The following is a 288,358-nucleotide window of genomic DNA, read 5'->3' as shown; positions in this document are numbered from 1 at the left end:
ATGTGCCTGGATATGGTGAAAGGTCCTCTTTAAAGCGCATGGACCCCATAGTCTATGGGGTCCGTGTGCTTTAACTGCACAGCGCTTGCAGTTGTGCTGATAAAAAGTCAGCTCCCTCGTAACAGCAAGCTGCCAGCTCTCCCAACTAGCAAAGACGAGCCTGCTGCAGAACCAGTGTTGATTTGCCGCAGGCTCGTCCTTGCTAGTCGGGAGAACTGGCAGTTTGCTGTTACGAGGGAGCTGACTTTTTCTCATAGGAATGAATTGACCAGCATTGATTGGCCAGTGTACAGCATTTGGCCTATCAACGCTTTTCCTGCTGGAGGCTTGTCTGTGAGGAGGTGGAGTCTAAGATTGGACCAGAATGGAGACTGCTGTGGTCCGATCTTAGACTCCGCCTCCTCACAGATGAGCCTGCTGCAGAACCAGCGTTGATTGGCCGAATGCTGTACACTGGCCAATCAACGCTGGTCAATTCATTCCTATGAGAAAAAGTCAGCTCCCGCATAAACGCAAGCTGCCAGCTCTCCTGACTAGCAAAGACGAGTCTGCTGCAGAACCAGCGTTGATTTGCCGAATGCTATACACTGTATAGCATTCGGTCAATCAACGCTGGCTCTGAATCAAATATCTACTGCGAATAGCTAGTAGTATTCGATCGAGTACGAATATTTTGAATACCATAGTTTTCGATCGAATACTACTCGCTCATCTCTAGCCATGACGTTAACTATTTAGGGTGGGTTCAAACTACCATTATAATGTCCGTTGCTCTTATCCATCACAGGAATTTAAAAGACAGATGCAGAAGAAGCCCCATCCATTAGGGTCCATCTGCATTCATAGATTGTAAACTCTTGCGAGCAGGACCCTCACCCTCACTTCATGTTTTTGTCACATTGTAACGTCTCACGTTGTCTGGTCAGGTGTTCTCTGATTTGTAAAGTGCTGCGGAATATGTTGGCACTAAAACTCATGTAAAACATAGGATGGACACTCACTGTCTTCTGTCATGTTTTTTTTCCTTTTGGTATGGAAGAAAAAAAACTTTTCTTCTGATACTAAAGTAAACAAACATGAAGTAAGAAAGTGTGCATCAAGTGTTTTTTTTTTTTTTTACATTATAAACAGTGGGAACAGACATAGATGTAGAGGGCTCCTCTGTATCCGTTACCCTTACCTTAAAAAGGCGTCTATCTTTGCAACCAAATTTTTAATATTGTTGCAATGTCTACAAAATAGTAAAAAAAAAAAGAAAAAGAAAAGCAACTTTGAATTAATATTAATCAATTAATATTAATTAATTGATATTGAAAATATCCAATCTGATTCTATGGTAACAAATAGCAATATATAGTATAGTCATGTCACCTTCATTGGTCCACTCCTTCATATTAAAGGGATCCTATCATTAAAAGTCAATTTGTTGTCCCTAACACGTAGGAATAGCCTTAAGAAAGGCTATTCTTCTCCTACCTTTAGATGTCTTCTCCAGGCTGCTGGTTTTCGGTATGCAAATAAGATCTCTCGCAGCAATGGGGCGTCCCCAATGCTGCGAGAGAACTCTTCAGCGCCGCTTCCATCTTCTTCAGGAATGGGGGTCTTAGCGCGTCTGCTTCCGGCGGTGGCTTCAAACTTCTAGGCCTCGGGCCTTTCTTCTCCTACCGTTAGATGTCTTCTAGAATTTTTGCTTACCTAAGCCAGTCCTGGACTGGCTTAGCATCACCGTCTTGGCAGCCCGGCACGGGAAGTGAGCGGTGGATTGGGGAGGCCCTGTGGACGCAGCGCTGCTCCACCGGCCTCCCCTCACGCTCAGGCAGAGAGCAGGTCCTCTCCCTGCCTGCTCTCTGCCTGCTAACGCCGCTCCGCCACGCCCCCCTTTCACCCTGCCCCCATCACTCCGCCCCCTCCGCTTTCTGTCGTCCACCTCGGGCGGCAAAAAAGGTAGGTTCACCCCTGCTCGGGAAGTAACTTTTTCAGTTGGAATAACAGAGGAATGTGCAATCCAACATGTTAGGAGTAGACGCTCTAGAAGTGTCAAATTATGGGGAATAATATGATGTACTAATATAGACATATCAGAAGTGGGGAAGAGACAAACATGGAGGCCGCTGAACATGTAATTTCTCCTCTCTAAATGCAGACAAGCAATAGGAAGATGAGTGGTTGTGAGCGATACGTTCAGGGATACGTTCAGTCCTATTAACATGAAGCCTGAGCTAGATATTGGAGAGATATCTTGTGATAAAAGCCAGTGCCTGTCTGGCCAACAATTCATCTGCCAGCGCAGTGATTTGTGATATGAGAACATGCTAAATCTTCTGTGCACCCTACAATCTCTGTCCATATTTCTCAATAACATCTGGCAAGACAGTTAAGAAATGTATTTCAACCAGAATAAGTTGTGTCGGGTCCATAAGTCCTGCTTAAAGGGTAAAACATGCAAGGAGTGACTTATGAGGGTACAAAAGGACACTCGGTGCAGGTGCATTGCCTTATGTAATGGGACTGAACCAGTTTTACTAAGCTCATGACATATCGCCGGTGTTCTCGGATGAGAAGGAGATAAGGGTTGGGGGAAGGGGGAGCATCATGGCACAAATAAAAAAAAGCCAAAAATATAGTAAGGAGTAGTTAGTGTTTTAGATCCTTGGCAGGGTGGTCTCATGAAGACAAACCCATTTCATAGTTAATATTACGGTATTTCTGGAGGGGAGTCGGAGCAGTCGAAGAGAGACTTTTGATCTGGTGGACCGAGCCAGTCCATGTGTAGGGTCGTGTCACTCACGTGATGCCCTGTCTGCTTCTGTGAGAACCAGGTCTTACTTTGTGGAACAGCTAAATTTCTCCTCTACAGAAGTCCACTCTGATACATGGAGTTATCTGCACAGTCTTCTTAGGCCCCTTGTATTGTCTCCCGATCTCTTGCCCAAAACCGGTCTTCAGGGAGTAAGCTGATCCCAACTATAGTCCATCACCCATTCCGATGCTCCTCTCCTTCCATTCCTCTCAAATGGAAGAGGCTCCAGGCCTAACTAATGATCAGCCCAATAACACCATGGACTGGCCATCCGTGTTCTCTTCTATATTGGTGCACACCCCTTTTTAAATGCTACGCCCCTATTTACAGATCATAAAATCTGGACTTACAGAAGGCTGCTTCACACAGCATTATTCTCCCATAGTGCCCATACATACTATAATGCCTCATTGTTGCCCTCAGACAGTGGACTCCACATAGTATAATGCCCCATTGTGGGCTCCACATAGTATAATGCCCCATTGTGGGCTCTACATAGTATAATGCCCATTGTGGGCTCCACATAGTATAATGCCCCATTGTGGGCTCCACATAGTATAATGCCCATTGTGGGCTCTACATAGTATAATGCCCCATTGTGGGCTCCACATAGTATAATGCCCCATTGTGGGCTCCACAGAGTATAATGCCCCATTGTGGGCTCCACAAAGTATAATGCCCATTGTGGGCTCCACATAGTATAATGCCCATTGTGGGCTCCACATAGTATAATGCCCATTGTTGCCTTTAGACAGTATAATTCCAAATTGTAGTCTCCACAAAGATAAATGCCCCATTGTGGGCTTCACATAGTATCTTCCCACCTTGTGATCCTAACTCAGTATGATACACTATAGTGCAATTGGCCCCATTGTGTCCCCTCATAGTATAATGACCTCATAGTGCCCCCAAGGTATAATGCCGCACTGTGTACCACGTAGTAATTCAGATGTGCTTGAGGTTTTGGGCACTGCCAGCAACACAGTATTATTATACCTCTCTGACAGAAGAATCACCCCTGAGAATTCAGGGAGGGTTCTGGGCACACAGGAGATATGCCGGCTCTCCTGGCAGTGCGGAAAGTCTCCCCTCTTTTTTGGGTAGAGTTGGGACGTATGATTTGCCCCTTACTCCTCTTCCTATCAGCTACCTGTGACACCATGATGACTCTGCGCATCATCATTTGTGAGAATAATGAAGATATTCCTTATCCTACCTGCAGTTCCAGTGGTCGGGCTCCAGTCCTCTCCACTGGTCTCTGGCATCCCAGCGATGACATCCATGACCCAATTGTTAACTTACGGGTTGCAACTGCGACCGGGTCTGGAAGGGTAGGTGGCCTGTGTCCAGCTGGAGATGACCTGGTGGTGCACCATGATAGTAGATGGGGAAATTCTGGTTTACTAAACGCGATCTCCACTATACATGATCGTCACTCCTCTCTGATGCCTGTGGATAGATTGTAAAGGGGCCCTGCATTATGTGATGTATGTATATGCCACCGAACCCCTTTCCAGTAGAAGCCTGCCCAAGAGAGGTCAGTTAACATAACAAACACTTCTCTCGGGCTTCCGATGGTCCCCAGGATCCCCTGGAATCAGATGCAGAGAGGATACCAGGTCTCGCAGGACTCGCCACTTTTTTTTACTTGTTCAAACCCTCCATAGTGACTTTTGCATAGGTCACATATATCAAGCTTTAGGCTCTTGGGCCGAAACCAATCGTCCTTATCATTTTATCCTGTGTCCTGTGAGGTCCAGATTCAGAATAATTGGCTCTTCATTTTCCCTGGAGGATACAGTCAGTGCTTGGCAGAGGGGACAGATTCACCATAGGGAGTGGGAGGGTGCCATCTTGGATTCTGAGGACTCACATGCACTGGCACAGCTCTGACAACCCTACCCAGGCATCCTAGCCATCTCCCAAGGTCAACGCTCAACGCTAAAGAAGTGGAAAAGGCTGACTATTATCTAATCTGGTCCGAAAGGAGATCATGACCTTGCACTGACCAAGTGGTGCACCATAACATCTCTGGTGGAGCAATCTGAACTAAAATGAACCATATGCCATAGACAGCCCTCTGGGCACTTCCACTTGGTGCATTATACATTTTGGGCAGGAGCCCATCTATACCCCAGGCCTCAAGTTTCATATACAATCCTAGTTCCCTAGCCTGGTGCAATACATCTGTGCCTGTATCTCATATCCCACCACTAGATCAGCAGTCTAGATGTATAGATCATAAATTTTATACGGTCTTGCAATTACAAATGGCCCCTTGAAGGCAACCCTAACCCTAATAAGTTTGACACCCCTGGCCTAGAGCTTTTGTGTATTACAGGTAATCCCAAGACCACATTCAGTAGTACGTAATGCTTTTCTGAGCTGTATTTTGCCCAATCCTTGGCATTTTATGCCACGTATATAGCATGGCTTCATTTTTACATGCATTTTAATAGGAACCAGTCCTGGGGATCCTTATGTGACCCTATTCCTGGTTTTATTACTAATTTTTGCACGCGCCTCAATCCAAAAACTCGTAAGACACAGTTCCGTAGGAGAAGTGAGGTCATAGACGTGAGGATCATTGCCTGCAGAACCTCTTTGATTAGCGCACTTTGTAATTAGCCTGATTCTGTTTATTTCTCCTCATTCCTGGCCGCTGTTCACATTGCATTGTCCTATCATGAACTGTGTAACTGCAGTGTGATTAAATGTTGGTCTTGTAAGACTGGAAAAGTCATCACTTGTCTCCAGCTACAAACCATTAACACCTGCGTCTTCTGCCAAGATATTTTCCAGCACTATCTGTGCAGGGACGCTTCTGCCGAGCGCAGGCCAATGCTGTGTGTTAGGTGGCTCCCTGCTGCCTGTGAGGATCATCATGGTGTGAACGCACTTCAGGAATTGCATCCACGTGGTAGAACTACTAGGAGTTACTGCTGGAGGATTTCTACTTGTCCTACTTTCAGTTCTCCTTCTGCAGTTTGCATTTCTTCAGGGCTTTCCTTACGGATCTGAAAACTGCAGGTATCCCTGCTAACGGGGATGCCACAGATGGTCAGTCACCTATAGCTGGCCCTAAACCTGCCGGTCCTAAAGCTGTTCTTTTTTTATGTAGATTGTGAGCCCCATATAGGGATCACAATGTACATTTTTTCCTATCAGTATTTCTTTGTAGAATGGGAGGAAATCCACACAAACACGGGGAGAACCTACAAACTCCTTGCAGATGTTGTTCCTTTTTGACTCTCTGATGCACATGCATACTTGGCTTGGCTGAGAATATGTGTGTTTGCAATAGGGAGCAGGGAATTGGCTGCTACTAAACACTGCTCATGTCCTTTGAGAACAGAAGCATGTCGAATTTCACCCTTGCTTCTCCAATATGCTGTATTAGATGGGTCCTGCTGTAATTCGGCAAACTCAGCCATGAACTGTAAGATTTGTTCACCGTTTGTTGGTATTATTTCAGCATTGTATGGTAGTATGTATTTGTGCAGCAGTGTACTGTACTATATTGTTTTTGCCCAAAGAGGGTTGTACAAGCTTGTAGTTAACCCTAGGTATAGTATAGAGAAGATTGGTGGGGGTCCAACTACTGGGATATGTCATAGATCCCAAGAATAGGGGGTGGTTCCCCCGACATGATGGAACAACAGGCCGAGGATGTGCTTTGCTGCTCCATTCAGTCTCTATGGGAGCTCTGCAGATAGTTGGGTATCGTGCTCGGTTATCCTCGCTCCCTTAGAGACTGAATGGAGCAGCAGGGGGCATGCTTGGACTGGGAAAATGGATGCCCGTTCTCAGAATCAGTGGGGGTCTGCCTCCTCAGTGATGTCATGTGTCCGGGGTCAGGACAAACCTGGTTCGGTACAAGCTTATTTTAACTTATTTTAGGGATTATGTCCCATGATCTTATGAGGGTAACACTCTAAGGTCCGTTTGGGGACATCTGCGTTTGGGGAGTCCTTTTGGGGAACCCCCGAATGGAAACCTATATGCATTAAAAAGTGGTTACCTAAGGAAACCTGCGCACCCCATAGACTATAATGAGGTCTGTGTGGCTTCTGCTCGGTTTCCCCAAGAGTCCAGCACTTTTCTCTCCACATGTTTTATGTAGAAACCGAGTGGAAACCACACAGACCCCATTATAGTCTATGGGGTCCGTGGGTTTCCCAGGTAACCCCTTTTCATTGTGTATAGGTTTCCATTCAGGGGGTCCCCAAGCGGACTCCAGAACGGAAACCCAAACGCAGATGTGAATAGGGCCTTAGAGTATACCTATTATAAAGCAACGACTTCCGTATCCTAGATCTGCCAACGTCGCCCAGTTCCTAGACCACGACCCATCATCATAAACACATAACACCCTACAATGTATCACACCAAAGTCAACCTTAACAAATGACCCTAAATGCGCGGCCCATGGGAATATAGTCCATAGTATATTTCTTCCATGCATCTTACTTGTTTGAGCTAGGAGTGGAACAGTTGCTGACACTTTTATAAGCGCCCGGAGAATTCCCAATTTCTATGCAAAACGGAAAAGCGCCTCCTAATACAATGCTCCTCCTGCAATCCAACCTGACCTGTATATTTCAGCTTTAAGCCCTCGCAAATAATTAAAAACAGAGAGCCCTATTTTATATCATAGGGAAATAAATTATTGTATGGAAAGGGGAGCTCTCCAGAGCATCACAAACTAGATTCCTCCAAAGGATTTGAGTCAACGGCGTTTGATTTCTTTCACAAATGTTTGGAAGGAGAACTTTCCAACAGTATTTTATAGCAAAGGCAACAAAAAGGGTATTAAAATGTGGAGTATTAAGTTATTTAATGCAGGGGAAGCTTCACACGTTAACCCCAGTGGAAACGATGGGATTAACTAGTTTATATTTCTGGAAACTTTCGACGGCTTCGAATTTCTGAACAAATGACGCCATTTGTAATAGATCTCTATCTGTGATATGGGTCAAGTATCTTTATGTCATTCTTTTCTCTAATTAGTAGTAATCAAATTGCCCTTCGCCAATAGGACCACGATGGGATTTCTCTGTTTTTGCCAATTCTTGTTTAGCCGTCATTTACGAGATCCATATTTTATGATGTTTACATCACTCTGTAAATATGTTCTCGCCAAAGGGAGAAGAAATAAGAGATATTTTCAGATGTGTTTTATTGAGTTAATAGCGCAGTTCACTCAAAGTCAGGTTTCTCCATCTGGTGCTGTCAAATGATTTGGCCAATATTGGAGAAACTTCTAGACGATGAGCTCAGAGGCCACCCAAAACTTGGTGGCGACCTAGGGTCCTACTACAAGAGTGCAGTGGTCGACCCATAACACATAAGTGACAAAACCAGAAGGGGAAAGGAAAATTGGGCAATTGTACCAAAAATAGTCAACAAGCCTCGAAACGCATTCAATTGTCATCAGATTCTGCTAATGGATTGGATTGGATTGGATTGGTTCTGTAACCTAAACTACTATAAAAAAATCACACAATAGAAAATGCTAAGACATACAAAGTCAATATAGACGTTATTGATACATAGTAACAATCTGGCCATCAGGACTTAAAGACACCTAAAATGTAAAAAAAAAGATGTGTAGATGTCGGTCAAAATTTACATCAAATTACACAATAGAACAAGGCATTTGGCAATATTATAAATCTTTTATCTATTACAATATATTAAAGAAGGTGCAAAAATTATGATATCCCTGTCATGGGAAACAGGTTGTAGACGCACTGTGTCCCTGAAATAATTTGTCTTTGGTCTACTCCCAAGGGTGTTGCCTTAGTAAACTTCCCTGGGATTCACCATTTAATCCCCTCACAGAGGTCGAGACATTTATCATATTATAATACATAGTAAAGTCATAGTAAGTATCACAATCCCTGCATCCCAATCATTATATTATAATACATAGTAAGGTCATATAGATGTATCACAATCCCTGCATCCCAATCATTATAATACAAGTACATAGTAAGGTCATATAGATGTATCACAATCCCTGCATCTCAATCATTATATTATAATACATAGTAAGGTCATATAAATGTCTCACAATCCCTACATCCCAATCATTATATTATAATATATAGTAAGGTCATATAGATGTATCACAATCCCTGCATCCCAATCATTATATTATAATACATAGTAAGGTCATATAGATGTATCACAATCCCTGCATCCCAATCATCATATTATAATACATAGTAAGGCCATACAGATACTATGTATCACAATCCCTGCATCCCAATCATTATAGTATAATACATAGTAGGGCCATGCAGATACTATGTATCACAATCCCTGCATCTAAATCATTATATTATAATACATAGTAAGGTCATATAGATGTATCACAATCCCTGCATCCCAATCATCATATTATAATACATAGTAAAGTCATATAGATGTCTCACAATCCCTGCATCCCAATCATTATATTATAATACATAGTAAGGTCAAATAGATGTATCACAATCCCTGCATCCCAATCATCATATTATAATACATAGTAAGGCCATACAGATACTATGTATCACAATCCCTGTATCCTAATCATTATAGTATAATACATAGTAGGGCCATGCAGATACTATGTATCACAAATCCTGCATCTCAATCATTATATTATAATACATAGTAAGGTCATATAGATGTATCACAATCCCTGCATCCCAATCATCATATTATAATACATAGTAAGGTCAAATAGATGTATCACAATCCCTGCATTCCAATCATCATATTATAATACATAGTAAGGCCATACAGATACTATGTATCACAATCCCTGCATCCTAATCATTATATTATAATACATAGTAGGGCCATGCAGATACTATGTATCACAATCCCTGCATCTCAATCATTATATTATGATACATAGTAAGGCCATATAGAGGTATCACAACCTCTGCATTATATTATAATACATAGTAAGTAGAGATGAGCGAACACTGTTCGGAACAGCCGTTCCAAACAGCACGCTCACAGCACGCTCCCATAGGTGCTTCCATTCATTTCTATGGGAGCGTGCTGTTCGGATCGGGTGATCCGAACAGTGTTCGCTCATCTCTAATAAGGCCATACAGATACTATGTATCACAATCCCTAGAGGGCGCTCACTGGAATGTGCAAGCCTGTCTTAAGACAGGATTCCAGTGAAATAACCCAATAATGGCTGCTCCCTTTAGCCTCATGCCCGACCTTCCAAGAGGCCTTTGTTTAGCAATGACGCTGGGATTATTACCAGGTTATAGTCTCTCAATCGAGGACAACTGTTTCGATCTGGTTGGCTCTCATCAGCCCGATGTAGAGAGGACTATAACCTGGTAGAGGTGAGAGGCTTAGACAGGGTTCGGGGGATATTGTCACTCCTTAGGGAGAGACCACCATATAGGTGTGTGGAGACTTGTTAAGCCTTTAGCACTCCACTTTGCAAGGAACTATGGGAAGAATATGCAAATCCGCCTTCCATGATGTAATTAGGGCTGATGAGATCCAACCAGATCGAAACAGCTGTCCTCGATTGAGAGACTATAACCTGGTAATAATCCCAGCGTCATTGCTAAACAAAGGCCTCTTGGAAGGTCGGGCATGAGGCTAAAGGGAGCAGCCATTATTGGGTTATTTCACTGGAATCCTGTCTTAAGACAGGCTTGCACATTCCAGTGAGCGCCCTCTATTGGTTTGCAACAATGAGGCAGCAACTGTCTTCCTAATTACATCATGGAAGGCGGATTTGCATATTCTTCCCATAGTCACAATCCCTACACACAGTAAAGTTGATCATTATTAATATAATAAAACCTCATTGTCACATGGGTCACACCCGGAATGACCATTACCTCCAACCCCCGTATTCACAAAATTAGAATGTAAATGGAAACCAGTAGAATGAAACGATCTGGCATGTTAAGTCTTCAGACAGACAGTAGGCTGCCATACACACTGGATTGTCATCAGATTCTGCTGATATTGGTAGGATCTGCCTACATGAATCTGTATTGACAATCTAAGGGTTGTAGAAAAATGTTGATAGAAACCATTTATAGCGTAGGGTGATGCCTTATCATTCCCTTGATCAAAGTAACAGGGATTGGGTTGTTGGTTTTCAACATGCCCAATCCTTTTGTTCTCAGGAGAGATAATCTGATGCCAGGTCTTGGCTTACTTCACTTTCCTTATACAGCACATATGGACACTTGGCCAAAGGGTGTAATGTAAGGCTCGTGGGCCCTGGTGTGAAAGCTCATCCCTCTTGATTGTTATGACTCCTGTAATATGGCTGTGGGACAAGATGGCGTTCTATTGATACCATATTGGAGAAGCTCTGATGGTTTGATCTCTTTTTATTCCATTTTTATAGGAGGCAAGGTATTGAAAAAACAGTCATTTGCCCGTTTAGATTTTCACCCCCCCCCCCGCTACGCTTTTCATTGTACGGGAAGGGGGGGGGGGGTATTGAACTTTTATATTTTTTTGTATTTTTTTATACTTTTAATTTTTTTTTTAATAATGTTTTTACTTTTATTTTCAGCCCCCCTAAGGGACCTTGAACCTTAGGGGGTCTGATTTCTCCTACTATAGACTGCAATACTAATGTATTGCAATAAATAGGAAAATTCAATGACTTCATTGATGGTGCGGCCATTTTTAACCAATCACCAATTGCTTGCCATGACAGCTGGGATGGCTAAAGATGGCCGCGCCAAGGAATTCAATTTTGCAGTAAACAAATTCAATACTAGCGAAAAACTTTGAGACCGCAATTCACATCACAACCAGTAGGAGGCCACACCTTGGTAGGTATAACATAAACATCACCTGACAGAGTATCCCAAAATCATGATATTTGTCAAAACTGGTCATCTTGTGCACTCATTGAGCAAGGATTAACGAAAAGGAAGAACTCATCTGTAATGCTAAGGCACAATGTGAACGGAGCCAAACATACGTTACACAGCACATATGGTATCTGCCCCAGTTCACACCTAAATGTACTGAGTCACTGACTCCCCTCAATGTCCTTTGCGGTTTAATAAAGACAAAGTTGCATTTCTTCATTCCTATCGCCCCGCTGTGATCTATCATCAGTATAAGACCGCTAGACAGAAGTGTATTCCCTCCAAGTAATGTTTGGTTTATGTGCAGCGATGAAGGAGATCAGAACATTCGTGGGAGAACAGAATCTCAGACGCTCTCAATATAATATTGCGTTTGCCTCCAAACTCTCGTGTCTGCTGGAATGATGCATTAAACCATAATAGGATGTTCTGCTGTCAGTTTTACATCTTCTGGCACACTTCGTGTCTATGCTGCAGGAAGTTAATGAATTTATGACTTGTACGGTATATATTGGTCTCGGGGCGGTATAATTGGCATTATTCGGTTTGTGTAAGCGGCATAGTTGTGCATTGTTTGTGTTTTACAGTCCATGAGGAGCTTATCAGCTCAGCTTTATCGGCTCCCCCACCCCCTGCATCTTGATGTTCCAGAAGGTATTAGATGCATGTGTTACTAATCTACTCCCCCATAATGCATGAAACACTTTGTCTCTGGATAGGACGGTAGTGTGTATTATTTAGTGTTGTGCTACATGAGAGCTATAAGAGGTGTAACCTTTACCATTCTGATACACAATGTCGGATATTCTGAAGAGATCAGCACAATTTACTCAATATTCTGCCAGAAATTAGGAATCTTCACCAAGCATGGGTGGGACAAGTTATGTCATGTGACTTCCTTTTTGATACCACTCCCATGGGGAACAATTTGGTATGGTATATGCAATTTACAGATTATTTGTAATATACTAGCCTCTGCCTGCGACTTTGTCTACGTATTGTTGACGTCGATGATCCTGCTATATTCAGGCAGATTGTTTGCCTGCTTCGGCGTTTTGACAGCTCTCAAGCTGTCCTGCTGCTGAACTTGTTCCTCGCACTGTGCCTTTGATTGTTCCAGCATTTCAGCAGCTTGCTGGGATGCCATGTAATGAGCGTATTGGCGTTCATGATCTGCCTGCTCTGGCGTTTCGGCAGCTGTCAAGCTGGCCTGCCACTGAACTAATTCCTCGCGCTGTGTCTGTGATTATTCTGGCATTTCAGCAGCTCGCTGCGACGCCATATAATGAGCATGTTGTTGGCATTGATGATCCCCTGAGCTCCACTTGAGGACAACTCTGTTCACTTCTGGCTACCTTGATAGCTCTCGTGGTTTTAGAATTTTGTGAAAAATTAGATTTTCTTTTTCCCGACATGTTTAAAATTGTCAAACTGCCAATTTGGATTAAAGGGGTTTTCTCATCTTAGAGTGTCAACACTGCCTGGAGCAGATCAGATAATATGGAGATGCTTGTACACAATGGACTCAGTGTTATCTGTGTGTTTACATATACAGATAACAGACCAGTTGTAACATCTCTGCCTGTTCGGGTCACTGTACCACCATGCTGCGGCGCAGGAGGCGGGTACAGTTTGGTTCTTGGTTTAAAGTTTTTGGTCGCACTGTGTGAACTCTGCTCTAGTTCTGTGATTGCACCACACCTGTCTTCTGCCCTTGTTGCCTCTGTCCATTAAGTGGTTAATTTTGTCTTGCCGGTGATTGACAGCCTGCCTTCCTGTCAACTCCATGGGCGGGTTCTTCCTCCCTATTTAGCCTTGGCTCCCATTCACACTAGTGCTTGCTATTGCCGTGTGCATACTTGCTCTTACTGTCCCTGTTTTGCTTACACTATTATCCTTGACCTTTGGCTTTCCCTACTGACTATTCTTTGGACTCCGATTTGGCACTGCATCGCTCGACTGTTACTGACCCTTGGCTAGCTGACTTTCCGTTGTTGTTGTTCGTCTTGTCTGTGTTTTGTGTTTCACATATTCAGGGAGGGAATGTCTTTGTGGTTGTCGCCTATTACCTAGGATAGGGTCTGGCAATAGGAAGGGAAAGTTGGGGGCTTCAGCTTAGGGCTCACTGTCTCTTGTGCCGCGTCCCAGGGTTTAAACAATTACTGGGAATTGCTGTCCTAGCAATTCCCTTACACCAGGCTTTATCAGCAACCTGCAGTTAACTGAGATAACCTGCTGGCAAAAGCAGTTTAATATAGTATGTGAAAATAAATTCATAACAGTCGTGAAGCCATGTCAGTTACTGGGATAAAAAGTAGCAAAGTGTTAATCCATGGTTACTAGCTATCTATTTGCCAAATTTCATCCAAATCCATTCAGCCATTTTTGCATGATCGAGTAACAAACACACAAACATCCAAACTTTCACATTTATAATATTAGTAGGATTATAGGATTATAGTAGGATCTTGAAATTCTCATGCAAACAGACTGAGATAGTGGATTTTAATTTTGGCATTGTATGCTATATTGTATAAGTATATAATTATCGTCCTATTCTCTTGGCAGGCGACTAGTGTCTGTCAGCAAAGTCTTAATATAAACAGGATCATTTCTACTGAACATATAGAAGATGCATTGGAATATTGGTAAAGTCAAAATTGGCTCAGTTGAAGGCTATGCAAAATGAAATGTTGGGAAAGAAATATGCAAATAAGTCCTCCTTGGTGAAAAGGGAGAACTTGCTCTAGTGCCACCTTTTGGAAGGTAGCTCCCTATAGATCAATGCCTGGTTTTCTTAAAACCTATTAGCATAATTTGGGGATAAAGCCATGCAGGAAGAGACCCGTCTACAGACAGCTGTTTAGAGGTTTAGTGAGAAGTCAGATGCTGGCTGGGTGTGAGGTACTAGAAGAGGGTCAGAAGGAGAACTGTGTCTCACCTCTATGAGGCTACTAAGACGTGTAAAGAGACTCTGAGAAAGAAATGTGCAGTTAACTGCAAATTCCTTTTTGGTGGAAATCGAGAACTTGCTCTAGTGCAAGCTTCTAGGGGATAGTTCTTGATAGATGAATGCTTGGTTTCTTGAAAACTAGTAGCATAATCTGGGATTAAAGCCATTCCAGAAACCCCCCATTGTTTTGAAGAAAGACAATATCTTTGAAACAGCTGTCTGTGGATTGGTCCTTCTACCTTTTGAATAGAAACTTTCTGCCAAGGCTTTAATCCCAGATTATGCTATAAGGTTTGAAGAAAACCAGGCACTTATTTATAGAAAGTTTCTTTCCAATAGGTGGTGCTAGAGCAAGGTTTCCTTTTCCACCAATTGCATATTTCTTTGCAATTTTTAGCAGGACATACATGGTCCAATAAGTCCCTGTACCACCTCTCCTTAAAGGGATTCTACCATTAAAAAAAACTATTTTTTCTAGGTAACACGTCGGAATAGCCTTTAGAAAGGCTATTCGTCTCCTACCTTTGGAAGTGCTCTCCGCCGTGCCGTTCATTCGAAATACTGGTTTGTACCGGTATGCTAATTAGTTCTCTCACAGCGATTGGGGCGTCCCCCAGCACAGGAGATGCGATGGGGGCGTCCCCATTGCTTCTCGAAAACCGACTGCAGCGCCACCTCTATGTTCTTCTGTATCCTCCCCTTCCTTCTTCAGCTTGATGTCGGACGCCTGCGCAGTACGCTCTGTTCGGCGAACTTTGCCGAACGTACTGCACATACCCGCGGCCATAGTGCCGACACTGCAATTTCACGCATGCGCAGTACTTTCCTCGAAGTCTTCACCAAACAGAGCGTACTGTGCAGGCGTTATGATGTTATTCTTCCAGAAGTCAATTCTTTCCAATAAAGATTGTCCAAAGAAGAAAAGGGTGAGGGCTACCCCGAGTCCTGTGTCATAAGAATGGTATCTAAACATCCTCCAAGAGCAACTTCTTCCAACCATCCAGGAACAATTTGGTGATGAACAATGGTTCTACTGCATGATGGACCTCCATGTCACAAGTCAAAAGTGAAGTCTACGTGGTTTGGTGGACATGACTTTGAAATTTTGGAAACGCTCTAGATCTCAATCCTATTGACACCCTGTGGTCAATCCTCAAAAATCAGGTGGACAGCAAAAAAAGAAACTCCAAGTGCTGGTTAGGCAACATTGGGTTGTCATCTGTCAAGATCTGGCCCAGAAACAGATATCCAGATTCGAGGGGAGAATTGCAAGTTTGTATGATCTTCCCGTGTTTGCATGGGTTTCTTCCGGGTTGTCCGGTTTCCTCCCACACTTCAAAGACATATGGATAGGGACTGTAGATTGTGCGCCCTATATGGGACAGCGTAGACAATATCTGTCCCATAGTTGTATGCTTATAGTTGTACTAAAACACTGAAGCAGTAAATTTCATGGAAATTAAAATTTGTGTCAGTCCCAAAAATTTTGGTCATGCCGTCCAATGAACATAGGCAAATTGCCCAAGAACCTCTGGGTACGAAGCAATACATTTGGATGGGGTATCTTTACCTTGTCATGGGTCGCTCTTAGCTCCCTTTGTTACCGGGTTAAACTCCGTCAGACATCCATTGTCCTCACAATACTACGAGCCTGAGTTCCAGGCACATCTGGAAGTCTACACAACAATTTTTATAACTTTAATAGAGAAGTTATTTAGTTTTGCGAACCACTTAACATTTTTTCAGATCCACCCTATACTAACATGTGCTTTGAATGAACAGAATAAACCTGTAACATATGACAGGGCTGTGCAGTTTCCTATTAGGAGGATGCATGTTCTTTGTGCTATCTGCTCGCGCTAATTTGTTTAGATGCCGGCTGAGCGTATTTGGTTGCAGAGACTCGCTGGTGTTATTACACTCTATTATATAATGTTGGGAATGTATTATTAATGAGTAGTGTCCCTGGGAAAGTGGAATTGTTTAGAGTGGATGTTAACTTTTAGATGTAATAGAATTTAATTTATTGGCTTGCATCGCAACTCACAGAGTACACTGCGTAATTTCAAGTTCCCTCTGTTCCTAGATATGCCAATGCCTGGATTTGTGGGAAGCCTATTAGGCCTCAGCCTAGGGGGGGATGTGAATCTGCAGACTGCATCATATTTCACTGTATGTACATTTTTTCCACTTATAAATTTCTGTCACCGTAAATCCAGATAAGATATACTAGAATTTTGGAACTTTGAGGTGAAGAGGAGCATCAAGGGCCATTCCTGGTGAAGCCGTCAACTTCCTATGGTGATGCAGTAAGGAAATGGACAACCATGATCCGAGACGACCTTCCGTTTTTCAGGCCCATTTTGCAACTATGTGGCACCCGTTTTCATGAATCCTTCTTAGACTTGAGTCTTGTGAAAATGAATTATAATAATAATATCCTATTTTTAGCTTCAAAAATTTGGTCATGGGAATATCCCAATTAAAATGAGCCGTGTCATGGCATTTTACAGTAAGGGCAAAGTGGATGGGATTTTAGGAAATCCCATTCCCACTTTGTGGTAAAAACCGTGATGCGGACACGCCGTGATTTCCAAAATCGGCGTGGTTTTGGAAATCGCAACATGTCAATTATATCTTAGGAAATGCCTGCAGTTTCCCCATAGGTGTAATTGTAACAGAAAGTCTAAAGCGCTGTGGGAAGAACCACAATGTGTTGCCGCTGCAGTTTTTCCTGAAGCGCATTTTTACTACTGGAAGACCCATGGGGCCTTAGCCTTAAGGCTGAGGTCCCATGGTGAGGAAACACAGCTTCTTTTGTTGCAGATTTTGTTGCGTTTTTTTGAGCCAAAGCCAAAAATGACTACAGAGGGAATAGAGAATATATAGGAAATTCTTATACTTCTCCCTTCTGCTCAATCCACTCCTGGGTTTGACTCCAAAAACTGCAACAATATCTGTAACAAAAGAAGCTGCGTTTCCGCAACGTGGGGCCTTAGCCTAAGGGCCCCTTCACACGACGTAAGTGCTTGGCTCATTCCGAGCCGTACACATGAGCGCTTCTAAACACTTCCCATTCACTTCAATGGGAGTGCTCGTAAAGCAGGATGCTGCCCTCTATAGGGTGGTGGTACAGAGTGCACTCTGTTCTCCTAATACCATCCAGGAGAATAGATTTGCATATATTTTTTACCCATAATCCCTAGCGGAGCAGGAATGACTTGTAAGTCTCCATACTGCCTATGTAGGCACATACTCTCCCTGATGTGTACGATTATCCCCTGACCCTGGTCTATAGTCTCTCACTCTTCCAAATAAGTATCCCTACGCTATTCTGAGGATGGCCCAATAGGCCGAAACAGCGCTGTCCATAGCTGGGAATCTGTTCCTTTTGGGACAGAAATACTGATTTGCCAATTAAATCCACATCATGATTAAAAGACTTTATAACGACTTTATAGTCGTTCATGATGTTAAGGATGCTGCCCTCTATAGGGTGGCGTACAGAGTGCACTCTTCTCCTAATTCCATCCAGGAGAATAGATTTGCATATTTTTATCATATTGTAAGAATTCATAATCTTTTATGACATTGACTTATAGGACCATGGGCGATTCTGAGAATGGAGGGATATATAACATGCCAGTTCTGTTGTTTTTGCTTTTACCAACTCTCAAAGAACACATTAAAATTGGTTAAAACGTAATTTATACCAGTAAAAACTACAGTTTGTCCCTTTAAAAAACAAGCCCTGAAACAGCTCCATGTTATAGCAAAACATGTACATATGTTACAGTATTCACTTGTATTATTTAATGGGCACAGTGTCATAAAGCAGAATTAAAAGTGATCAGAAAGTAGTTTTGTGGCATCACACGTGGAGCACTGGGAAAAGGAACTACTTAAAGGGACACTGTCAGGTGGAATAACTGGCCTCACCATATACAGGATCAAGTATTCACCCTTCATTCATGGACCTCTGTAATCTTTCCATTGTGGACTGTCAAAATGGCAGTGAGGGGAATTGTAGGATGGACCTGATAGCTAAAGTTGGAATAACTATATGAGCCCAGGTCACTTTGGACACCTTGTAAGCCCTTTTCATGTGAACTTTAGAGACTTAAGCACAGTTTGGGAGACAAAGACTGACCATTGGGAGTGCCATCACTCAGCCTCGGTCAAGTGGAGTCCTAAGAGTTTTTGGAAGAAGTTCCACTTTTGTTGCCTGTTTTCTAGAAGTAAACAATGAGTTATTATACTTCATTCAACACTCTTTCCACTTCTATCCTGCACTTACCAGCAAGGGCACTCCAACCACCATAAGGCTCAAGGACACTCACTACAGTATTCAGCAAAACAAGAGCATGATCAGTACAAACCTTACGTATTCATAGGCTGTACTGCTTGCAACAGAAAATAGTCCAATGTAATACACCACTGATGCAAAAACTTAACATTTAATTTAAACTACAGGGAAATACCCCGGGGGATACCTCTACCATCATGTTCAATACTGCAGGCCCGCCTTCACTGTACCACTCCTCGTGGAGTATTGGAGGGTCGGATAGAGGTTACCAACACTGTGTACCCAGTTACTACTAAACCCAACCTCCTGGTCTTCCTCTACTAGGTTGCTGCAGTATGTACCCCAAATGGTACTAATGAAAATGTCAACTCTTCCTGCAAAAAAGAAGTTCTCACACCACTCTGTAGACAAGAATAAAAAGATCAGCCAAAATATCCTTGGTAATGAAATGGAGGAGAGGAGGAGCCTATCATGATACCACTGTCCACGGAGGAGATTGTGGTTTAGCGACTGTATTGAAATGGAGGGCAGGGTGGAATCGGTTGCATAGATTTATAGGTGACTGGAAGTGTATCATGTTTTGAGAACGTAAACCCTTCCTAGAATAGAAACACCAAGAAGATACAGAGGGACACTTGATACAACCGAAGGGTTAGAATACACAGAAAGCAAAAAGAAAATAAGACAACCATATCCTAAAAAATCACCGGCAACATAGTTTTATAATAAAAGGAGTACCCCTTTAATACAAAGGAACCTTTCATTTAGAGCCTCCATTAGCTAAAATAAAGAAGTAGCTACCAAAAAAATATCTTTTCCCCTGGAGGAGCCGACATGTTCATACATTACAGGATCAGCTTGTTCTATTCAGGTTGGCACAATGTAATACTTTTTTTCTCCTGCGGAGGCAGTGTACAGAAATCTAACACTCACTGCCAGGTTCCTCCCTAGATAACAACAGCTAATTCCTGTGGAATACTCCATGATAATTTTTTAGTTTAAGAACCCATCCAACAAAAAAAAACATATGAGGAGGCAGAAGAAGTGAATTTAAAGAATGAATCTGGTCATTGGAATATATTTATTTGGCAAATGTATTGACAAGTACAAAAAAAATCTTGACTGCTCTACCCTAATTCATGTTCTTTGACTAGTCGTTTGACATACTATATGACCATTGATGTGAATGAAATGGAATTTTTCTGTAACCGTCCATTTCAGTTCCAAAACCTTGGGTTATAAGCGCAACCAGAAAGTGTGATCTGTATACATGAAATTAACCGATGCTTGATAAAGTTTGGCTTCGGAATTGCATTTATCCATGCTGGGATATGATTATACATGACAGATTATCTGTAAACAAGGTGCAGGATGCAGAAATCGTGAAAAACATTGTCTTAATGGAGTCAGACATCATAAACTTCTGATTATTTTAAGTGATCTAAGATGTTGCTGGAAGAATATCAAGGGCTGAGCTCGGAGAACTTGAATCTTCCCTTCTAATTAATACAAAGAGAAGTGTATTAGCGAGGTCTGTGCTGGATAGCGAGTTGGGCGCCGTGCCTCCTTTTTGATTTGGTTTCTTGACATAAAACACGACTCCTTCAATCAGCATTAAGTTGTCAAATTGCCATCTCAGTAATGGAAAAATGATGGAAGCGGAATGGTTTGTGTAAAGAAACTGTTACAAAAGGTGACAAAGAAACTCCACTTGGAGGATTTGGCTTCGGAGCTCACGCATATGCTAAAAAAAGAGATCACGGAGGGGTAAAATGAAGAAATAATGAAGATGTTATCATAGGATGTTCTGGGTGCCAGAAAAACCTTGAGTAGTTCAATGTATTTCTTGTAAGACTTACTGTACTTTTTGAAACAGTTTTTGACCCACCAATTACGAGAATAAATGGACCCTTTTCTTGGCTGCTTTGGTTAACTGAAGACCGGGTCACAGACTTCTACAAGTTGGGCACATTGCTCCTCCGACTACATGGTGATGGGTTTACAAACTTCTAAGTTGAACATTGTGCATCTTCAACTGTCCGCAGAACTCTTTGACACCTAAAGATGGCTTCACAAACGTCTATACCTCAAGGACTGAGCTTCTTGGACTTTGATAGACTTTCCTTGGATCTCTTTGTTAGCTGAAGATGGATTCGATGACTTGGATAAGCCGAATAATGTAGCCTTTCAACTTGGCTCTGTATCAAAAGCGTCTATGACCGAGCCCCTTTGACTGTGATCGTCTGTACTAGTCTCTGCTCATTAGCTAAAGACAGGCTTATAGACTTCTAGAAAGCCAATGGTTGTACCCCGTTGACTGTGGTTAATTGGTTTTCCCATTAGTTGAAGACGGACTTGTAGACATCTGTTAGCCAAGTGTTGTGAGCACAGCCAAAGTGGCCTATTACTTAGCTGAGCACTTTTGTTTCGGTGGTCATGGTGGAATGGGGCGTAGACACACCTAGACCCTCAGTGACCAAAACTTTTGATAAGTATTTGAGACAAAACTACATTTCCAATACATCTCTTGAAGAGAATCTGTACCAAAAACCAACAGATATATAGGTTAGGATCACCCTGTGAAGCAAACAGTGTTTTCACCCTGTGAATCAATGCTTCTCTTGCTGAAATGTTGCTTGTTTTGTATATATCAAATTAATGCTCTGGAGCAGTGACAACTTTGGAGCAATGGAGATGCCCTTGTTACTCCAAAGAATTTGTTTGCATATTGACAAACACTGAGTCACCTTGGCAATGAAGTTTCCAATTGACAAGTGGAAAACACAGTTTGATTCAGATGACGCTAACCTATATATCTGCTGGGCTGGGGTGATATGCTGGTTCTGGTGACGCTAACCTATATATCTGCTGGGCTGGGGTGATATGCTGGTTCTGGTGACGCTAACCTATATATCTGCTGGGCTGGGGTGATATGTTGGCTCTGGTGACTATAACCTATCTATCTGCTGGGCTGGGGTGATATGTTGGCTCTGGTGACACTAACCTATTTATCTGCAGGGCCGGGTTGATATTATGGGTTCTGTTGAAACTAACCTATCTATCTGCAGGGCTGGGTTGATATTCTGGGTTCTGCTGACCCTAATGTATCTATCTGCATGGCTGGGGAGATATGCTGGTTCTGGTGACACTAACCTATCTATCTGCAGGGCTGGGGTGATATTCTGGGTTCTGCTGACCCTAATGTATCTATCTGCATGGCTGGGGAGATATGCTGGTTCTGGTGACACTAACCTATCTATCTGTAGGGCTGGGGTGATATTCTGGGTTCTGATGACCCTAATGTATCTATCTGCAGGACTGGGGTGATATGCTGGTTCTGGTGACACTAACCTATCTATCTGCAGGGCTGGGTTGATATTCTGGGTTCTGATGACCCTAATGTATCTATCTGCAGGACTGGGGTGATATGCTGGTTCTGGTGACACTAACCTATCTATCTGCAGGGCCGGGTTGATATTATGGGTTCTGTTGAAACTAACCTATCTATCTGTAGTGCTGGGTTGATATTCTGAGGTCTGGTGACACTAACCTATCTATCTGCAGGGCTGCGGTGATATGCTGGTTCTAGTGACACTAACCTATCTATCTATCTATCTATCTATCTATCTATCATAAAAGTTTGTCCTCTCCTGGAGTCAATGATGGAACCAGATAACTGTCCAAGTACAATTTGTTCCTTGTAACTTCACAAACTAGAAAATATAGGACCTGAATCATATAAAATCCAGAAAGCAGATGAAGTTTATTACACAAGCCTAAATCTTTTTGATTTACATAGTTCTTGTATGACTCAAAGTTTACCAACGCAAAGGCAATGTACTAAAAAGTGAAGCTCAAACATGTTCAGAGATCAATCTTCAATATGGCACCCTGTGCTGGATTAGCAGATCTCAATCCCTCAATCATCACTCAATGTGCTCGACCTGTCTTCACTTTGTCTACAAATTTGGACTTTCCTTGGGTACGGCTAACCACTTAAAGGAATGATTCACTGTTCAATGAAGTTCCCCAAAAGCAACAAATCATTGCAAGGCATGCTTCATTTAGGGCAGTAGCGCCTGTTGTGTTTGGCCTGTTCCTCCGTACCAAAATAAAAATGGCCTATTTTAGCTCAAAGACGTCTACATTGCCAACGAAAAAACACCCCAAGGAGGACTTTACACTACTGAAATCAATATGGAAAGATATTACCACATTAGTAAAAAGTACAAAATGTGTAAAATATTCGCTTTGATTCATAGTTCACGACAAGATAAATAAAGATAAAAGCAAAACTAGAAAAAATGGAATTTACAAACAAAAGAAATATTTTGAGGTTGAACCAGAAGGATCACATCTAGTTCATGGGTCCCAACGCAAATTTGTAGACGTACTTACCATGATGATACTGGAACTGGTGCCATAATTAGAGATGAGCGAGTAGTACTCGATCGAGTAGGTATTCGATTGAATACTACGGTATTCGAAATACTCGTACTCGATCGAGTACCACTCGCTGTTCGAATGTAAAAGTTCGATGCAGAAACGGCATTGATTAGCCGAATGCTATACAGTCAGCCAATCAACGCTGGTTCTTCTCCTACCTTTAGAAGTCTTCTCCGTGCAGCTTCCCCGCAGAGTCTTCTGCTCTGAATTCACTCTGCCAGGTATCGGGCCTGGGCAGAGCCAACTGCGCATGTCTGCTTGTAGTGCGGGCATGCGCAGTCGGCTCTGCCCAGGACCGATGCCTGCCAGAGTGAATTCAGAGCAGAAGACTCCGCGGGGACGCTGCAAGGAGAAGACTTCTCAGAGGATCCAGCCCAACCCTCACTCGTGGACTTGGTAAGTATAATTTGATCGAATGTTGCCTACCCCTGAAACGAGCATTTTCCCCCCCATAGACTGTAATAGAGTTCGCTATTCGATTCGAGTAGTCGAATATTGAGGGGCTACTCGAAACGAATATCGAACCTCGAACATTTTACTGTTCGCTCATCTCTAGTCATAATACATGGCAAAAAAGGGTCTTTGGGCACAAAGGACTAACCCTGTACCTGATATAGCTGCGATGAAATTTTTTTTTGTGAATCAATCAAAATCAATTAAAAAAATTTCAAAAATATTTGGTCATGTTTAAAAAATGTAGCAAAATCTTAATGTAATTTGACTTGTTTCATAGGGATTGGCTATTTTGGGCATGTGCAGCCCATATGTGTACATTAACAAATCTTCTGCCAAGAAGGCAGCTGTAGACTGCAGGGAAAGCAAGTTCCTTACGGGAATTCTAGTTTTTGAAAGCTGGCGTACTATGATGGTACGATGATGCCAACATATCACTACTGGGTGCTGGCTGTGTCTGAGTCGGAGATAGCTCAGATTCTGGCAGGTTAACCCTTTAGATCCTGTAATCAATGTTGCGGTGTTCAATATTGACCTGGCTCAGCGTCCCCAGAGGGCTTTGAGCCTTTTAGCCTTATAGGGCTCACAATATATTTTTTTTCCCCTATGGGAGGAAATCCATGAAAACACAGGGAGAACATACAAGATCCATGCAGATGTTGTTCTTGGCAGGATTCAAGCCCAGGACTCCAGCGGTGCCACTGAGCCACTGTTCTACCCCTTATAGTTACATTTTTTGGCCACTAGAAGTAGTAGTTGTAGCACTCTACGGGTCACCATCTGACCCCATTCCCTTACATTGGTGAAGGAGTCACAGGGTGACACAGTGATCTTTGCCAGAGCCACCGGAGTTGTGGCCAAAGTCATGGTATATCCCTAACCTTACAAAGATGGCACTTACCCTGCTGTGTTGAGCTACAAGATTTACAAGCTACCACTCTTGGGTCATGTGAATATCGGTTACTTGTATAGTAAGGTCGAGCGATCTTTTTAGGTGGGATTGAGATCGGTGATTATTTCCCACAATGCTTTGCTACTGGCCAAGCATTGTGGGAAAAGCTAACAATGTTAGCCTTCACACTGTGTATATGCTCCACTCATTCTGAGCGGAGTGTTTACTCAGTGTGAAGGCTCCGCTGCGGTTCCATAGGAATAAACGGAAGCAGCCGGCACACAGCCTTAACCCCCTGTGCGCCGGCTGCGTCCATTCATTCTAATGGGAGACTAGCAAGAATCTAACATCTCTAGTAGTTACTTACCCTGCAGAGATGGCTGGTCCGGTGCCCGGTGTTCTCGTTCTTTTTCGCCTCGCTGCCCCCGCCTCCTAGGTTAGTGTTTAAAGGGCTAGGAAGAAGGTTGGCTTGTGGCTTAGGAGAGTGTGGGCGGGTACAGGGCGGGGAGACGTGACGTATCCCCTCCCAGTACCTGCCCACACTCTCGTAACCCACCCACACTCTCCTAACCTGGGAGGCGGGGGGGCAGGAAGGCGAAGAAGAGCGAGAACACCGGGCACCAGACCAGCCATCTCTGCAGGTAAGTGGACACCAGGGGGGACTAAGTAGCCAGAGGATTAAAAAAATATCCTCTGGCTACTTAGTGATTAAAAAAAATCACTACACAGCATGGATTCTAACAATTAAAGCGTTCAATTGTTAGATTCCATGCTGTATAGTAAATAGGATTGCTTTTAAAATCTGATCTCCGATTAGTAAAAAAATCCCATTGACAAGCATTGGGATCGGAATTGGGATCGAGATCGGGTTTGAATGAAAAATTATCGGAAATTGGATTTTAAAATCGATCCTGAAAAGTCAAGATCGGCTCAACTCTATTGTATAGTCTCTACTAGGGAAGCTTCTAATTTTTAGCCTCATCTAGAGTTCGTGCTACTGGATAACATATGACTGCATTTTCTATCTATCACTGGCATGTGGTGGATTCTTCCTCGGAGATGTCTTAGGTGTTCCTTCCCAGCCTTAATGGCTTTACACCTGCATCCATTTATGTTCCATCGCTGATCCCACACATAATCTGTTCCAGACCTGGACTCATCCTGACCTCACTATTGTTCTTGTGTCTGTTCTCTATCCCTACGGTAAGCACTGGCCATATATTATTGTCAAGAAAGCCTGAATGAAACAGAAGATCTGGTCTTTGCCCTCACACCTTTAGCCCGCAAGTTGGAAAAACTTTGATAATCTGCTCCATGTGCACCTATTTGAGATGACACGTACTCCATCAGGAAGGACCACACATATATTTTATTATATATGCCATACAATGAAACTAAACCTACTAAAAGGACATTTAAAGCAATTGTTTAGTCAAGAGCTTCGGTGTTATGTAAGTCACTACTAGAGATGAGCGAACACTGTTCGGATCAGCCATTCCGAACAGCACGCTCCCATAGAAATGAATGGAAGCACCTGGCACGTACACTTTGCCGGCGGCCAGTCGCCGTGCCAGGTGCTTCCATTCATTTCTATGGGAGCGTGCTGTTCGGAATGGCTGATCCGAACAGTGTTCGCTCATCTCTAGTCACTACCTATGGCGAGGAATTGCTGGATATTTATTTCAGTTCTTAAAGATCTTGGATCTCGAATAAGTGATCTTATGGAGGTCCGACGTCTGGATCCCGCACCGGTCAGCTGTGGGAAGTGGAAGCATCCTCGGTGAATGGGAAGCGCGTGCCGTCTCCTTTTATTCCTAGCCAAAACATCATATACAACTTTGGTATCGCCATAATCATAACAACGCTCAGAACACAGGGACGTCATTTTGGCTGCATTAAAAGCAAAAGTTGTGCAAATGCAGTTTTTCTCCAATTCCACCCCGTTCATAATTTTTTTTCCAGCTTCCCAGTGCATCATAAAGAACATTAACTGGTACTGTTAAAAAGTACAACTTGTCCCACAAAAAAAAGTAAACCCTCACGTGGCCCTGTGAACGTAAAAATAGAAAGTTCATGGTATTTGAAAGGCTGGGAGTAAAATTTGACAATCAAAAAAAGGTTGCAGTGAGAAGGGGTTAAAGTAATTAGATCCATGTTGATTGAGAAGATTCTTAGGGTATGTTCACATGGAGGAAAAGGTAGCAGAAACCTTTTCCGATTTGTGAACATTTCACACGGCTAGCCGCAACGGGATGCTGATGCAGCATGGGCATTCCGTTATGGCATCCTCTGATTAGGCCTGAATGAATGGACCTAAACAGGAGCGTGTCTCGATTCGCTGGCGCCGCGGATGACTCAGCCATGGAAACCGCAGCAAGATAGGTCATGTTGCTTCTTTTTTCCACTACTAGCTAGCGGAAAAAAAAGCAAAGTCAATGGGAGGCATTTCTGTGTGAACATACCCTAACTTTGGCATCGCTGTAATCATAACAACCCTCATATACAGGGATGCCATTTTGGTTGCCTTAAAAACAAAAAAAACAAACATTCCACATTCAGCGCCGCACCACATTCAGGCGGCGCTATTCCGGGGCCCCAGGGGGGAGGGGGGGGCGCATTTTTACTGACCTAAGCCAGTCCAGGACAAGCTGTCCTGGACTGGCTTAGCGTCACTGTCTTGGCAGCCTGGCACGGGAAGCGAGCGGTGGATTGGGGAGGCCCTGTGGATGCATTGCTGCTTTAACTTACCTATTAGCAGCCGCCCCTCACTCTTAGCAGAGAGCAGGTCCTCTCCCTACCTGCTCTCTGCCTGCTAACGCCGCCCCCTCCACTCTGCCCCCTCCTCCCCCTCCTCCCCACACGCCGGGTGACGTGGCCACGTAATCAGGCCCGCACTTGACGTGTGCCTGCGTCCTACGCGGGACACACACACACACACGCTCTGAAGAACAGGGAGCTGCAGGTAAGCGGACACCGGTGGGGGGAAGGGGTTAATCACTACACAGCGTGGGGTCCAAAAATGTAAACAATTTTTGGACTACATGCTGTGTAGTCAAGGGTGAACCTAGCCTTTTTGCCGTGGGGAGGGGGGGGCGGTGGGTGGTGTGGGGGGGGTTGGGATTGGGGGGGGGCGGCTTTCTGTCGTCTGCTTCAGGCGGCAAAAAGGCTAGGTTCACCCCTGTCCACACTGTTCATAATTTCTTTTCCAGCTTCCCATTGAACCATATGGAACATTAACTGGTACCACTACAAAGTACAACTTGTCCCACAAAAAATACAACCCTCCTGTGGCTCTGTGAATGTAAAAATATACAGGGTCATGGTATTTGGAAGGCCGGGAGTAAAACACCAGGTTGCAGTGGGAAGGGGTTAAAGTATCCAGATCCGTGTTGATCACGAAGATTCTTAGGTGGCTATAGATAAGAGATGGGAAATATATACATATAAGGAATTTAGACAATGCTAGCCGGGATATGAATTCAGGACACTAGATAGAACTTACTTAAACTCCGAGACACAAAACACAATGAAAGAGAAGATTGGTTTAAATTAAACATCAAGGTTTGGCTCTCTTTCGCCTTCGACCATTCCAACAGAGAGTTAGAGAGGCGAATGCAGTCATTGTTTTGTGCCGGACTGTGCTAATTATTCACTTTTCTGTCTCGCGTAGAGATGAAAGCTCGGAATGTTCTATGTAGCATAAACTAGCAAGTCTGTTTGAAAAACTTCCAAAAAGTGAGTATCCCGAATCACCTACCTAAGCCTCCAAACTGCTGGTTTGCGTTATTTTCTCGTCTTATCAGCCCTAATTTTGACGCGTCACATGGGCTGCGGAGAGCCGTGATTAATGACCCGCAGCTACCATTAATTTTCATTTTTAATGGCCGTTGTCTACTCGAACTGTCATTTTTATTTTTTCGCGAGGCAAAAAAACCCCCAACAACCATTACCTCATCCAAATCTACAGCCGCACTGAAGCAAAGAATAATAGTAAATAGTACGTCTTGAGGAATGCCCAAGAAAAATTCGAAACTTATCAGATTTGGCCGCTTTCGGAACCTTTCCACTTTTATTTTATTTTTTTTTTAAATTTTATGGTCAGAAATGTTTTTCGTTGTTTTTGGATGAGTTTTTGATTCCATGTTGCTTCCCATCGCTTCGGCCGCCATATTCTTTTCCAAACGTTTATGAATTTAATATAATTTTTTTTTTGGGTAAATGAGAATATAAAACTGATGTCATGGATTACTGGCATCGAGAGGGGAAGGAGAAGCCAAAAGATATCAGTATGGACATGATTAGTGCCTAAATTAAATATGGGACGGCTAAATGGGTTGAAAACGTGTGCGTGTGTGTGAAAAGAGAGGGGGTCAATGATCGGGGTCTTCCACGCCCTGAAATCTGACTTGGTAGAGCTGGGTGTAACTGACTTAAAATATGCTAAATACTGATATGTCTGACAATTTGGGAGATTTTACCTTCTTAGAAAGTAAAGAAAAAACATTTGTTTTGCCAAGAAGCTGCTAAGTAGAAAATCCAATGTACAGCTGGTGAAAGCCGAGTGCTTAGACTGCTTGTATAACATCTAACATCTCACCTTCCATTCTTCATGTCATATAATGTAGCTATCTCCTATCTATCTATCTATCTATCTATCTATCTATCTATCTATCTAATATCTATCTATCTATCTATCTATCTATCTATCTATCTATCTATCTATCTATCTATCTATCTGTCCGTCTATCTATCTATCTATCTATCTATCTATCTATCTCTTCTATCTATCTACAGGGTATGTACACACGACCGTATTATAGTCTGTTGCTCCTGTCCATCATAGGGTGAAATCAATGGACATTAAGGGCTAGTTCACACAGGCAAAGAGGGGGCAGATGATGGCGCTGAATCCACGTCATAGTCCGCCCTCTCACAATGGAGGTCTATGTAGACCATCAGGCTACTATTTTCCGTGAGCGGCATGTTGCCGCTCATGGAAAAAAGAATCGACATGCCCTTTCTTCAGGCGGACTCCGCGCCTGGTTCAGCCACAGTATCTGCTTCGCGACACCTCCCTCCGGAGTAGGCCCATTCATTTGAGCCTACTCCGGAATGGAGAGCCGCGACGGGATGCCGTGCACTGCACCGGCATCCCATCGCGACAGTCGCCCTGATATATGCACACACGGAATTGTGTGTGAACTTAGCCTAATGGTCGTAGAGCACCAGTCATAGATGGCGTCCCCTTCGTCTGCATCAGTTCCCTTTGGCTATAATATAAACCACTTTCTGCCATCCTTTTTGTTTACTTTTGTAATAGACAATGAAGTCCTGCATGTATATGTCTTCATCTAAATCTGTTGTTTAATATCCTGTGGCGGATAAGAGCAACAGACATTAAATAACAGCAGTGTGAACCCACCCTTGATGCCAGGTTTTGCCACAGATTACAACTGATTGCAGATAGTCCCATTTTACTGTCATTTGACCCTACCTCTGCTACCGGCCCACCAGCTTGTCCCACACTGGCTCTATTCATGCCTGTTGCTCTCCATCATACTCTATAGTCTCCTCTGGCAGCCCGAGCAGTTACTTTTGGACTCTCCCACACCATCACCTTTCTCTTCCTGAAAAGATTAGCCATAGACGATCACTGGGAAACACAGTACATGTGTCGGCCACATTTCCCACACCAACCAAGGATTGACTGAACTTAACTCAAAGCAATGTAGTTCTCTATGTTCAGCAAGGAATTGTGGCCAACGCCTGGCCAGTGTTCACTACCATCTCTAACAACTCCAAGCCCTACAAAAATGCAATGGCAAACTGCTCTGCACCATTTTATTGCCCCATTAGCCATCTACTCCACTACTGGATCAACTCCTCTTTCCATGACCTTCAGTATTTGGTCCGTTTTATCCACCAGTGTGCTTTTGTTTTTGGTTTTCTCCAAGTATTGATAAGAGATGGGCGAACCTCGCAAGATTTACTTGAAGAATATTTGCGAGATTGGCCTGACAATTTAGTTGCAAACCATACTGAACCGAAAGTGTTCAGTAAAATAAAAAATAAAATGCTGATTTTCACCTTCCCTTCCACATAATTATGTGGCATAATATAGTGCCTCCTACAGTATAATGCTCCTAAATTCCCTACCCACCATATAATGCTCCTTAGTATAGTATAATTTCTCCTTAGTGTCCCCACCCACCATATAATGCCGCTATGCACCCCCACTTACTGTATATGCTCCTTAATGCCCCCCACACAGTATAACGTTCCTTAGTGACCCCACCAATGGTATAATGCTCCTTAGTGCCTCTACTACAGTAGAATGCTCCCTGTTGCCCCATGCAAAGTATTATGCTCCTTAGTGCCTCACCCACAGTATAATGCTCCTTAATCCCCTCACCCACAGTATAATGCTCCTTAATCCCCCCACCCACAGTATAATGGTCCTTAAAGCCCCCACACATTGTATAATTCTACTTAAGTGGCCCCACCTACCATATAATTTTCCTTAGTGCTCCCACCCACCGTATAATGCTGCTAAGCACCCCCACTTACTGTATATGCTCCTTAATGCCCCCACACACAGTATAACGTTTCTTAGTGACCTCACCAATGGTATAATGCTCCTTAGTGCCTCTACTATAGTAGAATGCTCCCTGTTGTCCTATGCAAAGTATAATGCTCCTTAGTGACTCACCCACAGTATAATGCTCCTTACTGCCCCCACACACAGTATAATACTCCTTAATGCCCCCCCCACACAGTATAATGCTCCTTAATGCCCCCCACACACAGTATAATGCTCCTTACTGCCTCACCCACAGTATAATGCTCCTTACTGCCTCACCCACAGTATAATGCTCCTTACTGCCTCACCCACAGTATAATACTCCTTAGTGCCTCACCCACAGTATAATGCTCCTTACTGCCTCCCCTACAGTATAATGCTCCTTAGTGCCTCACCCGCAGTATAATGCTCCTTACTGCCTCACCCACAGTATAATGCTCCTTAGTGCCTCACCCACAGTATAATGCTCCTTAGTGCCTCACCCACAGTATAATGCTCCTTACTGCCTCACCCACAGTATAATGCTCCTTACTGCCTCACCCACAGTATAATGCTCCTTACTGCCCCCACACACAGTATAATACTCCTTAATGCCCCCACACACAGTATAATGCTCCTTAATGCCCCCCACACAGTATAATGCTCCTTACTGCCTCACCCACAGTATAATACTCCTTACTGCCTCACTCACAGTATAATGCTCCTTACTGCCTCACCCACAGTATAATGCTCCTTAGTGCCTCACCCACAGTATAATGCTCCTTACTGCCTCACCCACAGTATAATGCTACTTACTGCCTCACCCACAGTATAATGCTACTTACTGCCTCCCCTACAGTATAATGCTCCTTAGTGCCTCACTCGCAGTATAATGCTCCTTAGTGCCTCACCCACAGTATAATGCTCCTTAGTGCCTCACCCACAGTATAATGCTCCTTACTGCCTCACCCACAGTATAATGCTCCTTACTGCCTCACCCACAGTATAATGCTCCTTACTGCCTCGCCCACAGTATAATGCTCCTTACTGCCTCACCCACAGTATAATGCTCCTTACTGCCCCCACACACAGTATAATACTCCTTAATGCCCCCACACACAGTATAATGCTCCTTAATGCCCCCCCACACAGTATAATGCTCCTTACTGCCTCACCCACAGTATAATGCTCCTTACTGCCTCGCCCACAGTATAATGCTCCTTACTGCCTCACCCACAGTATAATGCTCCTTACTGCCTCACCCACAGTATAATGCTCCTTAGCCCTCTCACCCACAGTATAATGCTCCTTACTGCCTCGCCCACAGTATAATGCTCCTTACTGCCTCGCCCACAGTATAATGCTCCTTAGCCCTCTCACCCACAGTATAATGCTCCTTACTGCCTCACCCACAGTATAATGCTCCTTACTGCCTCACCCACAGTATAATGCTCCTTACTGCCTCACCCACAGTATAATGCTACTTACTGCCTCCCCTACAGTATAATGCTCCTTAGTGCCTCACCCACAGTATAATGCTCCTTACTGCCTCACCCACAGTATAATGCTCCTTACTGCCTCGCCCACAGTATAATGCTCCTTAGCCCTCTCACCCACAGTATAATGCTCCTTACTGCCTCACCCACAGTATAATGCTCCTTACTGCCTCGCCCACAGTATAATGCTCCTTAGCCCTCTCACCCACAGTATAATGCTCCTTACTGCCTCACCCACAGTATAATGCTCCTTACTGCCTCACCCACAGTATAATGCTCCTTACTGCCCCCACACACAGTATAATACTCCTTAATGCCCCCACACACAGTATAATGCTCCTTAATGCCCCCCCACACAGTATAATGCTCCTTACTGCCTCACCCACAGTATAATGCTCCTTACTGCCTCGCCCACAGTATAATGCTCCTTACTGCCTCACCCACAGTATAATGCTCCTTACTGCCTCACCCACAGTATAATGCTCCTTAGCCCTCTCACCCACAGTATAATGCTCCTTACTGCCTCGCCCACAGTATAATGCTCCTTACTGCCTCGCCCACAGTATAATGCTCCTTAGCCCTCTCACCCACAGTATAATGCTCCTTACTGCCTCACCCACAGTATAATGCTCCTTACTGCCTCACCCACAGTATAATGCTCCTTACTGCCTCACCCACAGTATAATGCTACTTACTGCCTCCCCTACAGTATAATGCTCCTTAGTGCCTCACCCACAGTATAATGCTCCTTACTGCCTCGCCCACAGTATAATGCTCCTTAGCCCTCTCACCCACAGTATAATGCTCCTTACTGCCTCACCCACAGTATAATGCTCCTTACTGCCTCACCCACAGTATAATGCTCCTTAGTGCCTCACCCACAGTATAATGCTCCTTACTGCCTCACCCACAGTATAATGCTACTTACTGCCTCCCCTACAGTATAATGCTCCTTAGTGCCTCACCCACAGTATAATGCTCCTTACTGCCTCACCCACAGTATAATGCTCCTTACTGCCTCACCCACAGTATAATGCTCCTTACTGCCCCCACACACAGTATAATACTCCTTAATGCCCCCACACACAGTATAATGCTCCTTAATGCCCCCCCACACAGTATAATGCTCCTTACTGCCTCACCCACAGTATAATACTCCTTACTGCCTCACCCACAGTATAATGCTCCTTACTGCCTCACCCACAGTATAATGCTCCTTACTGCCTCACCCACAGTATAATGCTCCTTACTGCCTCACCCACAGTATAATGCTACTTACTGCCTCCCCTACAGTATAATGCTCCTTAGTGCCTCACCCGCAGTATAATGCTCCTTACTGCCTCACCCACAGTATAATGCTCCTTAGTGCCTCACCCACAGTATAATGCTCCTTACTGCCTCACCCACAGTATAATGCTCCTTACTGCCTCACCCACAGTATAATGCTCCTTAGCCCTCTCACCCACAGTATAATGCTCCTTACTGCCTCGCCCACAGTATAATGCTCCTTACTGCCTCGCCCACAGTATAATGCTCCTTAGCCCTCTCACCCACAGTATAATGCTCCTTACTGCCTCACCCACAGTATAATGCTCCTTACTGCCTCACCCACAGTATAATGCTCCTTACTGCCTCACCCACAGTATAATGCTCCTTACTGCCTCACCCACAGTATAATGCTCCTTACTGCCTCACCCACAGTATAATGCTCCTTACTGCCTCACCCACAGTATAATGCTTCTTAGCTCTCCCACCCACAGTATAATGCTCCTTATTTCCCCCATCCACAGTGCACAGTATAATACTCCTTAGCTCCCCCACCCATAGTATAATGCTCGTAAGTGCCCCCCAAACAGAGTGCATAGTATACTGCTCCTTAGTACCCCCACACACTGTATACAGGTTCTTTGTTTCCCACCCACAGTCTAATGTTCCTTTTGGGCCGCCCACACAGTATAATGCCACATTAATATCTATTTTTTTGTAATTTTTCTAGTGTGTTTTATAGTCAGGCGTGTCTTTTTGTCTGACAAATACCGTAAATACTGGATGCTATTCAGCTTGGACCTTTACTTAATGATGGATCATGGTCAATGTACCTTCACAAAAAGTAGTTGAGTGCTCCTTCTCAAGGGTCTTGGGTTGGCGACTGAGGCCCAATTACACGTCTCAGAGCTAACCCTGGGTCAGGTGATATTTAAGAAGATGTCAAAAAGCCTGTGGGTGAAGACCAGGAAAGGTAAGGAAAGTGGAGGACCAGTGTTTTTCATTTTGCTCTGCACCTCCCCTGGGCCATTTTGTAACAAAACTGGTTCTCTTCTCTCTACTGCCCGTGTACTTCTTGGAGGACTAGATTTGGCCAGAGAGGAGCCCCTACAGGAATATGGACAGAGGTAATAATGATGGTCCACCATTTCAACACCCTCCCCTTATTATGGGTACATTATATTTAAATGGATCATAATTAGATATGAGCGAGTAGTACTCGATCGAGTAGGTATTCGATCGAATACTACGGTATTCTAAATACTTGTACTCGATCGAGTACCACTCGCTGTTCGAATGTAAAAGTTCGATGCAGAACCAGCATTGATTGGCTGAATGCTATACAGTCGGCCAATCAACGCTGGTTCTTCTCCTACCTTTAGAAGTCTTCTCCGTGCAGCTTCCCCGCGGCGTCTTCTGGCTCTTCATTCACTCTGCCAGGCATCGGGCGTGGGCAGAGCCGACTGCGCATGTCTTCTTGTAGTGCAGATGCCGGAAGACGCCGCGGGGACGCTGCAAGGAGAAGACTTCTCGGAGGATCCAGCCCGACCCTCACTTGTGGACTTGGTAAGTATAATTTGATCGAACTTTGCCTACCCCTGAAACGAGCATTTTCCCCCCATAGACTATAATAGGGTTCGATATTCGATTCGAGTAGTCGAATATTGAGGGGCTACTCGAAACGAATATCGAATCTCGAACAATTTACTATTCGCTCATCTCTAATCATAATGTCACCCCCTCCTTCTGGTCCCCGAATCCCCCGAGGAGCTTGGTTCTGGTGTAACTACATCATTGTATTTCATATTCCTTTGGCTTCTAAAGTCAATATTTTCCACATCCATAAAGTCAATGACTCATTCTGTACGATGGGACATATTAGAAGCTTTCCACTTCAATGTAATATAAAATATGGGATTTTTATCATTGTAACCCCCATTGGATATTTGGAATTTAACCTTTAGATATGGTTTCTTGTAAATCCTGTTCCAGATAATGCATAATAACACTCTTTGGGTTGGGAACGCGGCGCTCGCTACTTTCAGAGGCTGCTCTCTGCTCAAACTATCTCCATTGTTGTAGGTTTCTTGGCAGGATGGAACATTTCATTTCAATTATATTGCAATCAAGATGTCGAGATGATGAAACAATGAATGTATTTCATACAGTGGCCCTTGAAGATGCTCGGAACGATATTTTAATGGGAACATATGTGTGTGAGTGCATGGGAAAAGGAGGAAGAAAAAGATTTCATACCTAATATTTAACTGGGAGAGTGTGAGATCGGGAATGGAAAGCAAATAAACCGTAAATCACAGAAATGGCTCCATTCCTGCGTGTCTACCTGCTCAGCAACATTTCACTGTATAGCTATTGTAGCAGAGCTGGATTTGTCATTTAACTATTTATTTGGTGCACGGTGCTGGAATAATGCGGTAGATTTGCCGGTGCCCTATGGGATAAAGCAGATATTGCATTGTGACAAATGGCACACTCAGCTCTGCTCTATCGGTAACTATTCATGGATATTGGGACTTTTACTTAAAGTGATCGTCTATTCAGGGGCTAAAAAGTGATACGTAAATCAGTATTAGGGGAGGGCAAATTGGAACGTACCGAAAATTCCAATGGAGATTTGTCTTGGATAAACTAAATTGGCCACCGCACCCACCCAGAGTATAATAGGAGTAGGCCCAGGGGATGTGACAAAAAACATTCATACTCACCTTACGTTGCCTCTTTGGGCCTCCTTACGATGTCCGTCTCTCTGTTGGTGAAGTTCGGCGCTCTTCTGCAACGTCATCAGCTCAGCAGTTTGATTGGACCTCAATGGTGACCTGGGTGCATATGGGACTAAACATGGTATACGTAAAGGCCCCCCCCCCCCTCCAATACATCTGCTGAAATAACTGAAAGCATGCTCACTACATGCAAACCCGTCAAGAAGTAATCCAGGCAAAACTAACCCCACTAACCCACTCTTGTGATGATATTGGGCGACTTTCTTCATGCACCTGGACCCCATGCCTCTTTCCTCAATTCTTGGTACAATCCAAAGTCAATCTTGCCATGCTCTGCCCTTTCTTACTCTATATGATATACAATATAGAACAAGAGGAAGAAGAACATGGCACAATTACTCTATAAAGTATGGTGCCACCTGTTGGTTAAATTGTATAGTACAGTACATGTCCACCTAATTAGCAGAATGCTGGTGGACACACATGCTCAATAGCTCTCCTCAGAGCCCGGTCTATTCATTATAGGCTGACAATAGAAATAGCTTTCTGCCCTGCTTCTCAAGAAAGGAGCAGACTCTAGAGTTCATGGAAATATACCTAAGGACCCATTCACACGGGCACAGAGGGGGCGGATTATGGCACGTAATGCACGTCATAGTCTGCCCTCTCACAATGGTGGTCTATGTAAAAAGAAGCAGCCTGCCCTTTCTTCAGGCGGATTCCGCGGCTCAGCAACTTCCAGAGTTGGCCCATTAATTTGAGCCAGCTCTGGAGGGGGAAGCCACGACTATTGGAAGCCGCAAGTCGTGGTAGGCGAGTTTTGACCCGAGAGTGACGCGACTCCCTGCGTCACTCTCGGTGACAAAATCCGCCCATGCGCCCACCGTGTGAACTTAGCCTAAGAAGGCTACAGGGGGACTAAGAAGGGACTGTATTGTCAGCTGCCAGAATGGGACAGAGACTGGCTCAGCCAGAGTCCACCCCCAGCAGCATGAAGGGTGAAGGGCACATAGCAGCGCAAAATTATGAAAACTTATGTCTTTGTATATGAGTATGATGGGGTGATTGTATTTTAGGCCCCACTGGGGCAGATCTGAGGCAGTTCCAGCTTCCCTGTATTTGAACTTCATGTAACGCTTTGGTGTGTCCTGAGGAATAATATTGGCAGAGTGAACACATCAGTACATAAAGATGAATTTCATATGTCTGTTATCTATTCTTTATGCACATCCAAAAGAATAGGTCAATCTTTACCAAATTTGGCACGTAGATGAATCAGGGGCATCTAGAGATTTTAGACTATGTTTAAGCTCTCTAGGACCTACAGTTCCCAACATAATCCCAATAGTAAATACAGCACCATTGGCTTTCACATTAAAGACCTGCCTCTATATCACATTACATAATAACATTAGCCAGTAGAAGCTTGCAGGTCCTTCAATCTTAATAGCCTCACCAACATACTCCTTTATCAGAGGATTGCACCACTAACTCGCTATTGTACTCTATTACACATTATCTGAAAACAACACTTACATGACCTGTATTAGCCAATAGAAGCTTGCAGGTCCTTCATTCTTAATAGCCTCACCAACATACTCCTTTATCAGAGGATTGCACCACTAACTCACTATTGTATTCTGTTATTACACATTATCTGAAAACAACACTCACATGAACTGTATTAGCCAATAGAAGCTTGCCGGTCCTTCGTTCTTAATAGGTTCTTAATAGCCTCACCAACATACTCCTCTATCAGAGGATTGCACCACTAACTCACTATTGTATTCTGTTATTACACATTATCTGAAAACAACACTCACATGACCTGTATTAGCCAATAGAAGCTTGCAGGTCCTTCGTTCTTAATAGGTTCTTAATAGCCTCACCAACATACTCCTTTATCAGAGGATTGCACCACTCACTCACTCATTAACTATTGTCCTCTGTTATCACACATTATCAGAGAGCAGCACTCAAGTAACCCTATGTACATGCTCACTGTTGGTCTCTGTTATCAGTCCTTATCAGAGGAATGCATCCATAGATAGATACCAATGCAAAAAAAGCAGCAGCACCAGGAAAAATATAAAAATAGAGATCATAATTGCATTACTACTATTATTGGTGGATATAAGTGGTGCATATAATTTGTAATAAACCCAATTCATTACAAACTGGTTTGCTCATCTCAATTTTTGCAAGCTACTGTTTGGTTCCCTACAAGTTGTGTTAAGCTTGATGGCTTCTGTTCACAAGACTTTTCCATAGATGACAACAAGCCTGGACCAACGGGACAGTCCCAGCTATCAGGCACTGTCCCTCAGTTCTAGCAGGTCTGGCCCATGTCCCTAGGAAGACGCCAGTCTGGTCTTAAAATGCTAGAGAGATCAGGTAAGAGATTTGTTTGACTACAGTACAGATATCTCCGTAATGTTTAATTGTTCTGTTTGTTCTGTACTATGGCCAAAATCTCTACATACTACTTTGCAGCGCTGTTAAGTGATATGTCATTTTTCACGACTACTTATTGATGTATATGGATTGTGAGGAAGCCGCGGACCACAGCTATTCCCATCATCAGCCGTCCCCTATGGAATCCCATACGATGCATTAATTGTCATTAAGCAGCCCCCTATATACTAATATTTGTGCACTTTTACGCTCATTAATATTTAATATTATTCTATGCATAATTTCAGTGGCCCTGCTGACCTCATCCATGCAGAAAATGTGCGTCCAGCCGGTAATTGTGGCCCATTGTTTTTGCACACGTAGGAATGTGTCATAGTATTTGTGAAGGTAATTTGTGCAATTGACAAAGCCGCTATGAAACATAAACACCATTTAACTCCGTAAAGTAATTAACGCTGGAGTTACTGAGAACTGATGGGGTGTGTTTTAGGCCCCGCTGGGGCAGATCTGAGGCCATTCCAGCTGCCCCGTACTTGAACTTCATGTAACGCTTTGGTGTGTCCTGTGAAATAATATTGACAGAGTGAACACATCAGTGGCAATGGTCTTCTGAGACTTGGCTAATTACACCCGAAATTGTTCCCATATTTATAATTGCATAGATATCATGCCTTACAGGGAATGCATTCTCAGAAGCAGGATGAGGTCAGCCAAACAATGGGCCATGCATAGTCTTTGATTCTGCATACATTAGTAATTTTTTTACAGTAATTCCATAAAACTAGACATTTAAAGGCATAGCCTGAAGCTGAAACAGCGCCCCAACCTACCATGGACCATTTATAATTGCTTTAGACCACCCGAGGCACAGGCCACCTGCTATACTGTAGCTACCACCTAGTTACATACCTTCAAGCATGGTCAACACCTGCACCCTCTGAACACAGGCAAGCACAAGGTGCACTCAACTTCCACCAAGAGTGCTACCATCAATGGAGATGAAAGTATCCCTGGCACCAGTAATGGGAGCAAACAGTGAGTACAGATTTTTACACAACACTCCCCAGACTCCCTGTCCTTTCACTGCACTGGCACTCACAGAGTTAAATGTGCTGGCACCGGAGCAGTAAAAAGGGGTAGGGAGACAGGGAAGCTAAGAGTGGTAAGTGCATATGGAAGCCATTATATTGTATGGAGGCATTACACTATGTGGGGGCATAAGGGGGTATAATATGGCATTATTCTACTATGCAGTGGCTTGAGGGGGCCATTATACTTTGCAAGCATAATACAGTGGCCATTATACTGTGTGGGGGGCATAAGGAGTAGGCTATTATAGCTTGTGGAGACTTGTCAATTATTGCTGGGGTTTCACCCATTGCAATGCAGGTGTGCTGAAGGGACACCTATATGGTGGTCTCTCCCTATGGAGTGACAATATCCCTTCAACCCTGTCTAAACCTCTCACCTCTGCCAGATCAGTCCTCTCTGCACCAAGCTGACGAGATGCAAGTACATCGAAACAGCTGTCCTTGGCTGAGAAGACTGTATCTGGTTAAATACAGCCTCTTAGCTGTAGATACAACTTCCTGTGTCAATCCCTTCAGTGAGAGATTGGCACAGAAGACAAGTAAGACAGAAAAGATCTCAGATGTTCTGGACCACAGTCAAGTAGCCAGATCCTACTGAATCCTGAGCAATGGCTTTGGGGCTCTGCAGTTAGGAATCATTTTGTGTTCGGGTTAGGCATCTCTGGTCCCTGATTTTTTTTAGGTTGAACAAATTTAGTATGAACCACAACTTAAATTGGCTTAAACATGGTGTAAAAAATTCTTAACTTCCTAGGAACCTATCTTTAAAGCATAATGTAGACTACTCATAGGGCTCCTAGGAACCTATCTATAAAACAGTGTAGAATACTGTCAGGGCTCCTAGGAACCTATCTATAAAACATAGTGTAGAATACTGTCAGGACTCCTAGGAACCTATCTATAAAACATAGTGTAGAACACTGTCAGGACTCCTAGGAACCTATCTATAAAACATAGTGTATAATACTGTCAGGACTCCTAGGAACCTATCTATAAAACATAGTGTAGAACACTCTGGGATCCAAAAACCCAATCTATAAAACATAGTGTAGAATACTGTCAGGGCTCCTAGGAACCTATCTATAAAACATAGTGTAGAACACTGCCAGGGCTCCTAGGAACCTATCTATAAAACATAGTGTAGAATATTGTCAGGGCTCCTAGGACCCTATCTATAAAACACAGTGTAGAACACTGTCAGGGCTCCTAGGAACCTATCTATAAAACATAGTGTAGAACACTCTTAGGGCTCCTAGGAACCTATCTATAAAACATAGTGTATAACACTCTTAGGGCTCCTAGGAACCTATCTATAAAACATAGTGTATAACACTCTTAGGGCTCCTAGGAACCTATCTATAAAACATAGTGTAGAATACTCTTAGGACTCCTAGGAGCCTATCTATAAAACATAGTGTAGAATACTGTCAGGGCTCCTAGGAACCTATCTATAAAACATAGTGTAGAACACTGTCAGGGCTCCTAGGAATCTATCTATAAAACATAGTGTAGAATACTGTCAGGGCTCCTAGGAACCTATCTATAAAACATAGTTTTGAACATTGTTAGTGTTCCTAGGAACCTATCTATAAATTATAGTGTAGAACACTGTCAGGACTCCTAGAAACTTATCTATATAGCATAGTGTAGAACATTCTTAGGGCTCCTAGGAACCTATCTATAAAACATAGTGTAGAATACCGTCGGGGCTCCTAGGAACCTACCTATCAAAATATAGTGTACAGCACTCTCAGGACCTGTCAGGCTTATTTTGGACAATAAACCAACCACTTAGACCTGGGGTTTAGTGTCCCAATTGCCCTGTTGTAAAGTTGTCTGTTTTGGCAAATAAAAAAATAAACCTTTATACTTTCCTAGAGAGGAATCTCATTGGGCTTATATCTGGTGCTCCCGATACCTGTGCAGTTCTTTAGTGAAGCCAAGGATGAACATCCAAGCTTCATTGCGCACGTGATGGAGGTATGGGTCTTGCACACAGGAGCCGGAAGATTCCCCTGTCTTCAGTGAAGCTATAATAATAGTAATTTCCATTGGGACCAGAAACAAAACTGCCAGGAGAACTTGCGAGTAATCGCAAGAAGAATCTTACGTGAGCCACCCAATGCTTGCCATACAGCATTAACGCCAGTCTTGATATATACCCTACATTGGTGGATGGTGTGCTTATGGCCATGCCCATGCCCACAGGACATCCTTGCCTGTCCTACTTTTCAAATTTTTTTTAAAAGTCACCAACCAAAGTTTGTGACTATTTTTTCCACCATAACACCATAAAATATCCATTTTACTGTGAATGTAAATTTCATTACAATTGTGCCCCCTTTCCATGATGGCCTTGTTAGCTGTTGACTTAGTCTAGACCCCATTTAGCCCCTGAGCAGAGATAAGTAGAAGAGATAGCCTTACTCTTCCAGGGGTCACCCCTCTTTTTAGGAGTCCCTGATAGTATAAACAGGGCTGCTCCTGAGTCATTATGACATTGGGGTATATTGATATTGGAGAGTATGTTATTTCTGATGTATTCCATTACACTGACCTTTACACAATATGTATACAATCATATACTGTGAATAAAACATTTGGTATTTGCAGCTTAGTTGTGGATCCACAGTCAGAGGATGAAATGTATTACTGGCTGCAATGCTTTTATCTTGGGTCACATGATACGTGGACATGAGGAAAGAATGTAGAGATCGCTTAGAAAAACACATTTTCAGATTAGTTACGACAGAATTCTAAGTAATGTTTTTACTTCAAATGAAGCGGTGAAATAGCTCTCAGCTACTGCAGATTCGCACAGGCTGGGAGGCCGCACATCAACTCAGAACGTTCCTGCAGCATACTTTCTGGCATCGGTGGCTGCACACTGGAATTACATAGGACAGCTGTGCTGGGCTCACTCCAGTGTCAATGTATTTATATGTAAAATTCATGAGAAAGAAAGACTAAATACATATATATCTTATATGTGACCAGGAGGTAACGTACCCCCCACTTAACAAAACACAGACAACATGGTCAAACTGACTTTTAAATAGAGCTCAAGATGAACAAACCTCCCAAGATTTGTTATATTTCAAGTTTGGGTGGTTCAGGACCAAAATTTGTTTTGGTACGAAAAAAGTTCAATAAGAGCCACACTTTAAATTGGCTTAAAACAAAATGTAGAACACTATCTATAAAATATAGTGTAGAATACTCTTAGGGCTCCTAGGACCCTATCTATAAAACATAGTGTAGAACACTGTCAGGACTCCTAGGAACCTATCTATAAAACATAGTGTAGAATACTGTCAGGGCTCCTAGGACCCTATCTATAAAACATAGTGTAGAACACTGTCAGGACTCCTAGGAACCTATCTATAAAACATAGTGTAGAACACTGTCAGGGCTCCTATGAATCTATCTATAAAACATAGTGTAGAATACTCTTAGGGTTCCTAGGAACCTATCTATAAACCATAGTGTATAACACTGTCAGGACTCCTAGGAACCTATCTATAAAACATAGTGTAGAATACTATGTGGGCTCCTAGGAACCTATCTATAACACATAGTGTAGAATACTCTTAGGACTCCTAGGAATCTATCTATAAAACATAGTGTAGAATACTCTCAGGGCTCCTAGGAACCTATCTATAAAACATAGTGACATAGTGTAGAACACAAAAGCTACAAAAAAAATCCTATAATGGGAGTAGATGTGAAATTATTATTTTTTTCAATAATAACATTGTGGTAGTGGCACCACCAGTCTGCTATAGTGGAACGTGATGGTGGACAAGACCGCAGAACGTGTCTTCTCAACTAGTGGTAGCTGTGGCAACTTGCATGGCAGAGCAGCAGGGACTAATATGATGGAACAGATCACAGGATATGAGGATATGTCTACCTGAGTGATGGCAGTGGTGGTCAGTACTAGACAGCTGTGGCAACATGTGTAGCAGGATATGATTTACCTGACCACAAGACATGTCTGACTGAGTGGCGGCATTGATGATAACTAGTAACATATTTGGCAGTGTGGCATGGCTAGGACTAGGCTACAGGACATGTCTGCCTGAGTGGTGGTAATTGTGGAATTGTGTGGTGGTGTGTCTGTAGTTTGCAACTATTATGGGTGCCCATGCAGCACCAAATAGTGTAGTGTGACTGAGTGACGATTGACATAATTTCAAGAAAAAATTGGTGCATACTATTAGTGTACCTACTGCCTAGCTTGCCTGCTGAAAAAGTGATCCAAATTCATCCAAAAGTGATCATTGTGTCTATTTTTTGTTGCATGCAGTAACCATATACTGATGCTCAAACATCAGCCACTTAATGAGAGATTCACCTTACAACCATGAAACGAAGGAGGGGGCTTGAAAACAAGGGCTTACCCTTGTGAAGTTGTGGGTAGGAACTGCAGGTCTTGCCTGATGTAGAAAATGTGCCTGCCCTGCTCCTGTGAGGTGAAGTCAGTACTAGACTATGGCCTCCAACGCTCAAGATTTTGACCCAGTGGACCATGACAACTAATGTATCATCCCCTGCTTATAGTTGATGCTTCATGTATTGAAGATAGCATGCACCTTTCCCCACATGGACATTTACAAGGTCCTATATAACCATCAAGGCAGGGATAACTTTCCTCAAGAAGTATTAGTGGCTAGGAATTCTGGGCTGCCATCAATTGGCAAAATGCAGTGGATTCTACTAAGTGTTTTGGCAGAAACTGCACCACCAATAACATGGCCACTTGGAAATTAAACTTGCAGACCAGTCAGATACTTGGGTGCAGATTGCATGGAGGAGAAGAAGCAGATAGAAATCCCCCAACATTCCCCAACACTTATGTCTTCCACCTCTTCCTCAGCTACACAAAAAAATCCCAGTGGCAATTCTCATCTGAACTATCAAAAAGAAGAGAAAGAAGAAGAAGTCTTGGGCTATAAGGAATATCTCTCTCAGCAGATGTCACATAGAGAATAGTATCTGTATCAGTGAAGATAAAGGAGGGGACAGTACAGAAAGATAGCATGGTAAATTACATGTTAAGGAGGAACACGCAGAGAACACTTAATATTTATGATTCACTCTATTTTCAGGAAGTACGACAACACTACACCAACTGATAGGCTGTGACGATCAGAATTAGTGTTGCTGCTGCCATACATATTCTTATTGTTAGTAGTAGTACTTGCACAAGTCTTTTCTCCTCCTTGTCCTTTTGCCTGTCTCCTGCCCTTTTTTTTTTTCTAGTCATTTTACTGCACACTGGCTGATTTGACAACAATTCTTAACAAAAATTGCAAAGCACTAAAAGGGTTACCTGGTCAGTAAGTATTGGACTAGATAACTAGGAATATGTCATTCAGTTTATATTAGATATGATTTTTTTTCACATAAGTGCAACCTTTTTTTTTTTTTTTTTTTTTTAGATTAACACGTTAGACTGTATATTGGTTGAATACATTAAAAGATGATTAAATAACAGAACAGTTTTTTTTTAGATTAGCGGAGGCTGCACTATTGTGTATATATGCACCCATGACCATAGAGAGAAAAGCTTAAAGGGATTCTACCACTATAACACTTTTTTTTCTAGTTACCACGTCGGAATAGCCTTTAAAAAGGCTATTCGTCTCTTACCTGTGGAAGTGCTCTCCGCCGTGCCGTTCGTTCAAAATACCGGTTTGTACCGGTATGCTAATGAGTTCTCTCGCAGAGATGGGGGCGTCCCCATTGCAGCTCGAAAACTCACCGCAGCGCCGCCTCTCTGGTCTTCGGTGTCCTCCCCTTGCCTCTTCAGCGTCTGTCGGACGCCTGCGCAGTATGCTCTCTGTTCGGCGAAGATTGCCGAACGTACTGCGCATGCGCGAAAGTTCGGTGCCCGCACTATGGCTGGGATCGCAATTTCGCGCATGCGCAGTACGTTTGGCAATCTTCGTCGAACAGAGCGTACTGCGCAGGCGTCCGACAGTACGCTGAAGAAGCAAGGGGAGGACACCGAAGACCGGAGAGGCGGCGCTGCGGTGAGTTTTCGAGCTGCAATGGGGACGCCCCCATCGCTGCGAGAGAACTCATTAGCATACCGGTACAAACCGGTATTTTGAACGAACGGCGCGGCGGAGAGCACTTCCACAGGTAAGAGACGAATAGCCTTTTTAAAGGCTATTCCGACGTGGTAACTAGAAAAAAAAGTGTTTTAGTGGTAGAATCCCTTTAAAGGGATTCTACCACTAAATCATTTTTTTTTTGCTTTAGACGTCGGAATAGCCTTTAGAAAGGCTATTCGTCTCTTACCTTTAGACGTGGTCTCCGCGGCGCCGTTCCTTAGAAATACAGGTTTTAACCAGTATGCAAATGAGTTCTCCGCAGCAATGGGGGCGGGCCCCAGCGCTCTCTCCATTGATGCCTCCATCTTCAGCTGCAACCCCGCCTCTTCTGTCTTCTGTCTCGGTCCAAATTCCGACGCCTGCGCAGTATGTTCCTGTATTGAACTACAAGAGCAAGAACGGCCTCCCAAAAATGGACACCGGCGGCCATTTTTGGGAGGCCATTCTTGCTCTTGTAGTTCAATAAAGGAGCGTACTGCAGCACACGTGGTAGTGGCCATTTTCTTGTAGTGCAGCCATTTTTGTTCACCTGAAGCTAAATCATTTCATTAAAAACCTAACAATTTGGAATATTTGGGTTGAATCCGGTTTGTTACGAACCAATTTGCCCATCTCTAAAAAGTCCAGTGGCATACATCATCTGATAGACGTTCTCACCATGAGCATTTTGCTTTTTGTTTATCCAGAACTATTCTGCTATTCCAAAGATATAAGCCCTTTTGGTGTTGATGCAGAGTAGGGTATACTAGCCAAGTGGGTAGTAACACTCCAAGACATACAGCACACACAAATCCCGACTCCAGAGAAACCATAAACCACTCTTTGGGCTTTTTTTGTGTTCACATATCTAGTGCAGCGGTGGTTTCAGAGAAGCACCAACAAAATAGTAAAAATAGCAAAGCCCGAAATCAAGCTACTATCTCCTCATGCCATATATTCACAAATGGGAAGCACACCAATGCAAAAAATGCAAAAAGGACCTTTTTTTTCCTATGTGATGCAACATACACTCACCGGCCACTTTATTAGGTACACCATGCTAGTAACGGGTTGGACCCCCTTTTGCCTTCAGAACTGCCTCAATTCTTCGTGGCATAGATTCAACAAGGTGCTGGAAGCATTCCTCAGAGATTTTGGTCCATATTGACATGATGGCATCACACAGTTGCCGCAGATTTGTCGGCTGCACATCCATGATGCGAATCTCCCGTTCCACCACATCCCAAAGATGCTCTATTGGATTGAGATCTGGTGACTGTGGAGGCCATTGGAGTACAGTGAACTCATTGTCATGTTCAAGAAACCAGTCTGAGATGATTCCAGCTTTATGACATGGCGCATTATCCTGCTGAAAGTAGCCATCAGATGTTGGGTACATTGTGGTCATAAAGGGATGGACATGGTCAGCAACAATACTCAGGTAGGCTTTGGCGTTGCAACGATGCTCAATTGGTACCAAGGGGCCCAAAAGAGTGCCAAGAAAATATTCCCCACACCATGACACCACCACCACCAGCCTGAACCGTTGATACAAGGCAGGATGGATCCATGCTTTCATGTTGTTGACGCCAAATTCTGACCCTACCATCCGAATGTCGCAGCAGAAATCGAGACTCATCAGACCAGGCAACGTTTTTCCAATCTTCAATTGTCCAATTTCGATGAGCTTGTGCAAATTGTAGCCTCAGTTTCCTGTTCTTAGCTGAAAGGAGTGGCACCCGGTGTGGTCTTCTGCTGCTGTAGCCCATCTGCCTCAAAGTTCGACGTACTGTGCGGCGTTCAGAGATGCTCTTCTGGCTACCTTGGTTGTAACGGGTGGCTATTTGAGTCACTGTTGCCTTTCTATCAGCTCGAACCAGTCTGGCCATTCTCCTCTGACCTCTGGCATCAACAACGCATTTCCTCCCACAGAACTGCCACTCATTGGATGTTTTTTCTTTTTCGGACCATTCTCTGTAAACCCTAGAGATGGTTGTGCGTGAAAATCCCAGTAGATCAGCAGTTTCTGAAATACTCAGACCAGCCCTTCTGGCACCAACAACCATGCCACGTTCAAAGGCACTCAAATCACCTTTCTTCCCCATACTGATGCTCGGTTTGAACTGCAGGAGATTGTCTTGACCATGTCTACATGCCTAAATGCACTGAGTTGCCGCCATGTGATTGGCTGATTAGAAATTAAGTGTTAACGAGCAGTTGGACAGGTGTACCTAATAAAGTGGCCGGTGAGTGTATTCGTTCCAACTGAGAAAAGTCCAGTTGGAAGCAAAACTCTGCGTCACATGGAATTTCCAAGATTGAGTTTCCATGATTTGTGGATCTATCTATCCAGTGGCATAACTAGGAATGGCGGATCCCCAAGGAAAACATTTGATATGGCCCCCTCCCTGACTCCGACCAACCTAACTTGATACCCCCTTCGACTACACACGCACAAACCACATTCATGCACACATTATATGCCCCATAGGGGCCCCTGCACACAGTATTATGCCTCATAGTGGCCCCTGAACACAATATTATGCTCCATAGTGGACCCTGTACACAGTATTATGCCTCATTTTGGACCACCAATGAACATTTATTATACTCTGCGGTCTTTTCAAACCCCAAAGTATAATGATTGGTGACCCAGGGGAGGATATAAACATAAAAATCAACATTACTTACCTCTCCTGGGCTCCAATGCATTCCCCGCTGATGTCGGCCATCTACAATGATGGAAGAGACGCCACTTGAGCCAGGCCTGCATCGTGATGCATTATGACACTGGCCCGACCCACGTGATATCTGGGACGCCACCAAATAGGCCCGAAGCCTTCCAGAGCGCAAGAGAGATAAGTGTTTTTTTATGTTCCCTCACCTATCCTAGCCCTCAGATCATTATACTCAGGGGTTTGTAGCCCTTGAAGCGTATAGAGAGAAGGGCTGGGACTGGAGGGCGGGTGGTTTTTTCCACAGTTTATGTTTAAAATGATTGGAGACTCCTGTATTATTAATTTTGGATTGGTTACTGGTTGCTATAGTAAAAATTGGTATTTGATAAATATGGGGGCACGTGGTAGTGGAAGCACCTTCTCTCAGTGTTGGTGCTGCTGAGCGGATCTAGCTGAGGAGAACCGAGCGCTTACCTGCTATGGAGATGGAGCGGCTCATCACTGACAGGCTCAGGGCAGAGGGCTCTGGTTGGCTTGATGCCCTCATTCGGAGTGTGCAGGAGACTCAGCAGGAGGAGGTGTGCCAGGTGGTGAATGCAGGTCAGCCCGTGGTCCCGGCCGGGGAAGGAGCCTTCACCTGTAGGATCCAGGAGGCTGCAGCGTGAAGCCAGGCCGCCGCGTCGCCTCAGCCCCAGCCCTCCAGGATCTGGTAAGGCTCGTCGGGGTCGGGTAGGAGCAGGGGCCGGGGGGAAGGGTAGGTCTGCGTCTGCTGTAGTCTGTGCAGGGGAGCGGTCACATGCACGTCACAGGCCGGCCCTGTCTTTAAGTTCTAGCAGCTTCAGCCAGGTGCAGGCTCCTTCACGTGTACTGGAGGGGGGAAGTCAAGCTGTGAGCTCCTTGCCGGCAGCGTCGGGGGAGGGTAGCAGCATCTTTCAGCAGGCAGGCTGTGTAGAGCTGGGTGCCGGGGCCTTGTACACACTGGGGGAGGGGGAGCATGGCTTGTCTGTCCCACGTGGTGATTGTTCCTTGTTTCCCTGTTCGGGTGTTGCGAGTGGGGGGGCAGGGTTAGCGAGCGGGGGGCGGGGCTATCGGACGGGAGGGGTGGATCTAGCGAGTGGTGATGCCGAGCGGGGGGCGGGGCTTGTGGGGTACGAAGTTTTGGGGGTGGAGACAAGCGTTGACCCTGCCCTGGGGGGGGATTCTTTGATTATACCGTCCCATACTGACGCCCCAGGTTTGCAATCGTCGGCTTTCGGGGTCTCGGGTCGATCTGGCGTGGGGTCATCATCCTCCCTGGTTTTGCCCAAGTCCTCTCAGGTGCAGCGCATGTTCGTGCAAGGGTATTCCGCATACGTATCAGGGGGAGCCCCCCTTCCTGGTTTGTCCGGCCTACAGGCCTCATCGTCTGGGGGTTTACAGGCGCATGTAGTACCGCTGGGGTTACAGGGTTCTGGCTTGGACGGGAGGAGCGCACATGCATCATGCCCTCGTACTGTTATGTCACCTCACCTGTCTCGATGCCCTTCTGCTTCTGGTTCTTCTTCGTCCTCAGGTTATAGGAGGGGATCTCGGCATCGTTCCAGGGAGAGGTCCAGCGGCCATTCCAGGAGGGATTATCGCCACCGTTCGCGATCTCGGGAGAGTCATCGTCATTCCAGGTCCAGAAGCCGGTTTTACCGTACACGGTCGGTCGACCGTAGGTCGTCCTGTGCTCACCGCGCATCCGGCGGTTCACATCGATGTTCTTCTTCTCATTCCAGATCCAGGCGTTCCCCGTCGAGAGCAAGTCATGTTTCCGTCCGGTCGTCATCCAGAAGGGGCACTCCGGGGGCAAGACGCAGCCCTTCGGTTCGTCCGCAACTACCAGGACCAGCACCTGCTCAGCCGGCAGCCCCCGTTCCTTCACCTGCCCCTCCGTTGGCGGACACAGGGACCAGGAGAGAAGGTGAGTGCTCTTCTTCTCTTGCTTGGTCGGCCCTCCCAGCGCAGGGCACTCAGGAAGATTTAGCATCCGTTTTGCGTAGGGTTGCTAATCAACTGGAAAGTTCGGGCAGTCCCTCCGGGTCGCTTGTAGCCCCCGGTGGGACTTGCCCTTCGTCCGTGGGTGGTCACCCCGGACTCACTTTTCGTGACTCTATTTTTTGCGGAGTGTCTCCGCTGGGCACTAACGTCCCAGCTGACATTCGGGAAAAATTTTTGAAAGGGGAATACATTGATATATGGTCTCTCCTTTCCCCCGATCACGTGACGGTGGATAAGGAGAGGTCATTTGAGAGGGGATCTGACAGGAAACCGAAGGTTGCAAAAACCTTCGGTAATTGGTTACAAGCTTTTTCGGTTTTGTCTTATATTTTGTGTCACCAGTATCCTGATAAGGGCCCTGAGCTTTTTGTGTATTTAGACACTATTTATAGCGCCCACAAGTTGCACGGTGGTGCCGCTTGGTGGCGCTATGATGAGGAGTACAGGCGTCGTTTGGCCTTGTCTCCTGCCATCGGTTGGGCCTCTAAGGCAGCGGATGTGTGGATACAGTTGATCCTGTCACAGAAAGCTCAGCTTTCAGGCTTCCCCCGGGGGTCCCCCCTCGGGAACAGCTTCTCAGAAGCCAACCGGCTCCTGTTGGCTCTATAATGAGGGCCACTGCAGATTTTTCGCGGCGTGCAAATTTCGGCACGATTGCTCCATCTGCGGTGGTTCTCACCCGGCGCTCCGCTGTTCCAAAAAAGGTAAGCAGCTTGCCCGGGTGGGCTCTTCCGGTGGATCGGAGAACGCCGGTGAGAAGTCGGGTCATCAGTCAGTGGCTAAGCTTCTATCCCAGGAGGCAGGAGGCAAAGCTACTGCTTGATGGCTTTACTGTTGGTTTTGCGATACCCTTTGTCCCGTCTGCGGCTTCGGTGTTGTGTGATAATTTGAAGTCTGTTGTTGAGAATGTTGATGTAGCATGGGAGAAGGTGATGAAGGAGGTGGAGCTTGGTCGGATGGCGGGTCCGTTTAGTGACCCCCCCTTTTCTAATTTGAGGGTGTCCCCTTTAGGCCTTGTTCCAAAAAAGGAACCGGTCAAGTTCCGCCTCATTCATCACCTGTCATTCCCTAAGGGTGATTCGGTAAATGACGGGATTTCTAAGGAGGAGGCAGCGGTTCATTATGCCTCTTTTGATAGAGCCGTTGATTTGGTCAGGAAGGCGGGTTCTCATGCCTTGTTGGCCAAATCTGATATTGAATCGGCTTTCCGTCTTTTGCCCATTCACCCTGATTGTTTCCATTTGTTGGGTTGTTCATTGCTTGGTTTTTTCTTCATAGATATGTGTTTGCCGATGGGTTGTTCTATTTCTTGTTACTTTTTTGAGTTATTCAGCTCTTTCTTGGAGTGGGCTCTGCGTTTTGAAACTGGGCTGTCATCGGTGATCCATTATCTTGATAATTTTCTTTTTGTTGGCCCCGCTGTGGATTCTACTTGTGAGTTACTGCTTTGTTCTTTTAAGTCCCTTATGGAGCGTTTTGGCAGATCTGGAAGGTGCGACGTGTCCGAGTTACTTATGGGATCTGGTAGAGATTGTCTGATTCCTCTCTTGCAAGGCTCGGTTGCTACATCTACTTGGCGCTCTCATAATGCTGCTTGGGACGAGTGGTTGTCCTTCTCTGGCGGTTTTGTACCCGCAGAGGACAGTTGTCGTTTGAGTGTGACCCTGGATTTTTTGAGTTGTCTTAGGAAAAAGGGTGCTTCTGCTTCCTTGGTTAAGAAACATTTGGCCGGTGTGGCGTTTATGTTCAAATTGTATGGTTTAGTAGACGTCACGAAGCACTTTATGATTAGACAGATTCTAAGAGGTTGGAAGAAAGAGGTGTCATCTGTGGATAGGAGGCGCCCGGTGTCACTGTCGTTACTGGATCGTTTGATGGGTGTTTTGTCCATTGTTTGTTCGAATGACACCGAGGTTTTATTGTTTAGAGTGGCTTTTTCCTTGGCCTTTTATGCGGCCTTGCGTATTGGTGAATTGCTGCCAGCAAGTGCCAGGGATTCCGGGGGTTTGGGTAAAGATGACGTGGTAGTTTTGGATTCTGGTGTTAAGGTGTGTATTCGCAGATCAAAAACGGATGTGTACGGCCGTGGCACTTGGGTTACATTGCAAGCGGTGGGTTCCTCATCCTGTCCCCGCCGCTTGGTGAGTGAGTACATGAAGGTTCGGGTCCCAGGTGATCGTTTTTTGTTGCATTCCACTGGTACTCCCCTCACCAAATTCCAGTTTTCCTCGGTTTTTCGCCTCTCTTTGATTAATCTGGGGCTTAACCCTTCTGAGTTTGCATCGCATTCTTTTAGGATTGGGGCCGCTACGGTTGCAGATGCATTAGGTCTTGGTGTGGAGGGGGTGAAGAGAATTGGGAGGTGGTCCTCAGAGGCTTATCGTTCTTATGTTCGACCTGATTTGTTGACTGTGTAAATTTTTCAGCCTTTTTGTTGGTAATATATGTTTGTTCCTTTTTAATTTTCTTCCATAGGCCCTCCAGTGACAGTTTGGATAGTAGGTCACTCCTACATTTATTGGGCGGCGCGGAGAGCGTCCGAGCGTCCTGGTGGTGTTTCCCTGGCCACGGAGGGTACAGATGTGCATTGGTTGGGGATTCGTGGTCTGCGCTGGATGGGTATCTTCCCGCAAGTTGCCAAGCTGAGCAGGTCGGTCTCTGGGCGTGCGATTTTGGTGGTGCATGCAGGGGGAAACGATTTGGGTACCACAAAGATGGGTGACTTGATTTCTCTGATTAGGCAGAATTTCTCCCGTTTTCCGGAATTCTTTCGGGAAGTAGTTTTAGTATGGTCCGAGATTGTCCCGAGAAAGGTTTGGAAAGGGGCCAGGGATCTTTTCGCTTTGGAGAGAGCTAGGCGGGTTGTGAACCATAGGGTGTCTTTGGGCGGGGTTTCGGTGCGGCACACGGAGTTAGAAGGAGACAATGGTGATCTATTGCGAGCTGATGGTGTGCACCTCAACCCCATTGGTTTGGACATATTCTTGGCGGGCCTGCAGGACGGGATTGAGAAGGCGTTGGTGGTTTTGGGTGGGGTTGGTCGGAGTCGTGTGTAGGAGTACAACGTCTCCTCCTTGGCGGAAGATTCCATGCCCCAGAGGTTTGATGGTCCGCATGCCCGCCGGCGGAAGGCGGTCCGGCATTTCGGACGAAAGGCCAGAGCGAAGTTACAGGGCATGGATTTGGTTTATTTTGTTTGTTTGTTTATTTTATGCTAATTTTTTGGTATGTTATTAATAAACAAGCTGTGGCCAACCCCCAGTTTATGCACAAAAGATGGTCTAGCGTATTCATTATAGATAGATACAGGAGTTGTGTAGCTTGACAAAATGGTGCTACATGTCCCTCCAGTCTTGTAGCCCTTGAAGCGTATAGAGAGAAGGGCTGGGACTGGAGGGCGGGTGGTTTTTTCCACAGTTTATGTTTAAAATGATTGGAGACTCCTGTATTATTAATTTTGGATTGGTTACTGGTTGCTATGGTAAAAATTGGTATTTGATAAATATGGGGGCACGTGGTAGTGGAAGCACCTTCTCTCAGTGTTGGTGCTGCTGAGCGGATCTCCCTCTCACCCTGCCCTCATGGTTTTTTGCTGCTTTTTCTTGGCCAACGGCATTCTCTTTCAGGTTTTGTTAGTCGTCACAGCTGGCGGAAGATTCCATGCCCCAGAGGTTTGATGGTCCGCATGCCCGCCGGCGGAAGGCGGTCCGGCATTTCGGACGAAAGGCCGGAGCGAAGTTACAGGGCATGGATTTGGTTTATTTTGTTTGTTTGTTTATTTTATGCTAATTTTTTGGTAATTTATTAATAAACAAGCTGTGGCCAACCCCCAGTTTATGCACAAAAGATGGTCTAGCGTATTCATTATAGATAGATACAGGAGTTGTGTAGCTTGACAAAATGGTGTTACATGTCCCTCCAGTCCTGAAAAATGTGAAAAAATATCTATCTTATCTGGCCCTATCTGCTCCTTTAAGCTTGGTCTTACTTCCTGTAGCTCCTGTATGCTTATTTTCGGTGTCAGAGATAAAATCCAGAGAATTCTGTTTCCACACGTTGACCCCCTGTTTCCCGCTACTGTATAAACTTTATAATCTATGACTAAACTGGTGAGAGACCAGATACATGTCAAGGAGTGTGAGAATCATAACTTCCCAGATGTTAGGAATCTTGTACGGTTTAGGGAAGAAGAACCTCTGCATAAAAACATCTTGTGATAAAGGATCATCAACTACACAATCGGCTTTTGGATTCTAGAAAGTTGTACATTGTCCAGGTGGAAAAAGTTGAAACTGGCCAAGAATGGGTAAAAAATACAAATAAAATAGAAGCCATTCCTATCTTGTCTCGACAAGCAGGAAATGTATTGTCAGCCAACCTCTGGCCACAGTGGTGACCCCTCTGAGACAATGATTGGTTGGCAATTCCTGAACCTGGAGACCATAATAATGAGACCAATAGTGACCCAGTAGGCATCGGATTAAGAGTGCGTGGTATCAACAAGATGAGTATTGCTTTTTTTCTTATTTTTAACCCATTCTGATCCTTAAATAAAAAATTCCTACGTAGGGTTGAGATTTCAGGATCAATTTTAAAATCCGATTTCCAATAAATTTCCAGCCGATCTCGATCATGAAATTTGCTCAATCTAGATCGCTCAATCCTAGTCAATGCTTCTCTATGGGAAAAGTCACTTTTAGGGTTGAGCCGATTTTGAGATTTCAAAATCCAATTTCCGATCATTTTCCAGCCGATCCCGATCGCGATCTTGAAATTTGCTCGATCGCCATACGATCTTTTCCGAACCCGATCGCTCAACCCTATTCCTCAGATTTCCTTTAAATTCGTTATTATCTGGCAACAATAGAAACTGATACGATGCTGGATTATCAAGTGTTCTGGGTATTCTGGACTATCAGATTATCACATGGACAATGGTATAAAAATCACTTTTAAAGGAGTCTATTTCTGTCCCTGGCTGGTACGCTACTCCCCCAGCAGGCCACTCCGAAGAAGATGGCTGATGCTACTACAGAGTTGTAAAAGGCCCTAAGAAGTGTCCCCTGGACTCTAAAGGCCCTCAGCCTCCTGAGCAGGTAGAGTCTGCTGTGACTCTTTCTGTGCAGCGCCTCCAGGTGATCAGCCCAGTCTAGTATATTATTGAGGATCACGCCCAGATACTTATAAGTCCTGACTATCTCAATACATGTCCCTTGGATCTCCACTGGGGTCGGAGCACTTCTCCGTTTACTAAAGTCCACCACCATCTCCTTGGTGTTCCCAGCATTAATCCTGAGGTGGTTCTGCTGGCACCATTCTACAAAGTCCCGGGTTTAAGTCTCTGTATTCCCTATCGTCACCATCAGTAAATATGTCTTTGAAGTGTGGGAGGAAACCTACACAAACACAGGGACAACATAAGGCATTTCACAATTTTTAAATGCATGTGATTCTGGACTAACATGTTGCTGCTTTTTGCCTCAAAAATCTCTCTAAGGTTCCTGCTACTAGATGTCTCCCTTCTAGCTAATTTACAGTTAACTCTTCTGTTACCAGGGAATTCTGTCCCTAGATACATTAGAGCAAGATGATGAGACAGTGAGGGAGTGGGGTGGTGTAGAGTTTCTCTTTTCACATAGTGAATGAAGAAGGGAGGGGATGATTCTCCTCACAGCCTGAATATAATGATCTGTCACTCGGTTGTATAACAATCTTCAGGTGCTCAGAAAAGGCATCTCGCCGCCATAATCATATAGAGAAAATTTCTGGCACTCAATAGGATGAAGAGAAATTACCGTATTTTTCGGACTATAAGACGCACCCAGGTTTTAGAGGAGAAAAATAGGGAAAAAAAATTTTCAGGCAAAAAATGGTAAAATATTTAATATATGGGAGTTGTAGTTTTGGAACAGCTGCAAGGCCACATTGACAGGTGACCCTGCAGCTGTACGGGGATGTATAGGGCGTTTTTTTTGTGGGGCCAGGTGTAGACCGGGCATTTTCAGACACAGGGATACCTAATGTATATGTTTCACAGTAATGTTATACTTTTATATGTATTCTAGGGAAAGGAGGTGAACTTTTATTTATTTTATTTTTTATTATATTTTTTTAAGTGTTTTTTTTTTTTTTTTTTACTATTTTATTATCCCCCGCCTAGGGGGCTTGAACCTGCAATCATTTGATTGCAAGTCCCATAGACGGCAATACAAGTGTATTGCCGTCTATGGGAGATTCTATACATTACTATTGCGGAGGGTCATAGACCAGCCGCGATAGTAATATATATCTATGACAGGCCTGGGAGCCTTCAGTAGGCTCCCGGCTGTCATCGGAACAGGTCGGCTCCTGCGGCCTCGCCGTGCAGGAGCCGGCCTGCATCACTAAAGGTATGAGGCCGGGGGGGGGGGCTAACTAACTGTCGGGACCTGCGGAGGAGCAGTGGGTTTGCAGCATGGCCGTGCTACTGCCACCGCTAGTTTTCTTCAGCGGAAGTAGCGTGGCAATCCGCAGGCCCCGGCAGCTAAGACAGTCCCCGGCATCTGCTGTAATAGACCGGCGGATGCCGGGGAGTGTCTTAGCTGCCGGGGCCTGCAGTATTGTCACGCTCCTGCCGCTGAAGAAAACCAGCGGTGGCAGTAGCGGGGCAATCTGTAGGCCCCGGCAGCTAAGACACTCCCCGGCATCCGCCGGTCTATTACAGCAGATGCCGGGGACTGTCTTAGCTGCCGGGGCCTGCGGATTGCCGCGCTACTGCCGGTGAAGAAAACCAGCGGTGGCAGTAGCGCGGCCATGCTGCAAACCCACATTCAGACTATAAGACGCACCCTCATTTTCCTCCGAAATTTGGGGGAAAAAAAGTGCGTCTTATAGTCCGAAAAATACGGTATGTATTTATTATTGGCATCCAAACATAAACGTTTCGGTCAAGCATGACCTTCATCAGTATCACTATAATACAAAAGAAAAAATATACTTTGTAAAACAATAAACCATATAGAAAAAAGTCCAAGGTTCATAAGAATAAATAATGAACAAAAAATATATCATTCAGATGGATAGATGAAGAAATGTAACAATAATGGTAATATAAGGACATAGGAGCATAAATGTATGACATAAAGTCAAGTATAATGAGAGTCAAGGAGAATATACACAACATAGTATGGGACATATACAATGATAAATATAAGTGTCAGAGGTACCAAGAAGAACTTCCTTAATCTGACACAAGTGACAAAGCAATAATAGGTGACGATACATGGGTGGACAAAAATTACGTCAATTCCACTTCAGGCTAGAGGGTGGTGCCCAGCTTGCTAATACAGTAGACATCTGAGAATAAAACATATCAATATCCTGCACAATCTTACCGGATGCAGAGAAAGGTGCACATCTGGGTCAGGGGTGAACCTGCCTTATTCGCCGCCCGAGGCGGACAACAGAAAGCCCCCCCTCGGAAGAGGAGGCGGAGGGGGCGGGATGGAGCGAAGGGGGCAGGGCGGAGCGATGGGGTCGGTGCGGAGCGGCGTTAGCAGGCAGAGAGCAGGCACGGAGAGGACCTGCTCTCTGCTCTCTGCCTGAGCGTGAGGGGAGGCCGCTGGAGCAGCGCTGCTCCAGTGGCCTCCCCAATCCACCGCTCAGTGATGCTAAGCCAGTCCAGGACAGCTTGTCCTGGACTGGCTTAGGTAAGCAAAAATACCGCCCTCCCCGGGGCCCTGGCATAGCGCCGCCTGAAGCGGTCGCTTCAGGTCGCCTCATGGGAGGTGCGGTGCTGATCTGGGTGTATGGAGGAAGGAGAGTAACAGGAAGAGCCAGGATGGGTTTAAATGGAGTAGATGGCGCCAAGTGATCGTCAGACCAGAAGTGACGCCACCGGAAGTGGCGCCATCACCGGTCCAAGGACACCCAGCTGTGGAATTCATATAGAGGAAGATATACTATGACAAAGTTTAAGAGGGGCATAGAAAGAGAAACATAGGTGATTCAGTGGTGGACCATGTAAGACGGAGCATGTAAGAATGCTCACAGACCTACTTCCGGTATCGGAGTGCCGAAGACCGGAAGTGACGTTATGCGCTCCACAGTGGGACGCACAACGCCAAAAGGAACCAAAACCAAGGATAATGGCAACATGCAGAGAAGGAACATAAGTGGTTCAATGGTGGAGAGGTGGAGAAAGGCCGGGGAAGAAGAAGAGCATATATCTGGGCTTATCCGGAGTCGGAGAACCGATGTCCGGAAGTGACATCAACGTTCCACAGTGGAACGCATGGCGCCGTGGCTGGAGTGAAATACACAATGGGAACGAGGAAAAAGGAAAGAAAGGGGAAAAATGGAAAACAAAACAAATGTAGAACTGAATATAAAAAGGAAATGGAATAAAATGAAACAGTTTTAAGGCACGTAACTCGGAAGGGTCAGCGCTCCACCGTGGGGTTCCAGGGTCTGAAAATGGTGTATCCAGTGTGCCTCACAGAGTTTAAGGGATTTAACTCTATCACCACCCCTCATGGCCATTGGTATGTGCTCTACGACTTGAAAACGGAGTTGTGAGATTGAATGTTTGGCCTGATGAAAGTGGTATGGAATAGGTAACAGAAGGTTTTTGGTATGGATAGTACTTTTATGTTGCGAGATCCTATCCCTAATGGGTTGTGTGGTTTCACCCACGTACACTAATCCACAGGGACATTTGATCATGTAGACTACAAAACTGGTGTCACAGCCTCACACAGGTTTGCAAATTGCAAGGATTGAAGATTCTGCTCATGTTCGAAATAGTCACTTGGACTGCTCTGCTATCTGTTCGCTCTTTACAGTTACTCCTGGCACAATTGCATACAAACAAACCAAATTAATTTTAATGGATAGGGGCGGGGGTAGACTGCTCCTTTTTCCAGCACTGTTCATCCGGCTTTACTTATCCAGCTATGGATTCTGCGCCTGAATCGGTGAGAAGATCCATTATGCTAATTTTTTCAGCGCCCTTCATTGGTGTCTGCCTCCTATTGAATACAATACAGGCTGCAATTTGGATCTACTACAGGGAATTGTAGCTTAGGTGATTCTCCGATATATTACTATGGGCTCGACCAAAGTGAACATACACTTTCAATAGGTTAATGCCGCCATAATAATACCCAGAGGTCAACGTGTAAATGTGTACCACACATGTCAGAGATCTACGGTTCACCAATCCCAACATCAAAGACGCGTACAGTGGCCTGTTGAGTTGATCTGCCGTGTACTTGTCATTCCCTGCTGGAGGGAATTTTGCTTTTTCCTCACTGGGGTAAATTATGTTTTCTGCTGATCTTTGAGCATTTCATGGGCAATTTTGATTTAAGGAATTGAATGTCTAGTTCAGCGTCAAGTTACCTTCTCCTCGGGAGATTAAAGGCACAGGTCCATGTTTGCCAAGTAGGTCGATGGCTTTAGACATGTCTCTATTGATTAGTTAAGTGATTTAGGGTGTAATACAAGATTTACTTTCCAGAAGGTCACATATGCCCTCCACATGGGACTTCAGGCTACATGTTCTACTACTGTGCAAGCAAATAGCTAGCGTAATGTTTCCATGATATTCCCCGAGCTGACGCGAGCTTTAATCCACCCATGTTCTTCAATCAAATTTAAGTGGTTTATTTTTTTATTACTTTTTTTTACTTATTTAGCAAAAATTGGTTTAAAGAAACGTTAAAAATAAGGTACAGAGAAATAAAAGCTTGAAATTAAATGAGATATGACTTGAATATCCAGAAGATGGAAGCCAAGCCATTGTGGAGAAGATTCCATGCGTGATTCCAGATTGTCCACAATGTGTGGCCATGTCTACATACAGTCTTCACTGGTAAAAAGGATAGTGCAAAATTATAGCCAAACTGGCTTATTGTCTATAACGACCATTCACAGCATAATGTTTTCAGAGCCTAGTGTGACATACGTAAGATGGTCCCATCGGAGCAAGAAAACTATTTTTGTTGGAATTTCCAAGAACGGAGTTCGTTGTGATCATACAGCAGAATTAATTTGGTAAATGCTATGTTCTATTTCTATGGTTTTCAATGTGCGGTACATGTACCCCTAAGAGTACGTCCAGCTTTTCTCAGGGGTATGCACCGCGGTAAGAGCCCCACCCAATGCTCCTAATGGTATTCCTTGGGAGATGATGTCAACGGGCACATAAGTCATGTGGCATAAAGGCACATAGCGTCATGTGACCACATTAAAGGCCTTAGCAGTCCCCAAAATCTGAAGGCTGGAAGAGCACAGGGAGTAGTGTCGGAGCCCAGGGGAGATGAGTAACACTGTCATTCTTACACCAGGGTATAATAGTAGTTTATGGTTGACAAACCTCTAAAATTTGAGGTGTTGACAAGCCCCAATTTTTTTTTAGAAATGTCAGATTTTTTTTAGTTTTATTAATGTAGGTGCCGCTCAAGGACATTATACTGTATGAGGGCCTCTATGAGACATTATACTGTATGAGGACCACTATGGGACATTATACTGTGGGTAGGGGCCACTATGGGACATTATACTGTATGAGGGCCACTATGGGACATTATACTGTATGAGGGCCACTATGGGACATTATACTGTATGAGGGCCACTATGGGACATTATACTGTATGAGGGCCTCTATGAGACATTATACTGTATGAGGGCCACTATGGGACATTATACTGTATGAGGGCCTTTATGAGACATTATACTGTATGAGGGCCACTATGGGACATTATGCTGTATAGAGGGCCGCTATGGGACATTATAATGTTTGGGCGGTACAATGGGACATTATACCATATGGAGGGGCCGCTGTGGGACATTATAATGTATGACGGCCACTAGGGGACATCATGGGACCACCAACTATGGGACATTATACTGTATTGAGGCCACTATGGGAGATTATACTATGACCTCATACAGCTGATCAGTATGAACGATGGCTGTCAGCCTCCCCCCTCCGATCAAATATTTTTGGGCTATCCAGGGATAGGCCATAAAATCCTAAAACCCGGACATCCCCCTTAAATTTCACGACGGTAAAAGTAAAGTAATACAACTAGATTGCTTTAATAGTACGGCATGACTGTTTATACAGTAAATGGAATACAAATGAACATAACACATGTATTTTGGTCCCAATAAAGCTAACGCTAGGTTCAAACTAGCATTTGTGTTTCTGTTTTTTGGGTCCACTTGAGGACCCAAAAAACATGAACCCTATCCACTTAAAAAGCGGTTACCCATGGAAACCCGTAGACTATAATGCAAGAAGGACTTTTCTCACCACCTATTTTAACCGGAAGGGAGACGGAGACCCTGAATGCTAGTGTGCGAGCGTAAATTGTGGTACTCAATGTCAAGCAGCAGCTGCAAAAGCAAATATAATTTTAAGGTGTTGTGAGAGAGTGAAGAGTATGGTGTGGGAGGACAGGTATATTCCAGCCACGCAGCTAAAGGGTGTTTGGTAAAGACCCACACCAGGGAGGCCAGCTGTGTATTTAATGCCTGATATAGTCTGTGGAGTGTGGCACCACACTGACAGCTGACCTGTCCAGACTGAACTTACAAAGCAGGTACTGTGCCACCTGTTGTTGTTGCCAAGGTGGGAGTCTGGTAGCCAGGCTCCTGTATAGTCAGGGGAAAGTTTTTCTATGTTTAGTTAGTTCTCAGCCGAGAAGGTTTTTGTTTTGTTTCTTTGTGCCTTTGCAAAAGCAGTTAGTTCACTGCAAATGAATAAAGCCTGAACTTGTGTGCAACCCAGTGTCTGTGTCCCTGTTTCCTGCACTGCCACCGAGCATCTACCTGAGCGATTCCCCACAGTGTCCACAGGTCCATATACAATATTGCCTTTATACAAATTCCTCCTCAGGTTCCATCTCCCATAGGAAAATCATTGAGTCCAAACAACAATCATCAACATCTTTAGTAACCCTGTAACTATAAGGTATAGAGGAGTATAGTGAAGGAATACATATCCTTAGGCAACCTGCTTTGTCTTCATTACACTATCTCCAGTGTTAGTACTAAATCCATCGGCCTCTCACGTATAAAAAGTATTTACAACCCTTCTTTTTAATAAATGGATATAAAAGTATCTCTTCTTATACCTACAGTGGATTAAAGGAAGATCCGTATGGGAGATTACAGCCCATTATACGTTACAGAGCAACACAATCAAGAGATTCTCTGGATCCAGTCCAGACTAAACGATTGTAAAGACTTGGACTTGCAGACATATTTCTTGTCCTCTCCTCGAAGGCTCTGACATGCTCATTTTTTGAGGTCCCTGTTGGCACCTATTCAACTTTACATATTGTTTTTTGAAAGTTCAGCTGGTTTCTGGTATTCATTTTATAAATCATCGACCATGTTTTTGAGGTATGACATGTAATGAGGAACACATGGGCTGCGCAATAAAAGCGGTTTATGCAAATAAAAAAAATCCAGAGATTTTTAGCCGTGATGTGATGCAGATAACACAACGCTCTCATGTTAAGACATTAAAGGTGCCATGCTGACATATAGTCCCATTGTATGGATAATCCTGGCATTCAGACTAAGAACTTATTAAAAGCGCATGAAAACTTGGCTGTAGGTGGGATAGGTTTTGTTATTTTTTTTCATTTTTTTTATTTTTTCACTCTAGGTTTTTCTTTCGTTCAACTTTATGTCAAAATTCTAAGATTATGTTGTTATGCTCTCGCACCGATGTGTCTATAGGTAACTGTAAGGCGTAGTATATATCATGTAAAAAGCAAATCTAGTTTTCATAGTGTTCACACGTTTGGCAACGCCATACGATGACCTGAAGACTTTCCCGTCAAAAGTGGTGATAACTCTACTATAAGGAACGTATCACATACAAGGCACCTGCTTATTGTAGGTATAAGAACAGCCAAGCCTTTAATCTATTTGGGGCCATAAAGGGATCACCAAAAATGGCTTCTTTTTTTATACCAAGTTTTTATGTGAAACATTTTTTGATGGAATTTTTGATGATTTTCTTTTTCATTTTCTTCGTCTTTGTCTGAAATTTTCACGGTGGCCACTAAACCTAATAATAAACTGATACTATACAATTCTCTATAGGTTTTCTTTGCAGAAGGCTCTCCATTTACATCACAGATAAGACACACAGTGTTACAATAGATAACACCTTTTTACATAACACCACCGACCCATCATTTCATCCATTACATATGATAGATGATGTCTATAGCTTATCTACTCCCCCTCCCTGTACAGAGCATATCTAGAAAACTCTCCCATAGACCTCAATGAGTCAGCTCCAGACTATTGCTGCCTATGGCCATGACTATGCTGTAAAGCATCTCAAGATGTTGCTAATAGAGCAAAAGAAGGCAAGTTGACCGCCCCCATAATCATGTATAATGGCAAACCTAGTAGACAACTGTCTTGTAACCAGGCCAGGTTCACTCCAACCTAACAGGGTAGAGGGATTGTGACCAGATTTAACTGCAAAGACCAGCATGGATCCCATTTTCCAAGTTGGAGATGGAATAATTCATGCCCCAACTTTTTCAGATTAGGATGAATTAGCTCATCCCCCACTTCAGGGAATAGGAGGAGGGTAGCCTGGTAGGGGGCATAGCTAAGCACAAGCCAGGAACTTCAGCTGACAAAAGACTGTGAACACTTTGGGAACAGGTACAAGATAGGTGTCAACTAGGGTTGAGCCGATCTTGAGATTTCAGGATCGATTTTAAAATCAGATTTCCGATCATTTTCCAGCCGATCCCGATCCCAAACGCGATTGTGAAATTTGCTCGATCGACGACCAGGATCCGATCTTTCCCGATCGCTCAACCCTAATTGTATATTATATATACAGTAGGGTTGAGCCAATCTTGAGATTTCAAAATCCGATTTTCGATAATTTTCCAACCGATCCCGATCGTGATTGTGAAATTTGCTTGATCACTGATATGATCCGATCTTTCCCAATCCCGATCGCTCAACTCTACTGTCAACCATACTTCTCCTCCAAGTTTCTTGGAAACAAAACTTACTTATACTCTGTGTATAAGGTTCTTCTCTCTTTTATAATTTTACTTTTAAAACTGTTATTCTTTTTTGTCATCTTGTTTGTCTCTTTTTGTAATATATCAGCACCGAACCCTTTGGGTATTGAATTGTTACATTTAATGATACTTTAAGAGTGTTTGTATTTGACTGGTAGAGAGTCACGTGCATTTGTGACTGAAGGTTTCTGCTGAGCCTTAAATAAATGGTGTGATTAAAACTAGGCCGTTGTTTTTGCTGAGCCTAGCAAATCAGTAGTGGTGGTGTGTATTTAATTTTTTTCCCATAGCATAAAACAGTAAAAAAAAATGTTTTAAAATTCAAATGTGTCTTTTTATATAGTGTATGTAAACGTTTGGTTGCAACTGTATCTATCTGCAAGGCTGGGGTGATATGCTGGTCCTGGTGACCCTAACCTATCTATCTGCCGGGCTGGGGTGATATGCTGGGATCTGGTGACACTAACCTATCTATCTGCAGGGTTGGGTTGATATGCTGGGTCTGGTGACACTAACCTATCTATCTGCAGGGCTGGGGTGATATGCTGGTTCTGGTGACACTAACCTATCTATCTGCAGGGCTGGGGTGATATGCTGGTTCTGGTGACACTAACCTATCTATCTGCAGGGTTGGGTTGATATGCTGGGTCTGGTGACACTAACCTATCTATCTGCAGGGCTGTGGTGATATGCTGGTTCTGGTGACACTAACCTATCTATCTGCAGGGCTGGGGTGATATGCTGGTTCTGGTGACACTAACCTATCTATCTGCAGGGCTGGGGTGATATTCTGGGATCTGGTGACACTAACCTATCTGCAGGGTTGGGTTGATATGCTGGTCCTGGTGACCAAGTCAGGTGATCTGTCTGTGGGCCCAGTTGATATGCTAGTTTCTGGAGACAGACTCCCTTTAAAGGGATTCTATCATTAAAATTGTGTTTTTTCTTACTAACACGTAGAAATAGCCTTAACAAAGGTTATTCTTCTCCTACCTTTAGATGTCTTCTCCATACCGCCGTTCGGTAGAAATCCCGGTTTTCGTCAGTAGGCAAATGAGTTCTCTCGCAGCACTGGGGGGTGTCCCCAATGCTGCGAGAGAACTCCCCAGCGACGCCTCCATCTTCGTCTGGAACAGCCTCTCTTTGCATCTTCTTCCGGCGCTAGGTTCAAACTGCGCATGCCCGCCAACCATTTTCTTGTGGCTGGCGGGCATGTGCTCTCGGCTTTACCCAAGGCCTAGAAATTTAAACAAGTGTCTCTCGCAGCATTGAGGACATCCACAGTGCTGTTTGAGCGCTGAGAACCGTCCCCAGTGCTGCGAGAGAACTCATTTGCCTACCGATGAAAACCAAGATTTCTACCGAACGGCGGCGCGGAGAAGACATCTAAAGGTAGGAGACGAATAGCCTTTCTTAAGGCTATCCCAACGTGGTAGACAGAAAAAAATACAATTTTAATGATAGAATCCCTTTAAATTGAAAGTTCCTATAATATACATAAATATATATTTTATCATTTTCATATTGAACTAAAACCACTAGTAACATGTACCAGGACCTTTCTACTCCCTGCCAGAACACAATACTTTCTTCATCTCATTTATGCAGGTATAAGCGGTAACAGATACAGAAGTCAGGACACAAGAGACGATGGTCGGACATAGAATACTACTGTAATATGCTTTGCAATATTTGCCAAACAGACTATAATTGAGCAAACAATACATAAAGTGAAGCAGGCATGTGATCATTGGGAGGACATTGTTATAAGCTTCATATGTTTTGGTAGAGCCCTTGAGATGTGTGGTTGTGCTATCCGCCAGCGAGATGGGCTAAGTGGAATGTTCTATGACCATAATTGACTATTGTGGAAGAGAACTGTGCTAGTTTAATAGGAAAAATTGCAAAATGAAGCCTTTGAGTTCTGTGAGAGTCAATGAATATCAGAGTTCGGTGCTTATTGACTTCAAAGTGCTCCATTCTTTATAAAGGCCAATAAAGTATACAATAACGTTCTAGACCGGCCCTCTACACCACGCCGGTGAAGTGCAGCATATATGTAGTTGCCGGCTGTATGCTTTTCTGTAGGGCTAGGAAAAACTCTACCAATGTGAAATAAAACACAACCAACCTAGAGAGTAAATATCTACAATCTAACAATACCAAAGAAGACACTAAAGAAAACATTATCCCAATAAGGAAAGGAGAACGGAGAGGAGAGTAGTCTACTACTGCTGGAGAAGATAGAAGCCCCTTGTTCCTCAACCCCTCTTTTTATTTAGAATCCAAGCCCTCCCTTGTATCTAGGCATACATCAATTATAGGGCTGGCCCTTTTCCTACTCCACTAGCCCCACCCAATGGGGGCCTTGTGTAAAAGTTCAGCTTGGGCCCACCTGTACATCCTTTCCTTACAACCATCACCCACACCCTATACGTACATTTTAGTAGCATTTACATTTTCCTTCTCTATCTGGGCCCAGACCGCCATGAGGAGTTGTTCACAACTATAGATGAGCAAGTATATTCGATTGAATACCTCCCCTCCATAGACATAGGTGTTATAAAAAAGGTGCCAGGGGAGGTTGGAGGGGAAACGAATATTTCCCACCTTTCCGTGTGGTATTCGACTGAGTACACCAATAACTATGCAAATTGAGGTTTTTGATCGAATAGTAGTATTTGATCAAATACTATTCACTCATCTCTATTCACAACATAACTGTGCACATAAGACCCCTATTCCCTGTTGGTGCACCCTTTTGTGCTACAGTCTCTGCTTCCATATATATTGCTGCCCAAATTACACAGTCCAGTCACATTAATGTGACCACCTGTCAAAATCCAGAATAACCACCTTTGTCAGAGCGGACCGCAGCGAGATGTGCAGGAAGAGAGGGGATGTGGTGATGATGTCACTGGGATGTTGAGCCATGCCGACTCCAGTGTCGTGGCCAGCTGAGCTAGGTTACGTGGTTGAGCATCCATGGCGGGAGCAACCCGATCGAGGTGGTCCCAAAGATTCTCGATTGGGTTCTTGATGGAATTTGCTGGCCAAGGGAGTACGGTAAACTCATCCTGGTGCTCCCTGAACCACGCACGTACACTGTGAGCTTTATGACACGTCGCATTGTCCTGCTGGTAGATGCCATCATCTTGAGGAAAAACATTTCACATGTAGGGGTGAACATGGTCCGCAAGGATAGATGCATACTTGTCCTGATCCATCGTGCCTTCCACAATGATGAATGCACCCAGATGGCTGATGACACGCGTCTTCTGCAATTGGTTATTTAATGTTGACGTCAAAAGTAGGCGGTGCTCACATTAATATGACTGGACTGTGTATATTTTTGCCATGGAAGGGTTAATCTTTTTCTTTCTAACAGTGGAAGGTTGTGTATCATAAATCTTCCCTGTCTCACTCTAGTGTAGCAGAGGACAGGGGCAATAACTTTACACAAACTGCCAGTCATTAACGGAAGTGAAGAAGGAGCTCAAAGTAGTTCAATAACCCTTAGTGTGTTGAAGATGACCTACGGGCCACTTGGCTCCTGGGCCCTGTGACCACTACAATCCCTACAGTTACCGCCCCACAAAATCGGTGTTTCTTTCCACTGAAGGATCATGAGAGAAGACACTGGAGAACCAGGGACAGATGAGTATGTTTTTTTTTTTTTTTTTTTCACCTTCCCCATCCCCCCTTGCAAACGAAAGTTTATTATGGACAACACCTTTAAGTGATTCATAAGGAACAACCCTTTAGACCACGTCAATGAAATTACTTGGATTTACTTCCGTTCTCCCATCAACATTATGTGTATGCAAATATTTTTATCCTATTAATATTATAAATGTGAAAGTTTGTGAGTTTGTGGGTTTGTGTGTTTGGATGTTTGCATGTTCGGATGTTTGTTCCTCAATCACGGAAAAACCGCTCTACCGATTTGGCTGAAATTTTCCACAAACATAGTTAATACACCCGATTAAACAATAGGCTACTTTTCGTCACAATAGCGCACATACGTTTGTGCCAGGACCCCCACAAAACCCAAACTCACACCACCATCTCTGCAATCTCACACACTTTGGACCATAGCAAGCCACAAAATTCATATTGCCCTCTTCAGCCTCGCCCCTAACCCCACACAATCACATATACATATACTTTACCACTTTGCCCCTCACCTTAATGATACTCCTGGAGGCTCTCTTTAATGCTCCGGAGCAGCCATGTTTGCCGACCCCCACCGCTCTGACAATCCGCGACACCGCCCACCCATGTCAATACCCCTAGGAGGTCTAATAAATGCAAAAAAAAAGTTTAAAAAAAGTAAAAAAAAAAATATAAAAAAATAAATAAAAAGGATTACAAATTCAAATCACCCCCCTTTCCCTAGAACACATATAAAAGTAGTTAAAAACTGTGAAACATATACATGTTAGGTATCCCCGCGTCCGAAATCGCCCGCTCTACAAAGCTATACAAATATTTTTCCTGTTCGGTAAACACCGTAGTGGAAAAAATGGTCAAAAGTGCCAAACTGCCATTTTTTCACTGTTTTGATTCTGATAAAAATTTGAATAAAAAGTGATCAAAGCAATAACATTTCTCGAAAATGATAGAACTACAAAATAAACCCGGTCCCGCAAAAAAAGACGCCCTATACATCCCCGTACATGCACCTATAAAAAAGTTACGGCTGTTGGCGACTTTTATATGGCGACTTTTCAAAAAATAATTTTTTAACATAGTTTTGGATTTTTTTTAAGGGGTCAAAATGTAAATAAAACCATATAAATTTGGTATCCCCGGAATCGTAACGAAACACAGAATACAGGGGACATGTCATTTTGGTTGCACAGTGAACGCCGTAAAACTAAAGCCCGTAAGAAAGTCGCAGAAATGCATTTTTTCTTCAAATCCACCCCATTCAGAATTTTTTCCCTGCTTCCCAGTACATTATATAGAATAAACAATGGTGGCATCAGGAAGAAAAATTTGTCCCAGGAAAAATTAAGACCTCATATGGCTCTGGGAGCGGAGAAATAAAAAAGTTATGGGGTTTAGAAGGAGGGGAGTCAAAAACGAAAATCAAAAAATGCCATCGGCGGGAAAGGGTTAACTTCAAATACTTCTGTCCCAAAGTCACTATGTAAAGTTTCTCACAACACCGTATAGCGGCTGTAATACAAATTACATCCAACACAAAAGTCTCACATATTCTCTGAATTACAGCAAAAACAAGATATAAAGTTACATTTCATATCCCATACCTTATACACAGTATGAAAACCTTACCCGCGCCTGTATATACCCACTGCTACAATCACCGCAGACGAAGTCGCGGGTACCAGCTAGTGTATAATAAACCTTAAAACCTGCAACTGTGGAATTTGTATAGTCTTCCATATTTACGTGTGATTTGGGTGCTCCCAAATTTCCACCTGATTCCAAAAACATTAATAGTTCAGTTGGCTTCAGGCCACATCTGAGTTTGGGTTTCCGTTCAGGGAGTCTGCTTGGGGACCCCCGAATTGAAACCTATATGCATTAAAAAGTGGTTACCTGGGAAACCCACAGACCCCATAGACTATAATGGGTTCTATGTGGTCAGAGAGAAAAGTCCTGCAAGCAGCACTTTTCTCTCCACATGTTTCATGCGGAAACTGAGTGAAAACTACACGGACCCCATTATAGTCTATGGCAAGGGTCGGGAACCTACGGCTCGTGAGCCAGATGTGGCTCTTTTGATGGCTGCATCTGGCTCGCAGACAGGGGCGTAACTATTGGGCCGCAGGCCTGTAAGTCCGGGCCAGCAGGTAACAAGGATCCGCGACTAGGAGACAGACGCACACTGGCAGGTATATAACACAATTTACTTATGGAAAATGGGAAGGAATCAACAAAATAAAACTAAGTTACATATAACAGTATGAGGATAACGCACGCTATAAACTGGCCCTAGCTGTCCCTGAGATACTTGTACGGTACCGGGTTTATACAGTCTCTCAGCTCTCTGTGGTGCTCCCTCGATGCAGGCCTGTCCAGGAACTCAGCAGACTCTGTCTTGCTTCTGTCTTGGGTGAAGGTCTGAACAAAGTCCAAGGCACAGTCCGGCTTTAGTCTCCAGAACAATCTCCACAACACTGCCGCTTTCTCCAGTCAGTCTCTGCAGTGTTTCAGGCCTTCTACTATGGCCTACAGCAGCAATGGCCTCTCACAGGTCCTCACAGCACACACTCTGGGCCCACACCACGCTGCTCACGTCACTTCCTCTGGACCGCACCATTTACCAAACAGAACAGGGTGATTATTGTCTCACAGTAGTACAGTCCCAGGCTATATTTCTTCACACCAGTAGATGGCAGCAAAACACCACTGTTAAGACAATAGGGGCTACTACTGACTGCTACAGGCCCCACAAGCACTATTATACTCAGGGTCTTTTCGGACCCGCTAGTATTATGATCGGAGCCCCAGGAGAGGTAAGGGAACATAAAAAACAGTATTATTTACTTCTCCAGGCTCCGGGCAGGCTTCGGGCCTACTTGCGTGATGTTTCAGATGTCACATGACGTCCCGGACGTCATTGAAGATGGCCGACAGTGGCATAGTGAGCAGCGGAGCTACGGAGAGGTAAGTAACAGTGTCTGAAAAGATCCCAGAGTATAATAATTGTTCATGGGTGTCCACAATGAAGGATAATACTGTGTGCAGGGGCCACTATGGGGACATAATACTGTGTGCAGGAGCCACTATGGGGATAATACTGTGTGCAGGGGCCACTATGGGGCATAATACTGTGTGCAGGGGCCACTATGGGGCATAATACTGTGTGCAGGGGCCACTATGGGACATAATACTGTGTGCAGGGGCCACTATGGGGAGATAATACTGTGTGCAGGGGCCACTATGGGACATAATACTGTGTGCAGGGGCCACTATGGGGAGATAATACTGTGTGCAGGAGCCACTATGGGGATAATACTGTGTGCAGGGGCCACTATGGGGCATAATACTGTGTGCAGGAGCCACTATGGGGGATAATACTGTGTGCAGGGGCCACTATGGGGCATAATACTGTGTGCAGGAGCCACTATGGGGGATAATACTGTGTGCAGGGGCCACTATGGGGCATAATACTGTGTGCAGGAGCCACTATGGGGGATAATACTGTGTGCAGGGGACACTATGGGGGATAATACTGTGTGCAGGGGACACTATGGGGGATAATACTGTGTGCAGGGGCCACTATGGGGGATAATACTGTGTGCAGGAGCCACTATGGGGGATAATACTATGTGCAGGGGCCACTATGGGGGATAATACTGTGTGCAGGGGACACTATGGGGTATAATGCTGTGTGCAGGGGCCACTATGGGGCATAATACTGTGTGCAGGGGACACTATAGGATATAACACTGTGTGCAGGGGCCACTATAGGGGATAATACTGTATGCAGGGGCCACTATGGGGGATAATACTGTGTGCAGGGGCCACTATGGGGTATAATACTGTGTGCAGGGGCCACTATGGGGCATAATACTGTGTGCAGGGGCCACTATGGGGGATAATACTGTGTGCAGGGGCCACTATGGGGCATAATACTGTGTGCAGAGGCCACTGTGGGGCATAATACTGTATGCAGGGGCCACTATGGGGCATAATACTGTGTGCAGGGGCCACTATGTGGGATAATACTGTGTGCAGGGGACACTATGGGGTATAATGCTGTGTGCAGGGGTCACTATAGGGGATAATACTGTATGCAGGGGCCACTATGGGGGATAATACTGTATGCAGGGGCCACTATGGGGGATAATACTGTGTGCAGGGGCCACTATGGGGGATAATACTGTGTGCAGGAATGGGGGGATGTTATGGTTCTCACAGAGTTACATATTCATGGTGTTCATGGCTCTCTCAGCCAAAAAGGTTTGTGACCCCTGTTCTATGGGGTCCGCGGGTTTCCTTTAAGTAAACGCTTTTTAATGCGTATAGGTTTCCGTTCGAGGGGTCCCCAAGCTGACTTCCCGAATGGAAACCCAAACGCAGATGTGAACTGGGCCTTACTGAATTGGTCCTACAGTTTACGTATTTCTAAAAAGGAATGAGATAGACCCTACCGGGGACAGGGACTGATGTGACTGGGCACCATCTCTGTACAGCATGGCGGAATCCGTTGCAACAACAAAAAAGCTAGATATATTTTTTTCACTCTGAGCAAAAATGCTCCTAAGAACAATATATAGGATTGGTCTACCACGGAATATCACACTTCATCTTCCTGCTTTGTCACGGGCGGCTTCAGTCCATTAGCTTTGATTCTAGAACACACATTCAGTTCACAGCGTTACTTTTTGGAAGCGGGAACAGAAAATTGCATAGCACAGTGCTAACAAAAGATATGCATAGGCTGATGCCACGTAAATCAGGGTCAGAATGGGAATTTCATCACATGAGTAATGGAAGCAAAAATAAAATATCCATTTATTCATTTCCTGGTTCATATTTCCATGAGAGAGGGAGTTGGTATTTATTTAAGAAATAATGACTGATGCCTTTCCCTCACTGTTTATGACCATCTGGAGGCTGGAAGAAGTTGAAGCAAGGTTAGAGCGCAGAACAATTAAAATAGCTACTCTATAACATACAGGGATACGGTTACTTATATATAATCTGATCTCGCTTTATACCGGCTACCAAAACTCTCCTACTTTATAGCGTTGAATTTCACATGGACCGGTCGAGAATAAAGCTATGGGCAGAGCGTATAATACCTGTTTATATATAATCATTTCGCCAACGTCCAATGGAAATTTTTTTTTTTTTGGAATATATTAATAACAGAATCCTGGCTATTTCCCCTTAAATAAGAATAATAGCTTCACCGGGGGATCGGTACAGCTGGCCATGTGCTTGGAAGTAAACACAACACTATATCCAGAATATAAATTCCGTCTTGGTCTATTAGGTCAGTATCAATTGAAGTAAAAAAATCTGGGAAATCATTTTTTTTTTTAAATATTTGTTTTGTTTTATTAAATTTTTTGATTTTTATTATTATTACATTGTTAAGGATCAGTGTCTAGTATAAGGACTGAGAACGGAGAATTAGAGGAACGGATACGGATTGGTCGTATCACCATCATCTACTTGAAGATCATCTAGTTGATACAGTAAATTTTTTCATATGAATGGTGAATCCACTTAAAAAAGCAGTTACTCTGGTAAATGATGGTCTATGAGGTCTACTGGATTTCCTCTTGCAGGACTTTTCTCTCCAAATTTTTTAAGCGGAATGGGGAACGGAATCCTGGACAGACTGAAGCCTCTTAGTAATTGTAGTGCATGTAGGTATGACTATCTCAAAGCCACGCCAGTCAGGGACTGGCATAGATTAGTGATATAATGTGTGCCAGTTTTTTGGCATGTGATAGTAAATCTGGTAGACCATGTCCCATCCATTGTTTAAAAATTAGCAAGCAAGACACAGAGGCCGAAATGTGCCATAGTGTGGCAAACATGCACCAAGGTGAGACTGTACTGAGCTGTGTGTTCATCACATGAGCATGGACTGTCCATCACATAACCATGGACTGTGTATCTCTTGACCATGAACCATACATAACATCACCATGGACTGTCCATGACATGACCATGGGGTATCACATGACCATGGACTGTCCATCATATGACCATGGACTGTCCATCACATGACCATGAACCATACATCACATGACCATGAACCATACATCATATGACCATGGAGACTGTGTATCACTTGACCATGAACCATACATGACATGACCATGGACTGTTTATCACATGACCATGGACTGTCCATCACATAACCATGAACTGTCCATCACATGACCACGAAGCATACATGACATGACCATGGACTGTCCATCACATGACCATGGACTGTCCATCACATGACCATGGGCTGTCCATCACATGACTATGAACCATACATCACATGACCATGGATTGTCCATTACATGACCATGGACTGATTTGTATCCTCTGAGAGAAAACAGTATGAATGACAGTAAGGGTGCATGCACACTGAGTAACGCCGGGCGTGTATGAGAGCCGTACACGCCGGCGTTACAGCAGGGCTGCCGAACACTTCCCATTCACTTCAATGGGAGCGCTCGTAAACGCCGCTGTTACGAGCGCTCCCATTGAAGTGAATGGGAAGTGTTCGGCAGTCTGCTGTAATGCCGGCGTGTACGGCTCTCATACACGCCCGGCGTTACGTAGTGTGAATGCACCCTAAGCAGAGATTTACAAAACCATGAGGAATTGATACAGAAAGTATATTGGAAAATTGTACAACTTTTCATTATAGAAACAATAACTAAAACTGGATAATCCCTTTAAGTCTTGAGTATCTAGTGCAGGACACCATGGTAGATTCAGAATATATCTACAATACCATACATCTGAACCCCAAAGACTGTTCATATAAGCGGCTTATTCATTGTGGAATGACCTCTAAATCACCTTGCCGGATCCTTTAAACATGCCCATCGTCTTACAGGGGAGACCATGAACTATAGCATCAAAAAATCCCTATGAATGCCTATTGTGGTTTTCTTCCAGACACAATGGTGAGGACTATAAGTACGGAAATTCCAGGTTTTCAGTGCGTGACACTTGTAGATGGGGCAAATGCTTGTATTTGAAGTCACAATGGATGGACCCTCTAATGTAGTGTTGTGTATTGTTTCATCGCCTTCCCTGGGCTCTATCAGAGCATCTTGTGAATAATTCCTGCCCTGTGTTTTCCTCATCAGGTCTGCACTGGATCCTATTTTAATCGACTTCTTAATTGTTCCTGACACCTGCCGCAGTAATCACAATTAAAGTTCCCGCTGCTCAATCTGTTAGCCACATTAAAGGAAATGGCATATTCTGTGTTGGAACTGTGTAAGGTGAGTACAAGCAGGAATATGGCTGCAGACCACAGGACTACATAAATAATTAACCAAATAAACACTTCAAGATGTAGAAAGCCATGAGAAAAACATGTGGTTATACAATTAACGTCTCATTTTGAGCCACTGGCATCTCACATATGGTTCAGTAACCAATAAAAATAATGTTTGGATTCCATTGAAATATGTTGCGTATCAGTCTTGTAGTGGAAGGATTAGGTAATAATATATTTTAGAGAGACGATACTTGGTCAGAATCCAGAAAATGTAACCATTCAATGGCCAGAACGCGATGGGTAGATGTAAGGACTTTGTAAAAATTTACCAATTGACCTTTGAGGATAAGTCGATGAGTCTTTTTACACCTACAGCTTAGACTGGCAGAGTTGAGTTTGTAGGTGGGAATAATTCATCATTAACAATGTTTCATCTCCTATATACCGCCATTATCAGGTATGTAGCTGCCAGAGCACTACCTGAATGTGTGGTGCCGTGAGGGCAAGCCACAAACCCAGTGGCGTAACTACCACCATAGCAGCAGAGGCAGCTGCCACAGGGCCCGGGACATTAGGGGCCCGGTAACAGCTGCTACCGCTGCTATCATTATACTCGGGGGTCTTTTCGGACCCCCGAGTATAATGATCGGAGGGCCGGGAGAGGTAAGAAACATAAAAAACACTGTTACTTACCTCTCCACGATCCTGGCCAGGCCTCCTTCCTTGTTGTCTGACGTCTCTGACGTCACATGGACCCGGCCTGCGTCCCGGGTCATGTGACGTCCGACGTCATTGCAGAAGGACAGCAGCGGGGGCCGACACGCAGGATCCGGGGGACAGGTAAGAAACAGTAGTTTTTTTTATGTTTTTATTCCCCCAAGTCTCCGATTATTATACTCTGGGGTCTGAAAAGACCCCAGAGTACAATAATTGTTTATGGGTGTGCACAGTGATACATAATACTGTGTGCAGGAGGCACTATAGGGGATAATACTGTGTGCAGGGGCCATTAAGGGACAAAATACTGTGTGCAGGGGCCACTATGGGTGATAATACTGTGTGCAGGGGCCACTATGGGGATAATACTGTGTGCAGGGGCCACTATGGGGGATAATACTGTGTGCAGGGGTCACTATGGGGGATAATACTGTGTGCAGGGGCCACTATGGGGGATAATACTGTGTGCAGGGGCCATTATGGAGCATAATACTGTGTGCAGGGGCCACTATGGGGCATAATACTGTGTGTATGGGGCCACTATGGGGCATAATACTGTGTGCAGGTGCCACTATGGGGGATAATACTGTGTGTAGGGGCCACTATGGGTGATAATACTGTGTGCAGGGGCCACTATGGGGGATAATACTGTGTGCAGGGGCCACTATGGGGGATAATACTGTGTGCAGGGGTCACTATGGGGTATAATACTGTGTGCAGGGGCCACTATGGGGGATAATACTGTGTGCAGGGGCAATTATGGGGCATAATACTGTGTGCAGGGGCCACTATGGGGCATAATACTGTGTGTATGGGGCCACTATGGGGCATAATACTGTGTGCAGGGGCCACTATGGGGGATAATACTGTGTGCAGGAGCCACTATGGGGGATAATACTGTGTGTATGGGGCCACTATGGGGGATAATACTGTGTGCAGGGGCCACTATGGGGGATAATACTGTGTGTATGGGGCCACTATGGGGGATAATACTGTGTGCAGGGGCCACTATGGGGGATAATACTGTGTGCAGGGGCCACTATGGGGCATAATACTATGTGAAGGGCCCACTATGGGGGTTAATAGAACGCGCAGGAATGCGTAGGAGGGGGTCGGTCGAGGTCTTCGGCGTCGGTGTCGGTCATGGGGGGGGCCCATGTCAAAAGTTCGCCACGGGGCCCCGCCATTCCTAAACTTAACTAAAGTCTTGTGGACCCCGGTGCAATCTTTTGTCCGTACTCCCTACCCCATCCCTACAGGGAATTCTTGATAGTGATTGTTATGGATGCTAAGGAGTTTAATCCACCTGAGTGTAGTTAGGATAATCTGTGGGTCTCCTTGGCTTATGGGCCAGATGAAGCTGCAATCTCAATACTGGTGCCAGTGCGTATGGGCCCCCTAAGGCTCCTGGGCCCCGGTGTGACTGCACCCTCTGCACCCCCTCAAGTTACAGACGGGCTACTGGCTCCATGGCCGTGACTGTATGGAGGCACCATTAAGTCATTAGTAGAAAGAATTAGTAAGCTTTAGGGCTACATGACCATGTATCGATGGTGGATATCCATGTATTTTCTGTTGGATGCCAAACAAATCCCATACAGAGAAACTGTTGCCATGCTCTATTGGACTCTTTATATATGGAGGTATAAGGGTCTCCACTATAAGTGAGAACATTTCCTTAGGGCTTTGTACAATACGTCTGTTATATCTTCAGGGTGCTCAGATTGTCCATTCCCCTGGAATTGGATGGGCTTTCTATAACTATTTTTTTTTTTTTTTACTAAAATATTCTGTTATGATTTGGATCAATTATTATAATTTTTTATTTGCTGTACACACCCTTTTTAACTTGTCATTACTATTTTTTTGGCCATTTCGGTAAATGATAGTGTCCATCACAAATATATATTTTTTTAAGTTTCCCCAAACATGGACCTTGTGCTCGAGTACGGTATGCAGTTGTAGGGTCTCAGGTACCATGTTGGTTGTGTAGGGTGCTGTATGTATGTAACATATGTATAGGCTTCTTTTAGAGCACTGTAGGGGGATTTATCTCCTATTAAAGGCTTTTTGAGATGGACATACCATTGTTGGGCTTTATATAGGACCATGTTACTTTAGTAACGTCTAATGTTCTACTCTAGTTCCTGTTCCAAGTGGGAGCTTATCTATTGGGGCCATAACTTGGAAACCAAAAATGCAGCCCTATTATGGTCTGAAGAGGTCAAATCCATGGAGGATAAGAGAAAAGTGTTAATAGTGGCCAAGCACAAAGGCCAATGACACCTTAGGGAAGAGCTGTAGAATCCAAGAGTTCCTACCTTGCATCCCTACAGGAAAAAGTACAAGTCCCCTTTAATTGTATTGTATAAAATCTTGTAGTTCATAAGAGCGTATTTGTACACTTGTATGATCCCCTATACTTGTACTGGGGAATATGGACAGGAATTGGACCTGCTTCATATTTTGCATATGGTTTCTATGGCAGGACACTGTTCCGTAAGAACTATGAATGGGTTCCTATCCGGAATTGTTGATAATGTCCGTAAAACAACTATGGTCTTGTGCACGTGGCCTAATAGGTATAGTGAAAACCTGATGAATGTATATGAGAAAAGGTGATGACATCATCAATATATATTATATTGACTAGAATTTATGGTCAATAATATTAACAAAGAAGCAAACTTTTCAGAAACAAAGACGTTTCCAAGCAATTATAGGTACAGATCTATATTCTGGAAAGACGGCTGGCAATGCAAATTTGGGAGAAGTCGAAGGAATGTCAAACACAGGGAGATGTTACAGGCAGTAATAAATCACCTCCACCTAGCACAGCCCATTCACATAGCATGGACATGAGATGGCTCGGTGTGATATTACCCATACTTCCTTGTAATGAATGGGCCTCTTAGTTGGGAATGTCACTGACGAGCCCCTGCAGACAGCTGGAATTGCTGCAAAAGCCAATTGACTGAGTGTATGCCACTGTGGGAAGTACAGCTTGTTACTAGGCACAGGCCTGCTATTACATCACATGTCAGAACATATGGGAAAGTAGGGGAAGGAAGGCTCTAATTCCCTGCCATGTGAAGGCCGTGTTATTCCTCCAGTTATCATGTTGTCACCGCACTGTACTCCTGTGCAGCTCTTTACATTGTCACACTTGGAGAAGCCTTTCAGCTTTCATGTTTCAGAACGTTATGTTTTTTCTTGGGGGGGGGGGGGGGGGAATTTTTGTGATGTAATTTTATTGTTATTGCTTTGTTATTCTATTTATTTTATGATTATTGAAAGAAAGAAAGAAAGAAAGAAAGAAAGAAAGAAAGAAAGAAAGAAAGAAAGAAAGAAAGAAAGAAAGAAAGAAAGAAGAACGTAAGAAAGATGGAAGGAAAGAAAGAAGTAAAGAAGGTAGGAAGGATGGGAGGGAGGAATGAAGGAAGGAAAGAAAGAAAGAAAGAAAGAAAGAAAGAAAGAAAGAAAGAAAGAAAGAAAGATGAAAGGAAGGAAGGAAGGAAGGAAGGAAGGAAGGAAGGAAGGAAGGAAGGAAGGAAGGAAGGAATATACGAATGAACGTAGAATGGATGAAAGGAAAAAAGAAGGAAAGAAAGAAAGAAAGAAAGAAAGAAAGAAAGAAAGAAAGAAAGAAAGAAAGAAAGAAAAAGGCAATGAAAGAAGGATAGATAGAGAGATAGGGAGATAGATAGATAGATAGATAGATGATAGATAGATAGATAGATAGATAGATAGATAGATAGATAGGAGATAGATAGATAGATAGATAGATAGATAGATAGATAGATAGGAGATAGATAGATAGATTAGATAGATAGATAGATAGATAGGAGATAGATAGATAGATGATAGATAGATAGATGATAGATAGATAGATAGATAGATAGATAGATAGGAGATAGATAGATTAGATGATAGATAGGAGATAGATAGATAGATAGATAGATAGATAGATAGATAGATTAGATAGATAGATAGATAGATAGATAGATAGATAGGAGATAGATAGATAGATAGATAGATAGATGATAGATAGATAGATAGATAGATAGATAGATAGATAGGAGATAGATAGATAGATTAGATGATAGATAGGAGATAGATAGATAGATAGGAGATAGATAGATAGATAGATAGATAGATAGATAGATAGGAGATAGATAGATAGATAGATAGATTAGATAGATAGATAGGAGATAGATAGATAGATTAGATGATAGATAGGAGATAGATAGATAGATAGATAGATAGATAGATAGATAGGGGATAGAGAGATAGATAGATAGAACAATGGGCAGCATAGGTAAAAAAAAAATAGAGTAAAATAGTTGATAGTCCTGTTGAAAACCAGATATATGTCCAATAAGTTCAGCCAAGGGATAGGAAAGTACAACACTAAAAAGGAACAGGTGAAGGAGACATGAGTTTTATGCAGTTACAAGATTGTCAATATTTTGCTGAAATACATCTTCATTTTCTGAGTTTTGTAACTCTCTTTTCCAACTCTAGAACATCCTTTCTATGAGCTTTATAATCCGGAGGGGGCTGCACCAATTCATTATTAAGTATGATTTTATTATATCCCTTGCCTGCGAGTCGATACCCCATTTACTACATAGCAATACCCTGCTGGTCCTAGAGGCGGCTGACTGACATTACATATTGTAACTTTCTTTCAGAAAGCTCTCCGCTTCTTCTTCTCAGGAAGTGACATCATGCCTATTGGTCACATGGCCTTGATACAGCTCAGCCCCGACCAACGGATGTGATGTCACTTCCTAAGAAGAGGAAGTGAGATCTATCTGAAGCAGTCATGTTTTGTTAAATCCTGGATAGGTCTTTACTAGCCCCTACTATGTCTAGCTGCCCCTTCTTGGAGTGATGACACTCGGGGTACAATATTTGTTCTCACTTTGTGACCCAATTGAATATAAGGGTGATACTCCTTTAAGTACTTTGCCCACCTTATGTATATATTGTGATGCTATTCTATTGCACAATCTCTACCGCACATATATCTAATAGCAGACAATATTGGAGCGGCTAACAAGGTACAACAATATATTCGGCTTATCCTTCCTCCGTTCTCATAGGTAGATTAACATGACAAATTTCAATCCACAAGTCCTGATCTTCATCTTCCATCCCCACATCCTCCCCATTTGCGTGTTATGTTCAGCATACCGTCACACAAGAATTAAGTCAATTACAAATACAGATATACTTTATCTAGAACAAACGTCCAAAATCCACCTGAGACTCTTTCAGCCGGAGTCGAATTTCCATGTGAATTTCTTAAGGTAATTATCTTCTCCTGTGAGTTTCATGTGGTCGGGGAATGGGAGATGCTTTGGGTTCATGATTATGATGTCAGCCGCTGATAGGCTATGTCAAAGATAATGACCCCTTCCTGCAAGAACAACTGCAGCTGAACTCTGGATTGTTTTTACAAGGGGGCTATTAGAATTTATAAATATATTTCATAAATTCCAGCAGATCAAAGACCCCTGGAAACCAGTGACTTGTGGATTCCTCTGGGGGGTAATAAGGAACTTTTTTTTTCTTTTGTGGGAATACTAAGAAGGGGAAACCTCGATTATGTTCTTCGAAAACATTAATAACAATCAGGTTTAGATCATGGTGAGGCAACAAGACGATGAGCAATGTAATAGAGTAATAGGTAATGTCCAAGAAGTAATTTACATATTAGTAACCTCAAAGAGATGAGACAAAGCCTTTCCAGAAGAGCAGTCAACAGGTCAGAAAAGCCCAATGATATAACTCATCTGGTAGACCCTATCACCCTGAGCATTTTGGTGTTTTGTTTATCCAAATCCATTCTGTTATTCCAAAGGTATAAGTCCTGTCAGTGTTGATGCAAATTAAGGTCTACTAGTCAAGTGCGTGATAAGAACAAGCCACCATTGTTGGAAGATCTATGCATTGAGCATTGAGTTTTGTTACAAATAGAGATGAGCGAGTAGTGTTCGATCGAGTAGGTGTTCGATCGAATACTACGGTATTCGAAATACTCGTACTCGATCAAACACTACTAGCTGTTCGAAGTTTAAGGTTCGATGCAGAACCAGCGTTGATTGGCAGAATGCTATACATTCTGCCAATCAACGCTGGTTCTTCTCTTACCTTTAGAAGTCTTCTCCGTGCAGTGTCCCCGCGGCGTCTTCCGGCTGGAATTCACTCTGCCATCTGCGCATGCACAGGCATGCCCTCACATGTGCAGTTGGCTTTGCTCAGGCGTCGGGCCGGGCAGAGCCGACCGCGCATGCGCAGTCGGCTCTGCCTAGGCCCCGATGCCTAGGCAGAGTGATTCCAGCTGGAAGAAGACGCGGTTACGCTGCACCAGGGAGAAGACTTCAAGGAGAATCCAGCCCGACCCTCACTCGTGGACTTGGTAAGTATAATTTTATCAAATTTTGCGTACCCCTGAAACGAGCATTTCCCCCCATAGACTATAATGGGGATCAAAATCCGTTCGAACAGTCGTACAGTGTGCGGCTGTTCGAATCGGATTTCGAACCACGGACATTTTAGTGTTCGCTCATCTCTAGTTACAAATTAATCCTGTCTTGTGTCTATTCATACTACACCAACAAGGGCACTCCTTCCACTATCGACCATGAGATATCACACAGGTTGTGCTCTGAAGGAATAACTCCAAGTACCCTTATCAGCAATGCGGACAACCCTCATCCCTATGCCAGCCCTGGGAATGTAGGAGGACCTGTGGAAGGAAGCCTAGGCCACCATGAATACTGTGATCCTGTGACAAATACCACTCAAGAATTTGTGACGCCAGGGCCATGATGGAAGGCATATGAATGAGATCTATGTCCCTCCCATGCTTCTGAAGCCCACATCTTTGAGGTCAATGATCACGGACTGCAAGGTAACCACAAGAGAGATCTTTCGAAGAAGTGCTATTTTGTAGACAAGAGGTCCTATGCACAAAGGAGAATACAAGACAAACTCAGTTGGGAGACCATACTCCTTATGCCATAGTGGTCTTTGATGTTAGGAGTCCCTGACTCCATGTGGCTGTCCATACTATATGTGGACAGTGAAGCCATGAGCAGGCAGGGTCTCCTAACATCAAAGATCATTGTGATACAAGGATTCCCAGTGTCATGACTAGGCTCAGGCAACAAAATTAGGCAGATGTATGGACTGGTGTCCCCCTTGTTCATGGGGCCTAAGAAATCCACAATTCTAGGTGATATAAAAACAAACAGATATAGATGAATTGGCTGTTCTTCTTTACCCAAATTGGTGGAAAATTATGAATATTGACTCAAAACAAAAACATCCTTGAACCCTCACAAGAGAACTTGTTCACCTCCCGATACCCTTCCCTTATAGACATTCGCTCGTCTCTAACATGAAGCCAGAGACTTTGGCCATGAAACATTGGTTTTCTTTTCCATGATGTTCCTCTGAGTTTTCCGACCCAAGACAAGGATTCATTATACACATTTTTTCACATAACATAGAGCGGCCTGATGATGTGCCAGAATTGCCATGTTTCATTTGGGCTATCTAGAAGAATCCCAGCTTTGACCCTACAGTCGGAGTGTGAAAAGCAATTCATTGCCTTGTTAACTTGTTTATGGTTTGAGGCTGATCCGTGGGTTGGAACATTACGTTCTAAGGACTTGCGTCTCCTCATTGTCTGCTAATAACTCAGTATGTGTTGGAACGTATTTTACTCTCTTGGAGTATTTCATATATCTGCTCGGAGGAGAAGAACCTTCAAGAGCTATGAGTTCATATCCACTTGCAAATCTTACATATATTTCTCCAAAGCAATTATCATTTATGCCCAAGGATGGCTAGACTAATCTTATTTTACATGATGTTAGGCTGGAATCATGGAACATACTTTTATTTAATCAAGCAGGAAGATTATGGGCAAAATAATTCCTCGTAGAATGTATGTGGTTAAAGGGGCCGCATGTAAGTAACTCTGGAATATTTTATAAGATGTTCGGTTAGATGGGACTCGCTCAATAATTGTATTGCCCAGGGAATAACAACTTTGGAGTAATTTTTCTTAGGATGTTATGACTAAATGGACAACTAGATATTATCATATCCCTTGTCAATAGGGTGTGTACTTACCTAGTTTTATACTGACAGAAGTGTTTGGATAATGTGTGTATGGAGCAAGGATGAGAAAAATGCTTATAACCAGCCATGTTCATTACGATTTTCCAAAAAGTTTGCTCGAGCCCGAGGTTTTTGAGGTTCACCACCTATGAATTATGTATATGGATATTTTCAGTATGGACCGAAATTGTTCAGTTTGAAGTGTTAATATTTTAATCTGGGGTTTCTTTAGACCCAGAGTAGGCTAGGTTCACATGGGTGGAAAATAAAGAGAAATTCCTCTTCATTTTCCACCGACATATTCAGGAATGAGGTTTCTGCAACGGAATACAAATTCCCATGAAGAATGGGTCTAATTGACAGAGACTCCAAAGCCGCGAAATCCACAGCAAGATTGGGCAGGACACTGATTTTTTTTGCATCCTGCTTCAATCTCTGCCTCCCGTTAAAAGCAATGGGAGGTAGATTCAGGAGGAATCTGCCACAGATTTGGGGGCGGAATCTGCTGAGTGAATCTAGCCTTATAATAGCAGCCCCCAGGGAGGTTCCTAGGAGCCCTAAGAGTATTCTACACTATGTTTTATAAATAGGTACCTAGAAGCCCAAATAGTATTCTACACTATGTTTTATAGAGAAGTTCCTAGGAGCCCTAAGAGTATTCTACACTATGTTTTATAGATAGGTTCCTAGGAGTCCTGACAGTGTTCTACACTATGGTTTATAGATAGGTTCCTAGGAGCCCTGACAGTCTTCTACACTATGTTTTATAGATTGGGTTCTTGGATCCCTAAGAGTGTTTGTTCTACACTATGTTTTATAGATAGATTCCTAGGAGTCCTGACAGTGTTCTACACTAGGTTTTATAGATAGGTTCCTAGGAGCCCTGACAGTATTCTACACTATGTTTTATAGATAGGTTCCTAGGAGCCCTGACAGTATTCTACACTATGTTTTATAGATAGGTTCCTAGGAGCCCTGACTGTGTTCTACACTTAGTTTTATAGATAGGTTCCTAGGAGCCCTGACAGTATTCTACACTATGTTTTATAGATAGGTTCCTAGGAGCCCTGACTGTGTTCTACACTTAGTTTTATAGATAGGTTCCTAGGAGCCATAAGAGTATTCTACACTATGTTTTATAGATAGGTTCCTAGGAGCCCTGACAGTATTCTACACTATGTTTTATAGATAGGTTCCTAGGAGTCCTGACAGTGTTCTACACTAGCTTTTATAGATAGGTTCCTAGGAGCCCTGACAGTATTCTACACTATGTTTTATAGATTGGGTTCTTGGATCCCTAAGAGTGTTCTACACTATGTTTTAAGCCAATTTAAGGTGTGGTTGGTACTGAACTTGTTTGACTAGAAACGAATCTTGGAGATGAGCCACCCAAACCCAAATTAAACAAACCCTGAGAAGTTCATCTATCTCCGGTATCAAGTTGAGCTTTTCTCATAGCAGATAAGTCTTGTGGATATATTGAAAAACCGTAAAAAGTTGCAGTAATACTAAAAGTGTAAAGTTACTACTAATAATAAACTACTGCCCATTAACTCCTTGTTGTAAACTCTCGATAACCTTGACATGAACTTAGTGGGTATTTTCCATCTGGTCCTTAACCTACATGATGTATTATTTATAGAGGAAGAAATACAGAATGACTTGAGTTGTTTTCACACTGAAACCCGACTATTAGTGGTAAAAAATGTTCCGCAATTGCTGAAAGTTTAACCACAGGCAGAAATCCGCTCAGAACTTAACAAAGGAAAATGGCTTTATAAAGAGATCATATTAACACTAATAGCAGCAGAACGGGGCAGCCCTGGAGCTGAGGTTAATCCATGTGCTCCACTATGAGAGTCATTGAAGGGTTTTCTGATATATTTTGTATTGTTTAACATAACATGAGCGCTGTGGCTAATTTTTAAGCACTTATTGCTGTGCCCGGTCGTGCAACTTATTGCCACTCAGTCCTATTCAAGTCAGTGTGAATGAGCTGCAGTACCAGGCACGGCCACTACAAGCAGTAGGACTTGGGTTGAGCGATCGGGATCGGGAAAGATCGGAACCCAATCAGTGATCAAGCAAATTTCACGTTCGCGATCGGGTCGGCTGGAAAATGATCGAAAATCGGATTTTGAAATCTCAAGATCGGCTCAACCCTACTGTTTATATAATATACAATTAGGATTGAGTGATCAGGTTCGGGAAAGATCGGATCCCGATCGGCGATTGAGCAAATTTCATGATCGGGATCGGCTGGAAAGTGATCGGAAACTGGAAATCTCAAGATCGGCTCAGCCTTAAGTAGGACTCTTCTTTTTCCGCGTCCTGCTGCGATCTTAACCTCCCATTGGGAGGTGGATTCTGGGAAGCGAAATCTGCCCCCAAATCCGTGGCAGATTCCTCCATGTAAACACAGCCCAACAATCCCGTCACTTGTTCTTAGTCATACTCCAATCCATTATCTTCTGGACTTGTTGTTATACCGTAATATTTCATCCTCTTCCTCACCACCTTCTCCTACAAAACTTCTGGAAGTCAATAGTTGTCTGCAGCATGCGAACACATGGTGTGGGACCGGACGCGCCTATAGCCGTCATATCAAGACTACTAGATGTCCCTAAGAGATATAATATATTATCTCTAATCACGATTTACGATCTCCATGCTTGGCAGAGCACTAGTTAAATTGTATCAGCCATGACAGTGCTAAGTACACTAGCAGTTGATTTAATCCCATATGAAGGACAGTAGTAGCTATGTACTAAAGGTCTCTGAAGCAAGAGGTCCTGGAGGAATAATGACTCATTTGATTTAGCAATGGGCTGACGGCAGAGCATTGGGCTTCTCTCCTAACTTGTAATAAAGATGCCATTTCTACAATTTACGATGAATACATCTTGGTCCTCGAAAATAAAATAAAACCAGTTTTCAGTCTGTTCAAACCTCCTGCTGGGAGACCATTCCATGAAAGTGCGAAGTCATCTACTGTGTGCGTCTGCACGTGTAGTCAGTCATAACTTCTAGCAACGCCCTAGAGGATTATGTGTGACATCAGCAGATTAAACCCAATTCAGATGTGCCAGTTTGTTTTTGCTCTGATAGATCCCTGTGATGGCCGCTTTAAGGCCGGGGCCCCACATAGTGTAAGAGCAGTGGAAAAAATACGCTTCTAGCAAATCCCATCCACACGTTACAACATTACAGAAAAATACAAGCAGCGGACATGTTGTGATTTCCAAAATTGTTACACTTTTTTGCTGCGGCCTGCTATGCGTGGCCTTAGCCTAAAGGAGCATTCTGGCCTCTAATGGATGCTTTCTACTTATGGTCTATCCGAAGGACAGGTCATCAGTATCTGATCTCTGGGGTCGCCTCAAGGTGCCAGAAGATGCTGCAAATGCTGAAGCCCTGTCCGCTGTATAGTGGTGGTGCCAAGGAACTGCTCTTCTCTGAATACTGCTTCAGCTCCCTGTCCACTGCAGCAACTTCCGTCGTATGGAGTCTGCCAGAACAGCTGATTTATGCAGTTCCCCCACAGATCCCATCCTGTGGACAAGTCATTGGTATGAAGCATGCATTAGGGCAGTGGTCCTCAACCACCGGTCTGCGGACCAGGACCAGGTCGTTTTTTTTGCTGATCCGCGGGGAGGTTGGGCTAGCCTTAGGCATAGCTGGATACTTTGTGCTAGGCCACATTGCTATGGTAACATGTAAACTGCTACGGACGTCGCACTACCCGATAATTTACATGTTACAATAGAAATGTGGCCTAGCACAAAGTATCCAGCCTCGATGTCTAGTGATTTGCCATGTCCACTCAAATGCTCGTGTCACGCAGAGCATCGCAGTGGAGAACCTTTCGATCCACATGGTAGAGCCCACCTATAACCCCGCCCCATATGACCAAAGCCCCGCCTCTGCCCCACCTTGACCCTGCCGGGCCATGGAAAAATAGTCTTGCTTGAAGCCGGTCCCTGGTACAAAAAAGTTTGGGGACCACTGCATTAGGGTCCAGAAAACCCCTTTAATATGGCACATTTGGTTACAGCTAAATTTTCCTTTACCCATCTACTAAATTCCAAGGATCTTATTTCTGAAATCTCCTTCTTAATGATAGGAGTTGTACGGCCAATAAAACATGATTGAATACCGTAAAAATAAAAAAATCATATTCGCCTCACCTCACTGCTCCCATGCACTTACCTTCCCATTATTAGGACGGGCCAAGGCCTCCGCTGTGCTCCACGGAGGCTCCCGGCCCGCTCTGTATCCAGCTCCGGGATGGCTGCTAGTTCTGGCGCAGGATAGGCCGGAGGCCTCTGCTGGAGTTTGTGGAGATTTAGATTTTCCCCTTGCACTGGAGCCAGCACTTCCGGGTCAGGGTATTCATTCCCACCACGGATTGTTTGACTTGGCTTGCTTTACAGACCTCTCCTCCGTGATCCTGATTTTGGCATCTTCCTGACCTCCTGTGTATTACCTTAGGCTCCTGCCCAACCTCTCTTTTGGATCCTTGATTTGGCTACTCCGTTGACCTCCTGTGTATGACCCGACTTCCCTGACTATGCTTCTGCTTCTGCCTACTGCTACCACGTGACCTCCGGTTATCGGTCCGGCTTGCATGACCATGGATTTGTTCCTCGGGCATCTGCATGTATTCCCTGGATTACCCTTCTGCTCATCTACAACTCCATTCCTCCCTGCTCTCTTGGACTTCACTCTAAGGTTAGCGCCTGGGTCCTTCTGGGTCCTCCTACTGGATGTGCGTCGCTCTCTGGGCAGTTGCGGATCTGGGCCTTGGACTGTTAGCAAGTCCAACTCCACCATCAGGAGCTCTGGTGAAGAACTCTGGGGCCTGGTTCCGCTCCAGTTAGGAGAGCGAGGCACCCCGATGACTGTTTTTGCCTCAGTGCTTGGGGATTCTAGTTGTCCAAGACTAACTGAGTTATTTGTTGCATCAGATTCCTAACAGATTCCTAATTGACTACTCAGCCAATCACTGGTCTCCCCATCCAGAGGTCTGATCAGCATTTCCCATGTGTCGAGAAAGTATATACCAGAGGGGGACCTGGGAAGTATCTGAATGGGAATGACAGGGGATTGGAGAGGCGAGTAGGATTTTCCACAATTTGTTTTAACCCCCTCCAGTGACATCAATTTTCCTTTTCAGTGTATTGTTTTTGCCTTCACAACTTCCAAAATTCATACCTTTTTTATTTTTTAATTATGGCCATACCAAATTTTAATTTAAAAAATTCTAATTTTAAAATTTATTTTCGTTGCCATTTTGTGATACCCAGAATATTTTTTTATATTTCTGTGCACAAAGCTACGTAAGGGATTTTTTTTTAGCAAGGCAAATTGTAGTTTTTATTAATACCATTTTGGGGAAAGTATACCATTTTCATTGTGTTTTTTCTAAAAAATTTTTTTGGAGAGGTGAAGCAAGGAAAAACGTACAATATGTAAATTTAAATTTTATCACTTCTATGCCATTGACGGTATGAGATAAATATTTTTTATCTTTTAGGAATTTTTGGGATGAATAATTTGTATATTATAATTCTTATTAATTTTTTATTTTTATTAGTTTATTTTTAGTTGCAGGGATGTTTATGTTGCTGTTATTATTATTATTTATTATATATTGATATATTATATATTATTTAATAACTTAATTTTTGAACATTTTTATGTTATTTATTCTTTTACAATTTATTTATTTTTTTAAATTTTTTTTTAACTTTTATTTTACTTGAACCCTAGAGCATCCGATCGCTCATACAATATATTGTAATAGAGCTGTATATTGTAAAGTTCATTTCTATGGAATAGAACCATTGTAATGACAGGGAGACTACAACAAGCTCCGGCTATCATCACCAATCACGTATCCCCAGGGGTGGTGATCGGGATCAATATGGCATCTCCCACGTTTAGACTCCTTGGTCACAATTGACCGAGGAATTTAAAGGGTTGACATTTGTGATCCATGTGGGTATCATTCATGGCCGCAGTGGCTGGTTAGGGACAGGGCTCAGCTCCTTAGATACTATACAGATACTATAGTGTGTACATGGCTGGATACAGCTCTTTTCTGCCTGTATTGTCTATATACTCGAGCCGCAGTACGAAGGATCTGCCATCGTCTGTGTTTATTTCTACTTCCATAAAATAATGATGTGCTTCAGATCTCGGCTAGTTTATTATGATACTGTATTATCCTGTATATAATCTGACATGGGAGAACGTTGTTATTGGCAAAGAAATCCCCTTCATAGAATAAGCTTTATGTTCTTGGGATCATGAAGTTCAGATGAGTACATTTCCTAGAGAAGTCCTCTTTAGAAGGATCTTCAGTTACAAGCAGTCTCCAGTCCTGACATTGACACCAAGGGTATGCTGGGGTATTCTAGGGAATATAGGGGTATCCTGGGGTATTTTAGGGTATCCCACGTTATCCTGGGGTATTCTAGGGAAACATGGGGTATCCTGGGGTATTCTAGGGAAACATGAGGTATCCTGGGGTATTCTAGGGTAACCTGGGGTATTTTAGGATATCCTGGGGTTTTCTAGGTTATCCCACAGTATACTGGGGTATTCTAGGGTAATATGGGGTATCCTGGGGTATTCTAGGGTAACCTGGGGTATTTTAGGATATCCTGGGGTTTTCTAGGTTATCCCACAGTATACTGGGGTATTCTAGGGTAACATGGGGTATCCTGGGGTATTCTAGGGAAACATGAGGTATCCTGGGATATTTTAGGGTAACCTGGGGTATTTTAGGATATCCTGGGGTTTTCTAGGTTATCCCACAGTATACTGGGGTATTCAAGGGTAACATGGGGTATCCTGGGGTATTCTAGGGAAACATGAGGTATCCTGGGGTATTCTAGGGTAACCTGGGGTATTTTAGGATATCCTGGTATTTTCTAGGTTATCCCACAGTATACTGGGGTATTCTAGGGTAACATGGGGTATCCTGGGGTATTCTAGGGTACTCTAGGGTATATCCGGGTTATCCTGGGGTATTTTAGGGTATTCCAGAGTATTGTAGGGTATCCTGGGGTTTTCTAGGTTATCCCACGGTATACTGGGGTATTCTAGGGTATCCTGGGGTATCTGAGATCTACCAGAAGAAATAATTCTGAGGGTCCATCAATGTACACACAATGTTTGCCCAGTCACCTTTATCTGCTTCTTAAACCTTCCCGTTGGGTACACAGGACCTGTCACCTCGGTGTTTTATTGCACTAAGCAGATTTACATATAGCTTTGTAAGAAAAATTCGGTATAACTTTTATTAAGTTAACTCCCTGCTCTTTCTATGCTCGAAAACACAAGAACTACAAGATTTTCGCTTAGAGCAATTTTGGACACTAAACCACTGACCCATTTGAACCTGCAGGTGGTTTATTGGCCCAAATAGCCTTGACAGGTTCCCCTTTAATCACTGGGTTTGTCTTAATATTTCATCATGGGGTGGTATACTTAATAGATTGTCTCAAGAATCTTCGCTACAAGACTTAGGCTAGGCTTACATCTACACTTGATCACCATTCAGAGATTACTTCTCCCATTCTGCATTTTTCAGACGGAAACCAGGCGAACCCCATTATAGTTTAAAGGGTACGTGGGTTTCCGCAGGTAACCGCTTTTTAGGCTGAAGCCCCACATTGCGTAAACGCAGCTTTTTTGTTGCTGATTTTGTTACGGTTTTTTGAGCCAAAGTCAAGAATGGCTACAAAAGGGAATGGGAAATGAATAGGAAGTTCTTACAAGTCTACCTTCTGCTCAATGCACTCTTGACTTTGGCTCAAAAATCTGCAACAAAAAAGCTGCGTTTCCGCAACGTGGGGCCTTAGCCTTAAGTGGATTGGGTTTCCATTTTTAGGTAAAGCTTCCCATGAACAACTAACCCTAGTGGTCGTATTCCACAACTCTTCATTTTCTTTGAGTCCTTTGCGTATTACATTTGTCATTGCCATCATAGTGTCCAACATTTGGCTTTACCTCCTAGTCTCCTTGACCAAGTCTTGTTCTTATTCGTAGACGATATTTTTGACCATGCTCATGCACCTCTTTCGAGACCACTCCAAAACTACATGAGTCAACCACGCGTTTTCTTCCAAATGTAGCTTACAAAATATCCAGATTTAGACAGAGATGGAAAAAACCACAGGACGGATCTTTTAGACAAAGAATTTTCTGCTTCGTAGGATGGGGAGGCAATGTAATGTTGGGTGCATGTATTAGTGTCATGTGATAGGACTGTGCGCCTTCCAAAGATATACACATTGGCACATTTCCCCCATAGCTATTATCAGGGAAGGAACCTTAAGAGTGGTTTTAGAATACAAATTGGAAACTGGACGAGACCCATGAACGTATCACAGCTTGGCAAACAATCCCACGCATGTGATCTTCCATATGTTCCTGCACTGATTTATTCGGCTTGTATTGGTTCACAGGAGGGCAATCTCTGGAGACGTCATTAATTAGACATATAAAGCTAAAGAATATATTGCTGGGTGTTTTCCTTTTGCACAGAACAGCTGAATTCATTTTATTTTCATTGAACTTTGCCTCAGGGTGTGGTGTTCAACAGGGTATCTAACCACACTTTTCCCAACTGAAGTCCATATGTTCACGTTGGAAAGTCAAAAAAATAGAGAGAAACCAATTAAAATGGGTGCTGTGTATGTAGATTTGTAGTAAACCTATGATTTTAGTCCAAAAAGTAAAGACATTGCAGATGTAGAAGAGTTTAGTTTGTTATAGTGCACAATTTTGTATTATTACATCAAGATGCGCTAAAGCTGACATTCGCAACTGGTACCAGTCCATTGCGAATCTATCCAAAAAAACCAATGGATTTGTCGAAACAACAGACACAGCACATACCATAATCTTTTTTTGAGGGAGCTGTCCTTGGGTATCCGTCAATTAGGAAATGTTCTCACCTAGGTATGTTGTAAACCCGATTGATACCACCCTAAATCGCAATGGAACCAATTTAACAGAGGGTTCCTCTCTGAGCGGATAACAGCAGTGGGATCCTGTAGTCACCCTAGATTGTATGAAGATGCACTTGGAGGGTCCAAGAAATGACAGCCCTGGATTTTGTTCCTTGTACACTTGAAAAAAGAGGTGTATACCCCGAAATGCGTAGTGTCATGGTAAATAAAGTTGACATTTTGGATATTTATCCTTGGTGGAGCGCGGTTCCTTTATCTCCAAAACCTAGGCTGTGGGTTTTTCTTGGTCTTTCCAAGTGCAAAAAATTGTCTGTGTCTGTTTTTGGCAGATTCGTTTCGTTCTTGATTCTGAGCATGTGTGAATGAAGGGGGAAAAATGGATTTCAAAATGGATACAAACGAATAACTCTCTATTGGTAATCTGTTTGTGCCCGCCTTCCATAGACAAAACAAAAAAACTCCGAAAAAACATATCCGTTTCTGTCCGTCCTATATCAATTTTTGAAAGGAGAAAAAGTTCTGCAAGTCTTACTTTTGTCTCTATCCCATAGAGGGAACACATAGCGGAAATGCCCCAAACGCGATGGGTTTACTAAACGTCCCGTTCTAGGCTAAGGACATACTTATCAAGATAATCTGTCAACAAGATAAACCTATAAACCTAAGGAATCAAACAAAACCCTATGAAAAACAGGACTGTCTGAATGTAAAGGGATTGTCCCAAAAACAAACACCTGTCTATAGGTAGAAATCGCACCCGACCACAGAGTAATAAGCACAGTACAGAAATAATAAAGGTGGTATGTAGAGATGAGCGGACACTAAAATGTTCGATGTTCGAAATCCGATTCGAGTAGCCCCTCAATATTCGACTGCTCGAATCGAATATCGAACCCTATTATAGTCTATGGGGGGAAAATGCTTGTTTCAGGGGTAGGCAACATTCAATCAAATTACACTTACCAAGTCCACAAGTGAGGGTCGGGCTAGATCCTCCGAGAAGTCTTCTCCTTGCAGCGTCCCCGCGGAGTCTTCTGCTCTGAATTCACTCTGCCAGGCATCGGGCCTGGGCAGAGCCGACTGCGCATGCCCGCACTACAAGCACTACAAGCACTACAAGCGGGCATGCGCAGTCGGCTCTGCCCAGGCCCGATGCCTGGCAGAGTGAATGAAGAGCAGGAAGACGCCGCGGGGAAGCTGCAAGGAGAAGACTTCTAAAGGTATGAGAAGAACCAACGTTGATTGGCCGACTGTATAGCATTCGGCCAATCAATGCTGGTTCTGCTTTGAACTTTTCCATTCGAATAGCGAGTGGTACTCGATCGAGTACGAGTATTTTGAATACCGTAGTATTCGATCGAATACCTACTCGATCGAATACTACTCGCTCATCTTTAGTGGTATGGCCAGAATACAGGGTCAATAGATCTAGTGAAGACACAGCTTCTTATTTTGTATTGTGTCATCGGTAATCTAAGGCCAACAACGCTGCGCACATAAAATGTTTTTGTCTGCTGCAAAAAGGCAACAGAAAGAAAAACAGCAGGACCAGGTAAGTGACTGAGGCTCCATTACATCTCATCCACATATTGCAGAAAAAAAGAGCTGCGGAAATTGTGTTTTTGAAAGTTGCAGCTGTGGAATCACGAAGGTTTTCCTATAGATTTAATAGGAAGGGAAAAACACTGGAAAAACTAGCTGTACGAGCTGTATTTTGCTACACAGGGCCTTACAGAGGGAACAAGTCACAGGGAACAGTGATGTCACAATATAGGATTAATACATACTGATGTCACAGAATATGGATGTTGTAACATAATACACAGCCCATAGTAATGTTACAGTACAGAAAAAATATACACAGTGATGTCACAGTACAGAGATAATACACACAGTGATGTCACAGTACAGAGATAATACACACAGTGATGTCACAGTACAGAGATAATACACACAGTGATGTCACAGTACAGGGATAATACACACAGTGATGTCACAGTACAGGGATAATACACACAGTGATGTCACAGTACAGAGATAATACACACAGTGATGTCACAGTACAGGGATAATACACACAGTGATGTCACAGTACAGGGATAATACACACAGTGATGTCACAGTACAGGGATAATACACACAGTGATGTCACAGTACAGAGATAATACACACAGTGATGTCACAGTACAGGGATAATACACACAGTGATGTCACAGTACAGGGATAATACACACAGTGATGTCACAGTACAGAGATAATACACACAGTGATGTCACAGTACATAGATAATACACACAGTGATGTCACAGTACAGAGATAATACACACAGTGATGTCACAGTACAGGGATAATACACACAGTGATGTCACAGTACAGGGATAATACACACAGTGATGTCACAGTACAGGGATAATACACACAGTGATGTCACAGTACAGGGATAATACACACAGTGATGTCACAGTACAGGGATAATACACACAGTGATGTCACAGTACAGGGATAATACACACAGTGATGTCACAGTACAGAGATAATACACACAGTGATGTCACAGTACATGGATAATACACACAGTGATGTCACAGTACAGGGATAATACACACAGTGATGTCACAGTACAGAGATAATACACACAGTGATGTCACAGTACAGGGATAATACACACAGTGATGTCACAGTACAGGGATAATACACACAGTGATGTCACAGTACAGGATAATACACACAGTGATGTCACAGTACAGGGATAATACACACAGTGATGTCACAGTACAGTGATAATACACACAGTGATGTCACAGTACAGGGATAATACACACAGTGATGTCACAGTACAGGGATAATACACACAGTGATGTCACAGTACAGAGATAATACACACAGTGATGTCACAGTACAGGGATAATACACACAGTGATGTCACAGTACAGGATAATACACACAGTGATGTCACAGTACAGGGATAATACACACAGTGATGTCACAGTACAGGAGAATACACACAGTGATGTCACAGTACAGGGATAATACACACAGTGATGTCACAGTACAGAGATAATACACACAGTGATGTCACAGTACAGGGATAATACACACAGTGATGTCACAGTACAGGGATAATACACACAGTGATGTCACAGTACAGGATAATACACACAGTGATGTCACAGTACAGGGATAATACACACAGTGATGTCACAGTACAGTGATAATACACACAGTGATGTCACAGTACAGGGATAATACACACAGTGATGTCACAGTACAGGGATAATACACACAGTGATGTCACAGTACAGAGATAATACACACAGTGATGTCACAGTACAGGGATAATACACACAGTGATGTCACAGTACAGGATAATACACACAGTGATGTCACAGTACAGGGATAATACACACAGTGATGTCACAGTACAGGAGAATACACACAGTGATGTCACAGTACAGGGATAATACACACAGTGATGTCACAGTACAGGGATAATACACACAGTGATGTCATAGTACAGGATAATACACACAGTGATGTCACAGTACAGAGATAATACACACAGTGATGTCACAGTACAGGGATAATACACAGTGATGTCACAGTACAGGGATAATACACACAGTGATGTCACAGTACAGAGATAATACACACAGTGATGTCACAGTACAGGGATAATACACACAGTGATGTCACAGTACAGGATAATACACACAGTGATGTCACAGTACAGGGATAATACACACAGTGATGTCACAGTACAGGGATAATACACACAGTGATGTCACGGTACAGGGATAATACACACAGTGATGTCACAGTACAGAGATAATACACACAGTGATGTCACAGTACAGAGATAATACACACAGTGATGTCACAGTACAGAGATAATACACACAGTGATGTCACAGTACAGAGATAATACACACAGTGATGTCACAGTACAGGGATTAAAGCCAAAAGTGAAGTCAAACCGCATCCGTAGTCATGGTTTTCTTGATTAAAACATCCTTATTTATCCTACTAATATTATAAATGTGAACGTTTGTGTGTTTGGATGTTTGGATGTTTGTGACTTTGGATGTTTGTTCCTCAATCACGCTAAAACGCCTGGACGGATTTGCGTGCAATTTTCCACAAACATAGTTTTCCCTCAGGATTGAGTCACAGGCTACTATTGGTGCCACTAAACAACATGGCTTCCTAGCAGGAGACTCACAAAAGCAGGACTCCTAGCCCCAGCTATAGACTCACACACAGTGCCTGGCATTTCCTGCCTCAACCTGCCTGCACACTCCTTACTGTCACCTCAGGAGTCGCCCTCACTCTACTCACTCACATTTACATATAGCTTTCCACTATATAACACATCACATTGTAATTACATGTATCTCCTATCACTGCTATATACAGTACCTGATACATATATACTCCTGTACACAGGCTGTATATACTATATAATTACATGCATCTCCTATCACTGCTATATACAGTGCCTGATACATATATACTCCTGTACACAGGCTGTATATACTATATAATTACATGTATCTCCTATCACTGCTATATAGAGTACCTGATACATATATACTCCTGTACACAGGCTGTATATACTATATAATTACATGTATTACCTATCACTGCTATATACAGTACCTGATACATATATACTCCTGTACACAGGCTGTATATACTATATATTACATGTATCTCCTATCACTGCTATATACAGTACCTGATACATATATACTCCTGTACACAGGCTGTATATTCTATATATTACATGTATCTCCTATCACTGCTATATACAGTACCTGATACATACAGTATATACTCCTGTACACAGGCTGTATATTCTATATAATGGGCTGTATATACTATATATTACATGTATCTCCTATCACTGCTATATACAGTGCCTGATACATATATACTCCTGTACACAGGCTGTATATACTATATATTACATGTATCTCCTATCACTGCTATATACAGTACCTGATACATATATACTCCTGTACACAGGCTGTATATACTATATATTACATGTATCTCCTATCACCGCTATATAGAGTACCTGATACATATATACTCCTGTACACAGGCTGTATATTCTATATATTACATGTATCTCCTATCACTGCTATATACAGTACCTGATACATATATACTCCTGTACACAGGCTGTATATTCTATATATTACATGTATCTCCTATCACTGCTATATACAGTACCTGATACATATATACTCCTGTACACAGGCTGTATATACTATATATTACATGTATCTCCTATCACTGCTATATACAGTACCTGATACATATATACTCCTGTACACAGGCTGTATAACACATCACATTGTCTGTATCACAACATACACAATATAACACATCAAATCACATTTGCTAGCCCACCAAACTTTTTAAAGCACTTTTACAGTTTCACACGTCTGTGTCCGCCCAATTCTCAAATCACCGCAGACGAAGTCGCGGGTAAAAGCTAGTTAGTCTATAATTAAAAATATGTACAAAACATGAAACCAGTGAAAAAACACATAGCACTTACACCATGATGAGACAGACGTATAGACAACGACAAACTGGGTGCCTACGCGTTTCAAGGCCGTAGCCCCTTCCTCATGGCAAGACCTCTTGCCATTACACATTACAGTGTCCACAGAAATATACATCTTGGCTGTGTGTACACGTGTTGCTATTTCGTACAGAGATAATACACTGTTATACCCTTATGTGACCATTTGAACTTCTCAGGCTGCAGCCTCTTCACCCTCTTCTGCCTTTGACTCAGAAAAGATGAAGCAATCCTTACAATCTCTCAGTTGCCTAGCATAAGAGTTTCTCTTCATGTCTGGGTGTATACCACAACCTTCTGCCCTGGGGATTTAAGATGTGCAGTGCCAGCAATGGCAGAGCCTCAGATGACACTGATCCCGTGTACAGTAGGTCAGATTTGTTTGAAATCCCAATTAGAGATGACATGCCGAAGCTTGGGTTGGCGTGGAGAAGGATGGAGTCCACCAGAGGTTAACCTTTCAATGCAACTGAAAAATCTAAAAAATACAGCTGTTTCTCACAAATTCCATTGCTTGATATTAAAAATGACATGAGATTTGTTTTTCTAGAGCTGTACTCTTAAATCGAATGTATACTTTCAAAAAATTCAATTACTTTCTACAGTCTTCAATCCACAAAGCGAGCTGTTGAGGTAGCCGCAGGGTTGTCGCGGTCAGCTCCCCTTTCTGCTTCATGGAAATAGGTATCTTGTGTAGAGTTGAATGGAGCGCTTATAAGGTAAAGTTTAAACAGGGACATGGGTAGAACTCCACTTAACCTGCAATATATCCGGTCGGTTTCTGTATTGTTTAAAGCGAAATTCTTGGTTTTCAATACAATCCTTCATATTCATCGATATATAATTTTTCTTGAATGTTTTTGCCAGACAGAAGGCGAAAAGTTTATCTGGATAAATTGGCACTGGATGGGCAAATGGTGAAGACCACCCCTCGAAGTCATCTAAAAGATCCAAATGATAGGACATTGTATGACAATAGGGCGGAGACCTTCCTAGAAGGCATTGCTTGGAAGATGATTGACTAGCTTGCAACGGAACATGGGAAGAATATGCAAATCTGACTTCCATGATGTAATTAGGATGCCAGTGCCTCAAGTATGCACACCAATAGAGGGCGCTGACTGAGAATGTGCAAGTCTATCTTCCATGATGTAATTAGGAAGACAGAGTCTCAGTCAAACATACCTATAGAGGGTGCTCCCTCTAACATCATGCCGACCTTCTCAGAGGCCTTTGTTTGCAATGATGTTGGGATTATACCAGATACAGTCTAAGCCTCTCACCTCTGCCAGATCAGTCCTCTCTACGCCAAGCTGATGAGATGCAAATACATTGAAACAGCTGTCCTTGGCTGAGAGACTATATCTGGTAAAATCCCAACATCATTGCAAACAAAGGTCTCTGAGAAGGTCGGCATGATGTTAAAGGGAGCGCCCTCTATTGGATTTGCTGACTGAGACTCTGTCTTCCTAATTACATCATGGAAGATAGACTTGCACTTCTCAGTCAGCGCCCTCTATTGGTGTGCATACTTGAGGCACTGGCATCCTAATTACATCATGGAAGTCAGATTTGCATATTCTTCCCATGTTAGCTTGCAACGAGCATTGATGCTGATCCATTGTCTGGATGGCATACAACTCTGCCACAGTTTGACTTCCATCAAGTTGACCAGGGAGTTTAGGAGGCCAACCACGCCATTTGAGACACTGTGAACATTGCCAGGACCTATTCGACATGGCCTGTCTGTAATATACCATACCCTCACATTTTCCAGCGTGCCCCCAGATTAATTCAGGATTGGGAAGCTGGTCTAGGTATCAAGTTGACTCCCGAGCTCAAAGACAGGCCCTGTCTCTTTGCACACAAGTCCTCACTCATGCAGAGTTTACGAGGCAGGGTATAAGATCGTGTCCAGATGGTCCATTTACACTCCCTGATTCCTTCAGTCTTCTCCCTCTGGTGGTCGTGTGGAGGGGCCTTGAGTATCGTGCTCCAAATCTTTTGGAACTGTCCAGTCATCAAAACCCTTCTGGCAACAAATATGGGATATCACATCCAAATTCACTGTCTACCCACTGAAGATCTTTGGTTTGTTGCCTCATCAACACTGCGTAGGCATTTATCCCATATGACCGCACCAACCATAGGCCAGTGGTTTGGCAGGTTACAGGAGGTGCAGCAAATGGAGGACCTACCTGCCTCAATTCATGGCGTAGATGAACAATTTCAGAAGACCTGGTTTTAATGGTTACAATTTCAGAAGTCAGGAGTTCAGATAATTTCTTGTCTAATCTTTGCATTTATTCAGGACATATTCCCCATACCAACTCTTACTGAGTCCTCCCCAATTCCCCCTCCATGCTGGGGGCCAGTTGAGATTATTGCCATCCTCTGGGTGTTTCTCTTCGACTCTACTATCCCCTTCTTGATCTCTCTTTTCATTCCCCTCTTCCACTCAATGGTCTACTCCCTCCCTTCCCTCAACCCAGCCCCTCTCCCCCTCCTATTTTCCTCCCTCAGCCCTCCTTCTTCTTACTTCCTGAGATAAATTTTCTCTCCCTGCTTTGGTATTCCCCAATTTTTTTTCCTGCCCCATACAGTTACAAGCAGTGGTTTAATTTTGGCCAGTAGCTGTTCTAGCCCCTTTGGACTACCCCGAGGATCAGGTGCCTCCAAGTTGTATTTTTGGAATAATGTATTTTGAGACCCCATTATCCCTCTTGGCCCCTTGGTAACTATCCAGCATATAGCTCTGCCCTTCACCTCGCCAAACAAGACTATTTCACCGCCCTCATCTCTTCTCTCTCCAGCAACCCTAAAAGGCTTTTTGAAACCTTTCACTCCTTACTCACACCCAAGGTGCAGACGCCATTCACAGATCTTAGTGCTGATGACCTGGCCATGTATTTCCATGATAAAATTGATAAGATCCGTCAGGAAATTACTGCCCAAGCCCCAGGTGGCATTGACTCCCACACCTACGATAGTACTGTTCCCCTCACCAGCCGCACTTCAGACTGTCCATTCTCATCTTTTGAACCTGTCATAGAAGAGGAAGTCTCCCAGCTACTTTCTTCATCTCGCCCCACAACCTGCAGTAGTGACCCCTTCCCCTCACACCTTCTTCAATCTCTGTCCCCTGCTGTCACTATTTACCTTACTAAAATATTTAACCTCTCTCTCTCTTCTGGAATCTTCCCATCCTCCTTCAAGCATGCTATTATAACCCCGCTACTGAAAAAACCCTCCCTGGACCCATCCTGTGCTGCTAACTATCGACCTGTCTCTAACCTCCCCTTCATCTCTAAACTTTTGGAACGCCTGGTTTATTCTCGGTTAATCCGTTATCTCTCTGCTAACTCTCTGCTTGACCCCTTACAATCTGGTTTCCGCGCTCTGCACTCTACTGAAACAGCTCTCACAAAAGTCTCTAATGATCTACTAAAGGCTAAATCCAATGGTGACTTCTCTCTTCTTATTCTTCTGGACCTCTCTGCAGCTTTTGACACTGTTGACCATCAACTTCTCCTCACTATGCTCCGCTCAGTCGGCCTCAATGACACTGCGCTCTCCTGGTTCTCCTATTATCTCTCAGACCGCACTTTCAGTGTATCATTCGCGGGCTCTGTTTCCTCCCCTCTTTCCCTTGCTGTTGGGGTTCCTCAGGGCTCGGTCCTCGGCCCCCTGCTCTTTTCTCTCTACACAGCCCCCATTGGACAAACCATCGCCAGATTTGGCTTCAGGTACCATCTTTATGCTGATGACACCCAATTATACACATCTTCCCGTGACATCACCCCTGCACTCATACAGAACACCAGTGACTGTCTCTCTGCTGTCTCAAATATCATGTCCTCTCTCTATCTGAAACTAAATCTCTCCAAGACTGAACTACTACTGTTTCCACCATCTAACAGATCTGTCCCTGATATATCCATTGCAGTCTCAGGCCTTACTATAACTCCTAGGCAGCAGGCCCGCTGCCTCGGGGTCATATTTGACGCAGACCTTTCCTTCACCCCTCATATTGAATCACTCGCACGTTCATGTCACCTCCACCTCAAAAACATCTCCAGAATACACCCTTTCCTTACCAGAGATACACTAAAGACACTTATTGTCTCTCTGATTCATTCTCGCCTTGACTACTGTAACTCCTTACTAATCGGTCTTCCCCTCACTAAACTCTCTCCTCTACAATCTATTCTGAATGCAGCGGCCAGGCTCATCTATCAGGCTAGACGCTACAGCGATGCCTCCGGCCTGTGCCAGTCACTACATTGGCTGCCTATTCATTATAGAATAAAATATAAAGTTATCACTCTCATCCACAAGGCTCTCCATAATGCCGCACCTCCCTACATTTCTTCCCTCATCTCTGTCTACCGCCCAACCCGTGCTCTCCACTCACTCAATGACCTAACACTTACATCCTCTATTATCAGAACCTCCCACGCTCGTATACAAGACTTCTCCCGAGCTGCACCACTTCTCTGGAATGCTCTACCCCGGACAATAAGATTAACTCCCAACTTCTACAGTTTCAAACGCAAACTAAAGACGCATCTTTTCAGACAAGCCTAACACAATTCCTAATGCACAAAATTGTCTGAACACTGTATAAGCAATGCCGCCCCTGCTACCTCTTGTGTCACCCCCTCTACCTCATAGATTGTAAGCTCTTTTGAGCAGGGCCCTCAGTCCCATTGTGTGAAATGACGTTCTTTGTTATGTATGTCTGTATCTGAACCCTATAAATTGTACAGTGCTGTGGAATATGTTGGCGCTATATAAATAAAATGTATTATTATTATTATTATGGTCTCATTCACCTCTGCGTTGGTAATCCGTTCGGGAGAGTCTGCATGGGGACCCCCCGAACGGACTACTGAACGCATTGTCAAGCGTTGTGCAGTGAAAGCACACGGACCCCATTGACTATAAAGGGGTCCATGTGCTTTCCGCACGGTCTCCGCACGGAACAAGTGGACAGAAAAGTAGTTCACGATCTACTTTCCTGTCCGAATGACTCATGTGGACACCGAGCGGCAAGCACACGGACTCCATTATAGTCTATGGGGTCCGTGTGCTTTTACAGCACAGCACTTACAATTGCATTTGTATTCCGTTTGGGGGGTCTCCATGCAGACTCTTCCTGGATGGAATACAAAAGTAGATGTGAACAGGGCATTAGACCTTCTACTTGTTGCAATCGTGTGGCATTCACTTGTTACATCCTGAAGGGTCTCGGCGGTTGGGCCACCACAAATTAGCAATTTATCCCATATGGATAGGGGACAAATAATTTTCATGGCATAATCCCTTTAAGGAGGAATACCCCTCCCTTTATGATCCACACCTGGTTTTAGCTTCAGTAACCATGGATCCTACCCATAGACGATATTCTGCTCATACATTACTGCTTCTGACAGCTTGGCATCGCTGGTCTCCCTACCATGTGTTTTCTATATTAATGTCTAACATAATTTTGGTAAAACTGATAAATATGGTGACTGAATTTCACATTAGTGTTCGCTTGTGCCCGTTCTGCTGTGTGACACCAGATTGTTTGTTGCGGGGATATTACTAACATCTGTGTTTAGTCTATGGGTGTTAATTATTTAATTGCTACTTCCTTGTGTCCACATATAACGTAAATGCAAAGCTGATTCTTACAGAACATGTTCATGGATTCTTAGGCTTAACCCCTTTATGTTCCAAGAATTTATACCCCTATATTACTAATAAATATAATAAAGTAATGTAACTGTACCTGTACAATAAAGAGTGATGTCACAGTACAGAGATAATACACACAGTGATGTCACAGTACAGAGATAATACACACAGTGATGTCACAGTACAGGGATAATACACACAGTGATGTCACAGTACAGGGATAATACACACAGTGATGTCACAGTACAGGGATAATACACACAGTGATGTCACAGTACAGGGATAATACACACAGTGATGTCACAGTACAGGGATAATACACACAGTGATGTCACAGTACAGGGATAAAACACACAGTGATGTCACAGTACAGGGATAATACACACAGTGATGTCACAGTACAGAGATAATACACACAGTGATGTCACAGTACAGAGATAATACACACAGTGATGTCACAGTACAGGGATAATATACACAGTGATGTCACAGTACAGGGATAATACACACAGTGATGTCACAGTACAGGGATAATACACACAGTGATGTCACAGCACAGAGATAATACACACAGTGATGTCACAGTACAGAGATAATACACACAGTGATGTCACAGTACAGGGATAATACACACAGTGATGTCACAGTACAGGGATAATACACACAGTGATGTCACAGTACAGGGATAATACACACAGTGATGTCACAGTACAGGGATAATACACACAGTGATGTCACAGTACAGGGATAATACACACAGTGATGTCACAGTACAGGGATAATACACACAGTGATGTCACAGTACAGGGATAATACACACAGTGATGTCACAGTACAGAGATAATACACACAGTGATGTCACAGTACAGAGATAATACACACAGTGATGTCACAGTACAGGGATAATACACACAGTGATGTCACAGTACAGGGATAAAACACACAGTGATGTCACAGTACAGGGATAATACACACAGTGATGTCACAGTACAGAGATAATACACACAGTGATGTCACAGTACAGAGATAATACACACAGTGATGTCACAGTACAGGGATAATATACACAGTGATGTCACAGTACAGGGATAATACACACAGTGATGTCACAGTACAGGGATAATACACACAGTGATGTCACAGCACAGAGATAATACACACAGTGATGTCACAGTACAGAGATAATACACACAGTGATGTCACAGTACAGGGATAATACACACAGTGATGTCACAGTACAGGGATAATACACACAGTGATGTCACAGTACAGGGATAATACACACAGTGATGTCACAGTACAGGGATAATACACACAGTGATGTCACAGTACAGGGATAATACACACAGTGATGTCACAGTACAGGGATAATACACACAGGGATGTCACAGTACAGAGATAATACACAGTGATGTCACAGTACAGAGATAATACACACAGTGATGTCACAGTACAGAGATAATAGACACAGTGATGTCACAGTACAGAGATAATACACACAGTGATGTCACAGTACAGAGATAATAGACACAGTGATGTCACAGTACAGAGATAATACACACAGTGATGTCACAGTACAGAGATAATACACACAGTGATGTCACAGTACAGGGATAATACACACAGTGATGTCACAGTACAGGGATAATACACACAGGGATAATACACAGCAATGTCACAATACAGGGATGATAAGCAAAATGATGTCACCATACTGGGACAATATACAGAGAAAATAAACACATCACACATCACTGCCTAATGCGTTGTGTTGGAATGGTCAGAGATTTAGGTCACACTAGAAACCATGTAGCAATGTGTACACAGTACTTCAGATTTGTCTATCTTCCCTGTTGGATACTTCATGCTTAGTATTATCTCTACAATATTAAATACATTTTTGCACCTAAAGCCTCATATAGTTAATAAGTAGAGATGAGCGAACAGTAAAATGTTCGAGATTCGATATTTGTTTCGAATAGCCGCTCAATATTCGACTATTCGATCGAATATCGAACCCCATTATAGTCTATGGGAGAAAATGCTTTGCTACAGGGGATCCCACCATTCGACTCAGGAGAGTCACCAAGTCCACTATCACACCCCAGGAAATGATGCCAACACCCTGGAATGCAACCAGGACAGCAGGGGAAGCATGCCTGGGGGCATCAAGTACCTTTATTATGTTGGGATTCCCTGTCAGCTTGTGATATGAGCTGACTTTTTCGCATAGGAATGCATTGACCAGCATTGATTGGCCAGTTTACGGGATTCGGCCAATCAAGGCTGATTCTGCCTGAGGAGGCGGAGTCTAAAATCGGTCCACAGCAGTTTCCATTCTGGTCCAATTTTAGACTCTGCCTCCTCAGGCAGAACCAGCGTTGATTGACCGAATGCTGTAAAACTGGCCAATCAACGCTGGTCAATGCATTTCTATAGCGAGAAATAGCAGAGCTGGCTGTGCGGTTAGCCCGCCTACTCCGGACAGATGAAAGAGCTCTGCACTACACCCAACCTTCCCTCCAGCTACTCCTCCTGTACTAACACGACTAGCTCAGTATGGCTATTCCTTAGTGTAATAGCCCGCTGAGCGTGTTAGTAGTACTAAGGAGTAGCCCAGCTGAGTCAATGCATTCCTATGGGAAAAAGTCAGCTCGTGCATATCGCAAGCTGACAGGGATCCCGACAAGATAGAGCCCCAAAGAGCTGGGTGAGTGACAATCCCCCCTAAATAAAAGTTATCCCTAGCTAACCCTGCCTGTACATCTGTCCCTGTCTCACATTCATATAGTTCACAGTCCAAATTAATCAAATGGTAAATCCACCATTTGTCTAAATTGGAGGTTATCTGATTCCAGCCGCCAGTTCCTTTTATCAATTTTTTTCACTGCCTACGTTGTCGTAGTTCCTGTCCCACCTCCCCTGCGCAGTTATTGGTGCAAAAAACGCGCCTGGGAAGGTGGGAGGGGAATCAAATTTTTAGTGAGTTTGCCACCTGGTGTTTGATTGGAATCGAACATCTCGAACGGCCTGATATTCGATTGAATATCAATTCGATCGAACGCCGTTCGCTCATCTCTATTAATAAGACATCTTAATAAGACCCCCTACCCCATGAATCAGTTACTGGCGGTATATCCTTCACCACCAATGCTTTTGTTGGTTTTGGTCTCCTCAATACCGTATTTTGCGGACTATAAGGCGCACTGGACTATAAGGCGCATTACCCATGAGTGCCTTATAGTCCTGTCTAGGTTCATATATAAGGCGCACCGGACTATAAGGCGCACCGAACTATAAGGCGCAGCGCTGTCCGGTGCGCCTTATATGTGATTGAAAGCGGCGGCACGCAGACTTTGTCAATGTTTCAATGGCACGCTTCCATTGAAATGAATGGAAGCGCTCGGCACGCGAGGAGTTAAAGGGATTCTACCATTAAAAGAAGTTCTTTCCTCTTGACCACGTCGGAATAGCCTTAAAAAAGGCTATTCGTCTACTACCTTTTGCCATAGCCAGCGCCACCTTCTTCCTGAGCTGAGTCCTCCCCTTCTGTAAAGAAGAAAAGAAAAAACCCCCGGCACCGAGCCGTTCCTTGTGTAATACCTTTGGTATATAGTTAATGAAAAGGAAAAAAAAGGGTATGGAGAAATCAATACAGGTGTCCGCTCACCTGGCTAGGTTGTGTTTGACACAACAACCTATAATCGTAGCAATCAGAGAACCAGTGTGTTACTGGCAGGCAGCCGCTGATGGCAGTCACGTAGACGTCAGGACAACAACCAAAATACAGGACCAGCCTCGCGGAGAAAGGCAGAAAACCAGCGCTCACCCGGTTTGGAATAGGAAAGGCAACTTTATTTGGCATGGTACCATGTTGTTACCCCTCCTGGGCTTATTAATGGCCATGGTAGTAACATAAGACAGGTACAATGTTCTTATTCAATCCTTGGTAACATCTCCACTAACCAAAGAAGCGCTCCGTGCACGGAGCAATCCAGACTCTATAGCCGCATGTCATTTCTATTGACATGCGCTCCAGACAGGCAATGCGCATGCGTTTGGAAGATACCTTGCACATGCGCACTGTAGTATCTTCCGGACGCCGCGAACACGCGGCGCCCGACAGCATGTGTATCGGCGGTTTAGCGCGTGACGTCCTTTCCTGCCATACACATAGCTGATTCCTTTATAAACGGTGGTAAGCCTGAGCACTTTAAGCAACCTGTCCACAGTGGTGGGGTAAGTGTGCTCTCTATGTGTTTTTTCATTTTATATGTTAATTATGCTTGGCACAAGTCATGGTAATTGTAACAAATTGCAACAAAGTGAGGTTATAAACCAGACTATAATAAGTCCTATTGACGAGCAGATTCTAATATGGTCTGAAGCAGATGAACATACATGCCTGTTTGTCTGTTTGGTGTTGGAACCTGGGACTTTTGTGTATATACATTGTATACTCTCTGGTGAATATTTTAGTGAATACATTGTAAACTATTTATTAAGATGGAGTTCCATAATGGAATACACACTTATACATATATTTATTTATATATATATTATTATTTTTTACTTGCTGATACTTTTTAAGATTATGGGGTGTTTTAGCTGAATGTAATTATGAATATTTGTTTTAAAAGATTTGTATTGCACTTGAAAAAGGGCCTGTTGCCCGGAACGCGTGGTGCCAAATAAAGTTGCCTTTCCTATTCCAAACCGGGTGAGCGCTGATTTTCTGCCTTTCTCCGCGAGGCTGGTCCTGTATTTTGGTTGCTCCCCTTCTGTGTCGTCTTCTTTGGGCCTCATGGATGACGCATGCGCAGTTGGCTCTAACAGGCTCTCGCAGCCAGAGCCGACTGCGCATGCGTCATCCATGAGGCCCAAAGAAGACGACACAGAAGGGGAGGATGCAGCTCAGGATGAAGGCGGCGCTGGCTATGGCAAAAGGTAGGAGACGAATAGCCTTTTTAAGGCTATTCCGACGTGGTCAGAAGAAAGAACTTCTTTTAATGGTAGAATCCCTTTAAGTGGCGGCCGTGGGCAAAGTCTGCCTGCAGCTTCCATACATTGCAATGGGAGCTCGCTATTCAAATAGTATTCGCGCATCTCTAACTTCAATTGTAAGAAGTTACAATTGAAGTTAGAGATGAGCGAATACTATTTGAATAGCACGCTCCCATTGCAATGTATGGAAGCGGCACGCAGACTTTGCCGGCGGCCGCCGCTTAACTCCTCGTGTGCCGCCGCTTCCATCCATATTTTTTTTTTTTTTTTTTAGGCGCCGCCCCCTGAGAGGCTGGCTGCCTTGATGCAGTGCTCCAAGCTGGGAGCAAACTTTTCTTTCCTTTTTCACTCTTTTTCTCTGTATCTTCAAGAATCCGGTAACCAAGCAATCTAGCACTATGAATTTAGCAACTATAAATCGAATGGAAGACCCTGTGGAGTTTTTTGTTCCTTTTGTTTCCATTGTAAAGCATGGCCAAGACCTGGTTCAGCTGGTTTCCACATGTGCCTGTTACCATCCCCCCAGCTAGGACAGCATGGCTCAACATGCGGCATGGAAGAGAAACCTACATGGAAATGCGGACTTCTTCGTTCAAGGAGATGATTTCTGGCGTCAATTGCTGATGTGTGAAGATGCTACAGCTGACTGGTATTTCTTTCTATTACTGTGGACACGTGGGACACTGTTACAACCTGGGAACCTACCATCATCCACCTACCCCAGGAGTTATGGAAGCTTGGCAAGAGAGCAGCACCATGTATACCTGGATGGTCTCTGACTTCCTTGGGGCAGTAGAACACTGTGGTAAGGAGGAGGAGGAGGAGGGCTTGTGATGAAGGACATTTGGGGCATTTTTTGTGGTTAAAAGGACAATAGTGCTGATGCAAGATACCGAATTATCAGCTGTGAGCAGGAGATCTCACCACCTACCAAAGGAACTACCACATGTTATCATGATAGCTGCATATGTCCCCCACCTCTGCAAAAATTTCTGCTTGTTATATCTACATGCTGTGACCCCCCTCCTCGTGTCCTACAACCAAGTCGGCTGTATTATTATTATTATTAACATCAATCTGCACAGAGAACTAAATGATCCTGCAGTGTGTCTGTGTTTCTTTCTTTTTTAGTTGCTATGATTCCTAGGATTTCTCTATCTGCCATGAGCTTGTATGTGTTTCTCTCTTGTTATATACTACTGTACCATCTATGAAACTGTATCACTGAAATTTCCCCATTGTGGGACTATTAAAGGAATATCTTATCTTATCTTATATATAAGGCGCACCAGACTATAAGGCGCACTTTCGATTTCTGAGGAAATCGTAGGATTTTATGTGCGCCTTATAGTCCGGAAAATACTTTAACATATACCCTTCATTGTATGTAATGGTAGTCTAGGCTGGATAGAGAGATTAAGAACATATAATCCATCAGCTGTGGAGTCTTCCCTTCCAAAACTTGTATTACACGTATAATGGTTTTATGTTCACTTGCTTGGCTGTATGACAGCTCTCGGCAGCCCCTCCGCCCTTGCTGACATTTCCTAATGTCATCTAAATTACATTGCTTATAAATTGCAAATCAGGTTCATATGGTGACATCATCGAGTTTCTCAGAAAAATGTAACCACTGGCTAATACATTCCTCTTCACATTTCCCAGAAGAATCGCAGTACTCCACGCATCAAGTTTCTTTTATCTCCTCTCGATACATTTTGTTGATATAAGGAGCATGTCATCACTATCCTGCTTGTGATACACTTGTGGCCTCAGATCTTATTGACACGTCTGCTGGATCGTCCCTTGTTTGTTTCATCACATCAGAAATACCGTACTGTACGTTCATGTCACAGCAGGATTGGCATCCAGCGCATCATGTACAGTTACTATCCTGCAGCCTTCCAGACATTAGAAGACTGTCTGCATTGATAAGATGGGTCATGGCTGGGGTAGAGTAGAAGATATAGGGAATGCACTGAGCTATCTCTACCAAACCAAACTCTGGACGTTGTGTGAAAATGGGAAAGTAATGGCCACAGTATACAGTATATATATATATATATATATATATATATATATATATACACGCGCGACTAGCCGCGACAGGATGCCGGTGCAGTGCAATCCCGTTGCAGCATTCTGCCCAGATTAGACCCGAATGAATGGACCTAAATGAGAGGGGGGCTTCGCGCTGTGGATGCCGCGGCTGAGTCAGCTGCAGAATCCGTGGCAAGATAGGGCAGCTCGGTTCTTTTTTCCACTACTAGATAGCGGGAATCTGGGTGGAATCTGATGTAGATTCGGGGGCGGAATCCACCCCCAAGTCCGCGGCAAATTCCTCAGTATGAACTTATTCTTAATTCACATGTAATATACCCAATAACAAATACTGATGTGTTTTCCCAAGATATTTGGTTCATCTGGTGATGGATAGATACCTGATAAGTATAATAGTGCGATTCCTTAAAGAGTTCCTGTGGTACAGTAGCAGTAGTAGTAGTTCTGCCAGAGGAGGTGGAGTCTAAGATCGGTCCACACCAGTCTCCATTGTGGTCTGATCTCATGTGTAGCAGAGTTCAGTGCACAGCTCTGCTATATCTCATGTAGCAGAGTTCAGCGCACAGCTCTCTCAGATGTAGAGTTCAGCGCACAGCTCTGCTACATCTCAGATGTAGCAGAGCTGCGCGCTGAACTCTGCTACATCTGAGATCGGACCACAATGGAGACTGCTGTGGACCGATCTTAGACTCCGCCTACTCACAGATGAGCCTCCAGCAGAACCAACGTTGATTGGCCAATGCTGTACACTGTATGGCATTCGGCCAATCAACGCTGGTCAATGCATTCCTATGAGAAAAAGTCAGCTCCCACATAACGCAAGCTGCCAGGGATCCCGACTAGCATATAATGGGCTGTCATGAGATGTGCTTGCAGGTGAAGTTTGAAAGTGATGAGACCTTGCCAGCCCGAGCTAAATGCGAGAGTAAGTTCAATGCAAACACATCGTGGCAGCGCACCATATGCTAGTCGGGATCGCTGGCAGCTTGCGGTATGCGGGAGCTGACTTTTTCCCATAGGAATGCATTGACAGTACTCTTACATGTATCTTGGGCTGGCAAGGAAGGTATATAGAGCCCCAAAGAGCTGTTTGAGTAAGGTTCCTACCTAAATAAAGCTAATTCCTTGCTAACCCTGCCAGTACATCTATCCCTGTCTAGTTCACAGTCTCATATGAACCAAATCTGAAATCCACTATTCATATAAAGTGCAGGTCACCTGATTTAGCCAGCCAATGACTTTTTCCTTTTTTTTTTGATGACTACATTTTCCTACTCCCTACCCCACCTCCGCTGCACAGTTATTGGTGCAAAAAAAGCGCTAGGGAAGGTTGGAGGGGATACAAATTTTTAGTGGGTTTGCCGCATGGTATTCGATTGGAATCGAATACCTCGAACAGTCTGATAATCGATCGAATACCAATTCGATCGAACGCCATTCGCTCATATCTAATCATTTCGAATACTTTGTAGAGAATCCTTTGCAGGCAATGAGTACCTGAAGTCTTGAACCCATGGACATCACCGAACACTGGGTTTCTTCCTTTGAGATGCTTTGCCAGGCTTTTACTGCTGTGTCTTCAGTTTCTTGTTTTTGGGTCTTTCTACCTTAAGTTTTGTCTTAAGCAAGTGAAAGGTGTGCTCCATTGGGTTGAGATCTGGTGATTGACTAGGCCATTGCACAATATTCCACTTCTTTGCCTTAAACTCCTGGGTTGCCTTCACAGTATGTTTTTTTTTAGGTCATTGTCCATCTGTACTGTGAAGCGACCTTGCTGCACTTGGTTGAGTCTAAGCAGAAAGTCTATCCTTGTACATTCCAGAATTAATTTGGCTTCTTCTGTCTTATTATTAATAAACACAAGTGACCCAGTGCCATTGGAAGTCATCCATGCTCTTGACCTTTCACTGCCTCCACCATGTTTTACAGAGGATACTGTTTTACCTTTTCCAGCCTCACCAGCCAAGACATCTTCACCACCATCCAAGGATCCAAGGAGGTTGAGCTTTGAGGATATTGCTACCAGCAGGTTTTTGTGCCTCTCTAGTCAACATATGGCTGAGGTGGTTAAGCTTTGCGCCTTCCAATCTATCTGGCTGGAGTATTCCTAAGTTTTGTGCACCCTTGAGTGACTCCCTGATTTCCTTTGTTTGTACATAGACACCATGTTGATTTCCCAATTTATTGCCAAACTGTAAACACTCCCCAATTTATTACAGAGTCCAATCTTTGGACACTGCCCCAGTTCATACTCGTGTGCTCCATTTTTCCCAGTGGCTCCAGGTTGGACACTCATGTCCATTGATGCTGTGGCCAGCACCTCACTCCTCCGTGCTCAATTCACTGCTGTCCCCGGACCAGCCCTCTCCGAAGTGTTCCTCAAACGCTGCCCCTCTACATCTCCTGAACCTGCTCAAAGGCAATGAAGGACACTGGGTTCTTCATAGAAGGTCACTTTACTAAGGTAGATGTTGTAGATACAGTATATGGAACTCTTCAGTCAGTTGCAATTCATACTTGATGAATACCAGCTGGACATAAGACCTCCAGAAGACTCCAAGCCAAGGAAGTGAACTGCTTACTTGGGGATGCACTGATTGCCTTTGTAGGACATGTTCTGCTTGCAAGTATCTTTAGGGTGTGCTGCTTTATAGAACTGGCTGGTTTCTCCATGGCTGTTACTTTGTTCCAATGCAAAATCTAACCACTGAGCTACATCCCCGCAGCATCCCGTAAGTTGTCTTTTCCTACAAGCCATCCCACTGGTCGAGAGCATGGGAATGGGTCCTTACATTCCTGCCCTGGGAAATCTGGGCAATGCTTGAAGTCAATGGATCACACCACAGGGGAGCAAAATACCATACGACCTTGTGATACAGGAACAAGAGTGGACAGAGCCTCATAATTCCTAAACGTCCTACATATGTATTTTGACAACTACACAGTTCTGTAGCTAGGGACATGTCTAAGTGGGCCTCCAAGTCAGGTATACCAATATGACCACTATACGGTGACTGTATAATGTTAGATATTGGCGCAACACAGACCATGTAGACCATGAAGGTGCATACAGTAGGGACTTACAGGTGACGTCCCTGACTATAATCGTTCATCTTTTCCGTCTCTTACATCTCTTTTCCCCTTATGCTATGCCCCCTGACATAAATATTGCCCTCTAATTTGGGGCCACACGGTGGCTCAGTGGTTAGCACTGCAGCCTTGCAGCGCTGGAGTCCTGGTGTTCAAATCCCGCCAAGGGCATAAAACCATCTGCAAGGAGTTTGTATGTTCTCCCCGTGTTTGCATGGATTTCCATCCCATATTCCAAAGACATACTGATAGGGAAAAATGTACATTGTGAGCTCTATGTGGGGCTCACAATCTACATAAAAAAATAAAAAAATAAAAAAATAAATATTGCCCTCTAATGATCCCATATATAAATGATGCCACTTGTATAAATGCTTCCCCCTTATAGTAATAATGCTCCTAATGTCCCCTTATATAAATGGCCCTCCTTGTATGTATAATGTCCACTAACATAACTGATCTCCATTTATGTTCCTAATAACCCTTTAAATAAACAATCTCCCCCCCCCTTATAGTTATAGTGCCCCCAACTGCCCTAAAAAGGAAAAAATATGTTATACTTACCCGCCTGTGACTCTTTGATTACCAGAGCCCGAGACGCCGTAACCACACACAAGATGCCTGTGTCTCAGCGCAGGAGGCGCGATGGAGTGATGTCATTGCGCCCAATTTTGCCGGTAAGCAGGCATCTTAAATAGCTCAATGTCCAGCTCACCCACTTGTCTCTCAAAAATTCATAATCCGGAATGCAAGGAAGCCGACGGACTCACTTCGGCAATAGAAACCAATATACTATAAACTCCAGCATACTCCAGTTAAGATATAAAATCACTTCACCTTTATTGCTTCATCTTTAAAAAAGTTCAATGCACATGAAGTACTTTGTCGCGGTAGAATTAACGCATCACAGGTGGAACTATGCCCTACGCGTTTCGGATTACTCCTTCATCATGGCACCTGATGAAGGAGTAATCCGAAACGCGTAGGCCATAGTTCCACCTGTGATGCGTTAATTCTACCGCGACAAAGTACTTCATGTGCATTGAACTTTTTTAAAGATGAAGCAATAAAGGTGAAGTGATTTTATATCTTAACTGGAGTATGCTGGAGTTTATAGTATAAGCAGGCATCTTGTCTGTGGTCATGGCTTCTCATAAACCGCTGACCTGAAGTGGCTTGTTGCTTTCAAGGTAGTGTTGCAGAATGCATTTTAACTATATCGGTGTCCTGCAGAGGGTGATATAGTTAAAAGTATGACAGGTGTTTATGGCTCGCTGCAGGCCCCACCCCGCATCCTGCCATGATCCTCTTCTCTACCAGTGTCCCTGTGATGCACCACACTGCTTAGAGGTGCAACCTGGAAATGTTCTTACTATAGTAACATAGTTGATAAGGCTGGATAAGACATAGGTCCATATAGTTTAGCTTATAAAACTTCCAAGTTGATTACTGGTGGAATAGGGAACCATGGGGCATCTTACTGGTGGAGTAGATAACATGGGACATCTTATTAGTGGAGTAGATAACATGGGACATCTTACTGGTGAAGTATATTATATGGGACATCTTACTAGTAGAGTAGAGAACCATGGGGCATCTTACTGGTGAAGTACATACCATGGGACTTCTTACTGGTGGAGTAGGGCACCATGGGACATCTAACTGGTGAAGTAGTTAACATGGGACATCTTACTGGTGGAGTAGAGAACCATGGGACATCTTACTGGTGAAGTAGGGCACCGTGGGACATCTTTGTGGTGAAGTAGATTACATGGGACATCTAACTTGTGAAGTAGATAACATGGGACATCTTACTGGTGAAGTAGATAACATGGGACATCTTACTGGTGAAGTAGATAACATGGGACATCTTACTGGTGAAGTAGATAACATGGGACTTCTTACTGGTGGCGTGGGGCACCATGTGACATCTTTGTGGTGAAGTAGATTACATGGGACTTCTTACTGGTGAAGTATATTACATGGCACTTGTTACTGGTGGAATAGGGAACTATGAGACTTCTTACAAGTTGAGTAACGATCAATGAACTCCTTAGTGGTGGACTAGGTGCAGTAGAGAACGATGGGACCTCTGATGTTAGGTTCACATATGCACTGGGTATCTGTGCAAGATCCATCAGAAATTGATTAATAAACAAGACCTCCTGGCCCGTCTTTTTAGTCCCATGATTTCAGTTAAAAATTACAGACATAAATTTATTTATTTATCGTTTATTTATATAGCAAAAACTCTATGATCAAAAATCTAATAGAATATCAACAGGAATGGCTAGATGAAAGAATTATAAGATAATGCTTAACTTTTATTGAAGACTATTAAAACTATATATATATATATAATGATATCATTCTTTTTTTTTTTCTTTCTTATGGTAGAGTTGGAAGGGACCTCAAGGGCCATCGGGTTCAACCCCCTGCGAGTGCAGGTTTTCCTAAATCATCCCAGCTATATGTTTATCCAGATTCCGCTTGAAGATTTCCATTGATGGAGCGCCCACCACCTCCCGTGGCAGCCTATTCCACTCTCTCACTACCCTCACTGTCAGAAAGTTTTTCCTAATGTCTAATCTGTATCTCTTTCCCTTTAGTTTCATCTCATTGCTTCTTGTACTTCCTTGTGCTAATGAGAATAGGGTAGATCCCTCTGACTACCTTTCAGATATTTGTAGACTGCTATTAAATCTCCCCTCAGCCTTCTCTTCTGCAAACTAAACAATCCCAGTTCTTTTAGCCGCTCCTCATAGGACTTGGTTTGCAGACCTTCCATTCTGTGCAATGTAAAATAAAAATTGAAATTCCTCCTTAATATTTAATTCACATGAATAAGCGCAATAGATGGCTACTGCTGCTAGTACAGGAGAGGAATGTAACAAATAGTATCAGCACTAGTGATACAATGATAGTGACCTATAGCTTACTCATTCACCATAGGAGTGGGAGGATGAATGATAACATTTTTTTAGGGATTATCATAATAAACTAATATCCCTATTAACATCAGCCGACCACAGATGTAACGAAAGTCTAGGGGATCGGGCCTGACTATAAGTATAAAAAGATAAATAGCCTGGTTTGTAGCTGATCAAACACAGATACACTGAAACCTACAATGGTCATGGCCCAAATGCAGATCCTATTCATTCCTCTCATATGTATACAATATACAAATTTAATACTAACAATGACCGACTGGCACAGTGGGGTAGAGGGTCCTGCCCGCGAGGGCTTACAATCTATGAGGGAAGGGGGGTAGAGACAGAAGGAGAGGGGGAGACTGTACAGATGGCGGTGCGGTGATAGTGTTATTGGAGGTTGTAGGCCTTCCTGAATAGGGGAGTCTTCAGGGCCTTCTTGAAGCCTGTGATTGTGGGGGTCAGTCTTATGTGTCTTGGTAAGGAGTTCCAGAGTATGGGGGATGCACGGGAGAAATCTTGGAGACGGTTGTGTGAGGAGCAGATGAGGGCAGAGCGGAGTAGGAGGTCATTGGAGGATCTGAGGTTACGTGTGGGCAGGTAGCGGGAGATGAGGTCAGAGATATATGGAGGGGACAGGTTGTGGATGGCTTTGTATGTTAGCGTTAGTAGCTTGAACTCAATTCGCTGGGCTATGGGTAACCAGTGGAGGGACTGGCAGAGGGAAGCAGCCGATGAGGATCGGGGGGTGAGGTGGATTAAGCGGGCAGCGCAGTTTAAGGTGGACTGGAGGGGGGCGAGAGTATTCGCAGGGAGTCCGTGGAGAAGGGTGTTATAGTAATCTAAGTGGGAGATAATGAGGGCCTGGACGAGCATCTTTATAGATTAAGGGCCAGTTCACACGTAGTTAATGCACGCGCATTCTGGCACGTATACACGTGTCGGAATGTGAGCGCTCAAAACAGATCACATTCATTTCAATGGGTCGTTACAGGCGTATAACATGCATAATTTTGCGCGCGTAATTTTGCAGCCCATTGATATGAATGTGATCTGTTTTGAGTGCTCACATTCTGACACGTGTATATGTGGCGGCAGGAGGTGTGGAGCGTTTGGACGTTCATATCCTCTATTTTTGCAATCCGTTTTTCCATTATTCTGGCTCTCCGACAGACCAGAAGGATGGAAACCTGGTGCAAATATGAAGCAAGCCTTATTGATATAGTAGATCCCATGGGACTACTGATGGAGTAAAGAACATGATGGAGTAAACCATTGGACATCTTACTGGTGAAGTGGATAACATGAGACTTCTTGCTGGTGAATTAGAGAACCATAAGACTTCTTACTGTTGGAGTAGGGAACCATAGGATATCTTTCTGGTGGAGTAGAGAACCAGACTCAAGGATTACTTTTCCTATGAAAAATTGGATTTAAGGGCTATTCCAGTTCATTTTTCTTAATAATCTATATCATGATAGGTTAAGATCAGTGGGGTCGGACACTCAGCCCCTCTATCAGCTTGTCTGTTACACAGCACCTGTATGATATAATTACAGCATCCTTACGCTCACATCTATGGGACATACGTTGCAGGAGTTACATGTGCTGGCAATGGATAATGAAATCTGAAGACTTTTAACTAGGCGTATAGTCAACTTCCCCTTTAAGAAACAACTTACATAGGTCAATCTGAGGACCTAGAAGACAAGACATGCTGGCATTTCTAGTTCTACAAAGCCACAGTGCTGATTTGCACACCTCACCACTAGAGGGCACTGTAGCACTGCACCAGATCTCGCCTCCTGTTCGCATCTCAGCAGCTTCTTGACTTCTAAGAGCAGCGAAAAAGCAAATCAATTCAGTGTGAATGCTCCATAGGAAAAACTGTATTTGCCCTAACCAGCGTTACCCTACAATGGCCTATTTATGTGTTTGTGTAGCATATGATGTAATACGCTAGCCATGTGCATCACATATGAATGTTGAAGTGCAGCTGTTTGTGCAGTGTGGCTGATGTAATGTCAAAAAATTTCATGTTATATTTAAAATGACACCTGTAAAAATAATCTTCAATTTGTAATTTAAATACTGTAATACTCAATTATGTGAATTGACAGGAAGTGTCCCAGTGGTCCTGGAAAATAATATCGCTTTATCCATTTACTCTTTGATACAGGCTGAAGTAGGCGTAATGGAAGTTAAGACCGCGAGACATTATTTTAACCGTAAAAAGTGCATGAATCAGTAAGCACACAGTAGGATTCAGTATGGAATACACGGCCCTTTATAAGGAGCGCGGTCTAAGGGCGAGTAATCCTCAATGTCTAGCGTACGTGTCTGCAATGGTTATATTCAATGGTAATGTAGAACGAAGGGTTAAAACTTAACCAGAATATAACGTTTTACTGCCATGGTCCGGATACATCAGCCCCATATTATTTAAAAAACATATTCACGAACAGTGTTACAAATGTATCCAGTGGTTCATGCTAATAAGAACCTTCGTGCAACTTTAACGGCTAGCAATACTTTTCTGTAAAAGTTGCAAGAAAATTCGAAAAAAATAAAAAAATTGCAGCTGCTCGTGTAGTAGGAAAAAGAGTATATGTGCCCATTCTTTGACACATACTGTATAGAACCATGGCAGACCTTAGCTATGTGCAACCCATGTGGGCACCTTCAAACTCATCCCACTTCTTTGAATTCAGTTGTATCGGTGTTCTTAAGATGTGCACCGTAATTGTGGCACCAGTGTTATTAGGTGCCATGGCGCATGACTAGGATCCTTGTATCACCATTCACCATTCAGCACCTTCTCTGCGGTGCAGGAACGCTATGATGTCATCAAACCGTCCTGTTCAGCAGGTGCAGGGCACAAGGGGCGGGATGACATAGCTGTTGCATCAGGAAGTGGGCGGGTGCTTTTTTAATTCAAGTCGCAGTGTGAGACATAGATGTATTAAAGGGTCACAGTAGGGGCTTTGTTTTTGTAATCAGGGGGTACCAGAATGCCCCAAGAGGTGCGAGGCATGCCTGAATTATCAAGAGGTTCTGGAACAGGTGCAGATTTCCTATATCATTCATTCAGAAAACTGGCATGAGTTATAATATATATGTCAGGCCAGGGCCCAAAAGTGACGAGGCACAGAACGGGGATGTACATTCTTGGCACCATAAAGGGCATTGCATTATAGATGCGCCACATTATTACCCATCTACACTGGAAAACTGCCATCAAAGGGTTAATGATTTCTTAATCAAAAGCCACAGTCAGGGCATTTTCCGAAATCAGGGGCACAACATGGGCAATTTTATTTGGGGGGATCAGTAAGGGCATTTTTTAAACATAAGGACACTGCAGATATTTTCTTTAACCCTTCCCGCCGATGGCATTTTTTGATTTCCGTTTTTCATTTTTGACTCCCCTCCTTCTAAATCCCATAACTTTTTTTATTTCTCCGCTCCCAGAGCCATATGAGGTCTTAATCTTTGTGGGACAAATTGTTCTTCATGATGCCACCATTAATTATTCTGTATAATGTACTGGGAAGCTGGAAAAAAATTCAGAATGGGGTGGATTTGAAGAAAAAATGCATTTCTGCGACTTTCTTACAGGCTTTGGTTTTACGGCGTTCACTGTGCAGCCAAAATGACATGTCCCCTGTATTCTGTGTTTCGGTACGATTCTGGGGATACCAAATTTATATGGTGTAATTTACATTTTAATCCCTTAAAAAAAAATCCAAAACTGTGTTAAATTTTTTTTTTCTAAAAGTCGCCATATTCTGACAGCCGTAACTTATTTATACGTGCGTGTACGGGGATGCATAGGGCGTTTTTTTTTTGCGGGGCCGGGTGTACTTTTTAGTTCTACCATTTTTGGGAAATGCTATTGCTTTGATCACTTTTCATTCAAATTTTTATCAGAATCAAAGCAGTGAAAAAACGTCGGTTTGGCACTTTTGACTATTTTTCCCGCTACGGCGTTTACCGTACAGGAAAAATATTTTTATAGATTTGTAGAGCGGGCGATTTCAGACACGGGTATACCTAATATGTTTGTGTTTCACAGTATTTACTTTTATATGTGTTCTAGGGACAGGGAAGGGGGGGGGGGGGGTTGAATTTTTAATACTTTTTAAAAAAAATTTATATATTTTTTTACTTTTTTTGTTGCAATTATTAGACCCCTAGGGGTCTTGAACCCCAGGGGGTCTGATCACTAATGCAATGCATTACAATGCTAATGCATTGCAAAATATCGGCACTTCTATTTCAGGCTATATAGCATAGCCTGCAATAGAAGCAATGTAATGACAAGCCGTGGAGCATTCACAAGGCTCCCGCCTATCATAGTAACGTGATGTCGGTGCCGGATCTTACTATGGTACTGGCGATCACCAAGAAAATGGCAGCGCCACCGGGAAAATGGTGCCTCGGTAAGCTTTGACCGAGGTGCCAGAAGAGTTAATGCCTCTAATCGGTCCTGTGACCGATTGGAGACATTAGCGCCTGTTGTCTACTGTATAAAGCAGTAGACACCTACCGGCTATGGCAGCTGCCCGGCATGTGCTGTGCTATTATGTCGGGAAAGGGTTAAAGGGGGTCTACACTACCAAAATCTCTTCTCAGCCACTTATGTGTTGTTGTAGGGCCTGTTAGTGACATAGAAAACCATGTTTGCTTTGTCAAGTGTGTTGAACTTCATGAAGGGAGTGACCAGTTAACTCATGTGATCGTGTTTAGATATGGGTGAACCAACTTGTACCCACCTGGGCTTGAGTGAAATAGTCCAAATTTGTTTTTTCATAAAGCTCAACAAATAAAGATTTGTCTCAGGCTTAACTTATACTCATGGGATTTCTTCACATTCCAGGGTATAATAGGTGGAAGCCCAGGGGAGGTGAAAAAAAACAAAAAAAAACATTCATACTCACCTTGCCTTACCTCTGTTGGGCATCCTCACTTTGCCCAGGTCAGTCATGCACTAAGGGTCACTGTTGAGGATTCTGATTGGGCCATCAGTGGTCACAGGCCTCAGCAGTAACCCAAGGGTATGATATCTTCGAGGAAGCTTAGAGAGAGCACTGAATGCGGCAAAGAGGTGCAAAAGAGATAAGGGAAGGGGGCCACATGGTGGCTCAGTGGTTAGCACTGCAGCCTTGTAGCGCTGGAGTCCTGGTGTTCAAATCCCACCACGGACAAAAAACCATCTGCAAGGAGTTTGTATGTTCTCCCCGTGTTTGCATGGATTTCCATCCCATATTCCAAAAAAGACATACTGATAGGGAAAAATGTACATTGTGAGCTCTAAGTGGGGCTCACAATCTACATTTAAAAAAAAAAAAAGAGATAAGGGAAGGTGAGTATGATTTTTTTTTTTTTACTCCTCCTTTGGGCCTCCACCTATTATACTCTGGGGTCTGAAGAGACCTAATAGAATAGTAACGTCACATTCACATTACCACAACTTTAACTGTGTTTGTCTTAGACAGCTAGAAATTAGATAGATAGGTTCCTAGGAGCACTAACAGTGTTCTACACTATGTTTTATAGATAGGTTTCTAGGAGTCCTGACAGTGTTCTACACTATGTTTTATAGATAGGTTTCTAGGAGTCCTGACAGTGTTCTACACTATGTTTTATAGATAGGTTCCCAGGGTTCCCATTTGTATTCTACACTATGTTTTATAGATAGGTTCCTAGGAGCCCTAAGAGTGTTCTACACTATGTTTTATAGATAGGTTCCTAGGAGCCCTGACAGTGTCCTACACTATGTTTTATAGATAGGTTCCTAGGAGCCCTAAGAGTGTTCTACATTATGTTTTATAGATAGGTTCCTAGGAGTCCTGACAGTGTTCTACACTATGTTTTATAGATAGGTTCCTAGGAGCCCTGACAGTGTTCTACACTATGTTTTATAGATAGGTTCCTAGGAGCCCTGACAGTATTCTATACTTTGTTTTATTGATAGGTTCCTGGAGTCCTAAGAGTCTTCTACACTATGTTTTATAGATAGTTTCCTAGGAGTCCTAAGAGTGTTCTACACTATGTTTTATAGATAGGTTCCTAGGAGCCCTAAGAGTGTTCTACATTATGTTTTATAGATAGGTTCCTAGGAGTCCTGACAGTGTTCTACACTATGTTTTATAGATAGGTTCCCAGGGTTCCCATTTGTATTCTACACTATGTTTTATAGATAGGTTCCTAGGAGCCCTGACAGTGTCCTACACTATGTTTTATAGATAGGTTCCTAGGAGTCCTAAGAGTCTTCTACACTATGTTTTATAGATAGTTTCCTAGGAGTCCTAAGAGTGTTCTACACTTTGTTTTATAGATAGGTTCCTAGGAGCCCTGTCAGTGTTTTACACTGTTTTAAGCCAATTTAAGTTGTTGCTCAAACTTACACATATCTGGGACTTGAGCTGCCGAGCCCAAATCAAAATCCTGAGAGGTTCACCCATCTCTAATCTTGATACAGAGAATAAAATGTGATGTAACAGGGGTAATGATGACGATTTTGTATATTTTTGAGAAAAATAACTTTGAAGTGTTATGCAGATAGAGATGGGACTGCTGTTGCTGCTTAAGTAATGTGTGTGATGTCAGTGGGAGGTCCAACTATCTGCACAGGGTGGTACAAGCAGAAGATGGTAGCGGTTTGAGAGGTAAGAGTAGTGTTCCAGGAGCTGAAGGTTTGCCAATATTGCACCAACTTTACCATTTGCACAAAACTGTTATTTTCCACCAAATCAGCATAAGTAACATAACACATATGTTGTTTATCACTGTAATGTGTTCTGTAACATCTGTAACATGGCAGGTGCAGGTGAATATTCTCGGGGGAGGAGATAAACTCTGTTTAATAACATTGCCCCATCACATGTTTTTTTTCTCCATTACATAACTCTACAATAGCAGATAAGTCACTTTCTCCAACAAGATCATCATCCCTCCTTCCCTGCTGTCATCATTCCCATTCTCTGGCTATAACGTGTTCTCTGATTTCTCCCCTTCATGACTCTGTCTCAGTCACATGTACTGCTGTGCTATAATGACATGAGTGGACAGGTCACTGCCTCCTACAAGTCCATCACACTCCCCTCCTGCTGCTGTCATCATTCCTATCATCTCATCAGCAATGACTGTCTTTTGCTTCTTTTATTTGCATGACACTTATCCTATCACATCTATTTCTGTCCTCAGTATCAGGCTGATATGAGTGAACAAGTCACTGCCTCCCACAGCATCAGCACACTCCTCTTCTGCTGCTCTTGTCATTGCCATTCCTTGCTATACAATAAAATGGGAGTTTTTACTTGGATGTGACACCTGTTCCATCATCCTTTTCCCCAGTCTCCTCTCGTGTCCTGCCTTTGTATATGTAATTCTGAATATGAAGTGTACCAATCTCCGAATAATCTTTCTCTTACCCTCCTGCCACTGTAAATTGAACCTCTGCCAAAAATGCTAATAGGTTTCCTGCACGGGACTGTTTAATGGGCAGGCAATTTTTTTTCCGCCATTCTTTCATGTCTGAGTCCTAGTGAGGAGAACATAGCACACGCGTTCTTTTCAAAGTTTGGATATCGTTTGTCAGGAGCTGCAAAAAGGTTAGCTGCGGTGCAAAGCCATGTGTGAGTCTAAAATACGAGTCAGAGATGTCAGGGTCTCGTCATTTAACACAGTCCTGCTCAGCGCTTTCTCGGAGACAGTAGGCATATTATAAGTGCCACACGCCAGGAGCTTGTTAAGAACTATTACATATTCATAGACTAATAATGCACATGCTAAAGATCTTCCTTCCCCAAACAATACCAGCCTCTGATGTAGCAGAGCTGAGAATGTGTTTTAACTCTTCAAGGACCCTTGACTTAGTTAAAGGAAAGCTCTACTATTGTATTACTATCCACATCAGTCTTGTATATAGAGAGCAACTTACTGATGGCCATTGTGACAGCTTCAGGGACGTCAATCTGGAAGAAACCTTCACAGGGTCATTCGAGAATGGTGGAAGAGGTGTTTTCGGGGTATATGGTCTTTATATAAGAGCACAGGTAAATACTGTGTATTCAGACCCCATATAATAATATCAGGCCCGGACACCATTTTTATATTTGCCATTGATGATCACTTGACGTGAGTTATACAGGAATTCTAAGCCTGTTCCTGACCGACACATGTCCATGCTACTGCTTTATTAAGAGGTCGGAGTCTTGTGCCTGTCAGGGCCTTTATTGAGGCTCGCATATGAAACACTAGTCTTAAAGGGATTCTACTATTAAAATTGAATATTTTCTCACTAACACATAGGAATAGCCTTAAGAAAGGCAATTCTTCTCCTACCTATAGATGTCTTCTCCGCCCCACTGTTCGGTTAAAATCCTGTTTTTCGCCGGTATGCAAATGAGTTCCCTTGCAGCACTGGGGGCGGGCCCCAGCGCTCAAACAGCACTGCTGGCGTCTCCAATGCTGCAAGAGAACTCTCCATTGCCACCTCCATCTGCTTCAGGAACAAGGTCTTGACGTGTCTGCTTCCGGCGCTGGCTTCAAATTTCTAGGCCTCGGGCCTAGGGAAAAGATGACTGTGCATGCTCACTGGCCACATGAAAATGGCCGTTTACACAGTATTGTATGTGGGCATTTTCTTGTGGTTGGCAGGCATGCGCAGTCAGCTGCCCGAGGCATGTCGCCCTTGCACCGTCTAGGGATAAGGGCTAGGACTGCTGGGCCACGTTTAAGCTGCACGGTTGCCAGGGTCTGTTATGTTTCAATTAAAGGCCCGCCCCCGTTGCTAAGTAAATGTATCTTTTTGGGTAAATTATAAGTTTAGGGGCACGTAGCCAGGGCCTCTTACCTTTGGTCTTGGTTGGCTGAAAGTACGCTCTCTGGATACCACTCATGGCGAACCTGGAGAGGCAGATCTTGGAGCGCGTTAGGACTGGAGGCCGTCGTTGGTTGGAGGACCTGCTTAGGAGCATGCCGGAGGAGTCTAGTCGCGGTTCCCGTGTGATGGACGACAGGAGCGGGGCCGCTTGCAGACCGCAGCGCGTCAGCAGGCCCCCCGTGCGTCTCAGCCCGAGTCCCCCGGCCCGGGGAACGAAGAGGAGGGTATCCGGAGCTGCCTGCGCTGATCCCCCTTCTTCCGGGCGCGTGTGCCGGCCTGGAGGTCGGAGCCGGGCTGCTGCGTCTGGAGGAAGCAGCCCGGTGCGCAACAGCCGGCGCGCGTCTGCCGGGAGGAGCGCGCGCGCGGCTCACCACGCGTCTGTGATGGCTGCCGGGCCTCCCGCCGGAGCGGGGGGTGAAGAGTGCCGCATCGCACGGAGGAACAGCGGTGAGTGCCATGCACCTGGGGCGGGTGGCTTCGCGCCCCCGCTTCCAGCACAGGGCTCGTCCTTGCCTGGGAGGTCGGGTGGAGGGGGAGGGGAGGTTCCGTCGGCCCCCTTAGCTTTGTTGGCGTGCGGGGAGGAGGCCGGGGGAGGTGGGATAGCACTGCCTGCGGTCCGTCCGGTGGGGGAGGGGGTAGCGGGTGTTGGTCTCCCTCAGCCTGTAGTGCCCCCTGTTAGTGAAGGGATTGGGGGCGGAGCTAGTTCCCAAATGGGTGGAGCTTATCCCCGGGAGGGAGGAGAGGGTCCTGCCCCGGGGGTCGGCGTCATGGGGGTCCCGTGCCTTGCTTCCCCTGCAACGAGTGCCTCCCTTTTTGGTGATTTCCCCCAGGTACAGGCCCCTGCGGTCCGTCCTGCCGGGGCTGCTGGGACCGGCGAGGGTTTTGTATCCCGGGGTCCGTCCCTGCCTTCCCGTCGGTCTTCGGTAGCCCTTGGCGGCGGCGGTCGCTCCGGGGGTCATGGGGGCACTCGTTCCCGGGGGTCTTCGTATAGCACGCGCGTATCCGCCGAGGTCGGGTCTGTTAGGAGGAGGTCGGGTCACCGGGCTGGGAGGTCCCCGGCGCTGTCACCCCGTTCGTCGAGGATGCAGTACTTGTCCGATTCTTCTTCTTCCTCAGGTCGGAGCTGTCATAGAGGTCGCCGTTGTCGCAGCCGAGGGGACCATCGGGACCGCTCCCCCTACAGGGTCCATCGTTGTCATCGCCGTCGCCACGGTCATCGGGCCCCTTCCCGTGATGTCAGTCGCCGTTCCTCTAGAGCGGCTGGTCAACCGCGCTCGCCTTCTCAGCTGTCTCATCGTGGTGCCGCTTCTTCTTCTCGTCGTGAGTCAAGACCTTCTCCAGTCCGGGGTCCACGTCGTTCTGCATCTCCCAGCCGTGCCGCGGTTGCTCCGGGAGCGGTTCAACGCCCCTTGGATGACCCGCCGCCTGAAGTCCCTCCGCCTGCAGTGCCGGGACCGGATACCGGGAGCACGAGAGCCGGTGAGTTGGAATGTTTCCCCTCTTGGGCTGCCCTTTGTAACCCGCTCCCTGGCGAAGATTTTGCTGCTGTCCTCAGGCGTGCGCTCGCGCAAATAGAGAGTAGGTCCGGTGTTCCCTCCCCTGGGGCCGGTGAGGCGGGTGGTTCCCTACCCCCCACGGCCCCCGTACAGGGCTTAGCTTTTAGGGATTCGATTTTTTGCGGGGTCGCCCCTTTGGGCACACATGTGTCGGGGGAGACCCGGGAAAAAATCGTTCGTGGGGAATATATTGATATTTGGTCCCTTCTGTCCCCCGACCAGGTGTCGGTGGACAAAGAACGGACGTTTGAGCGTGGGGCCGATCGCAAGCCGAAGGTGGCAAAGTCGTTCGGCAATTGGGTCCAGGCCTTTTCGGTGCTAGCGCACATCATTTGCCAGCACTGTCCTTCTCGGGGTCCGGAACTTTTTGTTTACCTGGACATCATATATAGCGCCTACAAGCTGCACGGAGGTGCGGCTTGGTGGCGCTATGACGAAGAGTTCAGGCGTCGCATGGCTCTGGCCCCGACTGTTAGTTGGGCAACCAAGGCTTTGGACGTCTGGACTCAGCTTATATTGTCTCAGAGGCCTCAGCGGCCTTTTCCCGCTAGCGTTGGGGGAGGAGCTCCCTCAATGTCCTCCGGTACCCACAGACCTACCGGCTCTTGTTGGCTGTACAACGAGGGCCATTGTAGGTTCTTTTCCTCCTGCAAATTTAGACATGATTGCTCGATTTGCGGGGGGACGCATCCCGCGCTTAAGTGCTCCCGGAAGGGTAAGCAGCAGCCCAGATTGGGTGCGTCCGGCGGCGCTGAGAACGCCGGTGAGAGGGGACCTCCTTCGTCCGTGGCTAGAGTTATATCCACGGAGGCAGGAGGCAAAGCTAATTGAAGAAGGTTTCAGGGTAGGTTTTCGTATTCCCTTTGTTGAGTCCCCAGTTTCGGTTTTTTCGGGTAATTTAAAATCGGTCGTGGACGACCCGTCCCTGGCTTGGGACAAGGTGATGAGAGAGGTTGAATTGGGTAGGATGGCTGGCCCTTTCGACAGGCCGCCCTTCCCCAATTTGCGTGTCTCGCCTCTGGGTTTGGTGCCCAAGAAGGAGGTGGGTAAATTTCGTTTGATACATCACTTGTCCTATCCCAGGGGGGAGTCGGTCAATGACGGCATATCAAAGGAGGTGGCGGCTGTTTCCTACACCTCTTTTGATAGGGCGGTGGACGCGGTTCGTCGGGCGGGTCCCGGGGCTCTCCTGGCGAAATCCGATATTGAATCGGCTTTTCGTTTACTGCCGATTCATCCGGATTGTTTTCACCTCCTTGGCTGCGCACTGGATGGCAAGTTTTTTGTCGACATGTGTTTGCCAATGGGGTGTTTGATCTCCTGTTTCTATTTTGAGGTTTTTAGTTCGTTTTTAGAGTGGATCGTTCGTTTCGAGACAGGGCATCAGGCAATCTTGCATTATTTGGACGATTTCCTAATCGTCGGCCCAGCCGCCTCCCCTGTTTGTAGTTATGTTTTGCGTTCTTTTCAGTTGTTGATGGGGCGTCTGGGGGTTCCCCTCTCTGCAGAAAAGACGGTGGGTCCATTGACCCGTCTGTCTTTTCTGGGCATTGAGATTGATTCAGTGGATATGGTTTGTCGATTGCCCAGCGATAAGTTGGAGCGTTTGGTTGGGGCTGTTGAGGAGGTTTTCCGGTCCAAGAAGGTCACACTGCATCAGATGCAGGTGCTTCTTGGTTTGCTGAATTTCGCCTGCAGGGTCATCCCTATGGGGCGTGTCTTTTGCAGGCGTCTTTCTTTGGCTACCAAAGGGGTTCTCTTGTCGCATCACTTTATTAGGGTCACTAGGACGCTGCGGGAAGACCTTCGGGTTTGGCAGTGTTTCTTGTCCTCTTTTAACGGTAGAGCGGTTTGTCAGTCTGCGGAGGTATCTAGTGCCGAGTGGTCTCTGTATACTGATGCCGCAGGCAGTGATGGTTTTGGGGCCGTTTTTGGTAATGCCTGGTGCAGGGCCAATTGGCCCGCTGAGTGGATTCATTCGGGTTTAGTTAAAAACCTAGCCCTACTGGAGCTCTTTCCTATCATAGTGGCGGTTGAGTTGTGGGGACAATGTTTCAGCAATAGCAGGATCTGTTTTTGGACGGATAATATGGCGGTAGTGCAAGCGGTCAATAGCCAGTCTTCCTCCTCGCTGGAGGTTCTGTCCTTGCTGCGTCATTTGGTTTTGCGCTGCTTGCAGGCGAATATTTGGTTTCGCGCTAGGCATGTTCCAGGCGTAGATAATTCTGTTGCTGACGCCTTGTCCCGTTCCCAATTTCAGCGATTCAGGTCTCTTCATCCGACAGCAGAAGAGGAGGGCTATCCCTGCCCGACTTTCTTATGGGACCTGATAGAGAGGAGTTGAGGTCCCTTCTACGACAGTCGGTGGCGCCGGCTACCTGGAGACGGCATTCCAAGGCTTGGGAGGCTTGGTTGTCCTGCTCTGGCGGAAATGCACCCGCAGAGGATGACGCTTTGCTTGAGGTTACTTTGGCTTATTTAGAGAGGCAGCGGCTTAGGGGTTTGTCGGCGTCGGCGGTTTCTAAGGATCTCTCCGGGGTAGCCTTTATGTTGAAGTTGAGTGGTCGTTCGGATGTGACCAAGTGTTTTATAGTTCGTCAGATTTTAAAAGGCTGGAGGAAGGGTACTGCACGTAGGGACATGCGTCGTCCAGTGTCCTTTTTGTTGTTGGAACGTTTGTTGTTTGTTTTGCCTGTTGTGTGTACGGATGAGAGTGAGGTTTGTTTGTTCCGCGCGGCCTTTTCACTTGCCTTTTTCTGCGCGCTTCGCATTAGTGAGTTGGTCCCGTCGAGTGTTAGGTCTGGGGGTGGTTTAGGGGAGCGTGATGTGTTGTGGTCGGAGACTGAAGTTAGAGTTTGCGTGCGCAAGTCTAAAACGGATCTTTATGGTCGTGGGTCCTGGTTGGTTGTCCGCCCTACTGATTCCCCTTTTTGTCCAGTCAAGGTTGTGGGAGATTTTGTTCGTTCTCGTCCTGCCGGGGTTAATTTTCTGCTGCATGGGTCGGGCCTGCCCCTTACCCGTTACCAATTTACATCGGTTTTTCGTATGTCTTTAGTGAATGTGGGTTTGGAGCCCAGGGATTTTGGGACGCATTCTTTCCGGATTGGGGCGGCGACCACTGCTCACGCGGCGGGTTTGGATGAGGAGGGGGTTAAGCGGCTGGGGCGTTGGAAGTCGGATAGTTACCGTTCTTATATTCGTCCTGATTTGCTTACGTGTTGAGTGTTGTTTTGTATCCTCTTTTTCCTTTTGTTTTCTTGGCAGGTTCGGTTGTGTCCATTTGGATTCTCGGTCATTCTTATATCTTCTGGGCGGAGAGGAGAGCGGCGGTTCGCCCCGGTGGGGTGTCTTTGGGTTTATCCGGAGTGGATGTGCACTGGCTTGGTGTCAGGGGATTGCGGTGGAATCATGTCCTAGCTGAGGTGGCGAAATTTAGCAGGTCGGTCTCTGGCACAGTAATTCTGCTTATACACGCTGGGGGGAATGACCTTGGCAAGGTTAAGCTTGCCGAGCTCATCTCGGTTATTAAACAGGACTTTGCTCGTTTTCCTGAATTTTTTCAAAGGGTAGTCATGGTGTGGTCTGAGGTTGTTCCCCGGGTGTGTTGGAGGGGTGCCCGTGTGCCGGCCGCCATTGAGCGGGCTCGGCGTGTTTTGAATGTCCGAGTGTCTAGATTTGTTAGGTCTCTGGGTGGTGTGACTGTTCGTCACACCGAATTGGAGGGAGACAATAGGGACCTTCTGCTTGCTGACGGGGTGCACTTGAATCCCATTGGTCTCGATGTTTTTCTGTCCGGCCTTCATGATGGCCTGGAGAGGGCGTTAGTGTTGGCTGGTGGGGTTGGTCGGGGTCAGGTGTAGGGGTACACTGCCCCCTTCTTGGCGGGGAATGGTCCATGTCCCAGGAAGTCACGCAAGGTTATTACATGGCAACGGAAGGTCACCGGTTGTCATAACAACGAAGATATCGGTGGTTCGGGACATGGAGTATTGTTTTTTCCTTAATTTTGTTTACCCCAATAAAGCTGTGGCCAATCCCCACTAACCCAATATGACGGTGTCCGTCCATTTCTTTAAGGTGGGGGGCGGGCTTTTTCCACTGTTTAAATTCATGGTTACGTATCATACAGGTCCCAGCAGTCCTAAAAGTTTAAAGTTACCGCCGGAAGAAGACCCGTTCCTGAAGAAGATGGAGGCAGCTCTGGAGAGTTCTGTCGCAGCATTGGGGATGCCCCAGTGCTGTTTGAGAGCTGGGGACTGCCTCCAGTGCTGTGAGAGAACTCATTTGCATACCGACAAAAAACAGGATTTCTACAGAACGGCAACGCGGAGAAGACATCTAAAGGTAGGAGACGAATAGGCTTTCTTAAGGCTATTCCTCCGTGTTTGTGAGAAAAGGTTTTAGATCAGGCCTCAGCTCTCCAGGACGTACCGTTCCTGAGATACAGTATTCCCAAAAAATGATCTGCATTAGCCAATAGATTCCTGCAAGTCTTTCACTCATATTCCAACTGCTATACACATGGTCACATTTACTTTACTAGCCAATAGAAGCTTGCAGGTGCTTAGTCTCCACATGCACACAGCTTTACTCTAGGTTTCAATAATAATCCAGCCCTTTGTTTTCACCACTGTAGGTCAGCTTTAAATGCACAGGGCGCTGTGGATGATACTGTTACACAAGGTCACATACACACAATCTTACTCCAGGTTTCCAATACAACCCAGCCATTTTTCATTTTTCTTCACTGCTATAGGTTAGCTTTAAATGCGCAGGGCGCTATGGATGATACTGTTACACAAAGTCACATACACACAGCTTTACTCCAGGTTTCCATAACAACCAAACACAGGTTTTTCACTGATATCCAAACTGAGATACACATGATCACATAAGAAAAAACAGCGCCGATCTAGCTCCAGACCAGATCACTGAGATCCAGTCTCCCCAGATACAGGTCTCTCCTGATCTCAGCCCAGCGACACACTGTTGAGATCATGAGAGACTTGTATCTGGGGAGAGTGGATCTCAGTGATCTGCTCTGGGGTCAGAGATCCTTGCATGCAGTGCACCTGATCCTCCTCTGCAGCCTTCCTCCTTCTCATGGCACAAGAAGACATGGATGCAACAGTGTTGAAAGGTTTGCAATGAGCTGCCACCTCCAGCAGAGCCACAGAGTAGCAGAGCAGCACATCCAGGGCGATGAATATTTACAATTGAGAAAGGGCTAACGGCCTAAAACGTGTTGTGTACTGTTCAATAAAGAAGAGTTACAGTTATCTTTGAGCTGTTCCTTGGCCAAATCGGACGAGGAGGCTGGCCCATTTGTTCTCACACATGATCACATGACGCTTATGGACCAATGGAAACTTGCAGGTTCTTCAGTCTTGACATACACTCTGCTTTACACCAGTTTCCTATAGCAACCAAGCTATTTATTACCTGTATTAGTCACTACCAATTCACAGGTCTTTAAATCAGTCGTATGATGTGTAGCAGCCAATATAACTACACACTTAATTTACCAGGTTTCCATACCGACACAACCATAAATAGACTGTACCTATACTGGACTCCCATACTGGATGTCAGCATTTCTATAAATTGTAATTTATTTAAACTACACACAAACAATTTACAAAATAGATCAGTTCCAATTCTTATGGGGCCACTACACAAACATATAACAAATATACACGTGCGAAGCTGGGTTCTTCTTCTACTAATATCTCTCTCTCTCTCTCTCTCTACATATATGTATGTCATCTGCGAGGGATGGTTAGTGCACAATGCCGTATATGTATGTCATCTGCGAGGGATGGTTAGCGAACAATGTTGTACATATATGTTATCTGTGAAGGATGATTAGCATAAAATGTTGTATATGTATGTCATTAGCGAGGGATGGTTAATGTACTGTGTAGGAGCAATAAGGACCATTATATATAATAATACTGTATAGGGGGCGCTAATGCCTCATTACTGCCCCCACATAGTATAATGCTCCGGAGTGCTCCCACACACAACTGACAGTCCATTTACTCTTTTAGAACTAACACTGTACATTACAACAGGGGCAGCAGGAATCGGCAATCGTCCCGGCTGCCTGCCCATAAGTAACGTGTCCTGAGCAGGCAGCAGCCTATAGATTTATAGTATAATTCACACCACAAAACGGACCGGAGGAAAGTGGTGAACAAGGAGCCTAACAGTGGATGTGTTGCATCTTTGGCACCAGATTATCACACATTTACTCCTATGTGTTGATGAATTTTGCCCATTGTGTGTAACTTTCTTTGTGTTCATGTATCACAATAGCAGTCGGTTAATAACAAGCCATTGATATGGAGGAACCTGTTACTACTATAATATTCCACTGACTTCTTTCCTTATTGGACTGATGGGATCTGCCGGCTTCATTGGCTCCTACAACTACATATTCATTATTCTGATTCCTTATTGTAATTGATATGTTGCGGTTTTATGTTGTTACTTAATAAAGATAGAATGTTGAAAAAAAACCAAAAAAAACAACCACCTGCAGCTGTGACGGAATGTTGCGCTAGCCCTGATGGAACGTTATGACGTCACCACATGATATAAGGGAGCGACGCACTGACATTCCCCTGAGGGTTACAGTTGATAGTGGAAAGTAAACAGAGAGAGATTGGTGAGCGATTGAAAAGCGGAGAAAATGGATAATTATGATGATTTTCTTAACAAAATTTGGAGAAGAAGAGTGGAGAAATCGAAACCGTTATTTATACGGTTCAAATATGTGGAAGTTTCGCTATGGCCGGGCCTGGAGACTATAATTGAGGAGACAGAAGAGGAGATACAAGCTGAAATGGAGAACATTGAAAGAAACACCAGCAGCTCTGACAGCCTTGGCACTGACAACCAGTATGAGGAAGAGGAGGAGGATGACATGGTGGCAGAGCAAATGGAAATACCTGAGAGAAAGATCACTACTCCTTCCGGGCACCATGCGAGGGAGGCCTGGCCAAACGTCAGGCATGTGATGCCAAAACAAAAAAACCTTGGCAAAAAAACCTCTGGAAGAAAAGACTCTGTGACCGAATATAAAGAATCCCCAAATCCGTCCAATTCAGATGAAATTGTGGAGGGGAGTGAAAACATCTGTGAGAGCCACAAACAAGCATGGCCACCAATGGACTCCTCACCTAGGTCCAGAAGAAAGTGGTGGGTGCCAAAATGTTTCAGAAGAAACCACCAGCGCACAGCAGAAGACGCCCGGCCGCCATCAAGAACTCTTAGGGCACTTTTCTGCTGCTGGAACATAAAAACACTGAACTAAAGAAAGAAAAAATACCACCAACAATTCCAACAGTTTATGACTCCAAAACTTCAGGAGAATAACACCACCTCCAGAAGATATACAACATCCCGGGGCACCAGGCTGGAGTCACCATGATGATGTCATCTCGGAATTGTATCAAATTTACAGTTTATTTCTGATTAATACAAACGTTACAAATAAATCAGTTCTTGTTGTTTCACTTCCGGTGTTTTCTGACTCACATATTGTAGATACATTAGGGCTGGGGTCCTTATTAGGGGCAGATCCAGGGCCAGGCGAGCCGGCAACCTATGGACGCTGATGAGCTGAATACATATGCGTTTAAAGCAGGAGCTGTCTCAGCTCAGCTCCTGCTTTAATGCTGCACTCAGGCATTTGTAGGCACGATGTGATGACATCACATCGCGCCTACAACTATGTGTATAAGTGAGAGAGCGGCGGGGGAGTGACAGAAGGTGAGTGTGTTTTTTTGTGTTAAAAATTAAGGTGGAACATAATGTAGGGGGCGCATGAAACTGGGGGCAGATGGGGAGGAAGAATGGCATGACACTGGGGCAGATGAAGGGGGGAGAACGGCATGACACTGGGGCAGATGAAGGGGGGGGAACGGCATGACACTGGGGAAGATGAAGGGGGGGAGAACGGCATGACACTGGGGCAGATGAAGGGGGGAGAACGGCATGATGACACTGGGGCAGATGAAGGGGGGAGAACGGCATGAGACTGGGGCAGATGAAGGGGGGAAGAACGGCATGAGACTGGGGCAGATGAAGGGGGGAGAATGGCATGACACTGGGGCAGATGAAGGGGGGAGAACAGCATGAGACTGGGGCAGTTGAAGGGGGAGGAGAACGGCATGACACTGGGGCAGATGAAGGGGGGGAGAACAGCATGACACTGGGGCAGATGAAGGGGGGAGAACGGCATGATGACACTGGGGCAGATGAAGGGGGGAGAACGGCATGAGACTGGGGCAGATGAAGGGGGGAGAACGGCATGACACTGGGGCAGATGAAGGGGGGGACAGCATGACACTGGGGCAGATGAAGGGGGGGAATGGCATGACACTGGGGAAGATGAAGGGGGGGAGAACGGCATGACACTGGGGCAGATGAAGGGGGGAGAACGGCATGATGACACTGGGGCAGATGAAGGGGGGAGAACGGCATGAGACTGGGGCAGATGAAGGGGGGAAGAACGGCATGAGACTGGGGCAGATGAAGGAGGGGAGAATGGCATGACACTGGGGCAGATGAAGGGGGGAGAACAGCATGAGACTGGGGCAGATGAAGGGGGAGTAGAACGGCATGACACTGGGGCAGATGAAGGGGGGGAGAACAGCATGACACTGGGGCAGATGAAGGGAGGAGAACGGCATGAGACTGGGGCAGATGAAGGGGGGGAATGGCATGACACTGGGGCAGATGAAGGGGGGAGAATGGCATGACACTGGGGCAGATGAAGGGGGGAGAATGGCATGACACTGGGGCAGATGAAGGAGGAGGGAGAACGGCATGACACTGGGGCAGATGAAGGAGGAGGGAGAACGGCATGACACTGGGGCAGAGACGGGGGGCCATGAAACTGTGGGCAGATGAAGGTGGGGGGAGAACAGCATGACACTGGGCCAGATGAAGGGGGGGAGAATGGCATGAAACTGGGCAGAAACAGGGGGACATGAAACTGGGGACTGAGATGGAGGGGGGGACATGAAACTAGGGGCAGATGAAGGGTGTATATGAAACTGGGGGAGAGATGGAGAGGGGACATATAATTTACGGGTGACTGTAGAAGGATTATACTGTGTGGCAGTGCATGAAAAATGAATGAGAATGGGTCAACATAAAAGTGGGCAGAGCGAAGTTTGCCCCATTTTCTCCCTCTTTCTAATCTTCAAAAGTTGAGAGGTAAGGGCTAGAAAGGTGTCCAGCTGTGAAACCGTTTTTTTTAAACCGGACACAGTCGGGCATGCAGTACTCCGTGTCCAGTTTAAAAAGAACGGTTTCGTGGCGGAGAGCATAAAACACTCACTGGTGCTCACGGCTGGACCCGATCTGACAGCTTTCCGTCTTCTGCATGCAGAAGACGGAAACTCAGAACGGACTTCGGGCACTAGTGTGAACCTAGCGTCACTAGTTAAAAAAACGCCTCAAAAACACATTTTTAGGGCTAATTTTTTTCAAAAAATCCTGGGGGGGGACCCCCAGATCCCCTGGGGGGTATTCCATACCTCTCAGACCCCGGGAAAGTAGGGCTCCGCCAAAGTCAATTGCCCAGGGCCCCACCAAAGTCAATTGCCCAGGGCCCCGCAAAGTCTGGATCTGCCACTGGGTCCTGGTTTCTTATCTGACAGAGGACAACGCCAGCATGGAGATTAAATGTTCTCCCTATGTTTCCATGGGTTTCCTCCAACACCCCAAAGCCATACTAATAGGGATTGTAGAACATATGGGACAGTCATGACAATGGGAGAATTTATTAAGACTGTCATTTCCTATAACTAATGTTATGTTCACATCTGCGCCAGGAAGTCCATTGCGCTAGACCAGGGGTCGGCAACCCCTGGCACGCGTGGCATACCTGGCTGGCATGGCAGTGAGCAAGTGAAAGTAAAAAATAACAGGTACATGCTGGAGTTACTATTCCTAGTTATGTCAGGAATTTGGGGTTATTAATTTAGTTTTAGTAACTCCATGTGCCTCACATTAATAGCAATTAACACCATCATGTCTCTCACATTAACCCCCGTGTGCCTGAAATAAAGGCTATTAATATGTGAGATATATGGGGGTACTAATAATGAAGATACTTAATTCTTACCTCCATAACTCTTATGTGCAGTACATAGGGGTTAATGTGAGGGACATGATGGGGTTAACTGCTATTACTATGAGGCACATGGAGTTACTAAATTGTAATTCACATGGCCATATCTTTTTTCCACAATTGTGGATAAAAGTATGGACTATTATATTTCAATGGCCGTTGTTTTGTGGCTGTGTGTCCGGCCAAAACTAAAGATCTGCTAATTCTGCAGCAGGTCCTATATGTGTCCTGTATGTGTCTTGTATGTGTTCTTCACCTGTCCTATATGTGTGATACTAAAAAAATGCTTCACAGCCCTGGTGTTATTTTACGTGGACCCAATGTGTAAGCAGGAAAAATTATTCCATATACTGGCACTGTTGCACGAACAACCTAAACCCTGCCGGTGCAGGTATTATCAAACAGTCCCAAAGAAAAAAAGGTATGAATTCAGCATTCAGTCCAGTGTGATATTTAAAAAACTTTAGTACTTAAATTAGGCCATCTTAAAAAATTTGAACATTTGCAGAAACCAGTGAAAAAATAGAAAAATGACACAGCACTTACATGACAATGGTTACACAAAAAAACAAAAACCGCCTACGCGTTTCAGGGCCCAAGCCCCTTCCTCATGGCGAAGCACGTAGGCGGTTTTTGTTTTTTCGTGTAACCATTGTCATGTAAGTGCTGTGTCATTTTTCTATTTTTTCACTGGTTTCTGCAAATGTTCAAATTTTTTAAGATGGCCTAATTTAAGTACTAAAGTTTTTTAAATATCACACTGGACTGAATGCTGAATTCATACCTTTTTTTCTTTGGGACTGTCCTATATGTGTCCTGTATGTGTTCTACACCTGTCCTATATGTGTCTGCATTTGCAGCTCTGTCAATTCATTTTCAATATACAAGTCAGTGAAAACCACATCCATGCCATTTTTGTGCGGGAGGCCTAAGGGGAGCAGCACACGACCATGTTTCAGCCATGATACACGGTCCATATGTCAGCCAGATTTACTGGCTTGAACTTCATGCTGAGAGCAGGACTCCTGGTAGTATAGTCATCTATGATACTAGGAGTCCCTGCCTCTAGAGATGAGCGAACAGTGTTCTATCGAACTCATGTTCGATCGGATATTAGGCTGTTCGGCATGTTCGAATCGAATCGAACACCGCGTGGTAAAGTGCGCCATTACTCGATTCCCCTCCCACCTTCCCTGGCGCCTTTTTTGCTCCAATAACAGCGCAGGGTAGGTGGGACAGGAACTACGACACCGGTGACGTTGAGAAAAGTAGGCAAAACCCATTGGCTGCCGAAAACATGTGACCTCTAATTTAAAAGAACAGCGCCGCCCAGGTTCGCGTCATTCTGAGCTTGCAATTCACCGAGGACGGAGGTTTCCGTCCAGCTAGCTAGGGCTTAGATTCTGGGTAGGCAGGGACAGGCTAGGATAGGAAGGAGAAGACAACCAACAGCTCTTATAAGAGCTAAATTCCAGGGAGAAGCTTGTCAGTGTAACGTGGCACTGACGGGCTCAATCGCCGCAACCCAGCTTTCCCAGGATCCTGAATGGAATACACTGTCAGTGTATTCCCGTATACCCGATATATACCCCGATACCCGTTCCAACGGTGTGCCCCCCACCTTCACCCCAGAAATACCCTGCAAGTCCCCTAGCAATAGAATTGGGGCTATATACACCCACAATTTTTACTACTGGTATACAGTGCCATTGTCTGACTGGGAATTCAAAGAATATATTGGGAATACAAATACCCTCATTTCTTGCTACTGCCATATAGTGCCAGTGTCTGACTGGGAATTCAAAGAATATATTGGGGTTACGTGCACCCACAATTTTTACTACTGGTATACAGTGCCATTGTCTGACTGGGAATTCAAAGAATATATTGGGAATACAAATACCCTCATTTCTTGCTACTGCCATATAGTGCCAGTTTCTGACTGGTAATTCAAAGAATATATTGGGGTTACGTGCACCCACAATTTTTACTACTGGTATACAGTGCCATTGTCTGACTGGGAATTCAAAGAATATATTGGGGTTATAAATACCCTCATTTCTTGCTACTGCCATATAGTGCCAGTTTCTGACTGGTAATTCAAAGAATATATTGGGGTTACGTGCACCCACAATTTTTACTACTGGTATACAGTGCCATTGTCTGACTGGGAATTCAAAGAATATATTGGGAATACAAATACCCTCATTTCTTGCTACTGCCATATAGTGCCAGTTTCTGACTGGTAATTCAAAGAATATATTGTGGTTACGTGCACCCACAATTTTTACTACTGGTATACAGTGCCATTGTCTGACTGGGAATTCAAAGAATATATTGGGAATACAAATACCCTCATTTCTTGCTACTGCCATATAGTGCCAGTGTCTGACTGGGAATTCAAAGAATATATTGTGGTTACGTGCACCCACAATTTTTACTACTGGTATACAGTGCCATTGTCTGACTGGGAATTCAAAGAATATATTGGGAATACAAATACCCTCATTTCTTGCTACTGCCATATAGTGCCAGTGTCTGACTGGGAATTCAAAGAATATATTGGGGTTACGTGCACCCACAATTTTTACTACTGGTATACAGTGCCATTGTCTGACTGGGAATTCAAAGAATATATTGGGAATACAAATACCCTCATTTCTTGCTACTGCCATATAGTGCCAGTTTCTGACTGGTAATTCAAAGAATATATTGTGGTTACGTGCACCCACAATTTTTACTACTGGTATACAGTGCCATTGTCTGACTGGGAATTCAAAGAATATATTGGGAATACAAATACCCTCATTTCTTGCTACTGCCATATAGTGCCAGTGTCTGACTGGGAATTCAAAGAATATATTGGGGTTACGTGCACCCACAATTTTTACTACTGGTATACAGTGCCATTGTCTGACTGGGAATTCAAAGAATATATTGGGAATACAAATACCCTCATTTCTTGCTACTGCCATATAGTGCCAGTGTCTGACTGGGAATTCAAAGAATATATTGGGGTTACGTGCACCCACAATTTTTACTACTGGTATACAGTGCCATTGTCTGACTGGGAATTCAAAGAATATATTGGGGTTATAAATACCCTCATTTCTTGCTACTGCCATATAGTGCCAGTTTCTGACTGGTAATTCAAAGAATATATTGGGGTTACGTGCACCCACAATTTTTACTACTGGTATACAGTGCCATTGTCTGACTGGGAATTCAAAGAATATATTGGGGTTATAAATACCCTCATTTCTTGCTACTGCCATATAGTGCCAGTTTCTGACTGGTAATTCAAAGAATATATTGTGGTTACGTGCACCCACAATTTTTACTACTGGTATACAGTGCCATTGTCTGACTGGGAATTCAAAGAATATATTGGGAATACAAATACCCTCATTTCTTGCTACTGCCATATAGTGCCAGTGTCTGACTGGGAATTCAAAGAATATATTGGGGTTACGTGCACCCACAATTTTTACTACTGGTATACAGTGCCATTGTCTGACTGGGAATTCAAAGAATATATTGGGAATACAAATACCCTCATTTCTTGCTACTGCCATATAGTGCCAGTGTCTGACTGGGAATTCAAAGAATATATTGGGGTTACGTGCACCCACAATTTTTACTACTGGTATACAGTGCCATTGTCTGACTGGGAATTCAAAGAATATATTGGGAATACAAATACCCTCATTTCTTGCTACTGCCATATAGTGCCAGTGTCTGACTGGGAATTCAAAGAATATATTGGGGTTACGTGCACCCACAATTTTTACTACTGGTATACAGTGCCATTGTCTGACTGGGAATTCAAAGAATATATTGGGAATACAAATACCCTCATTTCTTGCTACTGCCATATAGTGCCAGTGTCTGACTGGGAATTCAAAGAATATATTGGGGTTACGTGCACCCACAATTTTTACTACTGGTATACAGTGCCATTGTCTGACTGGGAATTCAAAGAATATATTGGGAATACAAATACCCTCATTTCTTGCTACTGCCATATAGTGCCAGTGTCTGACTGGGAATTCAAAGAATATATTGGGGTTACGTGCACCCACAATTTTTACTACTGGTATACAGTGCCATTGTCTGACTGGGAATTCAAAGAATATATTGGGAATACAAATACCCTCATTTCTTGCTACTGCCATATAGTGCCAGTGTCTGACTGGGAATTCAAAGAATATATTGGGGTTACGTGCACCCACAATTTTTACTACTGGTATACAGTGCCATTGTCTGACTGGGAATTCAAAGAATATATTGGGAATACAAATACCCTCATTTCTTGCTACTGCCATATAGTGCCAGTTTCTGACTGGTAATTCAAAGAATATATTGGGGTTACGTGCACCCACAATTTTTACTACTGGTATACAGTGCCATTGTCTGACTGGGAATTCAAAGAATATATTGGGGTTATAAATACCCTCATTTCTTGCTACTGCCATATAGTGCCAGTGTCTGACTGGGAATTCAAAGAATATATTGGGGTTACGTGCACCCACAATTTTTACTACTGGTATACAGTGCCATTGTCTGACTGGGAATTCAAAGAATATATTGGGAATACAAATACCCTCATTTCTTGCTACTGCCATATAGTGCCAGTGTCTGACTGGGAATTCAAAGAATATATTGGGGTTACGTGCACCCACAATTTTTACTACTGGTATACAGTGCCATTGTCTGACTGGGAATTCAAAGAATATATTGGGAATACAAATACCCTCATTTCTTGCTACTGCCATATAGTGCCAGTGTCTGACTGGGAATTCAAAGAATATATTGGGGTTACGTGCACCCACAATTTTTACTACTGGTATACAGTGCCATTGTCTGACTGGGAATTCAAAGAATATATTGGGGTTATAAATACCCTCATTTCTTGCTACTGCCATATAGTGCCAGTTTCTGACTGGTAATTCAAAGAATATATTGGGGTTACGTGCACCCACAATTTTTACTACTGGTATACAGTGCCATTGTCTGACTGGGAATTCAAAGAATATATTGGGAATACAAATACCCTCATTTCTTGCTACTGCCATATAGTGCCAGTGTCTGACTGGGAATTCAAAGAATATATTGGGAATACAAATACCCTCATTTCTTGCTACTGCCATATAGTGCCAGTTTCTGACTGGTAATTCAAAGAATATATTGTGGTTACGTGCACCCACAATTTTTACTACTGGTATACAGTGCCATTGTCTGACTGGGAATTCAAAGAATATATTGGGAATACAAATACCCTCATTTCTTGCTACTGCCATATAGTGCCAGTGTCTGACTGGGAATTCAAAGAATATATTGGGGTTACGTGCACCCACAATTTTTACTACTGGTATACAGTGCCATTGTCTGACTGGGAATTCAAAGAATATATTGGGAATACAAATACCCTCATTTCTTGCTACTGCCATATAGTGCCAGTGTCTGACTGGGAATTCAAAGAATATATTGGGGTTACGTGCACCCACAATTTTTACTACTGGTATACAGTGCCATTGTCTGACTGGGAATTCAAAGAATATATTGGGAATACAAATACCCTCATTTCTTGCTACTGCCATATAGTGCCAGTGTCTGACTGGGAATTCAAAGAATATATTGGGGTTACGTGCACCCACAATTTTTACTACTGGTATACAGTGCCATTGTCTGACTGGGAATTCAAAGAATATATTGGGAATACAAATACCCTCATTTCTTGCTACTGCCATATAGTGCCAGTGTCTGACTGGGAATTCAATGAATATATTGGGGTTACGTGCACCCACAATTTTTACTACTGGTATACAGTGCCAGTGTCTGACTGGGAATTCAAAGAATATATTGGGGTTACGTGCACCCACAATTTTTACTACTGGTATACAGTGCCATTGTCTGACTGGGAATTCAAAGAATATATTGGGAATACAAATACCCTCATTTCTTGCTACTGCCATATAGTGCCAGTGTCTGACTGGGAATTCAAAGAATATATTGGGAATACAAATACCCTCATTTCTTGCTACTGCCATATAGTGCCAGTTTCTGACTGGTAATTCAAAGAATATATTGGGGTTACGTGCACCCACAATTTTTACTACTGGTATACAGTGCCATTGTCTGACTGGGAATTCAAAGAATATATTGGGGTTATAAATACCCTCATTTCTTGCTACTGCCATATAGTGCCAGTGTCTGACTGGGAATTCAAAGAATATATTGGGGTTACGTGCACCCACAATTTTTACTACTGGTATACAGTGCCATTGTCTGACTGGGAATTCAAAGAATATATTGGGAATACAAATACCCTCATTTCTTGCTACTGCCATATAGTGCCAGTGTCTGACTGGGAATTCAAAGAATATATTGGGGTTACGTGCACCCACAATTTTTACTACTGGTATACAGTGCCATTGTCTGACTGGGAATTCAAAGAATATATTGGGGTTATAAATACCCTCATTTCTTGCTACTGCCATATAGTGCCAGTTTCTGACTGGTAATTCAAAGAATATATTGGGGTTACGTGCACACAGAATTTTTACTACTGGTATACAGTGCCATTGTCTGACTGGGAATTCAAAGAATATATTGGGGTTATAAATACCCTCATTTCTTGCTACTGCCATATAGTGCCAGTGTCTGACTGGGAATTCAAAGAATATATTGGGGTTACGTGCACCCACAATTTTTACTACTGGTATACAGTGCCATTGTCTGACTGGGAATTCAAAGAATATATTGGGAATACAAATACCCTCATTTCTTGCTACTGCCATATAGTGCCAGTGTCTGACTGGGAATTCAAAGAATATATTGGGGTTACGTGCACCCACAATTTTTACTACTGGTATACAGTGCCATTGTCTGACTGGGAATTCAAAGAATATATTGGGAATACAAATACCCTCATTTCTTGCTACTGCCATATAGTGCCAGTGTCTGACTGGGAATTCAAAGAATATATTGGGGTTACGTGCACCCACAATTTTTACTACTGGTATACAGTGCCATTGTCTGACTGGGAATTTAAAGAATATATTGGGAATACAAATACCCTCATTTCTTGCTACTGCCATATAGTGCCAGTGTCTGACTGGGAATTCAAAGAATATATTGGGGTTAAGTGCACCCACAATTTTTACTACTGGTATACAGTGCCATTGTCTGACTGGGAATTCAAAGAATATATTGGGAATACAAATACCCTCATTTCTTGCTACTGCCATATAGTGCCAGTGTCTGACTGGGAATTCAAAGAATATATTGGGGTTATGTGCACCCACAATTTTTACTACTGGTATACAGTGCCATTGTCTGACTGGGAATTCAAAGAATATATTGGGAATACAAATACCCTCATTTCTTGCTACTGCCATATAGTGCCAGTGTCTGACTGGGAATTCAAAGAATATATTGGGGTTACGTGCACCCACAATTTTTACTACTGGTATACAGTGCCATTGTCTGACTGGGAATTCAAAGAATATATTGGGAATACAAATACCCTCATTTCTTGCTACTGCCATATAGTGCCAGTGTCTGACTGGGAATTCAAAGAATATATTGGGGTTACGTGCACCCACAATTTTTACTACTGGTATACAGTGCCATTGTCTGACTGGGAATTCAAAGAATATATTGGGAATACAAATACCCTCATTTCTTGCTACTGCCATATAGTGCCAGTGTCTGACTGGGAATTCAAAGAATATATTGGGGTTACGTGCACCCACAATTTTTACTACTGGTATACAGTGCCATTGTCTGACTGGGAATTCAAAGAATATATTGGGAATACAAATACCCTCATTTCTTGCTACTGCCATATAGTGCCAGTGTCTGACTGGGAATTCAAAGAATATATTGGGGTTACGTGCACCCACAATTTTTACTACTGGTATACAGTGCCATTGTCTGACTGGGAATTCAAAGAATATATTGGGAATACAAATACCCTCATTTCTTGCTACTGCCATATAGTGCCAGTGTCTGACTGGGAATTCAAAGAATATATTGGGGTTACGTGCACCCACAATTTTTACTACTGGTATACAGTGCCATTGTCTGACTGGGAATTCAAAGAATATATTGGGAATACAAATACCCTCATTTCTTGCTACTGCCATATAGTGCCAGTGTCTGACTGGGAATTCAAAGAATATATTGGGGTTAAGTGCACCCACAATTTTTACTACTGGTATACAGTGCCATTGTCTGACTGGGAATTCAAAGAATATATTGGGAATACAAATACCCTCATTTCTTGCTACTGCCATATAGTGCCAGTGTCTGACTGGGAATTCAAAGAATATATTGGGGTTATGTGCACCCACAATTTTTACTACTGGTATACAGTGCCATTGTCTGACTGGGAATTCAAAGAATATATTGGGAATACAAATACCCTCATTTCTTGCTACTGCCATATAGTGCCAGTGTCTGACTGGGAATTCAAAGAATATATTGGGGTTACGTGCACCCACAATTTTTACTACTGGTATACAGTGCCATTGTCTGACTGGGAATTCAAAGAATATATTGGGAATACAAATACCCTCATTTCTTGCTACTGCCATATAGTGCCAGTGTCTGACTGGTAATTCAAAGAATATATTGGGGTTACGTGCACCCACAATTTTTACTACTGGTATACAGTGCCATTGTCTGACTGGGAATTCAAAGAATATATTGGGAATACAAATACCCTCATTTCTTGCTACTGCCATATAGTGCCAGTGTCTGACTGGGAATTCAAAGAATATATTGGGGTTACGTGCACCCACAATTTTTACTACTGGTATACAGTGCCATTGTCTGACTGGGAATTCAAAGAATATATTGGGAATACAAATACCCTCATTTCTTGCTACTGCCATATAGTGCCAGTGTCTGACTGGGAATTCAAAGAATATATTGGGGTTAAGTGCACCCACAATTTTTACTACTGGTATACAGTGCCATTGTCTGACTGGGAATTCAAAGAATATATTGGGAATACAAATACCCTCATTTCTTGCTACTGCCATATAGTGCCAGTGTCTGACTGGGAATTCAAAGAATATATTGGGGTTATGTGCACCCACAATTTTTACTACTGGTATACAGTGCCATTGTCTGACTGGGAATTCAAAGAATATATTGGGAATACAAATACCCTCATTTCTTGCTACTGCCATATAGTGCCAGTGTCTGACTGGGAATTCAAAGAATATATTGGGGTTACGTGCACCCACAATTTTTACTACTGGTATACAGTGCCATTGTCTGACTGGGAATTCAAAGAATATATTGGGAATACAAATACCCTCATTTCTTGCTACTGCCATATAGTGCCAGTGTCTGACTGGGAATTCAAAGAATATATTGGGGTTACGTGCACCCACAATTTTTACTACTGGTATACAGTGCCATTGTCTGACTGGGAATTCAAAGAATATATTGGGAATACAAATACCCTCATTTCTTGCTACTGCCATATAGTGCCAGTTTCTGACTGGTAATTCAAAGAATATATTGGGGTTACGTGCACCCACAATTTTTACTACTGGTATACAGTGCCATTGTCTGACTGGGAATTCAAAGAATATATTGGGGTTATAAATACCCTCATTTCTTGCTACTGCCATATAGTGCCAGTGTCTGACTGGGAATTCAAAGAATATATTGGGGTTACGTGCACCCACAATTTTTACTACTGGTATACAGTGCCAATTTCTAACTAGGAATTCAAAATGCGCAAGGCTCCCGGAAGGGGACGTGGACGAGGCCGTGGGCGAGGTCGGGGGAATGGTTCTGGGGAGCAAGGTAGCAGTGAAGCCACAGGGCGTCCCGTGCCTACTCCTGTGGGGCAGCAAGCATTGCGCCACTCCACAGTGCCAGGGTTGCTTGCCACATTAACTAAACTGCAGGGTACAAACCTTAGTAGGCCCGAGAACCAGGAACAGGTCTTGCAATGGCTGTCAGAGAACGCTTACAGCACATTGTCCAGCAGCCAGTCAGACTCTGCCTCCTCTCCTCCTATTACCCAATAGTCTTGTCTTCCTTCCTCCCAAAATTCCGAAGCTTTACAGAACAATAACCCAAACTGTCCCTGCTCCCCAGAGCTGTTCTCCGCTCCTTTCATTGTCCCTCAACCTGCCTCTCCACGTCACGATTCCACGAACCTAACAGAGGAGCATCTGTGTCCAGATGCTCAAACACTAGAGTCTCCTCCATCTCCGTTCGATTTGGTGGTGGATGACCAGCAACCCACCCTCATCGACGATGATGTGACGCAGTTGCCGTCAGGGCATCCAGTTGACCGGCGCATTGTGCGGGAGGAGGAGATGAGACAGGAGTTGGAAGAGGAAGTGGTGGATGATGAGGACACTGACCCGACCTGGACAGGGGGGATGTCAAGCGGGGAAAGTAGTGTGGATGTTGAGGCAGGTGCAGCACCAAAAAGGGTAGCTAGAGGCAGAGGCAGAGGTCAGCAGCTTAGGCGAAGCCAGGCCACACCCGGAATCTCCCAAGATGTTCCAGTTCGTACCCAGCCCCGAAAAACTCCCACCTCGAGGGCACGTTTCTCGAAGGTGTGGAGTTTTTTCAAGGAATGCGCCGAGGACAGATATAGTGTTGTCTGCACAATTTGCCTCTCGAAATTGATTAGGGGCTCTGAGAAGAGCAACCTGTCCACCACTTCAATGCGCCGTCATTTGGAATCCAAGCACTGGAATCAGTGGCAGGCAGCAACGGCAGGACAAAGGCCGCCTGCCGTTCACGCCACTGCCACTGCCTCTGCCACTGCCTCTGCCTCTGCCACTGCCACTGCTGACTGTGCTGGCGATGCACTCCAGAGGACGAGCCAGGACACCACTTCATCTGCCTCCGCCACTTTGTTGACTTCTACCTCATCCTCCCCTGGTCCTGTCTTATCTCCTTCTCCTGCACCATCAAAGGCACCATCAGGCGTTTCTTTACAACAACCCACCATCTCTCAGACATTGGAGCGGCGGCAGAAATACACTGCTAACCACCCACACGCGCAAGCCTTGAACGCCAACATCGCTAAACTGCTGGCCCAGGAGATGTTGGCGTTCCGGCTTGTTGAAACTCCCGCCTTCCTGGACCTGATGGCAACTGCGGCACCTCGCTATGCCGTCCCTAGCCGTCACTACTTCTCCCGGTGTGCCGTCCCCGCCTTGCACCAGCACGTGTCACTCAACATCAGGCGGGCCCTTAGTTCCGCGCTTTGCACAAAGGTCCACTTGACCACCGACGCGTGGACAAGTGCATGCGGACAGGGACGCTACATTTCACTGACGGCACACTGGGTGAATGTAGTTGAGGCTGGGACTGCTTCCCAAACTGGCCCGGTGTACCTCGTCTCCCCGCCTAACATTCCTGGCAGGGACACGAGAAGAACACCCCCCTCCTCCTCCTCCTCTACCGCCTCCTCCTCCGCCACCGCCTCCTCCTCCGCCACCGCCTCCTCCTCCGCTGTTAGATTGACCCCAGCTACGAGTTGGAAACGTTGCAGCACTGGCGTTGGTAGACGTCAGCAGGCTGTGCTGAAGCTGATCAGCTTGGGGGACAGACAGCACACTGCCTCCGAGGTGAGGGATGCCCTCCTCGATGAGACGGCAATATGGTTTGAGCCGCTGCACCTGGGCCCAGGCATGGTCGTTTGTGATAACGGCCGGAACCTGGTAGCAGCTCTGGAGCTTGCCGGACTCCAACATGTTCCATGCCTGGCCCACGTCTTCAACCTAGTGGTGCAACGTTTCCTAAAGAGCTACCCCAATGTTCCAGAGCTACTGGTGAAAGTGCGGCGCATGTGCGCCCACTTTCGCAAGTCGACAGTAGCCGCTGCTAGCTTAAAATCTCTCCAGCAACGCCTGCATGTGCCACAACACCGGCTTTTGTGCGACGTCCCCACACGCTGGAACTCAACGTTTCAGATGTTGAATAGAGTGGTTGAGCAGCAGAGACCTTTGATGGAATACCAGCTACAAAACCCTAGGGTGCCACAAAGTCAGCTGCCTCAGTTTCACATCCATGAGTGGCCATGGATGAGAGACCTTTGTGACATCCTACGGGTCTTTGAGGAGTCCACAAGGAGGGTGAGCTCTGAGGATGCGATGGTGAGCCTTACAATCCCGCTCTTGTGTGTTCTGAGAGAATCCCTGATTGACATCAGGGATAACTCAGATCACACAGAGGAGTTAGGGATAGCATCCGATCCGTCACAGCTGGAGAGTAGGTCCACACATCTGTCCGCTTCACTGCGTTTAATGGAGGAGGAGGAGGAGGAGGAGGAGGAAGAAGAGTTGTCCGATGATGTGATGGTGATACAGGAGGCTTCCGGGCAACTTCGAATCGTCCCATTGTTGCAGCGCGGATGGGTAGACATGGAGGATGAGGAGGAAATGGAGATTGAACTTTCCGGTGGGGCCAGAGGAGTCATGCCAACTAACACTGTGGCAGACATGGCTGAGTTCATGTTGGGGTGCTTTACAACCGACAAGCGTATTGTCAAAATCATGGAGGACAACCAGTACTGGATCTTTGCTATCCTTGACCCCCGGTATAAAAACAACATCTCGTCTTTTATTCCGGTAGAGGGGAGGGCCAATCGCATCAATGCTTGCCACAGGCAATTGGTGCAGAATATGATGGAGATGTTTCCAGCATGTGACGTTGGCGGCAGGGAGGGCAGTTCCTCCAGTAGGCAACCAAGTTCTCACCGGTCCACACAAACGAGGGGCACACTGTCTAAGGTCTGGGACACCTTGATGGCACCCCCTCGCCAAAGTGCCGCCACGGAGGGTCCTAGTGTCACCAGGCGTGAGAAGTATAGGCGCATGTTGCGGGAATACCTTTCCGACCACAGCCCTGTCCTCTCCGACCCCTCTGCGCCCTACACGTATTGGGTGTCGAAGTTGGACCTGTGGCTTGAACTTGCCCTATATGCCTTGGAGGTGCTGTCCTGTCCTGCCGCCAGCGTCCTATCTGAGAGGGTGTTCAGTGCAGCCAGTGGCATCATCACTGACAAGCGCACCCGTCTGTCAGCTGAGAGTGCCGACCGGCTCACTTTGATAAAAATGAACCACCACTGGATAGAGCCTTCATTTTTGTGCCCACCTGTGTAAAGCACCCCAACATGAAACTCCATGTCTGTACTCAACCTCTCCAATTCCTCCGCATCCTCATACTCATCCACCATAAGCGTTGCACAATTCTGCTAATACTAGGCTCCCTCCAACATGATTTCCCCCAACTCTGCTGGTTAGAGGCTCCCTCCACCCTGATTTCCACCAACTCTGCTGGTTAGAGGCTCCCTCCACCCTGCTTTCCCACAACTCTGCTGGTTAGAGGCTCCCTCCACCATGAATTTCCCCAAACTGGGCTGTTTAGAGGCTCCCTCCACCATGAATTGGTCCAAACTGGGTTTTTTAGAGGCTCCCTCCACCATGAATTGGTCCAAACTGGGCTGGTTAGAGGCTCCCTCCACCATGAATTTCCCAAAACTTGGCTGTTTAGAGGCTCCCTCCACCATTAATTGGTCCAAACTGGGCTGGTTAGAGGCTCCCTCCACCATGAATTTGCCCAAACTGGGCTGTTTAGAGGCTCCCTCCACCATGAATTGGTCCAAACTTGGCTGTTTAGAGGCTCCCTCCACCATTAATTGGTCCAAACTGGGCTGGTTAGAGGCTCCCTCCACCATGAATTGGTCCAAACTGGGTTTTTTAGAGGCTCCCTCCACCATGAATTGGTCCAAACTGGGGTTTTTAGAGGCTCCCTCCACCATGAATTGGTCCAAACTGGGCTGTTTAGCGGCTCCCTCCACCATTAATTGGTCCAAACTGGGCTGGTTAGAGGCTCCCTCCACCATGAATTTGCCCAAACTGGGCTGTTTAGAGGCTCCCTCCACCATGAATTTGCCCAAACTGGGCTGGTTAGAGGCTCCCTCCACCATGAATAGGTCCAAACTGGGGTTTTTAGAGGCTCCCTCCACCATGAATTGGTCCAAACTTGGCTGTTTAGAGGCTCCCTCCACCATTAATTGGTCCAAACTGGGCTGGTTAGAGGCTCCCTCCACCATGAATTGGTCCAAACTGGGTTTTTTAGAGGCTCCCTCCACCATGAATTTGCCCAAACTGGGCTGTTTAGAGGCTCCCTCCACCATGAATTGGTCCAAACTGGGCTGGTTAGAGGCTCCCTCCACCATGAATTTCCCAAAACTTGGCTGTTTAGAGGCTCCCTCCACCATTAATTGGTCCAAACTGGGCTGGTTAGAGGCTCCCTCCACCATGAATTTGCCCAAACTGGGCTGTTTAGAGGCTCCCTCCACCATGAATTTGCCCAAACTGGGCTGTTTAGAGGCTCCCTCCACCATGAATTGGTCCAAACTGGGTTTTTTAGAGGCTCCCTCCACCATGAATTGGTCCAAACTGGGCTGTTTAGAGGCTCCCTCCACCATGAATTTGCCCAAACTGGGCTGTTTAGCGGCTCCATCCACCATTAATTGGTCCAAACTAGGCTGGTTAGAGGCTCCCTCCACCATGAATTTGCCCAAACTGGGCTGTTTAGAGGCTCCCTCCACCATGAATTTGCCCAAACTGGGCTGGTTAGAGGCTCCCTCCACCATGAATTGGTCCAAACTGGGGTTTTTAGAGGCTCCCTCCACCATGAATTGGTCCAAACTTGGCTGTTTAGAGGCTCCCTCCACCATGAATTGGTCCAAACTGGGGTGGTTAGAGGCTCCCTCCACCATTAATTGGTCCAAACTGGGCTGGTTAGAGGCTCCCTCCACCATTAATTGGTCCAAACTGGGCTGGTTAGAGGCTCCCTCCACCATGAATTTGCCCAAACTGGGCTGTTTAGAGGCTCCCTCCACCATGAATTTGCCCAAACTGGGCTGGTTAGAGGCTCCCTCCACCATGAATTGGTCCAAACTGGGGTTTTTAGAGGCTCCCTCCACCATGAATTGGTCCAAACTTGGCTGTTTAGAGGCTCCCTCCACCATTAATTGGTCCAAACTGGGCTGGTTAGAGGCTCCCTCCACCATGAATTGGTCCAAACTGGGCTGGTTAGAGGCTCCCTCCACCATGAATTTGCCCAAACTGGGCTGTTTAGAGGCTCCCTCCACCATGAATTGGTCCAAACTGGGGTTTTTAGAGGCTCCCTCCACCATGAATTGGTCCAAACTTGGCTGTTTAGAGGCTCCCTCCACCATTAATTGGTCCAAACTGGGCTGGTTAGAGGCTCCCTCCACCATGAATTGGTCCAAACTGGGTTTTTTAGAGGCTCCCTCCACCATGAATTTGCCCAAACTGGGCTGTTTAGAGGCTCCCTCCACCATGAATTGGTCCAAACTGGGCTGGTTAGAGGCTCCCTCCACCATGAATTTCCCAAAACTTGGCTGTTTAGAGGCTCCCTCCACCATTAATTGGTCCAAACTGGGCTGGTTAGAGGCTCCCTCCACCATGAATTTGCCCAAACTGGGCTGTTTAGAGGCTCCCTCCACCATGAATTTGCCCAAACTGGGCTGTTTAGAGGCTCCCTCCACCATGAATTGGTCCAAACTGGGTTTTTTAGAGGCTCCCTCCACCATGAATTGGTCCAAACTGGGCTGTTTAGAGGCTCCCTCCACCATGAATTTGCCCAAACTGGGCTGTTTAGCGGCTCCCTCCACCATTAATTGGTCCAAACTGGGCTGGTTAGAGGCTCCCTCCACCATGAATTTGCCCAAACTGGGCTGTTTAGAGGCTCCCTCCACCATGAATTTGCCCAAACTGGGCTGGTTAGAGGCTCCCTCCACCATGAATTGGTCCAAACTGGGGTTTTTAGAGGCTCCCTCCACCATGAATTGGTCCAAACTTGGCTGTTTAGAGGCTCCCTCCACCATGAATTGGTCCAAACTGGGGTGGTTAGAGGCTCCCTCCACCATTAATTGGTCCAAACTGGGCTGGTTAGAGGCTCCCTCCACCATTAATTGGTCCAAACTGGGCTGGTTAGAGGCTCCCTCTACCATGAATTTGCCCAAACTGGGCTGTTTAGAGGCTCCCTCCACCATGAATTTGCCCAAACTGGGCTGGTTAGAGGCTCCCTCCACCATGAATTGGTCCAAACTGGGGTTTTTAGAGGCTCCCTCCACCATGAATTGGTCCAAACTTGGCTGTTTAGAGGCTCCCTCCACCATGAATTTGCCCAAACTGGCCTGTTTAGAGGCTCCCTCCACCATGAATTTGCCCAAACTGGGCTGGTTAGAGGCTCCCTCCACCATGAATTGGTCCAAACTGGGGTTTTTAGAGGCTCCCTCCACCATGAATTGGTCCAAACTGGGCTGGTTAGAGGCTCCCTCCACCATGAATTTCCCAAAACTTGGCTGTTTAGAGGCTCCCTCCACCATTAATTGGTCCAAACTGGGCTGGTTAGAGGCTCCCTCCACCATGAATTTGCCCAAACTGGGCTGTTTAGAGGCTCCCTCCACCATGAATTTGCCCAAACTGGGCTGTTTAGAGGCTCCCTCCACCATGAATTGGTCCAAACTGGGTTTTTTAGAGGCTCCCTCCACCATGAATTGGTCCAAACTGGGCTGTTTAGAGGCTCCCTCCACCATGAATTTGCCCAAACTGGGCTGTTTAGCGGCTCCCTCCACCATTAATTGGTCCAAACTGGGCTGGTTAGAGGCTCCCTCCACCATGAATTTGCCCAAACTGGGCTGTTTAGAGGCTCCCTCCACCATGAATTTGCCCAAACTGGGGTGGTTAGAGGCTCCCTCCACCATGAATTGGTCCAAACTGGGGTTTTTAGAGGCTCCCTCCACCATGAATTGGTCCAAACTTGGCTGTTTAGAGGCTCCCTCCACCATGAATTGGTCCAAACTGGGGTGGTTAGAGGCTCCCTCCACCATTAATTGGTCCAAACTGGGCTGGTTAGAGGCTCCCTCCACCATTAATTGGTCCAAACTGGGCTGGTTAGAGGCTCCCTCCACCATTAATTGGTCCAAACTGGGCTGGTTAGAGGCTCCCTCCACCATTAATTGGTCCAAACTGGGCTGGTTAGAGGCTCCCTCCACCATGAATTTGCCCAAACTGGGCTGTTTAGAGGCTCCCTCCACCATGAATTGGTCCAAACTGGGTTTTTTAGAGGCTCCCTCCACCATTAATTGGTCCAAACTGGGCTGGTTAGAGGCTCCCTCCACCATGAATTTGCCCAAACTGGGCTGTTTAGAGGCTCCCTCCACCATGAATTTGCCCAAACTGGGCTGGTTAGAGGCTCCCTCCACCATGAATTGGTCCAAACTGGGGTTTTTAGAGGCTCCCTCCACCATGAATTGGTCCAAACTTGGCTGTTTAGAGGCTCCCTCCACCATGAATTGGTCCAAACTGGGGTGGTTAGAGGCTCCCTCCACCATTAATTGGTCCAAACTGGGCTGGTTAGAGGCTCCCTCCACCATTAATTGGTCCAAACTGGGCTGGTTAGAGGCTCCCTCCACCATGAATTTGCCCAAACTGGGCTGTTTAGAGGCTCCCTCCACCATGAATTTGCCCAAACTGGGCTGTTTAGAGGCTCCCTCCACCATGAATTGGTCCAAACTGGGTTTTTTAGAGGCTCCCTCCACCATGAATTGGTCCAAACTGGGCTGTTTAGAGGCTCCCTCCACCATGAATTTGCCCAAACTGGGCTGTTTAGCGGCTCCCTCCACCATTAATTGGTCCAAACTGGGCTGGTTAGAGGCTCCCTCCACCATGAATTTGCCCAAACTGGGCTGTTTAGAGGCTCCCTCCACCATGAATTTGCCCAAACTGGGCTGGTTAGAGGCTCCCTCCACCATGAATTGGTCCAAACTGGGGTTTTTAGAGGCTCCCTCCACCATGAATTGGTCCAAACTTGGCTGTTTAGAGGCTCCCTCCACCATGAATTGGTCCAAACTGGGGTGGTTAGAGGCTCCCTCCACCATTAATTGGTCCAAACTGGGCTGGTTAGAGGCTCCCTCCACCATTAATTGGTCCAAACTGGGCTGGTTAGAGGCTCCCTCCACCATTAATTGGTCCAAACTGGGCTGGTTAGAGGCTCCCTCCACCATTAATTGGTCCAAACTGGGCTGGTTAGAGGCTCCCTCCACCATGAATTTGCCCAAACTGGGCTGTTTAGAGGCTCCCTCCACCATGAATTGGTCCAAACTGGGTTTTTTAGAGGCTCCCTCCACCATTAATTGGTCCAAACTGGGCTGGTTAGAGGCTCCCTCCACCATGAATTTGCCCAAACTGGGCTGTTTAGAGGCTCCCTCCACCATGAATTTGCCCAAACTGGGCTGGTTAGAGGCTCCCTCCACCATGAATTGGTCCAAACTGGGGTTTTTAGAGGCTCCCTCCACCATGAATTGGTCCAAACTTGGCTGTTTAGAGGCTCCCTCCACCATGAATTGGTCCAAACTGGGGTGGTTAGAGGCTCCCTCCACCATTAATTGGTCCAAACTGGGCTGGTTAGAGGCTCCCTCCACCATGAATTTGCCCAAACTGGGCTGTTTAGAGGCTCCCTCCACCATGAATTTGCCCAAACTGGGCTGTTTAGAGGCTCCCTCCACCATGAATTGGTCCAAACTGGGTTTTTTAGAGGCTCCCTCCACCATGAATTGGTCCAAACTGGGCTGTTTAGAGGCTCCCTCCACCATGAATTTGCCCAAACTGGGCTGTTTAGCGGCTCCCTCCACCATTAATTGGTCCAAACTGGGCTGGTTAGAGGCTCCCTCCACCATGAATTTGCCCAAACTGGGCTGGTTAGAGGCTCCCTCCACCATGAATTGGTCCAAACTGGGGTTTTTAGAGGCTCCCTCCACCATGAATTGGTCCAAACTTGGCTGTTTCGAGGCTCCCTCCACCATGAATTGGTCCAAACTGGGGTGGTTAGAGGCTCCCTCCACCATTAATTGGTCCAAACTGGGCTGGTTAGAGGCTCCCTCCACCATTAATTGGTCCAAACTGGGCTGGTTAGAGGCTCCCTCTACCATGAATTTGCCCAAACTGGGCTGTTTAGAGGCTCCCTCCACCATGAATTTGCCCAAACTGGGCTGGTTAGAGGCTCCCTCCACCATGAATTGGTCCAAACTGGGGTTTTTAGAGGCTCCCTCCACCATGAATTGGTCCAAACTTGGCTGTTTAGAGGCTCCCTCCACCATGAATTTGCCCAAACTGGCCTGTTTAGAGGCTCCCTCCACCATGAATTTGCCCAAACTGGGCTGGTTAGAGGCTCCCTCCACCATGAATTGGTCCAAACTGGGGTTTTTAGAGGCTCCCTCCACCATGAATTGGTCCAAACTGGGCTGGTTAGAGGCTCCCTCCACCATGAATTTCCCAAAACTTGGCTGTTTAGAGGCTCCCTCCACCATTAATTGGTCCAAACTGGGCTGGTTAGAGGCTCCCTCCACCATGAATTTGCCCAAACTGGGCTGTTTAGAGGCTCCCTCCACCATGAATTTGCCCAAACTGGGCTGTTTAGAGGCTCCCTCCACCATGAATTGGTCCAAACTGGGTTTTTTAGAGGCTCCCTCCACCATGAATTGGTCCAAACTGGGCTGTTTAGAGGCTCCCTCCACCATGAATTTGCCCAAACTGGGCTGTTTAGCGGCTCCCTCCACCATTAATTGGTCCAAACTGGGCTGGTTAGAGGCTCCCTCCACCATGAATTTGCCCAAACTGGGCTGTTTAGAGGCTCCCTCCACCATGAATTTGCCCAAACTGGGCTGGTTAGAGGCTCCCTCCACCATGAATTGGTCCAAACTGGGGTTTTTAGAGGCTCCCTCCACCATGAATTGGTCCAAACTTGGCTGTTTAGAGGCTCCCTCCACCATGAATTGGTCCAAACTGGGGTGGTTAGAGGCTCCCTCCACCATTAATTGGTCCAAACTGGGCTGGTTAGAGGCTCCCTCCACCATTAATTGGTCCAAACTGGGCTGGTTAGAGGCTCCCTCCACCATTAATTGGTCCAAACTGGGCTGGTTAGAGGCTCCCTCCACCATTAATTGGTCCAAACTGGGCTGGTTAGAGGCTCCCTCCACCATGAATTTGCCCAAACTGGGCTGTTTAGAGGCTCCCTCCACCATGAATTGGTCCAAACTGGGTTTTTTAGAGGCTCCCTCCACCATTAATTGGTCCAAACTGGGCTGGTTAGAGGCTCCCTCCACCATGAATTTGCCCAAACTGGGCTGTTTAGAGGCTCCCTCCACCATGAATTTGCCCAAACTGGGCTGGTTAGAGGCTCCCTCCACCATGAATTGGTCCAAACTGGGGTTTTTAGAGGCTCCCTCCACCATGAATTGGTCCAAACTTGGCTGTTTAGAGGCTCCCTCCACCATGAATTGGTCCAAACTGGGGTGGTTAGAGGCTCCCTCCACCATTAATTGGTCCAAACTGGGCTGGTTAGAGGCTCCCTCCACCATTAATTGGTCCAAACTGGGCTGGTTAGAGGCTCCCTCCACCATGAATTGGTCCAAACTGGGGTTTTTAGAGGCTCCCTCCACCATGAATTGGTCCAAACTTGGCTGTTTAGAGGCCCCCTCCACCATTAATTGGTCCAAACTGGGCTGGTTAGAGGCTCCCTCCACCATTAATTGGTCCAAACTGGGCTGGTTAGAGGCTCCCTCCACCATTAATTGGTCCAAACTGGGCTGGTTAGAGGCTCCCTCCACCATGAATTGGTCCAAACTGGGCTGGTTAGAGGCTCCCTCCACCATTAATTGGTCCAAACTGGGCTGGTTAGAGGCTCCCTCCACCATGAATTGGTCCAAACTGGGGTTTTTAGAGGCTCCCTCCACCATGAATTTGCCCAAACTGGGGTGTTTAGAGGCTCCCTCCACCATGAATTTGCCCAAACTCTGCTGGTTAGAGGCTCAATCCACCCTGATTTTCAAAACAAATGTTGGTGCCAACCTCAACTTACTACAAGGGCCAAATTCACTGCTGGTGACAAGCTCTCCTCACTGCAAGTGCCAAATACACATGTTTCAAGGTGTTTTCCTACTGTCAGAGAGGTGGTATTGAGTGTGTAAAGTGTGTAGTTGTTAGGCTGTGATGTTGGGGTAATAGAGGGTCTTTGGTGTGTTAGATGCCCCCAGACATGCTTCCCCTGCTGTCCCAGTGTCATTCCAGAGGTGTTGGCATCATTTCCTGGGGTGTCATAGTGGACTTGGTGACCCTCCAGACACGGATTTGGGTTTCCCCCTTAACGAGTATCTGTTCCCCATAGACTATAATGGGGTTCGAAACCCGTTCGAACACACGAACATTGAGCGGCTGTTCGAATCGAATTTCGAACCTCGAACATTTTAGTGTTCGCTCATCTCTACCTGCCTCCCAATGAAAGTCTGCCCTGTATCAATTACAGTTCAGGACAGTATGTTGCTGGTCGTGTGCTGCTCCCCTAAGGCCCCATGTTCTGGAATTGCAGCATTTTTGTTGCATATTTTGCTGCAATTTTTTGAGCCAAAGCCAAGTATGGCTACAAAAGGAATAGGAAATATCCAGGAACCTTCTTAAATGTGTCCCTTCTGCTCAATCCACTAATGCACAATGCCGTATATGTATGTCATCTGCGAGGGATGGGTAGTGCACAATGCCGTATATGTATGTCATATGCGAGGGATGGGTAGTGCACAATGCCGTATATGTATGTCATCTGCGAGGGATGGGTAGTGCACAATGCCATATATGTATGTCAGCTGCGAGTAATGGGTAGTGCACAATGCCGTATATGTATGTCATCTGCGAGGGATGGGTAGTGCACAATGCCGTATATGTATGTCATCTGTGAGGGATGGGTAGTGCACAATGCCGTATATGTATGTCAGCTGCGAGGGATGGGTAGTGCACAATGCCGTATATGTATGTCACCTGTGAGGGATGGGTAGTGCACAATGCCGTATATGGATGTCATCTGCGAGGGATGGGTAGTGCACAATGCCGTATATGTATGTCATCTGTGAGGGATGGGTAGTGCACAATGCCGTATATGTATGTCAGCTGCGAGGGATGGTTAGTAGAGATGAGTGAATACCGTTTGATCGAGTAGGTAATCGATCGAATATCAGGCTATTCGACATATTCGATTTTGAACGAATACTGTGTGGTAAACGCAGTAAAAATTCGTATCCCCTCCCACCTTCCCTGGCGCTTTTTTTGCAACAATAACTGTGCAGGGAAAGTGAGACAGGAAAGAGGAAAACGTAGGCATCGAAAAAAAAATAGGAAAAAGTCATTTTCTGGCAAAATCAGGTGACCTCGGATCTATAAGAATAGTGTCAGCCATGCTCGTGTCTTTTGCGGCTGGGATAGATAGGGAGAGACATCGTGCTGAGGGTCAGAGGAAATATTCTGAAAACAGCAACACTGCTTGATGAGTCTATAAACACCATCAGCTTATACACCATCAGCTTATACACCATCAGTATAAACACCATCAGCTTATACACCATCAGTATATACACCATCAGCTTATACACCATCAGTATATACACCATCAGCTTATAGGCTCATCCTGCAGAACGTTCTCAAGACCACTTATTAGGGCTGAAATTCCGTACCATTGGTATACAGTATATACCTGGGCTGAAGCAACAGAATGGGCCTGACACTGTAAACGCTACTGGGGCAAGTCACAATTCAAAGAAAGGGGTGAAAGAATTACTACTGGGGGTGGCAGGGCTGAACTGGCACAGAGGGGCAGAAGAAAAAATCTCTGCTTGTGGGCTGAAGCAACAGAATGGGGCATAAACTTAAAATGCAGGTGCCCCAATCTATCTATAACTCAAAAGAAAGCCTAGACACGCAGGTTCTATCATGAAGTTACAAGTAGAAGAGTGGCTCAGCAAGTGACAGTTGGGGTTCATTGTGTACACTCTATGCCACCAAAAAGGCTAACTGGGGGGCGCACTTGCACCCCCTCGCCAAACTCAACTAAACCTCAGCTGGGGGAAGCCTCCACTCACCCCATGGGCCACAGGTCCAACTTCTAAACCCAATATGTGTAAGGTGCAGAGGGATCGCAGAGGACAGGGCTGTGGTTGGCCAGGTACTCACGCAACATGCGCCTATACTTTTCCCTCCTGGTGACACTAGGCCCCTCAGTGGCGGTAGTTTGGCCAGGGGGTGGGGGCATAAACGTGTCCCGCACCTTGGAGAGTGTTCTCCTGGTGGTTGTGGACCGGATGGCAGTTGTTAGCCTCTTGGAGGAAATCTCCTCTCTGCCGCCAGCAAGGGTTGACACAAACATTTCCATCCTATTCTGCACCAGGTGCTTGTGGCAATCATTTATGCGATTTTTCCTCTCCCCTACCAAAATGAAAGACGAGATGTTATTTTTATACCGTGGGTCGAGGATTGCAAACATCGAGTATTGGTTGCTCTCCATGATGTGAACAATGCCTTTGTTTCTGAAAAAGTAGCCCATGAAGTCAGCCATGTGTGCCATAGTGTTACTTGGCATGACTTTGTTGCCCCCACCAGAAGGGCCACTCTCCATTTCCTCCACTTTCAACTCCCCTTCACACCATCCGCGATGAATGGGATGCACTGAACTTCCCCGCTAGCCTCGTGTGGGATAGTGACATCAAATGTCACTTCATCCTCCTCCTCTTCCTCCATTATCCAACGGTGAGAAGATGACAGGAGTGTGCTCTGAATGTTTTCTGGCTAGCAGCGGCGAAAATAGCTGCACTTTCACCAGTATATCAGGCACAATGGAGTAGGTTTTTAAAAACCTTTGCACCAACAAGTTGAAAACGTGGGCCATGTGTGGATTGTGTTTGAGTCTGGCAAGGTCCACCAGGTTCTGGCCATTATCACACACAGCCATGCCTGGGCCCAGGTGCATCAGCGAGAAAGATATTGCCGTTTCATCTAGGATGGCATCCCTCACCTCAGAATCCCAAGATTTCTGGCTTTGTGAGAACCCCTGCCAGGAATCTTGGGTGGGGAGAGGAAATAGGCCGCCCCAGTTTGCGACCCGGTAGCAGCCTCCACTACATTCATCCAGCCTGTCCTTACAGAGATGCAGCGTCCCTGTCCGCATGCGCTTGTCCAGGCGTCGGTGGTCAAGTGGACCTTAGAGCAATACGCGGAACTCAGGGCCCGCCTGATGTTATGGGACATGTGTTGTTGCAAGGCAGGGACGGCACACCAAGAGAAGTAGTAACGGCTAGGCCCAGCATAGGGAGGTGCCCCAGCTGCCATCAGGCCTGAGTCTCCACAAGAAGAAAAGCCAACATCTCCAGGGCCAGCAGTTTTGAGATGTGGCCACTTAAGGCTTGGGCATGTGGGTGGGTTGCGCTGTACTTTTGCCTACGATCAAACAACTGGCAGATGGAGATTTGCTGGGAAGAGGTGCATGATGGTGCAGGCAAAAGGAGAAGAGGCAGGAAAAGGGGAGGATGAGGGTGAAGTCCCCAAAGTGTCAGAGGCAGATGTGGAGGTGTCCTGGTTGGTGGTCTGGACTGCAGCGCCAGCACTGGAAACAGTGGAAGAGTCAGTGTCGACAACGCTGGCCAATGATTGTCCTACATTTGCTCTCTGCCACTGAGCCCAGTGCTTGCTACATGGCTGAGGTGCTCAGGTTGCTTTTCTCAGAGCCCCTATTCAGTTTTGAGTTGCACAGTGTGCAAATTGCACTCAGTTTGTCCTCTGCGCATACGTTGCAAAATCTACACACCATTGAGGGACTTGGCCTTGATGGGTGACTTTTGGGCGAGTGGCTAATACAGGGAACAACTTGGGCCTTGCTGGCTCTGGCCTGGCTTCTGTGAAGCAGCAGTCCTGTGCCTCTGGACATGCCTCTGCCTCTAGCCACCTTTTTTGGTGCTGCGCTTGCCTCCACATCTACACTGCTTTCCACACTACACATCACCCATGTCCAGGTTGGGTCGGTGGCCTCGTCCTCCACCACCTCCTCTTCCAATTGCTCACTCTCCTCTTAATGCAAACTGCACATAACCACAGCTTGCCCTGATGGCAACTGTGTCTCGTCATCATCACTGAGGACGAGAAACGCTTGTTGCGGGTCCACAACCCCAAAATTGGCAGGAGAAGGCGGATGCTCAAGTGTTTGGGCATCAGGACAGAGAAATTCATCTGTTAGGGAGCGTTCACACTACCGTCGGTGTCCGACATGTAGTGTCCGCTCCTAGTGTCCGCTCAAAATCTGTCACGGACACTAGGAGCGGACACTAGATGTGTCCGTGAAACCTGTCATTCACTTGAATGGGCATCGGGTGCGTTCTTTTGCACTCCGTGCCCGTCCTTCCCTGTCCGCAAGAGAAGATGTCCGACTTCTCAAGCGGACAGAGGAACCCTGCATGCAGGGTTTTTCTGTCCGCTTGAGAAGTCGGACATCTCTTGCGGACAGGGAAGGACGGGCACGGAGTGCAAAAGAACGCACCCGATGCCCATTCAAGTGAATGACAGGTGTCACGGACACATCTAGTGTCCGCTCCTAGTGTCCGTGACAGATTTTGAGCGGACACTAGGAGCGGACACTACATGTCGGACACCGACGGTAGTGTGAACGCCCCCTTAGCTCCTTGGATTCGTGAAGTGGTTGAACAGAGTCGAAGAGTAGAAAAGGAGCCACAAACAGCTCCTGGGAGGGGGAAAGGGTGAGATGACTCTGCTGGGAAAATTGGGCATGTTGGGAGGAAGGAGGGGCAGACTCTTGTGTACGAACGTGACTGGAGTTAGTGGCTGACTGGCTGGTGGAAAAGCCGCTGGAAGCATTATCCGCTAGCCATTGTGACACCTGTTCCTGGTGCTCGGGCCTCGTCAGCGTTGTAGCCTGCACCCTGCTTAATGCAGCTGTTAAGTCAGGAATTGTGAAGAGTGCATGCTAATGTTTCTTTAGGTTTAAATTTGTGTTTCTGTCCATATTAATGTAGAAGAAAGAGGGTTTCCAAGTATTTTCCCACTTTCCATAGAGGTTCTATTGTGTGGAAAGTGTCTAGTTGATAGGCTGTGATAGTGGGGTAATCCTGGGACTTGGGCGTGTTAGATGCACCCAAGGCATGCTTCCCCTGCTGTCCCAGTTGCATTCCAGAGGTGTTGGCATAATTTCTTGGTATGTCATTGTGGACTTGGTGACTTTCCTTAGTCGAATTTTGGTTTCCCCTGAAACAAGCATTTTTTCCCCATAGACTGTAATGGGATTCGATATTTGGCCGAATAGTCAAATATTGAGGGGCTACTCGAAACGAATATTGAATATTTCACTACTCGCTCATCTCTAATGGTTAGCGCACAATGTTGTACATATATGTCATCTGTGAAGGATGATTAGCACACAATGTTGTATATGAATGTCATCCACGAGGAATGGTTAATGTACTGTGTAGGAAGCACTAAGGACCATTATATATAATGTTACTGTATAGGGGCCGCTAATGCCTCATTAATGCCCTCTGTCAGGGTCTGGGGTTGCTAGGTGGGGTGGCATAGACACAAAAGTATAGATTCTTTTAGTCCAAAACAAAGGTAGAGTTTATTTTCACTCAAAAAGCTAGTGCAGTAACAAAAGGAAACAATACAAAAATAAATCCCTGCCCGGCTAGGCTCTAACTAAACATAGAATAGGTTACCTCACCTAGAATAACAGAAATCAAAAGCCAGTAGAATCATTCAAGCCACAGCTCCAAAAATAGGACCTCTCTGTCAGCTCTCCAGCCAAACTCTGCCCAAAGTGTTGCTGCTGGAGCTGGCTTCTTAAGCCTCCATGACGAGGAGACTCCCTGCAGCTGAGTCGCTGCCGGAACAAACGCAAAGTGTGGACTGGAGGGGGGTGGAATGACAGGTCCCACTACCAACCTACCTGCCATTCCTACAAAATCCAGCCCAATAAACAGAACTTTGAAATAACACCCAGCAGACTAAAGTATCTGCTGATAAACGTTCTTTCTGGAGTTTTACACCCCCTCCATTACCTGACCAGCCATTGTCTTACATGTCCCCCCCTCTTCTCCAGATCGGAGGGCTGGGCATTTGTGGCCATCATACTATGCATCCTTGACAGGGCATCAGCGTTTCCCAATAATTTCCCTGGCCTGTGTTCTACATCAAATGCAAAATTTTGCAGAGACAGGAACCATCGGGTAGCCCTAGCATTTCTGTCCTTATTAATTTTGATCCATGTAAGGGGAGCATGGTCAGTGATCAGTTTAAACTTTCTCCCCAGGAGGTAATACCTCAGAGCATCCAGCGCCCACTTAATGGCCAAGAATTCCCTTTCCACAATGGCGTAGTTTTTCTCTGCAGGGGACAGCTTCCTGCTCTGGTACATTACCGGATGCTCCTCACCATTTACAACCTGAGACAGCACTGCTCCTAGACATGAACCTGAGGCATCTGTCTGCACCAGGAACTCCTTCCTAAAGTCAGGGGCTATCAGCACTGGCTGCTGGCATAGAGTTTGCTTTAACCTCTGGAACTCCTCCTCTGCCTCTGGTGTCCAGTGGATCATCACTGACTTCCCACCTTTCGTCAGGTCAGTGAGAGGAGCTGCAATAGAGGCAAAGTTTGGCACAAACCTCCGGTAGTAGCCCGCAATGCCAAGAAATGCCCTGACTTGCTTCTTGGTTGGCGGTCTTGGCCAGTTCTGTATTGCCTCCACCTTATTGATTTGGGGCTTTATTAACCCTTTGCCAATGACATAGCCCAGGTACTTGGCTTCCTCCAGCCCTAAAGCACATTTCTCAGGGTTGATAGTAAGGCCTGCCTCACTTATGGAGTCCAGTACTGCCTGCACCTTACAGAGGTGACTTCCCCAGTCTGGGCTATGAATGACCACATCATCCAGGTAAGCCGCTGCATAGTCACGATGTGGCCGCAAGATCTGGTCCATCAACCTCTGAAAGGTAGCAGGAGCTCCATGCAAACCAAATGGCATAACCCTGTACTGGAACAGACCTTCGGGAACAACAAAGGCAGTTTTCTCTTTGGCTTCCTTAGACAAAGGTATTTGCCAATAACCTTTTGTAAGGTCCAGTGTGGTTATGTACCTGGCATTTCCCAACTTCTCAATCAGCTCATCAACCCTGGGCATGGGATAAGCGTCAAACTTGGAAATCTCATTCAATTTTCTAAAATCATTGCAAAACCTCCAAGTACCATTGGGCTTTGGTATCAAGACAATTTGGTTAGACCACTCACTTTTGGACTCCTCAATCACTCCCAACTCCAGCATGTGTTTAACCTCAGCTGACACCACCTCCCTGTGTGCCTCCGGTATTCTGTAGGGTTTCAGGTTTACTTTCCTCCCAGGTTCTGTCTCTACATGATGCTCTATCAGGTGTGTACGCCCTGGTAGATTAGAGAACTTGCGTCTATTTTTCTGCAGGAACTCTTTTGCCTCTTGTTGTTGGGTCACTGAGAGGGTCTCATTCACATGGACTGGAGGGATTGGTGGCAACGAATCACCCACCTCTGTATTTGAGGCCACCAAGGATTCCCTCTGGTTCCAGGGCTTAATCAAGTTCCATGGTAGATTTGAAAAGGCTTCCTTCTCCCTGGTTGGTGAACCTTAGAGTTGACTGGCCCTACTTTTTCCACAATTTCATATGGGCCTTGTCATTTCACTAAGAACTTGCTCTCCACATTAGGCACCAAAATAAGGACTCTGTCCCCTGGGTTAAACTCTCGGACTCTGGCAGAACAATTGTAAAATCTGCTTTGGGCCTCTTGTGCTCTTTGCAGATGTTCTTTTACAATTGGCATGACTGTTGAAATGCGATCCTGCATTTGGGCTAAAAGCTCTATGACACTACGGTATGGGCAAGCCTCCATTTCCCAGGTTTCTTTGGCTATATCAAGTAAGCCCCTGGAGTGTCTACCATAGACTAATTCAAAAGGGGAAAAACCTGTAGACGCTTGTGGAACCTCTCTAATAGAGAACATCATTTATGGCAACAGGCAATCCCAGTCACGACCATCTTTTTCTACCACCTTTTTAAGCATATGGTTGAGAGTCTTATGAAGGCGCTCCACTAACCCATCTGTCTGTGGGTGATACACAGGGGTCCCTATGTGGGTAATATTAAGCAGCTTGCATAGCTCTTTCATCACCTTTGATATGAACGGTGTGCCTTGGTCGGTCAGTGTCTCTTTAGGTATGCCTGTCCTTGAAAACATATAGAATAACTCACGGGCAATACTTTTTGATGTCGTATTACACAAGGGAACCACAGTACCCAAATTATCCTGTGAGACTTCTAATTCAGGTATATTAGGCTCAGGAGCTGGGGAAGAGGCATCATCTTCCTCTCCAGCTAGGACCTGTAAGGGAAAGGTGTCTCCCTCCTCATGCACTTTGGACGTAGTTGGGGTTTCCACCTTTGGCTGTGTGGTTGTAACTTTTCCCCACAAATCCCAGAACAAAGGGAAATCACATCCCAAAATCACATTATGCATAAGTCTTTTTACAACACCCACTGCATAATAAACAGATCCTAATTAGGGTTGAGCGATCGTGTTCGGAAAAAATCGGATTCCGATCGGCGATCGAGAAAATTTCACGATCGTGATCGGAATTCCGAACACGATCTGTTTATGTTGATCTTTTCCCACAATGCCTTCACACTGAGTATATAGTGTATACTCAGTGTGAAGGCTCCGCTGCGGTTCCATAGGAATGAATGGAAGCAGCCGGCACACAGCCTTAACCCTCTGCTCGCTGACTGCCTCCATTCATTCTAATGGGAGACTAAAGCTACTTACCTCCAGAAATGGCTGGTCCGCTGCTCCGCTGCTCTTTGCTTCGCTGCCGCTCCAGCTGCAGTCTTCTTCTACTCGCTGCCCCCTCCCTGCTAGGTTAGGAGAGTGTGGGCGGGTACAGGGCAGATGAGACGTGACGTCTCCCCTCCCAGTATCCACCCACACTCTCCTAACCCGCCCACACTCTCCTAACCTGACAGGGAGGGGGCAGCGAAGGGAGAAGACTGCAGCTGGACCAGCAGCGAAGTGAAGAGCAGCGGAGCAGCGGAGCAGCCATCTCTGGAGGTAAGTGGACACCAGGGGGACTAAGTAGCCAGAGGATTTTAAAAAAAATCCTCTGGCTACTTAGTGATTCACTACACAGCGTGGATACTAACAATTGTTAGATTCCATGCTGTATAGTGAATAGGATTGCTTTTAAAATACGATCTCCGATTAATAAGAAAATCCCATTGACTTGCATTGGGATCGGAATTGGGATCGAGATCGGGTTCGATTGAAAAATGATCGGAAATCAGATTTTAAAATCGATCCTGAAAAGTCAAGATCGGCTCAACCCTACTCATAATATAGTCTCTATTGTGACCTTGGACATGGGGTAGTCCTTGATATCCCCATGGATGCAAATAACACTCGTTTGTCCAAGGCAAAGTCCCCAGCTTGGTTTTTAGTGCAGAGGCTGTAGAGTTGCATACAGCTGATCAGTGTGGGTGCTATTTGTCAGATCCCCGCCGATCTGATATTGATGACCTATCAGTGAAGCACTCCATTCACACTGGGATATAACTAACCCCCTTTCTTGAGATCAGTTGGTCTCAGGGGTCAATCTTGTAATGATAAAATTAGATAAGATAATCCTTTAATAGTCCCACAGTGGGGAAAATTTTGGATAGGGGATAGTTTCAAATTATTGGACTACCCCTTTGACCAGTAATCTACCTGTGTCGGGAAGGGGTTCTCGACCTCTAGATGTATACAAGAATGTTTTGCATTAACTGACAGCAAACCAAGGAAAGTAAAAACGGTAAAGAGATTTTTTGATGCAAGAATAGAAAAATGATCAACTTCTCGAAAGTGGCTAATGTGTTTCCAAAAACAAAACAGAGGTTAAAGTGCCATAGCCCCCCCTACAGGAAACAAAATCTGGTATAGAGAGAGCAGGAACAAACAGTCTGCTCAGTCTGGCCGCTAATTTACACCTCATATTTTCCTTACTGTATTGCGGCATTCACTTCAATATTCCACTGACACTGAAGTTATAATGTACAAAGTAAACTGGAGAGATGTCCACGTGACACTGAAGGACGGGCCACCCGCAACCTCCATTACTGCAGGATTTACTGTATGTGTCATGGATACATGGAAGAATGTTTCCTCCAGCTTGTCCTTGCGTGTGTAAGCTACAGATGTAGCAGAACTGAATGTGTTGTCTTAATGTTCTTCTGTGTGGTTTTTGTTCTTGATAGGTAGGTTATTTTTTTGGGGTAGGTTATTCGTTTCTCCAGATTGTCCGATGGTCATAGAAAATTTTCTAAAATTAAGGTAACTTTTTTAATCAGAAGAATTTGAGACCAGATTATCCAAGTTCCTGAATTGTCAAATATTGGATTGAAGGAACTTCACTCTTTGTGTTATATGTTAAAGGGCTCTATTACAATGTTATATTAAAGGAGGTATTCGACTTTCCAAAACTGATGTCCTATCTATCAGATCAGTGGGAAGCCGACTGCTGGTATCCCCGCAGAATAGTGAGTATTGCAGCTTGAATAGGTTTGGTGAGTGAACACTGGTGGAGAAACATCTGATCAGCATGGGTCCCAGCAGACACATCACCCCCAATCTAAAACTGATGTCCCATCCATCAGATCAGTTGTCCCATAGACTTGAATAGGTATGGCAAGTGAACACTAGTGGAGAAACAGCTGATCGGTTGGGGTCACGGCAGATACATCCCTGTCAATCTAAAACTGATGTCCTATCCATCAGATCAGTGGGAATCTGACTTCTGGTATCCCCATAGAATAGTGTGTACCGAAGCTGTTGTCCTATAGACTTGAATAGGTAAGCATACCTCCCAACCGTCCCGATTTCCGCGGGACATTCATGATTTCGGTGACGTGTCCCACGGTCCCGGTTGGCGGGAGGTATGTCCCGATTTCAACTCAGAGTTGAATACATACGCAACTAAAGCAAGGAGCTGTCATAGCTCAGCTCCTTGCTTTGCCGCTGCACTCCGGCTAGTGGCTGTGTAGACGCGATGTGATGACGTCACATCGCACCTACAACTGTGTTAGCAAGACTGCGGAGAGAGCGGCGGGGGAGCGAGGAAAAGGTGAGTTTAAGTGGTTTTTGTGTGTACACATTGAGATGGAACATGAAACTGGGAGCAGATGAAGGAGGGGACGGCATGACACTGGGGGCAGAGATGGGGACATGAATCTGGGGGAAGAGATGGGGGACATGAATCTGGGGGCAGAGATGGGGGAGACATGAATCTGGGGGCAGAGATGGAGGGGACATGAATCTGGGGGCAGAGATGGGGGACATGAATCTGGGGGCAGAGATGGGGGGCATGAATCTGGGGGCAGAGATGTGGAGACATGAATCTGGGGGCAGAGATGGAGGGACATGAATCTGGGGGCAGAGATGGAGAGGACATGAATCTGGGGGGCAGAGATGGAGGGGACATGAATCTGGGGGCAGAGATGTGGAGACATGAATCTGGGGGCAGAGATGGAGGGCATGAATCTGGGGGCAGAGATGGAGAGGACATGAATCTGGGGGCAGAGATGGAGAGGACATGAATCTGGGGGCAGAGATGGAGGGACATGAATCTGGGGGCAGAGATGGAGGGACATGAATCTGGGGGCAGAGATGGAGAGGACATGAATCTGGGGGCAGAGATGGAGGGACATGAATCTGGGGGCAGAGATGGAGGGACATGAATCTGGGGGCAGAGATGGAGAGGACATGAATCTGGGGGCAGAGATGGAGGGGACATGAATCTGGGGGCAGAGATGGAGAGGACATGAATCTGGGGGCAGAGATGGAGAGGACATGAATCTGGGGGGCAGAGATGGAGGGGACATGAATCTGGGGGCAGAGATGTGGAGACATGAATCTGGGGGCAGAGATGGAGGGACATGAATCTGGGGGCAGAGATGGAGGGACATGAATTTGGGGGCAGAGATGTGGGGACATGAATCTGGGGGCAGAGATGGAGGGGACATGAATCTGGGGGCAGAGATGGAGGGACATGAATCTGTGGGCAGAGATGGAGGGACATGAATCTGGGGGCAGAGATGGAGAGGACATGAATCTGGGGGCAGAGATGGAGGGGACATGAATCTGGGGGCAGAGATGGAGGGACATGAATCTGGGGGCAGAGATGGGGGACATGAATCTGGGGGCAGAGAGGGACATGAATCTGGGGGCAGACACTTAGGCTGTATGGGGCCCCAAAATTCCTGATGGCGGCCCTGCTAGTGGAGTAACAGCTGATCAGCGGGGTCCAAGCAGACACATCCCCGCCAATCTAAAACTGATCTCCTATCCTATGTGTATACAGCTTCCTGGCAAACCTATGTGCTTTACAGCAAACCTACAGACAGAAGGGGGGTAGATGGAGTAGCACATGGCTGCAGGGTCAGACTACAGACAGGGTTCGTTTGTAGTCTGTTACTATGGAGACACTTAGATTTTTGCACTCCAAGCTGTATACACAAAACGGTTTTAAAGTTTTAACCAACACCATTTGCAAAGTGGCTTCGTTTTTCATTTTAGGTAAAGCAATATTTGCAGAAGTGGCTAGAATCTTTAAGGATGAACACTCCAGAAGACGTCCTCTTGTACAACCTCCTTGGTAATATGTTTCCTGCTCCTAGTAAATTGACAGATCTTAAGTGTTTCTAGAGCCTATAAAGAGATTGCCCCCCCTGTGTATAGGGCATGGATGCATTTTATGGGGACTATAACCCAGCGGTGCAGCAATCCCACTGTAGTAACTGCTTCAATTACCGCAAGGAACTACGTCTTAAGTATTTTTAATCCAGGCAAAGCAGAAGGCTTCGACTCTTGGGCTAAGTGCCCCGGCTTTACGTCTTGACACTGCTCCTTTGTGACCAATGTTTGTAGTAGGAACGGGGCAGCGAAACTTTCTCTGGACATAATGGGTTGGGGCTGGCCGAGCTTCTGAATGGTGTCATTTATCTGACTTTCCTAATTCACCTGCAGCCTGTAATTGAAGTTAATGGGGGAAGAAGTAGCCTTTGCCCTTACACACTGCAATCTGTTGTCTTAAGAAGAGGCTGCAGGTTATTAAAGATCCAAACAGGGAAAATCATTGTTACCTATTATAAGAACATCCACGAGCCCGGGCGCTTTCTGCTGACATGTGTGCTTAAATACCACATCAGTTCAGAAGGATCTGACACCTCTCCGGACATATCTGTTACTATGTTGTCAAGAAATGACCTACTAGCTAAAACCCATTTTTATGTTAAACTTATATGTTTTGGCAATTCAATTTTGTACGTTTAAAACAAAAATTTAAAGACCTCACAATTACAACTCTGACCACCAAGCCTAACATAGTTTGTGACTTCCTGTCTCCTGCAGATGGACCATGGACCGTAGACACAATGATCTGGAGGCAGATTTCTAAGGGAGAGTTTTCTAGGCCTGCACTGTGATCTCTGCAGAGTGAGGGGAGTGCCATCACCTATTGTGACGTGAATTCTGTGTCTTATCTACATTTATAGGATAGGTGTTATCATCACTGTGCTGATAAGTGAGTAGTCTGCTGCAAAGAAATCTACAGGAAACAAGTCTCAGCATATTATTTGGCTTGGTGGCCAGAGTCAGAACTGCAGAATTGTTTTTTTAATAGATAATAACTTAAAATTAAAAAAAAAGTCTCCAGATGTTTTAAAAAATATATTTAACATTACATTTGCTCATCAAATGAATAATTTTCTCGCAACGTATTGGAAATAATAATAATAATAATTGATAATAATAATATAATATAATATATAATATATATTATAACATATAATAAAGATAATAATAATAATAATAATAATAATAATATATATTATATATATATTATTATTGTTATTATTAATACATACATATATATATATATATATATGTAATTATTATCATCATTATTATTATTAATAAATTATATATAAAATATTATTATATTATAATTGTTATTATTACATAAACTCTGCAGCATTTTACAAACCAACATTGCCGTACATTAACAATTCTGATACGTCGCTCTGTAATGCTGGCACTCTATGTCTGCTGGCATTTTTGCTCTCCCAATGGTCATGATCACTGTCCCTGCCAATGTTCCAGCTCCTTCCTCCTACATACCAGACCTGGTGTCTACTGGGTCCTAATGCTAGTTGGGTTCCCAGTGTGTATACATACCCTGTCTGCTTCTATAAGGGCCGGAGCATGATCCTGGGGTCAGTATTCACCATTCATTTCACAATCCTGTTTACATAAGACACCTTTCCCCACAGGAAGGTGCCTGAGCAATTTCGATTTCTACAGTAACTTGTTGTGTTTCCTGTGTACAATGACTACCCATGTTTGTCCTCTGCCAATTTACAGTCGCTTTCAGTGGGTTGATACTGTATCACAATTTTTTTAGGACTCTTTGTTGCAACAATTTTCTATTATTACTCTTAGAACATTGTGAATATATTGAAAACTTTTACTATTTTTTTGGGGGGGGGGTGTCCAATAATTGGACACACCCCTTTGACAATCGACAGTTTATTTAGAAATTTACGAGACTTAACAGAGGACCGACACAACTAAGAATCATAAAACCTTCCTTAATTGATATCTCATATCGAACTTCTCAAGCAAGCCTAATATATGGTGGAACTGAAAATCGGTCAAAGGTAATCTGGTCTGGAAAAAGGGGGTGGTCTTCTCGAGGAGGCGGTCCTTTGGGAAGATTTTACTGTATTTTCTAAAATAGAGAAATAACCAAAATTGTACCATGACTTTTGACACGACTAATCACAATTTTGCAATTTGTTGTCTGTGGTTTTAGTTTAGTAGTCAGTTAGTAAATTTAGTAAATTAGTATATATATATATATATATATATATATATATATATATATATATTTCCCTATTTTATACTTGGAATTTTCTCTTCTCTGTCCTCTCCAGCCTTCATACAGGCCCGTTGTCTATAATAGCGATATTTTTCCTGCTGTGGTAACTGAGTGACGGAAGTAATCACGGAGATTGAAAGACATTTAGAATGTGACCTCTTGTAACCCAGTTGTTTTTCAGTAGGATATAAGACACATCTGCTCTCAATAGTGAGTTTAAAAATGACCCGTAGGTTCCAAGGCCTGCAAAGCTGAGACGTGTGCTGCGGGAAAGCACTTCTCCATGCTGAGCGCCGTGATGTAATATGACAGTTGGGTAAAAGTTTTATTTCCTTTTTGTTGTTTTTTTTTTTTTTTCTTCATAAACAATTCAGATTTCTTAAATTCTCAATTTTAAGAGTTATTGCTTGTTTAACCTACTGCTGCTAAGACAAAGTTCTATTAATAATCTTAGAAATACAGGCAATTTCTCCGATTACATGTTGCAATCAGGCCATGTTGTTTTTTTTTGTAGGGTTAAGGCTCTCCTGATTTCACTACTCTACAAAAAGATCTTCCTACATAAGGCTGAATTATGTTGTGAACGTTCCTGATAAAGATAAAGTAAGGTTGAGGCTCCACGTTGCGGAAACGCAGCTTTTGTTGCAAATTTTGCTGCAGTTTTGAGCCAAAGCCAGGAGTGGTTTGAGCAGAAGGTAGATGTATAGGAACTTCCTATGTATTTCCCATTAACTTTGTAGGCGTACGGAGACTTACAAGTCATTCCTGCTCCGCTAGGGATTCTGGGTAAAAAATATGCAAATCTATTCTCCAGGATGTAATTAGGAGAACAGTGCACTCTGTATGCTGCTCTCTAGGGGCAGCCTCCTTAACATCATACATGACTCGGTTAATAAGCCTACTGACATGATGTGGGGTTTATTGCCAAATTAGTATTTCTAATCCAAAAGGAATAGATTCCCAGCTATGGACAGCGCTGTTTCGGTCTTTTGGACCTTCTCAGCATAGCGCAGGGATACTAATTTGGCAGAGTGAGAGACTATAGACCAAGGTCAGGGGATAATCGTACACATCAGGGAGAGTGTGTGCCTACATAGGCATACGGAGACTTACAAGTCATTCCTGCTCTGCTAGGGATTCTGGGTAAAAAAAATATGCAAATCTATTCTCCAGGATGTAATTAGGAGAACAGTTCCTCTGTATGCTGCCCTCTAGGGGCAGCCCCCTTAACATCATACATGACTCAGTTAATAAGCCTACTGACATGATGCTGGGTTTATTCTCAAATTAGTATTTCTATTCCAAAAGGAAAAGATTCCCAGCTATGGAAAGCACTGTTTTGATCTTTTGGACCTCGTCAGCATAGCGCAGGTATACTAATTTGGCAGAGTGAGAGACTATAGACCAGGGTCAGGGGATAATCATATACATTAGGGAGAGTGTGTGCCTCTTGGTTCTGTTTTCCACTAGCTAGTAGTGGAAAAAAGAAGCGAGCTGCCCTATCTTGCCATGGCCCTATCTTGCCGCGGCCGTGCCACGAGGCTCCCTCCTGATTAGACCTATTCTTCAGGCCTAATCCGGAGTGGAATGCTGCGACTGGATGCCGGTGCAGTGGATCGGCACGCCGTCATGGCTAGCTGCATAGAAGTGTTCACACGCGGAATGCAAATTCCGCCATGTGAACATACCCTAAGACAGAACAATATATAGCAAATTTATTAAAAGCTGTGTGCATATTAATTAGTCGTATTTTAATCTACCGAGATTCAATTTTAGATTTCTCTTAAAAATTTATCATAGTCTAAAGGAGGTCCATCAAGTTGGTCCATCAAGTCCATGTTCCCTATTCAAGGGGTTTTCTGGCCCCAAATGCAACTTCCATGCTGATGAGCCATCTATACTATAGGTCATTAGTATGTGATTTGTGGATAAACTGACAGCTGGACCCCATACTGATCTGCCATCCTCCGGGCCCCAGAATCTACTGCAGTGGACATGGAGCCGTAGCAGATATGTAACTATTGAAGTAATAGGGGCACAGCTGCAGTTCCCTGGTGCCACCACTATACAGTGAATGGGGCTGCAGGTGCACTCCTATTACTTGAATAGGAACTGCATGCGTTCCCCTCCAATGCATTAGTTTCTGGTTCCCATAGACATTTGGAATAGCAGATCTGTGCGGGTTCCAGGTGTCGGATCAGATTCTGATGACCTATCCTATGGGTTGGTCATTAGTATGAAACATGTATTTGGGGCTTGAAAACCCCTTTAAGACATATGAATGTCAAAGAGAAGAGGCTCCAGTTGTTGCTAACAAGTAGTGGTTCTCATCCCAGTGGCCTTTGGTTGACCATGTATTCCATTCATTGGAATTACCATCATGCAATACCATCTCTCTCCTGCAGTGGCTGCTACAAGGTAAACGGTGCCTACAGCAAAATGAGTGGGAGTTCCCAAACATTGTATAAACATAATATACATACAATGCAAAGACCATTATGTATATATGGCATATAGGGAATTCAGCATGCTTAACTAGTCTAGAGATTTGGTTCATATTGTTGGACTGGAGTCTCCTATCGTAGGAAATTGTGTCCAACAGCATTTACATATGGGCTGCATGGTGGCTCAGGATTTAGCACAATTGTATTTCTGCACTGGAATCTTGGGTTGAAATCCAACCACGAGCATTGTCTCCATGGAGTTTGCATGTTCTCCCCATTATTTGTGGGTTTCCATTGGGTACTCTAGATTCCTCCCACATGCCCAAAAACATGGAACCAACACACGGCTAAGTAATATCCAAACAACTTGTTCTCTATCAATCAAACTTTGATGACATATCTGAATGACTTGATTCAAAAATCTTTCCATAAAATCTCCCTCGCACATAGCTGCGTGACCCACGCCTAATTTGCACCGACTCATTTCCTCTACTGTTTGACCTCGGCCCATTGTCCCGTGGCCAATGCCCCAAAGGTGACATGATCACCGTCAGGACTAATTAAACATCATTTGTCAAACTTGACGTTTAATATTGATATCTTTTCTAAAGAAAATAAAGACGGAGCAGGGGCTTGAAACCATCTGGGCCACGAAGGTTGTGACATTCGCTTGGGTGTCACAAAAATTGTCAAAAATTATTGTAAGCGATTGAGAAAAGTGTTAAGAGTGGAAGCACAGCCGTAGCCCGAGGTGGACTCGCATCGCAGAACAGAAGGAGGGACACCTGATACGCCTTAGCTGGAGATTACTTACCCTACACATGTATTTTTAGATATCCAAGTTAAGCCCTACGGCAATATCTTGGAAGAAAAAAACAGAGTGTAGAAGGATTTAGTCCTCATTCATAAAGCCGTCCTACACCTGCCTTCACTACTTCATCTGTGAAAAATTATGTGTGTGACTGTTTCACCCGCCTTCTCGGTGGAGTGCTGAAACCAGTAAATTCTTTGCTGTGTAGCTCATAAATTTGGGCTTACTTGTAGGGGACTGAAGATTTAATATTCTGTACGTATGATAAATAAAAGCCACAAGCAGCTCTTTACTGCACTTTCCGTGTCCCCAGACTTGGACGTTTCAGTAGTTTCCATCTTTGGACTCCGTTATGAATTCTAAGATTCTATAAGATCTCCAGCATGGGGATGATGTCTATACCATGGAAATAGTAAGGACTAGAGATGAGCGAACAGTAAAATGTTCGAGGTTCGATATTCGTTTTGAGTAGCCCCTCAATATTCGACTACTCGAATCGAATATCGAACCCTATTATAGTCTATGGGGGGAAAATGCTCGTTTCAGGGGTAGGCAACGTTCGATCAAATTATACTTACCAAGTCCACGAGTGAGGGTCGGGCTGGATCCTCCGAGAAGTCTTCTCCGTGCAGCGTCCCGTGGTGTCTTCCGGCTCTGAATTCACTCTGCCAGGCATCGGGCCTGGGCAGAGCCGACTGCGCATGTCTGCACTACAAGCGGCAGAGTGAATTCAGAGCCGGAAGACGCCGCGGGGAAGCTGCACGAAGAAGACTTCTAAAGGTAGGAGAAGAACCAGCGTTGATTGGCCGACTGTATAGCATTCGGACAATCAATGCTGGTTCTGCATCGAACTTTTACATTCGAACAGCGAGTGGTATTCGATCGAGTACGAGTATTTCGAATACCGTAGTATTCGATCGAATACCTACTCGATCCAGTACTACTCGCTCATCTCTAGTAAGGACGTCTTCGTTACCTCCCAGTGACACCTCTACGAGTAACATTGTGTACAGTTGTAAATTTTCATGTCGTACCAATTATTAGGTGTTTTAGTATCTTCTTTTCCATTTCCAGCTAGGCCTTCCTTAAACCCAGGGCGATGATATACTGTAGTTCCTGTATCTAAATATCCTGGTCAAGGTAGCACTCACGATAGAGAGAGTCCATTCAGCTGATTTGGGTCTTTTAGAAGGGAGTTGAAGCCAAGAGGGCATAATCTTCTAAGAAATTATGTGGCGTAAATTTGTGTTGGATTTTCACAAGAATAAAGGGCAGAGAATGGGTCCAAAATGGATGGGTCAATTGGTTTGCCACAAACTGGATTCAACCTGAATATTTCAAAGATGTCAGGTTTATTGGGTATCAACCACGGACCGAAAGTGAACTTTTTCTACCCCGAGGTCTCTTCAGAATATATTAGGTAGAGGCCCAGGGGAGGAGTGAAAAAAAAAAATTAACAATTATTCTCACCTTCCCAAACCTTTTCTGGACCTCTGTCTCTCTCGGGGCTTCCTCTGGGCTTCTTGGTGATGTGATGCACCCAGGGTCACTGCTGGAGTCTAAGATTGGGCCTTAGCAGTCTCATGGGGCGAGACATCAATCATAGTCTTCAGTGGTGATCTCAGGCACATAGAGTCACCAGAGCCCCAAAGAAAAAATACCAACCAACAATACCAAGGGTAGGCCAAGAAGAGGTGAGGAAAGGTGATTATGTTGTTATATTTTTATACTTCCCCTGGGTCTCCACTTATTGGGCGTGACGAGATGCATGTATAATAATTTCACTTCTGGTTCTAGCCGAAATTGTTTTAGCCGAAACTATTTTTTTTTAATGTAGTTTGTGAACCCTGTATAGGGTTTTTTCCTACCAGTATGTCTTTGTAGAATGGGAGGAAATCAAAGCAAACACAGGGAGAACATACAAACTCCTTGCAATTGCTGTTCCTGGCAGGATTCAAACCCAGGACTCCAGCACTGCTAGGTTGCAGTGCTAACCACTGAGCCACCGTGTTTCCCCTACCAAAGCAAATCGTTACGCTGAATAATCCAAACCAGAAACAAATCAAATCTTTAGAGGTTCGTCCATCCTTAGCTCAAATGAGTGGATTGGGCAATAAATAACAGGTCCACCTGGATCACTAAATCCATACTTGCTAACTGCTCCACATCGGCCAGGAAAGTTCTAAAATTTTCTGGGTAAATTTGATTTTGCTCGCCTAACCCAAAAATGGGAATCACTATGAATTTTTTGAAAAAATCTGGTCATATTCTGGTTTAGCAAATTCCACCCCAAAAGTGAATGCCATTTGTTCCACATTTGCCAGGAATCTCCTGAATTTTCTAAAACAATCCGGCCAAATTTTGCTTTAACATGCCCTGGGGATAATCCTGGGGATGGAATTTAATGCCTCAATTTTACCAACTAAAATATTGGTAGCCGGGTAAATCTAGCACTATATTGGACAGCTCAGTTTGATCTTTGCTCTAGAGCAGGGGTGCTCACACTTTTTCAGTATGTGAGCTACTTTATAACCTGACCAAGGCAAAAGATCTACTACCCACTTCTTGTGGGTGGGGCCAGGGCGGGCCTGTGGGCAGGGCGTACCTGTGGGTGGACCCGGGGTGGGCCTGTGGGTGGGCATGTATGTGGGCAGGGCCAGGCATGGGGCGGGCGGAGCGTGAGAGCAGGAGACAGCGGCGTTCTATGGCTGCCCAGGGATCCCCGGTGTCTGCTTGTTCACAGCGCAGGCTGAGAGTTATCTCTGGACACTGCCAGTGTCCGGAGATGACTCTCAGCCTGCGCTGTGAACAAGCAGCACCTTGGCTCCCTCCACCGCTAAGAGCGGGGAGCGTGTCATCCCCCGGAGCTACTGCTGCCCGGCCTGCAAGTGTCCGGAGTGCTTGTTCACAGCGAAGGCTGAGAGTCGACTCTCAGCCTGCACTGTGAACAAGCAGACACCGGGGATCCCTGGCTGCATCCCGCGATTGACCCATACGGCCTTTGCGATCGACCGGTAGATCGCGATCAATGTATTGGGCACCCCTGCTCTAGAGCTTTTCTCTTCTGTGTCAAACCACATGGCAGAGCGGTTTATTGGCACCCACTATCATCCAGGGCACCTGTCTTGCCAGGACCCATTCACGTGTCCCAATTCTCCTGTGTATCGCAGGATTGTCTTGTGAAATGGGCCTTGGGATGTATCTACGTGAGAAGGCTAAAATTAGAATATTCTGAAAGGAATTATCTGGGAACCTATCGAAATGAATGTAGCAAACACCCCACCTAGCAAATAAAGGGGAAGAACTGCCAACTATTACTGTGCCCTGTTTGTTATGACATGTCATTCTCATCACATGGGCAATTACTTAGACCACGTATGGAAGCGGCGAGACCTGTCAGCCCATCACATCCCCTTGTATTTAGCGATCAAATTAGTTATTCTCATTAGGAGTGACACTCATGTCATGAACCCCGGAGACTGAATAGTCAGAAACACAAATATCTGCAGAGGTCATTTCGTCTGCAGTTTGGTAACATGTGCGTAATGATTCCCTATAGCTAATTATAGAATCAATGGCAGCGCCCATTGCACCAGGTGCTAATGCCGCTTGCGTTGACTTCCTTGTCAGTTGAGCTTACAATCTATAGCGAATAATGTAAAGAGATGGGAGGAATGTGTACACATTAGGTCTGCCATGATTTAAGGCAGATTAACACTAATAGCATCATTAAGGTCCTGTGTTTTGGCACTGGGTGACAGGTGTCATAATAAACTGGGGGAATGGCGGCTGGAGTGATGAGGAAGGTACTGGGATTAGTCATCTGAGGAAGCCAGTGTTTATTTGAATGGGATCTTATACAATTTGCAGAACAAGGACGGCTATAATGAGTCATGAAGAGACGGGAATTAAGCTGGATGTACATGTCCTCAATGGCTGGGGTATACATATGCAGAGCACGATGGAAATCATATGATCCTAGAATCGGGTGGGGTGTGCACCTTGCACGACGGAGGGCTCCTTTAACAAAATGATGACTAATTCTTATTGAGCAGGAACCAATGTGATGGCAACTTAACCTAATGCCTAAGCTCTAGTGAATGGCGGTCACTCAGTATGGATGACAACAAATCTGAGCAATTTGCATTGGCTACCTTCCAGGGCTTGGAAAGACATGCATTCCCCAATCGGGAGAATGTGGGAACCAAAAGTCTCCAAAGCCAACTTGTGCATGGAGAGCCAGTACGCTTGTATGACCAGTGCTCCATTAACTGCAATGCCCGCTGCCCCTCACTGGTCAATGGAGCACCAGTCATGCAAACACTATGACAAGACATTCACAAGGAGGGTTTCAGGGGACTTTTAGTCCCCTGTATTCTTAATTGTTGGGGGACTCAGCAGTTGGACACCCAGTGATCTGATACCTGTGGATAGGGGATAAGGGTCCTTAACAGCACAACCCATTTACCAGTGGAACAACTACATGTATAGGAAGCTAAAGGGAAGCCCTTTGGTTAAGAGGATGAGCAGCAATTCGAGTAACTTTTCTTATAACTCTTAGGCTGGATTCACATAGGATACTTTGCTTCACATTCTTAAAATTGGTGGAGAGAAAAGTCCTACAAAACCCACTGGACTTATAGTGTATGGTGCCTGCAAGTTTCTGCAAGTAACTGCTTTTTAAGCAGACTAGGTCTCCATCTTCTGGGTCCCCATGTGGACCTGAACTCTGCTGTGAGCCTAGTGTTAGTTGTACTGTTCCTCTTTTATTCCTCCTAGACATTTTGGGTTTGTTCCTTTTTTTTAATGGGTTAAAGCAGGGGTGCTCACACTTTTTCAGCATGTGAGCTACTTTATATACTGACCAAGGGATAAGATCTACTACCCACTTCTTGTGGGCGGGGCCTGTGGGCAGGGCGGGGCCTGTGGGCGGGGCAGAGCGTGAGAGCAGGAGACAGCTCTCCGGTGTCTGCTTGTTCACAGCGCAGGCTGAGAATCATCTCTGGACACTGGCAGGCCGGGGCCTTGCACTCGTTTGCAGTCAGGGCTGCGGCAGCCCCGGCTGCCAGTGTCCGGAGATGACTCTCAGCCTGCGCTGTGAACAAGCAGCACCCCGGCTCCCTTCATCCCTAAGAGCGGGGAGCGCAACATCCCCTGGAGCTGCTGCTGCCCGGCCTGCAAGTGTCCGGAGTGCTTGTTCACAGCGCAGGCTGAGAGTCATCTCTGGACACTTGCAGGCGGGGCCAGCAGACACCGGGGATCCCTGGCTGCATCCCATGATCGACCCATACGTCCTTCGCGATCGACCTGTAGATCGCGATCGACGTATTGGGCACCCCTGGGTTAAAGCATAATAAAACTATATAAATTTGGTATCGATGGAATCCAACCCATAGTTTGTAAGTGTCATTTTAGTTGCACAGTGAATGCCGTAAAAACAAAGTCTTACTAATGCAAATTTTCTCCAATTTCACCCCATTTTTTTAGCTTCCCAGTACATTATACAGAATTAAAATTTGTGCCACCAAAATGAAGCCCTCGTATGGTTCTAGGAACGAAAAAATAAAAAAGTTATGGCTTTTAGAAGTCAAAAATGAAACTCAAAAAATGTCAACGTCAACAGTTCAATGGGTACTCTTGGCATCAGTTTACCTTCAGTTTGTATCTATAAGATTCCACCATTTCACCTGAAAAACAAAATCGCAGCACAGCAAAGACCCAATGACTGCAATGAAAAACATTTATGTTCATTTGATCGTGTGTTTCCAAAGAAGTCCTTTTTTTAAAACCAAATTTTTATGTTAGGCATACATTTTTTTTCCGAAATCTTAATGATTTTATTTTTCATTTTCCATGTCAACATCTACATTTTTTTAAAAAAGTACTCCATACTGCAATTTTCAGTCTGGCCACAAAGCCTAATAATAGGCTGACACTTGCCAATTTTTTGGGCCGCCACCTTATGTACATGACAGAGAGAATTGCAATAGAAGATAATACCTCATCATCACATCCACTACCTATAATAGAAAACTGATATGTGTTATACATTAAATCTATGGCAGTTCTGACTGTCTGATGCAGGAGAATGTGCTGCAGCTTCTTAATAAATTCAGGTCAGTCTTAATAAATTCCTCCTACTGAGTGGATCACATTGCCTTAGAGCTTTTTCATCTGTATGACGCTCTACTAAAGCTCAGGTGTAGGATAAGCCGCCATAACATGGCCGAAATAGCAATCGCAACATCTACTTGATTGTATTGCCCTATGATGTCACCCTATTGTGTCTGGTCAGTTTGCTGCTTCTTGGCCGGCGTTGGACTTTCTTCTCTTGATTCCTCGTCTTACTGTTCTCCTGAAGAAGCCGTAGAAGATTGACAGGTCATCCAGGCAGCGGGAATGACTCAGACGCAGCCTTGACATATGGCAGTGATTTGGGATGGAGTGATAGAAGAAGGATGTTTGATTGCTCCTCATGTTCAGTGATTTCATGGTGTGCGCAGAGAGAATGAAGATGTTAGAGGTCACGGCTACAGCTATCCTTTCTATAGATAAAACAAGACTAATAATAAAGCAATTATAGGCTGTGGGGAAGTACAAGAGCAGCCTCATTACCGCGCCCTCGGGAAGCCAGCGAAGCGTATAAGCAGTAACAGCTTGGATTCTGGATGGGTAATAGGGGTAATTTCCCTTCAATAAGACTATTTGTCTTCTAATCAATGGGAACAGATGAATAGTAAAGAGAAGATAGAAAAATCAGGCTCAACGCTTACATCAGACCCAAAAATATCCACAGGTGTCCACCATGTATTACAGTCGCATCCTTCTAAGTAGCGGAAGTCCGAGCTGCGCCAATATTTGTCCATCTTTCAAATGTGAAAAAACAACTTACAATGGGGCCGAAAAAAAATTCAAGCAGTCAAAGATCCATTAGGGGATGATGACCACATAGGAATTTGGAGCTGATTTGGGGTAGATTCCGCTCAAGATCAACTCCAAATTCCGTCCCGAAACCGCTTCTCATTATTATCAATGGAAGGCAGTGATGGACACTTCTATTTCTCATAATGCTACACTGAACCAAATACTCAGCTGTGAGGACCATCTACTTTGAAAGACTCTCTGCCCACATCCCAGACTTCACATCTGCAGACGAGAAGAGGAAACTCTACATCCTGCTGGGAGAAGGGGAGTCCATGGTGGAGATCGCTGCCCAATATGTGTCCAGCTGTCACCAAATAAGAGGAAGATGAGACCCCAAAGACTATTAAACCCCCCACCCACCACCCAAACACCCCAAAGACCTTTAAACCGACCCACCCATCACCCACCCACTCTACACCTACTCATACCCACACGTCCCAAACAAAAATGACGACACCCCAAGGATGCACGTACGCCCAAACTCCACTCCACCCCCTACCATTCTTTGCTTTGGCAATATCAGATGTTTTTCTTCAGTTATGCTAATAAAGCCCCTTTTATCTTGTATCTAATGCTGAAAAAAAACCCATCCTGCTTGGATAATCCCTTTAAGAACTTTAGTAAAATCTATTAGTACAAGTATCCCGCTGTTGTCCTTTCCTACTATCCCACAAGTTACAGCCCCATTCCGACGGGGGTATAAGAGACCCATGTTCTTATGATTGGAAGGGACACCCCTGACTAGCCCCCTCACCATCTACTTCCTACATCGCAGAAACGCTGCGTTTTTCCTGCTGCAGAAGAGCCAGAGAAAAATAACTGCAGCATTTTACCGTACCAGCAAAGTGAATGAAATTCTAGCTAATCCCACATCCACACAGGGCAGAATTTTTTTTTTGAAAAATCCAACATGTTAATTTTACATGCGGAAACCCAAATGTTCTCTCTATAGATTTAAGGCCGGAGCCCAAAGTTTCGAAAACGGTTTACAGATTCTGGCTAAACCCATCCACACTTTGCAGAAAAAAATCTGCAGCGGAAAAGCTGCGAATTCAAAAACGTTCACATTTTTGTAAATCGCAGCATGTCAATTATCTCTACAGAAATGCCAGCGGTTTCCTTATAGGTATAATAGAGGCAGAAAGTCCACAGAGGAAAACTCTGCTAACTTTCTGTGAAAATTCAGCACAAACACATTGCAGTTTTCCCCGCAGCACTTTCAAGCCTCGGCTCTAGGGTTGGCCGATCTTGACTTTTCAGGATCGATTTTAAAATCCTATTTCCGATCATTTTTCAATGGGATTTTTTTACTAATCGGAGATCGGATTTTAAAAGCAATCCTATTCACTATACAGCATGGAATCTAACAATTGTTAGAATCCACACTGTGTAGTGAATCACTAAGTAGCCAGAGGATTTTTTTTTTTAATCCTCTGGCTACTTAGTCCCCCCTGGTGTCCACTTACCTGCAGAGATGGCTGCTCTGGTGCCCGGTGTTCTTCTTCGCCTCGCTGCTGCTCCACGCTGCTCTTCTCGCCTCGCTGCCCCCTTCCTCCCAGGTTAGGAGAGTGTGGGCGGGTACTGGGAGGGGAGACGTCACGTCTCCCTGCCATGTACCCGCCCACATTCTCCTAAGCCACAAGCCCCGCCTTCCTAGCTCTTTAAACACTAACCTGGGAGGCGGCGTGGAGCGTGGAGCGGCAGCGAGGTGAAGAAGAACACCAGGCACTGCAGACCAGCCATCTCTGCAGGTAAGTAGCTACTAGAGATGTTAGTTTAGTCTCCCATTAGAATGAATGGAGGCAGCCAGCACGCAGGGGGTTAAGGCTGTGTGCCAGCTGCTTCCATTCATTCCTATGGAACCGCAGAGGAGCCTTCATACTGAGTATACACTCTGCTCAGAATGAGCGGAGAGTATACTCAGTGTGAAGGCTAAGCAAAGCATTGTGGGAAATAGTACCGATCTCGATCCCACCTAAAAAGATCGTGTTCGGAATTCCGATCGTGATCGTGAAATTTTCTCAATCGCCGATCCGAACGCCGAACACGATTGCTCAACCCTATTCGGCTCACTACGTGGGACCTTAGCCTAATACAGGAAGAAAAACCGCAGAAAAAAATGCAACAAAAACACCAAGTTTTTTTTTTTTTTTCAAAAAACTTTAACCTTAGGTGTCTTCCTTCTTAGGGAGAGGAGATCTATATTGCGTATCTGAGGGATACATATGGTTTTTTAGATCCTTGGACTAGTCACTTGACGTGCACAGTTTGATACTGGAGCCCTGATAACTCGTATTCCTGGCAGTATACAGATATGTGCAGATGTGCTTGTTTTTCTCATTTCAGCAGGTTGATGTCTTTTACCATAAGTGAGACTTTTGAGGTTATATATTCCCTCTCTTCGTACTGTGCGCTGGACGGTTTCCATCCCCAGAAGCGCTGGCAGCTCTGCTGATAGTAATATTGTAAGATTGTAAGTAAGATTGTAATAGCTTATATCTTTACCAGATTCTGCTACTATCTGAAATATGGGGCTTTTCACAAAATATAAATATTTATACTTCTACAACTCTAAATATTGATAGGTCATCAAGATCAGATCAGTGGGGGTGCAACACCTGGCACCCCCACTGATCAGCAAGTTGTACAGAGCCCCAAGCAGGTCATGCTGTGTTATTGCTTCTCAGCTCACCCTTAAAGAGGACCTTTTATATCCTCACAGATCAGCAGTATCATATACTTATGCATGTGTCAGTAGAGTTGGTCTTACAGCCTAGCATAACTATTAGTTTCAGCACCGATATCCTTCCACTGTCAGAAAGGCGAGTCTTAAAGTCTCGGGTCATCACTGGGCTGTGAGGAAGATCCCTCAATCCCTTACAATGCAAGGCTATTGAAAACTACTGTGCGTGGAGGGGGGCATTCCCACACAGCCCAGTGATGACCAAGGCTTTGAGCATGAGCTGCCTTTCTGACAGTGGAGGGATATCGGTGTCGAAACTAACAGTACCGATATCTGCAGCACCCACACGTAAGTATATATGGAGCCATCTCTTTGGAGAACCACTTTAAGACTGTGACACGTTCGTCAAATGTTACTTTTTTTGTAAAAAAAACCCCCTCTACACAACTAGGAAGTGATAGACTGACTCTAAACCCCTAGCAACGCCTCTGTCATATAGACATATAAGAAGGTTCCTAGATATGCCCCATTCCCTTTGTAGCCATACTTGACTTTGACTCAAAAAATTGCAGCAAAATGTGCAACAAAAATGCTGCGATTCCACAACATGGGGAGCAGCACACAACCAGCAACATACTGTCCTGAACTGTAATTTAAATATAATAGTCCATACTTTTATCCCCAATTGTATGGTATGGTCATGTGCATTACAATTTAGTAACTCCATGTGCCTCATATTAATTTCAGTTAACCCCATCATGACCCTCACATTGCTCTCCTGTGTGGTTCACATAAGAGTTACTGATATGTGAGACATATGGATAATAATTAAGTATCTTCATTATTGGTACTGCCATATATATCATATATTAGTAGCCCTTATGTCAAGCACACAGGGGTTAATGTGAGGGACATGATGGGGTTAATTCTTATTAATGTGAAGTACATGGAGTTACTAAAACGAAATTAATAACCCCAAATGTCTAACATTACTAGAAATAGTAAACCAGCATGAACCTGTTATTTTTTACTTTCACTTTGCTCGGAGCTCTCCTCTGCGCCTTCTCTTCTGTGCAGGATGCAGACGGCAGGAGCTCATCACTGCAGGCAGGGTCCTTGTGCTGTATAATGACAAGCTCCGCCTCCTGGGCTTTACTCACGCCCTCTCATTGGTGGGCAGAGAGGGCAGCCAGACAAGGGGGAGCGTCCTGGGAGCACTGAAGGGACTCTCCCTCTTTCAATTCCTTCTAGTCCTGTGCTGGCTGCCATGCCAGCCAGGTATGCCATGCGTGCCAGGGGTTGCCGACCCCTGGTCTAGCGCAATAGACTTTCCTGGCGCAGATGTGAACATAACATTAGTTATAGGAAATGCCAGTCTTAATAAATCCTCCCATTGTCATGACTGTCCCATATGATCTACAATCCCTATTAGTATGGCTTTGGGGTGTTGGAGGAAACCCATGGAAACATGGGGAGAATATATAGTTAGAGATGAGCGAACACAGTTCGATTGAATACAGATTCAATCGAATACCAGGTCGTTCAAGGTGTTCGATTCCAATCGAACACCACGAGGCAAACACAGTAAATATTTGTATCCCCTCCCACCTTCCCTGGCGCGTTTTTTGCACCAATAACTGTGCAGGGGAGGTGGGACAAGAACTACGACAATGGAGGCAGTTAAAAAAATTTTTAAAAAACATTGGCTGCCGAAATCAGGTGACCTCCAATTTAGACGAATGGTGGATTTAACATTTGATTAATTTGGGACTGTGAACTATGTGACTGTGAGACAGGGAAAGATCTACAGGCAGGGTTAGCTAGGGATTACCTTTATTTAGGGGGGAATGTCACTCAGCCAGCTCTTTGGGGCTCTCTCTGGTCGGGATCCCTGTCAGCTTGCGATATGCGCGAGCTGACTTTTTCCCATAGGAATGCATTGACCAGCGTTGATTGGCCAGTGTACAGCATTCGGCCAATCAACGCTGGTTCTGCTGGAGGAGGCGGAGTCTAAGATCCGTCCACAGCACTTTCCATTGTGGTCCGATCTCAGATGTAGCAGTGCTGAAACAGTACTGTACATCGGAGATGAAGCAGAGCTGGGCATGCACTCTGCTTGGCTGCATCTGCCAGCTCTGCTACATCGGGCCGTGCGCTCAGTGTGCAGTATTGTTTGCAGAGTGTTGTTGAGCTCAGTGTGCAGTATCGGACAGTGTGCACACTGCACACTGTCCTATACTGCACACTCAGCTCAACTACACTCTGCAGACGATACTGCACACTGTCCGATACTGCACACTCAGCTGAGTGCACAGCAGATAAGAAGCAGAAGGACCCCAGCCCTAATGTATCTACAATATATGAGTCAGAAAACACTGAAAGTGAAACAACAAGAACTGATTTATTTGTAACGTTTGTATTAATCAGAAATAAGCTGTAAATTTGATACAATTCCGAGATGACATCATCATGGTGACTCCAGCCTGGTGTCCTGGGATGTTGTATATCTTCTGGAGGTGGTGTTATTCTCCTGAAGTTTTGGAGTCATAAACTGTTGCAATTGTTGGTGGTATTTTTTCTTTAGTTAAGTGTTTTTATGTTCCAGCAGCAGAAAAGTGCCCTAAGAGTTCTTGATGGCGGCCGGGCTTCTTCTGTTGTGCGCTGGTTTCTTCTGAAACATTTGGGCACCCACCACTTTCTTCTGGACCTAGGTGAGGAGTCCATTGGTGGCCATGCTTGTTTGTGGCTCTCACAGATGTTTTCACTCCCCTCCACAATTTCATCTGATTTGGACAGATTTGGGGATTTTTTATATTCGGTCACAGAGTCTTTTCTTGCAGAGTTGTTTTTGCCAAGGTGTTTTTCTTTTGGCATCACATGCCTGACGTTTGGCCAGGCCTCCCTCGCATGGTGCCCGGAAGGAGTAGTGATTTTTCTCTCCGTTGTTTCCATTTGCTCTGCCACCATGTCATCCTCTTCCTCTTCCTCATACTGGTTGTCAGTGCCAAGGCTGTCAGAGCTGCTGGTGTTTCTTTCAATGTTCTCCATTTCTGCTTGTATCTCCTCTTCTGTCTCCTCAATTATAGTCTCCAGGCCTGGCCATAGAGAAACCTCCACATATTTGAACCGTATGAATAATGGTTTCGATTTCTCCACTCTTCTTCTCCAAATTTTGTTCAGAAAATCGTCATAATTATCCATTTTACCGCTTTTCAATCGCTCACCAAACTCTCTCTGTTTACTTTCCACTATCAACTGTAACCCTCAAGGGAATGTCAGTGCGTCGCTCCCTTATATCATGTGGTGACGTCATAACGTTCCATCAGGGCTATCGCAACATTCCGTCACAGCTGCAGGTGGTTGTTTTTTTTTTTTTTTAACATTCTATCTTTATTAAGTAACAACATAAAACCGCAACATATCAGTTACAATAAGGAATCAGAATAATGACTAGGTAGTTGTAGGAGCCAATGAAGCCGGCAGATCCCATCAGTCCAATAAGGAAAGAAGTCAGTGGAATATTATAGTAGTAACAGGTTCCTCCATATCAATGGCTTGTTATTAACCAAGTGCTATTGTGATACATGAACACAAAGAAAGTTACACACAATGGGCAGAATTCATCAACACATAGGAGTAAATGTGTGATAATCTGGCGCCAAAGAGGCAACACATCCACTGTTAGGCTCCTTGTTCACCACTTTCCTCCGGTCCGTTTTGTGGTGTGAATTATACTATAAATCTATAGGCTGCTGCCTGCTCAGGACACGTTACTTATGGGCAGGCAGCTGGGACAATTGCTGATTCCTGCTGCCCCTGTTGTAATGTATATAAAAAAACTGAAAGACAGCAGTGTATAGTGTAGTAATTAGAGAAGATGTAGAACAATCCAGTATAAGAATCGCTCTCACCTGGTCGGGTTGTGTAATTCACTACAACCGTTTGGGCTCCAGAACCATTTAACAGGGCGTTCCTCCCTGGGTGAGTTCTGAGCTACAGTACCCAATCACCGATGGTGTGTAAATAGATGCAAAGGACCAGAAGCATAGGACTGCGCTTCACCCATTAGGTTCAAGATAGCTTCATAAAACGTTATTGAGGTTCACAACACAACACGTTTCGGGTCTTACTGACCCTTTCTCAAGTGTACAAGAACTGCAGTAGTGGAGTTGCACTAGGGTGTGTCTGCCCTGAATCTAATGGGTAAAGCGCAGTCCTATGCTTCTGGTCCTTTGCACCTATTGTAATGTACAGTGTTAGTTCTAAAAGGGTAAATGGACTGTCAGTTGTGTGTGGGAGCACTCCGGAGCATTATACTATGTGGGGTGTAAGCCGATGGCTGGTCAGGTAATGGAGGGGGTGTACATCTCACCCAGACTACTAAGGTGGGTGAGATGAGAAAACTCCAGAAAGAAGTTTCTCAGCAGATTGTAACATCTCTGCCTGTTCAGGTCACTGCGCCACCCTCTGCTCGCATGCGGCGGTGCAGGAGGCGTGTGCACTTTAGTTCCTTGCTTAGAGTTTTTGGTTGCACTGTGTGAACACGGCTCTAGTTCTTTAATTAAATTTTCACCACACCCGTCTTCTGCCTTGTCTGCCACTGTCCATGAAGTAGTTAAATTTGGTCTTGCCCTGTGAGTGACAGCCTGCCTTCCTGCCTGGTCCAGGGCGGGTTCATCCTCCCCTATTTAGTCTTGGCTCACATTCACACTGGTGCCTGTTATTGCCTCGTGCTTGCTGGCTTTCTCTTGCTCTTTAATTACTTGTATTCTGATTCTTGACCTGGTTGGTAGTGGGACCTGTCATTCCACCCCCTCCAGTCCACATTTTGCGCTTGTTCCTGCAGCGACTCAGCTGTTGAGAGTCTCCTCGTCAAGGAGGCTTAAGAAGTCACCTCCAGCAGCAACACTTTGGGTAGAGTTTGGCTGGAGAGCTGACTGAGAGTCATATTTTTGGAGCTGTGTCCCGAATGATTCTACTGGCTTTCTGGATTACTGGATTTCTGTTATTCTAGGTGAGGTAACCTATTCTATGTTTAGTTAGAGCCTAGCCGAGCAGGGATTTATTTTTGTATTGTTTCCTTTTGTTGCTGCACTAGCTTTTTTAGTGAAAATAAACTCTACCTTTGTTTTGGACTAAAGAAACTGGACTTGTGTGTCTATGCCACCCCACCTAGCAGCCCCAGACCCTGACAATTGGTGGAGGATGCGGGCATACAGAGGTTGCTAGGGCCAACGACGCGTCCACTGCTTGATGGAGAAATTTTTTTTTTTTATGTCTTGGGTGAAGGCTGCTGTCGCTATACAGACCCAAACTATGGAGGAGATACTGAAGCATCTTGTACAGTCCAATGTGCAGCAACAACAAATGAATCGTTTGCTGATGGAGCAAATTGCGCTCCTTAAAGAGACTGTTGTCACTAGCCTGCAAAGACCTGTGGAGCACAGAGATAAGAAGCGGGCTGTGCAAAGAGCTTTGCAAAAGAAACCTCATCACCCCAGATGATGACATGGAGGCCTTCCTGACTGTGTTTGAGAGAGTGGCCGAACGGGAGAAACTCCCAGCTGCTGACTGGGCAGACGTGATTGCACCCTATTTGACCGGTGAACCCCAGAAGGCCTATTATGACCTCTGCCAGCAAGATGTCCAGGACTATGATAAACTAAAGGTGGAAATTCTTGCTCGGCTGGGGGTAACCACTGCTGTCCATGCCCAGTGGGTACAAACCTGGAGCTACCAGATGGACAAGCCTGCCAGATCCCAGATGTACGACCTGATTCACCTGTTGAAAAAGAGGCTGGAACCAGACACCTGTACCCCTGCAAAGATGGTGGAGAAGGTGGTCCTAGACCGGTTTACCAGAGCTTTTCCTCTTGCTTTGCAGCGCTGGGTTGGACATGGAGACCCCAAAGATGCCAACTAGCTCGTCAGCCTTCTGGAGAGGTATCTGGCGACTGAGGTTGAACTCCGTGATCACCCTACAGCGTGACCATCCCCCAGGGCACTTCCTGGTAAGACTGTTCCGATATTTGAGGGCGGAGGGAAAAGAGCTGGAGATGTGTTTTCTAGGAAGTCCACCAGCCCAAGAAGAGACTCTCTGCTGGAGAAACCAGGACTGGTACAGTGTTGGAGATGCCATGAGCGGGGACATATTGCTGCCCAACGCCCATTCACCTCCGAGCCAATGGACTGTGACGCTGGTGGGCGTCAATCATTATTTGCCATACCTGTCTGTGCTGCAGCACTGGGACTAGAGACTGGGCCTCAGGTCTGCCAAGTAGTGGTGAAAGGCCATTCTGTCCAGCCGTTGATGGACTCTGGTAGCCTGGCCACTCTGGTGCATGCCAGCTTGATAGCTTGGAACCTTACTATATTTTGTGGCTAAACTTGATGTTGCAGGTTCCATCTACTTGAATAGGATTGTGCTCCAAACAGGCCATGTTACTGATGGATGTGATGGCACTGGACTGTGAAACCAAAGTGGTGGGCATCAGCTCACTATTGCCTTCTCGAACAGCTTCAGCACTGCAAGGCTGCAGTGCTAACCACTGAGCCACCATGTTGCTCCATAACTCGAATACGTTTTTGTCCATAGACTGTTACATTTGCATTCTCCTGTTGTTGAGTTGTGAGGTTTAATATTGTTTTAAAGTATCTGAAAGAACGTTCCAGACTCTTGTCTTTTCTTATCATTGCCTGCTCCATGGGGAAAATTTGCAGGGGTAATAGTTTTCTAATACCATTATACCTAGAGATGGCTGAACTGCTAAAGATTCGTTTTGTATCAGGTTCAGGTCGGGGGGTTCATTGGAGGCTCCACTTGTTTGCTACAAACCAGACGTGCAATTATTATACTTCGGGGTTTCTTCAGAGGGGCGGAAACATAATACTGATATAACGATTCTTTCCGTACCTTACCTCTCCTGGATATCCATGCTGCATCTGACCGTTCCTTGGGGTCCTCATGTTATGCACCCGGAGAACCGCTGAAGTACAGATTTTCTTGTGCAAAGTAGACCAATGTAAAAATGGTGAAAACTTTAGGGTTGAGCCAATCTTGAGATTTCAGGATCGATTTTAAAATCCGATTTCCGATCATTTTCCAGCCGATCCCGATTGTGAAATTTACTCGATCGCTGATCGGGATCCGATCTTTCCCGATCCCGATTGCTCAACCCTAATCAATGTTTCTCTATGGGAAAAGTCACTTTTAGGGTTGAACCGATCTTGAGATTTCAAAATCCGATTTCCGATCATTTTCCAGCCGATCGCGATTGTGAAATTTGCTCGATCGCTGATCGAGATCCAATCTTTTCCTATTCCGATCGTTCAACCCTAGTAAACTTTTGAAATTACCCCAAATTACCTTGTGCGCCAAAAATTCCTGTTGTCAATTGTATATTTGTCTCCTCATCGAGAGATGATTTGTATCTGCTTATTATGTGCCAAAAATTTTAGTTTTTGATGCATGCATTCCTTACAGCCTGTGAGTTAAGTTTTTTTTTGTCTACAGAATTTTCTACAAATATTTCGTCTACATGTTTTGCACCAAATACTTGTCTCGTGAGGAAGCTCGACACTTTTCGTCGGATGGTATTTGAGTCAGAATTTTGGTGCTTGTAGAAATACTCCATATCTATGAAGGTCCTTACAACAGATTCCTAAATATGTTTGAAACTACGGAGTGCAAAGGTCGACACAATCGATAAATGTGCCCCAGTTTTTCTATATGTAAATCACAGTAAAACCTAAAAGTAGATGTTTGGAGCAATGCTGTTATATACGACATGATGTGTTAATAAGGATTGACGTAATCATGTAAAGCATGAAACCTGGAAGCCTCTATTTCACATGAAGGTTGAATTTCCATTAAAATTTTATTGGAGTGCCAACTTGGCCTGCCTTGTGAATTCTCCATTTAGCATTATAAACCTGACCTCGTGGCCACCTGTTTCCTGTCCACCTTGTTCAGTCTGTATGGGGCATTCAACATCATACAGCTGGAGAGGTCTTCTAAAGTTAACATGATATTTTTTATGGTTTTTAGTTCTTTTATTGTAGTCTAACTCCTAAGGAGTCTGTGCACATGGCTTGGACATTAAAGGGAACCTGTCACGTTGTCATCCTGAACTCTTTCATGGCAGTAGATTGCTTACTGTGATTGACCTGCATGGAGTGTTATTGGCAAGGCAGTATGTAATAAAGATGGAGATCCTGATCTATTATTTGAGTCAGTATTTTCGTATAAAAGGCTATATAAATGTTGTCTGGTCTCATACCCTGCAAGAAACTCTACAAGTCCTGCTTTACCTACTGACTCATAGAAAAGCCTATGAGTCCGGCTTTACTAACCCACTCATAGAGAAAGCCTATGAGTCTGGCCTCCTCCACTCACTCATATAGAAACCCAGTGAGTCCTACTTACACACCCACTCATAGAGAAAGCGTATGTGTCCGGCCTCCTCCACTCATTCATATAGAAACCCAGTGAGTCCTACTTCCACACCTACTCATAGAGAAAGCCTATGAGTCCGGCCTCCTCCACCCACTCATAGAGAAACCCAGTGAGTCCTACTTACACACCCACTCATAGAGAAAGCCTATGAGTCCGGCCTCCTCCACTCATTCATATAGAAACCCAGTGAGTCCTACTTCCACACCTACTCATAGAGAAAGCCTATGAGTCCAGCCTCCTCCACCCACTCATAGAGAAAGTCTAAGAGTCCGGCCTCGTCCACCCATTCATATAGAAACCTAGTGAGTCCTACCACCCCACCTACTCATAGAGAAAGCCCATGAGTCCGGCCTCCTCCATCCATTCATATAGAAACCCAGTGAGACCTACTTTCCCACCCACTCATAGATAAAGCCTATGAGTCCAGCCTCCTCCACTCACTTATAGAGAAAGCCTAAGAGTTCTACTTGCCATAGAGAAAACTTTTGAGTTCTGCTTCCAAACCAACAGAGGAAGAGGAGTCAGTGCCTCTGTATGGGTGAGAAAATCAGGACTACCAAGTTTTATCTATGAGTGGATATGAGAAGCAGGACTCATAGGATTTTTCTATGAGTAGATTGAGCAAGCAGGCCTCATAGGCTTCCTATGTGCATGATAGGGTAAGCAGGACTCATAGTCTTTCTCTACGAATGTGCCTGATAAGCAGGACTGACTATGAGTGGGTGGGGGAGCAGGACTCACAGGCGTTCTCAATGAGTCTTGTCAAACAGCTTATTACATAAATGTGCTATTTTGTATAATATATTGGAAGCTTATAAGTGTATTTTGTAAACGAATCCATTGATTTTTTTTTTACTGTTATTCTCAATGTACTTTATTGATACCTCAATAGAGTGTTGCTTAATTAAAAAAAAAATAAAAAATCTACCCCTGGACCCTATAAAGCCCTGAGATAGGAGACTCAACAAAGCACTTTAAAAAATATAAACCACACCACTACTTAGTTACTATCTACATATAAAAGAAGAGGAGGTAAGTAAGACAGCTTCTATAGGGCCCCTCATCTATGCTGCCATGTTTAATACTTGCCCTGAGTTGCTCGTCTATGTTCTTGTACAAATCACGCTACCTCATTAGTTTACGCGCTGATCCATCCATATGCTGATTTCATACTGTATAGTTTGCCAGCTACAATGTCATTCCATTCCGTTGCCAGACTGGTTGCCAGCACTTGTGTAATGCATTTGCTGATATTATGTCTGGGACATATTATTGCCTTATCTGCTTTTGACTTGCATGCAATTCTAAAATACCAAAAACAGAGATTTACAATAAAACGTGAAACATTTTCCACCTGTAAAGTTGACCTGTATGTTCTGTGTAGACTACCTGTCAACCTGGAGACCAAACCTTCATGCCCTGTATAAGAATATAAGCAGACAGAATAATAGCTGCCAAACATTTTTGATACATAGGCTGGAGAATGGATAAGGCCTTGTAGACAGTTTGGGTGTAAATAACATTGTGACTGTTCTATTTTACGTTACCTAAGCCGAAAATAAGACACAACACGTAAAGAAGACCTTACACCACCTCCACCAATTTAAGTTCTTAGCAGCTGTTAATAGGCGCCACTCCACTGCTTCCAATTTAGTTGGAATTTTCTCTCTAGCCCCCATCATTTCCGAGTATCATACATAGTTAGTTTTGGTGCCTGATGTGCTATTTAAGCTCTATAATGCCAGAAGGGCGGTGTCAGGCATGGGGGTGTGACTCAGAGCTCCAATCAGAGGGAGCCAGTGTCAGAGCTCAGAATCACACCCCTTGTCTGCTCCTGCCTGACACCCCCCTCCTGACTGTACAAAGTCTAAATAGCAAATCAGGCACCAAAACTAACGGCATTGATTGCTCAGGAATGGTGGGCTAGAGAAAAAATTCCAACTGTGCTGGAATCAGTGGAACAGTAGGTATAAAATGAAGGAAAGAGCTGGACTGTTCAGAGCTGGGTAAAAAATATGCAAATCTATTCTCCAGGATGTAATTAGGAGAACAGTGCACTCTGTACACCGCCATCTAGAGGGCAGACTCCTTAACATCATGCATGACTCAGTTAAAAAGTCTAATATCATGATGCGGATTTAATTGCCAAATTATTATTTCTATTCCAAAAGGAACAGATTCCCAGCTATGAACAGCGCTGTTTCGGCCTATTGGGCCTTCTCAGCATAGCGTAGGAATACTGATTTGGTAGAGTGAGAGACTATAGAACAGGGTCAGGGGATAATCGTACACATTAGGGAGAGTGTGTGCCTACACAGGCGTACGGAGACTTACAAGTCATTCCTGCTCTGCTAGGGATTCTGGGTAAAAAAATATGCAAATCTATTTTCCAGGATGTAATTAGGAGAACAGTGCACTCTGTATGCCGCCCTCTAAAGGGCAGCATCCTTAACATCATGCATGAATCAGTTAAAAAGTCTAATATCATGATGCGGATTTACTTGCCAAATTAGTATTTCTGTTCAGAGCTGGTGAAAGGTCCTCTTTAAGTTTTGACCACAAACACATTGGGAACATTGCTTTGCAAATTCTGTGATGTCACAAGACCTCATTCATTTCAACTAATACCCTAAGTAACTATTAGTGCAGAACCAACGGGAACAAGACATGACATAAGGAGTGGTGTTCTTTGAATCCTTGTGTCATGCACAATGTTGGAATGAAGCTGCTTGGACCAACCAGATAAAATGATTCTAGGGACCCAACTTCCAACAACCCATAGGAAATAGGGTGTACTACTCTTCAAATCTGGGTCTTCTGCTGTTCCATTATTGTGTTAGTGCCTGGGCCTAATGGAGGATCCTCTTTTTTTTCTAGTTGAAGGAGTCTCTGCACCATCTGATGATTCTGCTTCAAATATCCATTTTCTGTCAAAATAATAACCAAAAAATGAACCACAAGTATTTTAAACTGTGGCAAATCTTGAGTTATTGGTGAACCAGAAAGTGGAGATTTAGTGTGCAACTACTCTTTCATCTGCAAAGGAGTCCCTGCACTGGGTAGGTTATTCACTGTCACTGACCTGCTTTTGAAATCTGATGCCGGAACAAGCAAATCTCACCCTAAATACATCTCAGTAGATTTGCTCATCTCTAGTCCTGAGTTTGAATTTGACCAAGTCCAATCTCCGCATGGTGTTTGTATGTTCTTGGAACTTGATGAGACAAAATGAAATATTTATGTGTATTCACAAATCCAAAATTTAGTACATCGTTAAAGATAAGATATTATAAATTATATTCTATAGATTCCCAAAGACGAAGCGTTAAAATGTGTTGCAACTAGGGTTGAGCGATCGTGTTCGGAAAAGATCGGATTCCGATCGGCGATCGAGAAAATTCCATGATCGCCATCGGAATTCCGAACATGATCTTTTTATGTGGGATCGAGATTGGTGATCTTTTCCCACAATGCTTTGCTTAGCCTTCACACTGAGTATACGCTGTATACTCAGTGTGAAGGCTCCGCTGCAGTTCCATAGGAATGAATGGAAGTAGCCGGCACACAGCCTTAACCACCTGCGCACCAGCTGCCTCCATTCATTCGAATGGAAGGCTAAACTAAATCTCTAGCAGCTACTTACCTCTAGAGATGGCTGCTCCAGTGCCCTCCTTCTTCTTGCCTTGCTGCCCCGCCTCCCAGGTTAGTGTTTTAAGTGCTAGGTAGGTGGGGCTTGTGGCTTAGGAGAGTGTGGGCGGGTACAGGTACCCACACTCTCCTAACCCACCCACACTCTCCTAACCTGGCAGGGAGGGGGCAGGGAGCAGCGTGGAGCGGCAACGAAGCAAAGAAGAAGGAAGACACCGGGCACCGGAGCAGTCATCTCTGCAGGTAAGAGGACACCAGGGGGGACTAAGTAGCCAGAGGTTTAAAAAAAAATTCTCTGGCTACTTTAGTGATTCACTACACAGCGTAGATTCTAACAATTGTTAGATTCCATGCTGTATAGTGAATAGGATTGTTTTTAAAATCCGATCTCCGATTAATAAAAAAATCCCATTGACTTGCATTGGGATCGGAATTGGGATCGAGATCGGGTTCGAATGAAAAATGATCGGACATCGGATTTTAAAATCGATCCTGAAAAGTCAAGATCGGCTCAACCCTAGTTGCAACATTTGTTTGTAGTCTGTAACCATAGTGACACATAGTTCTGCCTACAAACTGTAGACACAAAGAATAAGCAAAGTTGTTTATTTTTATTTTACTCCATGACAATCATAAAAAAGTTATCAAAACTAAATATTCCATATTCAGGGTAAAATTTTTTAATCCTCTTCTGTGTCCAACATGGCAACGCTACCGCAAATCAGTTGGAGGTGAAAAGGTTCGGCTTCCCCGGGAACATAGACACATTATGACGACTTCATCTGATTAAAAGGGGATGTCGATGGTTAGTTATGACCTGGATTTCTCTCTTTTCTTCTCTCCTGGCAATCATTCAAAATGCTCCCAGATGTAAGTAGGAAAAAAAAAAAAATTGGGGGGTATCTCCAAATAAAACAAATCTGAAACATGGGACATTAATGAATAATATTTGGATGTGGCACACACCTTTCCCAGGGTTTGGGGGGTTTGATGAATCGAGTAGGAGAATAACAACATATGGATTCCAGATTGAAACGCGCATAGTTCACTAATTCAGAGTTCATGTTTCTCCAAACCACAGCCAAACAAAGGGGAATAAATTACAAAGCAGTTGTCATTCATGTGGGATTAATTATTTGGCTTTTTATAAATAGGTAGCTGTACCGGGTTGTACCACTCGCGGATCTGGATTTTTAATGTGCAATTATGATCATAAAGCAGCTGAGAACTTACAATGAGGCCAAGGGAAAAATATTTAATACAGTCACCAAAAAGCCCATTGTAGTAATAAGAAAGGTCAAATGTTCACTGCGGGAGAAAACTAACACTGCCGTATTCTTTTAGCTCCATTATATATTGCTACATCATCTCACCGCGCCTGCACATGGCAGATATTGGAGAAGTTACTGATGCCAAGTATATTTGCAGAAAAGGAGACAACAATTGCATTCAAAGGCTGATGCAAGGTCACATTTCAGTTTGACATTACCCCAAAGATATTATGGGATTGTATGTCATCTTCATAGACGTTTTCAATTAACATAAAGTAACAATTTTGGAGAATCTTACCTGTTGTGCTTTTCCTCTATTATTTCTCCTCTAAATGGATGACTAAAGTTATAATTTCTCTGGATAGAGAGTCAGAATGAGAGAACAAGTCCCATGGGGTACACCAACGTCATAACACTTAGACCCAAATGTCATGACATTGGCGTCCCCCATATGACCGCAATGGCCGGATACATAATTTAGGAAAAGACCCAAAGATCGAAGCCCAGGAGAGGTATGTTCCTTATGTTTATGCACCTCTCCTTGGCCTCCCCCAAAGATACCCCGGAGTATAATAATAGTAGTTCCAGTTTGGACCAAAAAAGTTTTGCTCCAAAACAAAACTGCTGGGTAACCTGTTCACGACACAAATCCAGCAAGGTTCACCAAACACTATGAAAGGAGTTTGTCACTACACACACTGACACCACACTGGTCCAATCCATTCTAGGGACACTTCATATTAGCTGTCAATTCATTATGTATTTCCAGGAAGTATCACTTTGAAGACCTCTATGATTATGTTCACACCTGTCTTAGGGTATTCCATGAGGATTGTTATGGTCTGTTTGACGTTTGGAAGAAATAATATCTCAGCATTCAGAGCTATTATGGCCACCAAAATGGCAGGAATCTTGAAGGACACCATCCAAGCCAAGACTTCTTTCACTTGTCTTTGGGACCCATTATATGACAAATTATAAATTATCATTATAAATTGTAAACAGAGCAAAATTAATTATGGGAAGGAGTCCCTCAGGGTTCTAGACCAATTGGGTGGGGAGGAACGGGGTAGAGCGAGCACAAATCAAATAGTTGTCAAAGAATCTTCAACGCATTTATTTTGTACTTAACACAACGCGTTTCGGACTTGGTCCTTTCTCAAGTGCAATTACAACTGGCTCGTAGCCTAAGGCCGGGTCCACATCTGCGCCCCGGCCTCCGTTATGCAGGTTTCCGTTTCCTGCCTGAAACTAGACAGGAGACGGAAACTGTTTGGCCGTGAGCACCGGTGAGAAGCGAAACGTTTTTTTTAAACTGGACACAGAGTCGGACATGCAGGACTTTGTGTCCAGTTAAAAAAAAACGTTTTTTGCTGTGGAGAGCGCAAAACACTCCCCGTCGCTCACGGCCAGACACTGTCTGTCGGGCGTCCGTCTTCTGCAGAAAACCTGACAGACGGAGATCAGGCGCAGATGTGAACGAGCTGCAACTTGCACGATGCTGGTATGCTATGAGCAGCGTCCACAAGTGTCCACCTAGAAGTTGTTATATTGAGTATACCAAGCTTGGATTGCACTAGAACTACTGTAGACTTTCAAGACTCCAAGTCTTTCTGGTCAATGACCTTAATTTGAGTGTGACCTTCAGCATATAGCCAAGGTGATGGTGAGGATATAAGAGAAAGTCTACTCTTGACATCGTCTTCCAAAAGTTCTTAAGTATGTTAATGAAAGTAATATCCTGGGGATCTTTTCTTCCCTTTGTTAGATTCGTCCACTTCCAAAAGTCATGGAGGAACTAGTTTGAAGAGTATATGAAAAGGAACTTAGCAAACGCAGAGAAACCCCCGGAGGTTGAAGGAGTAGACTTCATTACAGAAGTTAAAGAATACAAAACGTCAGGTCTATTTGGTTTGGAAGATATTGGTCTACCACTAGATCCTGGAGAGAACCCATAAAAAATATTTAGGAATGATCTCTTGAGATCACCAGTCATCATATTATATTATATTAAGATGTTATTTTCCTCAATGTACGAGTTGCTCAGGTGGATTTAGTTTATGGTGGAGGGTTATAGACTCTTTTAAAAAATGACCACTTGGAGTCCTGTCAACATCAAGAGCTACTTTCTTCATTTCCACCAGAGATGAACCCGGGTATTCAGGAAACCTGATGATGTGGTGATATTTTAAGGAAATTAGCCAACGTTCATCTTCTTAAAACAACTTGATGGGTTTTGTAAATTAGCCAGGATTGTATTTCACAAAAAAAGTCAGCATCTGCGGAGGAAGCTCGGTAAGAGGTCACCAGAAAAAATGTCCATATGTGTTTTATTCTTTATATATTCTCAAACTGTATCGGTTCTATAGATAGGATTGGATAGGACTGAGTCACTGCCTCAAACATTAGGTTTTCTTTAATGTTCTTCATTAACTCACAGCTAATTAATATCCATGGAAAAGTATCCTCAGGACTGGATAGAGCTACTGGGAAAAAATATCTGTCAGTAACCAGTTTTCGAAACGTTAATGGCCAAAAATAAGAAATGCTCAGATATTAGATTATCGTTTCCTCTATTACGAATAGTTGAACTTATACGCAGATGAAATCCATGGATGGACACGTTGAGTTGCCAAAGTTGTGGTTTGTGGTTGCCTAAACTTTGTCTGCATTTGTTCCATATTATCCTGGTCTTCACCTTAAATACCTTTGGTAGGTCATGTTTTGCAAAGTTCATGTTCTAGAAAAATACATTTCTATAATTTACACTCGGAACGTCCCTTTGTTATGTATTTGATAGTGAAGACTAACAACGGCTCCGTACTCACAAAATTGTTTTACTGAATTTCCAGTGGGCAGACGTGATAGATACACGGGCAGACAAGACAAATGAGTTCAAGATTAGTTACAAAATCACTAGTCTGAGGCTGAGGTCAAATTCAGGAAAAAGGTTAATGGTCGGCATCAAAGATCGAGGTCATATATTAAAGTCAACTATTTAGTTACTGTAGTGAGAGCCCCCAGCTAGTAGTGTAATAGACCTATCACAGGCGCTACATACAGTACCTCATGGACTTCAAAGTCCACATATGATTACATATTATGGAGGGTCGTGTCGAGAGTATAATGTTGCATGTTATGAATAATAGGCATCAAAAATGGTATAACTAGCTCCAAATTGGTTGAAATTGTGCAGATGAAATGATACATTTATCAATATAAACACCCAAGGTACCCCCTTACCATAGCTCAAATGTGGCTGAGGAGTCCATCTTGTTATAAAACCAACTCAGTACAATATTACGCGAGCAAAAACTTTCATAAGTTGCAATTCACAACATAGTGACCACTAGTGTTGGGTGAACCTTGTGAGATTTGTCTTTTAGACCAAAGATTGGATTGGAGCTGCCATTATTATACTACTACTACTACTACTACTACTACTACTACTACTAGTATATTCAGGAGGTTGGAAGAGACCAGAAGAGTAAGGGCCCCTTCACACGGAGTAAACACGCCGCGTATTGTGGCACGTTTACGGCGCGTGTACGCCGCGTTTTTTTACGGTGCGCGATTACGCCGCGTTAACGCCGCATAAATGCGGCGTTAACACGGCGTAATTGCGCACCGCAAAAAAACGTGGCGTACACGCGCCGTAAACACGCCACAATACGCGGCGCGTTTACTCCGTGTGAAGGGGCCCTAAGAGAACCCACACTGGAGTCAAGGAGAGATGGCTTTGAATGTTTGTTATGTTTCTGCACCTCCCCTAGGCTTCCACTTTTACTTTGGGGTCTGAGGAAAACCCAGAGTGTAATAGTCATTCATGGGAGGCAAACCTCAAAAGTTCAGGTTCATCCAAATTTGAAATTTTTGGGAAAATTCATATCAAACCTGGCGCATTAGTTCAATTATCCCAAGTGGCCACATGTCAGGAACAGAGCTCACTGGGTCTTCAACTCTTGTCTTCTCAGCCATGACCACTATGCCATTGAAGAAGCCTGTTTCTTCTTGCTTTAACTGGTCTTTTCTATTGGAATGATTAGCTTATGGATCTTACCTGCTCTGTGGCCATTCACAGTATAGCAATCACTATATAAACCCACAGCTTACTCCATCTTGCCCTGATTATTCTGGCTGTCTTCTTCCTGTTGGTTCTGAGCCTCACCACTAGTCTATTGCTCCTGCATATGTCTGACTATGGCCGATCCACTGCTCCTGCGTACCGAATCTTGTATGTGTCCGACCACGGCTGATCCACGGCTTCTGTGTACCGAATCTTGTATGTGTCCGACCACGGCTGATCCACGGCTTCTGTGTACCGAAGTTTGCAAACGTCTGACTACGACTGATCCACTAGTTCTGTGGACTGAATTTTGCATGTGTCTGACCATGGCTGATCTATGGCTTCTGTGTACCGAATCCAGCATACCTTCGGACCACGTATAACCCACGGTTTCTGTTTTCTGAATCTTGCATACGTCTGACCAGTGACTTTTTACTCCTGATGTATTTATGCTATTTAGCTACTGTTAAAGTACTGTGCCATTTGGCGCACCAATTGGACTCCATATCGGATAACTAGCACTGGAGATGAGTGAACACTAAAATGTCCGAGCTTCGAAATCCGATTCGAACAGCCGCACACTGTTCAACTGTTCGAATGGATTTCGAACCCCATTATAGTCTATGGGGGGAAATGCTCATTTCAGGGGTACGCAAAATTCGATAAAATTATACTTACCAAGTCCACGAGTGACGGTCGGGCTGGATTCTCCTTGAAGTCTTCTCCCAGTGCAGCGCCCCCATGGCATCTTCAGGCTGGAATTCACTCTGCCTAGGCATCAGGGCCTAGGCAGAGCCGACTGCGCATGCATGGTCGACTCTGCCCGGCCCGACGACTGAGCAGAGCCGACTGCGCATGCGAGGGCATGCCCGCGCATGCGCAGTCGGCTCTGTCTAGGCCGGATGCCTAGGCAGAGTGAATTCCAGCCAGAAGGCGCCGCGGGGACGCTGCACGGAGAAGACTTCTAAAGGTAAGCGAAGAACCAGCATTGATTGGCAATGTATAGCATTCTGCTAATCAACGCTGGTTCTGCATCGAACCTTAAACTTCAAACAGCTAGTAGTGTTCGATCGAGTATGAGTATTTCGAATACCGTAGTATTCGATCAAACACTACTCGATCGAACACTTCTCGCTCATCTCTAACTAGCACCAATACACCACATATAGACACATGTAGGATAAGTATCTTGTAACAAAGCACTGAAAAATCAATTTTCTTTTAAAGAAAAAAGTTGGTCATCCTGTGTCATCTTGCGATTGGTTGAACCAAGAGGAAAGGTAAGTAATAAGTAACTTGTAAGAAAGCTACGGCATTCTGTCAAGAACATACGTAGAAGGAAACAATGCATCTACTATTGGGCTGATGGCAGTAGGTAGGTTGAGGCTATACATCTATGGGCTCCTCTACCAAAATTCAATATAAACAGGAAGTTAGGTAAGAAGCAAAACTAAGGATCTTTGAAACTGTCCTTCGTTCCTAAGAGGGGCAATCCACCGAATCATCACCATGTTTTTGAAGGGGCCATTATGCCCCCGTTATGAACATTCTGTCCATTTCAAGCCAACCAGGTAATGAGCTACAAGAAGAGATTTTTACAGCTGACGTATAAATCCTTTAAGATCAGAAGGACTCTTGGATGAAGGACACTGAGTGGTTCTTTCATACACGCTTCTAGATTTCAACTCTTCATGTTTTTCTTTTAATCAAGTCCTTGTATTTGGCATGTTGAGTAATGGACTCTTTCATAATGGTACCGCATTTCAGGAAAGCCTATAAAGTCAAGTTTATTTAGGGCTACGCTCAACATCGGTAGGGACCACACTCTTCCTCTATCAATGAGAATTACTCAGGATACTGGATAATAGCCCAGTAATGGCTGCTGTTGTATGGAGCATTATTTTAATTTTCAACAATTTCGAGGGACCGGTTAAGTGTCTTTCCCACAATGTAAGTGTGCGGTGAGTGTTGTGTTTACGCTAAGGTTAGATTAATGACCTGCTAAGTTACAGCATCCATCGAATCACAGCGAACATTCTTGTCTCACGTTTCTTAAGTCTCAGGACTGAGAAACCTTAGGCCACTTGTAGAGTTCCTTAACTGGCTGGCAGCAGATGTTGGAAAAACATCCTGACGTATCAAACGTAATGAGTTTTTATATCTTAAATCAATCTACGTATATCGATGGCCCATGACAAAGGCGTTCGACGTAGAAAAGACTCTAACAATAGTGATTCATGACTTCACGCAAGACACAAGGAAACTTCAAAGATTTTGGCTAATGTCAGACCTATTTGCTGCATGTGAGTTTAATGTCATTTTATAGCCTGGGGTCTCGGGAGAATTTTTTCGGAGATAAAGTCTTGGATATGTTGAGATGGAGATAAATATGTAGAATTACATTTACAGTGCTTAGGGAACGGGTGTATATAACAAATGAAACGCATTAATTCTTAATGGCATCAATTAGTTATCGCTGATGGGTTACATTATTGGATACAATAGGGCTATAATTCTTTGCCTAATTACAGAGCTGCTAAATCCCATGCACGTAAACAACAGGTCCATGTAATATTGCAGGTTTATGCATATGAGGAAACATAAATGAAGGTAGAATAGTGTATACTGGTATAATACAAAGACTGGCATAGAATAGAAACTGAAGGTGGATATCATAGAGCCACACCATAGAGAGCAGGTGATAGGTGTAGATCAGCTCCTCCTCCCTTTTCTAGAACAAAATCCTGTCAAGATTTGCTTTGTGTTTGGAATCCGCAGCTTGGGTCTCCATTTGTTTTGGGACAGAAAAGTTGGTATGAACCGCTCATTAAATTGGCTTAAAACATAGTATAAAACACTCTTATGGTTCCTAGGAACCTATCTGTAAAACATAGTGTAGAATATTCTTAGATCTCCCAGGAACCTATCTATAAAACATAGTGTAGAATATTCTTAGATCTCCTAGGAACCTATCTGTAAAACATAGTGTAGAATATTCTTAGATCTCCCAGGAACCTATCTATAAAACATAGTGTAGAATACTGTCAGGGCTCCTAGGAACCTATCTATAAAACATAGTGTAGAACACTGTCAGGGGTCCTAGGAACCTATCTATAAAACATAGTGTAGAATACTCTTAGATCTCCCAGGAACCTATCTATAAAACATAGTGTAGAATACTCTTAGGGCTCCTAGGAACCTATCTATAAAACATAGTGTAGAACACTGTCAGGGCTCCTAGGAACCTATCTATAAAACATAGTGTAGAACACTGTCAGGGCTCCTAGGAACCTATCTATAAAACATAGTGTAGAACACTGTCAGGGCTCCTAGGAACCTATCTATAAAACATAGTGTAGAACACTGTCAGGGCTCCTAGGAACCTATCTATAAAACATAGTGTAGAACACTGTCAGGGCTCCTAGGAACCTATCTATAAAACATAGTGTAGAATACTCTTAGGGCTCCTAGGAACCTATCTATAAAACATAGTGTAGAACACTGTCAGGGCTCCTAGGAACCTATCTATAAAACATAGTGTAGAACACTGTCAGGGGTCCTAGGAACCTATCTATAAAACATAGTGTAGAATACTCTTACGGCTCCTAGGAACCTATCTATAAAACATAGTGTAGAACACTGTCAGGGCTCCTAGGCACCTATCTATAAAACATAGTGTAGAATACTCTTAGATCTCCTAGGAACCTATCTATAAAACATAGTGTAGAACACTCTTAGGGTGGATTCACATGGAGTAACATGCCGCGTGATGCGTCACGTATACGATGTGTGAGAATTTGCGCGCCGTAAACGCCCCCATTGATTTCAATGGGAGAGAGGATCGTATACGCCGCGTTATTTTGTGGCCGTGATTTTGCAGCTGCAAAAACGATCCAGTTTTGCCCAACTATAAGGCGAGGTTCACACTGTGGAAAATGAAGAGAAATTCCTCTTAACTTTTCATCACCATGTTCGTCATTGAACCGATCTTGAGATTTCAGGATCGTTTTTAAAATCCGATTTTTGATCATTTTCCAACCGATCCCGATCGTGATCTGATCTTTCCCGATCCCAATCACTCAACACTAATGTTAGCTTTTCCCATAATGATTGGTCAGTAGCCAAGCATTGTGGGAACTAACGTGAGAACTCGATCCCGCCTAAAAAGATTGCGATCGGAATTCCGTTCGCGATCGCTCAACCCTATTCGTCATTCCATTGTGGCTTTCCTCGGGAAAGCGTAATTGTCAGGAACTCCTGAGCTGCAGAATCGGTGACTGCTACAATCTTTGCAGCCCATTGAAAACAATAGGAGACAGATTGGGGATGGAATCTGCCATGCAATTGGGGGGGCGGAAACCGTACCCAAACTCATGACAGATTCCTCCCTGTGACATATCCTGTCTCATGGTCGGCGGGGACCTAGAACTGGTTTGGAGGATTTATCTTCACATTATGTCTTTAGGGGTCATGCCATATTGTATAGTAAGGGTAAAGCTCTGGGTCATAGCAAGAGATACAAAGTTAGTAACAGAAAAAATAAGTAAAAAATAGAAATTCTAGAATCCAGGGCTCCAGCTCACTGCGTATAGATAGCAACCACTTTCTAATAATCACTAGTCTGACCATGCCGAACAAGTCTCAGTCTGGGCTGAGCTCCGCTACTTCTCACTTGCATTGATGGCTGTCATGTTTTTCCAAGTGTGTATGTGCAAATATGTAAAACAAGCTCAAACAACTATTGTAGTCACATGCAGTATGACCTGGAAAAAGTGAGTGCTGAAAATCGCTCCAGCGTTTCCAAGTTTTGATGTGGACTTGAATGAAACATGATTCATATAGTTTATGATAGGCGCTGCAGCTGCAGAAATAAAAGGACGGCTTGATTCATGTGAGATAAATATTTATGTGACAGATTCTTCCTCGTGAATAATACTGTTATTCCGACTGGCCGTAACAATAACACAGCGCCGTACTATTGTGCGAGGAGGGGGGGAAATATAATAGATGTGCATGGTAGGGCATTTACATTGGGGCTGTAGGAAGAAGTAATTCAACCATTTATCAACAGTTTCCTCCACTGGGCAAAATCTAGAATTACATAGAATAGGAAGCGTCCAACTAATATTATTGATTGCCTCCATAGCTCCAGTAATATGACTGGCTAAGCCCAAAGATATAGCAGGTGTCAGCTGATCAGGTTCACATTGTGAGGCCTTAAATCTGCAGTCATTAGGAGGCCGTTCAGGAAAAAATATAACACTGCCATTCAGTGTAGAAATAATACCGCCATACAATGCTTAATCAAAGGTTCCAGGACAGAGAATGGCGTTATGCTTCTCTTGCAGGTTTCTCTTAGGAAGCAATTCAGTGAAAATATACTACTGTCATTAAGTGTCGAAAAATCACAGCTATAACATGACACGTCAAGGGGTTCCTGAGGTCCACAATGGAGAAAAATGATAATCTTTTCCTGCAGGTTACTCCTAGGAGTGCCGTAAATATGGAGGCTGTTCAGTAAAAAATATAATACTGCCATTCAGTGTCGAAATAATACCGCCATACAATGCTTAATCAAGGGCATCAGGGCAGAGAATGGTGTTATGCTTTTCTTGCAGCTTTCTCTTAGGAGGTGAAAATATACTACTGCCATTAGGTGTTGAAAAATTGCCACTATATGATGACACGTTAAGGGGTTCCTGTGGTCCACAACGGAGAAAAATTATATGCTTCTCCTGCAGGTTACTCCTAGAAGTGCAGTAAATAGGAGGCTGTTCAGTAAAAAATATAATATTCTGCCATTCAGTGTCGAAATAATACCGCCATACAATGCTTAATCAAGGGCATCAGGGCAGAAAATGGCATTATGCTTCTCTTGCAGATTTCTCCTAGGAGTGCAGTAAATAGGAGACAATTCAGTAAAATTATACTACTGCCATTAAGTGTCGAAAAATTACCTCTATAAGATGACACCTCAAGGGGTTCCTGTGGCCCACAGCGGAAAAAAAATTATATGCTTCTCTTTAAGGTTACTCCTAGGAGTGCAGTAAATAGGCGGCTTGTTCAGTAAAAAATATAATATTGCCATTCAGTGTCGAAATAATACCGCCATACAATGCTTAATCAAGGACATCAAGGCAGAGAATGATTTTATGCTTCTCTTGTAGGTTTCTCCTACGAGACAATTCATTAAAAATATACTACTACCATTAAGTGTTGAAAAATTACTGCTATAAGATGATACCTCAAGGGGTTCCTGTGGTCCACAGCAGAGAAACATTTTATGTATCTTTTGCAAGTTACTCCTAGGAGTGCAGTAAATAGGAAGCCATTCAGTGAAAATGTAATACTGCCAGTCAGTGTTGAAAAGTACCGCCATAAGATGACATGTCAAGGGGTTCCTGTGGGCCAGGAAAGATTGTAGGTTACTCCTAGGAGTGCAGTCATTGGATCCCCCTCCCCACCAGGAAATACGGACATTTACCTAATTTAACACCCACTAAAGGCAACCTACCCGGCCCACTGTTTCCAGTTGTTACATGTTACATATGGAATATTGGAATACTTTGTAGTTATCAGAGAAAGAAGCTTGACCAATGTCTATCTGTTAAATGAATATTGTGGGTCCACATCCTAAGATCAATAGTCACTTCACGTCAACGTGCACCATATGACTGATGTGGCCTGTGATTGGCGCTGACATCATGTGTATGACATCAGCCAGGAGGCCAGAAGAGGACCCAGGGAAACAGCCAGATACTGTGAGGAGGTCCAGAAGAGGTGAGGGAAGGTGAGTATAAGTGTTTATTGTTTCACCTCCCCTGGGTCTTCACCTATTACACTCTAGGGTCTGAACCAACCCCTCCCCCCCCCCACCAGAATATAATAATCTCACTTCCAGTTCTATTTGAACAAGTTTAGACCTAAACAATCTGGAGGGCCGTCTTGTCCAAGACCGAAACGTAGCAAATCTTCGGAGGTTCACCCTTTTCTACCCAAAAGGTACTGGTAAACTATATTACTGATGCATAATATGTTTTTATGGGATTATGGGATGAAGGAAATAAGGGAAGCGGATCTAAGTTGATAGGAAGATACAGGGAGAGCTCTGGGGAACGGCCTTGCTATGGCAGGAGTCATTGTGGGACATAGGTGAGAGATAGGATAGAATTACACCAGCCCTTCATCTGCAAGTCCCCATCGTCTCAGTAGGTCCGGGGAAGACCGTTCCTCTTTTATCTAGAACACGGTTTATTATGTGCACTGGAATTGGTGATGTTCTTTGACCGTCTTAAATATTTTTTATTATTAGAGATGAGCGAACACTAAAATGTTCGAGGTTCGAAATTCGATTCGAACAGCCGCTCAATGTTCGTGTGTTCGAACGGGTTTCGAACCCCATTATAGTCTATGGGGAACATATACTCGTTAAGGGGGAAACCCAAATCCGTGTCTGGAGGGTCACCAAGTCCACTATGACACCCCAGGAAATGATGCCAACACCTCTGGAATGACACTGGGACAGCAGGGGAAGCATGTCTGGGGGCATCTAACACACCAAAGACCCTCTATTACCCCAACATCACAGCCTAACAACTACACACTTTCCACATTCCAAAAAACCTTTATCAAAGTGGGAAAATACCTGGAAACCTTCTTTACTCCCCAAATGGATGGACACAAACCCCAATTTAAGCTCAACAAACAGTAACAACCACCCCTTTAAATCACGTTCCCCATGACAACCACGGATGGAATAGACAATGGGAAATCCAAAAGCCCTCACCCTTAACTGTCATTTTGAGTGTGTGTGTGTGTGTGTGTGTGTGTGTGTGTTTGTGTGTGTGTGTGATGTGGTAAGACCTTCCAAAATTCACTTTTCTAGCCCTTAACATGAGCCCTTCCAAACAAAGTTACAGGACCTTAAGCTGAGCTACCAGCAGAGATTGAGGCCCTTGGCATGAGTAGAGCCTTGCACCAGCAGTGTTTTTGGCACTTAGGGTGAGTTGAGCCTTGTACCAGCGTGTGTCCCTTAACATCAGGCGGGCCCTAAGTTCTGCGCTTTGCACAAAAGTTCCACATTAACTAGGCTGAATGGTACAAACCTTAGTAGGCCCGAGAACCAGGAACAGGTCTTGCAATGGCTGTCGGATAACGGCACATTGTCCACCAGCCAGTCAGCCTCTACCTCCTCTTACCCAACAGTCTTGTCCTCCTTCCACCCAAAATTCCCAATCTTCCCAGAACAATAACCCCAACTGTCCCTGCTCCCCAGAGCTGTTCTCCCTTCCTTTGACTGTACCGCAACTTGCCCCTCCATTTCGCGATTCCACGGACCTAACAGACTGTGTCCAGATGCTCAAACACTAGAGTCTCCTCCATCTGCGGTCGATTTGGTGGCGGATGACCAGCAACCCACCCTCATCGACGACGATAAGGCGCAGTTGCTGTCAGGGCAGCCAGTTGACATGCACATTGTGCAGGAGGAGGAGGCGAGACAGGAGTTGGAAGAGGAGGTGGTGGACGACGAGGACACCGACCCCACCTGGACAAGGCGGATATCAAGCTGGGAAAGTAGTGTGGATGTTGAGGCAGGTGCAGCACCAAAAAGGGTAGCTAGAGGCAGAGACATGTCCAGAGGCAGAGGTCAGCTGCTTTGCCGAAGCCAGGCCAGACCCGGAATGTCCGAAGATGTTCCCTTTTGTACCCAGCCCAGAAAAACTCCCCCATCGAGGGCACGTTTCTCGAAGGTGTAGAGTTTTTTCAAGGAATGCGCCGAGGACAGACATAGTGTCGTCTACACAATTTGCCTCTCGAAATCGAGTAGGGGCCCTGAGAAGAGCAACCTGTCCACCACTTCAATGCACCGTCATTTGGAATCCAAGCAATGGAATCAGTGGCAGGCAGCAACGGCAGGACAAACGTCGCCCGCCGTTCATGCCACTGCCTCTGCTCACAGTGCTGGCGATGCACTCCAGAGGACGAGCCAGGACATCACTTCATCTGCCTCCGCCACTTTGTTGACTTCTCCCTCATCCTCCCCTTTTCCTGCCACTTCTCCTTTTGCCCGCGCCATCATGCGCCTCTTTCCAGCAACTCCCCATCTCCCAGGCCTTTCATTTCATGCTAAAGTACAGCGCAACCCACCCACATGCCCAAGGCTTCAACGGCCTCATCTCCAAAAATCTGGCCCAGGAGATGTTGGAGTCCCAGCTGGGGGACACTCTGCCCTTTTTGGGCAGAGTGTCTACTGCGCCACCTCACTGTGCCGTCCACACCAGCACTTTCCCCCAAACATGAGGCGGTCCCTAAATTCAGCGCTTAGTTTAGCTGGAAAGAGGCGCATTATGGTGCAGGCCAAAAGGGCGGATGAGGGTGAACTCCCCAATGTGTCACAGACGGATATGTAGGTGTCCTTGCATCATATCCTTGCACCATACTTGGCTGGATTGGACTTTCATTTTGTGCCAAAAAGTGGTCAAGACAGCGATCCCTCAGCTAATCCGATTACACCATCCGTTGCCAACTGCAGCGCTGAAATTACCATCTCTGGAAGTGGTCCAAAATCTTTCTCTGTATTTAGCCAGGCTCGATGCTATGGTAGGCTCCAGGGTTCTCTTAATGCATATTGCATGGGGGACTCAGATGTGTTTCTCAGCACTGAGACCACCACTTCTGAGATCCCAAAGGAAGTAGGCAAGAGATGTGCAGTGCAAAAAAAGAGATGAGAAAATAAGTGTAGGCTGTAGAGCACAGAGGGATCGGAGAGGGCAGAGCTGGTGTCGGCCAGGTATTCCCAGTCAGAAACTGGCACTATATGTCAGTGGCAGGACTTGAGTATATTTGTAACCCCAATATATTCTTTGAATTCCCAGTCAGACAATGGCACTATATGGCAGTGGCAGGACTTGAAGGTATTTGTAACCCCAATATATTCTTTGCATTCCCAGTCAGACAATGGCACTATACGGCAGTAGCACAAATAGTGGGTGTATATAGCCCCAATTCTATTGCTAGGGGACTTGCAGGGTATTTCTGGGGTGAAGGTGGGGGGGCACACCGTTGGAACGGGGATTTGGGGTGTATATATGGGGTATACGGGAATACACTGTCAGTGTGTTCCATTCAGGATCCTGGGAAAGCTGGGTTGCGGCGATTGAGCCCGTCAGTGCCACGTTACACTGACAAGCTTCTCCCTGGAATTGAAGTTATATGTAAGCCCAATATATTCTTTGAATTCCCAGTCAGACAATGGCACTATATGGCAGTAGCAAAAATAGTGGGTGTATATAGCCCCAATTCTATTGCTAGGGGACTTGCAGGGTATTTCTGGGGTGAAGGTGGGGGGGTACACCGTTGGAACGGGGATCGGGGGTGTATATATAGGGTATACGGGAATACACTGTCAGTGTATTCCATTCAGGATCCTGGGAAAGCTGGGTTGCGGCGATTGAGCCCGTCAGTGCCACGTTACACTGACAAGCTTCTCCCTGGAATTTAGCTCTTACAAGAGCTGTTGTGGTTGTCTTCTCCTTCCTATCTAGCCTGTCCCTGCCTACCCAGAATCTAAGCCCTAGCTAACTGGACGGAAACCTCCGTCCCCGGTGAATTGCAAGCTCAGAATGACGCGAAGCTGGGCGTCGCTGTTCTTTTAAATTAGAGGTCACATGTTTTCGGCAGCCAATGGGTTTTTCCTACTTTTTTCAACGTCACCGGTGTCGTAGTTCCTGTCCCACCTACCCTGCGCTGTTATTGGAGCAAAAAAGGCGCCAGGGAAGGTGGAAGGGGAATCGAGTAATGGCGCACTTTACCACGCGGTGTTCGATTCGATTCGAACATGCCGAAAAGCCTAATATCCGATCGAACTTGAGTTCGATAGAACACTGTTCGCTCATCTCTAATTATTATTATTTATATTAAAAGTTAAGTTTTATAGTTCTCTACTTGAGACAATGGATTGTTGGATCACAGTTTTTTTTATTTTTTATAATAACATTGTAATTGCATGTTTTGGCGATTACTCAGTAGGACTCAGTAGGATCTTCACCTATCTCTAAAATGACCATGACCTAGCTGAGAAGACTGTCATCGATGGTCCTATCTATCTATCTATCTATCTATCTATCTATCTATCTATCTATCTATCTATCTATCTCACATCTATCTTCTTTCCTATCTATCTATCTATTTATCTATCTATCTATCTATCTATTTATCTATCTATCTATCTCCTATCTATCTATCTATCTATCTATCTATCTATCTATCTATCTATCTATCTATCTATATCTCTCTCACATCTATCTTCTTTCCTATCTATCTATTTATCTATCTATCTATCTATCTATCTATCTATCTATCTATCTATTTATCTATCTATCTCCTATCTATCTATCTATCTATCTATCTATCTATCTATCTATCTATCTATCTACATAATATCTATATATCTATAGGTATATACACTCACCGGCCACTTTATTAGGTACACCTGTCCAACTGCTCGTTAACACTTAATTTCTAATCAGCCAATCACATGGCGGCAACTCAGTGCATTTAGGCATGTAGACATGGTCAAGACAATCTCCTGCAGTTCAAACCGAGCATCAGTATGGGGAAGAAAGGTGATTTGAGTGCCTTTGAACGTGGCATGGTTGTTGGTGCCAGAAGGGCTGGTCTGAGTATTTCAGAAACTGCTGATCTACTGGGATTTTCACGCACAACCATCTCTAGGGTTTACAGAGAATGGTCCGAAAAAGAAAAAACATCCAGTGAGCGGCAGTTCTGTGGGCGGAAATGCGTTGTTGATGCCAGAGGTCAGAGGAGAATGGCCAGACTGGTTCGAGCTGATAGAAAGGCAACAGTGACTCAAATAGCCACCCGTTACAACCAAGGTAGCCAGAAGAGCATCTCTGAACGCACAGTACGTCGAACTTTGAGGCAGATGGGCTACAGCAGCAGAAGACCACACCGGGTGCCACTCCTTTCAGCTAAGAACAGGAAACTGAGGCTACAATTTGCACAAGCTCATCGAAATTGGACAATTGAAGATTGGAAAAACGTTGCCTGGTCTGATGAGTCTCGATTTCTGCTGCGACATTCGGATGGTAGGGTCAGAATTTGGCGTCAACAACATGAAAGCATGGATCCATCCTGCCTTGTATCAACGGTTCAGGCTGGTGGTGGTGTCATGGTGTGGGGAATATTTTCTTGGCACTCTTTGGGCCCCTTGGTACCAATTAAGCATCGTTGCAACGCCAAAGCCTACCTGAGTATTGTTGCTGACCATGTCCATCCCTTTATGACCACAATGTACCCAACATCTGATGGCTACTTTCAGCAGGATAATGCAATGCCATGTCATAAAGCTGGAATCATCTCAGACTGGTTTCTTGAACATGACAGTGAGTTCACTGTACTCCAATGGCCTCCACAGTCACCAGATCTCAATCCAATAGAGCATCTTTGGGATGTGGTGGAACGGGAGATTCGCATCATGGATGTGCAGCCGACAAATCTGCGGCAACTGTGTGATGCCATCATGTCAATATGGACCAAAATCTCTGAGGAATGCTTCCAGCACCTTGTTGAATCTATGCCACGAAGAATTGAGGCAGTTCTGAAGGAAAAAGGGGGTCCAACCCGTTACTAGCATGGTGTACCTAATAAAGTGGCCGGTGAGTGTACATCTCTTAGGACACATTTTCATAGTTTAATTTACTAACTTCTATACCAGAATCCCAGAATTGTCAATTTGCGCTGGCAGCAATGTTTCCATCCCCCTGAGTGTTGAGTGGAGTGTAGGAATATTATTTTTCATAGAAATTCCAGTCAAAAACCTGCAAACATAAACAAATCTGTGAAGAATTTGACATGAGATCTCGCGTACCGTACAAGTACCGCTATTTCTCAGATGTCAGTGCGTTACATGAACTATCACAATATGCGGTTTCAGAAAAGTAGCTGTAATATCGCAGAGTATGGGCACCAAAGGAGCTCAGGAAAAAGCACAAAATCTGACTTCAATGGCATAAGACAGCACCAGCCAAATCTAAATTGCTCATGTAGTGATCGCTCGCCAAACTGCTTGGGGCCGAATAAAGAAGTTGAGTAGAGTGCTGAACAGGCTGCACTGACACGCACAAGCTACACAACATGCATCGAGTTACTCACCGTCATCTGCTGTGTGTGAATGATCACTAACTCCGTCAGCTCAAGACATTCTGGACAACTCTCCTCTATCAAGACAGATCTTATTTAAAGGGGTATTCCTTATTCAGAAAAAGTAACAGATGTAGCAAGCGGCAAATTTACACTCAGCATGATACGCCAAACTCAATAAGGAACCCCAAAAGCCACAAGGCACATGTGATTTATCAAGAGGCTTCGGACCCTTAATATATCAGGTGCAAGCCCGTGCCCCCGAAAAGAGATCTACGCCAGTTAGGAAGGGTGTAGATATAAATCTGGATAAGTTATAAGAAATATATCAGGCTGAGACATCCCAGATCCACCTCGCTTTCCATCCTGCTTTTCCCACATTTACTGGAAGTGGCAATTGAGGTGCAAAACAGGGGCTATTGTGCAAGCAAGGGCCTTGCTCCAAATGTGCACCTCAAACTTTGTCACTCTCTTAATCCAGCCCTTCCCACATTTTCCAGCCACTCCCCTCTGACAATCCCTTCACTGGCTAACCATCACTCAGCGGATAGAGTTCAAAATGTTACTTCTGACACACAAGGCCATCAACAACCTGTCCCCCCCCATTACATCTCTGACCTAATTTCTTGCTACCTTGTAACCACACAAAACCTCCGATCTTCTCAAGATCTGCTACTCTGTTCTGCTCTTCACTCAACCATCTCCAAGACTTCTCTGTGCATCCCCCATACTCTAGAACTCTTGGGAAAACTGTCCCCAAAATCACAAACTTCTAAAAGACCTTGAAGCCTACAACCTCCATGAACGCTATTATCACCACACCACCATCTGGCCAGCCTCTATCCTCACCTATCCCTCTTCCCTTGTAGATGTAAGCCTTTGTGGGCAGTTCCCTCAATCCTACTCTACCAATTGTTTTGTGTATTTTGTGGACTGTATTAAAACCCTCAAATGTCCAGCACCATGGAATTAATATAATAATTTACAGCACCATGGACTTAATATAATAATGTACAGCAGCATGGACTTAATATAATAATGTACAGCACCATGTAATTAATATAATGTACAGGACATGAAATTAATATAATAATGTACAGCACCATGGAATTAATATAATAATGTACTGTACAAAGGAATTAATATAATAATGTAGAGCACCATGGGATTAATATAATATACAGGACATGGAACGAATATAATAATGTACAGGACATGAAATTAATATAATAATGTACAGCACAAAGGAATTAATATAATAATGTACAGCACTATGGAAATAATATAATAATGTACAGCACCATGGAATTAATATAATAATGTACAGCACCATGGAATTAATATAATAATGTACAGGGCAACATGGGATTAATATAATAATATGCAGCACCATGGAATTAATATAATAATGTACAGCACCATAAATTAATATAATAATGTACATAACCAAGGAATTAATATAATGTGCAAGACCAATTAATTATTATAATAATGTACAGGACATGGAAATAATATAATAATATACAGCACCAAGGAATTAATATAATAATGTACAGCACATGGAGTTAATATAATAATGTATAGCACCATAGAATTAATATAATAATGTACAGCACCATGGAATTAATATAATAATGTATAGAACCATGGAATTAATATAATAATGTACATAACCAAGGAATTAATATAATTTACAAGACCAATGAATTAATATAATAATGTACAGGACATGGAACTAATATAATAATGTACAGCACCAAGGAATTAACCTAATAATGTACAGCACCATGGAATTAATATAATAATATACAGAGCACCATGGAGTTAATATAATATTGTACAGCACCATAGGATAAATATAATTAATAATGTACAGCACCGTGGGATTAATATAATAATGTACAGCACATGGAATTAATATAATAATATACAACACCATGGAATTAATGCTCTAAAAAAAAAATTAAAAAAAATAATAATACTAATAACAACAATATTTAGGTTTCCAGGTTTTTTAATTGATGACCTATTCTTAGGGTAGTCCATCAACTGGTCATGGCTGAGGTGCAATACCAAGCACAGGCACACTCACATGGACATCTCTGTGATACTGCAGTGAAGGGTTCACAGTTCTTAAGTCTTATTGGGGGGCTCAGGATTTAGACCACCACAAATCTTAAAATCCATCAACTGCATAATATCCCAGATAAACCCCTGTAAGGCTGAGGCCCCACGTTCTGGAAATACAGTTTTTTTGTTGCAGATTTTGCTGCAGTTTTTATTTTTTATTTTTGAGCCAAACCCAAGAGTGGCTACAAAAGGAATAGGAAATATATAGGAAGTTTCTTATACTTCTACCTTTTGAACAATCCACTCCTGGCTTTGGTTCAAAAAGCCACAGCAAAATCTGCAACAAAAAAAGCTGTATTTCTGCAACGTGGGGCCTCAGCCTAAGCGATTAAACAATGAAGGTATTCTTAATACAACAACATTCTTACCTCTCCCCGACCTGAAAGAAAAGCAAAGACATGCATTAATCCAACCATCATTGTCACCGTTTTATCACCATGTGAAGCAAAGCGAAATACATTCTATGGAATAAGGAATTGTTCGAAACGCATCACCCTGGCAAATAAAGATGTGTAAGACATACTTCATGTTCTCTTTCTACAATACTTGCAGTCACACAGTCACTTGTAATCTACAATACAGACTCCAGGATCAGACCATCCACGAAATCTGGAATAAATCTGGGCCAAACCAATTTAAATCAGAGCCTTCTGGCTCAATGCACAACTCAACACATTTTTATTACATTATATTCTAGATACATTATAGATTCCTGCTGCCTCACACTTGCAGGTGATTATTTCTTCAAATGCAAAGTGAGAATACAATAACCCTCCATGATTCAGAGTCCAGCGATTCTACAGGTTATCGGCTGGAGTCATTGATTCCCATCCAGTGCTCAACGGTGATTTCCAGCATACACTCATTGGAAGATATTTTCGAACATACCGGTTTCTTATACAAAGTCTTCTGACGTTGGATAAGGGGGTACCCAACAGACCCGTACGGGAGATATGACATTCTTCCAGACATGTGTATCTAAAGAACGAAAGGGACAATGAGCGCCGCAGGCTATGCTTTGTACAGATTGGTGGAGGTCATGAATATGACTTATCCTATCCAAGTATTGATGGGCCAAACACATTATTTTATACTCCCATCTTTCAGGTGGTAATGGCGGTTCATCTTTGCCATACAGCTATTCATACCTTTAGTCCTAGTAATTAGACAACTATTATACCAAGGCAAAAAGAGTTTGCCTATTCTTTACCGATTTATTTTATGTGCAGCTAATGTCTTAGCATCCAATACTTTGGCGATCCCATTATTGGCAACCATTGGTTTAGGGTCACAGTCCCTAACCTCTACTTGTCCACTGTCTCAAACAGGATTTTTCGCCGCCTCCACCAACAACTGTTTGAACCCTATAAGTGGTGCTCCACTGAATACAGCAAAGCCAGAATTTTTTCTCTAGTCTCAACCATTACCCATTTCTCTCTAAGTCCCAACCATTACCCAACCATTAGTCCTAACCATTGCCCAGAAATTGATGCTGGGGCTGGAATAGGCAGACCTGGACCACCCACCTGACAGTACAGAGCCTATTTAGCATATTAGTGCTGAAACTAACAGCACTGATTGCTCAGGAAAAATTGGAGCTAGAGGAAAAAATTCAACTGCCCTGGAATGAGTAGAGCGGAACCAACTGAATACACAAAGTGTTGGAGTTAGTGGAGATCGTGAAGATCTCTAATTTCTGAAAATAGATTTATAGTGATCAATTTATGAAATTAGAAATTACTTTTCCTCCTGGCATGAGATATTCCAAATAGAAAGGGGAAAGATGACTAAGAACTGTTGGGTGCTGACATAATATTTTGAAGGTTGATTGTCTTGGGATTATCTTGGGATATCTTGAGCCAAGAAGAAAGATAAAGAAGAACACATCTGTATGAAATTATTCAAGTTTAAAGGGTATCAGTGTTATCTTCAAAAGTTGAAATATGTGCATGATCTTGCTGGGCAATCTGTTCTATGACCATATACATCTTCATACATGGTGTTTTGCCAGTTTTTCTCCTGCTGATAGCCCCATTATGACTGCAGTACATTTTTTACTTCTCTCTGAGGCAGTGGACATATCCAGTACAAAGCAGTCAGCTCACTCCCCTATCCATTATTACTACTGGTTTCTTTACATGTAATTCTGCCATGAGTAACTGTATAATAGCAAATAATTAACTGTGAAAAGTCCAAGTTTCCATAATGAAGGAAATTCAGGGACACTGGACCTCAAATGCAGATTATGATGCAGCTAAAGCAATCCCTGACCCAGAAAGAGAAATCTGACCAAAATCAGGAAAGCTGCTCACTGTTTATGACAATATCTCATCATCAATAACACAAGCAGTTAGATACAATCCTTACACTCTTTGTAAGCTGTGAGAAGCCACAGACTCCTCTCTGTGCAGTGTACAGGTAGGAAAGCTGTGTGGAAACTTGCATAAGCTGTAAAGAGAGATCTTCTTTTCCTCCCTCCATGTCTTGAGTTCCTGTCTTGATACTGCTGGTTTCTAAAGTCAGAACTTCCCTTGTAACAGGGGATGTTCTGCAAATTAGAAAGAAGGAGGAGACCTAGTGACAGGAAATTTAGACAGGTATTTCAGGCAGAAAACAGAAACATTTTTAAAGTAAGTGCAATACATTTTGGTCTGGAATCAGTTGCTCTATTAAATCAGACTAAGTTGGTGACCATTTAAAGGGGTTGTCCCATCACAAGGATCCTATCTACAGTATACTGCTTGTTAATGTGGATTTAAGTCTTTTCCTAATTATACTGCTTCAGCAAAACTGCTTTGTTTGTCCACTATCTTACTTTATTCAATTCATTGTTGACACACCCTTGACTTATCTGCTCAAAAGTCAAGTGATGTATCTGCCTGCTGTCAGGGGAGAGGGAGGAGCGGCTAAGTGCACGGGAGCGAGCCTGTGTTTCTAGCTATTCCTGTGTCTACACCACATGTGACCTAGCTTCCTGCTCTCAGATAGAGGAGAGGAGCTGCTTTCATTTCTGAACTCGTCTTCTGTTCTCCCAGTTATCAGGCTAGCTAATTCAATTGTGTTCATTATGGCAGAGACAGGCAGTCTCTGTATGTAACACAGAATGGAGTTGCTCCTGCCTGTACTTTATAGTCCAATATTGTGCATATAGTGTTGTTTGAGGACCTTTGATGACATAACAGGCCCTTCAGCCTTGCATGTGAAACCCTGCCCACCAAATGACGCAAGAAACCAGGAAGAAAGAAGATTTTACAGCAGTGAAGACTGGTGAGTATGCGACGTGGGAATACCCCTTTAAATGGACTAAAAATGGGTTCCTATTCTGCCTTATCCTCAGTTTGACAATCATAGAGCATGTTTAGGGGATTGTAGGGTTATAGGTTGGATTTGATGGACTGAGGTCTTCATCCAACCTCATCTACTATATAACGATGTAACTATGTTTACCCATATATCCTTGGGCCTCCAAACTCTTTGGACCCTTGTATTTGCCTAGCACTGATGCCAAACTTTCCCATGTGTCTACTTTTCAAGCCTGCCTTCATGAAGTATCCGGAATCTTGGTTAGTACCTGTATGTGAGTTGGCTACTTCTCCTGCCCGTATTGGTAGGTGGTATATGAGTACCAAAAAGGGCACATGAGGTTGCAAAACAAACACAGTACCCTCATAGTCCTGCGTTCCACATGTTCCAGTCCTATGTTATTGGCTTTAACTATGTAACTTCTCCGTTGCGAGCACATGCAGAGAACAAAAGACAAACAGCAGCATGTGATATCTATACACCACAGCTAATTCCTATATGCTACAGTGATTTATGCCCATGTCTAGTCATTTAGGGAGCTTTTACATCTCCCTTTGTCTCCAGGCAAACTGATGTTCACAAAAGAAAAAAAGTTTTTTGTCCTCAGCCAACTTTTTACATCCATGCACTCTGCAGGGCTTTGCTCCGCTGACTCTCTTTGTGCTGCCTAAATCCTTCAGGAATCTTGATATCATATAAGAAGCAGGGCCGTGCTATATATTTCTTTTTTAGGATTCCCTCTTGGTTTATAACATCTCAAATGTTCCATTTTTATCTCTCATTAATGTTTTCAAATCCTTCTCACACCTTCCAAAATCCTAAATAGTCTTGAATCCTGTGGAGGGTAGACATCCGAAGATAAAATGGAGATTGTAGTAAAAGGAAGGGAAGGGGGGGAAAAACCTTGAGTCCTCAGATAGGCCATCGTTTCATCGTAAAAACGTCTCTTCGGGGAATTCCTTCCCTGTAAATCCTCACCTCGATTCAAGGTGGATTTAGGCTATTCAGTACATTCAACAGTAATTTACAGCTGAACTTGTGTAACATTCCCTGAAAGTATACGTTCTACAGCTATCTTCATCCTATCTCGCTTCTACTGAGCCTCACATGGACAACATCTGGTGGATGGATTTCGACTTAAGACCGAGAGTAGGATTGCTTTCATTGTCGGTGATAAATTCCGTATCGACAATAGCAAGTGTGGTGGGTGAGTTTCTGGAAAGAAACTCCAATTTTTTTTTGTAAGTCTTTCAAACTTGATCGAGTGAAGTCTTTGCATTACATGTTTTAGGATAAGTCTTGTAGGAGTCTTGTTATCAAGGAACTGAACAGTAACCAAACAAAGAATTACGATCAAGATCTACATCATGGTTTCCATTTATAATAAATACCACACTTAGAGAGGGATCAGTCAAATGTCTTAAGGACTCCCCCAAGTAATCGATGACCTATATTGAGAATTAAATTTGGCAAGGGTATAGCACCTGGCCCCTGGACTGATCAGCTGTTTGAACACTTGCCCAAAAGCTTGAGCCTCTTTAATACATAAGGAGCATTTACACGGAGCAAAATGGAGCAGATTTTGGCGCAAATCCGCACAGAATTAGTGCGGAATTTGCGTTAGATTCGGTGCAGAATAAAAGCCTCCCCATAGAACTCTGTGCTTGGTATTGCAGCTCAGTCCATTCACGTGACTGAAACTGAGCCAAGATCAGGTTATGAGGACAATAAGTGTAAGAGGAAAATATATGTATACATTTATGGTGCCGTGCATGTGCGTTCTGATGTGCATGTATAATCTTGTGCCCCTTCTGACAAAGACATATGTCTCTTAGGTCCAGTTCATATCTGCGTTTGGGTTTGGACCCCCTGAATGGACACCTAGTCACATAAAAAGTGGTTACCTAAGGAAACTGGTGGACCTCATAGACTAGAATGGGGTCCGTGTGGTTTCCGCTCAGTTTCCATAGGAAAAATGCAGAGTGAAAAGTCCTGCTTGCAGGACTTTTCTCTCTGCATATTCCATGTGGATAGGGGAACGGAATGACCTGAATGCAAATATGAACCGAGCCTTACATCCGTCCCTGGTACCGCATCTCTATACCTCCATGGGAAATATTGCAGACTGACAATGATGTCACATTGTGATGTGACCAATTTTTTAGGGAATTGCTGAGTTGATTTTGGCTGCCTACACAAGACATAAGTAAGCTTTAATCTGCCACAAAGGGCAGTATATAGAGAGTAAAACATGCTACATCTAGAGATGGGAGAAGCTCCCAAGATTTGTTTAGTTTTGGATTCGGGTGACTCGGGTCTCTGATTTGTTTGGGGTGAAACAACTTTGGATAGAAAGTGAGATTGATATACTCTGGGATCTCTTCAGACCCCACAGTATAATAGGTGGAAGCTCAGGGGACATGTAAAAAAACCTAAAAAAAAAATTCATACTCAAATTCCCTTTCCTCTTTTGGGCCTTCTCGTGGTGTCTGGGACTCTTTTCAGTCTCTTTGATGATGTCAGGTGCCTGGGGTCACCTCTGACCCCTTTAATTGATGATGTCATGATGCTCATATGACTACTGAGGTCCAATCACAGGCCTTGGCAGTAACCCAGAGTTCATGAAGTCACCAAGGAGGCAGAAAGAGAGTGCTGAACACCGTAAGGAGGCCTGAAAGAGGTTACGGAAGGTGAGTATAAATGCTTTTTCATCCTTATTTTTTGTCAACACCCCCGGGCTTCCACCTATTATATTCATGAGTCTGAAGAGACCTCAGAATATAACAATTTACTGGAATGCATGAAACGGTGGCCATTTTATTTTGTCTGAGAAGACTCCCCAATTGTTTGGTTGCATTAAAAACAAAAAATTTAGGGTAATCGGGATGAACCAGGCTCAGAACGAGTTTGTTCACCCATCTACTAAATAAATGTATGAAAAAGTATCTTAGAAATAATCTTGCCTATGAACCAAACTGTGCTTTAATGTGTTAGAAATGGAGTTGATGCTAGGTAAGCCATGTCTGCCTTTACATTGTATCTATTTCACTTGTTCACCCCTGGCATTGGGGCAGCATAGACACAACACAGCCTCGCTCACGTCTTATAATAACTCTTTATACCTGTACTTTACATTCCGACATTTGACTTTGCAGACAAAAGCCACAGAATTTCATCAAGGAAACACGTAAATCCCGAAATAAAGTGTTTTATCCTTCGAGCATTGAACCTAAATCCAGCAAACACAGAACCTAATTCCCTTCTTGTCCTATGATCAAAACCAACTTTACAAGGTGAGTTTACAATGATAGTTTTGTGTCTTGAAGTCGTCTTCTCTTAAAATGTACAGAATGTAAAAAAAAAAATCCTCTCAGACGGTTTTGGCTGGAAAATGGCAAAAAATGATAATTTTACTTTAGTTCATGGCTCCCACTAAGCATTCGGGGAGTTTGGGAATACAACTTGACAAGGAACCTGGAGAACATTCTCTGTTTAGTTCCAGGATCAAAACCCCTGGGACTGAAGTGTGTGCCAACATCATAATAGACAAGACAGCACAAGAAGACAGCCAAAAAGGAATGAACTTAGGAGATGGGGAATCTTTAGCTGAAACACATAAATTTATGAAACACCCACAGTTTCTGCTTTGGTTCTGCCTCAATCTGACAGTGACCTGAGAAGTGTAACATAGAGTTGCTTATCAGGCGATTGTATGACTTGCATTAAACGGATACTAAACATGAAACTTACATGGGGGATGTTAGGGAATTGCTAGAACAGCAATTCCCCAGTAGCTGCTGGTGAACCCTGGGAGAAGGGCACAATAGACAGTGAGCCCTAAGCTGAATCTCCCCACTGTTCCTTCCTGCTTGCCAGTCCTATCCTAAGGAATAGGCGACAACTAGTCGACGGGCCCTTACTGTATAGGTGATAACACAGAACGCAGAGAAGACAAAGAACACAAAAGGGAGGTCAGCTAGCCGAAGGTCCGGTAACAGTTTAGCAATGCAGTAAAGAGTCAAAATCCAAGAGAATAGTCAAAGGGTAAGTCAGAGGTCAGAGATCAGTAATACAATAGTAGCAGACAGAGGAGCTTAGCAGGGACAAAGTCAATGCCAGCAAGTCTATGTGGGCTGATGGCATGTATATAGGAAGCCCAAGACCCGCCCTAGGCTTGAATGAAAGACAGGCTGTCAGTCACACAGGCAAGGCTAGAGTTATCCATTTGATAAACAGATGAAGACAAGGTGCAAGATATGGGTGTGGTGGGAATTCAACCACAGAGGATACTAGAACTGGAGCAGAAGAGGTTTGAACACTTGAATATTGGTTATTTTTTCATTCCATCACTTTTCTCTTTGCCCTTTTTTCATTCCATCACTATTCTCTTTGCCCTAAGCCAAATTTAAAAAAAAAATTCTCAACAACTCCTTTAAATAACTGGTAAGATGTTCCATTGTAAAGAGACAACTTCCCTTTAAGCAACATCTGGTTCACCCACAACAACAAGTTACAGCCCGACCTTATGGGTTTACAGTCTCCTACAGCTACAAAGCCACAAGTCGCTTACCTCTCGGTTGGCCACGCATACCATACTGCAATTCAAATATTGAGTTACCACCGAATATCGCTTACCACTTTGCCCTATCCATCATTCTGTTCACAAAAGAAAAATAACCGGAGTGAGAATTTCCAAAATTTCCCTGATGTGTTTTGTTATCCTGAATGATATTGCGGACGTCAAGTTATCTTGGTGTTTTTGAAATATTTAGAAAAAAAAAATCCCAATTTTGACTTGTCTTGGGTATGGCCTGTCTGGTCCTTTAATATTTCAAGTCTCTAGCAGCAGCTGACATCCATCCATATTTAAGTGGTGCCCTTTCGAGGTTCTAGGAAACTCTGGAAGTCTGATTAAACTACTAAATTCAATTTCGAGCATGGTGGCGTGTACCCGAGGGAGCTGTGGGCAGTTTAAACTATGAAACATTTTCTTTTTGGCCAGTTACCACTCTTAAATATTATTATTTCAAATAGTTGATGTGTTGAATTTTACATGAAAAGCAGTTTCATCCAGTATAAATCCTGATAGGAAAAACCAGCTCCATGTGTGTATACTGGCAATACCAAACTAGCAGGTGAACATCTAAGAATAATATATGACCCCATAACTCATTAAAATGAACAAAAAGGGTGGTGAGATTCCATTTTCATCACATCACAGGTTTGATTCTTCAAGGTTTGCTGTTCGCTTTTTTGGCAACCATTCTTTAAGGCTCTCTGAGTCATGGCTAAGTGAAAAGGACTTAAAAAGATTCTAAAAACTTTGTTGTCTTGTTTTCGGAGCTTAGGGCCGAAAGGACCATTTTCGGTTGAATTTTTGGATCCCAGGAGGTGTTTCTTTGTTGTTGAAAGGAGAACTGGAAAAGATGCCATTAGACGTTTTTAAGAAGTGTAACATCAGTAAAAAGATAAAATTATTTTATGGGGTTTTAAGGAGTTATAGGGAGAAGTAAGATCATTCGGACCGCAAAAGATCAGACTACAAGATCCAATGGTCCATAAAATAATCAGGAAGTTCTTCAAATTAGGCTGACTATTGGCTATTGCTCCGGAACATATATCCTCCACTCTACCCTGACATTCACATGCACACTTGGCTCAGTGAGCGTGTGCGTGTTCTGGATAGATAGAATGGAGGTGGCTTATTGAAGAACAAAGACTTGGGAATGTTGGAATCTAACTGGTCAGTCCTTCACTATCCGAACATCTGCCACCAGGGAAGAGTCAAAAGCTCTCCATACACATTAGATGGTTGACCAATCCCCCTGAAGTTCATGGGTTTGGTGGATATTAATCTTATATGTATTACCAGCTTTAGTCATTGACTGATGTCAGCCATGTATGGCTATCTCTCATGATCCCTGACAAATATACATGTTTATTTTACATCTTTCAAATCAGAGAGAAATTACTTCAAAACACCTTTGGCAGCAGATTACTTCTTCACTGGGGTTGAGCCGATATTGAGATTTCAGGATTGATCGGAATCAGGATCATGAAATTTTCTCAATCGCCGATCGGGATCTGATCTTTCCCGATCCCGATCTCATAACCCTAATTGTATATTAAAAATACAGTGGGGTTGAGCCGATCTTGATATTTGAAATTCCAATTTCCAATCATTTACTGCTCTTACTCAAAATTTTCATTAGAGTTCTGTGTTTTGGCTGTCCCATTAAATTGAATGGGTTGACGTGCGTGCCCAACCTGCCATTCTACTTCACGACTGGGATGCAAACAAGTTCAGTTCTCATGATCAGTGGGGGTCCTGGTGGTTGGATTTCCACGATCATCAAGTTATCCTCATCCTTTGGATAGGCGGTAACGCATTGTTACTGGAATACTCGGGTTTCTTTCCTGTAGGCAGCAATGATCTCAATTAGAGATGAGCGAACACTAAAATGCCCGAGGTTCTAAATCCGATTCGAACAGCCGCACACTGTTCGACTGTTTGAATGGATTTCAAACCCCATTATAGTCTATGGGGGGAAATGCTCGTTTCAGAGGTACGCAAAATTCGATAACATTATACTTACCAAGTCCACGAGTGATGATCGGGCTGGATTCTCCTTGAAGTCTTCTCCCGGCGCAGCGTCCCTGCGTCTTCTTCCGGCTGGAATTCACTCTGCCTAGGCATCGGGGCCTAGGCAGAGCCGACTGCGCATGCGTGGTCATACGCGGACATGCGAAGTCGGCTCTGCCCGGCCCGACGCCTGAGCAGAGCCAACTGCGCATGCGAGGGCATGTCCGCGCATGCGCAGTCGGCTCTGCCTAGGCCGGATGCCTAGGAAGAGTTAATTCCAGCCAGACAAGACTTCTAAAGGTAAGAGAAGAACCAGCGTTGATTGGCAGAATGTATAGCATTCTGCCAATCAACGCTGGTTCTGCATCGAACCTTAAACTTCGAACAGCTAGTAGTGTTTGATCGAGTACGAGTATTTCGAATACCATAGTATTCGATCGAACACCTACTCGATCGAACACTACTCGCTCATCTCTAATCTCAATCTCAAGAAAACTTTTATATACAAAGTTCTTATTCTTAATACTAATCCACACAATGTACTGTATAAGAATCAATGTGTAGGATGTTCATCTGCCCTGATCACCATCTTGGCCATCTTGGAAAAATTACTCCATAAAGGGACAGTCCCTTTGATAAAGGATTTCAGTAACAATTTTTAGAGCTTTTTCAGATAGGAAAACATATTCATTGAACTTCTACTGTTCATTAGGATAATAAAGTAGGCAATGTGCACCCTATGAATGGTATCACAGGACTAGTTGCAAGAGACTGATCTCACTAAATGCTCTATATACAACTGGTCCTCAAGGGTATCCATCGAAGATTTACTCAAAGACCATAGATACACTTGGACTCACCAGGGAAATTAATCTTGGGGCCTAACCTTCAACAACCTTCTAATGGACATTAATGTGTTACAGTCTGGACCCACCAGAGGATCCTCTGGTATTCCGGTGGACAAGTCCCACACTGGGATATACTGGATTTGTGTGCATTTTTAAGTATATCACCCACACTGTAATGCACAACCTATGCTTTGTTGAGGTTCAGATTTTCTCTGTGTTGTTTTCCTGCACTGGGCTCAAATCCAGCCAAGGACAACATGAAGTTTGTATGTTCTCTCCGTGTTTGTATGATGGTTCTTAGGTTTATTCTTGGTATATTGGATTATTATGTAATTCACCATTCTTCTGTGTTTGACAAAATACATTTTGAGCCCCAGTGGGGACAGATATGGATGGTGACCATCTATACAGCACTGTGGAATAGGACACCTATAGACAACAGAATTTAGGCAACAGAATGCCTAATCCCAATGACTCTTTGTACTAAGTTGGGGAAGAGCTATCTGATCGGTTGGGGTCCGATTACTGGAACCTCGACTGACTATAAGATCAAGGGTCATGTTTGTGGGAACTTTTGAAGGTAATATCTTCCTATAATGGCATAAGGGACCCCTGTTCATATCATATCATAACTGGTGGGGGTCACGGTGTCTTGAGCACCACCAACTACACAGCTATTCCTTATCCAGTGGATAGCAGATAACTTTACATCAGCAGAATACCCCTTTATGGTAAGGTCCCATATAGTGGGACGCAGTATAAAAGCATTGTGGGAAAAGCCGTGACAGAAACGCATCACGTTTTTTCTTGCAGAGCTTTTCACAGAAAATTTGCAAAGGTTTCCTCTTCGAACTTTCTCCTTCAATTACGCCTATACGGAACCAGACAGCGTTTCCGTAGTTATAATTGACATGTTACAATTTCCAAAACTACAACCATTTTGGAAATCGCAGCATTTCCACTCCACTTAGCACCAGCGCCCGATCTCCATTTTGCAGGTTTCCGTTTCCTGCCCAGGAAACTGGACAGGAGACGGAAACCGGCAGGCAGTTTTCAAACCCATTCATTTGAATGGGTTTGAAAAGTGCCTGCCCGTGAGCGCCTGTGAGCGTCTTCTGCTCTCTGTGGCGAAACCGTTTTATAAACTGGACACAAAGTAAGACATGCGGGACTTTGTGTCCTGTTAAAAAAAAATGGTTTAGCCGCGGAGAGTAGAAGACACTCACTGGCGCTCACTGAATGCCGGGTTTCCGTCTTCTGACCGGCAGAAGATGGAAACCTCAAAACGGAGATCGGGTGCTGGTGTGAACCCGCCCTCACTTTTCTACAATGTTATGATGTTTCCACCACATGGGGTCCTGGCCTTAGAGAGGACCTCTCACCATTCCATTGGTACCATTCCTCTTGTCAAAGGGATGTGTTCCTGCACAATCTGGTTCTACACCCCCACCAAATTCTTAATTTATTCATAAATTTCTCGAGAGGAACACAGAACTTGTTATATTATGGGAAATACAATTATGATACAATTATGTACCTGAATATACACGATTGGAAAGGTGGAAGAGATCTGATCTGCAGATCCTGACATTAGAGCTTGTAATACAGATGATTCACCCTAGTGGGAACAAGCCCTTAGGGGCTGAGGAGACCTCATTTATTGACTTCTCCATAGTACCTGTCCTGATGATTACAGGATGTAAGGCTATCTGCCTGGAATGAGCTGTGCTTGATGTATTGTATGGGAACGTCCCAGCGCTGATTTGCTACATTCTTCTACCCCGCTCCTACAAAGTACAATCACATGTGTCGGCGGCGATTGAGGGCGCTCATCTATTCCAGGCCGATCACTAACTATTCATAACAGCAAAGTTAAAATAAACGGAGGGAGCAATATAAACACACATTATCGCTCTCGCACTTGCCTGTGTGATTTATTAAGGACCATTTAGGTGTACTCTTCCACCTCTCTAAAACACTCCATTTTGCCAAAATCCACAGGCAAACACAATCACTTAACGGCAGGTTATAATTTATATGTAATGTAATTGCTTTCCCCTTTAACTCTTTCTCGGGTGCTGTGTCTAACATTACACAGCTGGCGGGGGGAGATTTCGACAATGAATTGATGTTTTTTTTTTTCTTTCTTAATATGTATAGAAAGACACATAGAAAGCCATTACTGCCAGTGTAGTAGTGGATTAAAGATGTCTCACTTTACCCCTTGAAGGCCGTAACTAGTCAAACAGTATCAAACAGCTTCACTAAGTCTTGGTTCTCACCAACGCTTGGATTCCGTTTGGTAATTCCGACCTCGAATCCACTTTAAAAATGTGGAGAGAAACGGCAACCCAGCGGACCCCATTATAGTCATGGGTTTCCACAGGTAACAACTTTTTTAAGCAGATTGGGTTCCATTTTTTCAGGTTCCCAAGTGGACCCGAAGAACGGAAACCCAAGCACAGGTGGGAACCTAGAATAAGGCATCATGTAGACAGTAAATAGGGATGTACTGAGACTGTACAGAGCCATATGGAATCATATTCCACCATGTGATCACAATACACACATGTAGCAAGGCTTCAAGACAAGAAGGGCCACAGAACACCCTCACACCTCCAGGACTGATTAAACTTTTTTGACCTCCCTTTTGATTTCTTTTGATGGCAAAGGGAAGTCTGCACATAGTAAATGTATTACTCCTGCCCTCTGCTGCACTGAAGTGAGAAGATGTAGAATACACATCCTTCCATACAAAGTGCATCTGAGGTCCCCTCCTTGCCTAGATTTGAAGCCATGACTAGGACTGAGCCGATCTTGAGATTTCAGGATCGATTTTAAAATCTGATTTCCGATCATTTTCCAGCCGATGCTGATCATGATCTTGAAATTTGCTCGATCGTTGATCGGGATCCGATCTTTCCCGATCCCGATCACTCAACCCTAATTGTATATAATATATACAGTGGGGTTGAGCCGATCTTGAGATTTCAAAATGCAATTTTCGATCATTTTCCAGCCTAACCCAATCGTGACATTTGCTCGATCGCTGATCGGGATCCGATCTTTCCCGATTCCGATCGCTCAACCCTACCCATGACCCAGTACTGCATAGACACAGTGCAAACCACTATACCACCTTCATACCATGCTTGTGGTTGGACTTTGCCCAATAAGTCTCTTTGTCGACTTGGTGATGGATATTTTTCTACCCACCATTTTTGTACTGACCTGACCAATAATGGTTGGTAATGGTAACGTATTTTATCTAGTTTTTCACCTATGGGTCAGCCAACCTCTTTCCATAGTGATATCCAGCTTTGGATCTCGGTTTATGATGTTTTACAATTATGTAATTTATGATAGATAGGATTTTCTAAAATTTTCTGACTATATCTATGGTAGGTATAGTATTTGTTTCAGTAGGATTCTTGAATGTTGGCTTTGGAGATCAAGATTCTTTGAGGATCGTTGGATTTCTTGGAGGAGGTGAACAAACATAGTCTCAAGTGTTTGCTTTTAGGAAGACTTCATCAGTCGTTTTCCTTGACTTTTTCTTGGGGCAACTTCCAGAAGACATTTTTCTATTATGATTTGTTCTGTACAATTTGTTGTAAGTTTTTTATTTCTATGGTAACTACTTGAATTGGATCTTTCTCCATTCTGTATGGCGCCTCTTCTACTTGCTTGAAAGATTCAGACCTTGGACCATCTATGTAAGAATATGGCTCCACTTTTTAGGTATGACTTTCCTATTTTCCAGTGACAGATGCTGTCCAAAGTAAACAAGAAACTTAAAGTGTTCTTCTGGACCGCAGCTCTAGCTTAATACTTACAATTGATCAGACTACAGAGAGTGTCAGTGGACTCCTAGCTTGCATTGTCTATGGATCATTGACAATAGTCATTATTTGTTAAAATTTTGACTAAATTTTCCCATTGAAATTCCAACCTTGTTTCCTGAGCCACAAGTTTGTTTACAATAGAAGCATAATACTTGGGTGGATACTTGGATGGCCAATTGGGATGAAATCCAATTATCTAGACCCTTGGGCTGATCAGCTGGATTATAGACTTTTTCTTCTACGTAGTCTATTAGTCCACCGGGCCCGGATTGGACCACGGGGTAATGGACTGAATTTTTAAAGATAAATGTCACGTGAAATTTGATTTGCACCACATAGTGTGAAGGACATTATGATTCAGAATTTCCGGACCATGAAAAAGGCATTAATGTTCTCTTTTTCTTTCTGCTACATGCATCCATAGAATTTTTCTTAAAAGGGTCCTGGTGATGAGCTGATTTTTGAAATATCTAGCCATAACTTTCAGCGGAAATATAGTGTGACATTGTCCGGACGTATCTATCAAGATGAGAGCCATAATAGCTATTTTATAGAGTGGACTTGAGTGGAGGAAGCAGTTTATGATGTCAACATGTCATAATAGAGCATGTGACAAAGGTTGTCAAGATTATTATTATTAGTCATCTAATATAGCCCAATTGCGGTCACACAGGGACCGCAATTGGGCCCGGCATGGTACAGGGCCTGCAGCCAGCTGGAGATGGCCAGGGCTTCGTACATCTATGACAGCAGTCAGGGTAGGCCTGGTTCCCCGACTGCTATACATACTAGCCCAGGAGAGCTGACTTAAAATAATAAATAGTTATATTCACCTCTCCTAGGCTCAGTGTCCTCTCCAGCACTCTTCTGTCTCGTGACAAAAGTTTCAACCTGGGCCACCAAGACACTTGTTATGCCACTACATCTAGTTATACAGTAGTTGCCAACAGAGTATTGAATGTTATCTGATAAAACATACCTATTTTCCACCTTCTAACCAAATCTCTCCAATAGACGTCTATGGAGAGAGGAAGGTGGAGGAAGAAGACACAAGAAACAAGAAAGCCATCTGCACTATAGAGAGACAGTACTCTTTCACATCACAACTGGGTTATCAGTCTTCTCCTGTCTGAAATGACTCACTCAATGCTCTAGACGGCCTAATATCCTCCCTCATCCGCTCTCCATAGACTTCATTTTATGGAACAAATCAGATCTCTCAGATAAGAAGTAAAGACAGGAGAAAAACTTAAAGAAACAATCACTTATTTTTTATAGCCTGGTTATCATGAAAGTTGGGGTCCCGTTCTTCTGCCTGAATTCAGTGGCGGGTTGAGCATGTGCACTGCCTCTCTATTCATTGTCTGTGGGATTGCCAGAGATAGCCAGGCAGATCTCCATCCTCAATGTTGGTGGTTATCCTCACAAAACAGCAAGATAGGCTCTGTCCTGGGGAGCCCCTTAGACCCAGTACAGGTGGTGGGTGACAGAAGAATACTGTCCGTGGTGACCGCCATGCAGGAGAACAAATCCCACCCCATGTATGGGACCCTGATGGGACTTGGCAGCACTGTCAGTGACCGTCTGTTTCACCCCAAGTGTGAGAAGGAGCTATCGCAGGTCCTTCCTTCCAACCACGACCAGGCTGTATAATCTACATCAGACCAAACGAAGATCACTCCGCACAGAGAACTAATGATTATGACGATGACCATGAAGTCTTCCTTATTTATCTTCCGATTTTCCTTATCTGCTATGGCCTCCTAGTATATCTTCTCTTCTCAGCTTATGTGTGTCTACGTCTGTGATATATTACTGTGTATTATCCTGTATCTGTATTACTATGCTGCTGTAACATGCTGAAATTTCCCCAATGTGGGACTATTAAAGGATTATCTTATCTTATAACTTTAAAGGGCCATATTTGGCAGAGATTGGAATACAACCCTGCTGTTTCTGCAACTCCAATCGGAGATATGGAACTGGAACTACACTCTTCCATCTATGGGACTTAGGAGTGGTTATTCTGAATTTGGCAGTGATTTGCCAAGTTGAGAATGACCTTTTAAAACTGAGCCAACCCCTTTAACAATCTGTTTATTGTTTGACCCTACCCTTAGACTTTAGTAAGGGTAGGGGTCAACTTCTCTGCAAGTGCCACCATAGAAAAATTTGCACATTACACAATGGGATCCATGTAATGCCTGGTCATGTTGGGTCCTCCAAGTCCTCTTTGTAGCTGATCGACACTCAATCTCACAGATAAGGGATATAGAATTCGCTGATTCCTAAATGGATTTTCTAAACCAGACGGTCATATTTTACAGACAACTTATGTAAGGTTACGGTATTACTGTATGTCTACTATGGGAACCCGGGAAGCAATGCTCATTCCTGTACGTTTCCAGTTTTGTATTATCCATATCTATCGAATGTTTTTAGATATGACCTAATATGACTTCAATCCATTCAAAGCGAAATTAATATTCTCTCTGTCACAGTAGTGCGAGTAAAATCCCGCATTAAACTCATGAAAGCAGTTGAATGTCTTCCAGACGTTATGAACTGCTAGTTTCCTGTTTGAAGTAACCTAAAGGCTTCTTTAAGAGACTGGCAGTCACTCCGAAGTGTGCTGAAGATCATAATGAGGGAAAGGCCATTTCATGTTTACATTGTAGCATTTTAACCTGAGGAATATTTTTCTAAGTTTAGTGACAAGTCCCGAAATCTCGCGGTTAAAAACTGGCGCCCTCGACATGGCTTGGATTCACCTGGCAAGAACGCGTTCTCTTAACAAGATTCAAATGTTTTGGAAAGAGAAAAAAAAAAAAATTCCCTCCACTAACAACAACTTTCAACATGGTTTTCTAAAAAACCCACAAAGTGCAGGTTTTCTCGTGATTAAATTAAAATATGATCTTTGATGGAAACCAAAAATCTTTCAGATTTACCAAACATGCAGCTGATACAAATGAGTGATGTCTAGATGTATTGCTAAACATGTATTTTATATAGCATGGTACAAATGAAATTCCTGGCTTGGCACGCCACATTATTGCAAGGAACCGAGCCAAAATCCATTTTCCCCTCATGCTGTGCTCTGTATGATGTATGCTAATAGGCGAGCTGGCACGGGGGGCATCGTCCCGATTATTTCTGCTCATTGCTATGAATGCTATTTGTAATTATACATAACATTTAACATTATGGGGATAGGAATAGCCTTGAAGTGGCCAACCAGTACCAGCCATTTTCCGCAGGCAGTAATGTACGGCAAATACATATCATTTGTAACCAGTTTATGATGTTGTGGGTTTAATATTGTGAAGTTTTTTTTATATAAAGAGGAACTGGGCTCAACTTTCTTGACAGGTAAATACTTTTATCCTCCATTAAAGGGGTTGTTTAGGATTAACAATTACATGTAGTCAGGAGGGGAGGGCTATAAAATATATGTGTTTATGCTGTAAACCGATGGCTGGTCAGGTAATGGAGGGGGGTGTACATCTCTCCCAGACTGCTAAGGTGGGTGAGATGAGAAAACTCCAGAAAGAACATTTCTCAGCAGATAACTATTGTTTGCTGAGGGTTCCAGTTACTGGGCTGTATTTTTAGGAATGGCAGGTAGGATTGGTAGTGGGCCCTGTCATTCCACCCCCCTCCAGTCCACACTTTGGGGATGTTCTGGCAGCGACTCAGCTGCAGGGAGTCTCCTCGTCAAGGAGGCTTAAGAATCCAGCTCCAGCAGCAACACTTTGGCAGAGATTGGCTGGAGAGTGAAAGAGAGAGGTCATATTTTTGGAGCTGTGTCCTGAATGACTCAACTGGCTTTTGGATTTCTGTTATTCTAGGTGAGGTAACCTATTCTATGTTTAGTTAGAGCCTAGCCGGGCAGGGATTTATTTTTGTATTGTTTCCTTTGTTGCCGCACTACCTTTTGGGGTGAAAATAAACTCTACCTTTATTTTTGAACTAAAAGAATCTGGACTTTTGTGTCTATGCCACCCTACCTAGCAACCCCAGACCCTGACAATGCTTACCTGCATTCCTCCCTCTGTTCTGTTGCTGGTAGGGAATAGGGATGATGGACCCAAAGAAGACAATAGTGGGCTGCGCTCTGAGGTCGAGGATCGAAGGAAGAACCAGATATGTTTGCTATATCTTTAATTACTGTAAAGTAAAGGTGGGAAGCCAACTGGTCGATTTTACTTTTACTTTTCGTCTGCATAGGGACCCAAAACACAAAAGCCCTATCCATTTAAAAAGCAGTTACACAAGGAAACTATAGAATAAACCATAGACTATAATATTCCCCAGGTTGCTTCTTGCAGGACCTTTCTCTTTGCCGACTGTAGGCGGATTCAGCTGTGAAGTCTCCTACAGAGACTCTAGCACTAGTGTAAATCCAGCCTTAGACATTGTCAGAGTGTGCAGGGTTACAAAACGTTGACAAGAGGAACAATGCAGGGGATTCGCTAAAATGCAGGGACTGTATAACGCCATGTTTTTGTCTGATGCCTAATGAAGTTTCCACGACTTCTTTAGGATAGGTTATCAATATGGTGATCATTGGGGGTCTGACAACTGGGACCCCCACAAATCAGCTTATTGTAGAGGTTGCAGCCTTCACGTGATTGAATGGCAGGGATGGAACACGGATGTCATCCATTTGCCTGCACCAGCCATTCATAGGTGCCAGTGAGCACAGTCCGTAAAACGTGCCGGATTGGGACTTGTCCTGAGTTTTGCTCATGGCATCGTATATCCGACTGTGAATATACACAGTCGTGTGTAAGGGGCCATAGAAATGAATGGGTCAGGGTGCTAGCTATGAAAATCACAGCTAACACACTGACTATGCACACATTAGTGTGCATGAGACCTTAATATGATGCCCATATACGTCTATTGTGCCATAATTTGCTTTCGTATGTCTCCAAGAGTCATATTGAGATTATGTCAAATTCATACAAAATCTGAACCAAAAAAAGATTGTGCCACGTGTACAGGACGGCGCCAAAATATAGACCTCGACCATCAAAGCCCGGACTCCGTGAACATATCCCTGCCCTTACTATGCTCTTCTCTTACTGCAGCTCTTTGTTAATTTTAACATTCCAACTTTCCTCCGATAATTTGCTGCTTTTTCGCATGCCAATATTTGGCACAAATATTTCTCAAACATGAGATCATTAGATTTGATTAAAAACAATAAATTATGCGCCTGAATAAAAATAATAACAAAAAAATATGGACCTAAAGCAAGAGCCAAGCACGCTACAAACAGTATTCAGTCCTAAGAATTCTGCAAAAAAATAGAAGAATTAGTTGTGCCAATGGAATGGATGACGGATGAAGTCAGCTGCGACTGAGAGATCACGTCAACAGGGGTCCAAGGTAATCCGGGGGTCACTCCAGCCGCTGCATACATAAGCGCTCATGTACAAATAGGACATTTAAATGCCGAATTTTTGTGTAGACTTTTTCAGTCAATAAGCAATTACTCTGTTTATTTGTTTAACGTCATCGAGACGAGAAGTGTCTGCAACGATTTGTTAGGGAATTACATTTTCACCAAAAAATCTCCCTCAAATAGTCTTCTGTCAAGGTCCTAGTTATATAATTTCCAGGATTGTTAGGGCAGGATGAAGTCTGCGTCTTTATGCTCATTCTTCTGATCAGTTATAGGACCACAGAACAGAAAAATGGGACAATGACAGATAACAATGGATCCTGAGGGGCCCCAATGACGATAGTGGCGGTCTGTTGGATAGCCATCATTTTATCCCTGACTTTGATGGGCAAAAAAATTGAAATTTCCATTGAACTTTGTGCCGAACGGACACCAGATGTGAACGAAGCCTTGGTTGACATTTTATTAGCTACCATCCTACTTTCCACTTGGGTTCTTATCCACCTTTCCCACGGTTCTGATGAATAAATCTTCCTAGTTATTTGCAGGGATGTGTCACTACTAGAGATGAGCGAACACTAAAATGTCAGAGGTTCGAAATCCGAATCGAACAGCCGCACACTGTTCGACTGTTCGAACAGATTTCGAACCCCATTGTAGTCTATGGGTGAAATGCTCGTTTCAGGGGTACGCAAAATTCGACTCTCCTTGAAGTCTTCTCCCGGCGCAGCGCCCTCACGGTTTCTTCCGGCTGTAATTCACTTTGCCTAGGCATCGGGGCCTAGGCAGAGCTGACTGCGCATGCGCGGTCGGCTCTGCCCGGCCCGACGCCTGAGCAGAGCCGACTGCGCATCCGAGGGCATGCCCGCGCATGCGCAGTCAGTTCTGCCTAGGCCGGATGCCTAGGGAGAGTGAATTCCAGCCGGAAGACGCCGCGGGGATGCTGCTCGGAGAAGACTTCTAAAGGTAAGAGAAGAACCAGCGTTGATTGGCAGAATGTATAGCATTCTGCCAATCAACGCTGGTTCTGCATCGAACCTTAAACTTCGAACAGCTAGTAGTGTTTGATCGAGTACGAGTATTTCAATTACCGTAATATTCGATCGAACACTACTCGCTCATCTCTAGTCACTACATAACTAGTTATCCCAAATTTTGACCTACTGCAATAGCCAACCTGTTTAAAACAGATATACAGTGGGTACAGAAAGTATTCAGACCCCTAAAAGTTATAGAATTTTTACAATTGACACTGGTAAATGATACCGTACTGCATGATTGTACGACACTACACACAACTCTACAAACAACACTACACACAACTCTATGCACAACACTACACACAACACTACACATAGCATAACAATACACACACTAAATACAACACTACACCCCACTCTACACACAACACTACACACAACACTATACACAACTCTACACACAACACTATACACAACACTACATACTACACCCTACTTCAATCTAAAAATTGTGGCTTTGGCCATATTAGATAATACATAGCTAAGGCTAAGATAACATCTGTCTCAGGGACTCCATTGGAAGAAAGCAGAAGGTGCCAAAAGTCAACAGAGAACAAAGATCTCACAGAGGAATTTTCTTTTTGACAATTTCAGTTTTGAAATGGTGGACTCCTGACAGACACCCGGTGGATCCCATTACAGTCAATGGGGTCCGGCAGTGTCTGTGTGTATCTGCTAAAACAGACGTCCAGCTATACGCCATCTGAGTCCCTGGACGGACCTGAAGAATAAAGAGTCTGGCACAGATGTGAACCTAGCCTTACTGATAAACAGATATTTCACAAACTGGTTGAATAGAGTGTACAATGACACTGTATACTACAGTACAAGACTCACAAAGTGACTCTGTATTCTGTGGTAAGTGACATTGTGGTAAGTGACTCTGTACTCTGTGGTTAGTGACTCTGTGGTAAGTGACTCTGTATTCTGTGGTTAGTGACTCTGTGGTAAGTGATTCTGTACTCTGTGGTTAGTGACTCTGTGGTAAGTGACTCTGTACTCTATGGTAACTGACTCTGTACTCTGTGGTAAGTGACTCTGTACTCTGAGGTTAGTGACTCTGTGGTAAGTGACTCTGTATTCTGTGGTTAGTGACTCTGTGGGAAGTGATTCTGTACTCTGTGGTTAGTGACTCTGTGGTAAGTGATTCTGTACTCTGTGGTTAGTGACTCTGTGGTAAGTGACTCTGTACTCTATGGTAACTGACTCTGTACTCTGTGGTAAGTGACTCTGTACTCTGTGGTTAGTGACTCTGTGGTAAGTGACTCTGTACTCTGTGGTAAGTGACTCTGTGGTTAGTGACTCTGTGGTAAGTGACTGTACTCTGTGGTAAGTAACTCTGTACTCTGTGGTTAGTGACTCTGTGATTAGTGACTCGGTGGTTAGTGACTCTGTGGTAAGTGGCTCTACTCTGTGATAAGTGACTCTGTGGTAAGTGACTCTGTGGTTAGTGACTCTGTGGTAAGTGACTCTACTCTGTGGTTAGTGACTCTGTACTCTGTGGTAAGTGTCTCTGTGGTAAGTGACTCTACTCTGTGGTAAGTGACTCTGTGGTAAGTGACTCTGTGGTTAGTGACTCTATACTCTGTGGTTAGTGACTCTGTGGTAAGTGACTCTACTCTGTGGTAAGTGACTCTGTGGTTAGTGACTCTACTCTGTGGTAAGTGACTCTGTGGTAAGTGTTTCTGTGGTAAGTGACTCTACTCTGTGGTTAGTGACTCTGTGGTAAGTGACTCTGTGGTAAGTGTTTCTGTGGTAAGTGACTCTACTCTGTGGTTAGTGACTCTGTGGTAAGTGACTCTGTACTCTGGTAAGTGACTCTGTACTCTGTGGTAAGTGTCGTGGCTTCCAACAGTCGCGGCTTCCCCCTCCAGAGTAGGCTAAAATGAATGAGACTTCTCGGGAGGGCACTGTCGCGAGGTGGACGCCGGGGCTGAATCAGCCGCGGAGTCCACATCAAGAAAGGACAGCTCATTTATTTTTTCGCTCAGGGAAAAAAGTAGCCTGGCAATCTACATAGACCTCCATTGTGAGGGGGCGGAGTACGAGATGGATTCAGCATCATAATCTTCCCCCTCTTACCGTGTGAACTAGCCCTTATACCTATGGGGAAAGCACCGGTATTTCCGTAGGTATAATTGACATGCTGCGAGTTCCAAAGCCACGCTGGTTTTATAAATCATGGCTTGTCCGCGCTGTGGTTTTTCCTGCACAGTGGGCCTGGGATTTGCTAGAATCCCATCCACTTTGCCCTTACTGTACTGTGATTATTACTGCAGCGTTTCCTCCATGAGCAAATCGCTGCATTTCCATCCCCTGGGGCCCCGGCTTTAAGCAGATTTTTTTTCAGCCTGCAAAAATCTCCATGTGAACACTCCCTTAGACAGACTAAACTAGACTGATAAGTTTCTTCTTGACGGTTGCCCTAATAATGCCTTACGAATAGGTCATTAATATCGTTGTGCTGGAAAGCCCCTTAAAGTCTAGCCCATGTTGTGTCAGTAGTCACCCGCTGAAACCATGCACACTTCTTTCCATCTACTAATAACTGTCAGGGCGCAGTAAGAGAATATCTGGAAATTGAGTTTTTCCCCGTCAGGTGCGGTGACTAAGTACTGTTTGAATAGTCCCCGGTATCAGATGTCTTATTCGATTCCTTCTCATTGCCTCGGAGGTTTGAGGAATGCTGGGTGTGTATCATTGTTTTGCTATATTGTGGTCATCTCCATGCAGGTTCCCCCCAATACTTGATGTGGGAAAGAATAACTGTTAGAGCGATTGACTATATTTCAGTGAGATGACTAAGGCTGAATGTTTTCGCTGCGTGAACCCTCCACTGACTTCATCAAAGGTCAGGATCTCGCTGCCTTCCACTGGTTAGATCATTGCCGTGCCCTTTAAGTCACTAGGTGATTCATTGGCATTGTATCGGCCAATCGGCCGCCTTCACATCTGCTTTTTGTGACTATTCATAAGGGAATGCTTTACTGTTTGGCTGATATAAATCTCTCACGATCAGAAGTGGCCGTGTAGTGTTTGCAAATGTTTGAAAATTCTAGAATTCGGGAAAGTTCTAAAAAATTGTTCTACATAAATATACAGGATGGACATGAGAAAGTGCGCAAGACGGTAATAACTCTATAGTGAGACAATTCAGATACAGGTACTTAGTTATTACCCAGGTGGGAAAGTTTTATCTTATTCAAGTGAATGGGACTGAGCTGTAATACAAGGTACGGCCACTACTCGAAGTATAGAGCTGTTTCCAGAAAACATTGAAGGCAAGTGAGATAAGAAGTGATAGGCCATCAATTTAACCAGATGCTGACCTCCCATTGGCTAAATACGTCCAGGCGGTAGACATCTATCAATGCAAGGAGTACCTGTACGTCCCTGCATGAGATCATGCAGCTATAGAACCAGAGAGCCTGCAGTTAGAACAGCAGAATATCCTATAGAGAAAGTAGGGAAATTTTATTACCACCCCTGTCTTGCTGATGGCTGTATACACATGCATATACACCTACCGGAGATGCTATAATATGGCTCCCCATCCAGCCGGCCAGTCATGTCTCAGTCTCAGTCTGCAAGAGGACCCAGACCATAGGACCTACAGTTCAGATTAGGAGGCTGTATTCTGTCTTTAACCCTTTAAGGACACAGGATAATTTGTACATTAATGCTCAGAATCTTATTTCATATTTTCATGCCGCACCATGCAAAAATCGTAGCTTTATGTTTATGATATGTATTGTTTACATTAAAAGGTGGAGGTTTTTTAAACTTTTTATTATTTGATTATACTTTATTTTTAACTGTTTGAACTTTTTTTATCTGTCCCTTACGGGGATTTGAATCATGGATCTCTGATTCTCAGTGCAATGTACTGCAATATAGTGTATTGCAGCACGATGCACATAGGCTCCCTATGTGTTATAAGTTTGCCATAGCAGCCTCCTGGCTGCTATGGCAGACATTCAGACTTTAAGGCTAGTTCACACGGAGTTACATGAACTCCGCATGTGAACATTCCATCGCGGCATTCCGCTCCGGATTAGGCCCAAATGAATGAGCCCAATCGGGAGAGAGCCTCGCGCTGTGGACGCCGCAGGTGATTCAGCAGCGGAATCCGCGGGAAGAAGGGGCATGTCGCTTCTTTTTTCCACTACTAACTTGAGGCGGATTCCGCATCAAAATCCACTGCCAAAAGACTATTATTATTATTATTGTTTATTTATATAGCACCATTAATTCCATGGTGCTGTACATTATTATATTAATTCCATGGTGCTTTACATTTGGGGGTTACATACAATACACAGAATATACAGGTAGATATAATACTAACAATGACTGACTGGCACAGTGGGATAGAGGGCCCTGCCTGCGAGGGCTTACAATCTATGAGGGAAGGGGGTAAAGACAGAAGGAGAGGGGGAGACTGTACAGATGGCAGTGCGGTGATAGTGTTATTGGAGGTTGTAGGCCTTCCTGAATAGGTGAGTCTTCAGCGCCTTCTTGAAGCCTGTGATTGTGGGGGTCAGTCTTATGTGTCGTGGTAAGGAGTTCCAGAGTATGGGGGATGCACGGGAGAAATCTTGGAGACGGTTGTGTGAGGAGTGGATGAGAGCAGAGCGGAGTAGGAGGTCATTGGAGGATCTGAGGTTACGTGTAGGCCGGTAGTGGGAGATTAGTTCGGAGGTATATGGAGGGGACAGGTTGTGGATGGCTTTGTATGTTAACATTAGTAGCTTGAAATCAATTCGCTGGGTTATAGGTAGCCAGTGGAGGGACTGGCGGAGGGGAGCAGCCCATGAAGATCGGGGGGTGAGGTGGATTAAGCAAGCAGCGCAGTTTAAGGTGGACTGGAGGGGGCGAGGGTGTTTGTTGGAAGTCCATGGAGAAGGGTGTTACAGTAATCTAGGCGGGAGATTATGAGGGTCTGGACGAGCATCTTGGTAGTTTCCTGGGTGAGGAAGGGGCGAATTCGATGGATGTTCTTGAGTTGGAGGCGGCAGGAAGTGTTGAGGGTTTGAATGTGTGACTTGAAGGATAGGTCGGGGTCCACTGTTATCCCAAGGCAACGAGCCCCTAGTACAGAGGTAAGTGTGGTTCCGTTGACTTTGATAGATGGATCAGGTGTAGGGGCCATACGGGGTGGGGCAAAGATGATGAACTCCATTTTCTCCATTTTGAGAAAGCGGGAGGAGAGGAAGGAGGCTAAACATTCCGGAACTCTGGCCAGCAGGGAGGTAAGGTCTGGTCCAGAGATGTATATTTGGGTAAAGACTCCGTGTCTTTACCCGAACTAGCCCTAAGCAGTGACCCTGGGACCGGATCCCAAGGAGGCTGTGATCAGAGGATTTAATCAGCTGGAGTCTTTCTACTCTAGTGGCTAGACCTGGGCCTCTGCTGTGTTACATGAAGTATTATTACCTAAAGGGGTGCACGATGCATTAAAAAAAGTAAGAAAATAAAAATGCAACTAAACAGTAAAACATAAAGTAAAATTTAAAAAAATGCCAACACCACACCCACGTCACAGGTTCCCCAACTGTGTCACCTATATAGGATTTACCATAATGGAAAGGGGAAACTTAAAATAAAAATTGTAGTACTATGTAATAGTTAATAAAATATAGATAAAAACATAAGAATAAGGAAAAACAGATAAAAAAGAAAAAAAACATGCAAAAATATCTATAACATAAAAATAAAGCAAAAAAAAAAAAAATGTAAAAAGTCCAAATGAAAAAAAATGTTATAGATCTCAATAGCCCCTGAGTAAAAAAGCCCAAAATGTGTTTGGTACTGAAGTTTAGCCAATCCGTCTGGTTTCCGTCTTCTGCCCGCGAAACTGGACAGGAGACGAAAACCCGTCGGTCAGCTTTCAAACCCATTCACTTAAATGGGTTTGCAGAGGTGACCGCCCATGTGTGTCTTCTGCCTATCTGCAGGGAAACCATTTTTTTTTTTAACCGGGCACAAAGTCCTGCATGTCTGACTTTGTGTCCAGCTAAAAATAACAGTTTCCTCGCGGAGAGGCAGAAGACGCACACGGACGATCACCTCCGCAAACCCATTCAAGTGAATGGGTTTGAAAGCTGACCGCCGGGTTTCCGTCTCCTATCCAGTTTTGCGGGGCAGAAGACGGAAACGTGCCAGATTGGCTAAACCGGAGACCAGGCGCAGATATGAACCCGCCCTAACTCTTGACTTTTCGAAAGGTTGTGTAGGTAATCCTGACAAACACCATTCACTTGTATTATAGATTCCATGTTCCATTAAAATTTCATGAATTGTCTTTCACATACCTTGAAGCTTTTCCAAAATAAAATCTGTAAGATGAATGTGGGCAGCAGAAATAAGAAAATAGGGAAAATATTCTTCATCTGTGTTTTGTTAACTGGTGGATTTCCTGTTTCGAAGCCATGATTCCCTCCCATAAGACCATGAAGGCTAAAATAGGAATGAGTATTAAGGCATTCCCACCTTAGATGACGTATAACGCCTCCGTAATAGGAAACTGATCTGATGGTGAGACGCCACCAAGGCGAATTTTCACAAATTTGGTTATACGCCACCAAGGTAAATTTTCACAAATTTGATCATATCTTGTATCCATCAATAATGTATGGGTTATTTTTATTGTTGCAAAGTATTGAAAGTGGTTTCAAGGATGCTAAGCAAGCCCTTGGAGAACTTTATCCAGAACATAAGACAACCACACTAGACGCCCATGCATACCTCTACACTCCTACATAGCTTTTATTGGCTGCCAAAATGGAAAATGTTCTTGCCTTCTTTGCCAGCCCATTGAACAACCCACAGACCTAATGTGTAAATCCGTGTAGGACTTCTTATTATGTGTCTTAGTGGCTTAAGTGTCCTTACACTTCATGAATGGTACTTGACTTGAGTTAGGTAACAACTACAAGAGTAGGGCTAAAATGTGTGTCCCATTCTGTTACGAGAGATAGTAAGAAATTTCTATATCGATATCTCGCTTACCTTCATATTCACTGTCAACGATGGCAGAATACAAGAGCCATCTTTTTAGACCAGCGTAACATTTGCATTTCACTGGAAATTACCCTAAAAAATTTGGACCAAAGAGTAAAAACATTTATCAATAGGCCATTGATGATATTTCAAAGGATCCATCGCTTATTTCCCGTGAAATTCTGAATTTTCCATCAAAATTTTCCCTAAATGTTATGTTATTTTTTTTTGGTTTGTGCCATATTTACTGATTATATGGTTTTTTGGAAAAGTAGTCTTGTACTGTTTTATAAATTGCTTATATTGATCGTGGTCCATTTTTTGATTATTAGAGAGACTAATAAATAGCACTCACTATTCTAAGGGGGGAAACCTGGGAAAGGAGTCTGGAGATTTTCCCAAGATTAACCCCTGGTTTAATAGATATTATTGAAACAAACTGTTCTGTGTGACAAGCCATGCTTGTGCCCAAAAACGTAGACCTGCTGAGGATCAACTGGTATGGGCAACTATACCTTTGTCTGTGTTACAGCACCTATACAAGCCAATGGTTGCGCAAATAATGTTTGTAAATAATTGGCTACCACTCTCTGGCTAAAAGTGGTACATCCTACTCAAAATATTTCCGAATATAGCTTAAAATGGGGGACCAAAAGATTGTCTGAAGTGGACAACTCTTTTGGGGGTAGCACATCATGATATTTTTTGTTTTTGCAGAGCTATTACAAACTGAATCACAAAAATTTTACTACTACTCACCACCCATAGGCACAAAATTCTTGATGTCTTAAATGGGTTGTCTCAGAGTAATCCACAAGATAGGTGATAAGTACAAACCTTGCAAGATAAGTTTTGAGAATACTCATGAAGTTTGTCTACCTGTTCCATTTTGGGTTCAACAAGTGGGGTTCATTGATGTCATAACTCGTTTGTTAAAGCACCAAGACGTCAACACACAGCACATGAATGCTGAGACCCAATTATAGACCTCAGTGGTCCCAAAAGGGTGCGCAATATCATCTCACCCAGCAGTGGCGTAACTAGGAACGGTGAGGCCCCATGGCAAACTTTTGACATGACCCTAGAGCAGTGATGGCGAACCTATGGCACGCGTGCCAGAGAGGGCACGCAGAGCCCTCCATGCTGGCACGCGTGCAGTCGCCCGGATCGCTCACCAACAGGGAATCCGGTACAGGATTCCCCGTTGATGAGCGATCACTGCCTTCAGTTGTATGTGCAAATGCACATACAGCTGAAAGCTGTCAGGGTAGGCCGCGGATCGCGCAACCGCGGCCTACACTGGCTGCAGAGTTTGACCTCTGCCCCGACGCGGGCGCGATGACGTCATCAGCGCCGCCAGTGACAAGAAGGTGGATGCCGGCGGCTCTTCAGGGGTGAGTATGAGAGTGGCTCACTGTGTATATGATGTTGGGGGGAGCGCTTATAATACTTGGTGGGGTGTATGATACTGGGGGGAGTGTATAATACTGGGGGGGCTTATAATACTGGGTGGGGTGTATAATACTGGGGGGAGTGTATAATACTGGGGGGAGTGTATAATACTGAGGGGGCTTATAATACTGGGGGGAGTGTATAATACTGGGGGGCTTATAATACTGGGTGGGGTATATAATACTGGGGGGAGTGTATAATACTGAGGGGGCTTATAATACTGGGGGGAGTGTATAATACTGGGGGGCTTATAATACTGGGGTGGCTTATAATACTGGGGGGTGTACTAAAGAGCATATAATACTGGGGGGGGGCCTATTTATAAGCACACAATACTGTGTGTGGATGCCACTGTGGAGCATATAATCCTGTGGGGGGGGGACACCTACTGCGGAGCATATAACGCTGGGGGGCTACTGTGGTACTGTGGAGAATATAATATTGTGTGGTGGGCCCACTGCAGAGCATATAATACTGTCTGGGGTCCCCTCACTATTTATATCACACAGTATCTGTTTTATAGCAGACGTGATATTAGTACAGGATGTAAGAATATTACACGGTAACTATAAAACAGATCCTGTGCGATGTAAATAGTGAAAATTAATTGTTCAAAGTACCAAATGCCGAGACCTTTACATTTCAGTACAACGTTGTTTGTATTATTGAAAGCTCTGTAAAGCCCCACATGACTGTAATTTTTGGTCAGTAACTGTCCGCAATTGTGGATCCGCATAGTATTAAGTCTATATTGTCGTGTTGGCACTCCGCGAAAATTTTGTGGGTTTTGGGTTGCAGTTTGGGCACTCGGTCTCTAAAAGGTTCGCCATCACTGCCCTAGAGTATAATAATTGTAGACCGAAGGGGGGTACCAACATAAAAAACATTGTTACTTACCTATCCTCGGCTCTGCTGCAGACCTTCTTGGCGTCAGCCATCTTCAATGACGTCTGGGACATCACATGTGATGTCAGGGAGAGTCACAGAAGTAGGCCAAAAGCCTGCTCAGAGAGGTAAGTAACACAGTTTTTTATGTTACCTTACCTCTGAAAAGACCCCTGAGTGTCATAATGATGTTTGTGGGGCCTGTGGCATCACTTACCAATCCCGGCCACTGCCAGGGTCGGTAAGGAATTAGGGCTAGTTACCTTAGGTAACGGCCTATTAAGAAAATAAAAAAACCACAGTGGCTATCGCTGGACCCCTAATATCCCGGGCCCTGTAGCAGCCGCTACCCCTGCTACCCCAGTAGTTACACCACTGTCACCCAGGAGGCCATAAGATGTCAGATGACTAAAGAGGACGCAGTGTCAGACACTGTTAGGTGCCCAGGAGAGTTAAGAGAAGGTGAGTGTAAGTGTTTACTATGATTCTGGACATCCCCTGGAGCTCTACTTGAAGAGACCCTAGTATATAATATTTGTGAGTGGTAATCCCCCAAAATTTTGGGTTTGGGTTAAACCTGAAACTCTTAGAAAATATGTATTGAATCTGGTTTGTACCGAATCGGTTTGCTCACCCATAGTGATAAGTGTGTGATAACTATGGCCATGATGATAGGACCCTCATGATCACAAGAATGAAGTTACCATATCTCCTGTTGGAATACAGTAGTGGTAGAGCATAAATACATCCACTCACTGGGGGGAAAATGCTCGTTTCAGGGGTAGGCAACGTTCGATCAAATTATACTTACCAAGTCCACAAGTGAGGGTCGGGCTGGATCATCCGTGAAGTCTTCTCCTTGCAGCGTCCCCGCGGCATCTTCTGGCTCTTCATTCATTCTGCCAGGCATCGGGCCTGGGCAGAGCCGACTGCACATGATAGCACTACAAGCAGACATGTGCAGTCAGCTCTGCCCAGGCCCGATGCCTGGCAGTGTGAATTCAGAGCTGGAAGACGCCGCGGGGAAGCTGCACGGAGAAGACTTCTAAAGGTAGGAGAAGAACCAGCATTGATTGGCCGACTGTATAGCATTCGGCCAATCAATGCTGGTTCTGCATTGAACTTTTACATTCGAATAGCGAGTGGTACTCGATCGAGTACGAGTATTTCGAATACCATAGTATTCAATCGAATACCTACTCGACTGAGTACTACTCGCTCATCTCTATAATCTTTGTTGAAGAAAGTCTTGAATTCTGACAAGCCTGATATCCACCATGGAAGGACACAACTGAAATGGTTAAGTTTTGCCCACATTTATCTACTGTATATGGGCAGCTTTGAATGTATGGGTCCATTTTCTATCTGTCGGTGACATAGTACGACACTGGACATAGAGAATTGTAGTTCATAGTGTCTCCTATAAAAGAGAAGAAAGATGGATCTCACTGCCCACCATCAAGCCAACTTTTTTGAGTGTTTTCAGATAAAGGCCGATCTAGTCATGTTTTCTTTAGGAACCATTGACCGTGAAGTTGAATTTGATGTTCCTCTAGAGAATGGTAATTTCTGAAGAAACACACACTCTCTTGGTTTGTGGGAACGAGTCCACGTCCATAATAAACATAAAAAAGTTGGCTTGTTCGTCGGTCTAACACCCGATGTTCTTTTTGATGCCATCGAGCGAGTAAATCCGTGTGAATCATGTAACTCATGTAGATTACGTTCTGCGCTCTTTATGGTTTTAAATTAATATATATTAAAAGAAAAGAAGTATCCAAGCTTTTTTATTTGCTTCGTGAAAAGCGTATGAACAGTGTAATGAAAATTCCTCAGAGAAAGGTCCTGGTTCGTGTCAGTTCTCCTTTCATCCACTTCTCCTTGGTTTTTTGGGGCAAGACTGAAACTGTGATCCATAGAAGTAATTTGTGAGACTCCTGCACTTTCTCATGTCTCAGTTACATGTGTTTCATTTGCTACTCTTTGGAAAGTAAGAGGAAAAATGCAGAAAGAAGCAAAAGTTTATGGTCAATTTCACCAGAAGGTTTTAATGGGATTACTCGATTTTTGTGCTGTATTGGAATCTTGTGTTGTGTTAAAAGAGAAGAAGAAAAGTAGATTTTCTTTTATTCCTTGAACAGTTCATAGCGCTTTTTTTTTGTGGGTTTTGAATCTGGTAGAATTTTTTTTACACTGTAGATATCTCTGTGATGTTACCGAGGTCAAAGTGTGAACCTTGTACTGAGTCCGCGTCTCTTCATTTGATCATGTGCGGTAAAACACCTACAGACCCTAAGGCAGGGATGCCTACAGAACTGTCATTCTTAGGACAATAGACTACAGAAAAAAATTATTCCTTGGTCAATTTGGAAGGCATCTTGAAACTTTAAAACTGGTCTCTTCTTGACTCTTACCAATCTCTTTCTTTTTGGGCATTGACCTCCTTTCCCGGTGTCCTGCTTACCACCAGTGCCATCCTGCTGAGACCTTCATTGTTGCTTTACTAGCACACGTGCTGACTCCAAACTACTTCATGGTCCCGCACTCCATCTCCAACCAATGTCCAGCTACCCCAGACTTCGATGGACCCTCCCAACATTGCCCAGTCCCAGTGCAATTTGTTTCATTAGGTAACAGTAACTGTAAAGATGTTCTGTTGTATTTTTTTGCATTTGACTTGCTTGTACGTTGACCTCATTTACCTATCTGCTGGGCTGGCCTTCATGACCTACTGCCTTTATACCATTGTGCCCGAACACTACCATCCCTAACCCGTCTGCTGTTGTATACAAAGACCATCTGCTCTGTCAGTGCCCATCTGACTACATCTTCACCCTGGTGTCATCTTCTCAGTTCTCCATTAGCTGTTACTAACATAGACTACACCTAGAGAGGCATCTTTTGCACCAATGTCTTTTATTGGGGTTAAAGAAGGGGTATCTATAAGATTCTGCTCTTTGGTTTTGCCCAAAGCCAAATCCATAGTAATCCATCAGATCCAATAAGATGCTTGATAGCATTGTTTTGACAACAGGAGGCCTCATAGGCATGTCCATACTCTGTACTATGTAGTGGTAGCCTATATGTGTTTGGCGCCTTCATACTACACAGTCTTAAAAATATGTTGTGTCCTAGATGCAATCTTTCTAGCAGAAAAGATTTCTATAACATTGAAGTCAATGGAATATAACATCACATATTTTTATAGGCTTAATTAAAATTTGCTATTACTATAATAGAAGATATGTAGAGGGCACCCTAAACTTCGATAGGTGCTGTGTAATGGCTCTATGCAACATGGTGTGTCTCACCATTGGGATCAATATCTATTTTGAAAGTGAATGAAAGTGAATGTGAGACGGCCGAACATGCGAGTGTCTCTCTATTTACTTGTTGGTACTTAGTCAAGGCTGCATCACCATTCTTGGAGGTCCTGAAAATAGCCTATGGATCATAAATAGAGATGAGTGAATCAAAGCTGATGAAGTAGAATTCGATCCAAATTTCAGGAAATATTCAATTCATCTCCAATCCAGATTTCCTCACACCGTGGCTGGTGGACATTAGGACATGGGGCAAGCAACTCTGGGAATTTGGGATGACCCACAATGCCATGTGTGCAGCCAATCATCAGCCAGCCGGACATGTGATGTACCAGCCCTTTAACCCCTTCGCGACCGCCCATGGCATCGGGAGTGGGTGTTAGCGGATAGCTGTATTTTAATGCCATTTGGCGCAAATTAATTTGGCTCGAATCATATCGGAAAATTCAGAGAAGCTATCGAATTGAATTTTTGAAAAAATACTTATCTATAATCATAAACTCCGAAATGGAAATACCCCTTGAAACTTTGTTGGCTTACATACAGCTCATCTTCATTGAAGTTTACGGGCCTGAGCTGCAATACCAGACATACCCCATGAACAAGAGTGGAGGAGACCATTTTTTCTAACCTAGGATAGCCCCTTTTTTTTTTCTTTTTTTTTTTACAAAAAGAGATTGTCCAAATTGGACAGTACTTCAGAGTTATGACACCTATTAAAGGGGTATTCCCATAACTCTTGGTCACCAACCTGCAGGCTCTGTGCTCTCTTCACTTCCTGGATTTCTCGGCACATTGGTGGGCGGGGTTTCACTTGCTCTGCTATCTGCTATATTTGCAGTCAGTAATGAGGGATTGGTTGTAAATGCATTATCACAGCTGATGTAGAAGCTAATGTAGCAAAGATGGATTTGAGTCAGCTTGCATTACATACAGAGGTAAAGGACTCCTTATCTTAGCCCTTATCAGCCAAATTCAATTAAACCGGCTGATAATTGGAAAAGCTGAAGATAGACAGCACAGTAATCCCGGAGCTTTCACCTCCCACCTCCCCTATCTGAGGAGCTCCATTGCTTGTCAGACATACACAGCTCAGAGCTGCTCCCAGCACTCAGTCCCTCCCTCCCCCCTGAGAGCAGGCAGCTACATCACTTGGGAACTGAGCAGATAAGCCCAGTGGCCATAGAAACAGAGTGTCAACAATGAAGTGAATAAATTAAAATAGCGGCCAAACAAAGCAGTTTTGATAAAGCAATGTATTTATGAAATGTCTTAAATCCACACAAAATAGCAGTATAGATAGGATGCTTTTCATGGGACAACCCCTTTAAGCTTCAAAGAAATAGGAACCCTATGGAGGCAACTCTTTACACAACCTGTAGCAGGGGGACCAGGAGGATCTGACAACTGTATCTAAGTCACAGGTCATGGAGGGTTAATCAATGATATACTCTGCTGTATGTAAGATACAACTGGTTGTAAATTTTATCCGAAACACAAAGTCCACGCTAACTTAATTTGGAGTTATGAGACTTAAAGGTAAACAGATGACATCGTTCACCATTACCTTGATAGTAAGATCATGCCAGGTCCACCTAATAGGAACCTTCCCCTTATAAATTCTGCTAAGTGACTGTATTACTCAATATCAAATACTATAGAATAACATATCTTGTTACACTCATACATTCCTATCTAGGTCTTACCTTCTTATCTGCGTCTTGGCTCCGACTCCCAGTTTGTCTCTAGTGTCTCGGAAGCAATTGTACTTGATTCTTATGCCATATACATCACGACTCTTCTTGTCTCGAGCATAAATTTCTATTAATGTTTGAATTGGAAAGGAAAAGCATTCTTATGATCTCGGGAACCGTCTCACCTCGGCAAAATATGTAATTTATTTAGAAAGTGGGATGATTTGACTTCAAATAAAAAACTCAAACTCATTTCTAAAATGAAAGATATAGAACCCAGAACAGGATGTACTGATTATAAGAAGATTTACCGGACATTTCTGGAGAAAACTTGGAGGATCTGGCAACTTTTACTGTTATTTATTTTGAAAAGTCTCCAGTGCTGTAAAGTATGTGGACAGTAGTTTTGTTCTGGATGGTTGACTCATACTTACAATTTTTGAATGAAAAGATCCTCCCTCGAAACTTGGGTTTCTGACTCCCATGTTCCCATTTTTTTCTGTTTTCTAAATCCAAAATGACTTTCTTGAGTAAAATAATTCTGTCACCAAATGGATATAAACATACGGCACATGTTCGGCATCCATGGCCAAGAAAAAATATTTATGGTTGCCTGGAGTAACACAGCCGTCTAAATATAACTATCCGTACGTTGACCGTAAATGTGATATACTATAGTTGCAGCCAATGACGAATGTCCTGAAAGTAGCAAGATAGGTGAGAAAAGGGGAATAAAGAATATAAATTACACAAAAAGATATAGCAATAGGGAACCGAGCCAGGGTTTCTCATAGAAGATTTGCTACATAAATTATGGATAGTCAAGTCGAAGACAAAAAAATTTGAAGGCTGTAGAAGCTAAGTCAGGACAAATGGATGGAGTGTGAGGCTGAGCACAATGGAATGGGAAACATTTCTTAAAATACTGAGATAAGGCTGCGTCTGAACCATTCTATATCTGTTTCTGAGACAGCTTTATGGTCCTAGAACATAGATAAGAACCCTATTAGTATGTCCCGGAGGCGGAACTTGGACCTGCTTGTGGGCATCTCAATGTGCAGCAGATCCATCAAGACTTTGCGCAGAACCTTCATTATATAAATGTGAGCCATCATGAAAAGGACAAGACATATTTACGATTCTTAGTAACATGTCCTCGGGAACAACCTTGCAAATGCAATTTAATGTCTGGAAACTACAGAAATAACCATAAAATTGAGGCAAAGCGCCCAAGACTCCCTTTTTGGAGGAACAGTCTTTAGTCCTTCATTAAATTCCTCTGTCCACCTTTACTCCTAAACTTCTTTACTCAGGAGTCAACTAGAGTTGTATCATTTCTAAAAGAGCGGCATTATTAAATTTACTATAACGGGGACATCTGTCCATTAACTCATGGTCATATTCTCCTAATGGGCCTTTGTTGAGATGATAATTATAGTTACAGTGCCTTGCGAAAGTATTCGGCCCCCTTGAACTTTTTAACCATTTGCCACATTTCAGGCTTCAAACATAAAGATATCAAATTTAAAATTCATGTTTCTATCAGTTTAGCAAATCGAGAGACTGAAATTCTTGCCAATTCTTCCTTGCAGAACAGCTCGCGCTCAGTGAGGTTGGATGGAGAGCGTTTGTGAACAGCAGTTTTCAGCTCTTTCCACAGATTCTCGATTGGGTTCAGGTCTGGACTTTGACTTGGCCATTCTAACACCTGGATACGTTTATTAGGGAACCATTCCATTGTAGATTTTGCTTTATGCTTTGGATCATTGTCTTGTTGGAAGATAAATCTGCATCCCAGTCTCAGGTTGTTTACAGACTCAACAGGTTTTCTTCCAGACTGGTCCTGTATTTGGCTCCATCCATCTTCCCATCCATTTTAACCATCTTCCCTGTCCCTGCTGAAGAAAAGCAGGCCCAAACCATGATGCTGCCACCACCATGTTTGACAATGGGGATGGTGTGTTCAGGGTGATGAGATGAGTTGCTTTTACGCCAAACATATCGTTTTGCATTGTGGCCAAAAAGTTGATTTTGGTTTCATCTGAGCAGAGCACCTTCTTCCACATGTTTGGTGTCTCCCCGTGGCTTGTGGCAAACTTTAAACAAGACTTTTTATGGATCTCTTTGAGAAATGGCTTTCTTCTTGCCACTCTTCCATAGAGGTCAGATTTGTGCAGTGTACGACTGATTGTTGTCCTATGGACAGACTCTCCCACCTCAGCTGTAGATCTCTGCAGTTCATCCAAAGTGATCATGGGCCTCTTGGCTGCATCTCTGATCAGTCTTCTCCTTGTTTGAGATCAAAGTTTAGAGGGACGGCCAGGTCTTGGTAGATTTGCAGTGGTCTGATACTCCTTCCATTTCAATATGATTGCTTGCACAGTGCTCCTTGGGATGTTTAAACCTTGGGAAATCTTTTTGTATCCAAATCCGGCTTTAAACTTCTCACAACAGTATCTCGGACCTGCCTGGTGTGTTCCTTGGTCTTCATGATGCTCTCTGCACTTTAGACAGAACCCTGAGCCTATCACAGAGCAGGTGCAGTTATATGGAGACTTGGTTACACACCGGTGGATTCTATTTATCATCATCAGTCATTGGGTCATTCAGAGATCCTCACTGAATTGAACTGATTGAGTTTGCTGCACTGAAAGTAAAGGGGCCCCAGGTTTCTCATGGATACGTGGTCCAGGGAGAATCTGGAGTAGGCCTCAGGCCAGGTGTAAATTCTTGTCTCATTACTGACCCATAAAAGACTGCAGAGCCTACAGTTCATGGCAGTTCTATGAGGTGAGAGGAGGTGTATGGTTCTGTCCTGTAACCCTGAGTCTGGTCAGACTATATTGCTCCTGTTTTGTTTGTGTGTCTGGAAGTAAGCCACATGTATAGTTAGGTTATCCATTCTGTTTAGCTAGTGGCTCAGACGAGCAGGTATTTATTTTGTTTTTGCCTGAAGTTAAGGCTTTATTTTGTTTTGCTCATTTTGTGCCTGAAGTCAAGGTTTATTTATTTTCCTTCTTTTTTCTAAATAAACCAGTTTGCCCAAAAGGTCTCTTTAGCACATAAAATGCATGTGTATAGGGTGGCATTTGAGAGGTGCTGTTGACCGAATGAATATTCACCCACTAACAATTGTGAGAAGTTGACAGGCAGAGTGCTGGAGTCCCGATATATCAGCCCCATATTTCTGACCTATGTGTGGTTCAGTGTGGGTCTTGAATAGACCTCAACCCCAGGTGTGGGTCCTGGACTCATTACTGGGCCATAAAAGGCAGATCCTGGTAGCGAGAGGAGGAGCCTGGGTCAGTCCTGAAACACTGAGAGTCTGGTGAGACTGCACTGTGCTACTTTGTTTTGTTCATGTGGTTGGTAGTAAGCCACATATATGGTTAGTTTTTATTGTTTGGTTAGAGCTCGGACGAGCAGGGTTTAGGCAGTATTTTATTTTGCTTATTCTGTGCCTGACATGAATATTTATTTATTTTTGCTATTTTTCCAAATAAACCTGTTTGCACCAGACATCATGTGTCTGTCTTTGACTGGTTGGGTCTGCACCATTGCTGCTACCAAGCTAATTTTCCCCATACAGGACTTCGTCATTCCGTTGCGGCTTACTGCTGCTGACTAGGCCAAGATTCATTAAAAGTGAGTGTCAGTGAAGATTCACAGTTTGCATCCACTGCTTACATCTGTTTTTCCATAAACATAAATCAATGTATTTCACCTTATACACAGCACAGCGGGGTCAATTTATTAATCTTTTTGCCCCTGAATTATGGCGCATTTAGATGACATTTGTGTATTTTATTATAACTTGTGCCATATTTTTCAATGCCATCCACCATGTTTATAGTGATCTGCAAGTATTGGGACTTTTTTCAACATTGTCTGGTAATGTGGGCACATTTTACATGAAGCGTAGGATTGAGTCTAATTTATTATTTGTGACTTTAATATCTTTAGTGAACTTTGGTGTCCTCCACCTAGAAAAATGCAGAAAATTTTTTAATTTTTTTATATTTTTTCAAATTCTACTTCTAACTTGGCTTAAAAACAAATCTTTAGTAAACTCTGGTTCCACCTAGAAAATTCTAACAAACTTATGAATCAGTTGTTAGGAAATTGCTAGGACAGCAATTCCCCAGTCGCTGCTGGAAACCCTGGGAAAGGGGCACAAGAGACAGTGAGCCCTAAGCTGAAACCCCCCACTGTCCCTTCCCGTTTGCCGGTCCTATCCTAGGTAATAGGCGACAACTGGACGACAAAACCCTTCCTAAATACGTGACACACAAAAAGCGGACAAGACAAACAACAACAAGGGAGGTCAGCTACCCAGGGGTCAGTAACAGTCGAGCAATGCAGCGTCAAAATCGATATCCAAAAGAGTAGTCAGTAGGGAAAGCCAGAGGTCAAGAATCAGAATACAAGAATAAACAGCAAGAGAAAAGCCAGCACGCACAAGGCAATAGCAAGCACCAATGTGAATGTAAGCCATGCATAAATAGGGAGGAAGAACCCGCCCTGGACTTGATAGGAAAGCTGGCTGTCAATCACAGGGCAAGACTAGAATTAACCATTACATGAACAAAGGCAACCAAGGTGCAGAAGGAGGGTGTGGTGGAAATTCAATTACAGAAATAGAGCCGTGTTCACACAGCGCAACCAAAAACTCTAACCAAGGAATTAAACTGTCCACGCCTCCTGCATCGCAGCATGCGAGCGGAGGGTGATGCAGTGACCTAAACAGGCAGAGATGTTACATCAGTAGAAGGCATTTTGATCAATTTGTCACAAATAAAAGACTGCTAAAAATGAGCATTTTAAAGTGATGTAAATCCACCATAATAGATTGGCCCCCTTGCCATCTAATGTCTGTAGACAACATGAATTCAGATACAGTTGTACATGTGATATATCCCTGTATATATACATTATATTGCCATGTACTGTCTGCACTTTGTACCAATATATTCTCTGTATACACAGCCCCAGATAGAATTGGATCCCAATCTGGTTACAATTCAGCTGATATTTCAGCCTCCCGCTGTGAACTCACTGTCACTTCACCTGAAGATCAATTATTTAGCAACAAAAAAACTATAAAATTGGTTATTTGCCTATTTACAGCTTTTCACAGTGTTTGCCTCATGTGCAGCCGCAGAGTTTGTTTACTCTACGAGTCGACATCTTGTAATTACAGCTCCGTAATAGGGAGGAAAAATCCGAGAAAATTTGGCAGTTGAAATAATTGCTGTAAAGTATTTCAGACATCGAATAATAAAACCAGTGGTGTTCCCCAGACTTTCCTAAGATTTGTCTAAACTCACTGAAAAATTAAGGAATGGAAATGCAAGCTTGAAAAAAACGGCAGATTGTTCAAGCATCTTACAAGGAAAGTTCCCAGTTACGTACCTCACGTCTCACGTGCCTTTAGTCACTTCTGGTTATTTGCTGCTTAGTTTCAGAATTATGAAATAAAGAGGATTTCAAGGGTTTTAAAGGGTTTACTAAGGGTACTGACCATGGGGATGGTAGCAATGCTTAAAGAGGACCTTTCACCACCTTCACCAACTCCAGTCCTTCAATAGATGTCACTAATTCTGGCACAGTTGAAATTTTTTCTCAAGCCCCCACCATTCCTGAGCAATTAGTGTTACTAGTTTCAGCACCAATATACTAACTAGACTCTCCACTGTCGGGGGTAGGTCCTAGGCTGGAACAGATAGTCTGGGACTGCTCACGTGACAGTAGAGAGAGTAAGTGTGCTGAAACTACCAGAAATTATTGCTTGGGAATGGTGGAGACTAGAGTCATTGGAATCAGTGGAGACTTCTGATGAAAGAATGCAAAGGGATTGCTAACTTCAGATCCTATTCAGGATCTTCATCTCTTTGCCAGAGTGAACAGTGGCCACAAAGTGCAAGTCCTACTCTGGATGACCTGTCCTGTCCTGCATTACAGAGACTACCTATTTATTTGAAGTGTTATTGTGTAATGCTTAATATCTCCTGGGGTGGCACTGTAGGGAAATTGAATACTTACTGCTAAGTTTCCTAGCTATAGCCCTAATATAGTTATTGGCTCAACAGTTATTTTTCCTTCCATAATGCACATGCAAACTCAGCTCAGCCGAGTTTGCATGTATTCTCGATAGAAACAGCACAGTAAGTTGCTACCAGATACCATGGAGGAGGAGCTTATCTCCTGTGGGAGCAAAGAATCAGGACTGTTTAGACCAGAATACCTCAAGAGAGATCCAAGAACCAACTAATTTTTTTTTTTTTTTTTCAGGAAACTGAACAAACTGAGATTAATCTCAATCAAACTAAAATGGCCACCGTATTATACTCTGGAGTCTCTACAGACCCCACAGTTTAATAGGTGGAGGCCCAGTGGAGTTGAATCTAAAACCTTTATACTCACCTTCACTCATATCTTTTAGGCCTCCTTGTGGCGTCCAGTGCTCTCTTGGTGATGTCATGTATCCAAGGTCACCACTAAAGCCTATGGTTTGGCCACCAATGGTGACCTGGGCACACCATGCATCATGATGCTATGAAACTTGGCATGACCATGTCAGCGTTGACCCTGGGTACATGACATCACTGAAAAGGCCAAGAGAAAGCACCAGATGCTGCAAAGAGGCCCAAAAGATGAGCGCTAAGGTGAGTATGAATGTTATATTTTTGTCACCTCCCTCTGGGAATATGATTGTTTCAATTTCAATTCAGCTGTGTTTGCCTTAGAGAGCCAGAAATTAAATATGTAGGTTCCTAGGAGCCCAGAGAGTATTCTACACTATGTTTTATAGATCGGTTCCTAGGAGCCTTGGAGTATTCTATACAATGTTTTATAGATAGGTTCCTAGGAGCTCTAAGAGTATTCTACACTATGTTTATAGATAGGTTCCTAGGAGCCTTGGGAGTATTCTATACAATGTTTTATAGATAGGTTCATAGGAGCTCTAAGACCATTCTACACTATGTTTTCTAGATAGGTTCCTAGGAGCTCTAAGAGTATTCTACACTATGTTTTATAGATAGGTTCCTAGGAGCCCTGACAGTGTTCTACACTATGTTTTATAGATAGGTTCCTAGGAGCTCTAAGAGTATTCTACACTATGTTTATAGATAGGTTCCTAGGAGCCTTGGGAGTATTCTATACAATGTTTTATAGATAGGTTCATAGGAGCTCTAAGACCATTCTACACTATGTTTTATAGATAGGTTCCTAGGAGCTCTAAGAGTATTCTACACTATGTTTTATAGATAGGTTTCTAGGAGCCCTGACAGTGTTCTACACTATGTTTTATAGATAGGTTCCTAGGAGCCCTAAGAGTATTCTATACTATGTTTTATAGATAGGTTCCTAGGAGCCTTGGGAGTATTCTATACAATGTTTTATAGATAGGTTCCTAGGAGACCTAAGAGTATTCTACACTATGTTTTATAGATAGGTTCCTATAAGCTCTAAGAGTATTCTACACTATGTATTACAGATAGGTTCCTAGGAGTCCTGACAGTGTTCTATACTATGTTTTATACATAGGTTCCTAGGAGTCCTGACAGTGTCCTACACTATGTTTTATAGATAGGTTCCTAGGAGCCCTAAGAGTATTCTACACTATGTTTTATAGATAGGTTCCTAGGAGCCCTAAGAGTATTCTACACTATGTTTTATAGATAGGTTCCTAGGAGCCCTAAGAGTATTCTACACTAAGTTGAATGGTTGAATGGATGATACTGAACTTGTTTGACTCAAAATAAATCTGGGACCTGAACCACCCGAACTCGAAACAAATCCTGATTGGCTCACCCATCCCTGCTCAGAAAAAAATAGTCTCCTAGTTAAAATATTTTCAATCCTCAAGCATTTTCATCTATCCCGGGGATCTTTATTAGCCTAAATCTTTCTCTCCTCTCCATTTTTCACACCTCCTACTGTGCATGTTGCATGGCCGCACCGCTTGGAAAGTGTAAACTGTTACTTCCTCTAAGAAATCAGACTTACATAACTTCATATTCAAAGTCGGTGGGATCACGGTGCTGATGTTTTTGGAAATTAAAACAAAAATAAACAAATTAAGAGAGAGAGAAAAAAGAAAAAAAATCCAAGAGGAACATCATTGAGGAAACCCCCCCAGTGACTCTTTATTGGGTTCCATTTTCCACATAAATCACAGCTGGTGTTAAAGTTCAGATGGAATAAAAAGCTAATTAAGTTGGTGTCAAAAGCAAGGCATGACAAATTTATACAAATGCAAAGAAAACAAGATCTGCCTTCCCTACCTTCTAATTGGGGCCTGGGAGGAGAGGCCTGAAGTGCTCGGAAAGTGCTCGGTATTACTGAGGTTAAGAGTCAAGATGCTTGGTGATTTCAATTTGACAACTTTACAGGCTCTAGATGAATGTCTGAGTGTGGCCACTTTGCTTTCAGAGAGTAGATTTGGATTGTAGATAATGTGTGTTATTATATACCGGCCTGCAACTTTTTTTTTTTTTTTTATTAATTATGCATTCATGGTGTAGAAATGTTTCCTATTCCCCTCCCCAACAAAGACCAACTTGTCTAAGTCTTAGGAAATATAACACTGCATAATGTGAAATGTCAGTAGTTAAAATAACCACTTAAAGAAAACTTACTTAAAGCCGGCATTTATAGCTACTGGAGCAATTAGCATATCTGTGCACATGATGTGTTATTTGTGGCAAGTGTGTCCATCATGAAATATAGGACTTAGGACAAGTGCCCTCAAGATTGAATATTGTTGAGTCCTATACGGAGAAGTGTTTAACCCTGCTTAGTAACCGGGTCTGTATTTTACTTCAATTTTCTCAATATTGAAAATATAAAGCTTAGATGCTTCAGACTAGACTGACCCTAATAAGGCCTTAATCCTACCATAATTGATGTATTATCTAGTTGTACATTATCGTAAAGGGAGTCACCAAAAACTAGCATATCAAGTAAGCCCTGCAGATAGATAGGTTAGTGTTACTAGAACCAGCATATCACCCCAGCCCTGCAGATAGATAGGTTAGTGTCACCAGAACCAGCATATCAACTAAGTCCTGCAGATAGATAGGTTAGTGTTAGAGATGAGCAAACTTGGTTCGGATCAGCCGATCCGAACAGCACGCTCCCATAGAAATGAACGGAAGCACCTGTGACGCTGACTTTGCCGGCGTCCGGCGACACAGGTGCTACCATTCATTTCTATGGGAGCGTGCTGTTCGGATCAGCTGATCCAAACAGTGTTCGCTCATCTCTTGTTAGTGTAACTAGAAACCAGCATATCAACCCAGCCCTGCAGATAGATAGGTTAGTGTTACTAGAACCCAGCCCTGCAGATAGATAGGTTAGTGTTACTAGAACCCAGCCCTGCAGATAGATAGGTTAGTGTTACTAGAACCCAGCCCTGCAGATAGATAAGTTAGTGTTACTAGAACCCAGCCCTGCAGATAGATAAGTTAGTGTTACTAGAACCCAGCCCTGCAGATAGATAGGTTAGTGTCACCAGTACCCAGCATATCAACTAGGCCCTGCAGAGAGATAGGTTAGTGTCACTAGAACCCAGCATAACAACTAAGCCCTGCAGATAGATAGGTTAGTGTCACTAGAATCCAAAAAATGAACTAACCCCTGTAGATAGATGGTTTAGTGTCACCAGAATTCAGCAAACCAACTAAGCCCTGCAGATAGAAAGGTTAGTGTCACCAGAACCCAGCATATCACCCCAGTCCTGCAGATAGATAGGTTAGGGTCACCTGTATCAAACTGTCTTTTCCCCTCTTGAATTGCTGTGTTTTCCTAGATATTACCAATATGTAACTGAACTCTTTGGATCAATTAGGGGAATTGGCGCTCTCCTCTTTGGAACAACGCCAACACCCTCATTGCTCCAAATAGCTCATTTTCATATTGACTAAACAGCAGACGCTCCGGTTCACACTATTTGATTTGGATGAACATAACCTATCTATCTGGGGGGCTGATGGACATATAATAATAACACATATACCATAGAACATATAGCTTCTCTCGTGATTGATATTGTTTTTTCTTTTTTTTTTTTTTTACAGCAGAACATAGTTGGACTCATGGATGAACTCATCTGAATATCATCCAGTAGTAAAGTCCCAAAGAACAACGTCATCTCCAACTTCCCCTATCTAGCAGGAAGCCCATCGGCAACAGAAATCTTTATAGGGACAATCTGAGGCATAGATATTTCCATCACACTAAGGGCCCCTTCACACGGCGTAAGCGCGCAGCTCATTTAGACATGTATCCACATGACCGAGCGCGGCGCTTCAAAACAGAGCCCATTAATTTCAATGGGAAGCGCGCATATATCGGCATATACGCGCGCTTCCCATTGAAATCAATGGGCTCTGCTTTGAAGCGCTGCGCTTGGACACCTGTATACGTGTCTAAATGAGCTTACGCTGTGTGAAGGGGCCCTTAGGCATCACACTTAGAACCCAGGAAGCTGTATTCAATAGACCTACAATGGTTGACCCTGCAAATTTTGGTGGAAACTGACTGACCATCTAGGACACATGAAATATTTGCTTATGTTCACGAGAAAAAAGCCTACAACAAGCCCAAACATTTGGAAGAGCCCATGTATATTGCTATAATAGGCATGTAATGAAAGCTTTTTCTATGAAGCTAGACATCAATCTGCTCAGGTCCTCCTGCTCTATAAGACGTTGTCTGCAGATCAGACGTGACGGGTCCCCTTTCGGGATAAGCTCGCCAGTATTTAGTAAGCTCAGGTCACCTCTGAAACCTCCTATTTTATAAGAATCTCTGGGTATTACACATGTGTTTAGTCTTCTTAATAGATGACCTCACCCGATCCTTATATACCTGTTCTCTACAGAACGTCATTTCATTCCACCTCATATAAACAGAACTTATTGGATTAATATTTTTCCATAATGAACAGCACATATTTTGGATATTACCAAATGTTCCATGAAATGTATTACAAGAAGTAGAACAAGATCATTTTAACAAGTAGTTTTCTTTTATAAAACACTTCTTAACTTCTCCCATAGGAAAGTAGTGTATATTAGGCAATGCATCATATATATATATATATATATATATACGGTCATAGCTAAACAGTATATCCTAGCGGAGGTCTTCATAACTGTGGTGCTGTGTCTGGGGGCAGGTGGGCCAGGGCAAGAAACAAGGGGCATTGAGAGGGTTAATTCACATGAAGATAAAATGGACAGAACATGGTCCTATAGCTCGGTAGCAGTAGTGGTGCGGACCCAAACAGCCAAGGCAGGGACACAAAATGTGCAGCAAACTGGTTTATTCAGAAAAAAAAAAACCTTGACTTCAGGCACAAAATGAGCAAAACAAAATACAGTCTTAACTTCAGACAAAAACAAAATGAAAAAAAACTTGCTCGTCTGAGTGACTAACTAAACAGAACAGATAACCTAACTATACATGTGGCTTACTTCCAGCCACAAGAACAAAACAAGTGCAATATAGACTCACCGGACTCAGGGTTACAGGATGGAACCGTACATATCTTTTCACCCCATGGATCTGTTGCCTTTTTCTGGCCCAGTAATGAGCCAAGGATCTACACCTGGGCTGAGGCCTACTCCAGATCCACCCTGGACCACACATAGGTCAGAAACCTAGGGCTGATATGTCTGGACTCCAGCACCCTGCCTGTCACCTTCTCATACCCCTTAAAAGAAGTCTGTCAGCAGAACTAGACCTATCAAGCTAACTGTACGTAAGTTGATGATCTCCAGAATAAAATATCAAATTGGTGCCTGTGTTTACCCCTCCCCCCCATCAAAATTGTCAATCAGAAGCACATTAACCCCCCTTATCTGCTGTGATCAATGAGTCATTTTACAGAAAAGGTAAAAATAGACACCCCCCTCCGCTAATGAAAAAAATATATAAAATGCACGCAATTGGTATCACCACATCTGGGATAAAATGTGTTAGATCATTAAAGGGTTAATATGCTCATACTGAACCAAAGTTATCTGTCAGTAATATTTACTTGAGCCATTTTAATTTTAATGTGACAGTTAAGGGGTTAAGTCCGCATGTACCTTAAGTTCGGCCATGGTCTAAGGCCCCACGTTGTGGAAACAGTTTTTTTTTTTTCATATTTTGCTGCAGTTTTTTTGAGCCAAGGCCCAAAGTGGATTGAGCAGAAGGGAAAAGTATAAGAAGCTTCTTATATATTGTCTATTCCTTTTGTAGCCGTTCTTGGCTTTGGCTCAAAAAAACGCAGCAAAATCTGTAACAAAAAAGACTGCGTTACGCAACGTGAGGCCTCAGCCTCAAAGAATGGACAACCAAGGGATCCAATTATAGTCAATGGGTTCCATCAGGCACTGGTGTCCACTGTTTTAACAGTCTGTCCGTTGTTCTCATCCGTAAGAGCAAAGAATACGAACACGTTTTTGAAAACAATGATTTGTTTTGTGCCACCGTGTTCTAAATTTTTTATTTTTCCATCGATAGAGGTTTTTGTAGGTATGAGCCGAACTTTTTTCTGGGGTTCATGTGTATGACTTTTAGATTTTTTTTTTTTTTTTTTGGCGGTGGCCAAAAAGAAGCCTAAATTCTGGTATAATATATATATATATATATATATATATATATATATATATATATATATATGTATATATATATATATATATATATATATATATATATATATATTATATAATTATATTATATTATATTTAATTTTTTATTTTTTTTTATTTTTTTTTTACGGTTTTCACTATGTTGGATAATGGTTATTTATATAGTACAAGTAGTCACAAAAGTATCAGTGTAAGGGGGCCACACGGTGGCTCAGTGGTTAGCACTGCAGCCTTGCAGCGCTGTGGTCCATATTCCAAAGACATACTGATAGGGAAAAAAGTACATTGTGAGCTCTATGTGGGGCTCACAATCTACATTAAAATAAAAAAAAATATAAAAAAAAGTATCAGTGTACCGACTGGCAAAATGGGGAACCATCCAAATATTTTATTAATCCCTATTTATAACCCAATGGACAGAATTTCAACCCGGAAATCCACAAGTCTGAGTATTGGTCCATGTGGTAATGTAATGAGGTGGTTTTAGGAATTTTTCCCACACCGACTTCATTAAAAATAATTGTCCCTTAGAATCCGGGCAATGACATAATTTTTTAGGGAAAGTTTTTTTGCGATCCCAAAATTCTGATCAGGTCAAACAAACTTAATCCCCATGAATATTATAATGATGCCAACAATTCAATACATTGCACATCTATAGTAGTCATCGTCTATAGTAGACACCAGTCATATTAGCGGTGCGTTCATAGACGGTATTCTTCGTAGGTGTATAGGGATGAATGAGTCGGCTGTAAACACTCGGGCACCAGCTTCTTGGCTCGCACTCTTCTATGAGTCTGTTCCATAAGCTGTTAGAGACCATGGCCGGTAATGGGAGCCGTCTTTACTACGAATGGCTTGTGAGAAGAACATATGAAACCACACTTTTCCCCGAGCCCAGGCAACTCCAAAAGGAAATTTTATATGTGAATATTATAAGGTGTCTGTCACATAGGAGCACATTTAAGCTGTTTTCATTTAGTATTCCAGCTATCATGCCTGTATGACTACAGATGAAGCCTGAAGCATTATAGCGGTTTGGTGCTTGGGGTCAATTCAAAATCGAGTATAAAATGCGAAAAAAAAAGTAGGTGCCAACTATTTGGGGTTTTTTATGCCAAACTAAAGAGCTTTAGAATGGTTAAACACATATGTATTGAGAATTTATCATATGGAACCAAATTTATATAATGAAAGTTGCCATTTCGAGCACTTACCACTTCGGTTGTCTGGAATAGATTGTGGAGGAGACAATTGAGTTGGGTTTTACAATGTTGGACAAATTTTCGGAATTGAGGGTTTCTAAATTTGTTGAGTAAGTTGGGAACCAGTGGCGTAACTAGGAATGGCGGGGCCCCATGGCGAACTTTTGACATGGGGCCTCCCCAAGAGGGGTATGTGGGTGTGCAGACTGTATGTGAACAAGAGGATGACGTGGGGTCCATGGTATGTATGAACTAGAGGGAGGAATGGGGGTGCAAACTGTGTGCGAGCAAGAGGGTGATATGGAACGGGGAACCCCTCATTCCACAACACTCTTGCTCACCCACAGCCTGCACTACCTTCTTTCTCACACACAGTCTGTGCCCCACGTCACCCTCTTTGCTCACACACAGCCTGCATGTCCATGTACCCCTCTTGCTCACACACAGCCTGCACCACTCATTCCCTCCTCTTGCTGCGATAGGGGGGAATGGGGGTGCAGACTTTCTCACACACAGCCTGCACACTCATCTACCCCTCTTCCTCACAGGCAGCCTGTAACCCATTCCCCCATTATACTCTAACCTGTACAATCCGGGTAGCTCCACTCACACAATACTTTGATTCTAGCTTAGTAGGTTAAAGACCTTTGATGACGTCATGTCTCAGGTCCTTAACCCACTAGGATATATGCCGGCACAGGGCTTGGGACAGCGGACAGGAAATAGAAGTTTCTCCTGCCCATTGTCACCATGCAAGTGTTGGGGGCCTGGACAGCAGGCGGCCCCTGCTTGGTTACAGTAGTGAAGCTAGCAATTGCTGGCTTCACTACTGTTAAAAGATGGACTGTGGAGGAGACAGCTCCTCTCCATCTTCAGGCTGCCCCCAGCCCTACAGTAAATAGGGCCCGCTATGTGCTGGAGTTACTCCAGAAGGTAATGGCCTATTTAAAAAAATCTGCAGCGGTAGTAGCTGCCACTGGGCCCCCTAGTGTTCCGGGCCCTGTGGCAGCTGCTACCGCTGATACCCCGGTACTTACACTCCTGTTGGGAACTCGTCTACTTGGACACTTAGGGCTAGTTCACACATGGGCAAATGGGAGTTTTTTGACAGCGGATTTCGCTTCAAAACCAGCCCCTTTACAATGGAGCCCTATGTGAACAGATAGCTTTTTTTTCCGCTAGCTTTTTTTTCCCGCTAGCTTTTTTTTTCTGCTAGCTTTTTTTAAGCTAGCAGAAAAAAGAAGCGACATGACCTTTCTTCAGGTGTTTTCCGCAAAAAAACGCGTGGAAAAAAACCGCTAGCGTTTTTTTCAGCCCATTCACTTTTATGGGAGGGGAAAACAGCCTGGCTTTTTTTGGAAGCGGTTTTTACAAAAAAAGCTCAAAAAAAAGCTTGGCAAGGTAAAAAAAAAGCTTCCTAATTAGGAAGCGGTTTTTTTCAGGACCAAAATAAGCCTGGAGGTTTTTACGTGTGAACTAGCCCTTAGGCAGCACATTTCTCTCCACATTTTTTGTGCGGAAACCGAGCAGAAACCAAATGGACCTCATTATAGTCTCTGGGTTCTGCGGGTTTCCTCAGGTAACTGCTTTTTTTATGCAGATAAATTTCCATTTGGGGGGTCCCTGAACCTGAACACAGATGTGAACCAGGCCTAAGCTACCTAAATTTCTTCATGAATCGGTGTTATATTAATGTGTCCCCTGGAGATGCGCATGTGCCCAAGGTCTGGCGCATTCACATTTAAGTCAAGGTGTAGGTGTACTACTCCAGCTTCAGTTAAGTAGGTAAGTTCCTGATAAGTATAAAGTTGTTTTTTTATTAATTTGCAACCACAGGCAACATGACAATACTAAATTATGATTTGGAATATTAACCCTAAGGTAAACAAGGACCTGTGGATGATTTGGGGTAAGGTCACATGTGTGAAAACGAAGAGAAATTCCTCTTCAATTTCCGCCACCATTTTTGTGGTATAGTAGCTTCCTGCTGCTGATTAGGATCAGATGAATGAGTCTAACTAGCAGGGAGTCTTGAGACATGGAATCCGTGGCTGATTCAGCCGTGGCTCCCAGGGCAAGATTGAGCAGGGCACTTATTTTTTCAGCGTCCTGCTGTGATCTCTGCTGCCCATTGAAAACAATGAGAAACAGAATTTGGGTGGAATCTGCAGCGGATTTGAAGACAAAATCTGCTCCTAAATCCTCAGCAAATTTCTACATGTGAGTTTACCCTTAGGGTAAGTTCACATGGAGGAAAGTGGAGCACAATCTGGCACGTATACACGTGCCGGCAGATGACGCGCTAAAAATGCTCCCATTCATTTCAATGGGAGTTTGGATCGTATACGCCGTGTTATTTTGCGGCGTATACGATCCAGGCTCCCATTGAAATCAATGGGAGCGTATACGGCGCTCAAAGTCTCACACGCCGTATACGTGCCACATGACGCGGCACGTTACTCTGTGTGAACTCCCCTTTAGTGTCCCAAATTAAACTTGACAGTTTTCCTTTAAAGAGAACCTTTCACTACCTCCAAGTCCAGCTCTTTAAATCAGTTTACAGGTACTGTTCCTCTGATTCTGGAACAGTTAGAATTTTCTCTCTAGCCCCCACCATTCCTGAGCAATCGATGCTGTTAGTTGTGGTGCCTGGTATACTATTTAGGCTCTGTACTGTCAGGAGAGCGGTGTCAGGCAGGAGCAGACAAGGGGTGTGATTCTGAGCTCTGACACTGGCTGCCTCTGATTGGAGCTCTGAGTCACGCCCCCCGCCTGACAGAGCTTAAATAACACATCAGACACCAAAACTAACTGCACTTGTTACTCTGGAATGGTGGGAGCTATACTGAGTGGCTATGCATGTGCATGTCTCTCATCATTAACATGTATGTGTATTACAGTAACAGCCAACTAGACATTTGCATGGTCACCTCTCCCTTCATTCCCCACTTAGATGTGGTATTTTATTGGACAGGTCAGGGAACCCCTGTTGTCACCAAGTGGGATCTGTATCCATCATATCCTATAGATATGCCACAAGTGTCCAAGATGGGAATACGCCATAAACATGGACATAACTAATAAGTGGAGAGCCCCTTTAAGTAATATAATGTACCTATATAAGATGCTTCTATTAGATTCCTATCCAGGATCTGTATGAAGAATCCAGCCCAATAGTTATATTCTCCGTCAGCCATGCCGCAGTCCTCTGCCTACACATGTACACGTATTTTTCTTTATTTTTTAAGTCCCTTTACAAAGTCTAGTGTTAAAATGTCGTCTTTATGACTTATTTAGGAAAGGCGGCAGTCTTTCTACAGAGAATGAAGAGTATGAAAAAGCAGTAAAATTTTATGAAGTGTGTAATGTTAAAATTTATGTCAAGCCTTTCAAATAATGCAACAGTGACATTGGGCAGTGCCCAACTTTCTTCAGGAACATAAGCAGCAGTCTTGTAGATTAGGTTACATTACAATGAAGTATGTGACCAAGATGGGTTTTATGGCCGCAGATCCATAACTGTAAACACAAATAATTATTACAGCAAGCCTCAGAACTTCCTTTTGCCATATAAATAATTATACAAGTACAACCCGCACCGTGCACCCTGATGTGCAATGACAAGTAGGGGTAGAATCGCTCGTTGTTCCAAGTACGGCAGGAAAGCAGTGAAATCTTTGTCTCTTGATCTGTTCTTTATTTTATTGCAGAAATATTAATATTAATTGATATTGGGCTTCAACAGAGTTGCGATATGGATCTGGTTCAAGTGCGTATTAGTAGTGTAGTGTGTACAGTGTTATACAGCAATGTGCACTGTGCCCAGGACCATTCGAGGGAGTGCAGGAGCCTCAGGGGGCCATAAGGTTTCTCTTAGGAGGTTAGTACTTTGATCTATAAATTTATGCTATATATATGGGAACCACGCATCCAAGGAGGGAAAGATGGAAAGGGAAAGTTGCTATTGGGGCCCAGTTCCAATAAAAAAACTAATAACTAATAATAATAACTATATATATATATATATATATATATATATATATATATATATATATATATATATAGCACCAACATAAAATGTTCCCTGGGGCTCATAGAACTTTAGTTACCTCCTGACTTTGCCTTTAAGACTAGGTTCACATGGCGGAAATTCCTCTTCATTTTCCACCACTGTATTCAGCAGCGGGATTGCCATAACAGAATGCCAATGCCTCTGCATAGTCATTGTAGCTGCTTTTTCCTGCTGATTGGGTGTGAATGAATGGGCCTAACAGGCAAGGACTGCTAAGCCACAGGATTCATGGCTGGAATCCGCGGTAAGATGGAGGAGGATGCTGATTTTTTTTCTGTGTGAATGCCATAAGCTCTCCTCACAACATGGCTGTTATCACAATGCCTTACTACAAATCACTGACACAGTTCTGCCATTTTCGTATCATGTTGTGAGTCCTGACAGTTTTCTACACTATGTTTTATAGATAGGTTCCTAGGACCCCTGACAGTATTCTACACTATGTTTTATAGATAGGTTCCTAGGAGTCCTAAGAGTGTTCTATACCATGTTTTATAGATAGGTTCCTAGGAGACCTGACAGTGTCCTATACTATGTTTTATAGATAGGTTCCTAGGACCCCTGACAGTATTCTACACTATGTTTTATAGATAGGTTCCTAGGAGTCCTAAGAGTGTTCTACACTATGTTTTATAGATAGGTTCCTAGGAGCCCTGACAGTGTTCTACACTATGTTTTATAGATAGGTTCCTAGGAGCCCCTGACAGTATCTTACACTATGTTTTATAGATAGGTTCCTAGGAGACCTGACAGTGTCCTATACTATGTTTTATAGATAGGTTCCTAGGAGCCCTGACAGTATTCTACACTATGTTTTATAGATAGGTTCCTAGGAGCCCTGACAGTATTCTACACTAGGTTTTATAGATAGGTTCCTAGGAGTCCTGACAGTATTCTACACTATGTTCTATAGATAGGTTCCTAGGAGCCCTGACAGTATTCTACACTATGTTCTATAGATAGGTTCCTAGGAGCCCTGACAGTATTCTACACTATGTTCTATAGATAGGTTCCTAGGAGCGTTCCATGAGAGTGTTCTACAATAAAAGAACCTGAGCCACTGAACCTGAATATGAAACAGATCTTAAGAGGTTCACTAATCTCTAATGATAATAATAATCCATAGCATTTTTCAGCTGCATTTTGCTACATGGGCCTTAGTCTTACAGTCAGGTTTTCTGGTGCAGTTTTTGAAGCAAAAGGAGCATGAAATTATATAAGACCGATTTTTCAATTCTTTTTTTTTTCTGACAACAAAATCTGAATAAAAAACCCTGTGCGTGTGTGTCTTTATCCTTAACCCCTTCCCGACATGCGCCGTAATAGTACGGCGCTGCAGGGAAGGGCTTCCCGCAAACCGCCGTACTATTACTGCGGGCGCATGGTGTGCACACAGAACCTGTGTGCGCACCATGCGCTGCGGGTGTCAGCCGTATGTTACGGCTGACAATGCTCCTTAACACCCGCGGTCGGAATCAGGTCCGATCGCGGGTGTTAACCCCTGATATGCCGGCGGTCAACATGGCCGCCGGCATATCCGGGGTTTCGCTATGATCTGGTGCCGATCGGCACCCCCCGCGCCGGTTTCGGGGGGTGCCGGTGTTCGTGGGGGGCAGCCCGGGGTCTGATCAGTGACCTCGGGTCTGCCCCATGCTGTCCCCTCCATGTACCTGGTTGATCCTGCCAGGAATTGAAGCTGTCATCCTGTGCGTCTACACAGGATGACAGCTTTCTGTGTTCTGCAATACACGTGTAACACGTGTATTGCAGATACATATAGTGAAGCAGTGATCAGCCGATCACTGCTTCAATCCCCCGTAGGGACAGAAAAAAAAAGTTAGAAAAAAGTAAAAATAAAAAAGTTTAAATAAGTTTAAAATAAATTAGAAATAAATAAAGCCCCAAAAATCCCTTTTTCCCCATATAAAATGTTTTATTATGTAAAATAAAGAAAAATAGAAAAAAACCTTACATATTTGGTATCGCCGCGTCCGTAATAACCTGAACAATAACAAAACATTATTAAAACATTATTTAACCCGAACGGCGAACGGCGTAAAAAAAACCCGTAGAAAACCACACAAAATAATGATTATTCACCACCTTTCCCTTACAAAATGTTCAATAAAAAGTAATCAAATGGTCAGATGAAAACCAAAATGGTACCAATAAAAAGAAGAGGTCTTCCCGCAAAAAATAAGCCCTCAACCAGCTCTGTCTAGCGAAAAATAAAAACGTTATGCCTTTCAGAAGATGGCGATGCAAAAATAATTGATTTTTTTCCCTAAATTTAATTTTATTCTGCATAAATAGCAAAGAATTAAAAAATAATATAAATGAGGTATCGCCGTAACCGTACCGACCCGCAGAATAAAGGTAACATGTTACTTATAGTGTACGCTGCGCGGGAAAAAAAATAAATGCTAAAAAGCAATGCCAGAATTGATGTTTCCTTTTACATCCCACCCAGAAAGAGTTAATAAAATGTCAATAAGTTACAGGCCCCAAAATGGTGGCATTGAGAAGCACATCTAATACCGCAAACAACAAGCCCTCATATGGCCACATTGCCAGAAGATAAAAATAAAAATCTAGCTTGTACAATATGAAGACAAAAACCCTAAAAGTCACCAAATCATCAGAACATAAGTGGCTACGACTAGAAGGAAATGTGTAAGCGGTGCGAGCGTTTTCAGGGAACACCCCATATTTAGAGCTTATGAGAGAGAAGACACCAGCGCTGATCCCCCAGAATGCCCCTCTTCCCCGTCCATGTCATAGCAGCTAGTGGGAAAATAGAATGGGATTTGGTGTGCCCAATTTACTCCACACAGCTTACACATTCACTTCGGGGTTACTAATGCTCACTACATCACTTGATAAATTCTTTGAGGGGTGCGGTTTTCAAAACGGGGTCACTTTCTAGAGGTTTCCACTGTTTTGACTCCTCAAGGGCTTTGTAAAAGCGACATGGTTCCTGAAACTGCTCACAGCCAGATCTGCCCTCTAAAAGCTCTTTGGCGCGCCTTCCCTCCTGCGTCTCGCTGTGCGTCCATATATTAGTTTACACCCACAAGTGGGGTACTATGGTAGTCGGGAAAACTTGCCTAACAAATTGTGGGATGCGTTTTCTCCTTTAACCCCTTGTGACTGTGCAAATTCTAGGGCTAAACGAAAATATTAGTAAAATAAAATCAAATTTGAAAATTTCACCTCCATTTTGTATTAATTCCTGTTAAGCACTTATAGGGTTAAAATACTAGGTATATGTTGTTTTGGCTTATTTAAGGGGTGAAGTTTTGAAAATGGGGTGATTTATGGGGGTTTCTAATACAAGGGTTTTTCAAAACGCCTTCATAACTGGATTAGGCCCTTAAAAAATGGGTTTTGGAAATTTCTTGAAAATTTGGAATATTGTTGTTTCACTTGTAAATCTTATAATGTCCGTAAAAATTAAAAGGGCGCCTAAAGTTTGATGCCGACATAAAGCAGAGATCTGGGACATGAGATTTAGGATAGAATTTTGGCTGTCTGACTATCTGCATGCAATGCACATCATTTCAAACTTTATAAAATGCATATTTTTCAAAATTTCCACCAAATTTCCTATTTTTTCATAATTAAACACAAAACATATCAACCAAAATTTACTAGTAACATGAAGTACAATGTGTTACGAAAAAACAATCTTAAAATCACTTTGGTAAGTTAAAGCGTTCCAAAGTTATTGCCACATAAAGTGACACATGTCAGTTTTGAAAAATCGAGCTTGGTCAGGAAGTCAAAAAGTGCCATCGGCGGGAAGGGGTTAAATAAGATGATCACAGAGACCCCAAGTGCTGTTGGTAATACCAATAGACATAAGCAAATTTCCTAAAAGTAATGTGCAGGGCTTTGCAGTTGATAGGCCTAAGCACTGACTTTGACTCCTTCAACAGTCGGCTGACAGCCATGGTCAGTCACAGGCTGTATAGCTATGTATCTAATTAATTATACAATATACAATATCTATAATTGACTAATTAAAAATTAGCAATAATTTTATTTTGAAGCTGAAATTGATAACTTTTTTCTGACTCCAACTCCACCCCAAATTGACTTTGACTTCAATTCCACAAACCTGGTTTCAGATCTGATCTAATCAAATCAGCCATCGGATTTGATTCAATCCAAATAACTTAAGGGTGCATTCACACGGAGTAACGTGACCTGGCACGTATACGCGGTGTGAGATTTTGAGCGCCGTATACGCTCCCATTGATTTCAATGGGAGTTAGTCTCGTATACGCCGCGTTATTTTACGGCCGTGATGAATGGTAGCTTTTTGGGTGCATATAATTTTGTAGTGTTGGTAATATAAAGCAAATAACTAGACATGGCTTTCTCTGGAAACTACAGGTAGTTACTAGTCGAGACAACCACTTTAATCCAATTTGACTCTACACACTTTATTATGAGGACTGTCCATCCATACCAACAGTATCTGTATCTCTATCTCCAAGATGGTCCAAGTCAAGAATTTCTCCTTGTCCTAATCATTCATTGTTACAATCCAGCATATTACCGCTCACGCGTTTTTCTATGTAAAAAGAACTGCAGTACAAACCCTGAACACTAGATGGCGCCTCTAATAGTATTAGACAATACCTGTGAAGCTCCATTTTGTTAGTGCGATTAAAGGCATAGGCATCCATAAAATACAAAGTGCTATCAAAATTACGAACTGAACAATTATACAGTAAAATTAATTTTTTTAACTATTAAAAAATCTTTATGAAATTGCCGAAACAACATCCATTTTCAGCACAATCTCTCCACACCGGACTAACTATCAGATTTTCTTTCTTGCATCACTTACACCGATGTTTCCCATCATTAAAAGTTATGATGTTTATCCAAGAACTGCAGTGAACTCATAAACCTATATTAATTTCCCAATAGGGTACTGAAAATCAACTTTATAGTGCTAGGCATAACATAGATTTCTAGGTTAGCAACAAACTTTCCCTTATGTAATGCCTCCATAATATCAGCGCAGCCAATGATTTCACAGTCGCAGCAAACAACGAAAATGTTCAAAGTATCGTAAATCACAGGGGGAAGAAATGAATTCAATGTGCAGGGGGCAACGCTGAAAATACGTACAAGCAACCCCACCTCAAAGCTGATCTGCATAGGGAGAAGGGTGTAAGTAGCAAAACCAGGGTCATAATGCGGAGCAGAAATAAGTATGCAAGTACACTATCAGTCTTACTATAACAATCACACATATATTCATTCACTTATTTTATTTTTTTTCAAAATATTTTGTTTCAAAATTCTTTGTGATTTTTGTAAATGATAAAATCTTGTCTTCCTGCAGCCTCCACAAGGGGGAGCTGAACATGGATTTATACAGCATAATAAGAACAAAAGTGAAATCTGTGTTCATCTTTGATTCCCTTTTAATGCTATTATCTATCTATCTATCTATCTATCTATCTATCTATCATTTATATATTTCCTTCAATGCTTCCGTTTTCTACTATATCTATCTATCTATCTATCTATCTATCTATCTATGTCCTATCTATCTAATCTATCTATCTATCTATCTATCTATCTATCTATCAACCATCTATATATGTCCGTCTATGTTTCCCTTTTGATCTATCTATCTATCTATCTATCTATCTATCTCCTATCTATCTATCTATCTATCTATCTATCTATCTATCTATCTCCTATCTATCTATCTATCTATCTATCTATCTCCTATCTATCTATCTATCTATCTATCTATCATCTATCTATCTATCTATCTATCTATCTATCTATCATCTATCTATCTATCTATCTATCTATCTATCTCATATCTATCTATCTATCTATCTATTATCTATCTATCATCTATCTATCTATCTATCTATCTATCTATCTATCTCCTATCTATCTATCTATCTATCTATCTATCTCCTATCTATCTATCTATCTATCTATCTATCTATCTATCTATCTCATACTTCCTTCCTTCCTTCCTTCCTTCCTTCCTTCCTTCCTTCCTTCCTTCCTTCCTTCCTTCCTTCCTTCCTTCCTTCCTTCCTTCCTTCCTTCCTATTAAACATGTCTTTTTATGCATGGTGATAACTCCCTACGTTTCAGGAACTTAGTAGATAAAAATCCACCCCCATTGGATTATCTGTGGGTTGCAAAAAAAATTAAAATGTTCCTAGAAGACTGAGAACATTTGTTGACACGGAGCAATAATTCCTTCCATCCTTGTAGAATAATTTACATGGGACATTATACTTTAAGCCCTTATATACGCTCTATCTTGTAATGGCCGTCTGTAGAATGAAATATTAGCCTTATCTATGTCAGATTTGCAATGTGAAGTGATGAGGGGGAGTGTAATAGCCTTATGACTAGTGATAGATCTTCTGATATTTAACAGCCCACGAAATAATAACAAGATTTAATGACACACTTAAATGTAAAGTACTGCTGCTCAGGTTTAAGACCACAAATCCACTTAATCTCTTAAAAGTTCACCCTTAATCTCCAAAATGTTCTCTGCAACATGTAACCCAACTGTGATTATTGAAATCTGGAAAATAGATATCCCATCTTCAAAGCCTACGACATGTACTTGCAGGTCACAAATCAATGGCACCAAGTAGAAACCCTGCCATGAGAGCAACATGTCTGCTCACTTCTCCAAATTCACATTACACCCAAGTGTCAACTGGGTAATGTGATTTATAAAGCAAGTGAATAGTTAATGAGTTGTAAAACATGTAAAAGGTCCCCAAATGTATCACCAGGTCCTTGTTGACCTGTGACATGGGAAGCAGTGAGGTCTCTTCATGTCTCAGTAATGGTCAATCATTCGGGTGTGGAGAGCGTCACCAATTACCAATAAAGGACATATAAGCCAAATATGTTTTGTATCGATGTGTCCATTCTTATCTTTGTTCAGATTTTGTGAAGGACTCCAATTTCTCACAAATTAAATTCAATATATTTTAGTTACATGCTAACGAAGCCATTGATGTGCTGCAATTCACATCAAAACCTCTAGTTTGGCACATATAGACAAGTACAGCATACAACACCTGACAATGTAATGGTGTGTCATGGTAGCAACAGACTCTGATGACACCTGTGTGTTTTATAGAACTGTTTACTGAAAGTTCTCCGGTGGTATACAGGATGGAACATGCCGGCAATACAAGAAGGAAGTGATTTGCACTATGTAGAAATCCCACCTTTGGCAGCACTCCTGTGGAGAGGAATTCTCCCTTATCTCCCATAACTTGCACTATGTAGATATCCCATTTTTGACAGCACTCCTGTGGAGAGGAAGTCTCCCTTACCTTCCATTGCCTTGAAAAGTAACCTCAGCCGCATAATTTGATCAGAAGCTAATGCTTGGTTTAGCAGTTTTATAGTTAATGTCTTTCAATGTGAACAAGAAATTACTGCTGAGAAGTCTTCTCACAGGACATCTGAAATGGTGCACTTTGGCTTTATATAGCTTTATCAATGAAGCACCTCTCTTTAAGATCTTGGTATCATTGTCACTTCACTTGTAGTATGCATGCTGGTTGGGGGTAAGATGGCAGCTTTCCTAATGATTCAGAGCCAGGACCTGCACTCCAATTGACATGTTTTCTGACGGGTACTCTATGTCTCTTGGTCTCTATGTGGGCCAGCTAGAACACCCTGAATACTCTGGGCCAAACTCATAGTCAAAGTCTTTGATTTTGCTTTTTGTATTTTATAACCCTGCAGAAACCTGCATTGTGCTCTGCTGCTCCAGAACTGAAGAGCCCGTCTCTTCTCCAGACAGCCAAGAACTAGAGGCAAAGGCAGGCTAGAAAAGTGGTGGTGGGTCTGAAGCATAAAACATCTAAGGAGGCTTAAAGAATTTAGAGTTTTTTTAGTATAAGTAACTCCTGAGAGAGTATCTCATTTTATTTTAATGCTGGTCATTGCACAAAAGTCATCTCAAGATGTCAATCAAGAGGAAACAAAAGGACATGAGTTTATGTTTATAAAGATTCCCTATCATTTTGCTGAAATTGATGGACTTGTTGCTTACATGTTCCATGTTCATATGACATCAAAACCCCCTCCCCATTCTTTATCTGTCTCAGCATTTCTACACATGACAAAAGTAAGAGGGAAGAGAAATCCCTATGCAGGGATCAGTACTTCATTGCCGGGAGAATACCAGGTTCCTACCTCTTGGGAAATTCCTGTTTTTGGTGACAACTGACCTCGGGGCCAAGGGACACCGGGGCAAAGCATTAAAAGGTCAGGCAAGAGAGCGGTCAGTTCATGGTCAAGGTCATGGCTGTCAGAGTCTGTGCAGACATGGTGAACAAGCCGAATGTCAGGACTGCAGCACAGGTTCAGAGGTCAGGAGCAAGCAGAGGTCAGACATGAGTAAGAATGAGATCAGATAACAAGCCGGGGTCAATACACAGATAATATACACAAGCAATAAAGTGAACACCTTGGATAGAACCCAAGCAGACTAGGAACCTTCAATCAAGGACCCCGTTAAGTGCATGGCAGATATTTACGGACTGAGGCTGGAAGGGATTGGATTAGATGGAATGATGATCCTTTAAGAATCCATAAGAGCTGGTGCAGGCACCCTACAGGCAACCAGAGAAGGAATATTGTGCACGGCCATGTGGGAAAGAGCAAAGTGGGCACAGGCAGAGGAGATGGGACAACCCCTTTAAAGAATTGGCTCATAGTAGACAGTAATACTTATTTAAAAAATTGTATATCATAACATATAAATATGTAAAATATGAAAATGACTTTGTGTTAGTTTTATGCTAACTCTGGATTTTTTTCTGCCTTTGTTCTTTCATCCATATATTCATTTAGTATTCATTGAGGAAAAGCTGAATCTTTACCAACACTATATTGCATGAGAATTACAGATATTCAAAGAACTAAACCATGGGAAAATGTCAAAAACTACAATACCAATAAAAGTTTACAGACTGGAGTTCAATGAAATCTGAACATATCCAGTATGTACAAAGAAACAACATAAAGCCAAAATAAATTGGAAATTCCAAACCTCGGGCGTTTCATCATCCCTGACAGCCAATAGAAGTACTCCTCGCTTTACTGCTCTGCTGCGTCTTCTGCCAGACACATTTTATATTCTGGTACCAAGAGATAAAACAGAAATAACCAGAATAACCTTAGAAACAAGGAGTGGAACAGTCTGATGGATAGTGTGTGTGTGTGAGTGGAGATGATTCAGGAGATGCAAATAGACAAGTTTATGGCCAGAATCCTCTTTTTTTAATATTCTATTTGTGTCTGTGTATTTCGAGGTTTAGTCTATTGCATTGTCTAGTCAGTGTAGTCAATGAATGATTCACCAAAAGTCAGTTCATACAAGTAGTGGGGGCCTCGTTCTTTGGGTCTACCAGAGGTCTCCCTATTTTGAGAAGAGACATATTACAGGTCCCTTAAGGCTCCTTGGCCACACGCTCTGAAACTCTTCAAGATGTGCCCTTGGCTGTAAACCCATAGAGTCAAGACATTCATGGGACTAAGGTCGGGTTTGCACCTGTGCCTGGTCTCCACTTTGCACGTTTCCGTCTTCTACTCGAGAAACTGGACAGGAGACGGAAACCGGCAGTCAGGCTTCAAATCCATTCACTTGAGTGGGTTTGCAAAGTGTCTGCCCGTGTGCGTCTTCTGCCTCTCTGCGCGAAATCGTTTTTGTAACCAGACACAAAGTCGGACATGCTGGACTTTGTGTCTGGTTGAAAAAAACGGTTTTGCCGCAGAGAGGCAGAAGACGCACACGGGTGGACAGTGACTGCCGGGTTTCCATCTCGTATCCAGCTTCTTGGATCCACAAAGCAGAGACTGGGCGCAGTTGTAAACCCACCCTAAGGCAGCTTGCACACACATGTACTGGACATGCTTCTGAAAGCCCCATTCATGCAATGAGTAGGAGCTGCGGCAGGAAGGTCACAAAACTGGACAGGAATTGGACCTACCCTGAGTTTTGTGGCCTGGACTGTCAGCCTGCACACAGGACCATGTAATTCACAATTGTGTGTGTAGACCAACACAAAGTATACTGAGCTAGCCAAGGGTCATTAGCAAGCGGCCTAAGAGTCAGAGCTGAACAGTGAGACTTCAGCCCCACTTCTCACCCACATCAATACATTAAGCAAGATTATACTGTGCCCCGAATACACTGTAAAAAATTTATATCATCACATAACCCCTTTAAATGACATAGTAATATTTGTTGTTATCATTGTGCACGCAGGACACACCATCAAAAAGATCTAATAGGTTATAGACCTTGGTTGCAAGTGAGTGGCTCCAAAGTTACTTCCCAGATGGATCTGTCTTCTGCTAGACCATTGGCTCCATTGGGTCAACCAAAGTATAAAAAATAAAATAAAAAAATCCTATAAAATCTAATTAAAACTGATAGACCATCTATGCTTAGTGCTAGAATTCAGTGGTCATGTTCTCTCGATGTTTGAGTTGGTTTCCTCCAGGTACTTTGCTTTCCTCCCATGCTATAAAACAAAAATTAAGGGATCCTATTAGTATAAAAATGGCATTTGTGTATTCCAGCCCCCATTCTGCTTCCATTTTCGGGGAGAAATCTGTCTGATACGCAACGGACACAATTATAATTATGGGGTCGGCGGGATTCCGCAAGTAATCGCTTTTCAAGTACATTGGGTTTCCATTGTTCAGGTCCCCAAGTGAACCAGAAGAACGGCAACCTCAACGAAGGTGTGAACCTAGCGTGAAAATGTTCCAGAAATGTTATAGTATAGGGGATACAAGAATTTACAAAAACAGACAAGACAGAGGAGACAAGTTATCCTTAAAGGAGACCATGACTGGACTTCTAACAAGTGGATATTTGTAGACAACCGATCAAGACAACAGATGTCGCCACTTAGAAGAAATTTTTTAGAATTTTTAAATTTTTTAAATTATTTATATTTACAAAAATGTTTAACTTTTAATTTTATACAAATTTAAATATGGTTATGTTCATAGGAAAACCCCTTTAAGGCACAAAGGACTATGTCTATCTTGTATTACAGTCAACCTATACAGTGTATATTATTGAAGAGTTGAGATTAGGAAATATATAAACTATTTGTGACCTTCAGAAAAAAAATCATATTTATAATGATGTATTTGGATAAGTTAGTGAAAATGGGATGAGATATAGGAGCAGTGTATGTACAGGGAAATTCCACCCCGGGTTTTTCACCATGACATCCGTTATAGTGTATGTCCATACTAGTCTACTAATGCAACAACGTCGAAAATTTCAGTAAACCGGTAATTCATCTGGTGGGAAATTCCAAACGTCATAATCTCCTCTGGGTTATGATAGGACATTTCAGTTGTGTTTGATAACACTTTTTTTTTTTTTTCATTCGTTTCATTGGGATCATTTGTAACGTTATCAACGTATTTATTCTTCAGGTGTGCAGGATGAAAAAATCTTTGCAAAAACAAAATGGAAAACAGAAATTTCACAAAAATCCAGTTAAGCCATTGTGACCACTGAATGGATAATATATAAAAAAAAGGAATTTTATTCTGTAAAGAGTAATTGTTAGGGAATTGCTAGGATGACAATTCCCGAGTAGCTTCTGATGAACCCTGGAGAAAGGGGCACAAGAGACAGTGAGCCCTGGTCTGAAACCCTCCACTGTCCCTTCCTGCTTGCCGGTCCTATCCTATGTAGTAGGCGACAACTGGATGGACGACAAAACCCTTCCTAAATACATGACACACAAAAAGCGGACAAGACAAACAACAACAAGGGAGGTCAGCTAGCCAGGGGTTGGTTGCAGTCGAGCAATGCAGTGTCAAAATCGATATCCAAAAGAGTAGTCAATAGGGAAAGCCAGAGGTCAATAATCAGAATACAAGAATAAACAGCAAGAGAAAAGCCAACACGCACAAGGCAATAGCAAGCACCAATGTGAATGTGAGCCAAGAATAAATAGGGAGGAAGAACCCGCCCTGGAGTTGATAGGTGGACAGGTGGTCAATCACAGGGCAAGGCTAAAATGAACCACTTCAAGAACAGAGGCAAACAAGGGCCGAAGACGGGTGTGGTGGAAATTCAATCACAGAACTAGAGCCGTGTTCACACTATGCAACCAAAAACTTTAAGCAAGGAACCAAACTGCACACACCTCCTGCACCGATGCATGCGAGCAGAGGGTGGCGCAGTGACCCGAACAGGCAGAGACATTACAGTAATATGGAAAATTATGGAAATCACCAAATTTTTATCTCTCACTCTATAAATAGATCTTATTTTTTATTGTTTTTATTTATTTTTTTCAATATACTGGCCTCAGTTTTGGGATAGATCTCTATAACACTCACCCAGAAATTGACAAATTGCCTTCAATCTATTTTTGAGTTCCACTTTACAAATCTCTTCTCTCCCCAATTTCCCGTTTACAGACCCGGGTTGGGTTACAACGATTTTTTTTTTTTCTTTACAACATTTTCAATGTAATGGCTAAAATCTGGCGTAACAATCTAGATTTTTAACCACTCGTAATCTTCTCCTTTAACTGATTCCAATAGTCATTTTCACTGGTAGCAGAAATGCTTTGTGGTTTATTGGAAACTTTCTTTTTTTATAGGCACCGTGAACTTTTCCCCTTCCTTTACAGAGAAATATTCTTGAGAAATGTTCAAGCAAGTCCAAATGCAGTTTTTTAAACTTCGGTTTCAATCCCCAGAAGGTACAGAAAGCTTAAAAATCATATTGCACTTTTTTTTTTTTTAAGATATAGAGATGTTATGAACTTCTTCCTTGAGTTTATGATTTCAGCTGCAAAGCTCAGTAGATGTCTGTAGTTCTACTTAGACGTATGTGATGTGTGTATAATGCATGGGAAATTTAAGGTTTTCCCAGGCTGTCCATCTGTATGCCTATTTTTCCTATCAATGGACCTCAGGCTAACAGAAAACTTGGCTATCGCGCAAAAAGCTGTAATAATGGACTTAGTTTTGTCACATCTGGTGGATTCCCTTCTGCGTCCTCCTAGGATAAGCATCTTGGACACAATGTGTTAGGCTAAAGTCATTCTGCTGAGTTATACTAAACTATAAAGCCAAAAACATATCATTATAAATTTCATTTTGTACTTTTTGAACTTTTTAACTTAGTTGTACGTTCTCTCGCGGAGGAGCGGTCATCACCCAGTTTTGATTCCAAAGATTTGACCACCTAGATGTTCTAGGTGTAGGATCAAATCCAAAATTGTATTAACTAAGTTCAGGTGAAGTTTTTCGGAGTTGTCAAGACGTTATTAGAGTATGTGGTTTATGGATCGGATAACCACCAAGGAATATTGGAATCTGTTGTCGCAAGCTCGGCAAGTCCTGGTCTCGCATTTCAGGGACTGGCAAGACATACCTTCAAATTGGCCTGTAGGCGAAATATATGGTGGCAACAGCATGTGCAGATGTAACCACTGATCTCCAAGTGGTAGTGGTGAACTCAATTCTATGTTCTTCCTAGGATAAGTGTCTTAGACACAACTTCTCAGATTATTGTAAATTGAAGATCAAATCATATAATCTTCTTTTGTACATTTCAGGGCTCATTCACATCCCCATCCAGGGTCTACGTTCTGCAGGTTTCCATTTCCTGCACGAAACTTGGCAGCAGACCGAAACCTGCAGTCATGTTTCAAACCCATTCATTTGAACGGGTTTGAAAAGTGTCCGGTCGGGAGCGCCGGTGAGCGTTTTATGCTCTCCGAGGCAAAATAGTTTTTTTTTAATCGGACACAGAGTCGGACATGCAGGACTTTGTGTCCGGTTTAAAAAAAAAAACGGTTTTGCCGTGGAGAGCATAAAACGCTCACCGGCGCTCATGGACGGACACTGTCAACAGGTTTCCGTCTTCTGATACAGAGACCCAAACGCTGGTGTGAACCCAGCGTCAGTACTTTTTTTTACATTTGGTCTTTGACATATCTGAGAAAATGAGTTGGCTTGACCCAGTTTTTGCCAGACTTATGACCACCCTGAGTTTATATATGTGTCAACCACTGCAAATCCTATTGAGTAAATTCAGGTGGCACTTTAAGATGGATTTTTTTTCAATACAAACTTTGCCTATGTGTCATAGTTGGTTCTCACTGGCCCTCCTGTCTTAAGGTGGAGCTGCAAGGAAAGTGTGGCCACAAACCCACAACAACTGATAGTCTCTGCTTCCTAACCCCTCTTGAGAAACAAGAAATGACCACTGAGCCAACCACTAGACCCAGTTGTGATGTCCACCAACCCATCACTGGCTGAGCGATATTTCCCATTTGGTGAATTTGGAGCCTGTTTCTTAAAAAATATTGATTGTAATGATGTCTTGTACAAATATGATTGATCTGTTTTTAGAAAATACTCTTTGTCTCATTTTGTTATTTGGCATATAGCCAATAATAGATTAGTAATAAGTGCAATTACTTTTATGAAGATTTTGATTCATATCACAGTGATGACCTTTACTCTTTCAGCACCATGGATAGGGGCTTGTATGAAAAAAATGCAGCATGAAATACATACATCTAGCAAATATAAGTGCAACATTAGGTTCTGCTCTGTCGGGAGGAGAAACCTGTTC

Source organism: Leptodactylus fuscus, chromosome 3, assembly GCF_031893055.1.
Source record: "Leptodactylus fuscus isolate aLepFus1 chromosome 3, aLepFus1.hap2, whole genome shotgun sequence".
NCBI classification, from domain to species: Eukaryota; Metazoa; Chordata; class Amphibia; order Anura; family Leptodactylidae; genus Leptodactylus; species Leptodactylus fuscus.
The sequence above is the reverse complement of the archived record's forward strand: the minus strand, read 5'-3'. Positions refer to the sequence as shown.